The 229498-nt window shown below is 41.7% G+C and overlaps 2 protein-coding genes across 3 annotated transcripts; both read left to right on the top strand.

Annotated features, from left to right (window-relative positions):
- Positions 1-15741: 15741 nt before the first annotated feature.
- Positions 15742-129069, top strand: LOC311131280 (spectrin beta chain, non-erythrocytic 1). 2 transcript variants are annotated; one of them, XM_084164168.1, is made up of 36 exons: positions 15742-15807; positions 44874-45089; positions 70930-71081; positions 80680-80853; positions 83049-83143; positions 83798-83878; positions 84332-84447; positions 84876-84988; positions 85331-85518; positions 86122-86239; positions 86795-86953; positions 87872-88174; positions 89079-89232; positions 89537-90407; positions 94596-94733; positions 97392-98148; positions 98653-98855; positions 99592-99682; positions 99977-100123; positions 104573-104836; positions 105116-105340; positions 105840-105929; positions 106493-106771; positions 106872-107002; positions 107363-107567; positions 107953-108327; positions 108894-109138; positions 109312-109450; positions 110832-110916; positions 118395-118591; positions 119130-119230; positions 119745-119799; positions 126279-126493; positions 126668-126841; positions 127131-127173; positions 127574-129069. In XM_084164168.1, the coding sequence occupies exons 2-36, from the start codon at positions 44939-44941 to the stop codon at positions 127790-127792; spliced, it is 7053 nt and encodes a 2350-aa protein (XP_084020294.1). In that variant the 5' UTR covers positions 15742-15807; positions 44874-44938; the 3' UTR covers positions 127793-129069. The 2 variants fall into 2 exon arrangements, with proteins under 2 accessions (XP_084020294.1, XP_084020295.1); XM_084164169.1 differs by lacking the exons at positions 15742-15807; positions 44874-45089 and adding an exon at positions 53374-53798.
- Positions 129070-139363: 10294 nt separating this feature from the next.
- On the top strand, positions 139364-221109 carry LOC311130366 (echinoderm microtubule-associated protein-like 6; the record flags this gene model as incomplete). Its single annotated transcript, XM_084163090.1, has 42 exons — positions 139364-139560; positions 142691-142850; positions 143443-143541; positions 143760-143828; positions 144216-144401; positions 147020-147155; positions 149729-149930; positions 150472-150609; positions 151948-152204; positions 152532-152741; positions 154746-154913; positions 155195-155301; positions 156672-156772; positions 157062-157248; positions 157604-157709; positions 161798-161891; positions 162071-162171; positions 164213-164415; positions 164910-165021; positions 165367-165494; positions 165618-165756; positions 166615-166767; positions 175157-175288; positions 177216-177304; positions 179134-179301; positions 179514-179715; positions 185554-185680; positions 186329-186407; positions 186636-186765; positions 190433-190531; positions 191168-191188; positions 191979-192152; positions 192260-192468; positions 201680-201837; positions 202704-202818; positions 204178-204366; positions 209899-210071; positions 212950-213112; positions 213878-213981; positions 220276-220429; positions 220596-220696; positions 221085-221109. The coding sequence occupies 42 exons, from the start codon at positions 139364-139366 to the stop codon at positions 221107-221109; spliced, it is 5865 nt and encodes a 1954-aa protein (XP_084019216.1).
- Positions 221110-229498: the final 8389 nt, after the last annotated feature.

The following is a 229498-nucleotide window of genomic DNA, read 5'->3' as shown; positions in this document are numbered from 1 at the left end:
GGCCCGTTTCTATCAGCGAGATGCAGAAACGCTCGTATTTAAGTGTAGTAAGGAAATTCTAAATTTTTGCGACACATATGATATGTTAATAACATATTAATGGACATATATAGTGAAATAGAGCAGTGGGGAAATTTGCCTTTAAAGGGTGACTGCACTTCCTGATTTGGCATTGTTTTTCATCAATGCTCATTAAGAAATGCTAGGGGCCATGACTGAAAGCAAACAAGAGTTGTCTTGGGGGTGTGGTTTGATCTAGGTGTTTCTTGGGTGTATCTTTGCCATTCAATCACAACAAAGGGCAGTAGTGAGTACAGCGAGGTAAGCTAAGCTTGCTTTGCTATGGAGAGAATGAAGTTTTGAAGTTGAGGACTTCTCCCCTCCTAACTGACTCGCCATATCAAAATGGTCAGCTAATTCAGTTCTGTGTAGGCAAAAGCCTGCCCTGACCTTATGTTTAGCCAAGCTGACAGCAGCTAGCTAGCATAGATTGCTGATAGCTGCAGCTGGCTAGCCTATCTAGCTGATATTTCTCTGTCAAATCAGTTATGGCTAGATATCAAGTGCCAGTGTCTGGAATGTGTTTCATGAGACACTCGTTCTACAACACCTTGCTACATCATGTAAATACATGTTACCATGGAAACTATCAACTGCGAGTTGAATGCCCGGTCTTGAATCAGCTCAGCTGTCCTAGAACACAATATTCTATAACTGGCTAGTTTTGTCTCATCTCGTCTCTCCTTATGTCCGCCGTTAGATCTTTCCCTGGGGACAAATCCCAGACCCACTGGACACAGACGTCAATTCAACGTCTATTCCACATTGGTTCAATTAAATTTAATTGAAATGACATAGAAACAACTAGGAATGGGCATTTGAAATTATGGGATTGTTCGAGTACTCATATGATTTTTTTGGCAGTGCTCGAATATTTTTAGAACACAAGGCCCGCACTGGAAACAAATATGTGTGCATTTATCTAATGCCAACAGTGTGCAACAATGCTTAATTTATCATAACCATTACAGATAACACAACCTAATTCAGAGGGTAAATGGGCAAGAGTGCCTTTGAACAGGGTATGGTAGTAGGGGCCAGGCGAACCGGTTTGAGTGTGTCAAGAACTGTAATGCTGCTGGGTTTTTCACGCTCAACAGTTTCCCGTGTGTATCAAGAATGGTCCACCAGCCTACTTGGCACAACTGTTGGAAGCATTGGAGTCAACATGGGCCAGCATCCCTGTGGAACGCTTTCGAAACCTTGTAGAGTCCATGCCTCAACGAATTTAGACTGTTCTGAGGGCAAAAGGGGATCCAACTCAATATTAGGAAGGTGTAAATTGCCATACTTGAGTAAAAGTAAATATACCTTAATAGAAAATGACTCCAGTAAACTCCACCCAGTAAAATACTGCTTGAGTAAAAGTCAAAGTATTTGGTTTTAAATATACTTATGTATCATTTAAAACTTAACATTGTTCCATTTAAATGATTATACAAAATTCTTCCAACCAATAGAATGTTATATACAGTATATGGGGAATACAACCATCCCAGCTCTGCATATTTTGCTGCCAAGAGACAGTATCATTATATCATTTGTTTTGGTACTGTCCATCTGTATCTTGTTTTTGGTCGCAGGTCCAGGAATGGCTGAAGAATTGCAACATTTACCTGGAGCTAACTCTGCAGATAACACTACTAGGTGATTTGAAAAGTCAGAGTCAATAGATCAATAATATAATAATACTTTAAGCAACATTTTTTATCTTTAATTTACAATCTGTGTAACATCACAGCAGAGTTGAGAAATATATGGCAAATAGAAATCCAATATGGATGGTGTTAAGAGATAGATGGGAGGGTTGAGTGGAGCTGAAGGGTGGTACTAAAAGCAACAAGATAACTAATGTAAAATATACTGTGTCCGTAAAATGTATATAGGTTCAGAACTTTTGTGAAACAGCACAGTTAAAAATATATGGCAAATAGAAATCAAACTGGATGGTCTTCAGAAACAGATGGTAGGGGTTGAGTGTAGCGGAAGGATAGGAGTAAAAACAAACAAAAGATAGCTATTGTAAAATAGATTGTGTCCATAGTATGTATAAGCTGGAATTAGAAGCCTAAGTGTTGTTGCCCCTCCTGGCCGCAATAGGAACAGAGCCCCAGCTGCTGCTTCCATAGAGAGAGAGTAATCAAGGTGATAATGAGATCAAGGTTTGCGTAACGATGGGGAGCAGGTGTGCATATTGATGATTGCCAGGGCCGGTGGTTAGTAGACTGGCGACGTTGAGCACCGGAGCAGGGGAGAGGGTGTAGGCGTGACAATTAGGCTATCCAACCACACACTGACATGCACAGCTCTCTGGGTGAGGTTCTGTCTTCAAGTCTCCAGTGGGTGAAGAAGTCCATTCCATCTATGTAATGTATTACAGGTTATGGACAGGTGTAGTCAGGTGGCAGGAGGGGTGGAGTGCGCTCGATCTGTAGAAGCAGTGTTCTGCTAATATAACAATGTGCAAATATTATACCTGTCTTATTAGTAATCACCTTTTGTCCCTTCTGAAATGCTATATCACATTACACGTTAGCTTGATGTATTTAGCTAGCTACAGTATCATTCCCCTTTCATCTGTGGTACCATAGCAAGCCTGGCTCGCTAGCATTATCAAATAATGTTGTATAACCAAAGTAGCTACTAGCTAACTAGTACCAGCTATCAACTTAACTAACGGACCCACCATCACCAATGGTGTGATGGTTGACAGGCAGCAGAAGTAACTGTGTTGAATGTAACGCAAGGGTGTGACGCAATTGCGGAGCCTCCGGAGGCTTGTGGAGGCCAAATCAAGCTCGGTACCGCATCGCCGTGCACCTCCAAATTGTTTTAACAATGTGAGGGCTCCGTATAGCTACGCATTGACATTGGTTGATGGTAGGTGGGGGTGATATGTCCTTTATAAACACAAACTCACTTCCTTGACAACTCACTTCACAACAGCTCTGCTCCGAGAAGCACAAGAAGTATGAATGCCTTGACTTCTGCAGAGTCCGCATCGCAGTAAATGCTTTACGTTCAATGCAGACACCAGAATCACCATAAATCAGCTTTAAGTAATCCATACCCAACCCTCCAGCAGTCGAGATGAACTCACTTACAAAACGCTGTTTTACACTTTGTAGTTAATTTTGACACTGGAATTAATGTTTCTGACTCATATCGATGCCACATAGGCCTTTTAAAAACCAGAGAAGTTGGTTCTAAGGGGCAGTTGACTGTCTAGGCAGGAGTTTGCTCTTGCTCCACAACAAAATATACACTGAAATCAGTCAGCTCTCCTTGACTCTCCAGGCTTTGATTTAGACAAAAAGACCAGGCAAAATGCATGGAAACAGATGTACCCGCGCAGGAATTGGAATACACATTTGCAGAATAAAAGATTGAAAGTATTTAAAAGGAAATTGCTTTCCCATCATAATAAATAAACTTCCCAGCATGGCCATCTGTAGTAAATCTGCATACACACTGGCAGCCAGGCCAGAATCCTCTTAACTGACAGTGACGAGGTTAGATCAGAGGCTTAAGGGTTTATATACAGGCCTACCACCCAGATGAAAAATATAAAAAACAATACAAGGTCAATATACGGGGTCTGTGTGTGTGTCACTAGAAAGCATTGTATCATGCAGTCCAAGCAGATAGATGCACTTTGCACTGGTTAAACTCTTACTACTCCAGATTTATTAGTGTAAAGCCATTTTACATTTGGATCACTAAGCTACCACATGGATGGAGCAAGGGTATCTAAATTACATGTTATCCTACGAATTTAGTCATTTAGAAGTGATTTTGAAATCAATTTCATTGTTTGCATTTTGCACTCTTATTTAACAACATATGTAAATGTGAGTAACTTGGAATGTAATATTCTCCGTTTAGAGCTACAGTCTGCGATTCGAAAAACAATAAATAGGCTGCTCTGCCACTTATTTTGGTATACAGCTGAGCTGAGGGATGGGGCTTGGGAAATGTAACCCCTCTCAAATTCATAGACAGCACTCTAGATGCAAGGACTGACAGTTCATGACATCCAGAGGATAGTTTCAACAATGTTTTCAATCTATACACTGTTTATTTACAATGGCATTGTTTACGAACAATGGAGTAAAACAAGCTTTTATTTGGGGTTCTGTTAGGGTAAGACAGTTCTGTTGTACTAACACCCATGAGCTATGCATAAGTTATATTCTTCAAGAACCAATAGCCAGGCTATATTATGTCATTAATTTAAAATCCAAAAATGGATGTATCAATTCCAGACTGTATCTTTAAGCCCAGTCCATACTAGTAGAACTTGCTATTGTTTGCAGACCAATAACACAATAATAATCATAATGTTATAGGGCTCCCGAATGCAATGTCATAGTAGAGGATTTGAAAGCCTAATTACCTGATTAAGGACCATTAATATATTCCAGCAAAGCCGCCATTTAGTGGTCCAAACACACACACACAAGAATACTGACTGCCTAGGCTTGTGTGCTGTGATTTGATTAGTTAGTTTAGTTTTATTTAAAGTAACTTTCCAGTGAAAATCTCACTTTTAAAAGTTAATATTCTGTTAACTCATACCCAAATAATGTTGTTGACTCATTCTATACTCGTATCTGCGGCCAAAGCATGAATTTAAGAAAAAAATATTCAAAAACCCCACCTCAAACTTGTATCTCAAACAGACTGTTTTGAAAATGCTTGCTATTTCCTCATAGAGTATGAGTCAACAAGTGGCCAATCAGTGGTCTTTTCACATGAATATTTTTAATGACCGGTATACGGCCACACCATTCTGTTGTTGGCCATGCCATTCCAACACCAGTACTGAGTGATTAACCAAGATTTTTATTTTAGTTTTTCATTAATTAAACAATCAATTGACCGACATCACTTCAATTACTTGAATTCCATGTTTCTCTAGAAAGAAATCAAATAATTCACAAGAAAAATCAATTCAAGAATTATGTGTGACGCTGGGCTAAAGGGAGTTGTAGATTTCATTAAGCAAATATTCAACCTAGTTCAGCGCAGAAACTTATCTAACTACAATGACCATCATCCATTGCTCCGGTTCTTTCCGTCTCAGACAGAGACAGATACACTTTTACGCCTGCTTTGCTAGGTTAGATACAAACAGACTGCATGAGAGAAGAATGTACACAATGACGAGAGGGGTAGAGACAGTTTGTGAAAGTATGCTTTATCTACTTTGAAGAACTAGTCCAATGATTTCATCAGACAGCTCTGGTGCATACAGATGTCGGATCTTAACTTGACCACTCTTTTGTCATGGCGATTTTTCCTGATTCAATCTGGATATTCAAATGAGCCTTGTGAGTGGCTGAAAATGAGCAGTTCTCTTTCTCCCCGTGCGGTCATTGGGATCAGTGCTATCAAAATAATGTTCTCTCTCGCTCACGCGAACACTAGGCATATTGCAACATTCAAATCTATAAAAATGTAATAAATGTATCTGAAATGCAGCCATACACATCAACAACCGTTGTTTTATATAGCTTAATAACACAAGATAGATATTGGTCTCCACTAGGCTACGACATACAAGTGTCTAGTGTATCCTAAGGTCTAGCGGTTAGGGCCACTGCCCTCAGCACGCAGATATAGGCCTACTTTGTCTGCGTGGGTTCGATTCCAGCCCACAAATAAAGCAGACAGATAATTTGTTCGTTCGACATGGTGGGATCTTTTTGTGTCTGTAAAATTGATTTGAAACCAGATAATGGGACAGTTGGAAAATACATCAGGACAGTTGGAAAATATATCGGGACACCTTGCAATCATGACACAAAATGCACCTACACACACAGACCGTATTTGCTACAAAGTTACAGAAAGCTAAACCAACAACCACACAGACCGAAATTGGATACATTGTAAACGCAGGTCCAACCAGGAAAAACGTAGCTAGCTAGTTAGCTATCATTTATTTGTTTTTGCAGAAGACATATTTTTTTGGAGCATTTGATGACCTACGTGGTGAGGGATGAACATGAATTTCACTGGTCTCTAACGTTACTGTTACAGTCATGACATGCTGTCAAATCCTCCCACGTTTCTAGTTTGACCAGCTGTTTTCAGCAACTGGTATTTTTGAATTTGGTTGTCATATTGGCAGGTTTGCTTGCAAAAAACTATTTAGCTAGCTTCGAGCCTGGTGTTTGATATGCAATGTAATGAACAGAGTCGAGTGTCCTGACGAGAAGGCAAACTTTTCTAGCTGTGCCAGGCAAAGTCGGGCATCATCAGCCCATTGTTATGGATGTATCCAAATGAATTTCAATAGAAAACATCTTAAACAAATGCAAATGCAGCAACTTTGCTGTTATTCTGGCTGCAGAGGTCATGACTGTTTTATCTTTAACTAGTTGGCTAGCTAGCAAGCAAGGGATAAGAACGTTGCCAGCGAGCATGGCAACGGAACATATAGAACGAACGACTGGGTCGCGTCTCTTGCAACCAAAAGATGAGAAAGTATGAATTATTTTATAAAAATTAAAATATGAAAGTTATTTTTATTTCTACCAATGAATGTGTGCTTAAGTATTGTTTTCATTACCTTGGAGAAATGAACTATGCAAAGGGACTCGGCTCCACCTTGTCCTGCTGCGTCGTCCATTATTTCCAAGGTAATGTACAGAACGTCTGCGTTTATCCCTCACATATTCTCACTCTATAGATAATAATAATAATAATAATAATAATAATAATAATAATCTCATCATGTAGACTAGCCTACCCGCACTGTATCTGCAAGCTGTTGGCTAGAGCACAAGTGCCAAGAGCAGAGTAGGCACATTTGCTATTTAACGCAACAGTTTTTGTGAAAAAACTATTGGTAGAGTTGAAAATACTATGGAAAAATATTGAACTTTAGATGTTTATTTGGTACATAAAAACGTAAGTGAAAAAAGTATGCACTACATCATCACGCACTGATTTTTATCCACAACAGTCAGTTTGTGGGAAAATACACATACAGTGGGGAAAAAAAGTATTTAGTCAGCCACCAATTGTGCAAGTTCTCCCACTTAAAAAGATGAGAGAGGCCTGTAATTTTCATCATAGGTACACGTCAACTATGACAGACAAAATGAGGAAAAAAAATCCAGAAAATCACATTGTAGGATTTTTAATGAATTTATTTGCAAATTATGGTGGAAAATAAGTATTTGGTCAATAACAAAAGTTTCTCAATACTTTGTTATATACCCTTTGTTGGCAATGACACAGGTCAAACGTTTTCTGTAAGTCTTCACAAGGTTTTCACACACTGTTGCTGGTATTTTGGCCCATTCCTCCATGCAGATCTCCTCTAGAGCAGTGATGTTTTGGGGCTGTCGCTGGGCAACACGGACTTTCAACTCCCTCCAAAGATTTTCTATGGGGTTGAGATCTGGAGACTGGCTAGGCCACTCCAGGACCTTGAAATGCTTCTTACGAAGCCACTCCTTCGTTGCCCGGGCGGTGTGTTTGGGATCATTGTCATGCTGAAAGACCCAGCCACATTTCATCTTCAATGCCCTTGCTGATGGAAGGAGGTTTTCACTCAAAATCTCACGATACATGGCCCCATTCATTCTTTCCTTTACACGGATCAGTCGTCCTGGTCCCTTTGCAGAAAAACAGCCCCAAAGCATGATGTTTCCACCCCCATGCTTCACAGTAGGTATGGTGTTCTTTGGATGCAACTCAGCATTCTTTGTCCTCCAAACACGACGAGTTGAGTTTTGACCAAAAAGTTCTATTTTGGTTTCATCTGACCATATGACATTCTCCCAATCCTCTTCTGGATCATCCAAATGCACTCTAGCAAACTTCAGACGGGCCTGGACATGTACTGGCTTAAGCAGGGGGACACGTCTGGCACTGCAGGATTTGAGTCCCTGGCGGCGTAGTGTGTTACTGATGGTAGGATTTGTTACTTTGGTCCCAGCTCTCTGCAGGTCATTCACTAGGTCCCCCCGTGTGGTTCTGGGATTTTTGCTCACCGTTCTTGTGATCATTTTGACCCCACGGGGTGAGATCTTGCATGAAGCCCCAGATCGAGGGAGATTTTCAGTGGTCTTGTATGTCTTCCAAATATTGATTCAATAAACTTTCTTCATAATCATTGTGTGCACACTTGCAAGTATTCCACGAGGTATTTTAATGAATATTTTGTATTATTTTAAAATAATGTTTTCGTTTATAAACATTTCTATGGCAGGCAATTATTTACAACCCAATGCTATACTGTTGCATGTGAATTGTTTCTATTTGTTAGGCTATGTCCTATTGCAATAACAGCATTGGTAATGCTGTATGTGATTTGGAGGTAGGCCTATTTCCTGCTGTTTTTTTTGGTGTTGCAAACTTTAAGTAAGATTGACTCTTTCCCTCTGTTTTAGCTCAAATACATACAGGATATTTGATGGGAAGATACCTGACAGATTGGACCCTGATAAAGTCTATAAATTCCATTCATATCCTAAGAGAGATCCCAAGGAATATGATCAGCTTAAAATACACAATACCCCACAAATGTACAATGCCAAGTTCATAAGAACCAATGTCAGGTTCATGAATGCACCCATTTCTCACATGGAGACAGAGAGTACAATGGCTGAGCAGGTATGTTCCATGAAATGTTATTCATAATTGTAACAATTCTGCTATGACCAGTTTAGTTCAGTTAAATGCTGGAAAAATAAAATATCTTCCAGTTGAGTTACATTTCATTCCATGATAATTCATTTTCTCTCCATGAGACTTATAACAGTGTCACTGGTGGCCCAATACATCGTATCACGATGTGAGCACCCAGGCACCTTACAGAAAGGACAGCACTCAGAGAAAAGATTACCAGGCCATTCAGCAAACACACGCCCTGGTCAGACATGGGAGGAACAACAACAGAGTGCCTGCTTCAGGAATCAGTGAGCTGTGTGTGTGTGTGTGTGTGTGTGTGTGTGTGCATGTGCGTGTCTGTGTCTGTGTTTGCGCAAGCACATTCATGATTGTGTGTGTTTGTTATCCAACTAAGCCTATATCTTTTACATTCACTTGCATTAGACTAAAATAAAGGCATTGATATTATGTCAGGTCAGCACTTGGGGTTGAAGGAGTGTATAGATTTGTATTGCTTAGTTGCATTTAAAAGGTGATCAGTGCAACAATATTGAACTATTTAATTGCAGTGAGTGACATTTTACTTCATGGCTTATGGTTCACAGTTCCCATACTGAGCCCTATTGGTAGCCCAAAAGTGTTGCTGGAGCACATGTCCTTCATTCACCAATATGATTCAAGGAAATTACAGCACCAACCATACCAAGGAAGGGTAAGATTTATACCAGTTCCTGGAAACTCATAGGGCAGGTTTCCCAGACACAGATTAAGCCTAGTCCTGGACATTCTCTATGGAGAATCTCCATTGAAAGCATTTTAATCTGTGTCTAGGAGACCAGCCCATGGGTTCAGTGTTAAATCATGTGTATTAGTAATGGCCTGGAATGTATAGTATTTTTCCAAAATCAAATGTAATATTGCAATGTTACAAATGTTATACCATAAAGGTATTTTAATGAATTGAGAATGCTCTTAATTACATTCTCAGAATGTTTTGTGAATGTTCCAAGAAATGCAATTAAATGGGATTCAAAGCAAATTAATATTAGCCTTCAAACACTCTCAAAACGTTCCTTTGCTCCTTCAGGGAGTTAACTTTGGACAGCGTTTGAACCATGCGATGAACTCAACTACCAGCCACAGCTGCATTCCCCCATCTCTTCCTCCCTCCCTTCCCCCTCTCCACCCTCTGCTTCCCCCCAGTTATATTCATGTCTGTTTCCCGTTTCTCCAGCGACACGGAGCTTTAGTGTGGAGCGAGGCTGGGCCGCGGTCTCCCGGCGTGGAGAGCACATACCTCAACGCTGAGGGGTCATGTTCGGCAGCGGTGCGGGGAGGAAGCGGGGGGAAAGAGGTAACCTCTCCCCAGCAGCAGGTTTTCAACGATAGCAGGATCCACTCCGGAGAGGCGGGCCCCAGAGCTAAAGGCCCCAAGGCCATCGCCCGCCACTCGCCTACCCATCCCTCCAGCCAGCTGTTTCACAGCTTCTACACTCCCGTGACACGTAGTGAGCAGTTTATACCCCAGGGAGGGGTTGAGGGGATCTCCTCAGTCTCCGACAGGGCTGCGGAGGGTCGGAGACCTATGCATGCGGACGGCGAGGCGACTGCCTTACAAAGGCAGGGATCCAACAGTCAACAGGTGGAGGTTCAAGCCCCAGGCCAAATAGGGAGCTCAGAGCCTAACAACTGATGGCACTGATGGCATTTTAACCCCTTAGGGGCTGCCTTTTGTAAAGATCTGAGTAGAAATTGGTTGCAATTGTGTTACATTTTTGGTCAGAAGTCATTTTAAGATTAAAATAATAAAAGGTTCAACCTGCAAAAGTAACTGCTGTTAAATGGTATTTTCTATTTTAAAAAATACAGTGTAAGGTACAGTGGGGAAAAAAAGTATTTAGTCAGCCACCAATTGTGCAAGTTCTCCCACTTAAAAAGATGAGAGAGGCCTGTAATTTTCATCATAGGTACACGTCAACTATGACAGACAAAATGAGGGAAAAAAAATCCAGAAAATCACATTGTAGGATTTTTAATGAATTTATTTGCAAATTATGGTGGAAAATAAGTATTTGGTCAATAACAAAAGTTTCTCAATACTTTGTTATATACCCTTTGTTGGCAATGACACAGGTCAAACGTTTTCTGTAAGTCTTCACACACTGTTGCTGGTATTTTGGCCCATTCCTCCAGAGCAGTGATGTTTTGGGGCTGTCGCTGGGCAACACAGACTTTCAACTCCCTCCAAAGATTTTCTATGGGGTTGAGATCTGGAGACTGGCTAGGCCACTCCAGGACCTTGAAATGCTTCTTACGAAGCCACTCCTTCGTTGCCCGGGCGGTGTGTTTGGGATCATTGTCATGCTGAAAGACCCAGCCACGTTTCATCTTCAATGCCCTTGCTGATGGAAGGAGGTTTTCACTCAAAATCTCACGATACATGGCCCCATTCATTCTTTCCTTTACACGGATCAGTCGTCCTGGTCCCTTTGCAGAAAAACAGCCCCAAAGCATGATGTTTCCACCCCCATGCTTCACAGTAGGTATGGTGTTCTTTGGATGCAACTCAGCATTCTTTGGCCTGGTGTGTTACTGATGGTAGGCTTTGTTACTTTGGACCCAGCTCTCTGCAGGTCATTCACTATGTCCCCCCGTGTGGTTCTGGGATTTTTGCTCACCGTTCTTGTGATCATTTTGACCCCACGGGGTGAGATCTTGCGTGGAGCCCCAGATCGAGGGAGATTATCAGTGGTCTTGTATGTCTTCCATTTCCTAATAATTACTCCCACAGTTGATTTCTTCAAACCAAGCTGCTTACCTATTGCAGATTCAGTCTTCCCAGCCTGGTGCAGGTCTATAATTTTGTTTCTGGTGTCCTTTGACAGCTCTTTGGTCTTGGCCATAGTGGAGTTTGGAGTGTGACTGTTTGAGGTTGTGGACAGGTGTCTTTTATACTGATAACAAGTTCAAACAGGTGCCATTAATACAGGTAACGAGTGGAGGACAGAGGAGCCTCTTAAAGAAGAAGTTACAGGTCTGTGAGAGCCAGAAATCTTGCTTGTTTGTAGGTGACCAAATACTTATTTTCCACCATAATTTGCAAATAAATTCATTAAAAATCCTACAATGTGATTTTCTGGAGAAAACAAATCTCATTTTGTCTGTCATAGTTGACGTGTACCTATGATGAAAATTACAGGCCTCTCTCATCTTTTTAAGTGGGAGAACTTGCACAATTGGTGGCTGACCAAATACTTTTTCCCCCCACTGTATGTACAACTGTCATACCCAATTCTGGTAGAGCACGGCGCTTGCAACGCCAGGGTTGTGGGTTCGTTTCCCACGGGGGGCCAGTATGAAAATGTATGCACTCACCAACTGTAAGTCGCTCTGGAAAAGAGCGTCTGCTAAATGACTTAAATGTAAATGTACCTCAAATCAGGGCCGGCACTAGCCTTTTGGGGGCCCTAAGCTAGATTTGGTTGGGCCCCCCCTCCCCACCTTGCAGCAAAACATTTTAGTGGCTCCCCTCTTGACGGCGGAGAGAAACATTTTTTTAAAGCAAATTTCCTGCAATTTTGCCATGGGGTGTAGAGAAAATGTTGCAGTTTTAAAGCAAGTTTTCTGCATTTCTACACATTTTGCCATGGGGTGGAGAGACATTCTTGCCGTTTTAAAGCTAATTTCCTGCAATTCTACACATTTTGCCATGACTTATACCATATTAATATGATATTTGAGTGAGAATGACTAACAAAATCAGTGGGGCCCCACTGGAGATCAGGGCCCTGGGCACGTGCCCTGCGTGCCTGGTCAGTATTCAGCCATGATTACTACAAGTTTAGATAGCTGGCTAGACTAACTACCAATCTCAAAATGGTTAGCTGATATGGCAAATTGAGTGATTGTCAGTGACTGACATAACAAGAGAAAAGCTTCCAAATCATGCACAACCAAATTTCAAAATTGCACCTGGTGTATTCAACTATTATTACGCTCAATAGTAAATTGAGACACCGACTGAGTTCCTAAAAAAATAGGAACTCAAAAATGTTGGGTTGACTGCTGATGTCGCTTATGCCTGGCACCAGCACTGCCCAAAATATAAGGTTGTTTTACTTTAAAATGTTTGGCTGAAAAACAAATTACAATTGTGACTACTGTGGCTATTGTGACTGTAGATTGTGACTGGTGTACTGGAGTGTTAACATGAACAGACTATATTTACAGTGTTTAGCAAATTGAATATGCTTTGCCAGCACATAATTAATGAAAAAAAAGAGCATGTTGAAACCAGAGAATACGGCTTTTGTGAGTTATCTAATCGCTTTTCATAGTCCTCATGATGAAGCCCACACCAGTTTTCTGCAGAATGATGGATAGAATGATGGATCTGCATCAGGTGATGGATCTATATCAGGTTTCAGTACAACTGTGTAGAAGAACAGGATAGAGGAATAAGTATTTTATTTTATATTTGGTTAGAAGGGTAATGAATGCCTTTTTCCCAATACCCCCAGACACACACATGTTGAGAGGCCCAGGGTCAGCTGCATTGAATTTTGGGGTGAAATGCCTTGCTCAAGGGCACAACGTTAGTGGTTTGTACCTGGGATTAGAGATCAGCAGCCCTCCAGCTGCCAGCTCAGTTCCCAGTTCCCATTTTCTATTGATGCCCATCTTCACTTTAAAGTACAGTGCCTTCAGAAAGTATTCACACCTCTTTACCTTTTCCACATTTTGTTGTGTTACAGCCTGAATTTAAAATGTATTAAATTAAGATTTTGTGTCACTGATCTACACACAATAGATCCATCACCTGATGCAGATCCATCATTCTATCCATCATTCTGCAGAAAACTGGTGTGGGCTTCATCATGAGGACTATGAAAAGCGATTAGATAGCTCACAAAAGCCGTATTCTCTGGTTTCAACATGCTCTTGAAAAAAAAATGTCAAAGTGGAATTTTTATTGTCGAATATTTTAGATATTTTTTTATTTTTATGTATAGCTTAAATATTTTGAGTCAATAAGTATTCAACCCCTTTGTTATGGCAAGCCTAAATAAGTTCAGGAGTAAAAATGTGCTTAACAAATTGCATAATAAGTTGCATGGACTCATTCCGTGTTCAATGACTACCTCATCTCTGTACCCCACAAATACATTTATCTGTAAGGTCCCTCAATCGAGTAGTGAATTTCAAGCACAGATTCAACCACAAAGACCAGGGAGGTTTTTCATTGCCTCACAAAGAAAGACACCGATTAGTAGATGTGTAAAAATAGAAAAAGCAGATGCTGAATATCCCTTTGAGCATGGTGAAGTTATGATTTACACTTTGGATGGTGTACAGGCGTCCATCCTAACTCAGTTGCCGGAGAGGAAAGAAACTGCTCAGGGATTTCACCATAAGGCCAATGGTGATTTTAAAACAGTTAGAGTTTAACGGTTGTGATATGAGAAAACTGAGGATGGATCAACAAAATTGAAGTTACTCCACAATACTAATCTAAATGACAGAGTGGAAAGAAGGAAGCCTGTAAAGAATAAAAATATTAAAAAAAACATGCATCTTGTTTGCAACAAGGCACTTAAGTAATACTGCAAAATATATGTGGCAAAATAAAACACCTTTTGTCCTGAATACAAAGCGTTATATTTGGGGCAAATCCAACACAACACATCACTGAGTACCATTCTTGATATTTTCAAGCATGGTGGTGGCTGCTTCATGTTACGGGTATGCTTGTCATTGGCAAGGACTAGGGAGTTTTTTAGGATAAAAAGAAACGGAATACAGCCATAAGCACAGGCAAAATACTAGAGGAAAACCAGGTTGTCTGCTTTCCAACAGACACTGTGAGATGAAATCACCTTTCAGCAGGACAATAACCTAAAACACAGGGCCAAATCTACACTGGAGTTGCTTACCAAGGTGACATTGAATGTTACTGTGTGACCTAGTTACAGTTTTGACTTAAATCGACTTGAAAATCTATGGCAAGACTTGAAAATGGCTGTCTAGCAATGATCAACAATAAACTTGACAGAGCTTGAAGAATTTTAAATAGAATAATGGGCAAATATTGTACAATCCAGGTGTTCAAAGCTCAGCTGTAATCGACACCAAAGGTGCTTCTAGAAGGTATTGACTCAGGGGTGTGAAAACCTACTGTATGTATATGAGATATTTCTGCCTTTCATTTTCAATAAATGTGCAAACATTTCTAAAAAAAAAAACTTTGTGATTATGGGATATTGTGTTTAGATGGGTGAGAAAAAAATATTATTGAATCCATTTTGAATTCAGGCTGTAACACAACAACATGTGGAATGAGTCAAGGGGGATGAATACTATCTGAAGGCACTGTAGATCAGAGGTCCCTCTGAAGATCCTGTATATGACTGCAATGCATTATTGATAAGCATGCACAATGGATGAACAAGATGAGGGCCAGTCAGAATCATGACATACCCTGTCCATCAACAAGCAATGACTGAAATGAGAATATTACAGGTAAACTTTTCACATGTACAATTGTAGTGTAGAAAATTATTTATACTGTCTTCGATAGTTTAATTATCTTCGATAGCCTCAGTGTCTTTAGGGCCTGCAGTCTTACATTAAAACTATAAATTACACATCTTTTGTTAGTTTTTTTCACCATTATTTAACCAGGTGAGCCAGTTGAGAACAAGTTCTCATTTACAACTGCGACCTGGCCAAGATAAAGCAAAGCAGTGCGATAAAAACAACAACACAGAGTTACATATGGGATAAAACAAAACATACATATATTTAGTGAACAGAAGGAACATTTTCTAATTGAAGGACAGATATGTTGATGTAGGCTAGATATTTAATTTATGTTTTTAATATAATCCATACCAAATCTACCTTTTTAAAATTGTATTGTAGCCTAGTCCTCAGCGATAGGTTTACTTCACTCTCTATAATCCCCGCCCCTTCGAAATTCAGTGCAGCATTACAATTTTTCGTGGATTGGGGGGCGGCAGTGCGGATTCTCCCAGTCACTCCCAGCTCTTGTTGCCCAGCCTGTCGTTTGCCCGTTGCGGACTCTCAAGGCGGTGAAGTTCGTTCCTTATTATTTGATTGGTAAGTCAAATAAATGTGTTATTTCAAACAGACGAGTTTATCTCATCACATTGCCAGTTGTATTGTAATTAGGCCCGTGGTTAGACAATCTCTGTTCCACCGATTGGCTACAAAGCAAATAGGTTACCTAAATTTACTGTGAGATGATGGAAACATTTGAAATTAAGCAAATATGAAATCGTGAATCACGTATATAGGCATACGATTGAAACTATGTTTTGTCGGTCTTTTTTTTTATTTTTTATATAGGCCTATGCTATTAATATCATTAGACATGTTGATGTTGTAGGCCTACTGCTCATATCAGAAATACCTTTATTTAAAGGCCTATCTTATACATTATGCGCAATTTGGATTATATTTCATTTGTATAGTGTCTGATATCGATTTCCATGGTGTTCTGTGACTTCAATTATGGGTGGAATAACGGTACAGTAGAATGGACGCAAACAGGCGTGGTCGTGCGGATCTGTGGCGCTGAACGGAATGTAGCCCATGGTGATGCTGCAATGATTTTGCATGTTTGTTTATTCTGTACAGTTCGAAAGACAGGCTAACTGTGGCATTAACAGGATGTGTGAGTTAGGTTGTGCACAATAACAAAACAAAAAACAATTTTATGGTCCTTGGTTTACGTGGTGCGTAGTTGTTGATGATTGATGATTTTGGGTGATTGATATAGACAACATTACTCATTTTAGGTGAAGTGTATCGGTTGTTGAAATGGCCGCTGTAGGCTAATGTTACATTGGTAGCTACAATCTTTCATTGCATGATGCGATGATGATACAGTAACTAGCAATACGCAAGTGGTCGGCTCCTCCTCAAAACATAACTTCAAAGACATGAAGCATCACCTACATGGTTTTCTTTAGTATGTGCCAATGACCAAATACTTAACATGCATCTCATCAACATGTCGTTTGTGTCTCCAAGAGTCTTTATTTAGTGGACTACATGCGGCCTTCTTGTCGTGATGCAGAGGACTCTTCAGCATAAAAACAGTACAGCGTTGCAGCGCTATTGCGACCTGGTCGAGTCGAGTCCTCAATGTCCCAGTCACAGAAGGACTCAAACAACATTTAAAATGCGAGCAATGAGGAAATGAGTAGGTTATTCAAAGTGATTCTGCTGAGCAAAATATTCGGTTCTATAGTAGTGAAGCTATAGGCCTAGGCTACTGCAAGCATCTCTTTTTCAAGCAACCAGTCCACTCCCTATAGCAATACATTTCAGCATGAGAGTGAAGACAATAACTTCCTAATTCCAGTGGTGGCATGTTAGCATGGCCACACTGTGCTTACCTGGTAGGCCTATCTATCCTACATAACAAAAGTTATGTCAGCCACAGTGGGAACTGAAGTTGTGAAATATCCATTACGAAAAAGAAAGGAAAACATGCACAGGATTTAAAGGATTTTTAATAACTGTAAGACCTGCAATTTAGTTACACAATGGGTATTCTATAGGACTTGATATTACTGAATCAATACTTTTTCTAAACAACAAGGCTTGAGTGATATGTTTGGTTCAAGTTATTTGGAGTTTTAATGGTTCTCTGGAAATGTGTTTGATCAGGCTTTCCATGGCATAGTGGTATTTAAGTTTAGCACTCTAGTGCATTTTCCTAATAGGTTTTGCTAGACGGATCAGGCTCTTTTCTTAGGACCATTTGCTGTATGCAGACCTAGTGTCTTCCTTCCCCACTCAGCCTTGTATGAAAGGGCGGGGTCCCTTTGCAATGGGAAAAACTTCACAGTGTGTGAATGCATAAAGACACAAGCATGCACGCAAGCACACACACACACACACACACAACCTATCCATCTGTCTAATATCACACACATGCACACGCACACACACACACACACACACACACACACACACACACACACACACACACACACAAACACATTAAAGCATCTTTAAAAACCTTAAAAGTTGTAGTTAGTTGGGGTTCCAACTTAGCCTTGTACACATACAGTATGCAGTCACATGTGGAATGTTTGTGCTTCACCGAACATATAATAGGGGTGAAGATAGTGTAAAGGCCTTTACTCACTCAGGTTCCTACCAGCAGACACAGAGAAAATATTACATCAAAATATTACATCATATTTGGTCCCCAAATTATGTGTGCAGACCTGCAAATTACAAGATGATGATATCATGACATATCCTAAACCAACATATTTTCCATTATCTTTAGTTTTTTTTTTTTGTCTTTGTATTTCTCAATTTGAGTCTCCGTGCAGCTACACCAACCATGTTGCATTAACAGCCTTTGAGAGCATGACCGCATTAGCCTCTCATTTCAATTTAGTTCACTGTGTAGCAAGTGCATGAAACCAAGGCAGCCCTTTCAATGAGTATCATCTGTTCAGGGAGCAGTGGAACAGTTATTTATATGTGCCCTGATGGTTTCACACAATAAAGAAATCAGTTGTGTTAAGGAGAGATTATTTTCAGAATTCTGCCTTGAATTGAATTTCTCTGACCTTCAGGCTCCATTTTCCCTAAACTCTCCTTACATTATCTGCTCATCCAGTCAAATGACTGATAAGCAGAAAACAGTCATGCTCAAACTGCACAGATACTGTATGTCCCCTCCACTGTAAGCAACCGGCCATTTTTCCCACTGGCCCTTTTAAATCCAAACTGCTTTTAAAATCTTCTATTTGTTTGAGATACCTCATATTTTAAAAGTCCTGTCTGAGAGGCATCTTAAGAATCAACTATTAAAAAGACAATGAATGTCATGACATAAACTAATACCTGGTGTGTTTGGGGCTGGTATTTGAAATGGACACAACAGCATGTGTTATAGAGAAACAGGTGGTGGAGAGGGTGGCATCCTGTTGTCTGTCAGGGCAGGCGATGGTCATTAGAAGAGGAGGGAAATGGGGAGAGGGGGGTGGAAGGCTGGGGGACAGCTGCCACCACAGGGGCCCCATGGCCTCCCTGTGCTCTGTGTGTGTGTGTGTGTGTGTGTGTGTGGGTGCGTGTGTGTGTGTGTGGGTGCGTGGGTGTGTGCGTGCGTGTAGCCCAGCGGTTAAGAGATTTGGGCCAGTAACCGAAAGGTCGTTGGTTTGAATCCCTGAGCCGACTAGGTGAAAAATCTGCAAGGCACTTAACCATAATTGCTCCTGTAAGTCGTTCTGGATAAGAGCGTTGACTCAAACTTGGACATGTTTGTGCCACCTCCCCAGTAGGACCGTCAACCATCTCAGCCATTGCAAGCATGTTTCCACAGCTGTCTTTTAGGCTAAAAGGAATTGACGCTCTTATTTTAGGGACCAAAGTCTGAGAATGCCTAGAGACTGAGCCATTTGTCTTGTAGCCTCCCCAGTGCCCTTTTTGTGTCTAAAATACCAGGACATTTAAACTGATTGAATTTCTTGAAAATGGAAGTAATAGTTTAGTCATTTTCATTGTGTTGTTCAGTTCCATCTTTTCATCTATTAAGTGATACTATGAGTATTTAGGAAACTACACTGAGTAGATCAAGGAAGAGAGAACATAACATACGCCAGTGTTTGGACTGGGGTATGTTTGGCATACCTGAAGCCAAATAGCTGATAGCATACTGTACTCTCTGTTATCTAAGCCCAAACAGAACTAGCGGAAATGACAAAGACCCCTTGGGAGTGGGCGAGGACCATGCGCAGCCGCAGCAACAGCAGCAGCCCATAATAGTTTTACTCTTTCCCAATTCTCCTCCCCTTGATACTTCATACACATTTGTTTCCAAGATTTCCCCCTAAGTGTCCTAACTCAATATCTGTACTGTGAGGTAAAAGCACAGCAGACTGTGTTGGGTTGATGTTTTGTCCTTCCTAACCTCAGTTGGGGCCTATAGCACCTTGAAAGCATTAGTACTACGGATTGTTTTTGGTGAGGATGAGTTACACAGCGACAAGCTTTTCTTGCATTGCTGATACGGGATCCCAGTTGTATTTTATTCAGATCACTTACTGTTTCGACACATTAGCCATTTACACAACTGGCTTAGAACCAAGAGAACCAAAGGAATTCAGATGGAGTATCCTGCCCAAGGGTGCACAGCTGGGCTGCACACCGGGATTTCATTCCTCTGACTGACTCTGCAGTAAGAAGTTGTCTTCAACATTCCCTGTATGATTCATATACATTATGATATAATATAATCAATCAATCTCGTTTGGTAGCAGTGCTCATCCAGAACCAAATAGTCAATGATGTGTCTAACTCTCGTTCAACTTTAGCTCATTTGCAATGGATTGTCATGTCATTCAAAATTTAGTTATGCAGCTGGGCTAGTCTCTTGGAAATGGAGAAGTGTCTTTTTGTGCTTTAATTTGTGCAACAGCTGTAATGACATTATACCATCCTTTGTTTGTTGTCCATGGTCTAGCTCTGGTCCAACGGCATTAGTGCACGTTCTAAGAGCACTAATGCCCGGGACCAGAGCTATCCATGGTTTATCATTCTTGCCTAGAGGGGAAAGTTGTTGAAGAGCTCTGGAAAAGATGAGGTAATTCTAAGATGATGCATTTCCCGGGTCATGAACCTCATATCACTTCTGTTCCCCCATTTCCCATGTCTCTTGGTGCCATGAAAGCAGGAAATCGTGACCTGGAGTTCCACTGGTGCAGTTTCCATGTCATGTGGCTTGTAGCTGCTACACAGCTGAATGACAGCATCCATCTTGGCTCCCTTTACTCTCTCAAACTATTTCAATACCAGCCACTGCAGATATTCATGTATCTACTTCTTGAAATAGTGTGCCCCATTTAGCATATGATTAATGTGCTGAATAGATAATCCCTGATTCCTTGAAGTGCCTCACACACACACACACACAATTGTACTCTGGCAAAAAAAAGGGATAGCAAGAGCAATGGGTAAGTAGTAGTCATAGGGGCCTCAAGATGGCAGAAATGGTGTATGAGGCTTAGATTTGTAAGTATCTGATGAGAGAGAGAGAGAGAGAGAGAGAGAGAGAGAGAGTATAAAGACAACCAGACCCTAAGAGCAGATTCCCGTGTTTTGAACATATGCTAGTGAAATTCAGAGGAGATATAGTGCATTCAGAAAGTATTCAGACCCCTTTACTTTTTCTACATTTTGTTAAGCTACAGCCTTATTCTAAAATTGATTAAATAAAAAAAAATCTCATCAATCTACAAACAATACCTCATAATGACAAAGCGAAAACAGGTTTTTAGAAATACCTTATTTACATAAGTATTCAGATCCTTGGCTATGATACTCGAAATTGAGCTCGGGTGCATCCTGTTTCCATTTATCATCCTTGAGATGTTTCTACAACTTGATTGGAGTCCACCCATGGTAAATTCAATTGATTGGACATGATTTGGAAAGGCACACACCTGTCTATATAAGGTCCCACAGTTCACAGTGCATGTCAGAGCAAAAACTAAGCCATGAGGTCGAAGGAATTGTCCGTAAAGCTCAGAAACAGGATTGTGTCGAGGCACAGATCTGGGGAAGGGTAGCAAAACATTTCTGCAGCACTGAAGGTCCCCAAGAACACAGTGGCCTCCATCATTCTTAAATGGAAGAAGTTTGAAACCACCAAGACTCTTCCTAGAACTGGCCGCCCGGCCAAACTGAGCAATCGGGGGAGAAGGGCCTTGGTCAGGGAGGTGACCAAGAACCCCGATGGTCACTCTGACAGAGCTCCAGAGTTCCTCTGTGGAGATGGGAGAACCTTCCAGAAGGACTACCATCTCTGCAGCACTCCACCAATCAGGCGTTTATGGTATAGTGGCCAGACAGAAGCCGAACTCCTCAGTAAAAGGCACATGACAGCCTGCTTGGATTTAGTCAAAAGGCATCTGTGAGGGAAACAGCACCTCTGTACCTTCAGGCTCTGATCAGTCCCTACACCCAAACGAGGGCATTGCGTTCATCCACCTCTGGCCTGCTGGCCCCCCTACCTCTGCGGAAGCACAGTTCCCGCTCAGCCCAGTCAAAACTGTTCGCTGCTCTGGCACCCCAATGGTGGAACAAGCTCCCTCACGACACCAGGACAGCGGAGTCACTCACCACCTTCCAGAGACACTTCAAACCCCACCTCTTTAAGGAATACCTGGGATAGGATAAAGTAATCCTTCTACCCCCCCCTTACCCCACCCCCCAAAAAAAATTTGTAAAGTGGTTGTCCCACTGGCTATCATAAGGTGAATGCACCAATTTGTAAGTCGCTCTGGATAAGAGCGTTTGCTAAATGACGAAAATGTAAATGTAAAATCTAAAGACACTCAGACCATGAGAAACAAGATTCTCTGGTCTGATGAAACCAAGATTGAACTCTTTGGCCTGAATGTCAAGCATCACGTCTGGAGGAAACCTGGCACCATCCCTACGGTGAAGCATGGTGGTGACAGTATCTTGCTGTGGGGATGTTTTTCAGCGGCAGGGACTGGGAGACTAGTCAGTATCGAGGGAAAGATGAACGGATCAAAGTACAGAGAGATCCTTGATGAACACCTGCTCCAGAGCGCTCACCTTCCAACAGGACAACGACCTTAAGCACACAGCCAAGACAACACAGGACAAGTCTCTGAATGTCCTTGACTGGCCCAGCCAGAGCCCGGACTTGAACCCGATCGAACATCTCTGCAGAGACCAGAAAATAGCTGTGCAGCGATGCTCCCCATCCAACCTGACAGAGCTTGAGAGGATCTGTAGAGAAGAATGGGAGAAACTCCCCAAATACAGGTGTGCCAAGCTTGTAGCGTCATACCCAAGAAGACTTGAGGCTGTTAATTGCTGCCAAAGGTGCTCCAACAAAGTGCTGAGTAAAGGGTCTGAATACTTATGTTAATGTGATATTTCAGTTAGTATTTTTGTATAAATGTGCCAAAAAAAATTGAAATCTGTTTTTGCTTTGTCATTATGGGGTATTGTGTGTAGATTGATGAGGGGGGGGGGGGGGAAACGATTCAATCAATTTTATCCACGGCCTTGTTAGCATAAATGTTTGGATCGCAAGTTATTCATCTGTTTTTCTTGGGAAGACGTCAGACAAACAGGCATGGTTGTGATGATCTGGGGCTGGTTGCATAAACATATATTGCCCTAACATTTTGACTAAGCCAAACAGGTAGTCACTTATAGAACTTAGATGCTTATTTCCACCTGTTGCATAAAGCTGTCATGGGCCGCGTTCAGGAAGAAATGTTCTACCCTTCAAATACATATTTAGCATATTGTTTTTCTATGGGGGTTGACGGACAACGGAAACGACAGCCGGCTAATTATATTTTTTTAAACGTAGGTCAGAACTTTAAATGAGGTTGAAGTTCTAACGGATAGATAACACAAGGCCACAGAGTTGTTCAAATCCAGTTTGGGACCACAATCCAGTTTGGGACCAGATTTGTGTGTAATTTGTGACAATGTATACTTATCGCCTAATCAAAGTATTGATAAGGCCCCAACCTTAGACCTCTCTCTGGAATGTGGCTATCACCTCCTCTGGCCAATAATACAACCCAGAGGAAGGAGGTGGTGTTGCTCTCTCCCTGGTCTCTTCCCACACCACTATCTGATCCCAGTGTTTCTCTACTCTTATAGGGATAAGTGGTAAATATTGTTTCATTCCAGTGGCTGATAAAGATATAATTGGTTACACCCAGGAGTGTTTTCTTTTTTAAGTACATCTTTGATCTTTGTTTTTCTTTTCATTTAAGGGGAAATTAACTTTTTGGGGTAATACTTTATTTGGCAGTTGTATTTCAGCTAGTATTTACATCACAGAAACCGAAAAGTAATAATTAGGCCATTATTAGATAATTACCCTTTTAGCAGTAAATGTATGTAAATATCAATAACAAGTCAACAGTAAAATTAAGCACAAACCATTATTCTTGTAAATGTTTTCGTCAGCGAGATACAGTGCATTCGGAAAGTATTCAGACACCTTCACTTAAAAAAAAAAAAAAATTACGTTGCAGCCTTATTCTAAAATAGATTAAATCGTTTTTTCCCTCATCAATCAACACAATACCACATGTAGTCCCGTGTAGCTCAGTTGGTAGAGCATGGCATTTGCAATGCCAGGGTTTTGGGTTCGATTCCCACGGGGGGGCCAGTATGAAAATGTATGCACTCACTAACTGGAAGTCGCTCTGGATAAGAGCGTCTGCTAAATGAGTAAAACCTAAATAATGACAAAGCGAAAACAGGTTTTAGACATTTTTGTAAATTTATTAAAAATACAAAACTGAAATATGACATTTACATAAGTATTCAGACCCTTTACTCAGTTCTTTGTTGAATCACCTTTGGCAGCGATTACAGCCTCGAGTCATCTTGGGTATGACGCTACAAGCTTGGCACACCTGTATTTGGGGAGTTTCTCCCATTCTTCTCTGCAGACCCTCTCAAGCTCTGTCAGGTTGGATGGGGAGCGTCGCTGCACAGCTATTTTCAGGTCTCTCCAGAGATGTTCGATCAGGTTCAAGTCCGGGCTCTGGCTGAGCCACTCAAGGACATTCAGAGACTTGTCCCGAAGCCACTCCTGCATTGTTTTGGCTGTGTGCTTAGGGTCGTTGTCCTGTTGAAAGGTGAACCTTCGCCCCAGTCTGAGGTCCTGAGCACTCTGGAGCAGGTTTTCATCAAGGATCTCTCTGTACTTTGATCCGTTCATCTTTCCCTCGATCCTGACTAGTCTCCCAGTCCCTGCCGCTGAAAAACATCCCCACAGCATGATGCTGCCACCACCATGCTTCACCGTAGGGATGGTATTGGCCAGGTGATGAGCGGTGTATGGTTTCCTCCAGACGTGACGCTTGGCATTCAGGCCAAAGAGTTAAATCTGGGTTTCATCAGACCAGATAATCTTGTTTCTCATGGTCTGAGAGTCCTTTAGGTGCCTTTTGGCAAACTCCAAGCAGGCTGTCATGTGACTTTTACTGAGGAGTGGCTTCCGTCTGGCCACTCTACCATAAAGGCCTGATTGGTGCAGTGCTGCACAGATGGTAGTCCTTCTGGAAGGTTCTCCCATCTCCACAGAGGAACTTTGGAGCTCTGTCAGAGTGACCATCAGGTTTTTGGTCACCTCCCTGACCAAGGCCCTTCTCCCCCGATTGCTCAGTTTGGCTGGGTGGCCAGCTCTATGAAGAGTCTTGGTGGTTCCAAACTTCTTCAATTTAAGAATGATGGAGGCCACTGTGTTCTTGGGGACCTTCAGTGCTGCAGACATTTTTTGGTACCCTAACCCAGCTCTGTGCCTCGACACAATCCTGTCTCTGAGCTTTACGGACAATTCCTTCGACCTCATGGCTTGGTTTTTGCTCTGACATGCACTGTCAACTGTGGGACCTTATATAGACAGGTCTGTGCCTTTCCAAATCATGTCCAATCAATTGAATTTATCACAGGTGGACTCCAATCAATTTGTAGAAACAGGAGGTAAGCAATGGAGTCTCATAGCAAAGGGTCTGAATACTTATGTAAATAAGGTATTTCTTTGTCATTATGGGGTATTGTGTGTAGATTAAATAGGAATTTATTTTTTATCCATTTTAGAATAAGGCTGTAACAAAATGTGGAAAAAGTCAAGGGGTCTGAATACTTTCAGAATGCACTGTAGATGGGCCAGAAGGACGGGTTCATTCACTTGATTGAAGACAGTTAGGTTGGGGACATATAAGTCAAATGCTTGCAACTTTAGGCAACAACTACATATGTATTCTCACTTTGGGGCTCAACTACATTTGCAGAAAGACACACCCTTATCATAGCGTCTAGGACCAATGGAGAAAACAGCTAACATTTTCCTGAGGTTTTGTCTTCAGGAAATTAAGTCATAATTGTCTGGCATGCGACATTTTAAGCACATGACATTGATGCATAACAAAAGATAGAGTACTCATTACTGGCTGTCAGATTAGATCACAGTAATGCTCATGTAAGATATTTGCATCTCAATAGTCTACAGTGGCCTCATTTTACATTTAAGTCATTTAGCAGACACTCTTATCCAGAGCGACTTACAGTTAGTTATTTTTTTTATATATTTTTTTCATACTGGCCCCCCGTGGGAAACGAACCCACAACCCTGGCGTTGCAAACGCCATGCTCTACCAACTGAGCTACATCCCTGCCGGCCATTCCCTCCACTACCCTGGATGACACTGGGCCAATTGTGCGCCGCCCCATGGGTCTCCCGGTCGCGGCCGGCTACGACAGAGCCTGGATTCAAACCAGGATCTCTAGTGGCACAGCTAGCACTGCGATGCAGTGCCTTAGACCACTGCGCCACTCGGGAGTCCTAGGCCTCCTCACCTCTTCTCCTCTACTTTATCTGTACCAATCCAAAAGAGGACAGATGAAGGCAATATGGCTCAGTTGTAGAAGATAATTTGCTTGCATCTTTCCAGTTCTTTCAGATCAGTGCTGGGAGGCAAGCAGCAGAGGATAGTTTTAGACTCTGGAGATGCGTATAGACCAGGGGTGGGCAAATACGTTGTAGAAACATCTCAAGGATGATCAATGTAAACAGGATGCACCTGAGCTCAATTTCGAGTCTCATAGCAATGAGTCTGAATACTTATGTAAATAAGGTATTTCTGTTTTTTATTTTAAATGAATGTGCAAACATTTCAACAAATCTGTTTTCACTTTGTCATTGTGGGGTATTGTGTGTAAATTGCTGAGAAAAAATAAATATTTAATCCATTTTAGAATAAGGCTGTAACGTAACACAATTTGGAAAAGTCAAGAGGTCTGAATACTTTCCGAAGGCACTGTATATGACTATCAATTGGTGAAATTACTAGATAGGACCTCACTTGTCAGAAGAGACTTAGCCTACGCCCGGTTGGGACACGTAATAATTTTTTTTACTCTAAAATGGTGATGCACAAAGGTATTTCTCCGTTTAAAAAATAGGTTTGGTTCTCAACCCTGCATAGCTGTTATCCATACTCTTTGTTATCCCACTAGCTTTGTCATTCATCTTGCAAATAGCTGAACAATACATAATAATAAGAGCTTTGGATGTGTGCCTTTACCAACAGTATACTGGCCATTAGCAAATTTGAAACTGAAAACTGAACAGCTTGCAGCTGTTGTAGCAAGACATTTATCAGATTACATGTTATCCCTCCTCAGCTGTTTTAACCAAAATTCATTTAATTTATTGGTGTAATATTTAGTGATGCATGTGTCAGTAGAAACTGTGCAGACGAGTACCATTTATAAAAAAAGATCACCCTTTTAAGAATGGATCGTACTTTATTAACATTCACGTAGCTCAAATGAAAAAAAATGAAAATCAGCAATTTGTAAAAAAAACTTGAATGTGTGTTTTCTGGACATGGTATGCATCAACAAACTCACTTGAGAAAGGGATTAGCATAGTATGCCATTAACTGTAAATATAATAATGTTGGAGGAGGTACAGTCAGCTAAGGGGGCTGAGGGAGGCAGTTGACAAAGATCTGATTGGAAGGCTTGGACCTCTTCCCTCATAATCCTAACTTGTGATGTACACGCTTTCATACATTGATGTCAATAGAATATTTGCACTCCAAAACTTGAGTTACACAGGCGGATGTCAAAGTAAATTAGGAGTCACTGTGTTATGGGGACTCCCAAAGCCTCCTGTCAATCAAAGCCCAATATCATCATCTGGAATTCACAAAATAGCAGTGTTTGTGTACAAACTAGAAAGGTACAGAAAGAGCATCATGGGACGTCTGCTGTGGGAATTCCCCGACCCTGCCATTGACAGGGCTTCCAAAAGTCCAGTGTCCGCCTTGATCTTTTAGAATATCACTTCAGCTACGCCCTCAAAGGTCCATAAAGCCTTCCTCTAGCATGCCCTCCAGTGGCAGAGAGACGTATGTCCCTCAGCGGGTGAGGAGGAGGGCGATGCAGACATTGCAGTTACTGTACGTCATCATTATGTCTCAGTCCCAGTTCTAATGTATATACTGTAGTCGCATATTGTCTTGGTGTTAGAGACTTTTAGCAGTATTCAGTCTTTCCATTAGTTAAGTGTTGTTGCCTTGGTCTAGGCCTACAATAGGATATATGGCTGTAATGATGGGCATAGGATGCACAAATAATGACAATAGTAATACTGTGACAACTAGTCTCACTCTGCACATAAATTGGTTAGTGTACTTATTAGACTTCACTCAATTTGACTGAAAATCTTTTCAATTGTGCCTTCTTTTGGCACAATTCTACACAATTTAGAAACTATGTAGTTTCAAATCCTACTCTGAGCAATTTGATCTCTTACAGCACATATGCAGTAGAATAGAAATGAGTGCCTTATGTTGGGCCTTGTTCTATGTATGTCATGCTTAAAAGCTGTAGCACAGCTGTAGCAAGCATTGGCGCTAACACACATTCCATGCATGTGTTTCCAGTTAGTAGCAGACCCTCCCAAAATATGATTGCCTGGTATGCTAGTGATGCGTTACAAAAAGCAAGTCATACAGCAATATGGTCAGCTGCAAACTACATGCCTTGCATAGCATACATGTATGAATGCACAAAGACTAAGTGGCATGATGTCTCTACTGTCGCTTTAAACAGAGGTAGTGAAGGGGGCTTAACAATAGACGCAATCCGTATCCATAGCACCAATATGCGATGTTAGGTGTAGAGCAGCATCTGTGTGGGTCTGTTGAGACACAACATCAGATTTGTTGTGTGTGTGTGTGTTTGGGAAGGGGATGTGTGATTTAACAAGGATTGTCTGGTGGCTCTAGTAGAATGTCCTGCTTGCAAAGTAAATCATGTATTGTGTGATTGCCATGTGGATTTTAAACATGCATACCCTTGGTTTAGCCCAAGTTCAGAAACACGCAGCACTGTCATGGTGAGCTGATGTAGAATGCATGAAAAAAACTGAAACAAATGATGCCAGACGGTTGCTATATCAGGAAAGTATGGCCATCATTCCCCTCTTGTCCAGACGGCTTTACATGACGGACATTGTGAAGAGTACATGTTAAACGATAGCTTCAGACTGAACGGGTCCACACAATGCAGCCAACTGTTAGATAGTACAAAGGTTGCTGGGTATATAGCGCTACATGGTGATTTGCCAAGCTAGTATCCAAGCTGTTACAATTTCTGCTATTGCTTAGAGTGAGGGGGTGGAAGCAGCCTGGTCTCATAGACTAGACGTAACATAGTAAATGTAAATCCAGGACACTCAAATTAGTTTGGTATGGTTACATAAGACAGAAGGTTACTTAAGGCAAAACCAAAAGTAGGGTGGTTGGTCTTGGATGGATGAGTGGGCTTATATAACACGAACGTATAGCAACCCAAAGGACAACTTTAGCTAATTTGCAACTACTTACTACTTTTTAGCTACTTTGCAACTACTTAGCATGTTAGCTTACCCTTCCCCTAACCCTAACCTTAAAACCCTTTAACCCCCTAAAGTCGATGTCTGTGTCCCCGCGGAAATCTAATAAGCATAATTCAAAAAATCCCCATCAAAACCCTTCTGTTTAAGGTAGGGATATCATTTTTTTTTTAATGGGCTGCGTCTCAATCCAATGGCGGCCTTCTGCATCTGCGGTGGAAGGTGATCGAGCTACAGTGGTGTTTGTCAGACCATGAGGCATCCAGAAAATCGGTATGTAGCGTCCGAACAGTTTGGGCTACACACTAATATAAACATCGCCAGATTCAAAACGTATAATTTTTCAATTTAAATTATTATACAAAATTATTGCAACCAATTGAATGTTATTTATATGGGGGATACAATCTTCCCAGCTCTGCAGATTTTGCTGCGAAGAGACAGAATCATTAGATAATTTGTTTTGGTACTGTACATTTGTAGCTTGTTTTTGGTCACAGGTCCAGGAATGGCTGAAGGATTGCAATATTTACCTGGAGCTAACCTTGCAGATAGCACTACTGGGTGATCTGAAAAGTCATAGTCAATCGATCAATAATATAATAATACTTTTAGCAAAAATGTTTATTTTCAATTTACAATCTGTAGAAACAATGAGAATAGAAGGGTTCAGAACTTTTGTGAAACATCACAGTACAGTTGAGAAGAATATGGCAAATAGAAATCCAATATGGATGGTGTTAAGAGATAGATGGGAGGGGTTGAATGGAACTGAAAGTTGGGACTAATAACAACTAATAACAACAAAATAACTAATGTAAAACATACTGTGTCCATAATAAGTATATAGGTTGAGAGCTTTTGTGAAAAAATAGCACAGTTTGGGGGATATGGCATGTAGAAGCAAACCGGATGGACATCATGAAAATGATCGGAGAGGTTGAAGGTAGAGGAAGTTCCGGAGTAAAAACAAACAAAATAAAATTATTGTAAAATTGACTGTGTCCATAAAATGTATATAGTATGTATAAGCTGGAAGTAGAGGCCTAAGCGTTGTTGGTCACTAGTTTACTCCAATTAGGAGAGGGGTGGTGGGGTTGGAAAGTAATAAAGGAAAATACATTTTAAAAAAGGATATGTGTATATATATGTATTTATATGTATGTGTATATGTATGTATGTGTATGTATGTATATACACTACCGTTCAAAAGTTTGGGGTCACTTAGAAATGTCCTTTTTGTCAATTAAAATAACATAAAATTGATCAGAAATAAAGTGTAGACGTTGTTAATGTTGCAAATGGCTATTGTAGCTGGAAACGGCTGATCTTTAATGGAATATCTACGTAGGCGTACAGAGGCCCATTATCAGCAACCATCAGTCCTGTGTTCCAATGGCACGTTGTGTTTGCTAATCCAAGTGTATCATTTTAAAAGGCTAATTGATCATTAGAAAACCCTTTTGCAATTATATTAGCACAGCTGAAAACTGTTGTGCTGATTAAAGAAGCAATAAAACTGGCCTTCTTGAGACTAGTTGAGTATCTGGAGCATCAGCAATTGTGGGTTTGATTACAGGCTCAAAATGGCCAGAAACAAATAACTTTCTTCTGAAACTCGTCAGTCTATTCTTGTTCTGAGAAATGAAGGCTTTTCCATGCGAGAAATTGCCAAGAAACTGAAGATCTCGTACAACGCTGTGTACTACTCCCTTCATAGAACAGCGCAAACTGGCTCTAACCAGAATAGAAAGAGGAGTGGGAGGCCCCGGTGCACAGCTGAGCAAGAGGACAAATACATTAGAGTGTCTAGTTTGAGAAACAGATGCCTCACAGGTCCTCAACTGGCAGCTTCATTAAATAGTACCCGCAAAACACCAGTCTCAACGTCAACAGTGAAGAGGAGACTCCAGGATGCTGACCTTCTAGGCAGAGTTTCAAAGAAAAAGCCATATCTCAGACTGGCCAATAAAAAGAAAAGATTAAGATGGACAAAAGAACACAGACACTGGACAGAGGAAGATTGGAAAAAAGTGTTATGGACAGACGAATCGAAGTTTGAGGTGTTCGGATCACAAAGAGGAACATTTGTGAGACGCAGACCAAATGAAAAGATGCTGGAGGAGTGCTTGATGCCATCTGTCAAGCATGGTGGAGGCAATGTGATGGTCTGGGGGTGCTTTGGTAGTGGTAAAGTGGGAGATTGGTACAGGGTAAAAGGGATCTTGAAGAAGGAAGGCTATCACTCCATTTTGCAACGCCATGCCATACCCTGTGGACGGCGCTTGATTGGAGCCAATTTCCTCCTACAACAGGACAATGTATGTATCTGTTTTTCCATGTATGAATCTGCTAACCCCTAACCCCTAGCTAACGTTAGCCACCTAGCTAACATTAGCGTTAGCCACTTAGCTAACGTTAGCCACAACCAATTGGAATTTGTAACATATCATAACTTTTGCAAACGTAACATATTGTACAAATTGCAATTCGTAACAACATATTGTACGCATTGTTATTCATAACATATCATACGAAATAGATGATGGACATCCACAAATTAATACATACCATATTAATTTTTTTATTTTTTTAAATTTAACCTTTATTTAACCAGGTAAGCCAGTTGAGAACAAGTTCTCATTTACAACTGCGACCTGGCCAAGATAAAGCAAAGCAGTGCGATAAAAACAACACAGAGTTACATATGGGGTAAAAAACATAAAGTCAAAAATACAACAGAAACTATATATACAGTGTGTGCAAATGTAGCAAGTTATGGAGGTAAGGCAATAAATAGGCTATAGTGCAAAATAATTACAATAGTATTAACACTGGAATGCTAAATGTGCAAGAGATTATGTGCAAATAGAGATACTGGGGTGCAAAAGAGCAAAATAAATAACAATATAGGGATGAGGTAGTTGGGTGGGCTAATTTCAGATGGGCTGTGTACAGGTGCAGTGATCGGTAAGGTGCTCTGACAACTGATGCTTAAAGTTAGTGAGGGAGATAAGAGTCTGAAACGTAACATATCATTGGAGAGTCCCGGATTTACATTTACTATGTCTACCCCTGAGTCTAGGTTGGTGGAAGACACAGATAATGATAGATGACCTCTTACAAAAGATGGCTAGCTAAACTGTACTAAGATCCATTTGGATCTGAATAGAGTGTGAATATCATGATGCTTTTTCTTAGGGGAGGAGGCAGGTGGGACATTCAGATTCTGAATATACCCCATATCCGCAGTATTCATCAATATAGGTGCCATGTAACTGGCATGTATCTCTTGTAGCCTGCTCTCACTCTGTGAAGTAAACATTATGAAAATGAACGAACGTAAGCATCACTATTTGTAAAAAATAAATCGTTAAAATGTTGCCTTTGAAGAGGAAAAATGCTGGTTGATATTCTATGATTGCACCACCGCAGATCGATGTGGATCTCAGGTCCCTAGTGGGTGAAATTGTGGCTGCGAGTGAAATATCATTACATTTATAGTTTAGTCATTTAGCAGATGCTCTTATCCAGAGCGACTTACAGGAGCAATTAGGGTTTAGTTCCTTACTAAATGGCACATAGACAGATTTTCCACTTAGTCAGCTTGGGGATTCAAACCAGCGACCTTTCAGTTATTAGACCAACGTTCTTAACCGCTGAACTGGACTGCTTTGCCATAATTCTTAACCTGGGGTGTATTTAATGAGGTGAAATGTTCACACTGTTGCTCATAGGAATGTGATATGTAGAGATGACATGACTCACCTATCCTGAACAAACCCTAGATTTAGTGGGATGAAAGGGCTGTGGGGTGAAGTTTCCCCTAGGTACAGACTAGGATAAATGTCCTTTACCCAATCCTTATCCGCCTGATAAATGATCAGCGTCTAGGGACAACTTCACCCTACTCCGGATGAAAGGGCTGTGGGGTGAAAAATGATAATATATCGAACAGAAATGCCAGCCGATAGAGATGAGTCTAAAGGCCTGCTTTAAATATCCCATAGGATTGAGCAGCCCTGAGATTGTCGGGAAGGGAGTTCCAAAGGCGTGGTTTTGTAGTGGGAGAGTAGGTCTGACAGGTAGGCGGGTCCAATGCCATTCAGGGATTTTGTAGGCGGTAAAGGGATTCTGTTAAAATGGACCATAGCAGAAATGAAAGGACCCAACAGCTGCATAAAAGCAATGTGTCATAGGGGAGGGGAGAGAAGCGGAGGGGAGAGAAGGAGAGGGAAGGGGGTACTGAGTAGGACTTGATAACTCTAGCAGTTGTGAGAGCCATTGGAAGAAGAGGACACCTAGTGGTGGTATGGTAGTGCTTTGTAGTGTTTCTTAGAGAGAAAGGATGCCTACCCACTGGGCACAGAGGTCAGTTCAATGTCTCTTTTTGATTTACATTTGGTTGAGTTGTCAACCAATGTGAATTCAACGTGAAATCAACAAAACATGTCACCATGTCATTGGATTTAGGTTAAAATTTGGGTGAAAAAATGACAAATTCCCTTATGTTGATGAACGTTGATGAACGTTGATGAGTTTTTGCAAATCCAATCACTTTTCCAACGTTGATTTAACGTCATCACATAGATTATTTTTTGTAATGACGTGGAAACAATGTTGGTTCAAGCAGTTTTTGCAGAGTGGGTAATTTTCATGTTATTCTTCTAGCAGATGGAAAGGTTTATAGTGAATTTGACACTATATAGCGGGCAGGGAGTACATATCGACTTGCAAGAAACATCAGTACACACACCAAGGAATTTGAGAAACCCAGTCAGTATTTGGCATAAGAACACAGTACAAATAACAACATTTTAACCACATAATTGGAATTCTTGTTTGGAGGGCTCATGTTACCTGTTCCATTAGAGTTGTTCTAGGCCCAGAGGAATCTTATTAGCCCTTCTTTCCTTGCAGGACAACAACACAAAGGCCATTTGTAGAGGTCCATAACAACCCATATCTCCTCCTCCATTTCCTCGAGGGCTGATATCTCCTCTTACATCCAGTAAATGTTAAGACCACTAATGCATAATTGCTAATTAACCTTTTGCTGAATCCTAGGACTTCTTTTGATGAACAAAATGTATCTCCCCTTGAATCATTCCATCAAAACAGAACATTTATTTTGTATTTAGAATATGGATAGAATATATATATTTTTTTTGGGGGGGGTAGATCAGCTTAATATTGCAGATAGATTGTATCTTCTATCAATGTAATTGTCTGCATCACTTCCAATCCCCCATGTTTTTTATATATATACTCCCCTTTATTACTTTTCAACCCCGCCATCCTTTCCCTACTTGGAGTTAATTAGTGAACAACAATGCCCAGGCCTCTACTTCCGGTCTATACTTACTATCTACACCTTATGGACACAGTTAATTTTACAATAATTCTATTATATATTTTTTATTTTTTTTTGCTCCTGAACTTCTTCTACTCTCAACCTCTCCGATCATTTTCATGATGTCCATCCGGTTTGCTTCTATATGCCATATCTTTCTAACTGTGCTCTTTCCCAAAAGCTCCCAACATACAACCTATATACTTATTATGGACACAGTATGCTTACATTATTAGCTATCTTTGTTATTATGTGTTGTTATTTGTTATGGATGGAATATCTTTATTAAAGAAGACATAAGAAATCTATACAGTGCAGTTGAGCAGAAATATGATCAATTATTGCCTTAAAGTGATGCTTTCGCATCATTTCAGCCAGTAGTTTTGAATGTAGTGATCATGTGCCAAAACGGGTCCCTGAAGATTGTGCACAATTGTGTTCTACCTCATCTATGTCGTATGATATGTTACGTCCTGCATTTTCAATTTTTTATGTTTATGATATGTTAAGAATTCAAATTCGTACAATATGCTACGAATTTGTAAGTGCTTACGATCCCGGACTACATCTTTAAAATGATTGAATAATTTTTTACAAAACAAAGACTGAGAACTTGAGAATTTTAATGTTCAGATATCTGGTCAAATATAGACATGAGCTGTGTTGTTAACTAGCTAATGAAATTGGCTGAGTTGAATACTCTTTGGCAGTAATGGCTTGGCAGTCCTAGGCGCAGGTTATCATTTTTCGTCATGGATCTTGTTCTGGAGGCAGCTCTGCAGAGTCATCACTAGCTGGTACATCCACAAAGTCATAAAATCTGATTTTAAACCTAACCCTAACCTTAACCCTAACCTTAACCACACTGCTAACACCTAACCCTAACCTTAAAAGAAGACCAAAAAGCTCATTTTAGTTTTCATGAATATTTTCAGGATAGACAATTTTGACTTTGCTGCTGGCCTATGTAGCGGAAATAGCTCAGTTCTGCCTCCAGGACAAGACTCATAACAATAAACATCAACCTGCGTCCTAGGCTGCGTCACAAATGGCACTCTATTCCCTTTATAGTGCACTACTTTTGAACAGGGCCCATAGGGAATTAAATAGGGAAAAGGCACAAGGGTGCCGTATGGGACGCATCCCTAGACAGGGGAGGGTTAGAGGGGGATGGATACACAACATATCAGACGAGGAGGAAATGGCTGAGGCAATCTATAGACAACTACTAATGTTTACAGGAAGAGGAGAGCCCTTTGGTTGCAGGTTCTGCTGATGATCATAAGCACTTAGCCCTGTCTGCTAAGTGGCGAAGTGGGTAAAAGACAGCCGTAGTCACTGTGGAGGCCTCTGGTTAGGGAAATAAAGTACATACTATAGTACCAGTCAAAAATATGGACACACATTTTACATTTTAGTCATTTAGCAGACACTCTTATCCAGAGCGATTTACAGTTAGTGAGTGCATACATTTTCATACTGGCCCCCCGTGGCACACCTACTCATTCATGGGTTTTTATTTATTTGTACTATTTTCTACATTGTAGAACAATAGTGAAGACATCAAAACTATGAAATAACACATATGGAATCATGTAGTAACCAAAAAAGTGTTAAACAAATCAAAATATATTTTATATTTCAGATTCTTCAAATAGCCACCCTTTGCCTTGATGACAGCTTTGCGCACTCTTGGCATTCTCTCAACCATCTTCACCTGGAATGCTTTTCCAACAGTGTTGCATGAGTTCCCACATATGCTTAGCACTTGTTGGCTGCTTTTCCTTCACTCTGCCATCCGACTCATCCCAAACCATCTCAGGTCAGGTGATTGTGGAGGCCAGGTCATCTGATGCAGCACTCCATCACTCTTCTTCTTGGTCAAATAGGCCTTACACAGCCTGGAGGTGTGTTGGGCCATTGTCCTGGTGAAAAACAAATGATAGTCCCACTAAGCCCAAACCAGATGGGATGGCATATCGCTGCAGAATGCTGTGGTAGCCATGCTGGTTAAGTGTGCCTTGAATTCTAAATAAATCACAGACACTGTCACCAGCAAAGCACCCACACACCATAACACCTCCTCCTCCATGCTTTACAGTGGGAACTACACATGCGGAGATCATCCGTTCACCCACACTGTGTCTCACAAAGACACAGCGGTTAGAACCAAAAATCTCAAATTTGGACTCCAGGCGAAAGGACACATTTCCACCGGTCCAATGTCCATTGCTCGTGTTTCTTGGCCCAAGCAGGTCTCTTCTTCTTATTGGTGTCCTTTAGTAGTGGTTTCTTTGCAGCAATTCCCCTCTGAACAGTTGATGTTGAGATGCGTCTGTGACTTGAACTCTGTGAAGCATTTAATTGGGCTGCAATTTCTGAGGCTGGTAACTCTAATGAACTTATCTTCTGCAGCAGAGGTAACTCTGGGTCTTCCATTCCTGTGGTGGTCCTCATGAGAGCCAGTTTCATCATAGCGGTTGATGGTTTTTGCGACTGCACTTGAAGAAACCTTCAAAGTTCTTGAAATGTTCCATATTGACTGACTTTCATGTCTTAAAGTAATGATGGACTGTCGTTTCTCTTTGCTTATTTGAGCTGTTCTTGCTATAATATGGACTTGGTCTTTTACCAAATAGGGCTATCTTCTGTATACCCCCCCTACCTTGTCACAACACAACTGATTGGCTCAAATGCATTAAGAAGGAAAGAAATTCCACAAATTAGCTTTTAAGAAGGCACACCTGGTAATTGAAATGCATTCCAGGTGACTACCTCATGAAGCTGGTTGAGAGATTGCCAAGAGTGTGCAAAGCTGTCATCAAGGCAAAGGGTGGCTATTTGAAGAATATAAAATATGAAATATATTTTGATTTAAAAAAAATAAAAATATATGTTACTACATGATTCCATTTGTGTTATTTCATAGCTTTGATGTCTTCACTATTATTCTACAATGTAAAAAAGTGTTTAAAAAAAAAAAAACACTTGAATGAGTAGGTGTGTCCAAACGTTTGACTGGTAGTGTAAATGTACACTGCTGCTTCCATCAACTGTGATGATGATGATGATAATAATGATGCCCTCTGTCTCTCTTTCTTTCTTTTTATTCTTTCTTATTCTTTATTCAAGGGTATGAGGCCTATTTTCGTAAGCATCGGATGGGAGTATTATTAGTTTATGTATGATATACAGTTGAAGTCGGAAGTTTACATACACCTTAGCCAAATACATTTAAACTCAGTTTTTCACAATTCCTGACATTTAATCCTAGTAAAATTGGATTACTGCAACTCACTGTTGGCTGGGCTCCCTGCCTGTGCCATTAAACCCCTACAACTCATCCAGAACGCTGCAGCCCGTCTGGTGTTCAACCTTCCCAAGTTCTCTCACGTCACCCCGCTCCTCCACACACTCCACTGGCTTCAAGTTGAAGCTCGCATCTGCTACAAGACCATGGTGCTTGCCTACGGCGCTGTGAGGGGAACGGCACCTCCTTACCTTCAGGCTCTGATCAGTCCCTACACCCAAACGAGGGCATTGCGTTCTTCCACTTCTGGCCTGCTAGTCCCCCTACCTCTGCGGAAGCACAGTTCCCGCTCCGCCCAGTCAAAACTGTTCGCTGCTCTGGCATCCCAATGGTGGAACAAGCTCCCTCACGACGCCAGGACAGCGGAGTCACTGACCACCTTCCGGAGACACTTGAAACCCCACCTCTTTAAGGAATACCTGGGATAGTATAAAAGTAATCATTCTACCCCCCCCCCCTACCCCACCCCCCCCCCAAAAAAATAATATTATATATATATATATATATATATATATATATATATATATATATATATATATATATATATATAAACGATAAAACATTTACAAAATTAAAAAACAATAAAAAAAACAATATATATATATATATATATCAAACAAATGAACATTAAAAATATACTCTACAAATAAAAACATTGAAAAATATAAAAAAATTAATTGTAAAGTGGTTGTCCCACTGGCTATCATAAGGTGAATGCACCAATTTGTAAGTCGCTCTGGATAAGAGCGTCTGCTAAATGACGTAAATGTAATGTAAAAATTCCCTGTCTTAGGTCAGTTAGGATCACCACTTTATTTTAAGAATGTGAAATGTCAGAATAATAGTAGAGAGAATGATTTATTTCAGCTTTTATTTCTTTCATCACATTCCCAGTGGGTCAGAAGTTTACATACACTCAATTAGTATTTGGTAGCATTGCCTTTAAATTGTTTAACTTGAGTCAAACATTTCTTGCCTTAAGGACTTTGTTGTCCTTAAGCCATTTTGCCACAACTTTGGAAGTATGCTTGGGGTCATTGTCCATTTGGAAGACCCATTTGCGACCAAGCTTTAACTTCCTGAGTGATGTCTTCAGATGTTGCTTCAATATACCCACATCATTTTCCTTCCTCATGATGCCAGCGATTTTGTGAAGTGCACCAGTCTCTCCTTCAGCAAAGCACCCCCACAGCATGATGCTGCCACCCCCGTGCTTCACGGTTGGGAAGGTGTTCTTCGGCTTGCAAGCAACCCACTTTTTCCTTCAAACATAACAATGGTCATTATGGCCAAACAGTTCTATTTTTGTTTCATCAGACCAGAGGACATTTCTCAAAAGTAAGATTTTTGTCCCCATGTGCAGTTGCAAACCGTAGTCTGGCTTTTTTATGGCGGTTTTGGAGCAGTGGCTTCTTCCTTGCTGAGCGGCCTTTCATGTTATGTCGATATAGGACTCATTTTACTGTGGATATAGATACTTTTGTACCTGCTTCCTCCAGCATCTTTAAAAGGTCCTTTGTTGCTGTTCTGGGATTGATTTACACTTTTCACACCAAAGTACGTTCATCTCTAGGAGACAGAACGCGTCTCCTTCCTGAGCTGTATGACGTCTGCGTGGTCTCATGGTGTTTATACTTGCGTACTATTGTTTGTACAGATGAACGTGGTACCTTCAGGCGTTTGGAAATTGCTCCCAAGGATGAACCAGACTTGTGGAGGTCAACATTTTTTTCCCGAGGCCTTGGCTGATTTCTTTTGATTTTCCCATGATGTCAAGCAAAGGGTTTGAAGGTAGGCCTTGAAATACATCCACAGGTACACCTCCAATTGACTCAAATGATGTCAATTAGCCTATCAGAAGCTTCTAAAGCCATGACATAATTTTCTGGAATTGTCAAAGCTGTTTAAAGGCACAGTCAATTTAGTGTATGTAAACTTCTGACCCACTGGAAATGTGATACAGTGAATTATAAGTGAAATAATCTGTCTGTAAACAATTGTTGGAAAAATTACATGTGTCATGCACAAAGTAGATATCCTAACTGATTTGCCAAAACTATATTTTGTTAACAAGAAATTTGTGGAGTGGTTGAAAACGAGTTTTAATGATCCCAACCTAAGTGTATGTAAACTTCCGACTTCAACTTGTTGGATGACATGAAAATAGAGCACTTTGGCCACGTACTGCAGTGGTGGGTTTGGCATCGAAAAGAGGAATCATATCCAGTAGATCAGCTTTAATATTACAGATTGTGGCTTCCATCAATGTAATTGTCTGTATCATTTCCCACATAAAAACAAATTAAATAAATCCCCTAACCCTACCACCCCTTCTCTAATTGGAAATAAACTAATGGACAACAACACTTAGGCTTCTACTTCCAGCTTCTACTATATACATTTTACAGACAGTATATTTTACAATAGTTATCTTTTGTTTGTTTTTTGTCCCATCCTTCAGCTACCCTCAACCCAACCTATTTATCTCTGAAGACCATCCCGTTTTGATTGCTATTTGCCATATATTTTTCAACTGTGCTGTGATGTTTCACAAAAGTTATGAACCTTTCTATTCTCATAGTTTCCATAGATTGTAAATTAAAGATTAACATTTCCACTAAGAGTATTATTATATTATTGATCGATTGACTATGACTTTTCAGATCACCCAGCAGTGCTATTTACATTGTTAACTCCAGGTAAATGTTGCAATTCTTCAGCCATTCCAGAACCTACGACCAAAGACAAGCCACATATGGACAGTACCAAAACAAATGAGCTAATGATTTTGTCTCTTCACAGCAAAATCTGCAAAGCTGGGATGGTTGTATCCCCCATATATATAATATTCTATTGGTTGCTAGAATATTGTATACATTTTTTTACTGAAAAACTCTTACGTTTTGAATCTGGCGTCGTTTTGTGTATCAGCTCATAAATCATGTGCCATGGAATCGGTACATCGAAAATCTGTTTCCAACTATTTTGCAATCATTTAAGGACCGAAAAATGTACAGGTGTGCCATATACAGTGCATTTGGAAAGTATTCAGACCCCTTCCCTTTTTCCACATTTTGTTACGTTACAGCCTTATTCTAAAATGGATTAAATTCTTATTTTTCCTCATCAATCTACACACAATACCCCATTTTTTGATTTTTTTGCAAATGTATATAAAAAAAGAAGGAAATATCACATGTACATAAGTATTCAGACCCTTTACTCAGTACTTTGTTGAAGCACCTTTTGGCAGTGATTACAGCCTTGAGTCTTCGTGGGTATGATGCTACAAGCTTGGCACACCTGTATTTGGGGAGTTTCTCCCATTCTTCTCTGCAGATCCTCTCAAGCTCTATCAGTTTGGATGGGGAGCGTCGCTGCACAGCTATTTTCTGGTCTCTCCAAAGATGTTACATCAGATTCAAGTCTGGGCTCTGACTGGGCCACTCAATGACATTCAGAGACTTGTCCCAAAGCCACAACTGCGTTGTCTTGGCTGTGTGCTTAGGGTCCTTATCCTGATGGAAGGTGAGCGCTCTGGAGAAGATTTTCATCAAGGGTCTTTCTGTACTTTGCTCCGTTCATCTTTTCCTCGATCCTGACTAGTCTCCCAGTCCCTGCCACTGAAAAACATCCCCACAGCATGATGCTGCCACCACCATGCTTCACCGTAGGGATGGTATTGGCCAGGTGATGAGCGGTGCCTGGTTTCATCCAGACGTGACGCTTGGCATTCAGGCCAAAGAGTTCAATCTTGGTTTCATCAGACCAGAGAATCTTGTTTCTCATGGTCTGAGAGTTCTTTAGGTGCCTTTTGGCAAACTCCAAGCGGGCTGTCATGTGCCTTTTACTGAGGAGTGGCTTCCGTCTGGCCACTCTACCATAAAGGCCTGATTGGTAGAGTGCTGCAGAGATGGTTGTCCTTCTGGAAGGAACTCTAGAGCTCTGTCAGAGTGACCATCAGGTTTTTGGTCACCTCCCTGACCGAGGCCTTTCTCCCCCGATTGCTCAGTTTGGCCAGGCGGCCAGCTCTAGGAAGAGTCTTGGTGGTTCCAAACTTCTTCCATTTAAGAATGATGGAGGCCACTGTGTTTTTGAGGACCTTCAACGCTGCAGAAATGTTTTGGTACCCTTTCCCCGATCTATGCCTCGATACAATCCTGTCTCGGAGCTCTACGGGCAATTCCTTTCGACCTCATGGCTTGGTTTTTGCACTGACATGCACAGTGTGAGCTTATATAGACAGGTGTGTGCCTTTCCAAATAATGTTCAATCAATTGAATCTACCACAGGTGGACCCCAATCAAGTTGTAGAAACATCTCAAGGATGATCAATGGAAACAGGATGCACCTGAGCTCAATTTCGAGTCTCATAGCAAAAGGTCTGAATACTTATGTAAATAAGGTATTTCTGTTTATTTGTAATACATTTGCTAATATTTCTAAAAACCTGTTTTCACTTTGTCATTATGGGGTATTGTGTGTAGATTGATGAGGAAATGTTTTTATTTAATCCATTTTAGAATAAGGCTGTAACGTAACAAAATGTGGAAAAAGGGAAGGGGTCTGAATACTCTCCGAATGCACTGTTCATACACCACAGTGTTAGTAAAACACATTTTGCACGTAAGACACAGTCTCAGGTTGTAGTTCAGTTGTTCGCTACATAAACGACTCTGTCTAGCCATAGTGCTGACTTACAGGCTTTGAGTGAACAGAACAAACACACACACACACCCATGCACAACGCACGACCACACATACACACACACACACACAAATGCTTTTGCTGAGCTCATCAAGCCTGGCTTCACTCATGCATTTAAGGGCATTGAGCTGATTTCAATCAAGGGAAGCACACTCTCAACAATCGAGGACTGCAAATCTAGGAGAGGTAAAATACCTGGGGAGGAGGAAGGTTTTTGGGGAGTCTGGTATACCAATAACCTGCTTTGTCAAACAGCAGTTCCTCTCCTTATCATCATTAATGATGACTAACATAATACCATCCGGTAGCAATACATTTATTTTCGATAAAGTGCTCAGGACTTTCAGATTAGCTATATTTAAAAATGGAAATATAATATTTTGAATCTAATGCTGCCATCAACTTTATATGCATCACAGAAGACTGAAATATAACAAATCTGTTTGACATAGAAACACTGAATTTTTGTCGTACATTTTAAACATCTTTATTAATTATGAAATTATGAAAAATATTAATAACATTTCACCCATGAGGGCAAAGAGGGTGCTTTTGGTCATTGACTGCAGGAAAGGGCTACCCTGAACGATTGTGGTATATTTGAAGAAAACAATCTGGTAGATGTGAGTCTCTGGTTTTACCAGAAGATGGCACTGTGTGTCTTAGTTTTGTCCTTAGGCAGCAGCAAAACATTGTTGGCTAATTCACTTTGAGTGGGGAAAGACAACTTTGTAACATTGTTGTCTCCATTTCGCTATAATGTAATTTCTATTATGAAAAAATGTGTCATTGTCATACAATTTCTCACTTTTCACAAATCTGTAATTGTGTTTAAATCCTTGACATATTTGGAAAATGTGATTAAACCAAGAGATAGACATTGTGTCCTATTGCTCTGTTTGTTTACCTATGAACCATGTTTAGGCAGCCAACCGAGAGTATGGCGTGATAAATCAGGCTGAAATCTTACTCAAAATATCCCCATAGTTCTGCCTTATGTAGTTTATAGATCGGCAGGTAAGGGTGCTTTCGAGCGGCTAGATGTTCTTTACCATTCGGCCATCAGATTTGCCACCAATGCTCCTTATAGGACACATCACTGCACTCTATACTTCTCTGTAAACTGGTCATCTCTGTATACCCATCGCAAGACTCACTACCTGGGGCGGCAGGTAGCTTAGTGGGTAAGAGCGTTGTGTCAGTAACCGGAAGGTCGCTGGTTCTAATCCCCGAGCGGACTAGGTGAAAAATCTGTTGATTTGCCCTTAAGCAAGGCACTTAACCCTAATTGCTCCTGTAAGTCGCTCTGGATAAGAGCGTCTGCTAAATGACTAAAATGTAATGTAATGCTTATTTATAAATCCCTCTTAGGCCTCACTCCCCCCTATCTGAGATACTTACTGCAGCCCTCATCCTCCACATACAACACCCGTTCTGCTAGTCACATTTGGTTAAAGGTCCCCCTGGATCGCTCCTCTTTTCAGTTTGCTGCAGCTAGCGACAGGAACGAGCTGCAAAAAACACTAAAACTGGACAGTTTTATCTCCTCTTATTTCAAAGACTCAATCATGGACACTCTTACTGACAGTTGTGGTTGCTTCACGTGATATATTGTTGTCTCTACCTTCTTTCCCTTTGTGCTGTTGTCTGTGCCCAATAATGTTTGTACCATGTTTTGTGCTACTACCATGTTGTGTTGCTACCATGTTGTTGTCATGTTGTGTTGCTACAATGCTGTGTTGTCATGTGTTGCTGTCATGCTATGTTGTTGTCTTAGGTCTCTCTTTATGTAGTGTTGTGGTGTCTCTCTTGTCGTGATGTGTGTTTGGTCCTATATATTTATTTGTTATTTTATTTTTAATCCCAGCCCCCGTCCCCGCAGGAGGCCTTTTGCCTTTTGGTAGGCAAATAAGAATTTCTTCTTAACTGACTTGCCTAGTTAAATAAAGATTAAATTACAAATATATATATATTTTTAAATAGATACAATGGTTGCGTTCCAGGTCATCCTTTCTGCAGTCGTGCTGCACAGATGATCAGATCTCACAATCACATTAATAGGATACAGCAATCTTCTGAAGTGCACAGCATGACTGCATAAAGACAACTTGGAACGCCATCTACAGTATGTAATTCCACTGCTGGGTGAAGTTTACCTCAGGTACAGAACTAGAATCAGCTTCCCCTGCCCCAACCCTAACCACAAACCATTATAGAGGAGAAAATGCTAAACTGACCCAAGATCAGCATCTAGGGGCAACTTCACCCTACACCTAATACAGCCCTGCTGTCCTAACTGAATGTGGCATGTATTTGAACATGTCTCTCTCTGTCTCTGTGATTGCAGGGCTTCATCAGAAGCCACTGATGAGGAAGTGTAATCAGTGAAAAGGTCAAAGGTGAAAGGTCAGGATGACGACAGTAGCCGCGGAGTATGACCACATAGAGATCACTCAACAGTACAGCAGCAGCGACACGGTCAACAACCGCTGGGATGACGAGTGGGACAACGAGAACAGCTCGGCCCGCCTGTTCGAGCGCTCGCGCATCAAGGCCCTGGCAGGTGAGTGAGGCGGAGAGGAGAGAGAGTGCCTAGAAGGATAACCCCTGTTGTTGGCATTGCATTCACTTTAACCTCATAGAATAGCAATGGTCATATGATGATGTACACATGGACTTCGGTTCAGATACTATTCAAAATACTGAAGCTGTGCCTGCCTAATGCAATGAAACCAATAAATAAAAATTTAACAAGTGCAAACCCCATCCACTTGGCACTCCAGGCAGGCAAAGCAAATGCTCAAAGTAGATGTTTGCAGACTGATACAGGAAGATATGGAAGGAACCTCTTTGAAACTGCCCAGCAACCACATCATTAATTTATATATAGATCAATTGAGAAATTCAACTGAGAAAATGTGAAATTATCATTTGGTGCACATTTTTAAGCCATTATTGTTGGCGGGTTGACATGACATTTGGTAATAGTAGAATGGTTGACTTTCTATCATTGAGTGGTTTTAAGTTAGAGATAATGTACAAAATCCCCATGGCAAAGTCACCTAGGCTTACTGGAATAGAGAGAGTTTCAATAGGTACAGTGGGGAGAACAAGTATTTGATACACTGCCGATTTTGCAGGTTTTCCTACTTACAAAGCATGTAGAGGTCTGTAATTTTTTATCATAGGTACACTTCAACTGTGAGAGACGGAATCTAAAACAAAAATCCAGAAAATCACATTGTATGATTTTTAAGTAATTAATTTGCATTTTATTGCATGACATAAGTATTTGATACATCAGAAAAGCAGAACTTAATATTTGGTACAGAAACCTTTGTTTGCAATTACAGAGGTCATACGTTTCCTGTAGGTCTTGACCAGGTTTGCACACACTGCAGCAGGGATTTTGGCCCACTCCTCCATACAGATCTTCTCCAGATCCTTCAGGTTTCGGGGCTGTCGCTGGGCAATATGGACTTTCAGCTCCCTCCAAAGATGTTCTATTGGGTTCAGGTCTGGAGACTGGCTAGGCCACTCCAGGACCTTGAGATGCTTCTTACGGAGCACTCCTTAGTTGCCCTGGCTGTGTGTTTCGGGTCGTTGTCATGCTGGATGACCCAGCCACGACCCATATTCAATGCTCTTACTGAGGGAAGGAGGTTGTTGGCCAAGATCTCGCGATACATGGCCCCATCCATCCTCCCCTCAATACGGTGCAGTCGTCCTGTCCCCTTTGCAGAAAAGCATCCCCAAAGAATGATGTTTCCACATCCATGCTTCACGGTTGGGATGGTGTTCTTGGGGTTGTACTCATCCTTCTTCTTCCTCCAAACACGGCGAGTGGAGTTTAGACCAAAAAGCTCTATTTTTGTCTCATCAGACCACATGACCTTCTCCCATTCCTCCTCTGGATCATCCAGATGGTCATTGGCAAACTTCAGACAGGCCTGGACATGCGCTGGCTTGAGCAGGGGGACCTTGCGTGCGGTGCAGGATTTTAATCCATGACGGCGTAGTGTGTTACTAATGGTTTTCTTTGAGACTGTGGTCCCAGCTCTCTTCAGGTCATTGACCAGGTCCTGCTGTGTAGTTCTGGGCTGATCCCTCACCTTCCTCATAATCATTGATCCCCCACGAGGTGAGATCTTGCATGGAGCCCCAGACCGAGGGTGATTGACCGTCATCTTGAACTTCTTCCATTTTCTAGTAATTGCGCCAACAGTTGTTGCCTTCTCACCAAGCTGCTTGCCTATTGTCCTGTAGCCCATCCCAGCCTTGTGCAGGTCTACATTTTTATCCCTGATGTCCTTACACAGCTCTCTGGTCTTGGCCATTGTGGAGAGGTTGGAGTCTGTTTGATTGAGTGTGTGGACAGGTGTCTTTTATACAGGTAACGAGTTCAAACAGGTGCAGTTAATACAGGTAATGAGTGGAGAACAGGAGGGCTTCTTAAAGAAAAACTAACAGGTCTATGAGAGCCGGAATTCTTACTGGTTGGTAGGTGATCAAATACTTATGTCATGCAATAAAATGCAAATTAATTACTTAAAAATCATACAATGTGATTTTCTGGATTTTTGTTTTAGATTCCGTCTCACAGTTGAAGTGTACCTATGATAAAAATTACAGACCTCTACATGCTTTGTAAGTAGGAAAACCTGCAAAATCGGCAGTGTATCAAATACTTGTTCTCCCCACTGTAAATGCCTGCACAGAACCAGCAGCCAACACTGCAATTGAGCAAAGTGTTTTGACAAGAGAAAAAAAAAAGGATCAAAAATAGAAATGAGAAAGTGTTCCATGGTTTCTGTTCTTTCTGGCTGGAGACCACAAGCTGTTTTGAAAACTCTAAAAAAAAGCCCACGGCATTCCGATGAGCATCCTGCTTCTCACATGACTGTGTTTTCTTGCATTCTTGCTCAGCGGAGCATACACCTCTCCCCCACCTCCACTTGCTGCAGTCAAGAGTGTCTTCAATGGCTACATGAACACCTACCTACTAAAGGCCCTTCAAATCCAACCTAGTAGGCTGCACATATAGTAAGGAATTAAATGTATAGAAGCCATGCAAGTAGCCTAAGGGATGTTTTCTATTGGGGACTTGAGTAGGCCTAAATATGGTAGGCTGCTAGCGTTGTGATGACTGGTCTAATGTATGAATGAAGACAGAGAGTTGATATGTCGCATGTGCACATTTTGTATTTTTGCATCTCGGCTAATTTACCATTCTCTTTCTCGGCATATCCTCTCTTCAGTTGTCATACGTTTGAGGGATTATTGGGGAGGGTAGACTATGGCCATCTTTTTTTAACGCTGATCGCGTCGGAGAACGCGTCGCACGCAGCGAATTTATGGCAACTTTGTGTAAGTAAATAGGCCTACGGTAGGCTACAACAGCACACACACACACACATACACACACACACACTGAGCGTTGATGATTGATCATCCAGATAGCAGAGCAGAGAAGGCCGCAGAGAAAACAGATTTAGACATTGCATATCGCTTAACAGTTCCATTTCACGTCATGCTGTTCATATAAATAATTTATTATAATTTAACGGTTCCTCAACATTATTTATCCCGGGAAACGGGAATGGGTTTGGGCGGGAAATCTCAGGAAATCTCGGTAGCCCGGTTCCCTGCTTTTAAACCCTAAGTAAGCCTTGGACAATTAAGCCTTGTCCGAGCCAGAAGAGTCCATAGGGCAGGATCCTATATCTCCTGTTTCTGTAGCATGAGGCAGCTTGATGTAAAAGTATACCCCCTGGACAGGATGCTAGTCTGTTGCAGGGCCTTACTCCTTAATGCTAAGTGCCAAGCAGAGAGGCATCAGGTCCCATTTTTAGAGTCTTTGGTATGGGGATCGAACTTCCTACGTTCCAATTTCAGGGCGGACAAGTTGGTAAGCTGGTAAGCTTCAAACTCACCTCTTATGGCCAATGTCCACTTAGCAAGCATGGCTTCGCCTAGCCACGCTAGCTTCTCTCAGGGTGGCTTACCATTTGGGTGCTAGCAAGCAGACAGCATACTAGGTAGTGTTAGGTATCAACAGCCAATCCAGTAGGGGCTAGAAGCTATAGTGAGCTTCGATTGATCAATCACGCCACCACATCGCCAGACATTTTCATAATATTGAGCTTTCCCCAACTTAAGTCCCACCCTTTTTACGCTCTGTTCAACGATCTTTTCTCGCCTTGCTAACTTCGGCGTGAGCGGCTTTTTTCAAAAAATGGATGGGCTCCATCATTTTGTCAGAGGCCATCGCCGTAGTGGACATTGCCGGTTATACTCGCTACTCGGGCACGTTTTCCATCCTGTTTGATTAGTGGAGCCAGTAACACTTTACATTGAGTTGCTCTTATATTTATACTGTGTAGTAACACTGTAATTACACCAATAACAACATTGGATTAACGTGTTGTTACAATATACTTCAATAATTGCATTTTAAATACATAGTAATGGAGTTAAGCAGGGTTTCTTTTTTTAATACCGCTCAACTTCATTGCTATGCAATTACAAAGGTATTACAATATTACACAATTATTTTGTAACAACAACGTTGTGACTGTAGTGATTGCAGGGTTACTGCACATGTATAAGATAAACTTAATATCAAGTATTACTGTGACGCCAGATTGGAATCTCCACATCTTAAGTGAGGGTCTTTATTTGAATTATTGATTAGACACGTAGAATAACTGTTGTGCACACATGGGGAAGTGTAAAGCAGTGGGTTGTGGGGCAATGGGCTAGTGGCTAAATTATTTGGTACTTGGTATTTTATTAAGATCCCCATTAGCTGTTGCGAAAGCAGCACACACACACACACACACACTACCTTAATTTGACCCTGCTTCTCTGCGACAACAGAGTGATCAAATTAAGATAGCAGATCTGTATGCAGGTCTTCCACATATACCATTTATATCGAAACTATTCATCTTTGGCTGTACTATTTCAAGGTAAGTCAGCAAAGTAAGGTTTATTTTGGTGCATACATTCTCCACTTACTGCAAATCTGTGGGCTTGGCCATTCTCCATGAATTGTTCTGACCTCATTCTTTGTAGCATCATGTGAAACTTTTGAGAAGAGGCTGCTTCATGAGCTCAGCAAAGGCCCTGTTGTTTCACATCCAACTAAAATAAAAGCATATCTACATGAACTTTGCCACAAGGAAAAGGAATGGAAGACTGTGTCATTTTTATGAACAACTCAATTCGACAGTTTAAAGAGATTTCACTCTCAATTGTATTGTATTTTCAATTTGTCTGATCAGCGTAGAGGTTGACCATCACACAAACCCACCCAGAAACCCACACCCCTATGTCACCTCCCTATTTCCTTTCTCTGTTTCAGAGAAATTCCTATGAGGTGAGTCATGTGGGAGGATGTGTGTATTTTTCTTGACCAAGAATCGGACCGAGCGTTACAAGTCTAGATGAAGAGGCTTGTATAAAGAGGTTATGGAAGAATAGGGAGGCTGTTGAAGAATAGCCCTTAGGCAGGCGATGGCCTTGTGGAGACCTTGTGACCAAACCAAAGTCGTGTGTTTGTGCCATGCCATTTACAGTTCAGAACTTTTGTTTGCTCTGTACAACTAGGAAAGCATATTCATATCATGTGTTTTTACCCAGTGTCTATTTTTGTATATGATTTTATACCACAATTTTATACCACTCCCTTATGCTTTATTGTGACACAACAAATATAACATTATTGAACACATAATAATATCGTTTATATTATGGGAATTCTAGTGTCATTATTAGCATGTGTTCCTCAATTAAACTGCCCAAGCACATGAAGTAAGACCCCCAAACGACTACATAGGGATCTACATCTAAGGTTGGACAGACAGACAGACAGACAGACAGGCAGGCAGGCAGGCTGGCAGGCAGGCAGGCAGGCAGGCAGGCAGGCTGGCAGGCAGGCAGGCAGGCAGACAGACGGCTTCACTTCTGGCCTTTTCTCATTCCCTGTGTCCATTGTCGAAATGATTCGATTTTTGTCTTTTCTCACAGTTGCTGGAAAACAAATGAGGACAAGACTCGTGGTACTGAGATGAGCATGAATTCATAGCATCATGAGGAGTAGTTATAAGGCAGCATATCTGTGGCCTCCTCCTTCGCCACAAGGCTTTCTCAAGAACAGGAGGAGGACAAATGGGATATTGTTGATGGTGCTGCTATGTAGCAAAAATACTCTGCGGCAGAGAACTCCTGAGACTGCCATGAATATAAGGCAACATGGAGGAGTGAGTGGCTAAATTCAACAGGGAATCATTGTGGAAAACATTTTGTCAGAGCCTAGTCTTGTATGGTATGGATTTAATTAGGTTGTATTGATTTACTAGGATTATCTGGACTTTACGATTGTACATTTTTTTGTGACCACATTTTATTTATTTTGTTATTTTTCCAAGGGGGGTGTACAGGTACAAATATAAGAATTCATATGAATTCATATTCAATTCATATCGTATTCACCTGTGGCCTGCCACTCAAAAAGAAAAAAGAAAACATTAAAAAAAGAAACATAAATACAAAGTATTGATCATTATGATCATATTAGAGAGTTAAAAGGTTATAACAAATTTAGTATGTAAAGGAAAATAAACAAAAAGAAGTGAGCCTCCACCCCCAACCTCCCATCCCATTCCCCCAACCCCACCCTTCCAACATGTCTCCATCCAACGTAAAACGTTTCCTTGGTGTTAAATACAGTCTGTGAACAAACTTAAATGTATACTATAAATTGATAGTTCGGATTACGGGATGCCAAGTTCCATATTCTGTTCCAGTTAAAGGGTTGTTCAGATTCACTTATATCTGTGGACCACACTTTTTTTATGACTAGCTCAGAATATGAGCTTTCCAAAAGTTGTTTATACACTGAGTATACCAAACATTAGGAACGCCTTCCTAATATTGAGTTGCACCCTCCCCCTCTTTTTTCCCTCAGAACAGCCTCAATTCGTCAGGGTATAGACTCTACAAGGTGTTGAAAGCATTCCACAGGGATGCTGGCCCATGTTGACTCCAATGCTTCCCACAGGAGTCAAGTTGGCTGGATGTCCTTTGGGTGGAGGTCCATTCTTGATATACACGGGCAACAGTTGAGCATGAAAAACCCAACAGCGTTGCAGTTCTTGACACAAACCGGTGTGCCTGGCATCTACTACCATACCCTGTTCAAAGGCACGTAAATCTTTTGTCTTGACCATTCACCCTCTGAATGGCACACGTGCACAATCCATGTCTCAATTGTCTCAAGGCTTAAAAATCCTTCTTTAACCTGTCTCCTCCCCTTCATCTACACTGATTGAAGTGGATTTAATAAGTGACATCAATAAAGGACCATAGCTTTAACCTGGATTCATCTGGTCAGTCTATGTCATGGAAAGAGCAGGTGTCCTTAATATTTTGTATACTCAGTGTATATTATAGAGATCAGTTGTTTTGGGAGCCCAGATAATTTCTTTATAAATCCCATCATTGGATGGCTCGGTAGTTGGGTTTCCCAAGGGACTCCATAGGACAGCATAGGTGACTTAAGTTGTAAATAGACCTATAGAAAAAAAGTAGTTGCCTGGTAATGTGTATGTGTCTTTCAAATCTTGGAATGTTCTCAAACCATTACTGTCCATGAAATCGGCTAGGGTATGGATTCCATATTTGGACCATTGTTGAGATGCAAAAGGTCCGCCCTCCAGATCGCAAGGCATCATTGTGAAATATTTTTAGTATGGGCATGCCATTTTGATTCCCAGTTACAATGTTTATCAATTGAAAAGCATAGTTTACATTGTTTAAGGGGTCTATCCGTGAAGACCACCTCGTCTGGACTTTACGATTTATTAGTCATTTTATTATTTGATTAATCTATTTGTCAATCTTCAAATGATACAGTACCATCTTTAGTCTTAACCCAACTCTTATCTGTTGCTATCCTGAGCTCCTACTTTGATAGCCTCAAAGAATCAAACACTAACTGTTATAGAAAGTGTCTCTGCTTTGAGAGAAATCTATGTCTGTCCTTGCCCTGGCAGTGTTCGCTGAGGTACCTTGGCCATTTATGTTTGATTTGTAATCAGAATCCTTTTCGCTTCATGATGTTCTGCATAGTGGAAACTGGTTGAGTGTGGTCCTCCTTTGTTTGGGAAGCAACCATTCACGGGCCAATATGCGGACTATTCATCCATTAGGAAGAAAGAGGGGGAGGCTTTCAGTTCACCTCTGAAACAGGATGTTTGTAGGGTCACTTTTTGACAGGATGTTGGTCGCTCACATTATTTCAAACCAGCATTTATAAATTTCTGGAATGGACAGATTTTTCCTCTGTCACTGACTGAACAACAATGCTGGGAAATGGGGGGGTTGTATCCTGGCTAGCTTCCCCCTACCCCCTCCTCTCTTCAGGCTTGGTACGGCCCAACCTCCTCCCTCTTTCTCCCCACTGCTGGGGCCATCATGGAAATGAGGCGGTGACATCATCACTGAGCTCCCAGGCAGTGGCTAGCCACTGATGAAATTACAAACTCCTGTTCCCCTTCCCTCTATAAACCCATCCCCTTCTCCTCTTTTCCCTCCAGACTTATGAAAGGTGTGCTGTGTGTGAGAAAAACCCTTTCATTCTCTTTTTTATTGGACACCTATTCCTTCTCCTTCCTTAACTGTCTGCCAGTTGAGGATGAGGTGCAGTGATTTTTTTGGGGGGCAATACCACTCATTAGAAAGTGTGCACTCCTGAGTGGGTGAGCAGCTCACAAGCAGAGGGAGGGGGGCGTGAGAGGGGGTGGGGTGGAGGCTGCTTTTGAATGGGTTGAGAGGGAAGACAGAACAATCAGGAGAGAAGAAGAAGCATGTTGTGCCCCTTATCCGACACAGATCCTGCTTCTCCACTCCTGTTCCTTCAGCGGCTGCTCTGGGAAGAGTAGCGTCCTTGAGAATATTCCCTCCTTTCGTTACTTTTACTGGATTCTTTTTTGGAGCTTGTGGTGTAGCAACGGGGGAGGTAGGAGGCTAAAAGAGCCCATTGGATCCCTTCTTAACTCCCCTCCGTTTTTCGCCTTGCTGTGTGTGCTTGTGGTTTTTTCTGAGGGGGAATTTTCTTTCAGCGGGTCCCAGTTTTAGTTTGTAACTATGGAAGTGGACTGGGAGCTGGGTGGGCAAGATGTACAATACACCGACCCGGACCCTGGTTACCCCGCTCAGGTGGCTTTCAACTACAATATGTTAGAAGGGCGCTTTAAACAGCTTCAAGGTAAGTGAATGCTGGAGACTGCAGGCGCCTTTTGTTTATAGGTGTTGCTATGCTATATGCTCTGTCAGCAGATAGACGGCAGGGTCTAGAGAGAGAATTCTGGATCCTCTGTGTTGAATTTGGCCATTTTTTTATCAGGGTAATGTTAGGTGGATGAAGAGCATTATATTTCATCGTTTTACTTCTTAGAAAATAAAATAAATTGGGTGTCTTTATCCTAAAAGAAAGGGTAACTGTTAGTGGTGGATATGACACGTTTAGTATGGCAGCACTATGATCTGGGTAAAGGATGACTTTCAGACTGGATTATAAGGCTGCGTCATTTTTGGGGGATAGGAATTTAGTGTTGACAATACAATACTAAATAGCTGTTTTCGAAGGAGGTCCTCTGTCTACAAACACACAATCCACAATGCTATCTAAACGGCATGCATGCTAGTTCCTAGTGGGTAGTCAGGACAACAATAGCATGAGAGGGGACAGGGAAGGTGGGAGTGGTTGTTTTGTCCAGCTATCCCATGCAAATACACTTTCAAGGTGTCAAATTCGAGGAAATGATAGCACTTAACAATATGTTTTTACACAGTTAATATAGAGGCCTTGCGTGTGTTTTTTAATTTTTAATTTTTAATGTATTTTTTACAAAACAGGGATATAGGCTTACTATATGTTATATAGCATCAGTATACTTGATACAGTATGTCATTGTGTTATATTGCGTGATATTGTTTACTATTTTTAGTACATTTACTATAAAATTACTTATTTTCTAAATATATTTTTTTACATTCATTTTCATATTTTCATTATGATGAACCCCAGGCTAGACTGCAATAGAAAAAAAATTAGAAATTAACATGATAATGTCACCATTATCCTAGTAACATTGTTTTATAGTCCTGCTGTCCTTGATGACATGTAGATGTCTTTTGTTGACATCCTTGTTGGGGTGTTTCTCTCATCGAAAAGACAATGTGGTCTTTGCCACATGATGATATCAGTAATTAACTCAGTCTCTCTATGAATAATTGTATATGAATGCACTATTGTGTTGTTGAATGTGTCTCTTCTATACATTTTATATTTAAGTTCCCTTTTCATTAATAGATCATTACATTTACAGCAATGGTCAGAATTTGTCCAGTTTTGCTCATTTGAATGGTATAAACTGGCCACAACAACTATGTGGATACGACTGGATGAATGTGTGCCATTTGTTAATATGTAGCTTTGTGTAGAGTTTACTACCTGCCGAAACCTTGTCCAATGTTGTAAAGCAGCCGGAATGAAAAGGAAGACAGAGAGATAGACTTGAACTTTCACACTCTGTTCTAATGGCTTTACTCAGTTATGGATGACTGAATTGACAAAACAACACAGAGTCAATGTTATTGATTACTATTCTTGTGTCATGTAGTGCCAGCTTGAAATAGTTATGCTTCATCATATTTTTTTTTCAATTGAGTGAAGATATGACAGAATTTATGGATTGACCTGGTGTGCTGATAATGGAAACTGTAGAGCAACACTACTACTGTAACACATGTTGATAGGGTCTCAAAGTGTAGTCTACAGGATCTAGGAACAGTAATGTTCAACTGAAGATTTCAAACTTACTGTAAGGGGAGTAGGATTACCATTGGTTGTATCCCCGTGACCCTTGATTTTAGCCAGAGTAAGTAGTAGCCTTGTTCGAGCCAGAACTGCTCATAGGACAGGAGCCTATCTCCTGTTTCTGTAGCGTGAGGCAGCTTGATGTACAAATACACCCCCTAGACAGGACACTAGTCTATTGCTGGAACTGATTTTAGGCATAGCTCTCTGGTTCATAGTTCATAAATTTGTCATATTTTCAGCATAACCACGTGGTGTCATTGTGCCAGTGACCTTTTACAAACAGACATGAACTGTGAAAAACATTTTGCAAATCATTTCGTACAGCTGTCCCGTGGCTGTATTAACCAAAAGGTAATTAAAAGTGCATTGTCAGGTCTCATGTATTTTTCTGTTTAATCTAATACATTTAAGGCCGGTTTCTCTCAGCCAGATGAAGCCTATTCCTGTACTTAAAAGCACGTTTAATGGAGATTTTCCATTGATCCTTTTCATCCAGGAGTAGGCTTAATCTGGGTCCAGGAAGTGGGGTTTTTAGTTCAATATTTTGCTTTGACAAGCTTGCGCGGGCTTGGTTACACATCCACCATAGTTGCTAAAGCCGTGCTGGAAAGGACATTGTGAAAAGACTATATATCCGATCTAACATTGTATCGTTTGGGTCAGCACGATAGTGTAAAAAAGTTATTAGATGCACTCCAGTCGCTTCTGGACCAGACTGTAGCTACTTGTCCACACCAATGAGCTGGACTACCACCACACAGACTTGAGTGCTGAAGTACTACTTTTGTCTGCAAACAGGCCCCTGCCAACCCGGCTTCCACCCCAGTCGGTCTCTAAATGGCCGTCTGTTCAGCTGCTGGCAAGAATATATTTTATGGAGAGACAAAAAAGAGGGCAACAGAAAGTCATGGAACTGAAGAAGTCTTTGAATGGGTTGGGGTGGGGAAGGGGGCAAACTTGAGAGAGAGTATTGAAAAAGAGTGTAGTTCTGGCTTTTACAAGTTTGATTTACTCGATTTAGCTACACTGACTGACTATTTGACCTTGCCACCCCATTTGCCGGATACCCCGAAATATAGCATTGAAGGTTAACTTCTTTTTTTTTTTTTTTTTTTTTTTTTATGCCCCCAGTTGTTGAATCATGTTAAGTAAGTACCAGAGAATACCATCTATTTACCTAAACTGGGATTAAATCCAATCGTGCTTGGTCAATAATGCAGTTTTTAAAGGCAATGTTCCCACCTTCGCGACCGCATTCATGGTAATTGCTGCATATGTTGGCTAAATCGGAAATTATCTTTTAAGGTGCATTGTCGACAAAGCGTGATCGGATTGAATTCCGGCCTTCGTCCTAGTTAATACCAGGTAAATACCAGTGGAAACTGTACTGTAAAATATATAGTGCTATTGTGACTTTTGAGAATAGTAAGAATGATCTTGAGGTTTTCAACCACGTCTTTACTGTAAAGTAAGTCCTGATAAAACATGTCAGAGAATTCAAAGACATAAACAAGAGTGAGTGATACCGAAATGTAGTGAATGTTTTTACTGGGTGTAAATGGACACAAAGCCATGTTCTGTTTAGTGCTTTGTTTTCCCTTTTGCCAAGCATTGACTGCCAGGTAAATGTTGATGTTGAGTCGTTGATTTGAAACAAATAGCTGTTGGTAGTTGCCTGTGTGATAATCTGAGGCCTTGTTAAAAAACAAACAGTCCATCTGCCATAACACCCTGACTTATCTGACTAGTGATCTGTTTTACTCTACTATGTTGAGTAAGTCAGGATGGACTTCCACTTTATGACATGGAGACATATTGTCAAGTAAGGTACCTGGTATTTATGTTTTCCCTGTGTTCCCATGTGTTTTGTCAGCATAATGTTATTACATCAACATTGCTGGTTGGTTGGCAAAACATAATTAACACACACAGTTCTTGTTTAATTTCGATCTAGTTTTCAAACAACAATCAACAATAGCATTTCAGGTTTTACAGTGGGGAAAAAAAGTATTTAGTCAGCCACCAATTGTGCAAGTTCTCCCACTTAAAAAGATGAGAGAGGCCTGTAATTTTCATCATAGGTACACGTCAACTATGACAGACAAAATGAGAAAAAAAATCCAGAAAATCACATTGTAGGATTTTTTATGATTTTATTTGCAAATTATGGTGGAAAATAAGTATTTGGTCAATAACAAAAGTTTCTCAATACTTTGTTATATACCCTTTGTTGGCAATGACACAGGTCAAACGTTTTCTGTAAGTCTTCACAAGATTTTCACACACTGTTGCTGGTATTTTGGCCCATTCCTCCATGCAGATCTCCTCTAGAGCAGTGATGTTTTGGGGCTGTCGCTGGGCAACACAGACTTTCAACTTCCTCCAAAGATTTTCTATGGGGTTGAGATCTGGAGACTGGCTAGGCCACTCCAGGACCTTGAAATGCTTCTTACGAAGCCACTCCTTCATTGCCCGGGCGGTGTGTTTGGGATCATTGTCATGCTGAAAGACCCAGCCACGTTTCATCTTCAATGCCCTTGCTGATGGAAGGAGGTTTTCACTCAAAATCTCACGATACATGGCCCCATTCATTCTTTCCTTTACACGGATCAGTCGTTCTGGTCCCTTTGCAGAATAACAGCCCCAAAGCATGATGTTTCCACCCCCATGCTTCACAGTAGGTATGGTGTTCTTTGGATGCAACTCAGCATTCTTTGTCCTCCAAACACGACGAGTTGAGTTTTTACCAAAAAGTTATATTTTGGTTTCATCTGACCATATGACATTCTCCCAATCCTCTTCTGGATCATCCAAATGCACTCTAGCAAACTTCAGACGGGCCTGGACATGTACTGGCTTAAGCAGGGGGACACGTCTGGCACTGCAGGATTTGAGTCCCTGGCGGCGTAGAGTGTTACTGATGGTAGGCTTTGTTACTTTGGTCCCAGCTCTCTGCAGGTCATTCACTAGGTCCCCCCGTGTGGTTCTGGGATTTTTGCTCACCGTTCTTGTGATCATTTTGACCCCACGGGGTGAGATCTTGCGTGGCGCCCCAGATCGAGGGAGATTATCAGTGGTCTTGAATGTCTTCCATTTCCTAATAATTGCTACCACAGTTGATTTCTTCAAACCAAGCTGCTTACCTATTGCAGATTCAGTCTTCCCAGCCTGGTGCAGGTCTACAATTTTGTTTCTGGTGTCCTTTGACAGCTCTTTGGTCTTGGCCATAGTGGAGTTTGGAGTGTGACTGTTTGAGGTTGTGGACAGGTGTCTTTTATACTGATAACAAGTTCAAACAGGTGCCATTAATACAGGTAACGAATGGAGGACAGAGGAGCCTCTTAAAGAAGAAGTTACAGGTCTGTGAGAGCCAGAAATCTTGCTTGTTAGTAGGTGACCAAATACTTATTTTCCACCATAATTTGCAAATAAATTCATTAAAAATCCTACAATGTGATTTTCTGGATTTTTTTTTCTCAATTTGTCTGTCATAGTTGACGTGTACCTATGCTGAAAATTACAGGCCTCTCTCATCTTTTTAAGTGGGAGAACTTGCACAATTGGTGGCTGACTAAATACTTTTTTCCCCCACTGTACATGAAGTTGACTTCATGTCTGACAACTCAATCAAATATCAACCAAAGTTGGATGTTGATCTGACAACGCCTTTGTCCAGTGGTTAGTCACCCCTAAACATGGCAGTGTGACCTCACCCACTAATCCAGTCCTTACACACAGGAAGTCAGAAGAATTTCGATCTTCTGACCTACCACACGCCAGAGGATGTTGATTCAACAGTGAGGGAAGAAGGAAGCAACCTTTGAACTGCTTCGCTAAGATGTCCAGTCTTCCACCTTCGTTTTTCGTCCTTTGATACTGATTTCTAGTCTGTTAATTTGTTAGTTTCCAATATATGAATGTTATATCATATAATATGTATATCTAGGACTAAACAAAATGGCTGTTGTTATTGTTGTCCCACTGAATGATTTGTTTTCGGTCTCTGCCAATCATTAGACTTCCCTCACAAGAGTGGTTGAAATACAGACTGCAGAATATGAGACAAGTAAATTTTGTCAATAGGTACAGTGCATTCGAAAGTATTCAGACATCTTGACTTTTTCCACATTTTGTTACATTACAGCCTTATTCTAAAATTGATTAAATTGTTTTTTTTCCCCCTCATCAATCTACACACAATATGCCATAATGACAAAGCAAAAACAGGTTTTTAGAGTTTTTTGCAAAACTGAAATATGACATTTACATAAGTATTCAGACCCTTTACTCAGCACTTTTTTGAAGCACCTTTGGCAGTGATTACAGCCTTGATTCTTCTTGGGTATGACGCTACAAGCTTGGCACACACGTGTTTGGGGAGTTTCTCCCATTCTTCTCTGCAGATCCTCTCAAGCTCTGTCAGGTTGCAGCGTTGCTGCACAGCTATTTTCAGGTGTCTCCAGAGATCTTAGATTGGGTTCAAGTCCGGGCTCTGGCTGGGCCACTCAAGGACATTTAGAGACTTGTAGATATCACTGACAAACTGAAATGGTCCACCCACACAGACAGTGTGGTGAAGAAGGCGCAACAGCATCTCTTCAACCTCAAGAGGCTGAAGAAATTTGGCCTGTCACCTAAAACCCTCACAAACTTTTACAGATGCACAATTGTGAGCATCCTGTCGGGCTGTATAACCGCCTGGTACGGCAACTGCACCGTCCACAACCGCAGGGCTCTCCAGAGGGTGGTGGTCTGCACAACGCATCACCGGGGGCAAACTACCTGCCCTCCAGGACACCTACAGCACCCGATGTCACAGGAAGGCCAATAAGATAATCAAGGACAACTACCACCCGAGCCACTGCATGTTCACCCCGCTATCATCCAGAAGGCGAGGTCAGTACAGGTGCATCAAAGCTGGGACAGAGAGACTGAAAAACAGCTTCTAAACAGCCATCACTAGCACAGAGAGGCTGCTGCCTACATACAGACTTGAAAATCACTGGCCACTATAATAAATGGAACACTAGTCACTTTAATAATGCCACTTTAATAATGTTTACATATCTTGCAGTACCCATCTCATATGTATATACTGTATTCTATACTATCTATTGCATCTTAGCCTATGCCACTCTGATAATGACATTGCTCATCCATATATTTACAGTATATATTGTTATTCCATTCCTTTACTTAGATTGTGTGTATTAGGTTTTTGTTGTGGAACTGTTAGATATTACTTGCTAGATATTGCTGCACTGTCGGGACTAGAAGCACAAACATTTCGCTACACTCACAATAACATCTGCTAAACATGTGTATGTGACCAATACATTAGATTAGATTTGTTTCTCATGGTCTGAGAGTCCTTTAGATGCGTTTTTGCAAACTCCAAGCGGGCTGTCATGTTAACCATGTGCATGTGTACTGAGGAGTGGCCACTCTACCATAAAGGCCTGATTGGTGGAGTGCTGCAGAGATGGTTGTCCACAGAGGAACTCTGGAGCTCTGTAAGAGTGACCATCGGGTTCTTGGTCACCTCCCTGACCAAGGCCCTTCTCCCCCGATTGCTCAGTTTGGCCAGGTGGCCAGCTCTATGAAGAGTCTTGGTGGTTCCAAACTTCTTCCATTTAAGAATGATGGAGACTACTGTGTTCTTGGGGACCTTCAATGCTGCAGACATTTTTTGGTACCCTTCCCCAGATCTGTGCCTCGACACAATCCTGTCTCGGAGCTCTACGGACAATTCCTTTGACCTAATGGCTTGGTTTTTGCTCTGACATGCACTGTCAACTGTGGGACCTTATATAGACAGGTGTGTGCCTTTCCAAATCATGTCCAATCAATTGAATTTACCATGAGTGGACTCCAATCAAGTTGTAGAAACATCTCAAGGATGATCAATGGAAACAGGATGCACCTGAGCTCAATTTCGAGTCTCATAGCAAAGGTTCTGAATACTTATGTAAATAAAGTATTTCTGTTTTTAATATTTAAAACATTTGCTAAAATTTAAAAACCTGTTTTCGCTTTGTCATTATGGGGTATTGTGTGTAGATTGATCAGGATTTTTAAATGTATTTAATCAATTTTATATTAAGGCTGAAAAAGTGAAGGGGTCTGAATACTTTCCGAATGCACTGTAACTAGCTCTGAACATGAACATTGCTTTAGAGGTGCAGTTACAAAATGGATTCTTTCACCACATTCAGTATTCCTGCCAGCTAAGGGTGGGGTAGTGATCCAAAGTGCCTTGAACTCTGCAATTCGTGAGTAGTGTCCTAATCAAGATCTCCCTTTCCTGCCAAAACCTGGAGAGAGGAAAAAAGAGAGGGAAAAGAAACCAAACTGGAATTTGAATGAATGTGCATCTCTGTTGAGATAAGATGAGAGATTTGCTTTTGGGAACCGGAGAGTTAGCCCCAAGGATAGAGATACAAGATGCATCAATAAATCAATAGTTTATATTCTGTGTTAGTCATGATGACCAGACTGCTCCTTTCCCAGCTGGTTAGATTTGCTTCTTTGTTCCTGAACTCCAAAGACAATAGAGCTGTGGGTCAAGGTCACAAAGCAATGCTACGGCTTGGGATGATTTTCTCTGGAAGAGAGTGATATCCAACACAATTAGGACTAAAAGACACTATTAGAATTAGAAATTCATGAATAGCCTCTGATTAATGAGTGGATATACACTGCTCAAAAAAATAAAGGGAACACTTAAACAACACATCCTAGATCTGAATGAATGAAATAATCTTATTAAATACTTTTTTCTTTACATAGTTGAATGTGCTGACAACAAAATCACACAAAAATTATCAATGGAAATCAAATTTATCAACCCATGGAGGTCTGGATTTGGAGTCACCCTCAAAATTAAAATGGAAAACCACACTACAGGCTGATCCAACTTTGATGTAATGTCCTTGAAACAAGTCAAAATGAGGCTCAGTAGTGTGTGTGGCCTCCACGTGCCTGTATGACCTCCCTACAACGCCTGGGCATGCTCCTGATGAGGTGGCGGATGGTCTCCTGAGGGATCTCCTCCCAGACCTGGACTAAAGCATCCGCCAACTCCTGGACAGTCTGTGGTGCAACGTGGCGTTGGTGGATGGAGCGAGACATGATGTCCCAGATGTGCTCAATTGGATTCAGGTCTGGGGAACGGGCGGGCCAGTCCATAGCATCAATGCCTTCCTCTTGCAGGAACTGCTGACACACTCCAGCCACATGAGGTCTAGCATTGTCTTGCATTAGGAGGAACCCAGGGCCAACCGCACAAGCATATGGTCTCACAAGGGGTCTGAGGATCTCATCTCGGTACCTAATGGCAGTCAGGCTACCTCTGGCGAGGACATGGAGGGCTGTGCGGCCCCCCAAAGAAATGCCACCCCACACCATGACTGACCCACCGCCAAACCGGTCATGCTGGAGGATGTTGCAGGCAGCAGAACGTTCTCCACGGCGTCTCCAGACTCTGTCACGTCTGTCACATGTGCTCAGTGTGAACCTGCTTTCATCTGTGAAGAGCACAGGGCGCCAGTGGCGAATTTGCCAATCTTCGTGTTCTCTGGCAAATGCCAAACGTCCTGCACGGTGTTGGGCTGTAAGCACAACCCCCACCTGTGGACGTCGGGCCCTCATACCACCCTCATGGAGTCTGTTTCTGACCGTTTGAGCAGACACATGCACATTTGTGGCCTGCTGGAGGTCATTTTGCAGGGCTCTGGCAGTGCTCCTCCTGCTCCTCCTTGCACAAAGGCGGAGGTAGCGGTCCTGCTGTTGGGTTGTTGCCCTCCTACGGCCTCCTCCACGTCTCCTGATGTACTGGCCTGTCTCCTGGTAGCGCCTCCATGCTCTGGACACTACGCTGACAGACACAGCAAACCTTCTTGCCACAGCTCGCATTGATGTGCCATCCTGGATGAGCTGCACTACCTGAGCCACTTGTGTGGGTTGTAGACTCCGTCTCATGCTACCACTAGAGTGAAAGCACCGGCAAGCATTAACAAGTGACCAAAACATCAGCCAGGAAGCATAGGAACTGAGAAGTGGTCTGTGGTCACCACCTGCAGAACCACTTCTTTATTGGGGGTGTCTTGCTAATTGCCTATAATTTCCACCTGTTGTTTATTCCATTTGCACAACAGCATGTGAAATGTATTGTCAATCAGTGTTGCTTCCTAAGTTGACAGTTTGATTTCAGAGAAGTGTGATTGACTTGGAGTTACATTGTGTTGTTTAAGTGTTCCCTTTATTTTTTTGAGCAGTGTACTTGAATACATGGGTTGTTCCACCAATTAGGTAACTTTTGCATAGCCACAGGAAGTAGGGGTGCTGAGGGTGCTGGCACCCCCTGATAAATCACCAAAAATATATATATTAATATAAAAATGTCTTCTTCTTTTTTTTATGAAGAAAAATTAATTCCCACCAAATTAGTGCACTAGGCCTTTATTAGTCCTGTATGAAATGAGAAACATTTCCCTCCGTTGACCTTAAAAAGAGGGACAGGTTTTTTTGTGTATAAAATGAATAATTAAGTCTTTATTCATATAAAGAAATCTGATTTATTGAATTTTCCATGTGGTCCATATTAAAGGGCACTTCAATTAATATAACAGACTTTTACAATTCAATATTTGTGCACAATTTCTACTTAAAATATCAAAGGGACGCAAAAGGCACTCATTTTGTGGAATGACCCATATAATATCCATACTTTAATAAAGGAGTGAATTAGCAGTCACAGAAAGACACAGAAACTAACGTAGGACCGATGCATTTTGAAACAAAGTGTATTCCATGTGCTTATACAGATGAAATTTAGGTTAGAACAGGGTCAAATAGTGGTAAGTACTATGTACAAAGTACAATGAATGTACCTTCCAATGAATGTACCTTCCAATGCAATTACCTTTTGCATGGTTTTTAGTTAGACACCAGTTTGCCATCCAACCATTCTATGCTAGTAAAGTACATGTTGGAAAACAAATGTCACGACAGGCCTGATGGAAATATCAAATTTGTCGCTAAACTTTCCAAATGTTGACTAAATACGCTAGACAGGGTGGGATCTTTTTGTGTCAGTAAAACGTATTTAAAAAAAAAACGTAACTAAATAAAACTACGACTCGAGAAACCATGCAGTTTATTAGGCCAAATATGAAATTATTTAGGAACTTCACAGGGTAAGCTTGATGCTCCTTTCCAAGAAATATCGAGGGTCTTATTCTGGTGACATAATGATCGATGCTTGACTGCCGTTTGACAAATAAAAATATTTTCACTCATCCATAATAATCTCATAATCTAGACTATTTTACCCACACTGTATCTGCGAGCTGTTGGCTAGAGCGCACGTGCCAAGACCGGATTAGTCACATCTGCTATTTTGTGACAAAACTATCGGTAAAGTTGAAAATACGATGGAATCACATTGAACTTTAGATCATTACGCACTGATTTTTATCCGAAAAAAATATGTTTTCCGTAAACACACACTGGTGGGAAATGTCGCATATTTTCTTTATGCAGATTTGAGAATATTCACATTCAAATCTGTCGGCAATTGGATGGAAACCTAGCTACTTACTATAAAGATTGATACTAAAACCTCTTTATACCAACAGAGCCATTTTATAGCACAAACTAAGAATCTCAGTTGGTGGTACTCAATCAGTGACCCACCCCCCCCCAAAAAAGATTAGTAGTATTGATTGAATTCTACTTCCTCTATTGCATAAAGGTCCTAAAGTGATCATCTGCTAAAAATGTCATTGAGATGGCATTTGAATCATAAAAAAAAATATGGGTGTTATTTCACATACAGTTGAAGTTGGAAGTTTACATACACCTTAGCCAAATACATTTAAATTCAATTTTTCACAATTCCTGACATTTAATCCTAGTAAAAATTCCCTGTCTTAGGTCAGTTAGGATCACCACTTTATTTTAAGAATGTAAAATGTCAGAATAATAGTAGAGAGAATGATTTACTTCAGCTTTTATTTCTTTCATCACATTCCCAGTGTGTCAGAAGTTTACATACACTCAATTAGTATTCGGTAACATTGCCTTTAAATTGTTTAACTTGGGTCTAACGTTTCGGGTAGCCTTCCACAAGTTTCCCACAATACGTTGGGTGAATTTTGGCCCATTCCTCCTTACAGAGCTGATGAAACTGAGTCAGGATGGTAGGCCTCCTTCCTCGCACAAGCTTTTTCAGTTCTGCCCACAAATTTCTATAGGATTAAGGTCAGGGCTTTGTGATGGCCACTCCAATACCTTGACTTTGTTGTCCTTAAACCATTTTGCCACAACTTTGGAAGTATGCTTGGGGTCATTGTCCATTTGGAAGACCCATTTGCGACCAAGCTTTAACTTCCTGACTGATGTCTTGAGATGTTGCTTCAATATATCCACATAATTTTCCTTCCTCATGATGCCATCTATTTTGTGAAGTGCACCAGTCCCTCCTGCAGCAAAGCACCCCCACAGCATGATGCTGCCACCCCTGTGCTTCAGGGTTGGGATGGTGTTCTTCGGCTTGCAAGCAACCCCCTTTTTCTTCCAAACATAACGACGGTCATTATGGCCAAACAGTTCTATTTTTGTTTCATCAGACCAGAGGACATTTCTCCAAAATGTACGATCTTTGTCCCCATGTGCAGTTGCAAACCGTAGTCTGGCTTTTTTATGGCTGTTTTGGAGCAGTGACTTCTTCCTTGCTGAGCGGCCTTTCATGTTATGTCGATATAGGACTCGTTTTACTGTGGATATACAGTGGGGAAAAAAAGTATTTAGTCAGCCACCAATTGTGCAAGTTCTACCACTTAAAAAGATGAGAGGCCTGTAATTTTCATCATAGGTACACGTCAACTATGACAGACAAATTGAGGAGAAAAAATCCAGAAAATCACATTGTAGGATTTTTTATGAATTTATTTGCAAATTATGGTGGAAAATAAGTATTTGGTCACCTACAAACAAGCAAGATTTCTGGCTCTCACAGACCTGTAACTTCTTCTTTAAGAGGCTCCTCTGTCCTCCACTCGTTACCTGTATTAATGGCACCTGTTTGAACTTGTTATCAGTATAAAAGACACCTGTCCACAGCCTCAAACAGTCACACTCCAAACTCCACTATGGCCAAGACCAAAGAGCTGTCAAAGGACACCAGAAACAAAATTGTAGACCTGCACCAGGCTGGGAAGACTGAATCTGCAATAGGTAAGCAGCTTGGTTTGAAGAAATCAACTGTGGGAGCAATTATTAGGAAATGGAAGACATACAAGACCACTGATAATCTCCCTCGATCTGGGGCTCCACGCAAGATCTCACCCCGTGGGGTCAAAATGATCACAAGAACGGTGAGCAAAAATCCCAGAACCACACGGGGGGACATAGTGAATGACCTGCAGAGAGCTGGGTCCAAAGTAACAAAGCCTACCATCAGTAACACACTACGCCAAAGAATGCTGAGTTGCATCCAAAGAACACCATACCTACTGTGAAGCATGGGGGTGGAAACATCATGCTTTGGGGCTGTTTTTCTGCAAAGGGACCAGGACGACTGATCCGTGTAAAGGAAATAATGAATGGGGCCATGTATCGTGAGATTTTGAGTGAAAACCTCCTTCCATCAGCAAGGGCATTGAAGATGAAACGTGGCTGGGTCTTTCAGCATGACAATGATCCCAAACACACCGCCCGGGCAACGAAGGAGTGGCTTCGTAAGAAGCATTTCAAGGTCCTGGAGTGGCCTAAACAGTCTCCAGATCTCAACCCCATCGAAAATCTTTGGAGGGAGTTGAAAGTCCGTGTTGCCCAGCGACAGCCCCAAAACATCACTGCTCTAGAGGAGATCTGCATGGAGGAATGGGCCAAAATACCAGCAACAGTGTGTGAAAACCTTGTGAAGACTTACAGAAAACGTTTGACCTGTGTCATTGCCAACAAAGGGTATATAACAAAGTATTGAGAAACTTTTGTTATTGACCAAATACTTATTTTCCACCATAATTTGCAAATAAATTCATAAAAAATCCTACAATGTGATTTTTCTGGATTTTTTTTTCTTATTTTGTCTGTCATATTTGACGTGTACATATCATGAAAATTACAGGCCTCTCTCATCTTTTTAAGTGGGAGAACTTGCACAATTGGTGGCTGACTAAATACTTTTTTCCCCCACTGTAGATACTTTAGTACCTGTTTCCTCCAGCATCTTCACAAGGTCCTTTGCTGATGTTCTGGGATTGATTTGCACTTTTTGCACCAAAGTACGTTCATCTGTAGGAGACAGAAAGCGTCTCCTTCCTGAGCGGAATGACGGCTGTGTGGTCCCATGGTGTTTATACTTGCATACTATTGTTTGGACAGATGAACGTGGTACCTTCAGGCGTTTGGAAATTGCTCCCAAGGATGAACCAGACTTGTGGAGGTCTACAATTGTTTTTCTGAGGTCTTGGCTGATTTCTTTTGATTTTCCCATGATGTCAAGCAAAGAGGCACTGAGTTTGAAGGTAGGCCTTGAAATACATCCACAGGTACACCTCCAATTGACTCAAATTATGTCAATTAGCCTATCAGAAGCTTCTAAAGCCATGACATCATTTTCTGGAATATTCCAAGCTGTTTAAAGGCACAGTCAACTTAGTGAATATGTAAACTTCTGACCCACTGGAATTGTGATACAGTGAATTTTAATTGAAATAATCTGTCTGTAAACAGTTGTTGGAAAAATTACTTGTGTCATGCAAAAAGTAGATGTCCTAACCGAGTTGCCAAAACTATAGTTTGTTACCAAGAAATTAGTGGAGTGGTTGAAAAACAAGTTTTAATGACTCCAACCTAAGTGTATGTAAACTTCCGACTTCAACTGTAATAGATTATGTATTTCTCTTAACCATTTCCCCCTACTTGGCCCTTCGAGATACTGTTATAATCTTCCCATCGACCCAAGGTCTTTGAAAAATGACAAACTGCCTGACGCAGCCTTGTTTAAATGAACAACCTAAAATTGTCTTTATTGCCGTCAGTTCTTTTGTTGTTAAACAGCTAAAACTCACTCTTCAAACTGTGTTAATAGTACGGGACCTATGTGTTTACCTAACGATAAGACCAGATGCTAGTGCAACATTCCTCTAGCTAGCCCTCCCCGGAGTTGAGCTAGGGCAGTGGTGGAGGAGAGGAACACTGCCTCTATTGTTCTGTCCAGCTCTGTCTTGTCCTCCGGTCTCACAGGAGACTCCTTTAAAAAATCCCCACTAGCATGTACCACTGTGACACTTGTGGTGATGTTACTATGTTGCAATAATGGCACAGAAATGGGTTTGGATGCTTAATTGAGGTTGGTGGCACCTTAATTGGGGAGGATGGGCTCGTGGTAATGGCTTGAGCGGAATAAGTGGAATGTTATGAAATACATCAAACACATGTTTCCATGCCGTTCCATTCGCTCCTTTCCAGCCATTATTATGAGCTGTCCTCTCCTCAGCAGCCTCGTGTGATGATAGCTGGTTCTACCCCCGAGGGGTAGGGCAGCAGGCAGGAAGTTGGCTCTGAGTCTAGTTAGTGAAGTCATACACAGTACAATTGTGGTCAGGGTTCATTATTAACTGAGCGGTCGATTCCAAATGAATAGTGTTTATAATCAAAGGATACCTTTTTATTTCATATGTTGATATATGTGATATGATATGTTTTGTGTGGCCGGGATGGGGGGATGTGAGGAATAGGTTCGACCTTCTCCAATTGTTATTCTTCGGCAAGATTGTCAAACATGTCAAATAAATCACTCATAACAAAAAAGTCAAGAGGGCCTTGGATTTGGAGAGTACATTGCAAGGTACAGCCAGCCCTGCGTGCGGCGAGGTCATCGCTCTCATTCCGCCTTGTGTCAAACCAACAATCAAATCAGATGCTTACGTCTTTGCAGGGATAAGGAATGCAATAACAGGAAAATTGGGGAGGATTATAAATAAACCCGCCTTGTGTTCATGGATATGAACTCCGAGCCAGAGGGTGGAGCATTGGTCCTGTCTATGGCCCCGAACATAAACAGGATAGCCCCAGCTCCCACTTCCACGTTTTTTTACATGTTGTAGCTATGCCTGTATCTCATTAGTCTGCAGTGGCTTTCTCCCTTTGTCTGCTCACTTTCATGTGCACTGTCCTGAGAACCCAGAACAGATGACAGCAATATGGTCGACCCCCCTATCAAGCATTTGCGTTCACCTGTCCATTTCCTTCATCTCAGAGGAGATGGAGAGACCAGGAGAGGAAGCCGTAAGAAATTCTGCAATAGGTCTGAAGAGGCAAGGCCACCAGTCCCAATCCACTCTAGTTGTTTTAATATCTGGATCATGAAAGGTTGATGAGTTGCATATGACAAAGCAGGCCAATCACCCACAGTGACAAAAACCTCTCCTATGACACAATTATACAATGAGTATCAGTACTGTTACTGTATACAACAACACATGGGTTCCATCATTTGCCACAATACTTGGCTACACAGTATTTATTTTGTTTAGGTAAAAAGTGTTACATCTGAATGGCAGTCTTACAAGCTTATTGATATTTTCAATCTATTCCTTGAGGACCCAGGGAGTACACATTTTAAATATGTTTTAGCCCAGCACTAAAAAAACTGATTCAGTTGATCATGGGATGATTACAATAGTTGATTAGGTAGATCACTGCTCTATAGTATTTCAGACTTGAAATGAAAAGACCAGGCTGTATAGGGACAGTGTGAGCTGTTATCTACTGTATACTTCAATGTCTTGTTCCAGCATTATTATCTTCCACAGCCTTACTTTACTTAACTAAAGCTACTTTGAAAAAGTAGTTCACTACATCGAAGCTACTTTGGGAAAAATATCATATCTAAATCTTAAATGTCATAGATTACAAATTGCAAGAACTGATCACTCTTTTAAACACAAAAACTATGTTTCAAGTGAGAATAAGGAATCTTGCCTATTTCACACATATTTTCTTCTCTTTTTGCCAAAAAAAGTGGTGTGTAGTTCCAGTAGTTAGCTACACGGTTACATGGCCAAAAAGTAATTAACTACTGCAAACACTACCAAGATTTTAACTTAGTTAATCTACCACCAAGCTACTGCAAAAAGTAGTTTAATTACTAGTTGAACTACCTGTAGTTCACTACTCCCCAACACTGCTAATTTGGCAGACATAAGGCAGCAGGTAGCCTAGCGGTTTAGAGTGTTGGGCCACTAACCAAAAGGTCACTGGTTCGAAACACTGAGCCGACTAGGTAAAAAATCTGTCTATGTGCACTTGAGCAAGACCCTTGTAAGCTCCTGTAAATCGCTCTGGATAAGCGCGTCTGCTAAAATGTATTTTTATTTTACCCCAACTCTGCTTATCCATCATCAGGAATTCACTTCAATTAATTGAATGACATATCACTTTGACATAGCTTCTCTTTATTACTTGTTTCTTAATTATATTCCCTCTCTTCTTTTCTTTCCAGATGAGCGCGAAGCGGTGCAGAAGAAGACCTTCACCAAATGGGTGAACTCTCACCTCTCCCGGGTGTCCTGCCGCATCACCGACCTGTACAGGGACCTGAGTGATGGACGCATGCTCATCAAACTGCTGGAGGTGCTGTCTGGGGAGAAACTGGTGAGTACCGTGCTACACGGGCCTGTATGGATCAGTTTAGCCTTTTAGATCACAATGAATAAGATTACATGAACAGGGAGGACCTGGTCCTAGATCAGCACTTCTACTCTGAGATGCTTGAGGGTTGTTGATATTTTAAGTAGCAGTTGTTCACTTATATTGCATTTTAAAAGCCTGTTATATTAAATGAAGTGCCCTTTAATATAGACCACATGCAGAATTCAATAAATCTGAATAATTTAATTAATATGAATAAAGACTTGCTAAAGTGCCAAAATTCAGCATTTTGACATGTCCCTCCGTCAACCTTGTCACTTCTAGGAAGATTTTAACCCACTTAACCCCAACATTTCTCCAAGTTTCACCATCATTGTAAAGCCTTAGTTATTTTGTTGTTTTGACAAAGTCATTTCTGAAGATTATTATTTATTTCTTGTGATTACTGATTCATTTACATATGTCCCTCATTTTAAGGTCAACCCTGTTACATGAACTGAACACTCGTTTTAATAAGGTTAAACTATTTATTTTCCCAATTTTTTTTCAAAAGAACATTGAACATCTAATTGTCAAATGATAGTGGAAAAGCTTTGAGCTGGTTGTACTCTTTTTGGCAATTTTCTGGGGTTTTGTGGTGGAAAACTGAGCGGGTCGAGCCCTGTTTCCCAACCCTGTTTCCCATAGATAGACAGGCTAGACAAGTTTTAACAATAACAATTTTTGGGTGAAGTTTGCTTTCAATTGCCACTCCCTGTTGCACACAACAAGCTTCCAGTCCCCCTGTCACAAGGAGATTTATGGCTGATTTAAGATGAAATAGCCAACCCTGTTACATTTCTGGCACTTAATAGGCATTGCTATATATATATATATATATATATATATATATATATATCTTCTTCTTTTTTTTACCTCTTGAGATGGGAAAACTTGTTTTTTATGAAGTTGAACATATGCTCTTTATGACAGAATGTAAACATTTTGTGAAATAAAACGTGTTTTGGGGCTAAGTTACACTTTTCAAAAGGCACCGAATTGGTGGAACGACCCTTGATACATACTAACGGTATATCCAAAATGTTTGACGCCAGGGATGCATTACACTGAAATTGTCCAAAAGAAAGGCCATCCCCTTCACCTAACACTTTTTTAAGACTGTCTTGAGAAAAGGTCATGCATGTGGAAAAAAAAAACTTGTATCCATGTGATACACCTTATATAACTGATGCAATTATTTCATGGAACGTTGCCTCTGGGGATGCTCTTGAGCTAAAGGGGGTCACTGGCCTAAATTGACAAAAATATTGTCCAGAAAATACCTAATTTGATGGAAAGGGGCACACTTCCCCACATGGATATATTTTTTGTGTGGTTTATGAATATTGGATCATACAGTATATGTACAGTATATGAACCATACAGCCAACATTCAAGACATATTTAACAATCAGTAACTAAACATCCACAGTGTACACTGAGTGTACAAAACATTAGTAACACCTTCCTAATATTGAGTTGCACCCGCATTTGCTCTCAGAACAGTCTCAATTCATCAGGGTGTCGAAAGCTGGCCCATGTTGACTCCAATGCTTCCCACAGTTGTGTCAAGTTGGCAGGATGTCCTATGGGTGGTGGACCATTCTTGATACACACGGGAAACTGTTGAGTGTGAAAAACCCAGCAGCGTTGCAGTTCTTGACACACTCAAACTGGTGCGCCTGGCACCTACTACCATGCCCCGTTCAAAGGCACTTAAATATTTTGTCTTTCCCCTTCTCCCTCTGAATGGCATACATACGCAATCCATGTCTCAATTGTCTCAAGGCTTAAAAATCATTCTTTAACCAGTCTCCTCCCCTTCATCTACACTGATTTAAGTGGATTTAACAAGTGACATCAATAAGGGATCATAGCTTTCACCTGAATATAGTATCTTACTAAAGAGTTGAAGCAGGTGGGCTGCCTGGGATTCATTTTTTGCTGATGTCAGGAAAAGATGTCCATATGGTCAGAGCCACGTATCATTAAAGGGTCCGTTGTCCAGGCTTGCTATCACATACAAGGCTCCCGATAAGATATCTAACTCTATTGGCAAATACCCAACAAGGCACATCCCATAATGAAATCTACCAAGGATACTCTATGGCAGGGGTCTTCAACTCTTACCCTATGAGGTCTGGAGCCTGCTGGTTTTCTGTTATACCCGATAATTAATTGCACACACCTGATGTCCCTGGTCTAAATCAGTACCTGATTACATTTACATTTACGTCATTTAGCAGACGCTCTTATCCAGAGCGACTTACAGTTAGTGAGTGCATACATTAATTAAAAAATAAATCGAACACACAACCCTGTCGTTGCAAACGCCATGCTCTACCAACTGAGCTACATCACTGATTAGAGGGGAACAATGAAAAAATGCAGTGGAACTGTCTTTGAGGTCCAGAGTTGAGTTTGAGGGCTTTATGGCATGTGGCTGTTGGGGTGATCCACATGTGTAATTATGAACAGCAGATGATGTTCAAAACTCAAAGGGCTTTCCCTTTTGTATTGTATTGTATTGTATTATGGTACTTGGCAGTTGTAATCCCCAACTCCTATTTTTGCATTTCCTCCTGAGAAAAAGGTCTCCTTGACATGAATGAGTTCCTCTGGGCACGTCTTGTGCCAGGTTTCATTTTTCACTTTCCTGGTCAATGTGTAACTCGATTTGAGTTTAGGCACTGCAGGTAACAGCTATTTGCCAGGTAGAGGCATGGGACCAAATAGTATTTGGAATTGTTCAAATACTTAAGCTGTGCTTGACTGAGCTTTCCTGGCGCAATGTAACCAATGGAATAGTCCCAAAGGTGCAAACCCCACCCATATGGCACTGCAGGCAGGCTCAAGCAAAAACTCCAGGTATTTGAAAAATTTTAAATACAATTTGAACCCAGGTCTGGTACCATATTAGGTTACAAGGATATTGTGCAACACATAGGAAGATGATCTGACTTGCATAGGTCACATGCCAGTGTTCTTCTGACCCTGTTATGTGTGTCTTCAGGTGTCATGATATGGGAACTAGTAAAAAGATCATACACATACTAATAAGCACTGAGAAGAATTGGTTTAGTGGAGGGTAAATACACCTAAATGTCATTTACACACCTTTTTTAATTTTTGTGCGAGCGTTTACCCACCTACTGTGGAAAAATGCATTGAAAATATAGGGAGTGCTACTTTATTTACAGCGATCAGAGTTTACCCACCTATGTTTTTACCAGTACATCACTGCTCATAAGCGCTGAATATCTTTTTGTCAATACCTAGCATTTTTTTGTTATGACATAATTCAAGATGCTATACATACAGAATGTGCCTAGCAGGGCGGCAGGTAGCCTAGTGATTAAGAGCGTTGGGCTAGCAATCGAAAGGTCACTGGTTCGAATCCCTGAGCTGACTTGGTGAAAAATATGTTGATGTCCCTTTGAGCACGGCACTTATCCCTAGTTGCTCTGGATAAGAACATCTGCTAAAAGGTAGAATACCCAGCTGTGTTTGTACGTACATAAATTGCATATAAAATGCAAGCCATGGTCTACCCACATTTTGTACGTCATCTTTCAGCAATGGTGAAGTGAACCTGTACAGACTGTAGGAATGAGGCTTCCTGTACATGATGTCATGGTCTGGTAGAAAAGTGCTTATGTCATTGCTACTTGGCTGGCGCTGCACTCCCGGCTCCGACAGAGTGTAAATCTGCATCTCAAAGAGCTGCACCACATGCCAGTGTGTCTGCAGGGGGCTCAGCAGGCAGACACACACACTCAGATGTACATGTACACACACAGAGATACAGACACACACACACACACATGCCTTAGAGGTCAGCAGTGTATTGTGTTGACTGACTCAGCAATAGGAGTTGAATAGGGATTTTGCTTTCATTCTCACTTGGGTGTCAATCAAATGGTGTTAAGATACAGTAAGTAAGTTTTTTCATTCTTCAATCCAAACCAGTCATCAGTTTTTGAGGATACATTTTCTTCTTTCAACACAGTGAAAAACTAGGCATGTACAGTACTGTATTTTAAATTAATTATGCAGTTATGTTTTTGTTTTACACTGTTGACTCAGTTTTGCTGAGTAGTTGAATCCAAACGTGCCTGCTTCCAGCAAATTATTTATTTACCCAGATAGCGGTTTTGATTGAATAGGGTTGACTTCCCCCTCGCTGCACAAAGGCCTAGTCCCCCCTCTTCTGCTCCTCCAAAACCACACCTCAGTGTAAAGTCTCCACACACATCAGAGGGCTGCTTTATTGCCGGGTTACTCATTCACTTTCAACAGACTGAAATAGTCAGCTACACCCTCTGTTTTTAAGAGAGTGAAGAAGTGGCATGTTGTGTATATAAAACCTTTCTAATCATAAGACCTTGGTCAAATACATATGTCATATACTTAAACTTGATTTAGATTTGAGTTTGCACTTTTAGGACTAGCGTTGGTTCCGTTGTACAGCTCAAAATAAATCAAACACAGCTTGAAAGTATTTTACATACAGTGGGGAGAACAAGTATTTGATACACTGCCGATTTTGCAGGTTTTCCTACTTACAAAGCATGTAGAGGTCTGTAATCTTTATCATAGGTACACTTCAACTGTGAGAGACGGAATCTAAAAAATCCAGATAATCACATTGTATGATTTTTAAGTAATTAATTTGCATTTTATTGCATGACATAAGTATTTGATCACCTACCAACCAGTAAGAATTCCGGCTCTCACTGACCTGTTAGTTTTTCTTTAAGAAGCCCTCCTGTTCTCCACTCATTACCTGTATTAACTGCACCTGTTTGAACTCGTTACCTGTATAAAAGACACCTGTCCACACACTCAATCAAACAGACTCCAACCTCTCCACAATGGCCAAGACCAGAGAGCTGTGTAAGGACATCAGGGATACAATTGTAGACCTGCACAAGGCTGGGAGGGCTACAGGACAATCAAATCAAATCAAATCAAATCAAATTTTATTGGTCACATGCGCCGAATACAACAGGTGCAGACATTACAGTGAAATGCTTACTTACAGCCCTTAACCAACAGTGCATTTATTTTAAACAAAAAAAGTAAGAATAAAACAACAACAAAAAAAGTGTTGAGAAAAAAAAGAGCAGAAGTAAAATAAAGTGACAGTAGGGAGGCTATATATACAGGGGGGTACCGTTGCAGAGTCAATGTGCGGGGGCACCGGCTAGTTGAGGTAGTTGAGGTAATATGTACATGTGGGTAGAGTTAAAGTGACTATGCATAAATACTTAGCAGAGTAGCAGCAGCGTAAAAAGGATGGGGTGGGGGGGCCGTGCAAATAGTCCGGGTAGCCATGATTAGCTGTTCAGGAGTCTTATGGCTTGGGGGTAGAAGCTGTTGAGAAGTCTTTTGGACCTAGACTTGGCACTCCGGTACCGCTTGCCGTGCGGTAGCAGAGAGAACAGTCTATGACTAGGGTGGCTGGAGTCTTTGACAATTTTGAGGGCCTTCCTCTGACACCGCCTGGTATAGAGGTCCTGGATGGCAGGAAGCTTTGCCCCAGTGATGTACTGGGCCGTACGCACTACCCTCTGTAGTGCCTTGCGGTCGGAGGCCAAGCAGTTGCCATACCAGGCGGTGATGCAACCAGTCAGGATGCTCTCGATGGTGCAGCTGTATAATTTTTTGAGGATCTGAGGACCCATGCCAAATCTTTTTAGTCTCCTGAGGGGGAATAGGCTTTGTCGTGCCCTCTTCACGACTGTCTTGGTGTGTTTGGACCATGATAGTTCGTTGGTGATGTGGACACCAAGGAACTTGAAGCTCTCAACCTGTTCCACTACAGCCCCGTCGATGAGAATGGGGGCGTGCTCAGTCCTCTTTTTTTTCCTGTAGTCCACAATCATCTCCTTTGTCTTGGTCACGTTGAGGGAGAGGTTGTTGTCCTGGCACCACACGGCCAGATCTCTGACCTCCTCCCTATAGGCTGTGTCATCATTGTCGGTGATCAGGCCTACCACTGTTGTGTCGTCGGCAAACTTAATGATGGTGTTGGAGTCGTGCATGGCCATGCAGTCATGGGTGAACAGAGAGTACAGGAGGGGACTGAGCACGCACCCCTGAGGGGCCCCCGTGTTGAGGATCAGTGTGGCAGATGTGTTGTTACCTACCCTTACCACCTGGGGGCGGCCCGTCAGGAAGTCCAGGATCCAGTTGCAGAGGGAGGTGTTTAGTCCCAGGATCCTTAGCTTAGTGATGAGCTTAGAGGGCACTATGGTGTTGAATGCTGAGCTGTAGTCAATTAATAGCATTCTCACGTAGGTGTTCCTCTTGTCCAGGTGGGAAAGGGCAGTGTGGAGTGCGATAGAGATTGCATCATCTGTGGATCTGTTGGCAATAGGCAAGCAGCTTGGTGAGAAGGCAACAACTGTTGGCGTAATTATTAGAAAATGGAAGAAGTTCAAGATGACGGTCAATCACCCACGGTCTGGGGCTCCATGCAAGATCTCACCTCGTGGGGCATCAATGATCATGAGGAAGGTGAGGGATCAGCCCAGAACTACATGGCAGGACCTGGTCAATGACCTGAAGAGAGCTGGGACCACAGTCTCAAAGAAAACCATTAGTAACACACTACGCCGTCATGGATTAAAATCCTGCAGCGCACGCAAGGTCCCCCTGCTCAAGCCAGCGCATGTCCAGGCCCGTCTGAAGTTTGCCAATGACCATCTGGATGATCCAGAGGAGGAATGGGAGAAGGTCATGTGGTCTGATGAGACAAAAATATAGCTTTTTGGTCTAAATTCCACTCGCCATGTTTGGAGGAAGAAGAAGGATGAGTACAACCCCAAGAACACCATCCCAACCGTGAAGCATGGAGGTGGAAACATCATTCTTTGGGGATGCTTTTCTGCAAAGGGGACAGGACGACTGCACCGTATTGAGGGGAGTATCGCGAGATCTTGTCCAACAACCTCCTTCCCTCAGTAAGAGCATTGAAGATGGGGTCGTGGCTGGGTCTTCCAGCATGACAACGACCCGAAACACACAGCCAGGGCAACTAAGGAGTGGCTCTGTAAGAAGGATCTCAAGGTCCTGGAGTGGCCTAGCCAGTCTCCAGACCTGAACCCAATAGAAAATCTTTGGAGGGAGCTGAAAGTCCATATTGCCCAGCGACAGCCCCGAAACCTAAAGGATCTGGAGAAGGTCTGTATGGAGGAGTGGGCCAAAATCCCTGCTGCAGTGTGTGCAAACCTGGTCAAGACCTACAGGAAACGTATGATCTCTGTAATTGCAAACAAAGGTTTCTGTACCAAATATTAAGTTCTGCTTTTCTGATGTATCAAATACTTATGTCATGCAATAAAATACAAATTAATTACTTAAAAATCATACAATGTGATTTTCTGGATTTTTGTTTTAGATTCCGTCTCTCACAGTTGAAGTGTACCTATGATAAAAATTACAGACCTCTACATGCTTTGTAAGTAGGAAAACCTGCAAAATCGGCAGTGTATCAAATACTTGTTCTCCCCACTGTATGTATTTGACCAGGTCTGCTAATCATTGACTGGGAGGGTTACATAATGTAGCTCAACATACATTGGCAAAAGCAAGGTGAAGTGAAATGCTAAATGGCATATTAAGGATCTGTTCCTTTTTTTATGTAATCTTATTTTTTTGTCCGGTTGAATTTGCAAACATGATTGCACTTTTGATTTCATGTAGACGACCAGGCAATTGTAAAAGTGTGATACACTATACAGTATATACAAAAGTTTTGTGGACACCCCTTCAAATTAGTGGATTCGGCTATTTCAGCCACACCCGTTGCTGACAGGTGTATAAAATCGAACACACAGCCATGCAATCTCCATAGACAAACATTGGCAGTAGAATGACCTTACTGAAGAGATCAGTGACTTTCAACGTGGCACCATCATAGGATGGCACCTTTCCAACAAGTCAGTTTGTCAAATTTCTGCCCTGCTAATGCTGCCCCGGTCAACTGTAAGTGCTGTTATTGTGAAGTGGAAATGTCTAGGAGCAACAACGGCTCAGCCGCGAAGTGGTAGGCCACACAAGCTCACAGAACGGGACTGCTGAATGCTGAAGCGCATAAAAATCGTCTGTCCTCGGTTGCAACACTGCCTCACAGTTCCAAACTGCTTCTGAAAGAAACGTCAGCACAAGAACTGTTCGTCGGAAGATTCATGAAATGGGTTTCCATGGCCGAGCAGCTGCACACAAGCCTAAGATCATCATGCGCAATGTCAAGCGTTGGCTGGAGTGGTGTAAAGCTCACCGACATTAGACTCTGGAGCAGTGGAAACGCTTTCTCTGGAGTGATGAATCACACTTCACCATCTGGCAGTCCGACGGACGAATCTGGGTTTGGCAGATGCCAGGAGAACGCTACCTGCCCCAATGCATAGTGCCAACTGTAAAGTTTTGTGGAGGAGTGGTCTGGGGCTGTTTTTCATGGTTCAGGCTAAGCCCCTTAGTTCGACTGAAGGGAAATCTTAACGCTACAGCATACAATGACATTCTAGACGATTCTGTGCTTCCAACTTTGTGGCAACAGTTTGGGGAAGGCCCTTTCCTGTTTCAGAATGACAATGCCCCCGTGCACAAAGCGAAATGGTTTGTCGAGATCGGTGTGGAAGAACTTGACTGACCTGCACAGAGCCCTGACGTCAACCCCATCGAACACCTTTGGGATTAATTGAATAGCCGACTGCGAGCCAGGCCTAATCGACCAACATCAGTGCCCGACCTCACTAATGCTCTTGTGGCTGAATGGAAGCAAGTCCCCGGAGCAATGTTCCAACATCTAGTGGAAAGCCTTCACAGAAGAGTGGAGGCTGTTATAGTAGCAAAGCGGGGACCAACTCCATATTAATGCCAATGAGTCGCTCTGGATAAGAGCGTCTGCTAAATCACTAAAATGTCAAATGTAAAAAAATGTATGACAGCAATCAATGCTTTGGTTTAGTTTCCCTGGCACTGTTTCCACATGCGTTTTAGCATTTGTGGCACAAATCCCATTCAAGTCATGGGACCGATATTATCCTCACAATCAATTTGAGATACTTTTGGATGATTTGGACTTGATGTGCGAAAAATGCTAATATCGGTATCATGACTTGAATGGGATTTCTGCCACAAATAGTAAAACATTAGCATGTGGAAACAGTGACAGGGAAACTTAACCAAAGCATGGATGGCTGTCATACCTTGTCCATAAACTGAAAACCAATGTGTAATTTTGTATATTTTTTTTATATGGGTGAACTATCCCTTTAACTTTAAGCCAACAGGTATAATGCATGATGATGGAGTCATGGGCATGTATGAACCTATCATTTTTTGGGGAAGCCTTATAATTAGGCTGTGTAAGGGCTCATACTGTGCATGCTTATAACAATAAATAAAGTGTCACCAACTTGTTTTTTTTTACCTACGGTGACTCTCAACCGATTGTAAGTTGCTCTGGATATGAGTGTCTGCTAAATGACTAAAATGTAAATAAAAACCTGTGTAAAACTCTTGTGTTCTATGTCCTGTCCTGTTTCCCCAGCCCAAGCCCACCAGGGGACGGATGCGTATCCACTGCCTGGAGAATGTGGACAAGGCCCTGCAGTTCCTCAAGGAGCAGAGGGTCCACCTGGAAAACATGGGCTCACATGACATCGTTGACGGCAATCACCGCCTCACCCTGGGCCTCATCTGGACCATCATTCTCAGGTTCCAGGTAAGGGAGTCTTCAAACCAAAACGCATGAAACGTACAGTGCATTCGGAAAGTATTCAGCCCCCTTGACTTTTTCCACATTTTGTTAAGTTACTGCCTTATTCTAAAATGGATTAAATAAATACAAATCCTTATCAATCTACACACAATACCCCATAATGACAAAGTGAGAACAGGTTTTTAGAAATGTTTGCTAATTTATTAAAAAATTAAAAACAGAAATACCTGATTTCCATAAGTATTCAGACCCTTTGCTATAAAGACTCGAAATTGAGCTCAGGTGCATCCTGTTTCCATTGATCATCCTTGTGATGTTTCTACAACTTGATTGGAGTCCACCTTTGCTAAATTCAATTGATTGGACATGATTTGGAAAGGCACACACCTGTCTATATAAGGTCCCACAGTTGACAGTGCATGTCAGAGCAAAGACCAAGCCATGAGGTCGAAGGAATTGTCTGTAGAGCTCCGAGACAGGATTGGGTCGAGGCACAGATCTGGGGAAGGGTACCAAAAAATGTCTGCAGCATGGAAGGTCCCCAAGAACACAGTGGCCTCCATCATTCTTAAATGGAAGAAGTTTGGAAACACCAAGACTCTTCCTAGAGCTGGCCGCCTGGCCAAACTGAGCAATCGGGAGAGAAGAGCCTTGGTCAGGGAGGTGACCAAGAACCTGATGGTCAATCTTACAAAGCTCCAGAGTTCCTCTGTGGAGATGGGATAACCTTCCAGAAGGACAACCATCTCTGCAGCACTCCACCAATCATGCCTTTATGGTAGAGTGGCCAGACGGAAGCCACTCCTCAGTAAAAGGCACATGAAATCCCGCTTGGAGTTTGCCAAAAGGCACCTAAAGACTCTCAGACCATGAGAAAAAAGATTCTCTGTTCTGATGAACCCAAGATAAAACTCTTTGGCCTGAATGCTAAGCGTTACATCTGGAAGAAACCTGCCACCATCCCTATGGTGAAGCATGGTGGTGGCAGCATCATGCTGTGGGGATGTTTTTCAGTGGCAGGGACTGGGAGACTAGTCAGGATCGAGGAAAAGATGAACGGAGCAAAGTACAGAGAGATCCTTGATGAAAACCTGCTCCAGAGCTTCAGGACCTCAGACTGGGGCGAAGGTTCACCTTCCAACCGGACAACAACCCTAAGCACACAGCCAAGACAACGCAGGAGTGTTCTCGGGACAAGTCTCTGAATGTCCTTGAGTGGCCCAGCCAGAGCCCAGACTTGAATCCGATCGAACATCTCTGGAGAGACCTGAAAATAGCTGTGCAGCAACGCTCCCCATCCAATCTGACAGAGCTTGAGAGGATCTGCAGAGAAGAATGGGAGAAACTCCCTAAATACAGGTGTGCAAAGCTTGTAGCGTCATACCCAAAAAGACTCAAGGCTGTAATCGCTGCCAAAAGTGCTTCGACAAGGTGCTGAGTAAAGGGTCTGAATACTTATGTAAATGTCATAGTTTTTTATTTTTAATAAATCTGCAAGAATTAAAAAAAAAAAAAAAAACTATTTTTGCTTTGTCATTTTGGGGTATAGTGTGTAGATTGATGAGGGGATAAACAAGTTAATCCATTTTAGAATAAGGCTGTAACGTAACAAAATGTGGAAAAAGGAACTGTATGTCTGATGCAGCGGTGTGGTGGGGAGAAATGATTTGCTAGAAATGCTATTCTAGGTTTTCAATTGGGTGATGGATAAGTCTTTGCAACATATATAACGGACAGCGCAACACAACCCGATGGCCTCCCCCATACTACACTGACACTCTCAACATACACATACACACACACACTACATATGCTCACACACATTCACATAGTTTCACACTCTTCCCACACGCTGCCGCTACTCTGTTTATTATCTATCCTGATCGCCTAGTTACTTTTAGCCCTACTTATATTTACATATTACCTCAATCTTCTCAACTACCTCGTACCCCCAGCACATTGACTCGGTACTAGTACTCCTTGTACATAGCCTTGTTATTGTTATTTTATTGTGTTACTATTTATTTTAAAAAATCACATTTTCTTACTTTTAACTCTGCATTGTTGGGAAAGGGCTCGTAAGTAAGCATTTTACGGTAAAGTCTACACCTGTTGTATTCGACGCATGTGACAAAATTAGATTTTTGATTTGATTTGACACTGTTCACGGTTCTGTTGTATCATTGTCTGTGTGACAGATCCAGGACATCAGTGTTGAGACTGATGGAGACAACAAGGAGAAGAGATCAGCAAAGGACGCCCTGCTCCTCTGGTGCCAGATGAAGACTGCTGGGTGAGTGATTGACTGTCACCATGCGTTCAGACACGTTTCTTCGAGATTTGAAATACTTAAACTTGGGTCATGTACATTACAGCTCTCAGTTCTCCCACTTGACTTAAACAATCCTCAAGATAATTATACATTTATTTAAACAGCAACACCATTGGGGCTTTTCATTTACAGAAAATATGGTGTAGATAGCTAATGACGTAACTGGACTTTTTACTTTCAGAACAAGTCAGTAAAGAAATGCCAGAAGCAGATCTACAGTGGGGAAAAAAAGTATTTAGTCAGTCACCAATTGTGCAAGTTCTCCCACTTAAAAAGATGAGAGAGGCCTGTAATTTTCATCATAGGTACACGTCAACTATGACAGACAAAATGAGGAAAAAAAATACAGAAAATCACATTGTAGGATTTTTAATGAATTTATTTGCAAATTATGGTGGAAAATAAGATTTTTTTTTCTCAATTTGTCTGTCATAGTTGACGTGTACCTATGATGAAAATGACAGGCCTCTCTCATCTTTTTAAGTGGGAGAACTTGCACAATTGGTGGCTGACTAAATACTTTTTTTCCCCACTGTACATCTTGAATTATATAGAAATTGCTTAGGGAATGAATTTGAACATTGAACAAATCGTCATATCTGTTGTTCTTTGTAGATATCCAAACGTGAACATTCACAACTTCAGCACCAGTTGGCGAGACGGCATGGCTTTCAACGCCCTCATCCATAAGCACAGGTAACAAATGATTCTGTTTGATCAACTATCCTTCATGCCCTTGTGGGTCACATTTTACAACATTCCTAACATAATTCAGATCATTTTTCTCATGTAACTCAGACCAATTATCCTTTGTGATTTATGTGACAGTCTGCTATTTACTTAATATGGTCACATGTAATGACCCAATATATACTTTTTTATCCCACCTCCAATCCCCCTCATTTATGACTATTTATTTTCTTATTTACAATAATGTCCAAATAATTACTTTTTGGTGTCTTTGGGATTTATTGATGCACTACTGTACATTATTTGGTATAATTGTGTTGAATCGTTGAGATATCTGATCATAACTATTTAATTATAACATTTCAACAGGTAAATTACATCTGTGTATTTACCTTGTGATTCTTTGGTTTCTATACTGTATAACTGGTGCTGTGGTATGATGCTTTTTCTTGTGTATAGGCCAGACCTGATTGACTTTGACAAGCTGAAAAAGTCCAATGCCCACCACAACCTGCAGAATGCCTTCAACCTGGCTGAGCAGCATCTGGGGCTTACCAAGCTCCTGGACCCAGAGGGTGAGTTCTGGACTATGCTCTTCAATGTAGTAGAGGAGTGCATATGGAAAATAGCTAAATCTGGTGTAACGCATCATTTCTCAGTGTACTGTGACTTATGTTTTTGTTGTCCAAATAAACGTAATAAAATTGTAATAATTCTTAACTGGAATGCATAAAGTACTGTAGGTGCCAGAGTCTGGTCTAGGGATAGTGCTGCAGACTCCAGACTACCTATACCCCCTGGCGATGGGGATTTGAGCCCTGTCTGCCACTTTCCACTTTCTATCAGCGTATCACCTGCTTAACCTTCCCACTGCCCTGTCATACAAAATAATGAAATACGAAAGGAGATCTCCTTTTAAGATTTTTTTTAAAAGTTCCAAATCATCGTCGCTGTGACTTACAAATTGTATTAACCAATCAGAAATGTAATTTTTGCTTCACAGATATCAGTGTTGACCATCCCGATGAGAAGTCCGTCATCACATACGTGGTGACATACTACCACTACTTCTCCAAAATGAAGGCGCTGAAAGTGGAGGGGAAACGCATTGGGAAGGTGACTCAGCGTTTATTCTCAATGTATTATCTCAAATTCAATGTTTGTTTGTGGGGCTGTTGTCAACAAGTTGCCTCAGTTGTTCGGGGCAGAGTAAGAGCTTTTCATATTTGGATTCAAATAGTATTAAAAACAACAACTTTCAAGCTGTACTAGATTGAGCTTTTCTGGCGTCATGAAACCAATGGAATAGTACCAAAAGTGCAAACTCAGTCAATCTGGCACTTCAGGAAGGCCCCACTAAACACTCTTAATTGTTTGAAAGAAAACAAATACTATATGAACCCAGGTCTGGACATTTCTGGCCAGAGCTTGACATGTGTGTCCTCTTTGTTCCGCAAGGTACTGGACAATGCCATTGAGACAGAGAAGATGATTGAGAAGTACGAGTCTCTGGCCTCAGACCTGCTGGAGTGGATCGAGCAGACCATCATCATCCTCAACAATCGCAAGTTTGCCAACTCTTTAAACGGGGTGCAGCAGCAACTTCAAGCCTTCAACACATACCGCACAGTCGAGAAACCCCCTAAGTGAGTGCCCCCCCGCCAGCACCCAATCCCAAATCAACCCCTATACCCCAATGCACCCCCTATGCATCTATGGAGATCTGACAAGATGGGCAATCTTCAGCTTTAAGACCATCTTAAGAATATTTGTAAATGTCTGTAATATTTACTCAAGGTATAACATTGTCCAGTTATCTTGCCATTCCCTGACCCCTTTTTTGGTTAATGTTCCTGTGACATTCCCTGAACATCACAAATTCTTTGTTCCAAACATCTAAACCAATATGTTAATGAAAAATTCATTTCACTACCTAAAACAAAAATTTAAAGTCCTTATGTTAAATGAATGGCACAATACCTAACATTCTGGGTGCACGCCTCTCTCCTGCTTGTAGTGGAATTTCCTTCAAAATGTTTCGTTCTGCTATGTCCATGAATTGAAGCGATAATGTATGCATGTTTAGTATGTAACGATGCAGAAATAAGACATGACTGTTGCATTCCAAAAATGCATTGAAATAAGTGCAACCCTGAGAACTTCAGGTGATGCGATGTGTTTAGACAATAGCTTTTTTTACACTGTCAAAATATCACTCCCCCAAAACCATTTATCTTTTTATCGATCAGGTTTACTGAGAAGGGCAACCTGGAGGTACTTCTGTTTACCATCCAGAGCAAGATGAGGGCCAACAATCAGAAAGTCTACATGCCCAGGGAGGGCAAACTCATCTCTGACATTAACAAGGTGATGCCTGTAGTCTCTGACGAACGCTTTAGGGTGAAGTTTCCCTAGGTACAGATGAAGGATCGGTTTCCCTTCCCTCAATCCTAATCTTTACCATTAGTGGCAAAAATGCTAAACTGACTCAAGATCAGGGTCTAGGGACAAAGTTACCCTACTCCTTGACCAATGTTTTGTCTTAATGGAACATCAGGTTGTTCACTATCTCTCTCTCCTGTTTGTCTGTGTCATGGTGTTTGGTAGTCTTTCTTTGGTGTGTGGTAGTATTATTAATAGTAAGTATGAGTTTTACTATGGTATAATTATTACAATAGGAGTAATTCAGCCAACTCATACATTTTGCATCCGGACATAAAACTGTGAGATTATGAAAGAGTTGAATCCACCATTGGCATATTGTGTATGTGTAAGGGACAAGACAGACTGGTGGCAAATGGTGGCAATTCAATATGTAGAATAGTCTAGAAATAGTCTAGAAATGAACAGAAAAATGACGTCCGACGTTCATGTTGGTCTGTCTTGTCCTTATGATATACCTGACTCAATAATGTGTGGTAGACCTGGGAGAGACTGGAGAAAGCGGAGCATGAGCGGGAGCTGGCTCTGAGGACGGAGCTGATTCGACAGGAGAAACTGGAGCAGCTGGCTCGCCGCTTTGACCGCAAGGCTGCCATGAGGGAGACCTGGCTGAGTGAGAACCAGCGCCTCGTCTCACAGGTAAAAACAAATGCTTGCGCACAAACACACATGCATATGTATGCACATACTCACACAAACACTCAAAGTAGCCATGAGGGACAACTGGCTAAGCGAAATCCAACGGCTTGTCGCACAGCCATTGACACACACGCGCACACACACACACATGCACACAAATAATAATTATAAAAAGCAATTGTGACATTTTACCTCCTATTTACACAAAATACAGTACTTTACCACATCGTTGTCAATACAAATGTCTCAGCCTTTGTTTTCTCACAGTTTTGCACCACTTTCAATGGAATGCAAGCTTCACATTCACTGGTATGGCAGCATCTCTGTAGCACATTAAGATGAAGTGCTGCAGATGTAAACGGTGCATTTCATTTGCTTTCCTACTTTTGTCAAACTGAATTCAGGGCCAATCTGCAGTTGAAACAATAACAAAGTGGACACCCCGCCTCTGTTTTGGTAATAACCTGAGGGATGGGCTATAGACAGAGCTATGGATGCAAGGCTTGACCATTCATGATATCACAAATTATCGTTTTAACCATGTTTTGAGGCTATACAGTGTTTGTTTACATTTACAATGTTTACAAACATTGGAGCAAAACAATCTTGTATTTTGGGTTCTGATGGGGTGTGACAGTTGAAATAATCTCATGAGGCATTGATAAATTATATTCTTTAAGAATCAATGGGTATATATCATTAATGTATAAATCCAAAAATGGATGTAGCAACAGCTGCTTGCCCCTTTAAAGGAAACATAGTATTTTATGTCATTTTCAAATTGTAAAGACGATAACATTACAGAAATAAAGAGTATGTCTTCCATGTATGCCTGTATGTTGCCAACCATACAGTATATCCTAACAGTATTGTATTGTATTGTATTTTAATCTATTCCTTTCCCATCACATCTCGCAGGACAACTTTGGCTTCGACCTCCCGGCGGTGGACGCGGCCACCAAGAAGCATGAGGCCATCGAGACGGATATTACAGCGTACGAGGAGCGTGTGCAGGCCGTGGTGTCCGTCGCCAAGGAGCTGGAGGCAGAGAAGTACCACGACATGAAACGCATCGCAGCGCGCAAGGACAACGTGATCCGGCTGTGGGAGTACCTGCTGGAGCTTCTGAAGGCGAGGCGCCAGCGCCTGGAGATGAACCTGGGTCTGCAGAGGGTCTTCCAGGAGATGCTTTACATCATGGACTGGATGGACGAAATGAAGGTAATATAGGGAGAGGGGACCCTTCTGAAAATGTACGTTTAAAACCGTGTTGGAAAGACAAAATGTACAATTCACATTTTATTTTGATTGTAACAGAAATGTAATTGTTCAAAATGCATTCTACCCCATCTACCCTGCTTTCACTAACACCTGAACACATTTAAAATGTATTGGAAACAAATCATTTCAAGTAATTTCACATGTTAGAATTGCAAACGGAATGTATTTATCTTGTGTGAAATTTCCGGTAGGGGGTGTCGTATCAGTCTGTTACCTTGTCAGATAATGTTACCCTAATGAACCGTCCCTCTTCTAAATTATAATTTTAAGCAGTATCAATGGTGAAACTAACTGGAATATGTCAGTCCAATGCAGAATAATTCCAAATCGGCACACCTGAACCTCGGCCCTAGTCACTCCTGTAGATACAAGAGGATTGGGTTGGCACTATGTCATCTTGCCTATCTGATTGGCTGGGTGGAATTATAATAATAATATAATATGCCACTTAGCAGACACTTTTATCCAAAGCGACTTACAGTCATGCGTGCATACATTTTTGTGTATGGGTGGTCCTGGGGATCGAACCCACTACCCTGGCGTTACAAGCGCCGTGCTCTACCAGCTGAGCTACAGAGGACATATTGCTTCCACCTATCGAATCCTCTTAGGTTTACAGGAGTCGCTAGGGAGTTGGTGGTAGAGGTTGATTTGGAATTGATTTAATCTAAATTACAAAAGTTTCCAAAAGTTTCCTCTCCTCACCTTGAAATAAATACTCATATTGCGTTTCAAAGTGCACGAAAGTAAACGATTCATATCGGCAACTGACACATTTAGGCCAGTGTAATTGAAGGTGCCTGTATGTTGCTCCCACACATGCCTCAATGTCTCTGCCACACAGATGATGCTGCTGTCCCAGGACTATGGGAAGCATCTGCTCGGAGTGGAGGATCTCCTGCAGAAACACGCCCTGGTGGAGGCCGACATCGGCATCCAGGCCGACCGAGTCAAAGTTGTCAACAACAATGCTCAGAAGTTCGCCATCGACGGCGACGGTGAGAATGTCCCAAACATTCTGGCTGCTATTATTCTAATTGTGAATCATATTGTTTTCACTTGTGTTTGTATTAATAACTAACGATGATAATACATGTCAACACACAATTTTACGGTTCAGTTGTATAGCATAGCGTTTTGCAAGATATTTCAAGATCTATACAAGCAAATGGAAAAATAAACATGAAAGGAATCGTAGTCAATGGAATTAAATCATCACATGTAAGTCAATCCAGTACAATGTAAATCTGTGGGTGCTGCTAGATGCTAACTGGGCCTCTGTTCTGTCTCTCTCCTCTACAGTTTACAAGCCCTGTGACCCTCAGGTAATACGCGACCGCGTGGCCCACATGGAGTTCTGCTACCAGGAGCTGACCCAGCTGGCTGCCGAGCGCCGCGCCCGCCTGGAGGAGTCTCGCCGCCTCTGGAAGTTCTTCTGGGAGATGGCCGAGGAGGAGGGCTGGATCCGTGAGAAGGAGCAGATCCTGTCGTCGGACGAGAGCGGCAAGGACCTGACGGCCGCTGTGCGCCTGCTGAGCCAGCACCGCGCCCTGGAGGACGAGATGAGCGGCCGTGCCGGTCACCTGCAGCACACCATCGCCGAGGGCCAGGCCATGACCGATGGCGGCCACTTCGGCGCCGCCAAGATCCGCGAACGCATCGCCGACCTGCGGGCGCAGTGGGCAGCGTTGGAGGAGCTGGCGGCCGTGCGGAAGGCCCATCTGGAGGAGGCGTGCGCCCTGCACCAGTTCCAGGCAGACGCAGATGACGCTGACGCCTGGACCCTGGACGCCCTGCGCATCGTTTCCAGCGGCGAGGTGGGCCATGACGAGTTCTCCACACAGGCCCTGGTGCGCAAGCACAAGGACGCCGCTGCCGAGGTGGCCAGCTATCGGCCGGTGATCGACGCGCTCCATGAGCAGGCGGCCGCCTTGCCTGAGGAGCAGGCCCAGTCGGAAGAGGTCAAGGGCCGCCTGGCAGGCATAGAGGAGCGCTACAAGGAGGTGGCCGAGCTGACCCGGTTGAGAAAGCAGGCGCTGCAGGACGCCCTGGCCCTCTACAAGATGTTCAGCGAGGCGGACGCCTGCGAGGTGTGGATCGATGAGAAGGAGCAGTGGCTCAACAGCATGGAGATCCCAGAGAAGCTAGAAGACCTAGAGGTCATTCAGCACAGGTGAGAGAAGCAATACATATATAAATGCATGCTGAAGCCATAGTCGACCCCTAGCCCCTACCCCTTCAGGCCTGATTTAGCTTAGTGTGCCACTCAAGTATTTTACATATGTATTTCACCATAGATTTGACCTAGGTTTTGTTTACAAACAATGGAGTAAAACAACTTTTAATAATAACCATACTTTTGGTTATTGTGACGAGTACTGAGGATACGAAGAGGCAGGACGCAGACGCAGGAATCAACAATGTAAAGGTTTACTTAACACTGAGCAAGTTAACAACAAAGAGCGAGTACACGACGAGACACTAACAATCACACACAACACAACACTGAACAGTCCAGGGCTATATAGGGGTGGTGATGAGATGATGAGGTGCAGGTGCGCTGGAGGTGATTAGGGTGCGTTGGGTTTCCATTCCGGTGTTGCCGAGGTGGTGCGCTTAGACCGGCGAATCCGAGCGTCGGAGGGGAGCAACGGGAGGAGACATGACAATTATGATGGGGTTAGGGTTAGATAGTTATACTATGCACATGAGGCATTTATAGGTTATATTATTCATAAATAAATAGGTATATAGTTTAAATGACAGAAAATATTGCAGATTGTTTCTTGGGTGATGAGTCTGATGTCATCAAGGAATGTCTAACTTCTTCTATGAGGTTATTACATGAAACTCCCGAGATACAGTTTTTCACAATCACGTGCAAGCAGTTGTGCAGAAGACACAGAACTCTGGCCATTTGCAAAACATAAGGGCCCGATTCCGACCCGAGTTAAGCGTGCGTAAATGGAATGCACTTTTCTCTCAATGCGTATTCTAACCTTGAACTTAAGCATGAGAATAGCGTGCTATTCACCTGCTATTTGTTTTGGCGAAAAAATGAAAGTGTGGCGGAGGTGTGTCTACAGATACGCTGTATTCTGACCTTGACTTAATTTCCTAATAATTCCACCACCTTTACGCGCGAGGAAACCATGAATAAGGTCTAGCAAACCTACCGGTTCCAAGTGGAAAAGGCATCTACTTGATTTGTTTCCTATAGAAATAATACCATTTTCCATGCACTGTAATTTACAACTTGATAAGCGCTATTAATAACAGCTAAGTAAATGAGTAATCCGTTTGGATAAGGTATTTGTAAATATAAATGACACTTGCTTTAGATATATTTTACCTTATAATCGCTGGAGACAAATGTGAAACCAGTCATATGGAAGCAAACTGAAGCATATCCACATATCAACTTTCCCACAGTAAAGTTTATGAAATGCTGTGCCATTACACAGTATTTAAATTATACAGCCTTTTAACTTGTACGGATGGGCACTTTCAAATGTCTTAATTATAGGCCACCCCGACTTTCTCTGTTTCAAATTTCTATCATGTTAAATATTAGCCACTATCAGTATCGAATGTCAGTAGGCCTAATAACAACACATATTCAACTGCCAATTTACTCTTAGTTCCCTTCAGTTGGTATAGCCTACATTATCAGCCGTAACAGTTTGAACTTGACGCATGGCACAATACTTGGCTGTGTCATCACACAGTTCCATGGTTAGTGCAGGCAATAGACGAGGGTATAGCCTACTATTGTACACTATTCTCCTTATGATAATTCTATGTAGACTAATCTTCCAACATTACCATGGTTAAAGAACTGAATGTGGCAATTTTCAGAATCAAACCACCGTTTTCTTTCTTTCGTGCGTAAAGGCTCTCCAAACTAGTTTTTTTTATTATTCATCAATACTTCCCTAACCCTAAATAATCTACAAGATCAGAGTAGTTTTTAATCTACCAATTGGTGCTGAAACGGCGACGAATATACATATATTTAGATGGCTTTCTTTCATTGATCCCTAATATTCTGAACCCGTTCTCGCAATTTACAAAACTCTTTCCATGACATAGACTGACCAGGTGAATCCAGGTGAACGCTTTGATACCTTATTGATGTCACTTGTTAAATCCACTTCAGTCAATGTAGATGAAGGGGAGGAGACAGGTTAAAGAAGGATTTGTAAGCCTTGAGACAATTGAGACATGGATTGTGTATGTGTGCCATTCAGAGGGTGAATGGGCAAGACAAAAGATTGAAGTGACTTTGAACAGTAGTGCCAGGTAGTAGGTGCCAGGTGCACTGGTTTGAGTGTGTCATGAACTTCAATGCTGCTAGGTTTTTCACGCTCAACAGTTTCCCATGTGTATCAAGAATGGTCCACCACCCAAAGGACATCCAGCCAACTTGACACAACTGTGGGAAGCATTGGAGTCAACATGGGCCAGCATCCCTGTGGAACGCTTTCAACACCTTGTAGAGTCCGTGCCCCGACGAATTGAGGCTGTTCTGAGGGCAAAAGAAGGTGCAACGCAATATTAGGAAGGTGTTCCTAATGTTTTGTAGATTCAATGTATTCTATTGAGTCTGTCGACAAAGGTGCACCGTATTTAAAGGGATGCTTAAGATAAATGTACTGAAAACCCTATTGAATTCAATTTATTAAGCGCATGCAAGGGAACCACGCCTGCGAAGCCCGTTACTCACCTTTGTAAGCTAAGTCTAAATACCAACTATTGAGAAGTTAGTAGGAAAGACGTGCACAAGAAAGGTGTAATTTCCTAAGTCGGAATCAGGCCCTAAATGCATTTAAAACTAAAATGTAGTTTACTTCTCATAACATCAAATGGATTCATCAAAACTATAAAATACCATCAAAACTGCAAATACAGTAATCGAAAGACTGCCTGCAAAAATATTTTCACAACCATACATGCCTCTTGAGTCAAGCTGACACAACAGGAAGTTAGTCTGTTTAAAAAAATGTGCAGTCACTAAATCATGACGATCAAAATTGGAAATACAATCTATCAAAAGGTGCAAAGTTATGGAAAATGACTCTCCTTTTATGCATATTTCACCAAACAATTTCATAAACATCAAATATTGTTCCTGATCAAAATAAAATATCCACCTTGTGTGCAGGATTCATTCATCTGTATCATCATGATCCAATTCCATGTATTTAATACGTAGGCTGGTCTGATTATAGGTTTGTAGCCTTTCCATCACCAAGCAGAAAAACAATCCCCAACAGAAAAAAGGAAAGGTGAATACAGTGGAGGAACTGCTGATATGAATGGATAGGCTTCAATTTACACCAAAGGATCACTCTGTAATGTAAGATTACAATCAGGGCCATATTACCGAATGAGCATGCAGGACACGTGCCCTGGGGCCCCCGACCTCTGCTATATTTCACGTGAATTTACACTGATAGAGCCATTTACAATTTTGTGCACTAGTATTTACTGATTGCTGGAAACAGTGAACACATTTGCACAATTTTGTCTTATGTGAGCAAAACACTTTACAGTGAATTTTGTATTCATTGATGACAATTGTATTTCAAGTTTAGGAAAAAGGGGGTCTAAATAATAATATGCCATTTAGCAGACGCTTTTATCCAAAGCGACTTACAGTCATGCGTGCATAATTTTTTTTGTGTATGGGTGGTCCCGGGGTTCGAACCCACTACCTTGGCGTTACAAGCGCCGTGCTCTACCAGCTGAGCTACAGAGGACCACTAAGATGTGCAATCCAAGTAGAAAGGAAATAAAATGATCAGAAGTTATGCAAATGTATTTGAGCATTTGATCACTGATGTTCTGCTATAGGTACGTTTGACCACAGTTCCAAAAAACTGTTTTACGCGATTGAGAAAAACTATAAATATACAAATGATAAACGAGTTATAATGCATCAGCTCCTCCCACTGGGCGTTAGGTGCCTTATTTGTTAGGTGCCTTTCTCGAAACTGAAGGTCACCTTACATAGAAAATTATGAAATAGATATTTTAAACAGACAGAACAAGACAGATAATAAAAAGATTACAGAGGTACAAGGAACAAAGCGCAGGAAGGACTTAGGAGGTTAAACAACAAACAGGGGAATACGTCTGAGGTGCATTCATCAGGGTACAACATTGTGGAACGTTCAGATAAAAATATGGTATGTAGAACAAACATGCCTCTCTGACATGTAGATTAAGGAATCATTTGCCTGAACGTGGCCCAGACATCAACGTGCGCATGCTATCTTAAAATGTGTGTTGAAGGGAAAATAGTTTGTTTGCAGTTTAACTTGATTGGTCATGACATGGCATGCTCTCTCTTTCCCAGGTTCGAGAGCCTGGAGCCTGAGATGAACAACCAGGCGTCACGCGTCGCTGTCGTGAACCAGATCGCCAGGCAGCTGATGCATAATGGACACCCCGGTGAGAAGGACATCAAAGCCCAGCAAGATAAGCTCAACAACAGGCAAGTTGAGCCATTCACAGCCAGACGTCACACTAAGTCCTATCATACAGATGCCGTAGCTTAATTTGATCATCCTGTTGTTGCAGGAAATGCAAACGTATAGTGTATTCAAGGTTTAACAAGGCTTCTACTGAGTGGCGCAGTGGTCTAAGGCACTGCATCGCAGTGCTAACTGTGCCACTAGAGATCCTGGTTCGAATCCAGGCTCTGTCGCAGCCGGCCGCGACCGGGAGACTCATGGGCGGCGCACAATTGGCCCAGCGTCGTCCAGGGTAGGGGAGGGAATGGCCGGCAGGGATGTAGCTCAGTTGATAGAGCATGGCGTTTGCAACGCCAGGGTTGTGGGTTCGATTCCCACGGGGGGGCAGTATAAAAAAATATGTATTCACTAACTGTAAGTCGCTCTGGATAAGAGCGTCTGCTAAATGACTAAAATGTAAAATGTTCTAGGGGGCCTCCCAAGTAGCACAGCGGTCTAAGGCACTGCATTGCAGTGCTGAGGCTCCACTACAGCCTCGGGTTCGATCCCAGGCTGTGTCACAGCTGGCCGTGACCGGGAGCCCCATGGAGCGGTGCACAATTGGCCCAGCGTTGTTAGGGGAGGGTTTGGCAGGTGGGATTTCCTTGGCTCATCGCGCTCTAGTGACTCCTTGTGGCGGGCTGGGCGTCTGCAAGCTAACTTCAGTCGTCAGTTGGACAGTGTTTCCTCCGACACATTAGCGGCTGGCTTCCAGGTTAAGCGAGCAGTGTGTCAAGAAGCAGGTCATGTTTCAGAGGATGCGTGGCTCTCGACCTTCACATCTCCCGAGTCTGTTGGGGAGTTGCAGTGATGAGATGATCGTAACTACCAATTGGATATCAAAGTGGTACAATTTTTTTTATAAATACAACAAGGCTTCTAAAGTTTGGAACTTCCACAAAAAAAAATCTGACTTAATTTGCCCTAATTAAAAATATATCAACCCCTTCTGCTGTTGCTGTAGGATAATTTTCCTGCTGTAGAAAACTGGCTCAAATTAAGATCCTACATCTGTAGCTGATATGTCCCTTAGTGGTGCGCGGGTCAGCTGTTTGTTCACTCTCACCCAGCCGCAATTGCTAATAACCCATCTGCAACCGACCGACTATATGTGATAAAGTGAAAATCTGAGTCCCGCACCCGACCCTAACCCACTAATATAGAAAATGTTGATATGTTTCTACTTATCATTTCCAACATTTTGGTAGGCTATTTGTTAGTCAACATGTCTAGAATTAGATACAGACAGCTTCTCTTTTGTCATTATATGTTGCCCTAGAAGGCTAAATAAACCCCTGCTCACCAGAATAATGTCATAAATTGATAGAATGAATGCTTCAATGTAGTTGACATCAGTGAAGTTTTCTCAGTGATCTCTGCTTCTTTCTCGGCGCAAAGACGTTTAGGGACCGGGGAGCAAATGCAATAACTATTTTTTTTAAACGGGAAAGATTTTCTGTGCAAAATGTTGAAATGATGTCAGTTTGACCGGTTGTAAAGAAATAAAAAGCTGTGAAAACGACCCAGCATGTTTCTGATAAGATTTCAATTTGGCTTGGATGCATATTTCATGTGGTTGAAATACTATCAGCTTTTATGATGCTGATAAAGATAGCACCTCTACAGACTGTATTTAACTGCGCATTCTCTCAAGATGCTAAAAGAAAGAAATCATATCACTCCACTATTGTTCTCGAGTAAACATTTTGCCTACATTTGGTGTATAATTTGACTGCAAGAAATGCTTAATTCTGCAGGAGGTATTAAGGCTATGTGAGAGGTTATAGACCTACAGTTTCCATTTAACCCATCTGAACAGTAGGCTACAGTTCCCTTGACATGCCATAGGCCTATTTGAGGTCTCTGTCTTGTGAATGTCGAATTTGTATAACGCCTCACAATCATCACACATAACACTGCTATCATCCTCTTTTGCCAGAAAATTAATGTTTGGAAAGATCAGGTGAAGTGGTAAAAGAGGATGATAGCATTGTTATGTGTGATGATTGTGAGGCGTTCTACAAATTTGACAGCATATTTTCTCTTATTGAATTAAACTCTGACATTGGCCTTTTTGAGTCCGTGGATCAACGTTAACTTTTTCTGCCCGTTCCCAAAAGCATTTGGCGATTGCCGTGTAGGCTATTTGGCGCGCGTAGAGTTAGACCCTAAGCTTAGGCTTACACTCTAATGCCAAATAGCCTAAAATAATGAAAGAATAACCTCAATGTAGCCTATAGATATAAATTGCACAAGAATTATAAATGTATGAATTTTCTTTTAAATCTCTATTCGCCACCCACCTGCCTGATGACAAATGAAGAAACCAAAAGATGATTAGGTCATTACAATGTAGTTACTTTGCTCATGGTGAGTTTCTAATACCTATTGACTGAAATGGTGCTATTGTGTGTTGGATATCACTGTATCCTTTGAATTGGGAATTGAGCTGAATTGGTTATCATCAAATTAATTTGCCAATGGTTCAGTCAATTTGAGCCTTGGTCTGGCAACAACAGGGTTATGGTGGGTTTGATTCCCGCATGGGCCACATATATTGAAATATGTGTGACTGTCTGTCAACTGGATAAAAGTGTCTGCTAAATGACCATATTTGTATTTATTAATTTGTTCCCCAGATGGAGCCAGTTCCGGGATCTGGCGGACCAGAAGAAAGAGTCTCTAATCTCGGCACTGGGCGTGCAGAACTACCACCTGGACTGCAACGAGACCAAGTCGTGGATCCGCGAGAAGACGAAGGTCATCGAGTCCACCCAGGAGCTAGGCAACGACCTGACGGGTGTCATGGCACTGCAGCGTAAACTCACTGGCATGGAGCGTGACCTGGCTGCCATCGAGGACAAGCTGGGCGACCTGCGCAGCGAGGCCGAGCGGCTGGCCGGCGAGCACCCGGACCAGGCCAAGGCCATCACGGGCCGCCTGGCTGAGATCACCGCCGTGTGGGAGGAGATGAAGGCCACGCTGCGTAACCGCGAGGAGTCCCTTGGCGAGGCCAGCAAGCTGCAGCAGTTCCTGCGCGAGCTGGATGACTTCCAGTCGTGGCTGTCGCGCACACAGACAGCCATTGCCTCGGAGGAGACGCCCAACACGCTGGCCGAGGCCGAGAAGCTGCTAGCGCAGCACGAGGGCATCAAGAACGAGATCCGCAACTACGAGGAAGACTACCAGAAGATGCGCGACATGGGCGAGATGGTGACCCAGGGCCAGACGGATGCCCAGTACATGTTCCTGAGGCAGCGGCTACAGGCCCTGGACACGGGCTGGAACGAGCTGCACAAGATGTGGGAGAACCGGCAGAACCTGCTATCACAGTCCCACGCCTACCAGCTGTTCCTCAGGGACACCAAGCAGGCCGAGGCCTTCCTCAACAACCAGGTACGTTGATTGGTCGATATACCCTTAAACCAGGGTACTGGATTGGTCGTTTCAATTTCCAAAGATCTTAGCCTAGGAATCCAAAGTGAATGGTTCCGTTTCACTATTATTTCATTTCACTGATTCAGTCTCATTAAAAAATATTTAACAGTTTATTTTAAAGACCTCTTTTAGCTGGTATTACCTAATTTTACTAGGCAGGGATGTGGTAACAATGTGTTGTTTTCCATGCCCACCTAGAATCAACTCCCTCTACCCAGGACATGCTGCTGTGCAAATCAAATGCACATATTAAAGTACATTTCAGAAAGTGTCCAATGTGCTTTAGATTGAAATCCAGCAGGGTTGGGTTCTAAATTCTGTTTCAATTCAGTCAATTCAAGATTTTCAGTTTACTCCCTGACTGATTTGAAATTGAATTGACCCCAACCTGGATATCCAGTCTCAGTCACAGGATTTTCTAATAATCCCACTGACTCTCTCTTTCTATAACCCTACTCTTAGGAGTACATGCTGGCCCATACAGAGATGCCCACTACGCTTGAGGGGGCTGAAGGAGCCATCAAGAAGCAGGAGGACTTCATGACCACCATGGACGCCAACGAAGATAAGATAAACGGCGTGGTGGAGGCTGGTAGGCGGCTGGCGAGCGACGGCAACATCAACGCTGACCGCATACAGGAGAGAGCGACGTCTATTGATGACAGGTTAGAAGCCTCTTCTACTATATAGTAACAAATGACACTGGTGGATAGGTCGTCATTTTCGCAGTTACTCTGCTGCGCAGATTAGATCTCACAACACCTGTTGGAGTATTTAATGCCCCAGGAAGCACATTAATATGATAAAGCAATCTCCTGGAAATACCTAGTCAGTTGCACAACTGAATGCATTCAACCAAAATTTATTTTTTATTTTACCCAACCACTCTGAATCAGAGAGGTGCGGGGGGCTGCCTTAATCGTCGTCATCGGCGCCCAGGCAGCAGTTGTTGTTGGGGGTTAACTGCCTTGATCAAGGGCAAAGCAGCAGATTTTTCCACCTTGGGGATTCAAACCAGCAACCTTTCGGTTACTGGCCCAACGCACTTAACCACTAGGCTACCTGCATAGCTTGACTGTGAAAAAAGACTACCCGGAATACCACCAATGGTTAGATATGTGACCACCCACTTATTAGGTTTACAACTACCACAAATGCCAGTACAACACTTGATATTGATCTTTGCATTTACTTGGTAATACATATTGTGATATAAAAAAGTCTGTAGGAAAATCTCCAGAAATGGCACAGACCCAGTTGCAACACTTTGCCACAACCAGCAAGTGGCTTTTATTACTATTTACTGTATGGTACACACAACTGGTAGCTTGTTTGTGGTAGTCACAATTAACAAGGGATCTATTATCCATTATCAAATCTGTTTACCCAACATTTGCACAGGCATAAGAAGAACCGTGAGGCTGCTGTGGAGCTACTGATGAGGCTGAAGGATAACCGGGACCTTCAGAAGTTCCTACAGGATTGCCAAGAGGTCTGCTGCCCAACATGTCTTTCTTGGACCCAGATTAAGCCTACTCCTGGACTAAAAAGCACTTTCAATAGAGATTCTCTTTTTTTTGTCCAGGAATATGCTTAATCTGGATGTGGGAAACCGTCCCTAAGAGTCTAACATTGGTATCAGTCCTGATACTATGAAAATAGGAATACTTACTCTTACTGTTTTACATTTAATACATTTTGTGGCAATGTATGCATAGTGACAGACTGCTTTCAAAGTCTAAGGCAGTCAAATCCAATGACCTACCTACCTTGTGTGTGTGTGCAGCTGTCCCTGTGGATCAACGAGAAGATGCTCACGGCCCAGGACATGTCGTACGACGAGGCCAGGAACCTCCACAGCAAATGGCTCAAGCATCAGGCCTTCATGGCCGAGCTGCAGTCCAACAAGGAGTGGCTGGACAAGATTGAGAAGGTTAGCAAACCAAAATAAGATTCACACTGTCTTGATGATTTTGCATTGTGTACTAAATGAATGAAGTTAATAAGCGCTTCCGATAAAATGAAATGAACATGCTCAGTTATCTACACTTTTAAGTATTCCTAAGTGTATGTTGTCATAAAAATTACATTATTTTAAGACCATAAAATACATATTTCATAAGGCCTTCTTTTGAGGGCCTAGTTCTACACTAATACAGTGTCCTGAAACTCATAGTTTACAGGCCACATCAGGCCTGCAAGCCACATTATGCTGGCTTGCAAAGTGATGTGTAATTCCTATTGGAATCCAGCCAGAGTGGGGATATCCAACATTTAGAATTTGTATTCACCCGCAACCTGCATTCAGAATCACTTCCAGGGTTGGGAAGACTAAGGTATGGGACTACCTTAAACACCTAAACTGGAACAACAATTTCAGTAACGGTTACAATAAGTCCAAGTAACAGATTTGAATAGTTTAGAAAAATGTATGTTATTTATATTTGAGTAGCATACGATTAATTAATCAATCAATGTACATGCAAAAACATAGATATTGAAACAAACAATTTAAAAAATCTACCTGCAATAGTGCATGCTGGGAAATATGATAATGATGAGCGTGTTTTTTTCCCAACTCTGGTTATTAACACCAACTGTGGGGTTATTTTACACCACTGAATGTTAATTTAACTCTTTAAAGTGTCAACACTATAAATGTTACACTATAAAATAACACTAGTTAACACTAGCCAATTTGCTGTGTGCTATGAAAGGGACACATCTGCAGGCTTTCATACATTTCAAGAACCTTTTAGAATTCTGAAGAACCGTAGGTTTTTTATCGGGCAAGAATTCTCCAAGGAACCTTAAGATCTGAGGACAATCAGAGAGGGGGCTTATTATTGTGGCCCAGGTTTGTTGTCAATTTTTGCTCGATCTTGCATGCTTTCTCAAACAGCTGTAACTGTATATGCATTCGTAATTCTTGAGTTGGGCTCTGGGATGTAACAACCGTTGAGCATCTGATCTTATGGTTGATTCTGGAGGAAAGGGGTTGAGTGTGTTAGAGTATGTGCGTGTGTGTTTAACCCACATCTGTTGCAAGGGGGTAAGGATGTTAGGGAGAATATAGGATGAACCACAATAATTGTTTGCTAAAATAATAATTGCTTGTCAAAAATGTAATGTAATACAATGGCAATCCGGGTTATAGGTTAAAATCCTACGCATGAACTGCCGACATTATTATGCATATTAATTGATAATGATGGAAAAGAAGATATGCAAGATATTTGAATAGATACAGTGAGGGAAAAAAGTATTTGATACCCTGCTGATTTTGTACGTTTGCCCACTGACAAAGAAATGATCAGTCTATAATTTTAATGGTAGGTTTATTTGAACAGTGAGAGACAGAATAACAACAAAAAAATCCAGAAAAACACATGTCAAAAATGTTATAAATGTATTTGCATTTTAATGAGGGAAATAAGTATTTGACCCCTCTGCAAAACATGACAGTACTTGGTGGAAAAACCCTTGTTGGCAATCACAGAGGTCAGACGTTTCTTGTAGTTGGCCACCAGGTTTGCACAAATCTCAGGAGGGATTTTGTCCCACTCCTCTTTGCAGATCTTCTCCAAGTAATTAAGGTTTCGAGCCTGACGTTTGGCAACTTGAACCTTCAGCTCCCTCCACAGATTTTATATGGGATTAAGGTCTGGAGACTGTCTAGGCCACTCCAGGACCTTAATGTGCTTCTTCTTGAGCCACTCCTTTGTTGCCTTGGCCGTGTGCTTTGGGTCATTGTCATGCTGGAATACCCATCCACGACCCATTTTCCCTGGCTGAGGGAAGGAGGTTCTCACTCAATATTTGACGGTACATGGCCCCGTCCCCATCGTCCCTTTGATGCAGTGAAGTTGTCCTGTCCCCCCCAGAAAAACACCCCCAAAGCATAATGTTTCCACCTCCATGTTTGACGGTGAGGATGGTGTTCTTGGGGTCATAGGCAGCATTCCTCCTCCTCCAAACACGGCGAGTTGAGTTGATGCCAAAGAGCTCCATTTTGGTCTCATCTGACCACAACACTTTCACCCAGTTCTCCTCTGAATCATTCAGATGTTCATTGGCAAACTTCAGACGGGCATGTATATGTGCTTTCTTGAGCAGGGGGACCTTGCGGGCGCTGCAGGATTTCAGTCCTTCACGGCGTAGTGTGTTACCAATTGTTTTCTTGGTGACTATGGTCCCAGCTGCCTTGAGATCATTGACAAGATCCTCCCATGTAGTTCTGGGCTGATTCCTCACCGTTCTCATGATCATTGCAACTCCACGAGGTGAGATCTTGCATGGAGCCCCAGGCCGAGGGAGATTGACAGTTATTTTGTGTTTCTTCCATTTGCGAATAATCGCACCAACTGTTGTCACCTTCTCACCAAGCTGCTTGGCGATGGTCTTGTAGCCCATTCCAGCCTTGTGTAGGTCTACAATCTTGTCCCTGACATCCTTGGAGAGCTCTTTGGTCTTGGCCATGGTGGAGAGTTTGGAATCTGATTGATTTATTGCTTCTGTGGACGTCTTTTATACAGGTAACAAGCTGAGATTAGGAGCACTCCCTTTAAGAGTGTGCTCCTAATCTCAGCTCGTTACCTGTATAAAAGACACCTGGGAGCCAGCAATCTTTCTGATTGAGAGGGGGTCAAATACTTATTTCCCTCATTAAAATACAAAACAATTTTTTACATTTTTGACATGCGTTTTTCTGGATTTTTGTATTGTTATTCTGTCTCTCACTGTTCAAATAAACCTACCATTAAAATTATAGACTGATAATTTCTTTGTCAGTGGGCAAACGTACAAAATCAGCAGGGGGTCAAATACTTTCTTCCCTCACTGTATATATTTTTAAATAGCTATATATATTGAGGTGAGAGCATTGGAAATGCTCAGGAGTAAAAACAAACAAAATAGAATTATTGTAAAATTGACTGTGTCCATAAAATGTATATAGTATGTATAAGCTGGAAGTAGAGGCCTAAGCATTGTTGTTCACTAGTTTACTCCAATTAGGGGGGGAAAAGATCAGAGGAAGAACCATTTAAGAACTTTTATTTTTTTCAGTGTAGGCAGAGAACATAATAATAAACGGTCTCAATTTCCTTTAGCTTTTCCTTTTAGCATTACTTTATGTAAAATATTCAACTCACTTTTAGCTATAATCAGTACTGTACACTCACCGGCCAGTTTATTAGGTACACCACCCCGTTCAGTGAGTCATGTGGCCGTGGATTGCTATATAAAGCAGGCAGACATGCATCAAGGCATTCAGTTACTGTTCGATTGAATGTTAGAATGGGGGAAAAAAAGTGACCTAAGCGACTTTGAACGTGGTATGATTGTCGGTGCCAGTCGCGCCAAATCCAGTATCTCAGAAACGGCCGCCCTCCTGGGCTTTTCACGCACGACAGTGTCTAGGGTTTACCAAGAGTGGTGCGACAAACAAAAAACATCCAGTCAGCGGCAGTCCTGTGGGCGAAAATAGCTTGTTGATGAGAGAGGTCGAAGGAGAATGGCAAGAATCGTGCAAGCTAACAGGCAGGGCACAAACAGACAACAGCGGTGAGCAGAACGGCATTTCGGAATGCACAACTCGTCTATCCTTGTCACGGATGGGCTATTTCAGCAGACGACCACACCGGGTTCCACTCCTATCAGCTAAAAACAAGAAGAAGTCGAAGGAGAATGGCAAGAATCGTGCAAGCTAACAGGCAGGGCACAAACAGACAACAGCGGTGAGCAGAACGTCATTTCGGAATGCACAACTCGTCTATCCTTGTCACCGATGGGCTATTGCAGCAGACGACCACACCGGGTTCCACTCCTATCAGCTAAAAACAAGAAGAAGTGGGCACACGATGACAAACACTGGACAAATGAGGAGTGGAAAAACATTGCCTGGGTCTTGACAGCGAGTTCAGTTTACTTGAAAGGCATGCACGGTCCCCAGACCTCAACCCAATAGAGCATATTTGGGATGAGACGGAGCGGGCTGTTCGCAGCATGAATGTACCGCCATCCAATCTGCCGCAACTGCGTGATGCCATCGCGCCAGCATGGACCAACTTCCCTGTGGAACGTTTCTGACACCTTGTAGAATTCCCTGAAGAATTCAGGCTGTTCTGGAGGCAAAGGGTCCGACCCGGTACTAGATGAGTGTACCTAATAAACTTCCTGTTGAGTGTTTGTACCCACTTTAATTACCCAACTGATTATAACTATCCTATACTCACTAACTGCCCTATGATACCCTCTTCAAAGCACATGGGGTGACCCCACCATAACTAACCGACTGTACTGTATTTTCTCTCTGTATATTTTGTTATTGTAGCCAAGTGAAATTCCTGGTACATTCTGATTCTGATTCTTTCCTCGCCAGGATGGGATGCAGCTGGTGTCGGAGAAGCCTGAGACAGAGTCGGTGGTTAAGGAGAAGCTCTCAGCCCTCCAGAAGATGTGGGAAGAGTTGGAGTCTACCACCCAGGCCAAGGCCCAGGGCCTGTTTGACGCCAACAAGGCCGAGCTGTTCACACAAAGCTGTGCCGACCTGGACAAGTGGCTGGGTGGCCTGGAGGGCCAGATTCAATCGGACGACTACGGCAAAGACCTGACCAGCGTCAACATCCTGCTCAAGAAGCAGCAGGTATTGTACATGGTGGAGCATGCGTCGTTGTAACTGAATTTATAAATAATGTTGGCATTAATAAAATAATAATGCAAAATTATAATAATAATGATTTAAATAAATTGGCTTCAATTGGTTTTAAACAACAAAAAAATGATGGCATCAATTGGTCTCATCTGAAAATCTTGGTTAAGAAGCCATGGATGTTGACTTAGTGGCCTGGGCCCTGCCTGGAACATCATCTAGGGGAAACACTGTGTTAAAAATGTTCTCCTCCCTCTCCCCGGTGGCCCCTAGATATTGGAGAACCAGGTGGAGGTCCGTCAGAGGGAGGTGGTGGAGCTGCAGAGCCAGGCACTGGTCCTCAGCCAGGAAGGGAAGGACACGGAGGAGGTGGACGGCCAGAGACAGATGGTGGAGCACAAGTTCAAAGAGCTACTGGACCCACTGAGGAAGAGAAAGAACTTCCTGGTGGCCTCCCGCGAGATCCACCAGTTCAACCGGGACGTGGAGGACGAGATTGTGAGTTGATAGTTGATTGAGCTGCCTCCTGGGGGCGTACTGTGTGTTTGTGTGTGTGTTTGTGTGTGTGTGTGTTTTTGGTTTTCTGATAGTAAAACAAGGAAAATTCGAACAAGTGGGGACATTTCAGTTTTCAGGGGAAATGGAAAGAGAGCCTGTGACGCGACTTCCGGTTTGGGACGTTAACAAGGCGACACTCCGTCTTAACTCCTCCTCCAAATGTACTGGATTGGTTGAACAGTGCAGAAGAGAACCTCCCCAGACAGTTTGTTTCCTTCTCGTCAAGATCAGTATGTAGGGGATCTAGTTTCAGGCGTTTCTTTTACGCCTGCTACGTTAGGGTTAGGGTTAGGTTAGGGGTTAGGGAAAATACGATTTTGAATGGGAATCAATTGTTTAGTCCCCACAAGAATAGTAAAACAAACCTGTGTGTGTGCTTTATTTGTTCTGGTACTTTCATTCAATGCACTTAATAATCTATTTGGCTTGTCCATTTTAGCTTTGGGTCGAAGAGAGGATGCCAATTGCAACCTCCACAGATCATGGTCACAACCTGCAGACCGTTCAACTGCTTATCAAGAAAAACCAGGTATGTGTATTTTTGTCATCGGTTGAACATGTCACTTTACAAGGAAGTCACACTTAGGCCCAAATTAAGCACCATTCTATTTTTGTGAATACGTTTATGCACCTATTTATAAGCAAAATTAGCGTTGTTAGTGTCAGTGTTAAAGTCACATCTCGATTGGTGTTCAGCATTTACCCACTTTTTTATCACTACATCACTGATAAGGTGTCCGTATAGTGCCTGCATAGGTCTGTTATCCTATTGCTACCAAGTCATTTAAACAAATATATTGAATGGTATCATACCTAGCAAAGAGTTTCACTCTCTTATTGAGTTTTAATTGAGATATGGGAAACGACAGATTGGTGTCCTCTCCAGCGGGTGTACACTACAGAAATAGGGCTCCTGCCCTTTGAGCCGTTCAGGCAAGGCTTACTTACTTACTAATTACAGTACTTACTTGAAGTGCATCTACTGTATTGTACTCTATTGGTATTGTGTATCTAGTATTTTAATGTATTGCTGACATTACAAAATGAATTTCCATGGAAATGGGCAATAAAAGTATTGTATGCCCTTCTCAGACCTTGCAGAAGGAGATCCAGGGACACCAGCCCCGGTTTGACGACATTTTCGAGCGGAGCGAGAGCCTGCTGATGGAGGACAGCCTTGCCGTGGAGGCCATCCGCCAGCGCCTGGCCGACCTGCAACAGCTGTGGGGCCTGATGATTGAGGAGACAGAGAAGCGTCACGCCCGACTGGAGGAGGCCCACAATGCCCAGAAGTACTACTTTGATGCCGCCGAGGCTGAGGCCTGGATGAGCGAGCAGGAGTTGTACATGATGTCTGAGGAGAAGGCCAAGGTACTAGGGTGTTGTTATTGCGTGCGTGCGCTGTACTGATAATATTGCTTCTAACATGGAATTCCCAAAAGTGCTAAAAACAGGTGTCTTTCCCTCTTAGGATGAGCAGAGCTCCGTAGCCATGCTGAAGAAGCACCAGATTGTGGAGCAGTCGGTGGAGGACTACGCTGAGACAGTCCATCAGCTCTCCAAGACCAGCAGAGGCCTGACAGCTGCAGGACATCCAGAGAGGTCAGTGAGAGAGCCCAGAGTGAAGCCAGAGAAATAGAATGTCACTTAATATAGCCGCCCGTCAAGGAACGTTGACCTGAATAGGAATGTCCGATCTAGTAATAGTATTTCTATGAGTGAAGCATTCATTAGACCGGAGTGTGGTGTGTATGCATATTTTTGTTTCAGCTTAACCATAACAGACCTGATTTCACTAACGAAAGCCTTGATTGCAGACCATGACTAGTTTATTAGTTTGATCAGGGGTGTCAGTATTGGGCTGGAACAAGAACATGTTTTTTAGCAACAAAAAAAAAAAGATTACTCTTGTTAACCCCATCCACTGATCATTGAACTCTTGATTTCTGTTTGTGTGGGCAGTGAGAGGATTGGCATGCGTCAGTCTCAGGTGGACAAGCTCTATGCTGGCATGAAGGACCTGTCTGAGGAGAGGCGGGGCAAACTGGACGAGAGGTTCCGCCTGTTCCAGCTCAACCGCGAGGTTGACGACTTGGAGCAGTGGATTGCCGAGCGGGAGGTGGTGGCCGGATCTCATGAGCTGGGACAGGACTACGAGCATGTCACTGTAAGCTACGTCACCTGACAAACCCCACCCTCTCACTCCTGGTGCTGTCAGGTGGGAAAAACATAGGCCGCATTCCAGGCCATCTGCAAAGCAGCCACGTTGCACAAATTGACCAATAATTGAATGCCACATCATCTACATTGCAGTTGGGCATCATATCTCAATATCCTATTGATACGGTTGACATGTTTAACACTTATCCAGGTGTTGTGAGCTTTGGTGTGTGACTGCTTTGCAAATGGTCTGTAACGCGGCCATAGACTGATTTCAGTACTGTCCATTTGATACCACCATTACCTTTTAGTAGGCAAGACAGGGCAGTACAGTGTATAATTGTGTTAAAGGTCCTCATTCTCCTCCTCTCCATCCATCTATCCATCCACAGATGCTCCAGGAGCGCTTCCGGGAGTTTGCCCGCGACACAGGCAACATCGGCCAGGAGCGTGTGGATGCCGTCAACCGTCTGGCCGACGAGCTGATTAATGCGGGCCACGCAGATGCCGCCACGGTGGCCGAGTGGAAGGACGGCCTCAACGAGGCCTGGGCTGACCTGCTGGAGCTCATCGACACGCGTACGCAGATCCTGGCCGCCTCTTACGAGCTACACAAGTTCTACCACGATGCCAAGGAGATCCTGGGCCGCATCCTGGACAAACACAAGAAGCTTCCAGAGGAGGTGGGACGTGACCAGAACACGGTGGAGACACTGCAGCGGATGCACACCACCTTTGAGCATGACATCCAGGCCCTGGGAACACAGGTAGATACTGTACATAGCTAATATATCCCTGTAGCTCACTGCACCAGATCACTGCACTGCTGAATACTCCAAAAATGAAATCTCATGTTATTATTAGTAGTGGGCACCAATATTGATAATTCACTATGATATTGATATTGATAATCTACACTAATCTACACTATTATGTAAAAGAGGACACATGACTGCAGACACAAAACCCTCTCACAGGCTCTCAATTTAGCATACTTAACTGCCTGCTGATGGGTCACCAACTGGCTTCCCATTGTATTCAAACTGACCCCCAGATGGCAATCCTAATGGGCAATCAGCAAGCCGTTGTCTGAGCTTCACAGAGCCATGGAAATGAACAGAAAATGAAACAATCACACAGTTCAAATGTTATTCATTAAACCGATATGATTTAAACCAATATCAATATAGATTTTCAATATCGGTGCACATCACTAGTAATTATTAACCTGTTAATTACACATAGCCTGTAATTTAATGTAAATACCAGGCAGCGGAAGGTAGCGTAATTGTAGAATAAAACGCATTAAAGCGACTTGTGCTCGGACCTTCAGGTGAGGCAGCTGCAGGAGGATGCCGTCCGCCTCCAGTCGGCCTACGCCGGCGACAAGGCAGACGACATCCAGCGGAGGGAGAGCGAGGTGCTGGAGGCCTGGAATACCCTGCTGGAGGCCTGCAATGGCCGTAGGGTCCACCTCCTGGACACGGGCGACAAATTCCGCTTCTTCAGCATGGTGCGCGACCTCATGCTGTGGATGGAGGACGTCATCCGTCTCATCGAAGCCCAGGAGAATCCAAGGTAAATTAGTCTTGTACTTTGCTAGGTTGGGTTCAATTCCATTTCAATTCAGTCAATTCAGGAGGTAAACTGAAATTCCTATTCCAATCGGAGGTTTGTATACTGATATCCTGATCTGTGTGTGTGTGTGTGTGTGTGTGTACGTGCGTGTGTGTTCTCCTTTCTCTGCACAGGGATGTGTCCTCGGTGGAGTTGTTGATGAACAACCACCAGGGCATCAAGGCTGAGATCGACGCCCGCAACGACAGCTTCACCGCCTGCATCGAGTTGGGCAAGTCTCTGCTAGCCAGAAAGCACTATGCATCAGAGGAGGTAAGTTCCATAGCCAAACCAATGCTATGCTACTGCAGGGCAGCCCATGAGCCATTTGCGGACCACTGCTCTTTCTCAATTGAAATATGTCCTCGTCTCCTTTCTTTCTTTGCACTGGTCTGAATGAACTGACCAGGTGAAAGCCAGCCTAATGATGAGGTTCCACCATATTGTTTTGCCAGTACTTAAATGGTCCCTTTGGGGAAATTAATTTGACAGCCCTATGTTACTGGGTCGTTCTACCAATTTGGTGCCTTTTGAGATGTGTAACTTGGTGAAAATAAACTTTGGATTTCACGTAATTTTAACATTCTGTCATAAAGAGCACATGTTCCACTTAATAAAAAACATGTTTTTGCATCTCAAGAGGTTTAATGAAAAAACTACTATAGTAAGTGCCTATTAAGTGCCAAATAAAGTAATAATAATAATAATAATATGCCATTTAGCAGACGCTTTTATCCAAAGCGACTTACAGTCATGCGTGCATACATTTTTGTGTATGGGTGGTCCCGGGGATCGAACCCACTACCTTGGCGTTACAAGCGCCGTGCTCTACCAGCTGAGCTACAGAGGACCACAAAGTAACAGTGTTGACCAGAACAGAGTTGACTATTTCATCTTAAATTAGCCATAAATCCCCTTGTGACAGGGGAAATGGAAGCTTGTTATATGCAACAGGGAGGTGCAATTGAATGCAGGTTTCACAAAAAAATATTTAACAAAAAATATTTAACAGGATTGACGTGTTATGCTCGACCCACTCAGTTTTCCACCACAAAACACCAGAAAATGGCCAAAAAGAGTAGAACCATCTCACCTGCTTTTACACTATGATTTGAGTATTAGATGTTCAAGGTTTCTTTTGATTTTGATATTTTTTAAGGAATAGTTTCACCATATTAATACAAGAGTTCAGTTCACATAACACGGTTGACATTCAAATGAGGGACAGGTTTTTTTTAAAGCTTAAAATGAATCACTAATCATATGAAATCAATAATAATCTTCAGAAATAACTTTGTCAAAGAAATAAATAACTAGGGCTTTACAATGATGGTGAAAACCTGGAGAAATGTTGGGGTGAAGTGGGTTAAAATCTTCCTGGAAGTCACAGAGGGTGCACAGAGGGATGTCAAAATGCTGAATCTTCGCACTTTAACAAGTCTTTATTCATATTCAAATCTTTATTAAAGGGCACTTCAGGCTTTTAAAATTAAATATTGGTGCATCATTTCTACTTAAAATAAAAAAAGGCACTCATTTCGTGGAATGACCCTACCGCATTGTAGCCTCTTCAAGTTTTAATGTATTGCATTGTTTGTATCTGATGATACCCAATGTTAAAAGATAATAATGTGTTGCTCTGTCCTCTGTTTAGATCAAAGATAAGTTACTACAGTTGATGGACAAGAGGAAAGACATGATTGACAAGTGGGAGGACCGACGGGAGTGGTTAAGACTGAGTAAGGATTTTCATTCATACTTTCCCATATGCTATTGGATGGAATCTTGTCACTAGTTGGGCATATCCAGTCCCACTGGACAAATGTAATTTGTCATTGTATTGTGACATGCAATTATTTATACAGTGGGGAAAAAAAGTATTTAGTCAGCCACCAATTGTGCAAGTTCTCCCACTTAAAAAGATGAGAGAGGCCTGTAATTATCATCATAGGTACACGTCAACTATGACAGACAAAATGAGAAAAAAAAATCCAGAAAATCACATTGCAGGATTTATAATGAATTTATTTGCAAATTATGGTGGAAAATAAGTATTTGGTCAATAACAAAAGTTTCTCAATACTTTGTTATATACCCTTTGTTGGCAATGACACAGGTCAAACGTTTTCTGTAAGTCTTCACAAGGTTTTCACACACTGTTGCTGGTATTTTGGCCCATTCCTCCATGCAGATCTCCTCTAGAGCAGTGATGTTTTGGGGCTGTCGCTGGGCAACACGGACTTTCAACTCCCTCCAAAGATTTTCTATGGGGTTGAGATCTGGAGACTGGCTAGGCCACTCCAGGACCTTGAAATGCTTCTTACGAAGCCACTCCTTCGTTGCTCGGGCGGTGTGTTTGGGATCATTGTCATGCTGAAAGACCCAGCCACATTTCATCTTCAATGCCCTTGCTGATGGAAGGAGGTTTTCACTCAAAATCTCACGATACATGGCCCCATTCATTCTTTCCTTTACACGGATCAGTCGTCCTGGTCCCTTTGCAGAAAAACAGCCTCAAAGCATGATGTTTCCACCCCCATGCTTCACAGTAGGTATGGTGTTCTTTGGATGCAACTCAGCATTCTTTGTCCTCCAAACACGACGAGTTGAGTTTTTACCAAAAAGTTCTATTTTGGTTTCATCTGACCATATGACATTCTCCCAATCCTCTTCTGGATCATCCAAATGCACTCTAGCAAACTTCAGATGGGCCTGGACATGTACTGGCTTAAGCAGGGGGACACGTCTGGCACTTCAGGATTTGAGTCCCTGGCGGCGTAGTGTGTTACTGATGGTAGGCTTTGTTACTTTGGTCCCAGCTCTCTGCAGGTCATTCACTAGGTCCCCCCTGTGTGGTTCTGGGATTTTTGCTCACCGTTCTTGTGATCATTTTGACCCCACGGGGTGAGATCTTGCGTGGAGCCCCAGATCGAGGGAGATTATCAGTGGTCTTGTATGTCTTCCATTTCCTAATAATTGCTCCCACAGTTGATTTCTTCAAACCAAGCTGCTTACCTATTGCAGATTCAGTCTTCCCAGCCTGGTGCAGGTCTACAATTTTGTTTCTGGTGTCCTTTGACAGCTCTTTGGTCTTGGCCATAGTGGAGTTTGGAGTGTGACTGTTTGAGGTTGTGGACAGGTGTCTTTTATACTGATAACAAGTTCAAACAGGTGCCATTAATACAGGTAACGAGTGGAGGACAGAGGAGCCTCTTAAAGAAGAAGTTACAGGTCTGTGAGAGCCAGAAACCTTGCTTGTTTGTAGGTGACCAAATACTTATTTTCCACCATAATTTGCAAATAAATTCATTAAAAATCCTACAATTTGATTTTCTGGAGAAAAAAATTCTCAATATGTCTGTCATAGTTGACGTGTACCTATGATGAAAATTACAGGCCTCTCTCATCTTTTTAAGTGGGAGAACTTGCACAATTGGTGGCTGACTAAATACTTTTTTTCCCCACTTTATGTATTAACCCTAGATGACTAACAGGGCACTGTTATGAAGCCACTGAGCAGCCATTTTGGTACTCCTCCTCCCTCCATTTAAAAAAAGATTTTGGAAGCTATAGAAATCAATTTTAGTATGTCTACATTCATTTTTGACAAGTATGTTCTATTACAGACACCTTAATGCATTCATAAAAATTATGTTTAGTAAACTGAACATGAAAATAAAAAATATAATAAAAAATATAAACATATTCCCTAAAAATATTTTTTTGGGAGAGTACTAATGTTACTGTCCCCACAACAAAGAAGTACTTAAATACATGTAATTTTGTCCTTGAAACATTTTATTGAAATACTGTATACTTCCATTCATTCCTATGGAGGCCGATGGCTTCAAAGCCTCACGTTGGCCATTACATAGCATTAGCAATCCGGGGTTTATACACATCATTGCATGTAAAATGTAAAATATGTGTAAAATACATTGGATTTGCAAAATGTCTTCAACGTAAACTGTTGTTTTGAGGGGGAAATCTAGCGTTAATGTGTCTGAATGAAACTTTATGTGCTGGTTTTTTGGCCAGGTCTCAATTGAAAATTTGATTTAAAAATAAAAATAAAAAGGGAACTATCCAATCTGTAGATACTAGCCAAGTAGATCTTCAAATGTTGATACAGTCTATTTGATTACATTGACAACCAAACACAATTCAATATACAATTTGTAATATAGTAATTAGCCTAAAGTGAAGGCTATCTTACAAACTAATTTAACAGTATTTATTCATTCAACCATAATGAGTAAAACATCCATGGCTGTGTTTTGGGGTTACTGTAACTATAAATGTCTTCTTATGTAATCATAGAAAGCGTGCCTTTTTCAAGATAGCATGCAAAGGTCACAGGTTTGTGGAGGTCTTCGCAATGGCTATAATAATCTGATCACTTGCACCATGTACTTTTAATGCAATCTCAACTGCAATTCAGGTCATTTTGTTGTACTATTAGGTGAAGCACTGTGATCACACGTTCAGTCGTATATAAACTAAATATTAAAAAAAATTCTCACATTGGAACTTTGTTGCGCTTTTAAATGGTTGAAAGCGCAGTGATAACCCATTTACAGTGGGGGGAAAAAGTATTTAGTCAGCCACCAATTGTGCAAGTTCTCCCACTTAAAAAGATGAGAGAGGCCTGTAATTTTCATCATAGGTACACGTCAACTATGACGGACAAAATGAGAAGAAAAAAGTCCAGAAAATCACATTGTAGGATTTTTAATGAATTTATTTGCAAATTATGGTGGAAAATAAGTATTTGGTCACCTACAAACAAGCAAGATTTCTGGCTCTCACAGACCTGTAACTTCTTCTTTAAGAGGCTCCTCTGTCCTCCACTCGTTACCTGTATTAATGGCACCTGTTTGAACTTGTTATCAGTATAAAAGACACCTGTCCACAACCTCAAACAGTCACACTCCAAACTCCACTATGGCCAAGACCAAAGAGCTGTCAAAGGACACCAGAAACAAAATTGTAGACCTGCACCAGGCTGGGAAGACTGAATCTGCAATAGGTAAGCAGCTTGGTTTGAAGAAATCAACTGTGGGAGCAATTATTAGGAAATGGAAGTCATACAAGACCACTGATAATCTCCCTCGATCTGGGGCTCCACGCAAGATCTCACCCCGTGGGGTCAAAATGATCACAAGAACGGTGAGCAAAAATCCCAGAACCACACAGGGGGACCTAGTGAATAACCTGCAGAGAGCTGGGACCAAAGTAACAAAGCCTACCATCAGTAACACACTACGCCGCCAGGGACTCAAATCCTGCAGTGCCAGACGTGTCCCCCTGCTTAAGCCAGTACATGTCCAGGCCCGTCTGAAGTTTGCTAGAGTGCATTTGGATGATCCAGAAGAGGATTGGGAGAATGTCATATGGTCAGATGAAACCAAAATAGAACTTTTTGGTAAAAACTCAACTCGTCGTGTTTGGAGGACAAAGAATGCTGAGTTGCATCCAAAGAACACCATACCTACTGTGAAGCATGGGGGTGGAAACATCATGCTTTGGGGCTGTTTTTCTGCAAAGGGACCAGGACGACTGATCCGTGTAAAGGAAAGAATGAATGGGGCCATGTATCGTGAGATTTTGAGTGAAAACCTCCTTCCATCAGCAAGGGCATTGAAGATGAAACGTGGCTGGGTCTTTCAGCATGACAATGATCTCAAACACACCGCCCGGGCAATGAAGGAGTGGCTTCGTAAAAAGCATTTCAAGGTCCTGGAGTGGCCTAGCCAGTCTCCAGATCTCAACCCCATAGAAAATCTTTGGAGGGAGTTGAAAGTCTGTGTTGCCCAGCGACAGCCCCAAAACATCACTGCTCTAGAGGAGATCTGCATGGAGGAATGGGCCAAAATACCAGCAACAGTGTGTGAAAACCTTGTGAAGACTTACAGAAAACGTTTGACCTGTGTCATTGCCAACAAAGGGTATATAACAAAGTATTGAGAAACTTTTGTTATTGACCAAATACTTATTTTCCACCATAATTTGCAAATAAATTCATAAAAAATCCTACAATGTGATTTTCTGGATTTTTTTCTCATTTTGTCTGTCATTGTTGACGTGTACCTATGATGAAAATTACAGGCCTCTCTCATCTTTTTAAGTGGGAGAACTTGCACAATTGGTGGCTGACTAAATACTTTTTTCCCCACTGTAGGTGACAATGAAACCAAAAATCAGACATTGTTTTTCCATTGGAATGTGGTTGTGCTTTTAAATGGTTGAAAGCATAGTGATAAGATAACTTTTGGCTGTCTTTCTGAGTGTGTGAATGTAGGTTGTCCTCTGATTGATCAACGTCTCAACCAAATATTACCCAATTGTCCACGTTGAAATCACTTGGTGTGCCCAGTGCAGTACTGTCTGGGAGCTCTTCTCTGATTCATAGTATTTAGTATATGATTTTTAGACAGATCCATTGCACTAACATTATGAACAATCCTTCATTGTCCCTCTGGAAGACTGTTTCATTATGTTCCTATGCATACCTTGGAATGTGATGATGACACATCATAAGCCTTTGTAATTTTGCTGGAGGATGAGGAACTGTCCCTGAAGTGTTGGCCTTGTGTAGAGCTGGGTTGTGTTCATTAGGCATCAAACAGAAGAAAACAGACCTAAACTAATCAGAAAAGCTCATTTTTATTTTCCGTTGCAAAACATTTTAAAAAGTTGACCGTTACGTGCCCTAATGAATACAACCCTGGTGCACTTCTGTGTACTTTCATCAATCTGGCCCCTCTCTATTCACCACATGTCCTCTGCCAGACTGGTCTTATAGACTAGACATAACATGGTAAATGTAAATCCGGGACACTTAAATTAATATGATATGTTACGCTTGGTATGGTTACATAAGATAGAAGGTTACGTAAGGCAAAAATGAAAGGAGTGTGGTTGGTCGTGGTGGATGGGTAGGCATATAACGCGTACGTCTAGCTACGGTTGTGTGTTCGAATTTCATCACAAACAACTTTAGCATTTTTGCCAATTAGCAACTTTGCAACTACTTAATACTTTTGACCTAACCCTTCCCCTAACCTTAACCCCTTAACCCCTAACCCCAACCCCTAGTGCTAGCTAAAGTTAGTGTTAGCCACCTAGCTAACGTTAGCCACAACAAATTGGAATTCTTAACATATATATGTTTAGAAAATTCGTAACATATTCTATGTTTTTGAAATTCGTAACATATTGTACGAATTGCAATTCATAACATATTGTACGAATTGCAATTCATAACATATCATACACATTTTAATTTGTAACATATCATACAAAATGGATGATGGACATCGACAAATTAATACATACCATATGAAACGTAACATACAGTGAGGGAAAAAAGTATTTGATCCCCTGCTGATTTTGTACGTTTGCCCACTGACAAAGAAATGATCAGTCTATAATTTTAATGGTATGTTTATTTGAACAGTGAGAGACAGAATAACAACAACAAAATCCAGGAAAACGCATGTCAAAAATGTTATAAATTGATTTGCAATTTAATGAGGGAAATAAGCATTTGGCCCCCTCTCAATCAGAAAGATTGCTGGCTCCCAGGTGTCTTTTATACAGGTAATGAGCTGAGATTAGGAGCACACTCTTAAAGGGAGTGCTCCTAATCTCAGTTTGTTACCTGTATAAAAGACACCTGTCCACAGAAGCAATCAATCAATCAGATTCCAAACTCTCCACCATGGCCAAGACCAAAGAGCTCTCCAAGGATGTCAGGGACAAGATTGTAGACCTACACAAGGCTGGAATGGGCTACAAGACCATCACCAAGCAGCTTGGTGAGAAGGTGAAAACAGTTGGTGCGATTATTCGCAAATGGAAGAAACACAAAATAACTGTCAATCTCCCTCGGCCTGGGGCTCCATGCAAGTTCTCACCTCGTGGAGTTGCAATGATCATGAGAACGGTGAGGAATCAGCCCAGAACTACACGGGAGGATCTTGTCAATGATCTCAAGGCAGCTGAGACCATAGTCACCAAGAAAACAATTGGTAACACACTATGCCGTGAAGGACTGAAATCCTGCAGCGCCCGCAATGTCCCCCTGCTCAAGAAAGCACATATACAGGCCCGTCTGAAGTTTGCCAATGAACATCTGAATGATTCAGAGGAGAACTGGGTGAAAGTGTTGTGGTCAGATGAGACCAAAATGGAGCTCTTTGGCATCAACTCAACTCGCCGTGTTTGGAGGAGGAGGAATGCTGCCTATGACCCCAAGAACACCATCCCCACCGTCAAACATGGAGGTGGAAACATTATGCTTTGGGGGTGTTTTTCTGCTAAGGGGACAGGACAACTTCACCGCATCAAATGGACGATGGACGGGGCCATGTACCGTCAAATCTTGGGTGAGAACCTCCTTCCCCTCAGCCAGGGCATTGAAAATTGGTCGTGGATGGGTATTCCAGCATGACAATGACCCAAAACACACGGCTAAGGCAACAAAGGAGTGGCTCAAGAAGAAGCACATTAAGGTCCTGGAGTGGCCTAGCCAGTCACCAGACCTTAATCCCATAGAAAATCTGTGGAGGGAGCTGAAGGTTCGAGTTGCCAAACGTCAGGCTCGAAACCTTAATGACTTGGAGAAGATCTGCAAAGAGGAGTGGGACAAAATCCCTCCTGAGATGTGTGCAAACCTGGTGGCCAACTACAAGAAACGTCTGACCTCTGTGATTGCCAACAAGGGTTTTGCCACCAAGTACTAAGTCATGTTTTGCAGAGGGGTCAAATACTTATTTCCCTCATTAAAATGCAAATCAATTTATAACATTTTTGACATGCGTTTTTCTGGATTTTTTTGTTGTTATTCTGTCTCTCACTGTTCAAATAAACCTACCATTAAAATTATAGACTGATCATGTCTTTGTCAGTGGGCAAACATACAAAATCAGCAGAGGGATCAAATACTTTTTTCCCTCACTGTATCATACTAAATGGAGTGTCTCAGATTTACGTACAGAATGATATGAAATGCTCTGAGACCACGTTGGCTCTGTTGATAACTAATGCTTGTGGGCTAAAGTGGACAGTGAGTGTTTCTGTTTGGCAGTTCCCCCATGCCAGAGGCCATAAGTTAGCTACAACATTGAAAGGAATCAATTTAAATTGGGCCTTCTCTCTTCCAATTTTCCCTGCTGACTTTCCCCTGTGTCTCTCTTTGCTCTGCATGGTCTAGTTTTGGAAGTTCACCAGTTTGGGAGGGATGCAGGGGTGGCAGAGGCGTGGCTGCTGGGACAGGAACCATACCTGTTCGGCCGTGAGTTGGGGCAGAGCGTGGACGAGGTGGAGAAACTGATCAAGAGGCACGAGGCGTTCGAGAAGTCGGCCGCCACTTGGGAGGAGCGCTTCTCAGCGCTGGAGAGGTTGACTACGGTGAGTGTTTTGGCGGGTTGCAATTTTTCTGTCACATGTGTCATGAATGTTTATGGTAAAACGATTCTTAAATTTTCAGTCCTATTCCAGTGGGTATTTGTAATGTTCATAAGGTTTCAATAAGAAAATATTGTTTAGTGAACAGCTATCTTGTGCTAGTCAATTATTCAAGTTCACGTACTAACATTGACACCTAGTGTTAACTGCATGTTGACTGCATGTCATTACAGTATTTACCCAGTATTTCATGAAAAATTATGTGGTAATAATATAATCTGGTGCGTTCAAATTATTCAACATAATTGGTAATAATTGGTACAAAGTTTTGCATGTTCCAATGAATTCCAAAGAAACTACAATGTAATCATTAGGTAATTAAATTAGCTACCATTTTTCACATCTTTAAGTCCCAGGTAAATAGCCAACGTTAAAATTGAAGTGTGACCCATCACTCTTTGAAGGTGGTATTGCCAGATTAATTTACTCAGACAAAGGTGGTAAAATGAGACTGAGGTTCCGTTGTGTCTTGTTCTTCCAGTTGGAGTTATTGGAAGTGAGAAGACAGCAAGAGGAAGAAGAGAGAATGCGGAAACCCCCTTCGCCGGAGCCTTTACCGGCGCAGGACTCACCACTGCAGAGGTAAGTGTAGTGGTGTTGGTAAAGAAACAGACCAGGGTGTGTTTCCCAAAGCCATCGTAGCTAATGGTAGCATGTTACTTATCTCAAAGACCCAGACTCATTCCACTCCCAGACTCATTCCACTCATAGAATAACAAAGTGCTTCCTTTTACGTATTTCAGTGTTTCCCAAACTCTGTCCTGGGGACCCCAAGGGGTGCATGTTTTGGTTTTTGCCCTAGTACTACACAGTTGATTTTAAATAATCAACTCATCATTAAGCTTAGATTATTTGAATCAACTGTGTAGTGCTAGGGCAAAAAACCAACATGTGCACCCCTTTGGGTCCCCGGGACCGAGCTTGGGAAACACTGACATATTTTGTTTAGAAGATTGACTTTCAAACAATTGTGACACTTTCAAGTAAATCAAGTTACTATGAAAATCACCACAGGCAAGTTGTTAGGTAGCTCATACTTACTCATCTTCGCTGATTCGCTTCCTGATGATCCCTTTCTACTGTATATTCTCCACAGTGGAGTAGAGAACGGACTGCAGAACGGACTGCCCTCAGACCAGGATTCCCTACAGGTAAGTTACTGCTCCAAAGCTTACCACCAAAAATATGCCAGCTTTTAGGACCAATAGACTGACTAGGGCCTTACTTCTCAGAGCTTTACATTCTTACATCTCACCTAAGGTGCATCGTTTGCATCTGAGCCATTTCCCAGAAAACATAATTGCATTAAAGCTGAAGAATGAAATATTAATATTTTGAAAAATGGTATATATGAAATATGAATTACGTTATTTTGGTGCCATCCATGTCCCTTCAAATTATAATAATCATTAATGTTGGTGCATGACGCCACTGCTGTCATGGCCACCTCTTGTGTAGGTTCATTTTTACCAGCCCACAATCTGCATTTTGTCCTGCGCTACCCTGTCATCCCAGTAATTCCTGAATCACTACTAACTACAAACTAAGACCCAAGTATATGTAGATCAGTGAAGCAGCAATGCCTGCTTGTGCATGCCTGTCACATGTTTGTTTATGTCTGTTAATACTCATTATTTGATTTATTTAAATGCAATATATTTGATCTGTAAGGCGTTATTAGTGAGAAGTGTAAAGATGCCCCTAAGAGAAAAATGTGTTTGTCTATCAAAATAATTGTTCTTGATTGATATCAAACCTAGTGCATTGGAATGGTATTACAGTGCAGACCTGGGTTCAAATACTATTTAGGGTATTTCAATTACTTTCAAAGACATTTCAAAGTAAATATTTATATATTTTTTTATTTGAAAAGACAAGTAGTTGATTATTGGAATGTATTTGGAAGTACACTTGGAAAGTATTTGAAACTCAAATACACTTCCATGCATGTAACCCAGGCATTTGAAAATAGTATTTGAAATAAGTATTTGAAAATACTTTCAAATAGTAGGCTATTTATTGGAAATTATTTTAAAATACTTTAAAATACTTCCAATAGCAGTAGTTGATTCGGGCCACATTATTTTAAAGTACTCAAATAAACAGAAAATAAGTATTTACATAACAAATAATCAAATACATATGTATTTGAACCCAGGTCTGCTACAGTGTAGGTATAAGAATAGAACAGGATCTCTACCCCCATGTCTCACAGTTACTGTGCTTTGATAATTATGCAGAACTTTAAGCTTTAGGTCATTTTTGTCCTTAAAAACACCGACAAAATGCTTGTTGGCCTCAGGTTGACATTATCAACAGGTCCGGCTCCAGGCATAAGCAACATAAGTGGTCGCTCCTGACCCAAAAAAATAATATATATATATTTACAGTATTTAATTTTTTTTAGGAACTCAGACAGGGTCTCAACTTACTGTTGAGAGTTAGTATAGTAGAATACACAAGGTGCAATTTCAAAATTTGGTTGTGCATCAGTAGTTTTTCTCTTGTTATGGCAGTTGCTAGCTAGGTTTCCATCCAATTGGCTACAGATTTTCATGTGAATATTCTAAAATCCGCATAAAGAAAACATGCGCATTTTCCTACCAGTGGTGTGTTTCCACCATATTGACTTGTTGTGGATAAAAATCAGTGTGTGATGACATTGTGCACACCCAACATTTTTTGCTTAAGTTTTAATGTACCGAATAAAAAAAGTTAAATGTGTTTCCATCGCCTTATCAACTCTACCTATAGTTTTGTCACAAAAACTGTTGCTTTAAATAGCAAATATGCCTACTCTGCTTTTGGCACGTGCGCTCTAGCCAACAGATTCAGTGCAGGTAGGCTGTGCGGGTAGGCTAGTCTACATGATGAGATTATTATGGATAAGAGCGAGAGTATTTTTACTGGTCAAACGGCAGTCAAGCATCGATCATCATGTCACCAGAATCAGACCCTCAATATTTATTGGAAAAGGAGCATCAAGATCACCGGGCACTTCACCACCCTGTGAAGTCCATCATAAATTATTTCATCTGTAGCCTAGTAAATTGCATGGTTTCCCGAGTCGTAGTGGGAGGACCACACACAATATCATCACAGATAGAACAATGAGACAGATATTTCACCAGATGTATAAATGTGAAGCATCCACTTGGCGTTTCCACTCATGGTAGGGAGAGGAAGCCAAGTGTCTGGCAGTGGGAGATGCTGGAACGAGATACATTTTGGCCGACATTCTGCACATTTTCTCATCGATGAAACATTTGATCTAAATACAGTTTTCTGTTCCCAAAACTAGAATATGTTACAAACAGAGTGGACTAAGTTTTGTAGACCTTAGCCTTTGCTAATGTTTTAAAAATGTGCATTGTTTAGAAGGAGTGCAAAGTCGAATTGAGTTATTGCACACGCGCACTTCAAAGTGTAGGCGTTCCCTAACGGAAATATGCAAACGTATGCTACAATGCGCCAATAGGATCTCGTTAGCTCGTGCTTGGCTCTGCTCACCTCCTTGCTTGTTCTGCCCACTATGACTAATTTGTTCCCATTTGAAATGACGGGCTGTGGTCTATCTTGGTTTAGTTATAAAAATCTAAAAAGCTATCTAAACGTGTAGTAATCATGGTCAAATACTGACCTCCAGGGGGCCCCCATAGATTTTTTTTTTGTCACTCTCTCTCAGATATCATTAACATGGCATAAGTCTTGGCAAAATATCTAAGATTGCAGGAAATTGCTATTAAACTACAAAGATTTCTCTCCACTCCATGGCAAAATGGGTAGAATTGCAGAAAGCTTGCTTTAAAACTGAAACATTTTCTTTACTCCCCATGGCAAAATGTGTAGAATTGCAGGAAATTAATTTAAAACTTAAATATTTATCTCCGCCGTCAAGAGGGGGGGGGGGGGGGGGGGGGCACAAAAATGTTTTGCTCACAACCAAATCTCGCTTAGGGCCCCCCAAAAGGCTAGGGCCGGCACTAATGACCAACAATGATGACAACTCAAAACGACCTATTGCGTAATAACACCTGTCGATTGGTTTAGCAGTACAACAGCAAAGTAGTGCAAAGGATTTTTTGTTGTTGTTGAGACTAGAAGGACCCTTGGTCAAAGATAATGTGTTTTGACAAGAGTGAAGTGGTTATGGAGTGGCAGAATGGAGTTTGCTCATGCCTCTTTAACAGACACATTCTCTACATACAGTGGGGAAAAAAAGTATTTAGTCAGGCACCAATTGTGCATGTTCTCCCACTTAAAAAGATGAGAGAGGCCTGTCATTTTCATCATAGGTACACGTCAACTATGACAGACAAATTGAGAAAAGAAAATTCCAGAAAATCACATTGTAGGATTTTTAATGAATTTATTTGCAAATTATGGTGGAAAATAAGTATTTGGTCACCTACAAACAAGCAAGATTTCTGGCTCTCACAGACCTGTAACTTCTTCTTTAAGAGGCTCCTCTGTCCTCCACTCGTTACCTGTATTAATGGCACCTGTTTGAACTTGTTATCAGTATAAAAGACACCTGTCCACAACCTCAAACAGTCACACTCCAAACTCCACTATGGCCAAGACCAAAGAGCTGTCAAAGGACACCAGAAACAAAATTGTAGACCTGCACCAGGCTGGGAAGACTGAATCTGCAATAGGTAAGCAGCTTGGTTTGAAGAAATCAACTGTGGGAGCAATTATTAGGAAATGGAAGACATACAAGACCACTGATAATCTCCCTCGATCTGGGGCTCCACGCAAGATCTCACCCTGTGGGGTCAAACTGATCACAAGAACGGTGAGCAAAAATCCCAGAACCACACGGGGGGACCTAGTGAATGACCTGCAGAGAGCTGGGACCAAAGTAACAAAGCCTACCATCAGTAACACACTATGCCGCCAGGGACTCAAATCCTGCAGTGCCAGACGTGTCCCCCTACTTAAGCCAGTACATGTCCAGGCCCGTCTGAAGTTTGCTAGAGTGCATTTGGATGATCCAGAAGAGGATTGGGAGAATGTCATATGGTCAGATGAAACCAAAATATAACTTTTTGGTAAAAACTCAACTTGTCGTGTTTGGAGGACAAAGAATGCTGAGTTGCATCCAAAGAACACCATACCTACTGTGAAGCATGGGGGTGGAAACATCATGCTTTGGGGCTGTTTTTCTGCAAAGGGACCAGGACGACTGATCCGTGTAAAGGAAAGAATGAATGGGGCCATGTATCGTGAGATTTTGAGTGAAAACCTCCTTCCATCAGCAAGGGCATTGCAGATGAAACGTGTCTGGGTCTTTCAGCATGACAATGATCCCAAACACACCGCCCGGGCAACGAAGGAGTGGCTTCGTAAGAAGCATTTCAAGGTCCTGGAGTGGCCTAGCCAGTCTCCAGATCTCAACCCCATAGAAAATCTTTGGAGGGAGTTGAAAGTCCGTGTTGCCCAGCGACAGCCCCAAAACATCACTGCTCTAGAGGAGATCTGCATGGAGGAATGGGCCAAAAATACCAGCAACAGTGAGTGAAAACCTTGTGAAGACTTAGAGAAAACGTTTGACCTGTGTCATTGCCAACAAAGGGTATATATCAAAGTATTGAGAAACTTTTGTTATTGACCAAATACTTATTTTCCACCATAATTTGCAAATAAATTCATTAAAAATCCTACAATGTGATTTTCTGGAATTTTTTTCTCTCATTTTGTCTGTCATAGTTGACGTGTACCTATGATGAAAATTACAGGCCTCTCTCATCTTTTTAAGTGGGAGAACTTGCACAATTGGTGGCTGACTAAATACTTTTTTTCCCCACTGTATATCCTTCTCTATCATTCTCCACCAATGCATCATTATGTGGTGTGTTCTGACAAGCAGTACATAAATTGGCAGCTTTTTAAAGTTTCCCATCCATTCCTTTAGCTTCTCTCTAAGGTTATATTGAGCTCTCCAAACAACACCTTTCAGTGGTTGTACATGATCTCACATCTGATTCATAATCTTCTGTCACGAAGCTTAGTCAATGACAATGCTTTGCTCTCTATAGAAGTTTCTTTTTTACCATTGCAAAGACCTGACAGAAATACTGAATTAACCCAATTGTATTTGTATAACTGTCTTACAAATAAGTTTGTCACAAAGTGCATAATAGAATGAAAAATACATGTTTAATCTACTCATGGATCAGTACTGTTTCATTTTACATAGTCATCCATTTAAACATATGTGGACATTCATTTTAGCCTTTTAGTGGTGTTATAGGTCCGAGACCCAGCACCTATGATCCAAATGAGAGCTAGGCAGAGCTGAGACACAGTACCTTTCGTTATTTGAATGATCTAATGGAAAATGTGTTGTCCACATTTAATTTTCCACAGCCAACAACACGAGTAAGCAGCAGCAAAATCAGACAACCCCATAGTAGAATAGTTGACCTACTCAATTGTTCTGCCTGTCGGTCGCATTTTATGCGAGAAAATTATATTCCTCTCGAGGTGCATTGAAATTGCGAGTGCCGCACAGGGAGAGAAATATGCATGCCCAGTCATTGTAGCCTACAACATTCTAAATGCAGTCGCGGGAAAACACCTTTGAAAGCAGTTTTGATGGCCACTGTTTAAAGAGGAGGATCACTGAGCTTTCTAATGTTACTAGGCTACACTTATTTCTCAAATCCAAGAAATTAGTAAAATGCACCATTTTAGAACGGGAGTTTTTAGCACCGGCATGGTTTATGACCATTAGCAGGCGCCAATTGCCATGAATGCAAAGGGAAGACCGGGGCTAAATGTAACACAGGTCAGGTGTAACTGGTAGGCAAACATTATATTCACTGTAGGCTACATGAGCCTTGGTTGGCTGAGTGCCAGTGGAACGTTTTTTTTGGGACATTCAAGTCATGAATATGTTGCTGTAACTAGCATCAAGATAGCCAAATGTTTAGACTTTATATTTTTTTATCTAGCTAATGATTAGCCCATTGGGGTAAATGCAGATGGGCCTCAGCTTATTTATTTATAGCCACTATGTTGCATCAGGTGGGCTACATCAGGTGATAATGCTTATTGCTAAATAGCACACCTGCCTGATAATATGGACCAATATGTTATATTGGGCTCATTTCTGGAGGGGGAAATGATAGTTTAGATGTCAGCATCATTCGAGGCTGCTGTAATGACTTATGACTTATTACGCTTCTCCGTTCACAGCCGACGAGTAGTCCATGCGCACAGGCTCTCATGCAGTCCATGGATGTAGACAGAATCTTCTGGCTCAGTGTGTTCCAACACTCCAACAGGTCTAGGACTCAATCACAGCCCGAGGCAACAAGAGGCCTACTCAGTCAGGATTCTTTATCCAAAAACCAAAATGAGCTATTAGCGTTTTAAGCATATTATCTCTAGTTTTAAGGCATGATTGGGGAAAATAATGGGGGCTTCACACTCTCTCTCTCTCTCTCTCTCTCTCTCTCTCTCTCTCTCTCTCTCTCTCTCTCTCTCTCTCTCTCTCTCTCTCTCTCTCTCTCTCTCTCTCTCTCTCTCTCTCTCTCTCTCTCTCTCTCTCTCTCTCTCTCTCTCTCTCTCTCTCTCTCTCTCTCTCACTCTCTCTCACTCTCACTCTCACTCTCACTCTCAGAATGGCGTGGACGGAGTTGAGATCATGAATGGAGTGGCAGAGCAGAACTCAAAGGATCCGAGCCCCATTCCCTCGCCCACAGCCAGCCGGCGGGGAAAGGGCAGCCTGTCCTCCATGTTGCCGACCCAGAACCAGGATTTGCCTGCAGCTCAGCTGGAGGGCTTCCTGCACCGCAAGCATGAGTGGGAGGGACACAACAAGAAGGCCTCAAGCAGGTATGGTGAACAAGGGGAACTGGATCAAAAGAGAGAATCAAAATAGCATTGTTTGGAAGAAGTAATTTAATTATACAGTTTATTTTTATATAAAATATATTATTTTAAGGAAGTTAACTTGTGTTATACAGTACATCCCAGGCTTACGATGACTCATTGGGCTCTCTTTTTCAGATCCTGGCATAACGTGTACTGCGTTATCAACAATCAGGAAATGGGCTTCTACAAAGACAACAAGGCTGCTGGTCAAGGCATCCCCTACCACAACGCGATTCCGATCAGTCTAATGGGGGCTGTGTGTGATGTGGCCATGGATTACAAAAAAAAGAAGCATGTCTTCAAACTCAGGTTAAGATAGCGCATGTAAAATAATATATAAAATGAGAGTTGTGTAAGAGTTCCCTCTTCCAGAATCACCCCAGAAGTGGATCCTGTCAGTTGCACTTCATTACGCTATCTGCTTCAGTCTAAATCTGATTTCTTAATGCTCTAGTTAATTTTGTTAGAACCAGTTCAGCTTAATGACTGCCATTTCATAATGAAACATTGTTTAGCAAATGTTGCTATTCTAATCGCTTTTCAAACTCAAATATATATGTTTATAAAGTTACCAACATTTCTTTCCTTTTTTTTTCAGAGTTACGGATGGAAATGAGTATCTCTTCCAAGCCAAAGATGAAGTACGTCTGTTTCCTTTGTCTAACATTCAGTGTAATCGTGTTAAAGATTGTTTTAGTAGGCCAAAACAAAACAGTGGGTATACTGTGAAACAAATGAACAACAACTTTTGAATAGAGGCCCTGGTCTTGACTACCAAACCTAATTCTTGGGCTAGTTGTTCTAGAGTGAGTTTCCCAAAAATTCCCAAGCTAATGTGGCATTTTATATCTCATGACGACCCAGACTCAGTCCACTCGTAGAAAAGAAAAGTACTTATTTGGCTAATTTCATTCACTTCTAAACATAGATCTTTTCAATTGCCATTCTCTCGCTGCTGTTGAGCTGGGTTTTTGAGACAGAGAAAGCGCCACATTAGCTAGAAAGTGTTTAGGAAACTGACCTTTCAATGATTCCTTACAGGAGGAGATGAGCACATGGATCCAGGCCATTCTGAATGCGGGGACACCTGACAAGGTATCGATTACGCCCAGCAACCAGAGCACTCCGGCGTCGAACCGAGCCCAGACCCTGCCCGCCACCGTCACCCTCACCACCGAATCCAGCCCGGTCAAGCGGGAGAAAGACAAGGAGAAGGACAAGGAGAAGCGATTCAGCCTCTTCAGCAAGAAAAAACTATAAAGTTTCTCAGCAATGAAGATATTCAGTTTTTTATTAGTGCAGTATTGTTTTTTTTCTTTCCTTCTGTTTAATTTTTGTCTGCCCAGCCACAATGATATTCCAGCTCAACTACCCCACATGCTGTGCCTAATGTTCCTTGAATTGGGTAAAAGGATTGATGAGACTTGAAATACAAATGTAAAAGAAACATTTGTACTTTGTTAAGAGTGTCAAGGTGTATGGGGCAGGTTCCATCATGAAATTGATTTGGTAATATCATGAGGACCATTTTTATTTTTTTTAGTTTATTTTTTACTTGTAAAAATTGTTTTATGTGTTTTTGTGCTTTTCCCTTGTCATTATGTTTTGTTCAGATGGGTCTGAGTATTTAAACATTTCCTCAATTTTGTGAGGGTGTCTTCAAGAGGCAGGCCTGCATTCTCTTTTTGCTGTTAGAAAGGGAGACAACAGTGCTTCAAAATAATTAATTTTTTGTGACTGCACATACACATATTGAATAAAAGATGTAATGAAACTTTCCAACATTATTTACTATGATTCCTACTTGAGTTTAAATTTGAAACAAACAACCTCAAGAAAATATCAGGCTCCAAAAGGGCATAGTTAGCCAGTATTATCAATAAGCGCATGTCTTTTTAGGTCAAGATAAGCCTAATAATACACCTGTAATTGAAACAAGATGAATGTCTTGAAATTATTTCCTCATGGAATAATGTTTTATATGATGGACCAGTATTATTTTTTTTGTACATGTTTTTCCTTTGTTTGTTTACTTTTGTCCCTCTTGAGTTGCATCATAATATATGTTTCCAAATAATTATAGTTGGCTACAGATTATAAAATCAGTATGTATAATAAACACTTTAAAGCATTGATGTTAAATGGAAACGTGGAAATTCAGCATTTACTGCAAAAAAAGGTAATCCTCAAAAAAAGGTTGCTTGCTTGTTGGCTCTAGCACTGCACATTATAATTTTTGCTAGGTTATCCTGCTATTTGATACATAGTGTGCATTTCTTTGTCACTGTATCTATTGTATTGAAAAAACAACAACATCTTACTGCACAATCAGAAATGATGTAATAGGAATGAAATTCTTTGCAATGCCTGGGTCTTTGGGCATATATAGAACATTGACCCGGCTTTCTGATATATGAAACTGCACCTGTAGACTTTTTTTCTCTCTCTCTCTCTCTCTCTCTCTCTCTCTCTCTCTCTCTCTCTCTCTCTCTCTCTCTCAAATATGTGCGATGTCATTAAAATGCTTTTAAACATTATAGTCTGTGTGTTATCAATGATTTTGGAAAAGTGGAGCTCGTCTACTTGAAAATGTTGAATTTGATGCCATAATGTCTTGCTGTAATCTAATTAGTACTTTAAGTCTACTCTGTCTGCTCTGTGCGGTCAATGCAGCCACTGGTCTTGTAACTAAATACACATTCGAAGTTTAAAAGCCCTAGTCTATAACGTCAGCACAGAGCACCTTATACACTTGTGATGTGCGGGTCATATTTTTGTTAACCTGCACCAGCCCGCAATTGCTAATAACCCATCCGCAACCGCCCTACTATATGTGATAAAGTGAAAATCTGAGGCCCACACCGCACCCTAACCTGCAAATACAGAAAATGCCGGAACAATTTTTTGACAGGGTGTGCTCAATCATTTTTTTAATGCCTAATTTACATAGGCCTATGTTCCTTCTTAGAATTTCCGACATTTTGGTAGGCTATTTGTTCGTCAACTACATGCAGCTTATCTTCTGTCATTCTTGTTGTCTTAGAAGACAAGGGCTTCAGTGCCTTCAGAAAGTGTTTGCAACCTTTGACTTTTTTTGTTGTGTTACAAAGTGGGATTCAAATGGATTTAATTGTCATTTTTTTGTCAACGTCTACACAAAATACTCTAATGTTTATTTTTATTTTTTAAAAACTCCATAGTCCTGGCTGATGACAAGCATACCCATAACATGATACAGCCACCACCATGCTTGAACATATGAAGAGTGGTACTCAGTGAGGTGTTGTGTTGGATTTGCCCCAAACATACACTTTGCATTCAGGACAAAAAGTTCATTTCTTTGCCACTTTTTTGCAGTATTACTTTAGTGCCTTATCGCAAACAGGATGCATGTTTTGGAATAGTTTTATTCTGTACAGGCTTCCTTCGTTTCACTCTGTAATTTATGTTAGTATTGTGGAGTAACTACAATGTTGTCAATCCATCCTCAGTTATCTTCTATCACAGCCATTAAACTCTGTAACTGTTTTAAAATCACAATTGGCCGGGCCTCCCGAGTAGTGCAGCGGTCTAAGGCACTACATCGCAGTGCTTGAGGCGTCACTGCAGACCCGGGTTCGATCCCAGGTTACACAACCGGCCGTGACCGGCAGTCCCATAGGGTGGCGCACAATTGGCCCAGCATCATCCGGGTTAGGGGAGGGTTTGGCCAGGGGGGGCTTTCCTTGGCTCATCGCGCTCTAGCGACTCCTTGTGGTGGGCCAGGCGCCTGCAGGCTGACCTTGGTCGTCAGTTGAGTGGTGTTTCCTCCGATACATTGGTGCGGCTGGCTTCCAGGTTAAGCGGGCGGGTGTTAAGAAGTGCAGTTTGGCGGGTCATGTTTCGGAGGAACCAGCCGCACCAATGTGTTGGAGGAAACACCACTCAACTGACGACCAAGGTCAGCCTGCAGGCGCCCGGCCCGCAAACAAGGAGTCGCTAGAGTGCGATGAGCCAAGTAAAGCCCCCCCCCGGGGGCTCGACTGAGGGACCTTACACATCATTGTATGTGTGGGGTACAGAGATGGGGTAGTCATTTACAAATCATATTAAATACAATTATTGCACACAGAGTGAGTCCATGCAACTCCTATTAACTTCCAGTGTAGCGAGAGCAACTTTATCACAGTGCTACGTCATACCGGACGGATTTGAACGCCAATAACTCAGATACACATGAAAACATGAAATGACCCAGGGAGTCGATAGAACATCACTCAGAGATGCACAAAAACAACATAACATTCTAAATGGGTGAACCTTTCCTTTAAGTGTGTGAATTTGACCATTTTCCTGTCCTGCTAAGCATTCAAAATGTTACGAGTACTTTTGGGTGTCAGGGAAAATGTATAGAGTAAAAAGTACCCCCAAAAACTACATTAGTAGTTATTTCAAGTATTTTTTACTTAGGTAGTTTACACCACTGCTGCTAACCTTAGGCCTAACCGTAACCTTAAATTAAGACCAAAAAGCAATTTTTTCTTTTCATGAATTTTTATGATAGCCTAGCCAATTCTGACTTTGTGGCTGTGCTATCTAGTGGAACCCGTGTCTACTAGGCTAGCTAGATGTAAGAAAAACAATATAACATTGTTATATCATTACAATGGTGGTTGCCTCTGTGTGGACCTCACTTTGTGCACGGGGACATTGTCATGCTGAAACAGGAAAGGGCCTTCCCCAAACTGTTGCCACAAAGTTGGAAGCACAGAATCGTCTAAAATGTCATTGTATGCTATAGAGTTAAGATTTCCCTTCACTGGAACTAAGGGGCCTAGCCCAACCCATGAAAAACAGCCCCAGAACATTATTCCTCCTCCACCAAACTTTACAGTTGGCACTATGCATTGGGGAAGGTAGCGTTCTCCTGGCATCTGCCAAACCCAGATTTGTCCGACTGCCAGATGGTGAAGCGTGCTTCATCACTCCAGAGAAAGCATTTCCACTGCTCCAGAGTCCAATGGAGGCGAGCTTTACACCACTCCAGCCGACACTTGGCATTGCGCATGATGATCTTAGGCTTGTGTGCGGCTGCTCGGCCACGGAAACCCATTTCATGAAGCTCCCAACGAACAGTTATTGTGCTGACGTTGCTTACAGAGGCAGTTTGGAACTTGGTAGTGAGTGTTGCAACCGAGGACAGACAATTTTATATCAATTTCAATCAATTTTATTTTATATAGCCCTTCTTACATCAGCTAATATCTCGAAGTGCTGTACAGAAACCCAGCCTAAAACCCCAAACAGCTAGTAATGCAGGTGTAGAAGCACGGTGGCTAGGAAAAACTCCCTAGAAAGGCGAAAACCTAGGAAGAAACCTAGAGAGGAACCAGGCTATGAGGGGTGGCCAGTCCTCTTCTGGCTGTGCCGGGTGAAGATTATAACAGAACCATGCCAAGATGTTCAAAAATGTTCATAAGTGACAAGCATGGTCAAATAATAATCAGGAATAAATCTCAGTTGGCTTTTCATAGCCGATCATTAAGAGTTGAAAACAGCAGGTCTGGGACAGGTAGGGGTTCCATAACCGCAGGCAGAACAGTTGAAACTGGAATAGCAGCAAGGCCAGGCGGACTGGGGACAGCAAGGAGTCACCACGGCCGGTAGACCCGACGTATGGTCCTAGGGCTCAGGTCTCTCAGTTGGCTTTTCATAGCCGATCATTAAGAGTTGAAAACAGCAGGTCTGGGACAGGTAGGGGTTTCGTAACCGCAGGCAGAACAGTTGAAACTGGAATAGCAGCAAGGCCAGGCGGACTGGGGACAGCAAGGTGTCATCATGCCCGGTAGTCCTGACGTATGGTCCTAGGGCTCAGGTTCTCAGAGAGAAAGAGAGAACGAGAGAATTAGAGAGAGCATACTTAAATTCACACAGGACACTGGATAAGACAGGAGAAGTACTCCAGGTATAACCAACTAACCCCAGCCCCCCGACACATAAACTACTGCAGCATAAATACTGGAGGCTGAGACAGGAGCGGTCCGGAGACACTGTGGCCCCATCCGAAGAAACCCCCGGACAGGGCCAAACAGGAAGGATATAACCCCACCCACTCTGCCAAAGCACAGCCCCCGCACCACTAGAGGGATATCCTCAACCACCAACTTACAATCCTGAGACAAGGCCGAGTATAGCCCACAGAGGTCTCCACCACAGCACAAACCAAGGGGGGGCGCCAACCCAGACAGGAAGATCACGTCAGTAACTCAACCCACTCAAGTGACGCACCCCTCCCAGGGACGGCATGAAAGAGCACCAGCAAGCCAGTGACTCAGCCCCTGCAACAGGGTTAGAGGCAGAGAACCCCAGTGGAGAGGGGAACCGGCCTGGCAGAGACAGCAAGGGCTGTTCGTTGCTCCAGAGCCTTTCCGTTCACCTTCACACTCCTGGGCCAGACTACACTCAATCATATGACCTACTGAAGAGATAAGTCTTCAGTAAAGACTTAAAGGTTGAGACCGAGTCTGCGTCTCTCACATGGGTAGGCAGACTGTTCCATAAAAATGGAGATCTATAGGAGAAAGCCCTGCCTCCCGCTGTTTGCTTAGAAATTCTAGGGACAATTAGGAGGCCTGCGTCTTGTGACCGTAGCGTACGTATTGGTATGTACGGCAGGACCAACTCGGAAAGATAGGTAGGAGCAAGCCCATGTAACGCTTTATAGGTTAACAGTAAAACCTTGAAATCAGCCCTTGCCTTAACAGGAAGCCAGTGTAGGGAAGCTAGCACTGGAGTAATATGATAAAATTTCTTGGTTCTAGTCAGGATTCTAGCAGCCGTATTTAGCACTAACTGAAGTCTATTTAGTGCTTTATCCGGGTAGCCGGAAAATAGAGCATTGCAGTAGTCTAACCTAGAAGTAACAAATGCATGGATTAATTTTTCTGCATCATTTTTGGACAGAAAATTTCTGATTTTTGCAATGTTACGTAGATGGAAAAAAGCTGTCCTTGAAACAGTCTTGATATGTTCGTCAAAAGAGAGATCAGGGTCAAGAGTAACGCCGAGGTCCTTCACAGTTTTATTTGAGACGACTTTACAACCATCAAGATGAATTGTCAGATTTAACAGAAGATCTCTTTGTTTCTTGGGACCTAGAACAAGCATCTCTGTTTTGTCCGAGTTTAAAAGTAAAAAGTTTTCAGCCATCCACTTCCTTATGTCTGAAACACAGGCTTCTAGCGAGGGCAATTTTGGGGCTTCACCATGTTTCATTGAAATGTACAGCTGTGTGTCATCCGCATAGCAGTGAAAGTTAACATTATGTTTTCGAATAACATCCCCAAGAGGTAAAATATATAGTGAAAACAATAGTGGTCCTAAAACGGAACCTTGAGGAACACCGAAATGTACAGTTGATTTGTCGGAGGACAGACCATTCACAGAGACAAACTGATATCTTTCCGACAGGTAAGATCTAAACCAGGCCAGAACTTGTCCGTGTAGACCAATTTGGGTTTCCAGTCTCTCCAAAAGAATGTGGTGATCGATGGTGTCAAAGGCGGCACTAAGGTCTAGTAGCACGAGGACAGATGCAGAGCCTCGGTCTGACGCCATTAAAAGGTCATTTACCACCTTCACAAGTGCAGTCTCAGTGCTATGATGGGGTCTAAAACCAGACTGAAGCATTTCGTATACATTGTTTGTCTTCAGAAAGGCAGTGAGTTGCTGCGCAACAGCTTTTTCTAAAATTTTTGAGAGGAATGGAAGATTCGATATAGGCCGATAGTTTTTTATATTTTCCGGGTCAAGGTTTGGCTTTTTCAAGAGAGGCTTTATCACTGCCACTTTTAGTGAGTTTGGTACACATCCGGTGGATAGAGAGCTGTTTATTATGTTCAACATAGGAGGGCCAAGCACAGGAAGCAGCTCCTTCAGCAGTTTAGTAGGAATAGGATCCAGTATGCAGCTTGAAGGTTTAGAGGCCATGATTATTTTCATCATTGTGTCAAGAGATATAGTACTAAAACACTTAAGTGTCTCTCCCGATCCCAGGCCCTCGCAGAGCTGTGCAGATCCAGGACAGCTAAGCCCTGGAGGAATACGCAGATTCAAAGAGGAGTCCGTAATTTGCTTTCTAATGGTCATGATCTTTTCCTCAAAGAAGTTCATGAATTTATTACTGCTGAAGTGAAAGCCATCCTCTCTTGGGGAATGCTGCTTTTTAGTTAGCTTTGCAACAGTATCAAAAAGAAATTTTGGATTATTCTTATTTTCCTCGAATAAGTTGGAAAAGTAGGATGATCGAGCAGCAGTGAGGGCTCTTCGGTACTGCACGGTACTGTCTTTCCAAGCTAGTCGGAAGACTTCCAGTTTGGTGTGGCGCCATTTCCGTTCCAATTTCCTGGAAGCTTGCTTCAAAGCTCGGGTATTTTCTGTATACCAGGGAGCTAGTTTCTTATGACAAATGTTTTTCGTTTTTAGGGGTGCAACTGCATCTAGGGTATTGCGCAAGGTTAAATTGAGTTCCTCAGTTAAGTGGTTAACTGATTTTTGTCCTCTGACGTCCTTGGGTAGGCAGAAGGAGTCTGGAAGGGCATCAAGGAATTTTTGTGTTGTCTGAGAATTTATAGCACGACTTTTGATGCTCCTTGGTTGGGGTCTGAGCAGATTATTTGTTGCGATTGCAAACGTAATAAAATGGTGGTCCGATAGTCCAGGATTTTGTGGAAAAACATTAAGATCTACAACATTTATTCCATGGGACAAAACTAGGTCCAGAGTATGACTGTGGCAGTGAGTAGGTCCAGAGACATGTTGGACAAAACCCACTGAGTCGATGATGGCTCCGAAAGACTTTTGGAGTGGGTCTGTGGACTTCTCCATGTGAATATTAAAATCACCAAAAATTAGAATATGATCTGCTATGACTACAAGGTCTGATAGGAATTCAGGAAACTCAGAGAGGAACGCTGTATATGGCCCAGGAGGCCTGTAAACAGTAGCTATAAAAAGTGATTGAGTAGGCTGCATAGATTTCATGACTAGAAGCTCAAAAGATGAAAACGCCATTTTTTTTTTTGTAAATTGAAATTTGCTATCGTAAATGTTAGCAACACCTCCGCCTTTGCGGGATGCACGGGGAATATGGTCACTAGTGTAACCAGGAGGTGAGGCCTCATTTAACACAGCAAATTCATCAGGCTTAAGCCATGTTTCAGTCAGGCCAATCACATCAAGATTATGATCAGTGATTAGTTCATTGACTATGACTGCCTTTGAAGTGAGGGATCTAACATTAAGTAACCCTATTTTGAGATGTGAGGTATCACGATCTCTTTCAATAATGGCAGGAATGGAGGAGGTCTTTATCCTAATAAGATTGCTAGGGTGAACACCGCCATGTTTAGTTTTGCCCAACCTAGGTCGAGGCACAGACACAGTCTCAATGGGTATGGCTGAGCTGACTACACTGACTATGCTATTGGCAGACTCCACTAAGCTGGCAGGTTGGCTAACAGCCTGCTGCCTGGCCTGCACCCTATTTGACTGTGGGGCTAGAGGAGTTAGAGCCCTATCTATGTTGGTAGATAAGAGGAGAGCACCCCTCCAGCTAGGATGGAGTCCGTCACTCCTCAGCAGGTCAGGCTTGGTCCTGTTTGTGGGTGAGTCCCAGAAAGAGGGCCAATTATCCACAAATGTTATCTTTTGGGAGGGGCAGAAAACAGTTTTCAACCAGCGATTGAGTGCTGAGACTCTGCTGTAGAGCTCGTCACTTCCCCTAACTGGGAGGGGGCCAGAGACAATTACTCGATGCCGACACATCTTTCTAGCTGATTTACACGCTGAAGCTATGTTGCACTTGGTGACCTCTGACTGTTTCATCCTAACATCGAGTGCTGAAGCTACGCGCTTCAGCACTCAGTGGTCTCCTTCTTGTTGCTCCTAGGCATTTCCACGTCACAATAACAGCACTTACAGTTGACTGAGGCAGTTGACCTGGGCAGAAATTTGACAAAACTGACTTGTTGGAAAGATGGCATCCTATGGCGGTGCCACGTTGAAAGTCACTGAGCTCTTCAGTAAGGCCATTCTACTACCAATGTTTGTCTATGGAGATTGTATGGCTGTGTGCTCGATTTTATACACCTGTCAGCAACGTTTGTGGCTGAAATAGCCAAATCCACTAATTTGAAGGGGTGTCCACATACTTTTGCATGGGATGCGTCTCAATCAACTACATCCGCCTTCAGCATCTGTGGTGGAAGGTGGCCGAGCTACAGTGATGTTTGTCAGACGATGAGACATCCCGAAAATCGATCTTCTCACAACAACTTCTGTAACGTCTGAACAGTTTGGCCTACAAAACTAATATGACCACTCTATGGAAAGATGAGATTCTCACGAACATGATGGTGTTCTCCGTTTGCTCTACGACCCCTACAAGTGTCACGGGACTCGTCTGAAGGTAACTGGTACGGAAAACAATGAATGGAAGTATGGCGGTAGTTTTGTGCCAACAAAATATATATATATATATATATATTTCCTTAGCTTTCTTATATCTCCTAGATATAAGAAAGACACTTATTCCTTATGATTTATTTTTTGACTGTCTGTCTTGCCATTTATGAATGTGTTATTCAATGCGTTTCTATGGGCTATAGTAGGAAAGGCCACATTTTTTTATATATCTAAAATTGAAAATCAAATAGTTAAATGATCCATTGTAGAAATAGGCGGGGTTAATGACTTTGTGGCAACCAGTGACAGGTGTAGCCTGATCACCCTATCAAAGACAGTACAGTATAGGCTAAAACTGCTTCTCCAATAGAAATCTCCAAACACACTTGTAGGCAATGTCATCAAAGATTTTTTGAAACTAAAACCTCATTAAGAGGTTTGTCATGGCTTTATGATTGAAACCCGAACGAATACCATTCTGTCAGATATTCATATTTTCGCCTGATATCGCACCCAACTGTTTAGGAGTCATCAAATACTTTTTTTTAACTAACACCCGCCCACTTAACCCGGAAGCCAGCCACACCAATGTGTCAGAGGAAACACCACTCAACTGACGACTGAGGTCAGCCTGCAGGCGCCCGGCCTGCCACAAGGAGTCGCTAGAGCGCGATGAGCCAAGTACAGCCCCCCCGGCCAAACCCTCCACTAACCCGGACGACGCTGGGCCAATTGTGCGCCGCCCTATGGGACTCCCTATCACGGCCAGTTGTGATACAGCCCGGGATCAAACCCGGGTCTGTAGTGGCACCTCTAGCACTGCAATCCAGTGCCTTAGACTCCTATACAGTTGTTTTTGACTAAAATTAAAACGTGTCAGTTTGTCACTTTCACGAGGTTGGAGTAATAACATGTTCAAGTACTTTTAATATTGTCTCGAATATAGGTTGTGCCTTTAGATTTCAAGAAAATTAACAACTAAGGGATAATTTTTCACTTCTCTCATTGACACATCAAACCCCAAACCCGGGTCTGGTCTGTTTGGCTAACGTTCCGGGAGGCCCGCGATATTGCGACTCTGCATTTAGAAACTCTGTGACACTACCATCTACCAAGGGCAGCGCTCGAGCACATCCGAAAGATTTCTCTATCAGGTTCCAAGGACAGAGCTCCAGCTTTGTTGGTGCTGGTCGTAGTAGTTGTTTGGAGAGGCCAGTTCCATAAGTGTAATGGTTTTGACGACTGTAGAGAACTTCAAGCTCCAGAATCCATTGCTAAAATGGGAGATTGCCTACGAAGCGTCGTGGTAACCAAGCACCACCGCAGGCGTAAAGGCAACGAGAGCCCCCATTCTCAAAAGAATTGCGTCGAGAACCCTCCTGAAGAGGATCCTGCATACGTCAGAGTCGTTTATTCCAAGGATATCAACCCCCCCCCCCCAAAAAAAAAAAAAACGATTCCGTGTGTTGTGCCCTTCCTCATCTTAATGTGTGCGTTTTTTCTATATGGTTTCTCATTCCCATCAATTCCTGCTCACCTAGTGTTGAGCATCATTTGGGATGCGAATAAATGACGGAAACGCGACGAAAGTATTGGAGCTAATACAATTATTCTGCATTGCATGGGAATCGACGGCGTGTAAATCGGCGTTGTAATCCGTTGATTTCAACTGGAATAAGCACAAGTCAAATGCTTCACGGTCGATGTCAATCGAAATCGTCAAGAGGTTTGTCATGGCTTTATGATTGAAACCCGAACGAATACCATTCTGTCAGATATTCATATTTTCGCCTGATATCGCACCCAACCGTTTAGGACAGTGTAACCCTTTGACATGCATTTCCACGCTTTCGTTTTGTGAGCCAAAATTGAGGACTATTGAGCTGTAATAGCTGAATGAGATGACATAGGATTAGAGTAGTCGGGTTATATTTTAAATGCCTTGAATTGGTAAAAAGGTATATAGTATAATGGCTATTTCGTATCAATGGATGTCATATAGTTCACCCGTTCAACAACGGTATTATGTAGAATATAAAATGCTAAATAGAATGCAATTTGAAGAGGCAACATAATTTCATTGGTCGTGTTGATTCATGAGGCCATCTGATTGTAACAAGTATAATTAATCCATGATACTGGAATGTAGAGCTACATGTTAATGCAAAACTCCACTGTATAGGCTGTATGTCAAAGGGGATTGGCAACAGACAAGGGAGAAGGGATAACTCATTATAGTGTGACACACTAGTGGCCATACTCTCTTGACCAGCCTCTATAGGATTTTACTCTGTGTTCATGTTGCTGCATTTTTGGAATAGAGTTGATCTGAGGTTGAGGTTGAATTGCAGTTTAGCCAAATACAATAGTCTAATAGTCTGACAAAGCATGGCTGACAAGACTGCTCCACGTTGCCAACTGAGGTTGGAATGGATTCATGGATACAGGGGGCATCAGTGCCGCAACAACTTGTATTACACTGCTGGGAAGGAGATTGTATATTTCGTCGCTGGAGTTGGCGTGGTTTACAACACCAGAGAACACACTCAGAAGTTCTTTTTGGGACACAATGATGACATTATCAGGTAAAATACCTCAAAGTTACTCTCCTTATACTGTAGTACTTCCCAACACTCTCCTCTGGGACCACCAGACGTTTCACATATTGGTATTTGTTGTAGCCCTAAACTGGCACACCTGATTCAACTTGTCAAGGCCTTGATGATTAGTTGACTAATTGAATCAGGTGTGCCAGTTCAGGGCTACAATAAATATGTGAAACGTCTGATAGTCCAGTCCCCAAGGTGAGCGTTGGGAAACCCTGCTATACTGAACCACTCACAGGGAATATTACTTCTCGGTGAAGTTATGCCGGGGTCATGACAGGGTCACACTGACTGCGGTTTGCATTCCTCCGGTCCACCAGAAGTCCAGGCATTTCAAAACAGCGTCCGGCAAGTAACTTTGCATTTGCATTGCTTTCTCCATGCTACATCACAAGCGTCTGATTCTTTTAACTTCTGCATTGCATTTGTCATGCATTGACCCTCCAGAAGTGAATGTTGAAGCTACTTTGTGTCATTTTAACACACCGCAACAACACTGGTAGTGTATCTGGTTGAACATATGAATGTACGAATATACCACGGTTGTCTCACTCGGTAAACCAACGTCTTTAGACAAACTGAAAATTCCCACTTGGACAAAGGGCGACACCGGTTTTAATTTGCAGACAGAGCTACCGTATCACGAAAGTGTGATTACTAAAATAGAAATCTCTGCATTTGTTTCATTTTCTCTTCGAGTTAATCAATTGACATCACTATGTGAGGTAAATTGAGCCTCATGATTGGGCCAGTGAGGTATCAGTCATCCAATCAGAAAACAACTTGTCCTGAGGATTGCCTGTTTTCGCTTCTTTAATTCATAGCTGTTGAATGGTTGCATTTCCAGACCTTGTGTCAGGTACACATTACTATTATACAGTGGCTTGTCTGTGAAGTATTTGCAGACTTCATAGTTTAATTTATTTCAGCATTCATCTATTCATGCTCAATGGAATGCATGATTAATTGTGGTACCACGGCCCATTGCTAGTTACTGCATGCAGTCATTTTTAAACTTTACAATTCATATTGATATAGCCTATACCTGTAGTATTATAATGAAGACCATTATAATACCTATTTGTTCTACAACACTTAACAAAAAGAGGTAGCCTTATATGCTTGCAAACGTTGGACAGCTGCCTCAAATTATGCTACATGTAGCCTACATTGAAATTGATAAGCATTTCAGTTGACGTGGATAAGCGTATGCCTTGACATATGCCCCAGAATTAGCACCCATTTCCCCATACCAATTGGAATATATGCTAATGTAGGGAGGGAATCACCAGAGGGGGAATCACCAACCATGAGCAAAAAGGGCTTATGCGATGAACTGCAAACCTATTATATTTATTAACATTTTTGTTTTTCAAGCCTGGGTTCAGTGTATGGTCACGCCAGTGCAGGATATGTTTCCTAGTAAAAATAACTATGAAATTAGGGAAACATACTGCATTCACTTTTCCCTGAGATGTGAGTTTTATTGGCTTGTGGAGTTAAAGCTACATTCTGGGATTCTTTCTTCAGCAAAATGCCACCAGTCTGCTGTCAGATGAAATAGTTTTTGCACTTTCATAATGATGCATTGTAAAGACCATCTAAACTGGATAACCCAGCTCCAGTAGTAGGCATGGAACAATACTGAAGTATGGTTGACTTGACCGCTTGACATGATTTTGAAGTGCAATGCAAGTTTTGACTGAGACAGCATCTAGGGATTAAGGATTCATGGAACATGTATGAGATGATGGGCAAAGCATTGACAATCATGTTTTATCTTCGTGTTGTCCTAAATAGGGAACACAGTCACTCATTGTCCGTGAGAATGACATGCAACCTCTGGACTTGCTTTGAGGAGAATAATTGGAGGAAGCATGTGCCAGTCCGCACAAGGGCTGATGCGTGTCAGTGCAAGCCGCTAGTTCAGCTCTATCTGTGCGTGACAATGCCCGATGCAAGCAGACAGAGGAGGAAAAACTGCTGACAATGGGGACGTGGAGATTGCTGATGATGCCAACATTGAGAATTAAAGCACTGATTTTCTGTTTGGTTTGCAGTCACTTACATCATTATCTGCGTTTCCAATTATGCCGGAGTAAATCCTAACAAATGGTTTGACTATTACGTGTGTGTCTGTCAGCCATCACGTGGCTAGTTTACTCATGCTCGCGGGCACGATGCTTGACCACTGAATCATCGATTGCTTCTGGCATCAACCCACCTTCTCCCTATTCTACAGCTGGACATCAGACTGTGGTTAAAAGGAGTTAGAAGGGCCAAACACTCTATGCACAACTGTAATTTTTAAATTTATTAACACCAGTGCAGATTTAGATGCAAACGTGTTTATTTTTATCCAAATCTAAACACTACTTATGTCAAAGCACGGTAAAGCTTCAAATGACGCTGACTTGCTATGCAGCATCTACAAACTAAAAGTAATACTGAATGAATGAGGCCTGCAAGTCCAAAATTGTACAAATACCTCAACATTATAAATTAGATCTCAATGATCCTTTTGGATACAATGCCAAATATAAATAATATCCTCCCCCAAAGGACCTTTCTATGGATTAAATTCTAAATATCTTGGTCATTGTTTTTACATTTTCCCACGGAATGAGACAGTAATCATATTGTCAAGGTATTATATGGATATTATCTGGATTACAATTGATGAAATAAAATGGTGGTACATTTTACGGGATGTTGACTGGGAAATTAAAACTGGAATCCTTAATGGTGAAACTGCCACGTCCGTTTGCAATATTACAACAACAAAGAAGTTACTGCAAACCACAAATACTTTTATTTTTTTCTCGGACATCATTGCACACGTGATAGAACAGCAGAATATGTACTGCATTTGTATTTATTTTTTTACCACACTCCTCACCTCCGCTTCGTCAACAAAATAAAAGCGAGAACAATGGCGGTGGGGTGAACAGTGGTGCTGTTTTCCTTACTGCCGATTCCATCTTTAAACGCGTAGTAAATACATGATAACCAATGTTTATGTATATCAGTATGTTTCATATAAGTTGTGTTTTTTGTAAAGGATCTATGCTGCTTATAATGGTTATTTGTCTCCGGTCAACCCACACAGTCTTGCTATGCATCCTGACAAAGTTCAAGTGGCCACAGGACAAGTTGGGAAGGATCCTTACATCTGTGTTTGGGACACGTACGCTTTGCAGACTGTGTCCATCCTGCGAGACGTGCACACACATGGGGTGGCGTGTCTGGCGTTTGATGTAGACGGACAGGTGAGGAACACCTTTGAGCTGGTCTCCTTTTGATTTGAGAAGGTTTAGCTTAGATTTAGTACTTTGAGCTGTTCTTCTTGGTGTAGGGTGAATATCCTAGATCTGTACCTAGAGGAAAATTCACCCTGGAGCATCCTTCATTGAGAGAGAGAAGGCCAAAAATCTTTTTAAAGGGTTTTGTCAACACTTAACATTACGTATTTATACAATGTACAGTAGTTACTTTATAACGGAAATGTGATTTACTTAGCATTACACAGTAACTGCTGATAAGTAAAATATTACACCACTATTTGTCACACCTGTAATACACCTGTAATCCCCATACCTATATGTAAATAAGCAATAAGAACTGTCTTTCTCACTCATGGGTGAAGGAACTATAATGACACTGGCAAAGTAGCTTGTACAAACCATTTTTAAGTTTTCCCATGTTTGAAGAATGTTTCAGAATGGTTTTACGGTGTTCTATAAAATGCCTCCTTAGGACTGCCATTTTTCAGAATGGGTGCTAACCCTAAACATAGAGAGTGGATAAACTTAAGCAGGTTTGATTTGCCACTAATTGGTTTTCTATTGTCCCCTTGTGTAGCGATTAGCCTCTGTTGGGCTGGATGGCAAAAACACAGTGTGTGTCTGGGACTGGAGAAAAGGCAGGGTCCTGGCTACAGCAACTGGACACTCAGACAGGGTATGGTATATTTTTTTTGTGAACAACTAACATTTCAAAGGGAAGGGTTAGCACGTATGGAATAGTGCTGCTTGTGATTGCAATGCATGGACCTAGTTATTTTTATTTTTTTTAAATATCTACGCTGTCGACACTAAGGAGTTAATGTAGCTCTTCAGTGTCGCTGGTGTGTTCCTTAATGTCACAGGTCATAATAACTGCTTTTGCTGCTGTTTCAGATCTTTGATATTGCCTGGGATCCGTTCCAACTTCACAGGCTAGTAAGCTGTGGGGTGAAGCATATCAAGGTGAGGCCTGAGCCCCATAATTGGAGCTACACATAGTGTAACTATGGTAGTGCTTTATTTAACAGCCCATTTTAAGTTTGTACTTACCTGGTGTTTACAATGTTTTAACTATGAAACTATGGGGTAACAATAGATACTTTCTGGTACTTACCTCAAAGAATTCAACACAATTGATAACTATCTGGTACCAAATGGAAGATGGTGACTTTTGTGTCAAGTGTAATTACAATGCAATTAAAGTAATTACATAATAATTAACGACCTGGTTAACAGCGGGCTAAAATAGCTTGTAAAATAAAGCATTACCAGTGCTGATGTTTAACTTAAAAATTGTCAGTTGACCAAAAAAACTAAGCCATCTAAAAAGTGAGCTTTCTCTTTACTTAGTTCTGGACCTTGTGTGGGAATGCCTTGACACCCAAGCGGGGGATCTTTGGGAAGACCGGGGACCTGCAGACCATTCTGTGCCTGGCTACGGCAAAGGAAGAAGTGACATACTCTGGAGCGCTGAATGGGGACATTTATGTCTGGAAGGGGCTGAACCTGGCTCACACAGTCCAAGCAGCCCATGGAGTGAGTGGAATGCAGCTTCACTAACACATGAAGATTTACGGTCAAATTAATTATCACACTGTATAGTATTGTTTTTCCACATGCCTTGCGACCTGTAAACTCGAGCGAATTATATTTTGTTTAGCTTTAATGCCAATGCATATACATTTGTGAGGCTCACAGACAACCCATGGTAGACACCCTGTTGGTCACATTGGTGCTGTGAGTAGGGGCCTATTCAAACAGAAGAGAGTTGAAGCAGAGGTATTGCAGCTCAAATTTACTGTAAATATTCCAATAGCCACTAGCCATTGAGCATGTGAAATTAAAATTGAAACCCTCCGTCCTTGAGTTTTGCTAAATATGTCTATTTAACAAACTGATGTTGCTAGAATTTCTTTATCACAAGAGTTTTTGTTATAAGCAGTTTTAGGAGGACATGTCATTTTTTTCCCCCTGCCCTTCCTTCACCCGACAGTTGGCTGCCCATCGGACAATGGTCCATCCAAACTACACCTAAACTATATCGAAATTATTTCACACATCTACTAGATGTAGCCTAAAGGCAAGATTAAATTGACAATAGTCTGATGGGTGACAATATTATCAATTGTCTTGTGAATGAAGAGACTGATGAACAGCGCAGAATGTGTAATTGACGAAGAAGGGAACGGAGCTTACCAAAAAAGCGACTTTTTCAAATCATCCTACAGACGTTCATGCAGGTCAGACGTTTTGATTCGGAAAAAGCAGATTCTAAGGTTTCTGAAACACCTCCATCTGCCAAAATTGAGCAGATGGGCTCTATTTCAAAATATCACTTTTTTTTGTAGAAGAACCGCAATTCCATGCATTCCACACATGAGCACTCGCGACAACCTAGTTGTGAACATAGTGTGTTAACCAGGTTTTTTCATAACTCATTTAAGGAGGCTACTTGCAAATGTATTTTCTGTATTTTGAAAATACAAATTACATGAATTGTAATGAAATAAATGTTTTGACACTAGTATTTAGTAGTTTAATTTTATACATGGGTCTTTAGGGTATTTTGTACACTGAACAAAAATATAAACGTAACAAGTAAAGTGTTGGTCCCATGTTTCATGCGCTGAAATAAAATATTCCAGAAATCTGCACAAATCATATGCACAAAAAGCTTATTTCTTTCAAACTTTGTGCACAAATTTGTTTACATTTCTGTTAGTGAGCATTGCTCCTTTGCCAAAATAATTCCATCCACCTGACAGGTGTGGTATATTAAGAAGCTGATTAAACGGCATGATCATTACACAGGTTCACCTTGTACTGGGGACAATAAAAGGCCACTCTAAAATGTGCAGTTTTGTCACTCAACACAATGCCACAATTGGCATGCTGACTGCAGGAATGTCCACCAGAGCTGTTGCCAGATAATTGTATGTTCATTTCTCTACCATAAGCTGCTTCCAATGTCATTTTAGAGAATTTGGCAGTACGTCCAACCGGCCTCATAACCGCAGACCACATGTAACCACGCCAGCCCAGGACCTCCACATCCGGCTTCTTCACCTGCAGGATTGTCTGAGACCAACCACCCGGACTGCTGATGAAACTGTGGGTTTGCACAACCGAAGATTCTTCTGCACAAACTGTCAGAAACCATCTTAGGGAAGCTCATCTGCATGCTCGTCGTCCTCTCCTCACCAGGGTCTTGACCTGACTGCAGTTTGGCGTCATAACCGACTTCAGTGGGCAAATGCTCACCTTCAATGGCCACTGGCATGCTGGAGAAGTGTGCTCTTCACGGATGAATCCAGGTTTCAACTGTACTGGGCAGATGGCAGACGGCGTGTATGACGTCATGTGGACGAGCGGTTTGCTGATGTCAACGTTGTGAACAGAGTGCCCCATGGTGGGGTTATGGTATGGACAGGCATAAGCTACAGACAACGAACACAATTGCATTTTATTGATGGCAATTTGAATGCACAGAGATACTGTGACAAGATCCTGAGGCCCATTGTTGTGCCATTCATCCGCCGCCATCACCTCATGTTTCAGCGGCCCCGTGTCGCAAGGATCTGTACACAGTTCCTGGAAGCTGAAAATGTCCCAGTTCTTCCATGGCCTGCATACTCACCAGACATGTCACCCCATTGAGCATGTTTGGGATGCTCAGGATTGACGTGTACGACAGCGTGTTCTAGTTCCTGCCAATATCCAGTAACTTCGCACAGCCATTTGAAGAGGAGTGGGACAACATTCCACAGGCCACAATCAACAGCCTGATCAACTCTATGCGAAGGAGATGTGTCTCGCTGCGTGAGGCAAATGGTGGTCACACCAGAAACTGACTGGTTTAGCAGATCCACGCCCTTATCTTTTTTTAAGGTATCTGACCAACAGATGCATATCTGTATTCCCAGTCATGTGAAATCCATAGATTAGGGCCTAATTTATTTATTTCAATTGACTGATTTCCTTATATGAACTGTAACTTAGCAAAGTATTTTGCAATTATTGCATGTTGCATTTATATTTTTGTTGAGTGTATTTTGTAACAAGATACATTTTGATGTATCTTTGCCCATCAGTCTTTGTTAGATTTCTGACTTGGTGACATTTTAGATATGTTTTTTTCTGTAACTTCTCCACAGGCAGGGATTTTCAGCATGCATGCCTGTGAGGAAGGGTTTGCTACAGGCGGGCGGGACGGCTGCGTGAGACTGTGGGACGTGGACTTCAAACCCATCACTAAGATCGACCTCCGAGAGACTGAGCAAGGATACAAAAGTAGGTTGCAATTATGACATTAATTTGGTACTCGTTACATTTATTATGCTCAGGCAGAACAGAATTATGGTCCAATTTACGCACCTATCAATATAACGCCTTGTCATCCCTACTGCCTCTGATCTGGCGGACGAACTAAACACACATACTGCATTTGTAAATGATGTCTGAGCGTTGGAGTGTGCCTATCTGTCCATAAATAAGGCCGCTCTAAAATGCAGTTTTGTCACAACACAATGCCACAGATGTCTCAAGTTTGTGCAATTTGGCATGCTGACTGCATTTTGTTGTGTTACAAAGGGGGATTAAAATTGATTTAATTGTTTTTAAAAATGTCAATGATCTACAGAAAATATTTAAAATGTAAAAATTTGTAACAAAGATTAATTAAAAGTAAAACACTAATATATCTGGAGTCGATACATGTTTGAATCATCTTTGGCAGCGATTAAAGCTGTAAGTCTCTAAGCTTTTTACACCTGGATTGTGCAACATTTGCCCATTTTGATTCTTTTCAAAGTTGTTCAAGTACTGTCGAATTGGTTGTTGATCATTGCTAGACAACAATTTTCAGTTCTTGCCATAGATTCTCAAGCAGATTTAAGTCAAAACTGTAACTCGGCCACTCCGGAACATTCACTGTCTTCTTTTTAAGCAACTCCAGTGTAGATTTGGCCTTATATTTTAGGTTATTGTCCTGCTGAAAGGTGAATCTCCCAGTGTCTGGTGGAAAGCAGTAAACCAGTTTTCCTTTAGGATTTTGCCTGTGCTTAGCTCCATTCCGTTCCTTTTTTCTCCTGAAAAACATCCCTCCTTAACGATTACAAGCATACCTATAACATGATGTAGCCACCACTATGCTTGAAAATATGGAGAGTGTGGCACTCAGTAATATGTTGTATTGGATTTGCCCCAAACATAACACTTTGTATTCCCACGGGGGGCCAGCATAAAAAAAAATAAAAAAAATTACAGTGGGAAAAAAACAACAACATGTATGCAATCACTAACTGTAAGTCGCTCTGGATAAGAGCATCTGCTAAATGACTAAAATGTAATGTAAAACGTATTCAGGACATTTTTTGCAGTATTACTTTAGTGCCTTGTTGCAAGTAGGATATATGTTTTGGAATATTTTTGTTCTGTACAGGCTTCCTTCTGTTCACTCTGTCAATTAGGTTAGTATTGTCGAGTAACTTCAATGTTGTTTTCTCCTATCACAGCCATTAAACCCTGTAACTGTTTTAAAGTCACCATTGGCCTCATGCTGAAATCCCTGAGCGGTTTCCTTCCTCTTCGGTAACTGATTTAGGAAGGACGCCTGTATCTATTTTATTTTATTTTATTTATCTACCAATAGGTGCCCTTCTTTGCGAGGCATCGGAAAACCTCCCTTGTCTTTGTGCTTGAATCTGTGTTTGAAATTCACTGTTCGAATGAGGGACCTTACAATTATCTGTGTGTATGTGTGGGGTACGGAGATAAGGTAGTCATTCAAAAATCATGTTAAACACTGTTATTGCACACAGAGTGAGTCCATGAACTTGTTTAGGCTTGCCATAGCAAAGGGGTTGAATACTTGTTGACTCAAGACATTTCAGCTTTTAATTTTTTATTCATTAGTAAAAATGTGGAAAAACATAATTCCACTTTGACGATATGGGTTATTGTGTGTAAGCCAGTGACAAAACAAATCTCCATTTAATCCATTTTAAATTCAGGCTGTAACGCATTACTGTGCAGTGAAATGCTTATTAATGTGGACAACAGTTACAAAGTTCAGAAAGATAGGGATTTGTTATGGTGAGTTGCAGTGGTGGCTGGTGAAGGGAGGACAGCTCATAGTAATGGCTGGAATGGAATTAGAAACGTTTGATACCGTTCAATTAATTCCATGTTTTTGATGTCATTCCATTTATTCTGTTCCGGCCATTACTATAAGCCCGTCTTCAAATCAAAGGTTAGTTGGAACTAAAGGGGTAACACATGGGAGGTGTAGCCAATTGGTTTAGATCAAGGGAAGGATTTGGGTCTGAGCTTTATCTAAGGCATAGAGTAGGGTAGAGTTCCTATCTAGTCAGAAATGCCATCCTGCAACCCACTGCTGCCTTGCCTTAGAAGCTAAGCTCTGTTGAGCCTGGTCGGTCCCTGGATGCTGCTGGACGTGGTGTTGGTGGGCCAGTAATCTCTCGTGGACAGACGCACGTAACATAACTGGCATCGTAGCATCTGTTAACAGACTGTGGGATGTGAAAAATCACAAGGAACTTTGTTCAGTGCAGAGATTTTTCATCACTGATCATTTAGATAAATCACGATTGACCCGGTGTCCTGGCTTAAATGCCCAAGATGGCCACTTAATTATCCCCTTATCCCTAATTGGCATAAATAATTCCTAATTTCCACTGCAATAGCTGATGTGTGGTGAGCTTCCTAGCGCAAAAATAGTATTTATTTTTTATTTAACCTTTTCTTTATTTTATCCAGGAATTACCATTAAGGTCAGAAGGCCTCCTTTTAATAAGGGAGACCTGAGTGTATTTTTTCTGTCTCTTCCATTCCTATTTTCCTAGGCCTGTCAATCCGTAGTGTTTGCTGGAAGGCCGACCGGGTCCTGATGGGCACCCAGGACAGTGAAATCTTCGAGGTGATGGTGCGAGACCGGGACAAGCCGCTGCTCCTCATGCAGGGTCACAGTGAGGGCGAACTCTGGGCCCTCGACCTTCACCCCAAGCAGCCGGTGGCCGTAACCGGCAGTGACGACCGGTCAGTAAGGTAAGTGGTATTCCAAAACGCCTTTAATCTGTCCCCCCAAAAAACATATAATCCCAGGACACGGCATGAGGTGACTATCCTAGAAAAAGAAAAGCAGGGGTATTCAGATGTCTGCATAGATTTTGAAATGTATTTTAGGGACGTACAGGTGGCAGACATTTCAACGTGTCTTGACAGTTAACACCAGGCTGAAGCGTGTCCGGCTCCCCTCCCATATCATAACAGTATGCAATGCATTACCCATAATCTTTCCCTTGCCTCTTAAATCTTGTTAAAATGGACTAGTTCTCATCTACAGTGGGCCATCTCACGTATTCCACTGTTGTCCAGGTTATTCCACTGTTGTCTGTTAATTCCACTGTTGTCACCTTACTATTCCACTGTTGTCCATTAATTCCACTGTTGTCCCTTTACCCTTTACTAATTCCACTGTTGTCCCTTCCTCTCATTCCACTGCTGTATAATTTTCCACTGCTGTCCCCTTATTCCACTACTTTCCCTGTTTGACCCTTCACCTTGTTGCTCTGTATCTCTGTTACAGGCTCTGGAGTTTATCCGACCACACTCTTATTGCCCGCTGTAACATGGAGGAAGCAGTACGCAGCGTCTCCTTCATCAATGACGGCTCTCAGCTTGCCCTGGGCATGAAGGACGGCTCCTTCACTGTGCTCCGCGTCAGGTGAGTTACCAGAACAAATGCTCCGCACAATTATTTTCAGTTATGCTGGATTTTTTTTACTATGTTGTATTTTACAGTCTGCTATTTATCTAATTTGTTTTACATATTTACATTTACATCATTTAGCAGATGCTCTTATCCAGAGCGACTTACAAATTGCTGCATTCAACTTATGATAGCAAGTGGGACAACCACTTTGTTTCTTCTTTTCTTATGGGGGGGGTAGAAGGATTACTTTATACTATTCCAGATATTCCTTAAAGAGGTAGGGTTTCAAGTGTCTCCGGAAGGTGGTCAGTGACTCCGCTGTCCTGGCGTCGTGGGGGAGCTTGTTCCACCATTGGGGTGCCAGAGCAGCAAATAGCTTTGACTGGGCTGAGCGGGAACTGTGCTTCTGTAGAGGTAGGGGAGCTAGCAGGCCAGAGGTGGATGAACGTAGTTCCTTTGTTTGGGTGTAGGGTCTGATCAGAGCCTGAAGGTAAGGAGGTGCCGTTCCCCTCACAGCTCCGTAGGCAAGCACCATGGTCTTGTAGAAGATGCGAGCCTCAACTGGAAGCCAGTGGAGTGTGCGGAGGAGCGGGGTGACATGAGAGAACTTGGGAAGGTCGAACACCAGACGGGCTGTGGCGCTCTGGATAAGTTGTAGGGGTTTAATGGCACAGGCAGGGAGCCCAGCCAACAGCGAGTTGCAGTAATCCAGACGGGAGATGACAAGTGCCTGGATTAGGACCTGTGCTGCTTTCTGTGTAAGGTAGGGTCGTACTCTGCGAATGATGTAAAGCATGAACCTGCAGGATCGGGTCACCGCTTTGATGTTAGCGGAGAACGACAGGGTGTTGTCCAGGGTCACGCCAAGGTTCTTTGCACTCAAGGAGGAGGACACAATGGAGTTGTCAACCGTGATGGCGAGATCATGGAGCGGGCAGTCCTTCCCCGGGAGGAAGAGCAGCTCCGTCTTGCCGAGGTTCAGCTTGAGGTGGTGATCCGACATCCACACTGATATGTCTGCCAGACATGCAGAGATGCGATTCACCACCTGGTTATCAGAAGGGGGAAAGGAGAAAATTAATTGTGTGTCGTCTGCGTAGCAATGATAGGAGAGACCATGTGAGGATATGACAGAGCCAAGTGACTTGGTGTTTTGATAACGATAAAACTGTAATTACACAACTATGTAATACCATAAGAATATTTTAGTTTTTTTATGGAATGTATTGTAACAATGATAAACTGTTTTGGTACCTACTTTGAAATGTTTTGAGTTTGTAATGTTAAAAATATTAAAATAAACAGGACTGTAAAATAATGCATTTTCTTTTCTCTCCACCACGTCCCCAGGGACATGACGGAGGTGGTGCACATCAAAGACAGGAAGGAAGTCATCCATGAGCTGAAATTCTCGCCGGACGGCTCTTACCTGGCTGTTGGCTCCAACGACAGCCTGGTGGACATCTATGCTGTTGCGCAGCGCTACAAGAAGGTGGGTGAGTGCAACCACTCCACCTCTTTCATCACCCACCTGGACTGGTCGGTGGACAGCCGCTTCCTGCAGACCAACGACGGGGCAGGGGAGAGGCTCTTCTACAGAATGCCAGGTAAAACCACTCTTAAATATTATAATAGAATGGCATGACTGGTCTAATGTCTACCGTGTCGACATAGGTTCGATTCCGGCCTACTGCTCTTTGACATAACCTCTCACTATCTTTTCAATAAAATCAAAACAATCCATTAAAAAATCCATGAATACAATAAAAGGGTACAGTAACACTTCACCTTAAAGGTGCAATATTCAGTTCAATCAACAACAAAGAGGTCACCCCGCTACTGTTTTGGTAAACAGTTGATGGATTGGAGAAATGTAACCAGTTGATTTACAGTTGAGTGACATGTCTCTATGCTCTTCTCCCTCTTCTCTATAGTGGGGAAGCTCCTTACCAAAGAGGAGACTAAGGGAATCCATTGGATGACCTGGACAGGCATCATCGGGCCCGAGGTCAATGGGATCTGGCCCAAGTATGCCAACGTCACAGACATAAATTCCGTGGACGCCAACTACAGCAGTGCCGTGCTGGTGACTGGGGATGACTTTGGCCTCGTCAAGCTTTTCAGGTTCCCGTGTCTTAAGAAAGGTCAGGCCAAATGTGTTTTCTTACAAGCCTTTCTCACAGGCATGCAGAGTGCCTATAGCAAATATGTTCTTTGTTTTTCTGGTCACACTTTATTTGTGATAGATGGTGATACTATCTGTTGATAAGCAACTGCTTGTAAGGTTAGGGTTAGGTTTAGAATAAGGGTTAGGGATAGTAGATAGTTGGAATGTTACTGCTAGTCTGTAGAGAATCCACAGATGGACTATAGAAAATAAAGGGTTACAGTTTTTTTTCCACACACAGTACCAGTCAAAGGTTTGGACACACCTATTCATTCCAGGGTTTTTTCTGTATTTTAACTATTTTCTACATTGTAGAATAATAGTGAAGACATCAAAACTATGAAATAACACATATGGAATCATGTAGTAACCAAAAAAGTGTTAAACAAATCAAAATATATTTTATATTTGAGATTCTTCAAACAGCCACCCTTTGCCTTGATGACAGCTTTGCACACTCTTGGCATTCTCTCAACCAGCTTCATGAGGTAGTCACCTACAATGCATTTCAATTAACAGGTGTGCCTTGTTAAAATTGTGGAATTTCTTTCCTTCTTAATGCGTTTGAGCCAATCAGTTGTGTTGTGACAAGGTCGGAGTGGTATACAGAAGATAGACCTATTTGGTAAAAGACCAAGTCCATATTATGGCAAGAACAGCTCAAATAAGCAAAGAGAAACGACAGTCCATCATTACTTTAAGACATGAAGTTCAGTCAATACAGAACATTTCAAGAACTTTTAAAGTTTCTTCAAGTGCAATCGCAAAAACCATAAAGCGCTATGATGAAACTGGCTCTCATGAGGACCACCACAGGAAAGGAAGACCCAGAGTTACCTCTGCTGCAGAAGATAAGTTCATTAGAGTTACCAGCCTCAGAAATTGCAGCCCAATTAAATGCTTCACAGAGTTCAAGTCACGCATCTCAACATCAACTGTTCAGAGGGGAATTGCTGCAAAGAAACCACTACTAAAGGACACCAATAAGAAGAAGAGACCTGCTTGGGCCAAGAAACACGAGCAATGGACATTGGACCGGTGGAAATGTGTCCTGTCGCCTGGAGTCCAAATTTGAGATTTTTGGTTCTAACCGCTGTGTCTTTGTGAGACACAGTGTGGGTGAACGGATGATCTCCGCATGTGTAGTTCCCACTGTAAAGCATGGAGGAGGAGGTGTTATGGTGTGTGGGTGCTTTGCTGGTGACAGTGTCTGTGATTTATTTAGAATGCAAGGCACACTTAACCAGCATGGCTACCACAGCATTCTGCAGCGATACGCCATCCCATCTGGTTTGCGCTTAGTGGGACTATCATTTGTTTTTCAACAGGACAAATACCGAAAACACACCTCTAGGCTGTGTAAGGGCTATTTGACCTAGGAGAGTGATGGAGTGCTGCATCAGATGACCTGGCCTCCACAATCACCCGACCTGAAGATGGTTTGGGAAGAGTTGGACCGCAGAGTGAAGGAAAAGCAGCCAACAAGTGCTCAGCATATGTGGGAACTCCTTCAAGACTGTTGGAAAAGCTTTCCTCATGAAGCTTGTTGAGAGAGTGCCAAGAGTGTGCAAAGTTGTCATCAAGGCAAAGGGTGGCTACTTTGAAGAATCAAACACTTTTTTGGTTACTACATGATTCCATATGTGTTATTTCATAGTTGTGATGTCTTCACTATTATTCTACAATATAGAAAATAGTAAAAATAAAGAAAAACCTTTGAATGAGTAGGTGTCCAAACTTTTGACTGGTAATGTAGGTCACCATTATAATCTATAATGATGGAATTCAATCATCTGAAAAAATATACTTTATTGATAGCCATAACACTACCATTACCAAGCAATGTTATGGCCATCTTATCAAGACATATCTTATTTTAAAAAATGTCACAGTTCAGCTTCCTAATATACTGTATGTTTTATATATGTTATGTCCCACTTGGTTTCCTTAAATGCATTATTGTGTGGTCTTTGTGAAACAGCGGCTAAATTCAAGAAGTACATTGGCCATTCTGCCCATGTGACAAACGTGCGCTGGTCCCATGATCTCCAGTGGGTATTGAGCACTGGAGGGGCGGACCATGCCTTGTTCCAGTGGAAGTTTCTTCCAGAGGGGGTGATGAACGGCGTCCTGGAACCCCTCCTTCAAGGTGACAATTGCTGGATTACAAATTTACCCCAAGCCCCTACCCTTACATTTTTGTCAGGAATTTATCTCCAACCCTTACATTTATGTCACCTGGTTAATGTGCTGTCATAGCCTTTTGTCTGTTTATCTTCTGTCTGAATGGTATGAAAGAATGTAACTGTAAATGTCAAGTCTGGGTGATGAGTTGTTGGTTTGATCTACCTATTTATTTATCTATATCTATTGAATGGTCTCCATAAAGGTCAAAGGTCATCTATTCTGTGTTTGTGTTTGCATCTCCAGAGGGGTACGCGGATTCAAACAGTGGAGAATCTGACTCGGATGTGTCTGACGTTCCGGAGCTTGACTCTGACATTGAACAGGAGGCCCAGATCAGCTATGAACGACAGGTGGAGTAAAATATGTTGTGGAATAAGCCAATGCACAATTCCCCCCCACACCTATTGAAGCCCTAGTAAAGATATTAAAGTATTTTGGAAAGCATTTTTTCACAGAAGCAAAGCAGGCCTCGCTATTTTCTCTTTTCCCTAGTAAAAGTGCTACTGGGATTGGCCACTGTCTTGTAAAGTGTTATACACTACATGACCAAAAGTATGTGGACACCTGTTCGTCGAACATCTCATTCCAAACTCATGGGCATTCATATGGAGTTGGTCCCCCTTTGCTGCTATAACAGCCTCCACTCTTCTGGAAAGGCTTTCTACTAGATGTTGGAACATTGCTGCGGGGACTTGCTTCCATTCAGCCACAAGAGCATTAGTGAGGTCGGGCACTGATGTTGGGTGATTAGGCCTGGCTCGTGGTCGGCATTCCAATTCATTCCAAAGGCGATAGATGGGGTTGAGGTCAGGGTTTGTGCAGGCCAGTCAAGTTCTTCCACACCGATCTCGATTAACCATTTCTGTATGGACCTCGCTTTGTGCACGGGGGCATTGTCATGCTTAAACAGGAAAGGGCCTTCCCCAAACTGTTGCCATAAAGTTGGAAGCACAGAATCGTCTAGATTGTCATTGGATGCTGTAGCTTTAAGATTTCCCTTCACTGGAACTAAGGGGCCTAGCCCAAACCATGAAAAACAGCCCCAGAACATTATTCCTCCTCCACCAAACTTTACAGTTGGCACTATGCATTGGGGCAGGTAGTGTTCTCCTGGCATCCGTTAAACCCAGATTTGTCCGTCGGACTGCCAGATGGTGAAGCGTGATTCATCACTGCAGAGAACGCGTTTCCACTGCTCCAGAATCCAATGGCGGCGAGCTTTACACCACTCCAGCAGACGCTTGGCATTGCACATGGTGATCTTAGGCTTGTGTGCGACTGCTCAGCCATGGAAACCCATTTCATGAAGCTCCCAACAAACAGTTAGTGTGCTAACTTTGCTTCCAGAGGCAGTTTGGAATGCGGTAGTGAGTGTTGCAACCGAGGACAGACGATATTTCGCGCTACGCACTTTGTGGTCCCGTTTTTTGAGCTTGTGTGGCCTACCACTTCGCGGCTGAGTCGTTGTTGCTCATAGGCGTTTCCACTTCACAATAACAGCACTTACAGTTGACCAGGGCAGCACTAGCAGGGCATAAATTTGACGAACTGACTTGTTGGAAAGGTGGCATCCTATGATAGTCACTGAGCTCTTCAGTAAGGCCATTCTACTGCCAATGTTTGTCTATTTCATACACCTGTAAGCAACGAGTGTGGCAGAAATAGTCGAATCCACTAATTTGAAGGGGTAACATAATAACATTCTTAAACTGTCTCCTAGGTTTACAAAGAGGACCTCCCACAGCTGAGGAAGAAGCTAGTGGGCTCACTGAAACGACAGAAGGCACCAGACGAGGGGCTGCGTTTGCAGTTTGTTCACGGGTAAGGCACCTCAAGGGTGACTGTAAATGTATGTGCTGTCAGGCCACTTCAGATACTTGTGCAGTGTTTATTTAAAAAAATAATTTCCCCATGCAGCAGGTATCTATAAAATTCTACTCGTGCTTAAAGTATTTCTGCCAGAGTATGTTCTGCTGCGAAGTACCATAAAGTATCCAATAGCCTTGTTTCGACTATCAGGCCAGGTGAGGGCACGCTACTTTTAATCGACCAGTTAACATCAAATTATCCTGTAACTATAGATTTTTCCTGTAATTTCCTCATTGCACAGGTACAGAGGTTGTGACTGCAGGAACAACCTATTCTACACCCAGGCGGGGGAGGTGGTGTATCCCGTGGCAGCCGTGGCTGTGGTCTATAACCGTCAGCAGCACGCACAGCGTTTCTACCTGGGTCACGACGACGACATCCTCAGCCTCACCGTCCATCCGCTGAAGGACTATGTTGCGACCGGACAGGTAGACCCACAACGACATATTCATTTCTGTTTATTTACCCTACTTTTTCTGTCTCTCTCACGCTTGTGTAATAGCCTATACTGCTACAAACCACCACCATGTAATTGCATAGGAGTTCCTATGTAACTACTACACTTATACTGAAGTTAGTGTTACCATTATTTTTTAAATCCTGTTTTCTTAAATTGCCATGGCATATTTAAGAGTGAGTATTTCTATTCATGGTATATTTTAAGAGTGAGCATGTATAGTTAAATTGGAAGCTCTGTACCAACTCTGGTATTTTAGCAATGTACTGTATTTAGCATCCACTATGCATTTTGAATTTGAAAGTTGAATTTGTCCCCATGCTCAGGTTGGCAGGGACCCAGCCATCCATGTGTGGGACATCCAGACACTGAAGTGCTTGTCCTTGCTAAAGGGCCATCACCAAAGAGGGGTGTGTGCACTGGAGTTCACAGGTAGGCCTGTTCTTATGCTCAATGTTGGGGAGGGACTGTATTTTCCTTAGGTTTACTTTAGATGTGTTCGCTCCCAGGTTCTGGTAACAACACAGATGACAGACAGTAGATTCACAGTTGACTGATGTTTAATAAAGATTAAGTTTGGCACTTAAGTACAGGGCGCAGTAAATTATGTAACATGGGCTAGGCACTTGAGTGGCAATGGCTTTGATTGACAGCTTATTGTTAACCAAGAATCTAAATGCACACTTGTCTGCTCTACCTTTGGTAGACTGAAAGGTAGACTCAGCAATATGACAGGTCCTCTTTATATTGCTTTATTAGTGGCACTGTGCTTAGAACATAGCTGTATCATATTCATGTGGTTCCTGAGATGGTAGCCCTTTACACTCGTACCCATATACGGGTTGAAAATTGCAGATTTTGGCACTAATAAGCACCTAAATTGGAACGTAGTGGCTGTATAGTAACATGCTATACATGACGTCAGAGCTCTGGCTCTGCGCTTCACAGCGCTGTATGGGTTTTGACTGACAGCCGTTCTGAACTTGAGCACCGCACGCAACAAGAAGTTGCCCCCCCATCCCTCCTGGTAATTGGGCAACCTTTGCACATACAAATCATGCCCACCTGACCCAGATTAGGATTTATAATGGACTGTTTTTTCTAATTGCGAAAACAACAACAGTCATTTTGTGATTGCGGGGATGCAGGGTTGTGTTCCGAACGAAACCGCTACAAGTGTGCGTGCTCTAGTTCCTCAACGACACAGCTAGGAGAGCTAAAAAAGTACCTTATAGTTGAAGACTCTTCTTTGAGTCATAAAAGTGCATTGAAATTGCTTAGGAATTGTGAACACTTTGGAGTGGTGTGTGGCGACTTGGAGACACCATTAGTCCTCTCACTCAACCTAGTATTTGTTTGTCTAATGTTGCACCTACCCCACATTTTCCAGGAATCAAATTGTATTTGTCACGTGCTGAATACAACAGGTGTAGCTCTTAATGTGAAATGCTTACTTATCAACCCCTTAACCAAGAATGCAGAGTTTTATTTATAGTAAGAAAATATGTGAAAAAATACAAAACAAGGAACGCAATAAAATAGCAATAACATGGCTATATACAGGGGGGTACCGGTACCGAGTCAATGTGTGCAGGTACAGGTTAGTCGAGGTAATATGTAAATGTAGGTAGGGGTAAAGTGACTATGCATAGATGATAAACAGCTAGTAGCAGCAGCGTAAAAAAGGGGGTCAATGCAAATAGTCCGGGTAGCCATATGATTAACTCTTTAGCAGTCTTATGGCTTGGGGGTAGAAGCTGTTAAGGAGCCTTTTGGACCTAGACTTGGCACTCTGTTACCGCTTGCCATGCGGTAGCAGAGAGAACTGTCTATGACTTGGCTGGAGTCTTTGATACATTTTAGGGCCTTCCTCTTGGTATAGAGGTCCTGGATGGCTGGAAGCTTGGCCCCAGTGCTGTACTGGTCCGTACGCACTACCCTCTGTAGCGCCTTGCGGTCAGAGGCTGAGCAGTTGCCATACCAAGCGGTGATGCAACCAGTCAGGATGCTGTCGATGGTGCAGCTGTAGAATTTGAGGATCTGAGGACCCATGCCAAATCTTTTCAGTCTTCTGAGGGGGAATGGGCATTGTTGTGCCCTCTTCACGACTGTCTTGGTGTGTTTGGACCATGATAGTTTGTTAGTGATGTGGACACCAAGGAACATGAAGCTCTCGACCCGCTCCACTACAAGCCCGTCGATGTGAATGGGGCGTGCTCGGCCCTCCTTTTCCTGTAGTCTGCGATCAGCTCCTTTGTCTTGCTCATGTTGAGGGAGAGGTTGTTGTCCTCCTCCCTATAGGCTGTCTCATCATTGTCGGTGATTAGGCCTACCACCGTTGTGTCATCTGCAAACTTAATGATGGTGTTTTGAGTCGTGCGTGGCCACGCAGTCGTGGGTGAACAGGGAGGACAGGAGGGGAGTAAGCACGCACCCCTGAGGGGCCCCTGTGTTGAGGATCAGCGTGGCAGATGTGTTGTTGCCTACCCTTACCATCTGGAGGCGGCCCGTCAGGAAGTCCAGGATACATCATTACATTACATTTTAGTCATTTAGCAGACGCTCTTATCCAGAGCGACTTACAGGAGCAATTAGGGTTAAGTGCCTTGCTCAAGGGCACATTTACGTCATTTAGCAGACGCTCTTATCCAGAGCGACTCACCAATTGGTGCGTTCACCCTATAGCCAGTGGGATAACCACTTTACAATTTTTTGGGGGGGGGTAGGATTACTTTATCCTATCCCAGGTATTCCTTAAAGAGGTGGGGTTTCAAATGTCTCCGGAAGGTGGTGAGTGACTCCGCTGTCCTGGCGTCGTGAGGGAGCTTGTTCCACCATTGGGGTGCCAGAGCAGCGAACAGTTTTGACTGGGCTGAGCGGGAACTATGCTTCCGCAGAGGAAGGGGAGCCAGCAGGCCAGAGGTGGATGAACGCAATGCAGAGGGATACATTTGCAGAGGGAGGTGTTTAGTCCCAGGGTCCTTAGCTTAGTGATGAGCTTTGAGGGCACTATGGTGTTGAACGCTGAGTTGTAGTCAACGAACAGTATTCTCACGTAGGTGTTCCTATTGTCCAGGTGGGAAAGGGCAGTGTGGAGTGCAGTGTAGAGTGCATCATCTGTGGATCTGTTGGGGTGTTATGCGAATTGTAGTGGGTCTAGGGTTTCTGGGATGACTGTGTTGTGAGCCATGACCAGCCTTTGAAAGCACTTCATGGCTACAGATGTGAGTGCTACAGGGCGGTAGTCATTTAGGCAGGTTACCTTCGCTTTCTTGGGCACAGGGACTATGGTGGTCTGCTTGAAACATGTAGGCATTACGGACTCAGTCAGGGAGAGTTTGAAAATGTCAGTGCAGGCACTTGCCAGTTGGTCAGCGCATGCTCTGAGTACGCGTCCTGGTAATCCGTCTGGCCCTGCGGTCTTGTGAATGTTGACCTGTTTAAAGGTCTTACTCACATCGGCTATGGAGAGCGTTATCGCTCAGTCGTCCGGAACAGCTGGTGCTCTCATGCATGGTTCAGTGTTGGTTACCTCGAAGCGAGCATAGAAGGCAATTAGCTCCTCTGGTAGGCTCGTGTCACTGAGCAGCTCGCGGCTGGGTTTCCCTTTGTAATCCATGATAGTTTGCTAAATGTTACTGAATGTATCCAGAGTATTTTCAGATTTCGTTATCAACAAATGCAGCGAAAAGTACAGTAAATGTAAAATGCACATAAAATCAACAGTGAAGGAGGAGATCGCAGCAGCTGTGTTCTTTGTGGCTCGGCTGGCAAAGCGCCACAATTTGTTTTAATGACGTATAGAGCTGGTCTTCTTTATTAAACAATCTTTATTAAGAGCTGTCATTTTATTGTGAGGAACTGCAGTTTTATCAGATGTTTCTTCCCGTTATGTTAGTGATCTTTAATTCAATACAGCTCAAGTCTGTCAATTTCTGCTCAACCAAATTCAATACAGGATCACTCACATAACGGAGGACAAAACAAAAAAAATGTCTAAAACTGCAGCTCCTCACAATAAAATGACAGCTCTTAATAAAGATTGTTTAATAAAGAAGACCAGCTCTATACGACATTAAAACAAATCGTTTGGATTCAGGCTTGTCAGGTGAACTTGTGTACTCACCTTTTTGGTCTAATAATTTTCCCATTATTTCCAAACTGTTCCCTTTCAATCGCTACCATGGTTATGCATATGCTTTTCATATTTCTTCTGTAAGAAACATTTCAATTTAACCCTATCCATATAGGCCAATTCCCACAAGTGTAAAGGGTTAAACACTTCTGCAGGCATTGCGAGATCTGATAAGCTGTGCAGCTCAACTGTGATAGATGACCTGGAACAAAGGGATACCAGATTTCTTGATTGCTCCAATAGCTGACACAAATTAAATTGTGTCCATGTTTCTGGATGTCTAAAAGCTGCTGACTTTTACTGTATGCGGCTGTATGAACACATGAGAGGATGGGATAACAAAGAGGGCATAACAAAATGGCTGTCTCTTCCCTTTGGCCCGCAGTGGATGGGAAGAGTCTTGTTTCTGTGGGCATTGACGAAGGTCATTCCATCGTGTTGTGGGACTGGAAGAAAGGCGAGAAACTGGCAAAAGCAAGGTACAGTATGCATTCAATAAACCAGGACATTCCCATTCAAGGTTATTTACCTCCATCCACAACTGTTCAAGCATTCCTATGGAATAAACACATAAATCAAGATGTAAAGATTGACTAAAAAGGGTGATTGATTGTAAAAGATGGAGAACAAGTTCTGGGTTCTGCTTTTCATTCCCTAGGGGCCACAAAGATAAGCTTTTTGTGGTGAAATGCAACCCCTTCCGTATGGACAAGCTTGTCACCGTGGGAATTAAGCATATCAAATTCTGGCAACACACAGGTATTCCCCATGATTATTTCCATTCCCAATATCAAGTTAATTTAGCAACAGTTGTTTTTCCTGGGGTTCGCACAAAACATGGTGGCACTTTATTTTACCCAACAGAAATGTATTTACTAAGACATTTAAATTACACGATAAATGGTAATTATTCTGCAATGTCCATGTAAGAATTGTGATATTTAACAATGGTTTGACAATGCAACTGTTCAGTAAAGTATGAATTATTATGAATTACTTTGTTGCGCTCTAACATACAGTGGCTTGCGAAAGTATTCACCCCCCTTCGCATTTTTCCTATTTTGTTGCCTTACAACACGGAATTAAAATGGATTTTTTGGGGGTTTGTATCATTTGATTTACACAACATGCCTACCACTTTGAAGATGCAAAATAAAAAAATTGTTGAAACAAACAAGAAATAAGACAAAAAAAACAGAACTTGAGCGTGCATAACTATTCACCACCTTTTGCAGCAATTACAGCTGCAAGTCTCTTGGGGTATGTCTCTATAAGCTTGGCACATCTAGCCACTTGGATTTTTGCCCATTCTTCAAGGCAAAACTGCTCCAGCTCCTTCAAGTTGGATGGGTTCCGCCGGTGTACAGCAATCTTTATGTCATACCACAGATTCTCAATTGGATTGAGGTCTGGGCTTTGACTAGGCCATTCCAAGACATTTAAATGTTTCCCCTTAAACCACTTGAGTGTTGCTTTAGCAGTATGCTTAGGGTCATTGTCCTGCTGAAAGGTGAACCTCCGTCCCAGTCTCAAATCTCTGGAAGACTGAAACAGGTTTCCCTCAAGAATTTCCCTGTATTTAGCGCCATCCATCATTCCTTCAATTCTGACCAGTTTCCCAGTCCCTGCTGATGAAAAACATCCCCACAGCATGATGCTGCCACCACCATGCTTCACTGTGGGGATGGTGTTCTCGGGGTGATGAGAGGAGTTTTGTTTGCGCCAGACATAACGTTTTCCTTGATGGCCAAAAAGCTCAGTTTTAGTCTCATCTGACCAGAGTACCTTTTTCCATATGTTTGGGGAGTCTCCCACATGCCTTTTGGCGAACACCAAATGTGTTTGCTTATTTTTTTCTTTAAGCAATGGCTTTTTTCTGGCCACTCTTCCGTAAACCCCAGCTCTGTGGAGTGTACGGCTTAAAGTGGTCCTATGAACAGATACTCCAATCTCTGCTGTGGAGCTTTGCAGCTCCTTCCGGGTTCTCTTTGGTCTCTTTGTTGCCTCTCTGATTAATGCCCTCCTTGCCATGGTCTGTGAGTTTTGGTGGGCGGCCCTCTCTTGGCAGGTTTGTTGTGGTGCCATATTCTTAAAAAATTTTTTATAATGGATTTAATGGTGCTCCGTGGGATGTTCAAAGTTTCGGATATTTTTTTATAACCCAACCCTGATCTGTACTTCTCCACAACTTTGTCCCTGACCTGTTCATGGTGCCCCTTGCTTAGTGGTGGTGCCCCTTGCTTAGTGGTGTTGCAGACTCTGAGGCCTTTCAGAACAGGTGTGTATATATATATATATACTGAGATCATGTGACAGATCATGTGACACTTAGATTGCACACAGGTGGACATTATTTAACTAATTATGTGACTTCTGAAGGTAATTGGTTGCACCAGATCTTATTTAGGGGCTTCATAGCAAAGGGGGTGAATACATATGCATGCACCACTTTTCTATTATATATGTTTTAGAATTTTTTTAAACAAGTTATTTTTTTCATTTCACTTCACCAATTTGGACTATTTTGTGTATGTCCATTACATGAAATCCAAATAAAAATCCATTTAAATTACAGGTTGTAATGCAACAAAATAGGAAAAACAATGAATACTTTTGCAAGGCACTGTATTATCTAAATGAACACCATACAAACTATTAAAGTGTGGTTGTTCACTTTGGCAACAGTACTGTTTTGTTGTTGTGGCATTGTAAAAAAAAACGACAAAGTTTAAATCAACCTTTGACTCTGAACTCTTTAAGAAATAGTTTTGTATGAAAGACTGCATGTGTTGGACCCAAGGTGGAGGCCTCACATTCAAAAGGGGTATCTTTGGAAACCTCGGAAAGCTAGAGACCATGATGTCCGTCTGCTACGGGCGCTCGGAGGACCTGGTTTTCTCAGGTTCCACCACTGGGGATGTATACATCTGGAGAGAGACCACCCTCATGAAGGCCATCAAAGCCCACGACGGTCCAGTGTTCGCTATGTGCTCTCTTGACAAGGTACCCGGTCTCCCCAACCATCACGTAACAGTAAACTCTTTTGACTAGTACTTATTGCCTCACTTTATGAGCCGGTTTCCCGGACACAGATTATCCTTATCCTGGACTAAAAAGCATTTATAATGGAGATTCTCCATTGAAAAGTATTATTTTTTTGGGTCCAGGACTAGACTTCATCTGGGAAACCAGCCCCAAAACTGTCCTTCTCTGGATTAATTAACAGGATATCTTTACTTGGCAGCTCAGTACTCCATCAGCAGACATGGCACATGCCTACTCTTCTTTACTCATCTATGCATGATCTTGACCTGTCGTTTACTTGTAGACCTAGGTAGAATATAGAATACATATGTCACGTAATGGCTACCTTGGAAACTGCAGCAGAACACAGCTTGGATCTAAATGAGTGAAGGCAGTGATTGAACGAAACGAGAGAAAAAGGAATTGGGCGATTATTTCCCCCCCCTGGTGACAGTCCCCTCGTTCTCTCACAGGGGTTTGTGACTGGGGGCAAGGACGGCGTGGTGGAGCTATGGGACGACATGTTTGAGAGGTGCCTGAAGACCTACGCCATCAAAAGGTCTTCGCTGTCTGCTTCATCTAAAGGTATGCTGTCTTCACTTTGTTTCTCACTATCCACCATTTCTTCACATCCAAAAGCAGGCTATTATAGACTATTCTATAAAAAAAAATGTAAGCCATGTACAGTATCTCACCCCTAAAGCTATTCTCCAGGTAAACTTGTCAAAGAATTCAAGCAGTAATTTACCAATATTGATAAATACTATGATTATGAATGAATACATTATTAATTTATTGAAAAAAATGAATGAATGCCATAGGCAGCAACAACTTCCATCAGTACAAATAATGGTAATTGTTGCCGTTTGCTTGCTGCTATTTTGGAATTTATGTTTGCTCTTTGGCATCACCTCCTGCTTCTTTCCTTAGGATTGCTGCTGGAGGACAACCCATCTATCCGCGCCATCAACCTTGGACATGGACACATCCTTGTGGGGACCAAAAATGGAGAGATTTTGGAAATTGACAAGAGCGGCCCAATGACGTTGTTGGTTCAGGTGCGCGGAGGGGGAGGATGTAATAGTTAGACTTAAGATCAGAATTTATGCAGATTTTCACTCTGTGTATGTCTGTCTTAAAAATCCTAACAAATGGTTTGACAATTACGTGTGTGTGTTTAGGGTCACATGGAGGGTGAGGTGTGGGGTTTGGCTGCTCACCCTCTTCTTCCCATATGTGCCACTGTAAGTGACGACAAAACGCTCAGAATCTGGGAACTCTCCGCCAACCATCGCATGGTAGCTGTCCGCAAACTTAAAGGTACCTACTATTATTTTGTCTTGTTAAATATATATATATATATTTTTTTATAAAGGTTAAATTGATAAAAAATACTGGTACATCTGCAATGTGTATATATAGAAACGTTTGTGGTTGTACGCACATCCTTAAAAAACGTAGGTGCTGGGTTAATGAAGAACACTTGAAAAGAACAAAAAGGCCCGCACACTGAATATGCTCCCAATTACCACCTTTATTGAAAACGTTTCAATCAACAAGGATCTTTGTTAGGTCAAAATATCTGCAATGCATGACATTTAAAACGATAGGGCCTTACAATGATACATCTCAATATGCTCTATATGCTGTACTGAAAGACAACCACTGTCCCCCAAAATTAAATATAAAAAACCTTGCTATTCAGTAGCAAGTATCTTCAAAATTATCCTCTCAAAATACAGCCTTATGAGTGTCTGCAATTTTTCTTTCTACCTCCATGTACAGTACCAGTCAAAAGTGCTCAGTATATGTGGGAACTCCTTCAAGACTGTTGGAAAAGCATTCCAGCTGACTTCCTCATGAAGGTGGTTGAGAGAATGCCAAGAGTATGCAAAGCTGTCATCAAGGCAAAGGGGTGTCTACTTTGAAGAATCTCAAATATAAAATATATTTTGATTTGTTTAACACTTTATTGGTTACTACATGATTCCATATGTGTTATTTCATCGTTTTGTCTTCACTATTATTCTACAATGTAGAACATTTTAAAAATAAAGAAAAACCCCAGGAATGAGTAGGTGTGTCCAAACTATTGACTGGTACTGTATGTTTAAAATATTTGTTTGTGTGGCTGAAATCATGATCATGTATCATAGCTAAGATTTCTTTTTATTTGAGGCGGTAGATGCTGTGCCTTTTCTCCTGATGGGAAGGCCTTAGCCGTGGGCCTGAATGACGGCAGTTTCCTGGTGGTGAATGCCGACACCTTGGAGGACATGGTGACCTTCCATCACCGCAAAGAGATCATCTCAGATATCAGGTTCTGCCAAGGTATTTCCAGGATGTGGTCATGTGTTAAATATTCAAATATTTTTGCAGACTAGGGTTTCATCGCGGGAACGGGGTTTTCGAGATTTACAGAGTTTTCCCGCCCAAACCCACTCCTGACGACATGGATTGGCCTAGTTACAGTTTTTACTTAAATCGGCTAAAAAATCTATGGCAAGACTTGAAAATGGCTGTCTAGCAATGATCAGCAACCAACTTGACAGAGCTTGAAGAATTTAACAAAGAATAATGTGCAAATATTGTACAATACAAGTCTGCAAAGCTCTTAAAAACTTACCCAGAAAGCCTCACATCTGTAATCACTGCCAAAGGTGATTATAACATGTATTGACTGAAGGGGTTGAATATTTACAGTTGAAGTCGGAAGTTTACATACACTTAGGTTGGAGTTATTAAAACTCGTGTTTCAACCACTCCACAAATGTCTTGTTAACAAACTATAGTCTTGTGCATGACACAAGTAATTTTTCCAACAATTGTTCACAGACAGATTATTTCACTTAAAATTCACTGCACAATTCCAGTGGGTCAGAAGTTTACATACACTAAGTTGACTGTGCCTTTAAACAGCTTGGAAAATTCCAGAAAATGATTTAATGGCTTTAGAAGATTCCGATAGGCTAATTGACATCATTTGCGTCAATTGGAGGTGTACCTGTGGATGTATTTCAAGGCCTACCTTCAAACTCAGTGCCTCTTTGCTTGACATCATGGGAAAATCTAAAGAAATCAGCCAAGACCTCTGTTCCCAAGTCTGGTTCATCCTTGGGAGCAATTTCCAAACGCCTGAAGGTACCACGTGCATCTGTACAAACAACAGTACGCAAGTATAAACACCATGGGATGACGCAGCCGTCATACCGCTCAGGAAGGAGACACGTTCTGTCTCCTACAGATGAACGTACTTTGGTGTGAAAAGTGCAAATCAATCCCAGAACAACAGCAAAGGACCTTGTGAAGATGCTGGAGGAAACAGGTACAAAAGTATCTATATCCACAGTAAAACAAGTCTTATATAGACATAACCTGAAAGGCCACTCAGCAAGGAAGAAGCCACTGCTCCAAAACCGCCATAAAAAAGCCAGACTACGGTTTGCAACTGCACATGGGGACAAAGATTGTACTTTTTGGAGAAATGTCCTCTGGTCTGATGAAACAAAAATAGAACTGTTTGGCCATAATGACCATCGTTATATTTGGAGGAAAACGGGGGCAGCTTGCAAGCCGAAGCGTTTGACCCAAGTTAAACAATTTAAAGGCAATGCTACCAAATACTAATTGAGTGTATGTAAACTTCTGACCCACTGGGAATGTGATGAAAGAAATAAAAGCTGAAATAAATCATTCTCTCTACTATTATTCTGACATTTCACATTCTTAAAATAAAGTGGTGATCCTAACTGACCTAAGACAGGGAATTTCTACTAGGATTAAATGTCAGGAATTGTGAAACTGAGTTTAAATGTGTTTGGCTAAGGTGTATGTAAATTTCCGACTTCAACTGTATCTAATCAAGATATATTAGTGTTGTATTTTTCATGAATTTTTTCAAATGTTAGAATTTCTCTTCCACTTTGACATAGATCGTTGACAAAAATGACAAATCAATTTGAATCCCACTTTGTATCACAATAACATTTAGAAAAAGTCAAGGGGTGTGAATACTTTCTGAAGGCACTGTATATATACAGTACCAGTCAAAAGTTTGGACACACCTACTCATTCAAGGGCTTTTCTTTATTTGTACTATTTTCTACATTGTAGAATAATAGTGAAGACATCAAAACTATGAAATAACATGCATGCAATCATGTAGTAACCAAAAAAGTGTTAAACAAATGAAAATCTATTTTATATTTGAGATTCTTCAAACAACCACCCTTTGCCTTTATGACAGCTTTGCATTCTCTCAACCAGCTTCACCTGGAATGCTTTTCCAACCGTCTTGAAGGAGTTCCCACATATGCTGAGCACTTGTTGGCTGCTATTCCTTCACTGCCGTCTGACTCATCCCAAACCATCTCAATTTGTTTGAGGTCGGGGGATTGTGGAGGTCAGGTCATCTGATGCAGCACTCCATCACTCTCCTTCTTGGTAAAATAGCCCTTACACAGCCTGGAGGTGTGTTGGGTCATTGTCCTGTTGAAAAAGAAGGTATAGTCCCACTAATCCCAAATCAGATGGGATGGCGTATCGCTGCAGAATGCTGTGGTAGCCATGCTGGTTAAGTGTGCCTTGAATTCTAAATAAATCATAGACGGTGTCACCAGCAATGCACCCCCACACCATAAAACCTCCTCCTCCATGCTTTACGGTGGGAACTACACATGCGGAGATCATCCGTTCACCCACACTGCGTCTCACAAAGCCACAGCGGTTGGAACCAAAAATCTCCAATTTGGACTCCAGACCAAAGGACAAATTTCCACCGGTCTAATTTCCATTAGTAGTGGTTTCTTTGCAACATTTTGACCATGAAGGCCTGATTCACACAGTCTCATCTGAACAGTTGATGTTGAGCTGTGTCTGTGACTTGAACTCTGTGAAGCATTTATTTGGGCTGCAATTTCTGAGGCTGGTAACTCCAATGAACTTATCCTCTGCAGCAGAGGTAACTCTGGGTCTTCCTTTCCTGTGGCGGTCCTCATGAGAGCTAGTTTCATCATAGCGCTTGATGGTTTTTGTGACTGCACTTGAAGAAACTTTCAAAGTTCTTGTAATGATGGACTGTCGTTTCTCTTTGCTTATTTGAGCTGTTCTTGCCATAATAGGGACTTGGTCTTTTACCAAATAGCGCTATCTTCTGTATACCACCCCTACCTTGTCACAACAGAACTGATTGTCTCAAACGCAAATTAACTTTTAAGAAGGCACACCTGTTAATTGAAATGCATTCCAGGTGACTACCACATGAATCTGGTTGAGAGAATGCCAAGAGTGTGCAAAGCTGTCATCATGGCAAAGGGTGGCTATTTGAAGAATCTCAAAATGTCAAATATATTTTGATTTAACACTTTTTTGGTTACTACATGATTCCATGTGTGTTATTTCATGGTTTTGATATATTCACTATTATTCTACAATGTAAAAAATGAAAAAACCCTTGAATGAGTAGGTGTGTCCAAACTTTTGACTGGTAGTGTGTGTGTGTGTATGTATGTGTGTATATATATATACAGGTAAAAGTCAGTAAATTAGAATATTTTGAAAAACTTGATTTATTTCAGTAATTGCATTCAAAAGGTGTAACTTGTACATTATATTTATTCATTGCACACAGACTGATGCATTCAAATGTTTATTTCATTTAATTTTGATGATTTGAAGTGGCAACAAATGAAAATCCAAAATTCCGTGTGTCACAAAATTAGAATATTACTTAAGGCTAATACAAAAAAGGGATTTTTTAGAAATGTTGGCCAACTGAAAAGTATGAAAATGAAAAATATGAGCATGTACAATACTCAATACTTGGTTGGAGCTCCTTTTGCCTCAATTACTGCATTAATGCGGCGTGGCATGGAGTCGATGAGTTTCTGGCACTGCTCAGGTGTTATGAGAGCCCAGGTTGCTCTGATAGTGGCCTTCAACTCTTCTGCGTTGTTGGGTCTGGCATTCTGCATCTTCCTTTTCACAATACCCCACAGATTTTCTATGGGGCTAAGGTCAGGGGAGTTGGCTGGCCAATTTAGAACAGAAATACCATGGTCCGTAAACCAGGCACGGGTAGATTTTGCGCTGTGTGCAGGCGCCAAGTCCTGTTGGAACCTGAAATCTCCATCTCCATAGAGCAGGTCAGAAGCAGGAAGCATGAAGTGCTCTAAAACTTGCTGGTAGACGGCTGCGTTGACCCTTGATCTCAGGAAACAGAGTGGACCGACACCAGCAGATGACATGGCACCCCAAACCATCACTGATGGTGGAAACTTTACACTAGACTTCAGGCAACGTGGATCCTGTGCCTCTCCTGTCTTCCTCCAGACTCTGGGACCTCGATTTCCAAAGGAAATGCAAAATTTGCTTTCGTCAGAAAACATGACTTTAGACCACTCAGCAGCAGTCCAGCTCTTTTTTTCCTTAGCCCAGGTGAGACGCTTTTCGCGCTGTTTCTTGGTCAACAGTGGCTTGACACGAGGTATGCGGCAGTTGAAACCCATGTCTTTCAAGCGTCTCTTGGTGGTGGATCTTGAAGCCCTGACTCCAGCAGCTGTCCACTCCTTGTGAATCTCCCCCACATTTTTGAATGGTTTTTTTTTCACAATCTTGACTAGGGCGCGGTGATCCCTATCGCTTGTACACTTTTTCTGACCACAGTTTTTCCTTCCCTTTGCCTCTCTATTAATGTGTTTGGACACAGAGCTCTGAGAACAGCCAGCCTCTTCTGCAATAACCTTTTGTGTCTTTCCCTCCTTGTGCAATGTGTCGATGGTCGCCTTTTGGACAGCTGTCAAATCTGAAGTCTTCCCCATGTTTGTGTAGGCTTCAGAACTGGACTGAGAGACCATTTAAAGCCCTTTGCAGGTGTTTTGAGTTAATCAGCTGATTATTTTGTGGCACCAGGTGTCTTCAAAATGTAACCCTTACACAATATTCTAATTTTGTGACACACGGAATTTTGGATTTTCATTTGTTGCCACTTCAAATCATCAGAATTAAATGAAATAAACATTTGAATGCATCAGTCTGTGTGCAATGAATAAATATAATGTACAAGTTACACCTTTTGAATGCAATTACTGAAATAAATCAAGTTTTTCAAAATATTCTAATTTACTGACTTTTACCTGTATATACACTGAGTGTAGAACACCTGCTCTATCCATGACATAAACTGACTAGGTGAATCCAGGTGAAAGCTATGATCCCTTATTGATGTCACTTATTAAAGCCACTTCAATCAGTGTAGATGAAGGGTTGGAGACAGGTTAAAAATAATTTTGAAGCCTTGAGACAATTGAGACATGGATTATATATGTGTGCCATTCAGAGATTGAATGGGCAAGACAAACCATTTAAGTTTCTTTGAACAGGGTATGGCAGTAGGTGCCAGGCGCACTGGTTTGTGTCTAGAACTGCAACGCTGCTGGGTTTTTCACACTCAACATTTTCCCATGTATATCAAGAATGGTCCACCACTCAAAGGACATCCAGACAACTTGACACAACTGTGGGAAGCATTGGACTCAAAATGGGCCAGCATCCCTGTGGAACGCTTTTGACACCTTGTAGAGTCCATGCCCCAACGAATTGAGGCTGTTCTGAGGGCAAAAGGTGGAGGTGCAACTCAATATTAGGAAGGTGTTCTTAATGTTTGGTGTACTCAGTGTATATACAGTGCATTCGGAAAGTATTCATACCCCTTGACTTTTTCCACATTTTGTTATGTTACAGCCTTATTCTAAAATTGATTAAATAAAAAAATGTCCTCATCAATCTACAGACAATACCCCATAATGACAAAGCGAAAACAGTTTTTTGCAAATGTATTAAAAGTAAAAAACAGAAATACCGTATTTACATAAGTATTCAGACCCTTTGCAATGACACTCGAAATTGAGCTCAGGTGCATCCGGTTTCCATTGATAATCCTTGAGATGTTTCTACAACTTGATTGGAGTCCACCTGTGGTAAATTCAATTAATTGGACATGATTTGGAAAGGCACACACCTGTCTATATAAGGTCCCACAGTTGACAGTGCATATCAGAGCAAAAACCAAGCCATGAGGTGGAAACCTTTGGCCTGAATGCAAAGCGTCACGTCTGGAGGAATCCTGGCACCATCCCTACGGTGAAGCATGGTGGTTGCAGAATCATGCTGTGGGGATGTTTTTCAGCAGCAGGGACTGGGAGTCTAGTCAGGATTGATGCGAAGATGAACGGAGCAAAGGTAAGAGAGATCCTTGATGAAAACCTGCTCCAGAGCACTCAGGACCTCAGACTAGGGAAAAGGTTCACCTTCCAACAGGACAACGACCCTAAGCAATCAGCCAAGACAACGCAGGAGTGGCTTCGGGACATGTCTCTGAATGTCCTTGAGTGGCCCAACCGGAGCCCAGACTTGAACCCGATCGAACATCTTTGGAGAGACATGAAAATAGCTGTGCAGCAACGCTCCCCATCCAACCTGACAGAGCTTGAGAGGATCTGCAGAGAAGAATGTGAGAAACTCCCCAACAAATACAGGTGTTCCAAGCTTGTAGCGTCATACCCAAGAAGACTCAAGGCTGTAATCGCTGCCAAAGGTGCTTCAACAAAGTTCTGAGTAAAGGGTCTGAATACTTATGTATATGTGATATTTCAGTTTTTTATTTTAATAAATTTGCAAAAATGTGTGTGAACCTGTTTTTGCTTCATCATTATGGGTTATTTTGTGTAGATTGATGAGGGGGAAAAATACAATTTAATCAATTTTAGAATAAGGCTGTAACCTAGCAAAATGTGGAAAAGTTAAGGGGTCTGAATACTTTCCGAATGCACTGTAGATATAGATGTCCTTGCCTACCTCTTGTAGGTAATGAGTACAATGCAGTATTAGCCTTATATTTAGCTGATGAATGATGGGTTAATATGCATAAGCTTCTAACTTATAGCCTCTGTCTTCACTCTTGCGCAATACGCACATGCTCTCCGCTGGCCTCTCACCTTAACTATTGTGGGAGTCCCAGGAAAAGCTAGACTAGAATAACTTGTTGGACATTTTTTTGAGCATTTCTTATAGATTATTTAAAGAGGGATGTAAGCTTTCTCATGTTTGCTGAAGGTTAAATACAGCAGCCAAAAAATGTCTCAGGGAGTTTGAAAGGAGAGAACTCACAATTGTGATAGGCTACAGCAGTTATTTATTCAGACCAATGACTGTATATATGAATGGACAAAGAAATCGATCACGTGACTCCATTTATTCCTATGTGAAGTCTCAATAGCGCATTGAAGCCAACTTAAGTCGGTTAAGATGGCATCTCATGGAGACATAACGTGCAGTTTGAGCTACTCCAGGAAGTGATGTTTCAGGCTAGCTCAGTGCTGCCCCCCTTCTCATTGAGTAGCTCAAGTTGAAGGCCGACCGGGGTGCTGCAGGCTGCTATCAGCAACTAACTTATCATAATAACTTCTTCCGTGTGTCATTTTAAAATAATCCGTTCAAGGAGATACGTCTGGTGTATTAGAAGCAATTATTGGTACCATGATTGTCTTCAAAACATTGTTTTATTTACACAAAGATTGCAATTTTTCCATCCACTATAATGGGGGATCCTGTTTTCTGCAAACCATGCCTGCAGTACTGCGGTCAGCCTTGAACTTCCCGATTCAGACCCATAACCATTGAATCTTCGTGAAGAGAAGTGAAAGCCGTCTGCATCTTATTCTAGTCCCATATTATTCAAGCATGTCATTACAATAATGAAGATAAGGACAACAAAACATATTTAATTTAACAGTTGAGAGCGAGGAAGGAATGAAGCAACAATAGAGAGAAAGAGGAGAGAAGGTGGCACGTGGCACAACATTAGGGGAAATATTATGAAAGGTAGGCTAATGCGTCAGTCTACTAATTATACAAATGTAAAATAGGCCCTATTATATTTCAAGATGAAAATTCGCTAGCCTATAATTGTAACTTTGTAGGCAGCATGTCCTGCACCAGCATTGCGGGTTCTCTCCCAGATTCATCATTTGAACAAGGTGCATAATTTCAGTCCATATAAGACAGTATAATACAATATAGTACAGTAATACAGTCCACACTCAAAGATTACTGGAGCTTGTTTCATTTATTTACCCAAGAGAGCATATATCTATGGGCTTTTATGTTTTTCTGTCGTAATGTGCAGTAGCCTATATCATACTGTATGTAGCCTGTTGGATAACGTCACAATCATTTGGGATTTGTTAGGCTTGGCCTCATAAAATGTCTTTAATGTAGAGCTCATCTGGCTCGGATAGCATCAGGCTTGAATTTTCATGCCGATCAAAGCTCTAATCAAATCCAGACGTACTTACTGTATATGCTTTAGAATGACAGTTCCGGTTTTGGTGGGAAATACCGGATTAGCCAGGAGAAAAGTGATTTTATTCTCGGGATGGAACATTTATAAAATACCGGGGAAAATATTAAATCCTAGTGCAGAGGTTGGGTGGTAACAATACCAGACACGTCACATTTACCACTTCCCACTGGAGACTGGGATTCAGTCCCTGCATCCACCCTTCTCACAGTTTCTCCCACTTGCCTGTCTATCCCTCTGATTTTCTTACTGTGTGAATAAAGTGTAAAAAATATTTTTGGGCCTGTTGTTTTTGCAAACAAAGTTTTATGTTACCAAGGTCTGTTAACTCTACAGTTTTCACTCTGCCATATCCCCTTCCAGATGCTGGAAAATACCTCGCTGTGGCCTCTCATGACACTTTTGTGGATATTTACAATGTGCTGACCAGCAAGAGAGTGGGCATCTGTAAAGGAGCTTCCAGCTACATCACCCACATTGACTGGGATACCCGTGGTAAGTGAAAGGAAAAGAAATGCCTATACACTTGGCTTGGGAGGTCTAGTGGTTAGTGCCGCTGTCTCCAGTACACATGTATACATGTGTCGGTGTGGGTTTAAATTCGTCCCACTGCCCTTTTGACACGTTCTCCTCCTATCTTATTCTACTATCAATCGTTGTACAACTCAATGACTGTCTGTTTAATAAAAATCTGAGGGGGGGGATAAATCAATAAATGCCCATTCCGCACACTGTGCCTTCGGAAAGTATTTTTCTACAATTTGTTACATTGCAGCTTTATTCTAAAATTGATTAAATAAATAAAAATCCTTAGCAATCTACACACAATACCCCATAATGACAAAGCGAAAACAGGTTTTAAGAAATGTTAGCAAATGTATTAAAGATTTAAAAAAAAACTGAAATACCTTATTTACATAAGTATTCAGACCCTTTCCTATGAGATTCGAAATTGAGCTCAGGTGCATCCTGTTTCCACTGATCATCCTTGAGATGTTTCTACAACTTGATTGGAGTCCAACTGTGGTAAATTCAGTTGATTGGACATGATTTGGAAAGGCACACACCTGTCTATATAAGGTCCCACAGTTGACAGTGTATGTCAGAGCAAAAACCAAGCCATGAGGTCGAAGGAATTGTCCGTAGAGCTCAGAGACAGCATTGTGTCGAGGCACAGATCTGGGGAAGGGTGCCAAAAAATGTCTGCAGCATTGAAGGTCCCCAAGAACACAGTGACCTCCATCATTCTTAAATGGAAGAAGTTTGAACTACCAGGACTCTTCCTAGAGCTGGCCGCCTGGCCAAACTGAGCAATTGGGGGACAAGGGCCTTGGTCAGGGAGGTGACCAAGAACTTGATGGTCACTCTGACAGAGCTCTAGAGTTCTTCTGTGGAGATGGGAGAAACTTCCAGAAGGACAACCATCTCTGCAGCACTTCACCAATCAGACCTTTATGGTAGAGTGGCCAGACGGAAGGCACTCCTTGGTAAAAGGCACATGACAGCCTGCTTGGAGGTTGCCAAAAGGCACCTAAAGACTCAGACCATGAGAAACAAGATTCTCTGGTCTGATGAAACCAAGATTGAACTCTTTGGCCTGAATGCCAAGCGTCACGTCTGGAGGAAACCTGGCACCATCACTACAGTGAAGCATGGTGGTGGCAGCATCATGCCGTGAGGATGTTTTTCAGGGACTGGGAGACTAGTCGGGAACGAGGGAAAGATGAACTGAGCAAAGTACAGAGAGATCCTTGATGAAAACCTACTCCAGAGCGCTCAGGACCTCCAACTGGGGCGAAGGTTCACCTTCCAACAGGACAACGACCCTAAGCACACAACCAAGACAACGCAGGAGTGGCTTCTGGACAAGTCTTTGCATGTCCTTGAGTTGTCCAGCCAGAGCCCGGACTTGAACCCGATCGAACATCTCTGCATAGACCTGAAAATAGCAGTGCAGCGACGCTCCCCATCCAACCTGACAGAGCTTGAGAGGATCTGCAGAGAAGAATGTGAGAAACTCCCCAAATACAGGTGTGCCAAGCTTGTACTGAGTAAAGGGTCTGAATACTTATGCAAAAAGTAATTTTTCAGTTTTTTAAATGTATTTTATAAATGAGCAAATATGTATAAAAACCTGTTTTTGCTTTGTCATTATGGGCTATTGTGTTTAGATTGATGAGGGGGAAAGAACTATCAATTTTAGAATAATTTATTGCAGTGATTTTCTAGTTAAAGGTCTTTGTCTGGCAGCGAATTTAGACAAATTACACATTGGGCCTTTAGTAATTTAGTCATTGATTCTAGTTGCAGTCTACTTTGTTGTGATGTTGCTATCCACCCTTCTTTTCTCTCACGATTCAGCCCTAAGAGTAATATTTATACTTTTTTCAAGAGCTATTATTGTTTTTAATCCTGAATAAAGGGAAATTGCTACAAGTCAACACTGGTACCAAAGAACAACTATTCTTCGAGGCCCCAAGAGGAAGGAAACAAACTATCAATATTGCAGAGGTTTGAGCATAAAAAGTTAATTTATTTTGATATGTCCCTTGATTTTGTCATGTGCTCCTGCTATTTATGAAATCACAAATCAAAATGATATAGTGTCTGTCGCACATATGTCAGAGGTGAAAGATTATATGTACAAATCCCCCTTTGCATTTTTCCTATTTTGTTGCATTACAACCTGTAATTTAAATGGATTTTTATTTGGATTTCATGTAATGGACATACACAAAATAGTCCAAATTGGTGAAGTGAAATGAAAAAAAGAACTTGTTTCAAAAAATGCGAAAAAAATTAATAACGGAAAAGTGGTGTATGCATATGTATTCACCCCCTTTGCTATGAAGACCCTAAATAAGATCTGGTGCAACCAATTACCTTCAGAAGTCACATAATTAGTTAGATTGCACACAGGTGGACTTTATTTAAGTGTCACATGATCTCAGTATATATACACCTGTTCTGAAATGCCCCAGAGTCTGCAACACCACTAAGCAAGGGGCACCACCAAGCAAGCGGCACCATGAAGACCAAGGAGCTCTCCAAACAGGTCAGGGACAAAGTTGTGGAGAAGTACAGATCAGGGTTGGGTTATAAAAAAATATCAGAAACTTTGAACATCCCACGGAGCACCATTAAATTATTATTAAATAATGGAAAGAATATGGCACCACAACAAACCTGCCAAGAGAGGGCCGCCCACCAAAACTCACGGATCAGGCAAGGAGGGCATTAATCAGAGAGTCAACAAAGAGCCCAAAGATAACCCTGAAGGAGCTGCAAAGCTCCACATTGGAGATTGGGGTATCTGTCCAAAGGACCACTTTAAGCCATACACTCCACAGAGCTGGGCTTTACGGAAGAGTGGCCAGAAAAAAGACATTGCTTAAAGAAAAAAATAAGCAAACATGGTTGGTGTTTGCCAAAAGGCATGTGGGAGACTCCCCAAACATATGGAAGAAGGTACTCTGGTCAGATGAGACTAAAATTGAGCTTTTTGGCCATCAAGGAAAACGCTATGTCTGGCGCAAACCCAACACCTCATCACCCCGAGAACACCATCCTCACAGTGTAGCATGGTGGTGGCAGCATCATGCTGTGGGGATGTTTTTCATTGGCAGGGACTGAGGAACTGGTCAGAATTGAAGGAATGATGGATGGCACTAAATACAGGGAAATTCTTGAGGGAAACCTGTTTCAGTCTTCCAGAGAATTGAGACTGGGACGGAGGTTCACCTTCCAGCAGGACAATGACCCTAAGCATACTGCTAAAGCAACACTCGAGTGGTTTAAGGGGAAACATTTAAATGTCTTGGAATGGCCTAGTCAAAGCCCAGACCTCAATCCAATTGAGAATCTGTGGTATGACTTAAAGATTGCTGTACACCAGCGGAACCCATCCAACTTGAAGGAGCTGGAGCAGTTTTGCCTTGAAGAATGGGCAAAAATCCCAGTGGCTGGATGTGCCAAGCTTATAGAGACATACCCCAAGAGACTTGCAGCTGTAATTGCTGCAAAAGGTGGCTCTTCAAAGTATTGACTTTGGGGGGGTGAATAGTTATGCACGCTCAAATTTTCAGATTTTTTTTCTTATTTTTTGTTTGTTTCACGAAAGAAAATGTTTTGCAACTTCAAAGTGGTAGGCATGTTGTATAAATCAAATGATACAAACCCCAAAAAAATCAATTTTAAGGTTGTAAGGCAACAAAATAGGAAAAATGCCCAGGGTGGTGAATACTTTCGCAAGCCACTGTATACCGTTTTTCAGAAGTGTGTGTGTGTACACGTGCATGCATGCCTGTTTGTGTCTGTCTGTCTGTGTTGCATGTTTCCAGTTTGAAAAGGTGGAATGGGCCACCTGGACCTCAGTGTTGGGACCCACCTGCGAGGGGGTATGGCCCACACTCAGTTTTGTAAATGCTGCCTCTCTCACCAAAGACCGGAAATTGCTGGCCACTGGGGATGACTTTGGCTTCCTAAAGCTGTTTGGTTATCCTTCCAAGGTGAGTGAAAAGTCTGAAGTAGTAATACAAAGCTCCATTTTAGTGCACGCGTTCACAACAATCTCAATGCCATTACATTTAGCAGGGCTCTGTTCAAAATTCAACATAGTACCTCCCAGTTTCACTCTGTTTTTAAGTTTTCTTCCATTTCGTGTCTACTGAACACGACCCATGAGTTCACTGTACTGAAACGGACCACTCCTTTGTTTCAGGGCCAGTTTGCCAAGTTTAAGAAGTATGTGGGGCACAGTGCCAATGTGACAAACGTCCGATGGTCCAACGATGACACCATGCTGCTGTCGGTGGGGGGCGCTGACTCTGCGCTCATGATTTGGGCCCGCGAGGCGTCGGGACATAAGGAGAGCAAGGCGGTGGATAGCGAGGAGTCTGACGACGATGCGGAGGAGGATGGAGGTATAGGGTTTTTTCTGCATCAAAAAGGGGCTTAGGTGGTGGGCGTAGCAGGGGGTGCAGTCGGTGCAGATTAATTTTAGAGAAAATAATAATCTTGGCGGTGTAGAGAAACTTTTTAAAAAATGTAAGCCAATTTCCTGCAATTATACAAATGTCTTCATGGAACTGAGATTTTAAAAAATGCAGTTTTAAAGCAAATTTCCTGCAATTATACACATTTTGCCATGCAGCTGAGAGGAAAGGTTGCCGTTTTAAAGGACATTTCCTGCGATTCTACATATTCTTTGATATTTGACGCTTGGCCAATTGTGCAACGCAGTGCCTTAGACCGCTGCGCCACTCGGGAGGCCCGATTCTACATACTCTGCCATGGAGTTGAGAGAAAATGTTGCAGTTTTAAAGCTAATTCCCTGCAATTTTATGCATTTTGCTATGGCTAAGGCTGTGTTCTATTGCTCAAACGTAATAGCAAAATCTATACTGCCTAATTCATTGTTTTGGGATTCATCAATTCTCCCTGGCAGTCTATTTTTTATTTTGTTGATTGTTAGTTCTCAAAGATTATATTATTATTAAAAAAAAAATGATAGGTCCATTATCTTTTCTACGTACTTTATATCTGTCGTTTAAACTAAAAGCCTTTTTCCATTCCGAAAATGTGTGTATGTGTATATATATATATATATATATATATATATATATATATATATATATATATATATATATATATATATATATATATATATATATATATATATATATATATATATATATATAACATTTATTTCATTATTTATTTAGGCGACCCCCAAAAAAAACACTTTGCCGGCAGTAAAATCCCTGAGGTACAGATTATATTAGATCAGGGGACAACCTTTAACATGTCGCGAGCTACACATTTTTCTCTTCTCTCCTCCCCTGCAACTCTTCGCTACAACTCTTCCCCAGGTCCTTAGTGTACAAGAGAATGTAGTGCACTATGTTTTCTGCTTTTGCTCATTTCATGGCAAAGTTTGCAAATAACAAATAATAAATTAGATACAAATGATATACTTCCTGATTATATAATTATGCCAGGTATGCCTACTTTGCAGTTAACATTTAATTGAGAAGGTTCTTGGGAAAATATTTCTGTCAACCCACAAGACGGTTATCACAACTGGCTACACACAGAGTGATAGACAAACAGACACCACACAGACAGACAGGGGCAATATTGCTGGAAATGAATTGGCAGATTTTGTGTTAGGTTTGGCTTTTTAAGCCAATAATGGCTAACCTGGGGTGAGATAATCAAATCAAATTGTATCTGTCACTTGCGCCGAATACAACACGTGTAGACCTTACAGTGAAATGCTTATTTACAAGCCCTTAACCAACAATGCAGTTTTTAAGAAAGAATACCAAAAAAAATCACAAAAGAATACCATATAAAATAATACGAAATAAAAGTAACAAATAATTAAAGAGCAGCAGTAGAAATAACAATAGCAAGGCTATATACAGGGGGTACCGGTACCTAGTGTGTGGGGGCACCGGTTAGTCAAGGTAATTGGGGTATAGGTACATGTAGGTAGAGTTATTAAAGTGACTATGCATAGATAATAAACAGAGAGCAATGCAAATAGTCTGGGTAGCCATTTGATTAGATGTTCAGGAGTCTTATGGCTTGGGGTTAGAAGCTGTTTAGAAGCCTCTTGGACCTAGACTTGGTGCTCCGGTACCGCTTGCCGTGCGGTAGCAGAGAGAACAGTCTATGACTAGGGTGGCTGGAGTCTTTGACAATTTTTAGGACCTTCCTCTGACACCGCCTGGTATACATTTACATTTCAGTCATTTAGCAGACGTTCTTATCCAGAGCGACCCACAGTCGGTGAGTGCATACATTTTCCATACTATATATGTATAGAGGTCCTGGATGGCAGGAAGCTTGGCCCCAGTGATGTACTGGGCAGTACGCACTACCCTCTGTAGTGCCTTGCGGTCGGAGGCTGAGCAGCTGCCATACCAGGCAGTGATGCAACCAGTCAGGATGCTCTCGATGGTGCAGCTGTAGATCCTTTTGAGGATCTGAGGACCCATGCCAACTCTTTTCAGTCTCCTTAGGGGGAATAGGTTTTGTCGTGCCCTCTTCACGACTGTCTTAGTGTGCTTGGACTATGTTAGTTTGTTGGTGATGTGAACACCAAGGAACTTGAAGCTCTCAATAATGTCAGTGTTGCGTTGATTAGATGGGAGCTTCCTGTGTCTGATACTTGTGACATTTGTTAATGACAGTTTGCAGTAAAACCCTTGAAAATTGCATGTACTTTCAGAATTGTTTTGCGAGCTACTCGTAGGTTGGCTGCGAGCTACTCGTAGCTTGTGATCGACCTGTTGGAGACCCCTGGATTAGATCAATTTTTATTATCCCACCAGGGGGGAATTCATTTGGTCATATGCTTAAAAAGACAGGCGCGCGCACGTAGACAAGATGGCGTATTGAATAGAAAGCGGTACAAACCACCTCAAGATAAAAACATAATATTCGAAATCAGTAAGTTAGACTAAATATTAGCATTTCATATATTCACAGTAAATAAAATTCAATCTGGATAATAACACAAAACAAATCATAAGGCTAGAGAAATATATCGACAAATATTACAACACCCAAACATGGCGGAAGATAAACGAGGAGAACCAATCCCCAAGAGAAAGCGCGACTCGTCGACTGATACAGATGATATATGCTTTTCATCACTGGGTCTGGTAAGTGTGGAAAGCGACCTGTTGAAGTCGATAAATGACAAATGGGGCATACTAGAATTGGTCAGTAAGGACGTAAAAGAGTTGAAAGCATCGTTAATGGAAACAGACACCAAAAAATTAAAAGTGACAGTAACTAAGATGGAAACGGACGTTAGGGAACTTAAAAAGGAGAACAACCTTCTGAGAGAAGCCTTACTAGACATCCAAACTAGATCGATGAGAGAAATTCTAGTACTTACGAGTATTCAGGAAAAGGAGGGAGAAATAACCGAGAATATTATGAAGGATTTCCTGCATACAGCGCTTCAAATACCACTCGAGGCTGTCGATAAAATCCAACTCGAACGTGTACACCGTTTCGGACAAAGAGGACAGAAATATGATCGCCCAATCGTTGCCAAATTCTCATTTTTTAAGGATAAAGCTATGGTTAAAAGCCTAGGAAAAAGACTTGCTGGCACGAAAATAGGCATGAATGATCAGTTCCCGAGGGAGATTGCAGAAAGGCGCAAAGTTCTGTATCCAATCTTCAAGGAAAATAGATTAAAAGGGAAATGTGTGGCACTTGTGGTCGATAAACGATAGATTGACAACCAAATGTTCAGAGACACAAAGACTACTCCATGGCTATTCTAAAAGTTGTAATAGAGGAGTTGAATAATGGAACACCCAATACTAGCAATGATAGGGATTGGAATATGAAATAACATTTATAGTAAGTATAGTATTTAAAAAAGGATAAAACGATATAACATGAAAAGATAACAAGCAGAATAATACATCTTCAAATACAACTAATTAGAACATGGCTTTTTTGGCGGGCAATTGTTGTTTTGGCGGACGGTTGTTGGGGTTGGTCCTGTGTTCTCCCTGGTGTCCTTTCCCCCTTGTGGCAGGGTGGGAAGTGGGTGCGTTTGCACGCTCAGCCCATTTCCTCCGCAGTCAACCATGTGGTGTTTGTGTTTGGAAAGGTGCGGTGTTAATTGAGTGAGAGGGGAAATGGTTGCATATCCTAGAGCCGACGGGTGTCTATGAGCAGGGGTAGTGAGAGAGAGAGCTTTAAATTTTGTGTAGATGAGGGATATACATTTTTTAAATATAGTATACATCTAATTGAATTTTTTATTGTCCTATCATAATGGAAAGATCCCCAACCCTATATCCTGGACACCCACCTGAGTGACCCATACACCAAAGAGAAGTTCCCATCTCTTTTATGGACCTGATGTGAGTATGCAGCCTAAACATATAAATAAATGCGGTCAGAGACCTACTTGAGCAGCACCGCCCCCTCAAGATTCTGAGCCTGCCTGGCAGGGTTGGTCCTACAAAGCCAGAGCCTCTGATGGGAGAGCATTATATACAAGGAAATTCTCAAAGCTGCTAATGAGAACCTTGACGACCTTTTACCTAGCCGGTGGGGATTCCGGTGGGGTACCCCCACCCAGGTAGTGGCAGTGCTGGCAACACTGGCTGCAGTAACCCATGGGGAGGGGGGGTCACACTCGGACAATCAGAGAGGGGTTTTTATCATTGTGGCACAAAATAATCAAAGGTCTGACTGCACGGAGATGCTTGGGAAAAATGGTTACAACGGGGGACCAGAGTGTTTGTGTCTCAGGAGAAGAAGAGGGTGGATCTGATCTCCATCACCTAGGACTTAACGTAGATTAATCAAATCTGACATTGTCCATTTCTGCTCAATCTTGCATGCTTTCTCAATCAGCTGTAACTGTATGTGCACTCGTAAATCAGGTCCTTTCTTGAGTTGGGCTCTGGGATATAACAACCGTTGAGTATCTGATTTTATGGTGGATTGTGGAGGAGGGGGGATGAGTGTGTTGGAGTATGTGCGTGTGTGTTTGTCTGGCATCTGTTGTGGGGGGGGGGTGTGTGTATGGGATGGCCCTATTTGGTAAAAGACTGATATTATGGCAAGAACAGCTCAAATAAGCAAAGCGAAATGACAGTCCATCATTACTTTAAGACATGAAGGTCAATCAATCCGGAAAATGTCAAGAACTTTGAAAGTTTCTTCAAGTGCAGTCGCAAAAACCATCAAGCGCTATGATGAAACTGGCTCTCATGAGGACCGCCACAGGGAAGGAAGACCGAGAGTTACCTCTGCTGCAGAGGATAAGTTCATTCGAGTTACCAGCCTCAGAAATTTCAGCCCAAATAAATGCTTCACAGAGTTCAAGCAACAGACACATCTCAACATCAACTGTTCAGAGGAGACTGCATAAATCAGGCCTTCATGATCGAGTTGCTGCAAAGAAACCACTACTAAAGGACACCAATAAGAAGAAGAGACTTGCTTGGGCCAAGAAACACGAGCAATGGACATTAGACCGGTGGAAATCTGTGCTTTGGTCTGAATCCAAATTGGAGATTTTTGGTTCCAACCGCTGTGTCTTTGTGAGATGCAGTGTACGTGAACGGATGATCTCCGCATGTGTAGTTCCCACCGTGATTTGTTTAACCCTTTTTTGGTTACTACATGATTCCATAGTTTTGATGTCTTCACTATTATTCTACAATGTAGAAAATAGTTAAAATAAAGAAAAACCCTGGAATGAATAGGTGTGTCCAAAATGTTGACTGGTATTGTATATGAAAGTGCAATAGATATTGACTGTACACTTCTATCAACTAGTCAAGAGTCCAATTAGATTATCCATTGTACAGCCTAATGACTGTTGGAATGAAAGAGTCCCTATATCTGCTTCTTTTGAAGATGTCTCCTTCCCCTAGACAGGCTGAGACTGCTATGACTGCATTTTGGGTGAAAGGGATATGTACTGTCCTGTAAGATATTGTCTAGTTTTTGGAGGATGAGTTTTGTGTACAGGCTGTTAGCTGATTCTTGCTCTATACCAATGATCGTCTTGATTAATCGCTGTAGCTTGGCTTGGTCTTGCGCTCGCATGTCTTGCGCTCACATGTCTTGCGCTCACTTGGTCTTGCGCTCGCATGGTACGCTTGGAATGTAGCTGACTCTCCGGTTGTGGTTGTCTCTGGTTTATGCTTGTATGGTTGTATTGTTCAGGCACCAGGAATGTACAGGCTTTTTTTCTCTCTCTGTAGGGTATGACAGTGATGTTGCACGAGAGAAGGGTACTGATTACATCACCAAGATCTATGCCGTCAGCATCCGGGCCATGGTTGGCACAAAGCCTCACCAGCGAGAGAAAGAAGTGCCCGTGGAGGAAAGGTACCGTATGGCCAACAAAAATGAATTATGTATTTTATAATGACATGGTCAGTTTGTATACTGCTATTGTAAGGAAGTTTTGGTAACATCTTTTTAGCAACCAGAAAATAATCTGGTTATCTGACCAGATAACAACCAAAATATGACGTCTGTCCCATGAAGTCTTGTTCTAATCATGAAAAATGTATTTATCTGGTTGTAACAAAGACCGGTTGGTTTATTGTAATCTGGTTATCATTATGTTTGCAGAAAAGTTTGGTCGCACCGCAAAATTAGAAGAACATTTGTCGTATTTCCACCTATCGGGAGGCAAGGCAGAGCTACTACCATTCAAGTTACTTATACCGCTGCAAATCCTTTCAGATCTACATGAAGTGGCTAGTTGTTTCTGGATGTTGCATACTGCTCTGCTCTAATAATGATGATCATAATAATCACAATAATAATCATAATAATACCTTTTATTTGTAACACTTTTCAAAAACCCAAAGTGCTACAAACACAAAAAACAAACATAAAATCAGTAAAAACACAGTAGTCAGGTAAGACATGTACAGCAGAGTACTATGCAATTAGGCACTTTATAAGCCTCACTAATGGCTCATATCAATCATATCAATTCGCCATGTTATAATTTCTTCTGTGCAGGCCTCCCGTCAGTAGAGCTGCCCCCTTACCAGAGAAACTGCTGAAGAACAACTTAACCAAGAAGAAAAAACTTGTTGAGGTTTGTTAGTTGGATCTGTTTTTTCAAGGGGAGGTTGCATAGTTAAAAAGCTAGGCAGGGTCTGGTGGCCTGAGAGATGTTGCCAAAGGAATGGCGTGTTCAGGTCTATAATGTTTATACAAAACATTTGACGGGCAATATCCGCTTGTCCAGTATTTTGCATTTTAAATATTTATGTTCCTGAAAGAAATAACTTGTTGCTTTTTCTCATTTGGGCGTGCTTTTCAGGAGCTGGCCTTGGAACATGTGTTTGGATATCGGGGTTTTGATTGTCGAAACAACCTGCATTACCTCAACGATGGTGCCGACATAATCTTCCACACTGCTGCAGCAGTGGTCATCCAGAACCTCTCTGCTGGTGTGTATGAAGATATGGACTTGCCATAGGGCAGTTATAGCAAATGCCAGATGGGCTGGTCCATCTTTAGCCCAGTTTGGCCTGTTTCACACGGAATTATCAGCATTTGGCTAATAATGGGGCCCTCAAGGGAAAAATGGGTTGGTGTGGGGGCCGGTCTGTTAGAAATGCCAGGGCAAATTTCTGGTCCCAGTCCGTCCCTGCGTGTATGAGCACAGGAACACTAAACACATTACTAACCTGAGCCAACCCAAGCTATACTGCGCTGGCCTGGTTACACCTTCGCCATAGTTTACATTAACATTTTGGTCATTTAGCAGATGCTCTTATCCAGAGTCAGTGGTCCTGAAACTGTGCTGAAAAGGAAAATGTGCAGCACACTTTGGTTCGTGTCGGCACGATAGTGTGAAAAGGGTATTGGGATCTGCTGCTTCTTAAAGGCATCCTACCATCCTTTATGACTATATTTCTTAATGCTATTGTGCTATGCTATCGAGGCCTATCACACAAATTTACATTGACATTTTAGTCATTTAGCAGACGCTCTTATCCATAGCGACTTACAGTTAAGTGAGTGCATACATTTTTCATACTGGCCCCCCATGGGAATCGAACCCACAACCCTGGCGTTGCAAGCACCATGCTCTACCAACTGAGCTACACGGGACACTTATTGTGGGCGGCAGGTAGCTTAGTGGTTAAGAGCGTAGTGCCAGTAACCGAAAGGTCGCTGGTTCTAATCCCCGAGCCGACTAGGTGAAAAATCTGTCGATGTGCCCTTGAGCAAGGCACTTAACCCTAATTGCTCCTGTAAGTCGCTCTGGATAAGAGCGTCTGCTAAATGACTAAAATGTAAATGTAAATATATAAATATATCATGGGCTCTACAAACCCAGGACCCTCTAAAAACGAAAAGGTATAACACTTACAGTGGGGGAAAAAAGTATTTAGTCAGCCACCAATTGTGCAAATTTTCCCACTTAAAAAGATGAGAGAGGCCTGTAATTTTCATCATAGGTACACGTCAACTATGACAGACAAAATGAGAAAAAAAATTCCAGAAAATCACATTGTAGGATTTTTAATGAATTTATTTGCAAATTATGGTGGAAAATAAGTATTTGGTCAATAACAAAAGTTTCTCAATACTTTATTATATACCCTTTGTTGGCAATGACACAGGTCAAACGTTTTCTGTAAGTCTTCACAAGGTTTTCACACACTGTTGCTGGTATTTTGGCCCATTCCTCCATGCAGATCTCCTCTAGAGCAGTGATGTTTTGGGGCTGTCGCTGGGCAACACAGACTTTCAACTCCCTCCAAAGATTTTCTATGGGGTTGAGATCTGGAGACTGGCTAGGCCACTCCAGGACCTTAATGCTTCTTACGAAGCCACTCCTTCGTTGCCCGGGCGGTGTGTTTGGGATCATTGTCATGCTGAAAGACCCAGCCACGTTTCATCTTCAATGCCCTTGCTGATGGAAGGAGGTTTTCACTCAAAATCTCACGATACATGGCCCCATTCATTCTTTCCTTTACACGGATCAGTCGTCCTGGTCCCTTTGCAGAAAAACAGCCCCAAAGCATGATGTTTCCACCCCCATGCTTCACAGTAGGTATGGTGTTCTTTGGATGCAACTCAGCATTCTTTGTCCTCCAAACACGACGAGTTGAGTTTTTACCAAAAAGTTATATTTTGGTTTCATCTGACCATATGACATTCTCCCAATCCTCTTCTGGATCATCCAAATGCACTCTAGCAAACTTCAGATGGGCCTGGACATGTACTGGCTTAAGCAGGGGGACACGTCTGGCACTGCAGGATTTGAGTCCCTGGTGGCGTAGTGTGTTACTGATGGTAGGCTTTGTTACTTTGGTCCCAGCTCTCTGCAGGTCATTCACTAGGTCCCCCCTTGTGGTTCTGGGATTTTTGCTCACCGTTCTTGTGATCATTTTGACCCCACGGGGTGAGATCTTGCGTGGAGCCCCAGATCGAGGGAGATTATCAGTGGTCTTGTATGTCTTCCATTTCCTAATAATTGTTCCCACAGTTGATTTCTTCAAACCAAGCTGCTTACCTATTGCAGATTCAGTCTTCCCAGCCTGGTTCAGGTCTACAATTTTGTTTCTGGTGTCCTTTGACAGCTCTTTGGTCTTGGCCATAGTGGAGTTTGGAGTGTGACTGTTTGAGGTTGTGGACAGGTGTCTTTTATACTGATAACAAGTTCAAACAGGTGCCATTAATACAGGTAACGAGTGGAGGACAGAGGAGCCTCTTAAAGATGAAGTTACAGGTCTGTGAGAGCCAGAAATCTTGCTTGTTTGTAGGTGACCAAATACTTATTTTCCACCATAATTTGCAAATAAATTCATAAAAAATCCTACAATGTGATTTTCTGGAAAAAATTTGTTTTTCTCATTTTGTCTGTCATAGTTGACGTGTACCTATGATGAAAATTACAGGCCTCTCTCATCTTTTTAAATGGGAGAATTTGCACAATTGGTGGCTGACTAAATACTTTTTTCCCCCACTGTATATTCAGGGTGTGGGCACAACTAAATGTTGGCCGAACTATTGGGTATTGTCATGCAAATTCTAATCACCAATCAGGATATTACTTTACTCAAAACGTATTAATAAGGCAGCAGGTCACACATTTACATTTACATTTTAGTCATTTAGCAGACGCTCTTATTCAGAGCGACTTACAGTTAGTGAGTGCATACATTATTTTTTTATACCCCCCGTGGGAAACGAACCCACAACCCTGGCGTTGCAAACGCCATGCTCTACCAACTGAGCTACATCCCTGCCGGCCATTCCCTCCCCTACCCTGGACGACGCTGGGCCAATTGTGCAAAAGATACACCCTCTTAGTCTTACATGACAAACAGCAGATGTGTGGAATGGGTCAAAAGGTTAGGATTTGTATGAAATAAATTAATAATTCACAGCAGACAGTATCTGCTGTGAAGACTGTTCTTATTGTATGGAAACCAGGGTTTGGCCCCCAAGACGAGGTTCTTATCAACTATTCATAACAGATCTCGTCCCTGGTACCTCACACACAGACACAAATTCTGTCTATGAAAATGCAGGCTCAGTCAGACCGGAGACATATCCCTCTCACACACCACGAATCATAGAATGGAATGTGGCTGTTGGTTTGATCACCAAACCATCACTTAATCAGTTGTCAGCTCCAGATACCCCTATCTCGAGTAAAACCCATGTCCTTGACCACACTTTTAGACTAGCTGCAGGGAGCTTGAGTAGAAACCATCCCTTTTACACAAACACAGCATTAGTAGAACAGAAATGTCTTACTATTTGTTAAGTATATAATTGTTAACTATTAATATTAAACAAATCAGATAAACATGGTACATCTAAAATTTTCTCTCACAGTATGCTAGTGATTGTCACAAAAACCTGTAAGGCGCTATATATATATATATATATATATATATATATATATATATATATATATATATAGGGATGTAGCTCAGTTGGTAGAGCATGGCGTTTGCAACACCAGGGTTGTGGGTTCGATTCCCACGGGGGGCCAGTATGAAAGAAATAAAAAAAATTATGTATGCACTCACTAACTGTAAGTCGCTGTATAAAAAAAAATATATATATATATATGTCTTTTTCTCCTCACAGGGACTCAGAGCTTTTACCTCGAGCACACAGATGACATTCTATGTCTCACTGTCAATCAACACCCAAAGTATCTAAACGTCATTGCCACAGGACAGATTGGTAAGTGGGAACCCACTCTATTCTCATGACTTTCACGGAACCCATCCACATTTGTTTTCAACTACGGTTGGCTTTGTTTTATTGGCACTTGTGTTGTTTTGTAAGCACAGTTCTTCCTTTTTTTGCTACATTGTATCAGATTTATGTTGACGATACTTTGTGTCAAAAAGTGAATGCAAATTTTGCTCAACAGACTTTTCATTGGCATTAGTGTAAGTCCTCAATTGTGTTTTTATACCTAAATCAGAATTCCCCCACTGAAATTGGCTTAAAGCTGTTTGAATGAAAATAAGGAAATGTTTAGCAGAATTCTTGCTCTCCAGAGGACACACTAAGCACCCCATTTTGATATGAAAATAATTGGCACTAATGTCAAGCAGTTTTCAATACTTCTCAGTTTTCAATAAGTTAAAAACCTTTTAGCTGTGTCCTTGAGAGCACAGGATTGAATGTGTGTTTCAGGGCGATTCTTGATGCACAATGATGCAGTCACATTTTGTTTGAAATCTGTGCCATGCTGAGCATTTGAAGTGGTTTATTTTGACAACTGTCACTTTCATGCAAAATGTCATCCTTACCCATTGCACGTGTTACTTTTGACGCTTCCTCATTTCACCATTGTCCACTCCATAACAGGTGATGTCACCGACCTGCCAGGTAAGATGGTGGCATTTATTCTCCATGTCTTATTTACTTTGGTTTCAATTCACTGTCGTGTTCATTAGGCACCAAACGGAAGAAAACACACTGAAACAGGGAGGGTCTGAAATTGTCCAATAAGAAATGCTAATTTCCATTTCCATTTCCAAATGTTTTAAAACACTTTCTTTTGCTTGCCCTAATGAACATGATCCTGTTTATTTCAGTGTAACTAACACAAACGTGGCTTGTCCATTCAAAGCATAACCCATCCCAAAATGTTTTATTTATAGTTGATGTTTTTGACTTCCAGAAGTGAAATTCTAATCTTTTTTCAAAACTCTGTGGTATAATTTACTGCTTTTTGTTTAGAGTTGGAAATTGGTGGTGAGTATTGACTTGAGTATTGTAGCTTGTCAACCTGCCAGTGTCAGTGATTATTAATTGATGAATGAAGTCTTACTATGAATGAATCCTTGCTTAGCCCTTCTTGTGAGCATGCAAAAGTAGTTAAGCAAGCCTCTCATGGTTCTTGTACTGTTCTGTACTGTATATGGTAAGTCACTTACCAAAACTGCCCCTTGTACTAGTACCAGGTTATGCATGTAGATGCCAGACCGTGACCGACCCTTAGTGAATTAGACGTGACCCGTTATAAAGTGACCTTGTAGGACTGGTTTGTCCACCCTTCCCATCCTCCTCCTTGACCCTCAAACCCTGTGTTGTGAGTGAGATGTGACCTCTTGAGGCGTGGTGCTTTGAGTACTCAAGGTCATTTTAAAGCTGCGGGACTGCTTTTTGTCTGCAGGCCTCGCCCCCTCCATCCACGTGTGGGACGCAATGAGCAAACAGACGCTGTCTGTCTTACGGTGTTCGCACGCCAAGGGGGTGGGCTACGTCAACTTCAGCGCCACGGGCAAGCTGCTGCTGTCGGTAGGGGTGGAGCCTGAGCACACCATCACCGTCTGGCGCTGGCAGGAAGGTAACAAGGCAACTCTATTTTTTTTTTTTTTGAAGAAGAATAGATGGATGGGAAGAATTAAACTCTATTGAGTCTAACAACTGTGATCCTGATTTTCTATTCCATAGGCACCAAAGTGACCAGTAAGGGCAGCCATGCCGACAGGATCTTTGTGGTGGAGTTCAGGCCTGACTCGGACACCCAATTTGTGTCGGTGGGAATCAAGCATATCAAGTTCTGGACCCTAGTGGGAGGTTCCCTCATGTACAAGAAAGGAGTGATCGGCGCAGTGGAAGACGGCAGGATGCAGACCATGTTGTCTGTGGCTTTCGGTGCTGTGAGTACATGGCTAATATATTGATTATATTATTATGGTGAAGAAAATTAACTATTCATGCTGGGTTGCACGTTTCGTCACAATATTGTTTTGAACGTTCTCTTGAGGACTGATGCCCGACTGAAGGTTCTGCTCAATGCATTCTCAACGATGAAGATTTAGTCTAAAGTGCATTATAGTGGCTTGGAAACACGATGACATTTCAAAAAGAGGCAAATAATTAGTAGGAAAACCTTTTGTCATCATCGTGATGTCGCCAGATTGCTTTTAGATGCAGTATAACTTTAGCTAGCTAGCTAACATTGAGGGGACAGCACCAAATTTGTGTTAGCTAACGTTAGCGTTCCTAGCTATTTTTGGCTAACTTTGCTAGCTAATGGCATTGCCATCTCTCTACAGTGCATTCAGAAAGTATTCAGACCCTTTGACTTTTTCCACATTTTGTTATGTTACAGCCTTGTTCTAAAATTGATTAAATAAAATGTTTCCTCCTCAATCTACACACAATACCCCATAATGACAAAGCGAAAACAGGTTTTTTGAATTTTTAAATGTTTTATTAAAAATAAAAAACAAATCCCTTATTTACATAAAAAATGTATGCACACATGACTGTAAGTCGCTTTGGATAAAAGTGTCTGCTAAATGGCATATTATATTTATATTACATAAGTATTCAGACCCTTTTCTATGAGACTCGAAAATGAGCTCCAGTGCATCCTGTTTTCATTGATCATCCTTGAGATGTTTCTACAACTTGATTGGAGTCCACCTGTGATAAATTAAATTGATTGGACATTATTTGGAAAGGCACACACCTGTCTATATAAGGTCCCACAGTTGACAGTGCATGTCAGCCATGAGGTCGAAGGATTTGTCCGTAGTGCTCCGAGACAGGATTGTGTCAAGGCACAGATCTGAGGAAGGGTGCCAAAAAAGTTATGCAGCATTGAAGGTCCCCAAGAACACAGTGGCCTCCATCATCCTTAAATGGAAGAAGTTTGGAACCATCAAAATGCTGATCCAGAGGCAGCACTCCTAGTGTCCAGAGACTTTAATGCATGGAAACTTAAATCCGTTCTACCTCATTTCTACCAGCATGTTAAATGTGCAACCAGAGGAAATAAAACTCTAGACCACCTTACTCCACACAGAGACGCGTACAAAGCTCTCCCTACCCTCCATTTGGCAAATCTGACATAATTATATCCTCCTGATTCCTGCTTATAAGCAAAAACGAAAGCAGGAAGCACCAGTGACTCGGTTAATAAGGAAGTGGTCAGATGATGCAGATGCTTAGCTACAGGACTGTTTCGCTAGCACAGACTGGAATATGTTCCGGGATTCTTCCGATGGCATTGAGGAGTACACCACATCAGTCATTGGCTTCATAAATAAGTGCATCGATGACGTTGTCCCCACAGTGACCGTAAGTACCCCAACCAGAAGCCATGAATTACAGGCAACATCCACACTGAGCTAAAGGGTAGAGCTGCTGCTTTCAAGGAGCGGGACTCTAACCCGGACGCTTATAAGAAATCCCGCTATGCCCTCCGACGAACCATCAAACAGGCACAGAGTCAATACAGGACTAAGATTGAATTGTACTACACCGGCTCCGACGCTTGTAGGATGTGGCAGGGCTCGCAAACTATTACAGACTACAAAGGGGAGCACAGCCGTGAGCTGCCCAGTGACACGAGCCTACCAGATGAGCTAAATCACTTCTATGCTCGCTTCGAGGCAAGTAACACTGAAGCATGCATGAGAGCATCAGCTGTTCCAGATGACTGTGTGATCACGCTCTCCGTAGGCGATGTGAGTAAGACTTTTAAGCAGGTCAACATTCACAAGGCCGCAGGGCCAGACGGATTACCAGGACGCGTACTCCGAGCATGCGCTGACCAGTGGCGGCTCCTGAAAAAATTCTCAGGGGGGGCAATTTTTCTGATGATTTAGGTGACCTACACACATTTTAAAAAAGATATGTCCAGCAACAACATGAAGACAGGGGCAGCATATAAGTCAATACCAGAAGCATTTATTGACTGATCTCAAAAGTGTTGGCTTACCAGGGTTGGTGGAGCCCTCAGTTTCATCTTTGCCTCGCAAAGCTAACTCAAACACTCCGCAAAACTTCACACACTGGATTAGCCGGCTGAGGATGTGGCGGTTCTTGCTAATGTCGTAGTAAATATATTTGTTATAGTGAATATGGAATATGATATGTTGAGTAAAATGTTGTGCTAAGATCTATTTAGGTCAGGAGCTGGTTATAAGTTCTGTTCCTATCCAATAACAATGGACAAAAGGGTCCTATCTTGTCAGCCTTGTCAGCAGGTGGCCAAGGACAACACCCACGCCATAGGCCTCTCAGTTCTTCCAACTCACGAGTTCTTGCTCTGAGGACACAAACACACACACACACACATCATCACTGTTAAACACACACACACACACACACACACACACACACATCATCACTGTTAAACACACACACACACACACAAAAATCCCCTCTCTTAGGCTGAACATTTGAAGACAGAGAACCCGACTCAGAGCCAATGCAACAGTGACAGTAGCCTGGAGGGGACCTCGCCCAACTCATCAGGACCAATCAGAAGATCAGAACTACTAGATTCAACCTACTTCATTTATTGCATAAAATGTCTGCACACAATGTTTCGGGGCTCTCTTCAGATAATAATAATAATAATAATAATATGCCATTTAGCAGACGCTTTTATCCAAAGCGACTTACAGTCATGCGTGCATACATTTTTGTGTATGGGTGGTCCCGGGGATCGAACCCACTACCTTGGCGTTACAAGCGCCATGCTCTACCAGCTGAGCTACAGAAAGTGGATACTCATGGATGCGCATCGCAATTGTAAAATGTCAACACAATTGGAGACACCACGTCATTTTTGGAGACATGTTATTGACAGTAAACTATTGTAGATGCGACTGCTAACTAAATAAAACATTTTAGCTGGCTAGCTAATCATCTTAGCTAAATGTGGGGCAAACAATTCAGTTATTTACCGTTAATTTGAGGGATTGGGGTGAAAGAAATCGAGTTACATAGTGATACTTTACGATATACTGTATTGACAATATCGCAATATTTTAGCGCTAGTTGGCTGTACCTGCACCAAAACACCATTATTGTTCCTTCATAGCTTGTTCTCAATCTTTTCACATTGGGAGCCAATTTGTTTTCAGCACTTTTATTTCCATGACTGATCAAAACTCGTTCTCATGGCTTTCTGATCCCTCTGCAACAGACATATGGTGCGCAATAAAATCACAGTATCGAATCGCAATACGTATAGAATCATGAGACTCGCAATGCTGATGCATATATCTTATCGTGAGGTTCCTGGCAATTCCCAGCCCAAGTTCATTTGCCACAACAAATCTCTTCGCTAGCAAACGCGATGTCTTCTCCAAAACGGCAATGTGTCTCCAGCAATGTTTACTTTTTTGACGTTCTATGGCATCTCCACTTTCCAAGCATATATGACCACATGTAATATTTTGGTAAGTGATGCAAATAGTGAACTATGTAGGGCCAGGATGTAAAATATATGTAGCTGCAGCAATTTCTCTTATCTGATATGGTAAGTAATGGGGCTTAATGTATAGCTCCCTAAGAGTTTGACGAACGGGTCCGTGCACGCGATTCCAGATATCTTTACCTCTGAATAAACTGCCTTTATTATACCATATCCACCCTGTCCAAAGTCTCTACTTGGTCTCAGTTCTCCAGTAAACTTGTGATTATCAACACTAACCTCATCGTTGTGGCGGCGGACAGCTAGCCTGTATCCCTCATCAAGTTGAGTGGCAATGTTATTTTTCCGTTCGTACCAATTTTTGGAAAATCCTCGGGTGTAGGACTTTCCGCCTTTAGTAGAAACCTGTTGAATTATTAAATTTGGTCTGGGAGGTCCTAATTGTTTCGTTGCCAATTTATCTTCATTTGTTCGCCGACAAAAAGGAACTTCTTTCAAAGACACAATCCGCTCTTTTCTCAGTTACGTTCATGGTTACGTTACGTTACGTATGACGAAAGCGCGTAAGTGCAAGCCCTCAGACACCCATAGAGATTGTATTGAAGGCTCTGAAATTTGAAAAAAATAGATTTTACATGGGAGTCTATGACAGACTTCTGGGCGATTTTCAACCTGACTGAAATCGCCCCAAAAGGGGGGGGAGCCATTTGAAGCACGACTTTAGCCTGATTCGACATTTAGTGGCAGTGTGGCACTGTGGCAGATCAGACGTATAGATTACAACACTGATAACTACTGTTGCCGTGATTATAATTGATTAGAAAAAAAATCCCTTCCTTTTCCCGTTTGGCAGTGCGTCGCCCATATCGCCCTATTGAACAGGCCGCCCCTGGCGCTGACCAACTGGCAAGTGCCTTCACTGACATTTTCAACATATCCCTGACTGAGTCTGTAATACCAACATGTTTCAAGCAGACCACCATAGTCCCTGTGCCCAAGAATACTAAGAACCTGCCTAAATGACTACAGACCCGAAACACTCACGTCTGTAGCCATGAAGTGCTTTGAAAGCCTAGTCATAGCTCACATCAACACCATTATCCCAGAAAACCTAGACCCACTCCAATTTGCATACCGCTCCAACAGATCTATAAATTATGCAATCTCTATTGCACTCCACACTACCCTTTCCCACCTGGACAAGAGGAACACCTATGAGAGAATGCTATTCATTGACTACAGCTCAGCGTTCAACACCATAGTGCCCTCAAAGCTCATCACTAAGCTAAGGACCCTGGGACAAAACACCTTCCTCTGCAACTGGATCCTGGACTTCCTGACGGGCCGCTCCCAGGTGGTAAGTGTAGGTAACAGCACATCCGCCACGCTGATCCTCAACACGGGGGCCTCTCAGGGGTGCGTGCTCAGTTCCCTCCTGTACTCCCTGTTCACCCATGACTGCATGGCCAGGCACGACTCCGATGACACAACAGTGGTAGGCCTGATCACCGACAACGACGAGACAGCCTATACGGAGGAGGTCAGAGACCTGGCCGTGTGGTGCCAGGACAACAACCTCTCCCTCAACGTGATCAAGACAAAGGAGATGATTGTGGACTACAGGAAAAAGAAGAGGACCGAGCACGCCCCCATTCTTATCGACGGGGCTGTAGTGGAGCAGGTTGACAGCTTCAAGTTCCTTGGTGTCCACATCACCAACAAACTAACATGGTCCAAGCACACCAAGACAGTCGTGTAGAGGGCATGATAACCTATTCCCCCTAAGGAGACTGAAAAGATTTGGCATGGGTCCTCAGATCCTCAAAAAGTTATAAAGCTGCACCATCGAGAGCATCCTGACTGGTTGAATCACTGTCTGATATGGCAACTGCTGGGCGTCCGACCGCAAGGCACTACAGAGGGTAGTGCGTACGGCCCAGTACATCACTGGTGACAGAGAAAGGCCCTAATAATTGTCAAAGACTCCAGCCACCCTAGTCATGAACTGTTCTCTCTGCTACCGCACGGCAAGCGGTATCGGAGCACCAAGTCTAGGTCCAAGAGGCTTCTAAACAGCTTCTACCCCCAAGCCACAAGACTCCTGAACATCTAATCAAATGGCAACCCAGACTATTTGCATTGTGGGAATCGAACCCACAACCCTGGCGTTGCAAGCGCCATGCTCTACCAACTGAGCTACACAGGACTATTCTTAAAACTGCATTGTTGGTTAATTAAGGGCTTGTACAGTGCCTTGCAAAAGTATTCATCCCCCTTGGCGTTTTTCCTATTTTGTTGCATTACAACCTGTAATTTAAATTGAATTTTATTTTGATTTCATGTATTGGACATACACAAAATAGTCAAAATTGGTGAAGTGAAATGAAAAAAATAACTTGTTTTTCAAAAATTCTCAAAAATTAATAACGGAAAAGTGGTGTGTCCATATGTATTCACCCCCTTTGCTATGAAGCCCCTAAATAAGATCTGGTGCAACCAATTACCTTCAGAAGTCACATAATTAGTTAGATTGCACACAGGTGGACTTTATTTAAGTGTCACATGATCTGTCACATGATCTCAGTGTGTGTATATATACACCTGTTCTGAAAGGCTCCAGAGTCTGCATCACCACTAAGCAAGGGGCACCACCATGCAAGCGGCACCATGAAGACCAAGGAGCTCTCCAAACAGGTCAGGGACAAAGTTGTGGAGAAGTACAGATCAGGTTTGGGTTATAAAAAAATATCAGAAACTTTGAACATCCCACGGAGCACCATTAAATCCATTATAAAAAAATTGAAAGAATATGGCACCACAACAAACATGCCAAGAGAGGGCCACCCACCAAACTCACGGACCAGGCAAGGAGGGCATTAATCAGAGGCAACAAAGAGACCAAAGATGACCCTGAAGGAGCTGCAAAGCTCCACAGCGGAGATTGGAGTATCTGTCCATAGGACCACTTTAAGCCGTACACTCCACAGAGCTGGGCTTTAAGGAAAAAAGCCATTGCTTAAAGAAAAAAATAAGCAAACACGTTTGGTGATCGCCAAAAGGCATGTGGGAGACTCCCCAAACATATGGAAAAAGGTACTCTGGTCAGATGAGACTCAAATTGAGCTTTTTGGCCATCAAGGAAAACGCTATGTCTGGCGCAAACCCAACACCTCTCATCACCCCGAGAACACCATCCCCACAGTGAAGCATGGTAGTGGCAGCATCATGCTGTGGGGATGTTTTTCATCGGCAGGGACTGGGAAACTGGTCAGAATTGAAGGAATGATGGATGGCGCTAAATACAGGGAAATTCTTGAGGGAAACCTGTTTCAGTCTTCCAGAGATTTGAGACTGGGATGGAGGTTCACCTTCCAGCAGGACAATGACCCTAAGCATACTGCTAAAGCAACACTCAAGTGGTTTAAGGGGAAACATTTAAATGTATTGGAATGGCCTAGTCAAAGCCCAGACCTCAATCCAGTTGAGAATCTGTGGTATGACTTAAGATTGTTGTACACCAGCAGAACCCATCCAACTTGAAGGAGCTGGAGCAGTTTTGTCTTGAAGAATGGGCAAAAATCCCAGTGGCTGGATGTGCCAAGCTTATAGAGACATACCCCAAGAGACTTGCAGCTGTAATTGCTGCAAAAGGTGGCTCTACAAAGTATTGACTTTGGGGGGGTGAATAGTTATGCGCGCTCAAGTTTTCTGTTTTTTTTTCTTATTTCTTGTTTGTTTCACCCCAAAAATATTTTGCATCTTCAAAGTGGTAGGAATGTTGTGTAAATCAAATGATACAACTTGGAATTAAAAATGATTTTGGGGGGGTTTGTAAGGCAACAAAATAGGAAAAATGCGAAGGGGGATGAATACTTTCGCAAGCCACTGTAAGTAAGCATTTCACTGTAAGGTTGTATAAGGCGCATTTGACTAATAAAATTTGATTTGATTTGAATGCCAAGCGTCACGTCTGGAGGAAACCTTGGCACCATCCCTATGGTGAAGCATGGTTGGGGCAGCAGCATGCTGTGGGGATGTTTTTCAGCAGCAGGGACTGGGAGACTAGTCAGGATCGAGGGAAAGATGAACGTACAGATAGCAAAGTACAGATAGATCCTTGATGAAAACCTGCTCCAGAGCGCTCAGGACCTCAGACTGGGGCGAAGGTTCACCTTCAACAGGACAACGACCCTAAGCACACAACCACGACAACGCAGGAGTGGCTTCGCGACAAGTTTCTGAATGTCCTTGAGTGGCCCAGCCAGAGCCCGGATTTGAACCCGATCAAACATATCTGGAGAGACCTGAAAATAGCTGTGCATTGATGCTCCCCATCCATCCAACCTGACAGAGCTTGAGTGGATCTGCGGAGAAGAATGGGAGAAACTCCCCAAATACATGTGTGCCAAGCTTGTAGCGTCATACCCAAGAAGACTCGAGGCTGTAATCGCTGCCAAAGTTGCTTCAACAAAGTACTGAGTTAAAGGGTCTGAATACTTACGAAAATGTGCTATTTCAGATACAAATCAGTTTTTGCTTTGTCGTTATGGGGTAGTGTGTATGTGTGGATTGATGAGGGGAAAAAACTATTTAATAAATTGTAGAATAAGGCTGTGAAAATGTGGAAAAAGTCAAGGTGTTTGAGTTCTTTCCGAATGCATAAGGAGGGTGAATTAACGGCTGCTGCATAGTCACTATGGGAATTATTTCTAGTGCGCTCAGTTCAGTTGTGCATAAGATAATTTTTAAACTCTAAATGGTTAAAATAGTGAGACGTGAAAATCTGAGTTTGCTTCATGTACTATCATCCTAAATTTAAAATATGTAATTATTGTGCCATATTTATGTATGATGATGGTAATATTATTTTATATTACGCTACTAAATCAAATTAGCGTAATAAAACAATCCCCATAAAAATATGTCTGTTTAAGCTATCTGTTTTTTTGCATTGGATGCGTCTCAATCCTCCACATCCACTTATGTCGCACTTCCGCATCTGGTGACAGAGTTAGAGCAGTGTTTGTCAGACCATGAGACATCCCGAAAATCTGGTCTTCTTACAAAATTGTCTGTAGCATCCGAATCGTTTGGCATACATTATCTCTCAGATATAGGACAGACACTTCAGAACAAACTTCCTTTTTAGATTTTTTGGAGGGTACGATCTGTTGTTCCATGTAGTGAATCTGTTTTTCAATGTGTTTGTATCGGCTAATAGCAGTAAGGCCAAATAATATTTTTAATCAAATGTTTTTTTAAATGTATTTCTTTGATACTTCAAAATCAAATAGCTAAATTATCCTTGGTATGACCATCTTAAAACAATTCCATATAGCTTAGTAGACCCCCACTATAGTGTAATTTAGAAGAAGTGTCATTAGCCCACGTTCAGAATGACTGGGCATCAGTCAACTTTTGGGCACCACTATGGCGGGCGCCTTTTTAGAACGGTCATAACAATGGCATGACGCGACAGAGTGACGAAGGTGCAACACATTGATTATTATTTAAGGTCTGCCATGTCTTATGAATGTCATCAAAAGCGACGTTTATGTATTTTAGAGGAGTTACATCTCCTTAGCCCCATCCCTCAGCTGTATACCAAAATAAGTGGTGGGACAGCCTTTTTTTTGTTTTTCTGATCAAAGACTGTACCTTTTTTAATGAGAGTTTTGTCATTGTTCTGACAGAATAACCTCACATTTACTGGTGCCATAAATGGTGATGTGTATGTGTGGCGAGAGCACTTTCTGGTGCGGGTGGTGGCCAAAGCACACACAGGGCCCGTTTTCACGATGTACACCACACTCAGGGACGGCCTCATCGTGACTGGAGGGAAGGAGAGGCCGTGAGTACTCGGACTTTGACTTAAATTGATTCTTGCTCACAGTTTACAGAAAATGTGAGCAATACGTGTTACATGATACAGGATTTAAAATCAAACATTACGTTTTTTTTTTTTTTTTTACTGTATTGTTTAAAGTTACAAATGGATTGTTAAAAAGGACAGTGCAACGATTGATGCATACACAATTCTTCATTTGCTATTCTTCATCTAAAAACATACATAAAGCAAGAATTACTGTGATCATAGAAGTGTGATGCAATGTAAAAGGAATGGATGCACATATGTACATTAATTTAAAAAAAAGCTGTATGTGTGCGTGTTAATACCATTCAAATTAATTCATTGTTTTTGTAAGATTGTATTTCGTTTTCCCACAATTAAACATTTAGACATGCATAGATCCTCGACTCGACATGACTAGGGAAGGACTTATTGCACAACAGTCAAAACAGAAAAACAGAAAACTCGACAAACATTAATCACATCACACTTGCTCAGACCCACATGTCAATGTTTTATTTATTTCTGATATTGTTACTTATCTATTCTCACAATCAACAGCCATTGGTTTCAGACATCGGTTTTCCAATGCTTGCAAGACTCTGCCCCATATGGCTTCAAATTGTGCTATGTTGTTTCTGTCTGTAACTAGATTTTTTTCAATATTTAAATAATAAAGCATTTGATTCTTCCATTCAAATTAATTCAATTCAACAAACGTTACTCCACCCAAAGGAGCAATTATTCATTTTATTCATCCCAGAGTGACAAGTAAACAACAACATGACAACAGGAAGAACATAACACAACATATAGCATACTGTACATGACAAACTCACACACAGCAACTTATGTGTTCTTAACAGGACTAAGGAGGGCGGAGCAGTTAAGTTGTGGGACCAGGAGATGAAGCGCTGTAGGGCATTCCAACTGGAGACTGGGCAGGCAGTGGAGAATGTTCGGTCTGTGTGCCGGGGGAAGGTAGAGTTCTGTGTTCTTCCCACTTATACATGAACTATCAATGTCTGCTTTGTGATACTTGAATTCTGAACTGGACCCATATAAGCTTACCCTAGACACTCAATAGGGGTGAATCCTAACTTCCACTAATTTTCACTTAGTCTCCCGTTGACATTGCATGACTAAGTGAAAATTCAATTTAATTAAGATTTGCCCCGTAGAGAGGATTAGATAGAGAGATATTATATGGTAATAGCTTAATCTTGCCTTCTAATTGGCTGGGTGGAATTGTCGCAATCTACAGGAGTGGGAAGGAAGTAGGGGGGTAGGGATCAATTACCAATTTAGAAGAAGAGTTGCTTTTGTTTCCCTAATGTGCTTTGGGAAGGCTTTTTACGAAAATATTGTGCACAAAAAAATGTAAACTTTATTTTATCCTGGAACATGCTAACATAAACCTATTATATGTACTTTAACATGAATATTCTCTTTTAATATAGTCAGTTTATACTGAGTATCTGTAGGTATTATCATGATTGATTGTGAGGGAGATTTTTTAGTGGACTATGAGATAAAACTGAGTTAATCACGAACATATAGTTAGAATTCTCTTATTGCTAGGCAATAACTTAAGTGGGTCATTTCACTGTGTGTATGTGTGTGAAGTGGGAATCTGACCTAGGGTCGAATTGCTCGCTCTTACTTAAATCCATGGCTGTCCTACTTTATCAGAGACTGAAACCAGACTGTGGCCTTTGCCTCTCTCCTCAAACAAAGTGGAAAGAGCGGCACCAGGGTTGAACAGAGTTCAGCCTAAACCTTTGTCTCTCCTTGGCTATCTTCTTGATTGATTACAGCATGATTGGGTGGGGTTTGTGTATGTTTGAAAGATTAAGTATGGACCTGTCATGTCCAACAATCAGTCTTCAGGTCAAGCCCGGGAGTGCCGGGGTTGAACAGAGTTTAAACTAAACATGAGTGTTTTTGCAAGATAAGGGATTGATTGATTTTATTACTATTGATTCTGAACTGAATTAAAGTCCAATTTAGCCGCCATCATAGACAAAGGAAGTGGGCGGAGCGATAGAGAGCGGGAAAGTGAAGAGGGAGGGATTTGAGTTAGAAGGGATGCGAATGGGACTATATAGATGGGGAGCAGAGGGAGAGAAGGGGGGCTACTCTGCAGACCAGCACGCCTTTGTTGAATTGAAATAGTCAAATCTTGATTCTACAAAAACTCTTCAAGAACTTTGATTTTTAATAAAGTATAGGGATTATTTTCCACAACAATTGTACTGTAAATTGAGAAATACAGTATTCCACGTTCATTCAAGGAATAACCCCACGTTATTTATTTTTTATTTCACCTTTTTAATACAGGGTAAAATCCTTGTTGGAACTAAAGATGGTGAGATCATTGAGGTGGGTGAAAAGAATGCTGCCTCCAACACCATGATCAACGGACACACTCAGGGGAGAATCTGGGGACTAGCTACTCACCCCTCAAAAGACATGTTCATTTCTGCCAGCGATGACGGCACCATCCGCATATGGGACCTGGCAGATAAGGTGAGTGATAAGGATGGAGAACAGTCTGTCTTTTAGGGTGCGTTCAAACCCCAAAATATTAAATGCATGTCAGACGCAGCGGTGTGTTGGGTTGGGGAGATTGTCATTGTTGTTCTGAATCCACTGCCCCTCGTCAAGTTCGCCACCCCACACCCCTACCCCGTCCGTTGGTCTACCCTGTACAGAGCTCACGTGCGCCCAGTTATGCCTTTTTCCCAGTCTGCCCTGTACTGAGATTGCGCGGGCCCGGTATCCGAACATGCATGGCTTGAAATGCGGTCACCGGTCTTGTGTGTGTGTGGCAAGATTTACCGAGTTTAAATATCAACAGTACTACCACAGCAGCATAACATTTGATTAACACTTGATTTCCATCATCATCAATATTCGGTCTGGTTGGCTGATAGCCTACACGCAGCAGCACTTCATAATGTATTTCCTTATAGAGTCTGAGGAGCTATATGGCCTAGCTGCTAGCTAGCTGCCTATCAAGCTAGCGGGGCTTTTGAGTTCTTGAACGCAGCCCGCGACACTGTTAGCCAAAAAGTATGTGACTAGACTCAACAAAAAGAAGAAGAAACTGTATTATGAAGCCAAGATCAATGATATAAAGAATGATGAAGAAAAAAAAACTTTGGAGTAATTTAAATGAAAATATGGCAGAAAGACAAATTCAACTCCATCTTTCATCAAGTCAGATGGCTTATTCATCACAAAACCATTTGAGGTTGCCTATTATTTTAATGATTACTTCATTGGCAAAGTGGGCAAACGTAGTCAGGAAATGCCAACAATGAACAGTGAGTGAGCCATCGTATTCATGCGAAATAAATAAATAAAATAATGAAAGAAAAGCATTGCAAGTTTGGATTTTGTAAAGTTAGTGTCGGAGAGGTGGAAAAAGTATTGTTTTCGATCAATAATGACAAACCTGGCATTGACAACTTAGATGAAAAGCTACTGAGGATGGTAGCTGACTCTATAGCCACTCCTATCTGTCATATCTTTAATCTGAGCCTATAGGAAAGTCTTTGTCCTCAGGCCTGGAGGTAAGCCAAAGTCATTCCGCTACCCAAGAGTGGTAAAGCAGCCTTAACTGGTTCTAACAGCAGACCTATCAGTTTGCTGCCAGCTCTTAGCAAACTGTTGGAAAAAATGGTGTTTGACCAAATACAATGCTATTTCTCTCTATACAAATTAACAACAGATTTTCAGCATGCTTATAGAGAAGGGCACTCAACATGTACTGCACTGACACAAATGACTGATGATTGGTTGAAAGAAATTGATAATAAGAAGATTGTGGAAGCTGTACTGTTAGCTTTCAGTGCAGCCTTTGATATTATTGACCATAACCTGTTGTTGAGAAAGCTTATGTGGTATGGCATTTAGTGGATTCAGAGCTATCTATCTAATAGAACTCAAAGGGTTTTCTTTAATGGAAGCTTCTCTAATGTCAAACATGTAAAGTGTGGTGTACCGCAGGGCAGCTCTCTAAGCCCTCTACTCTTTTCTCTTTTTACCAATGACCTGCCACTGGCATTAAACAAAGCATGTTTTCAGAAAATAAAGTTAAGAAAATATTTACTAAATAAACTAAAGTAAAAAATTTAAACAAAAGTAACAATAAAATAACAATAACGAGGCTATATACAGGGGGTACCGGTAATGAGTCAATGTGCGGGGGTACAGGTTAGTTGAGGTAATTTGTACATGTAGGAAGGGGTAAAGTGACTGCATAGATAATAAACAGTGAGTAGCAGCAGTGTAAAAACAAAGGGGTGTCAATGCAAATAGTCCGGGTGGCCATTTGATTAATTGTTCAGCATTCTTATGGCTTGGGGGTAGAAGCTGTTAAGGAGTCTTTTGGACCTAGACTTGGCGCTCCGGTACAACTTGCTGTGTGGTAGCAGAGAGAACAGTCTATGACTTGGGTGACTGGAATCTTTGAACATTTTATATAGGTTCTGGATGTCAGGAAGCTTGGCCCCAATGATGTACTGGGCCATACGCACTACCCTCTGTAGCGCCTTACGGTCGGATGCCAAATCTTTTTAGTCTCCTGAGGGGGAAAAGGGGTTGTCGTGCCCTCTTCACGACTGTCTTGGTGTGTTTGGACCATGATAGTTTGTTGGTGATGTGGACACCAAGGAACTTGAAACTCTTGACCCGCTCCACTACAGCCCCATCGATGTGAATGGGGGTATGTTCGGCCCTCGTTTTCCTGTAGTCCACGATCAGCTCCTTTTGTCTTGCTCACGTTGAGGGAGAGGTTGTTGTCCTGGCACCACACTGCCAGGTCTCTGACCTCCTCCCTATAGGCTGTCTCATCGTTGTCGGTGATCAGGCCTACCACTGTTGTGTCATCAGCAAACTTAATGATGGTGTTGGCCACGTAGTTGTGGGTGAACAGGAGTACAGGAAGGGACTAAGCATGCACCCGTGACGGGCCCCCGTGTTGAGGATAAGCTGGCAGATGTGTTGTTGCCTACCTTTACCACTTGGGGGCGGCCCATCAGGAAGTCCAGGATCCAGTTGCAGAGGGAGGTGTTTAGTCCCAGGGTCCTTAGATTAGTGATGAGCTTTGTGGGCACTATGGTGTTGAACGCTGAGCTGTAGTCAATGAACAGCATTCTCACATAGGTGTTCCTTTTGTCCAGGTGGTAAAGGGCAGTGTGGAGTGTGATTGAGATTGTGTCATCTGTGGATCTGTTGGGCGGATTGCGAATTAGCGGGTTTAGGGTTTCCAGGATGATGGTGTTGATGTGATCAATGACCAGCCTTTCAAAGCACTTCATGGCTACCAACGTGAGTGCTACAGGGTGGTAGTAATTTAGGCAGGTTACCTTCGCTTTCTTGGGCACAGGGACTATGTTGGTCTGCTTGAAACATGTTGGTATTACAGAATCGGTCAGGGAGAGGTTGACAATGTCAGTGAAGACACTTGCCAGTTGGTCCGCGCATGCTCTAAGTACACGTCCTGGTAATTTGTCTGGCCCTGCGGCCTTGTGAATGTTGACCTGTTTAAAGGTCTTGCTCACATCGGCTAAGGAGCGCGTGATCACACAGTCGTCCGGAACAGCTGGTGCTCTCATGCATGCTTCAGTATCGCTTGTCCCGAAGAGAGCATAAAAGGCATTTAGCCCGTCTGGTAGGCTCGTGTCACTGGGCAGCTCGCGGCTGGGTTTCCGTAATAGTTTGCAAGCCCTGCCACATCTGACGAGCGTCAGAGCCGGTGTAGTAGGATTCAATCTTAGTCCTGTATTGACGCTTTGCCTGTTTGATGGCTTGTCTGAGGTCAAAGCGGATTAGTGTCCCGCTCCTTGAAAGCGTCAGCTCTAGCCTTTAGCTCGGTGCGGATGTTGCCTGTAATCCATGGCTTCTGGTTGGGATATGTACGTACGGTCACTGTGGGGACAACGTCGTCGATGCACTTATTGATGAAGCCGGTGACTGAGGTGGTATACTTCTCAATGCCATTGGATGAATCCCGGAACATATTCCAGTGTGCTAGCAAAACAGTCCTGTAGCTTAGCATCCGCGTCATCTGACCACTTCCGTATTGAGCAGTGGTGGTAAAAGTACCCAATTGTCATACTTGAGTAAAAGTAAAGATACCTTAATAATGACTCAAGTAAAAGTGAAAGTCACCCAGTAAAATACTACTTGAGTAAAAGTCTAAAGGTATTTGGTTTTAAATATACTTAAGTATCAAAAGTAAATGTAATTGTAGAAATATACACTACCAGTCAAAAGTTTGGACACACCTACTAATTCAAGGGTTTTTCTTTATTTTTAATTTTTTTTACATTGTAGAATAATAGAGGAGACATCAAAACTATTAAATAACACATATGGAATCATGTAGTAACCAAAAAAGTGTTGAACAAATCAAAATATATTTGACATTCTTCAATAATAAACTGGTCCTGAACATCTCTTTAAACTAAGAGCATTGTATTTGGTACAAATCATTCCCTAAGTTCTAGACCTCAGCTGAATCTGGTAATGAATGGTGTGGCTGTTGAACAAGTTGAGGAGACTAAATTACTTCTGTTACCTTAGATTGTAAACTGTCATGGTCAAAACATATAGATTCAATGGTTGTAAAGATGGGGAGAGGTCTGTCCATAATAAAGAGAAGCTCTGCTTTTTTGACACCACACTCCAAAAAGCAAGTCTTGCAGGCTCTAGTTTTGTCTTATCTTGATTATTGTCCAGTCGTGTGGTCGAGTGCTGCAAGGAAAGACCTAGTTAAGCTGCAGCTGGCCCAGAACAGAGCGGCACGTCTTGCTCTTCATTGTAATCAGAGGGCTGATATAAATACTGTGCATGCCAGTCTCTCTTGGCTAAGAGTTGAAGAGAGACTGACTGCATCACTTCTTCTTTTTATAAGAAATATGAATGTGGTGAAAATCCCAAATTGTTTGCATAGTCAACTTACACAGAGCTCTGACACACACACTTTCCCCACCAGATATGCCACCAGGGGTCTTTTCACAGTCCCCAAATCCAGAACAAATTCAAGAAAGTGTACAGTATTATATAGAGCCATTAGTGCATGGAACTCCATTCCATCTCATATTGCTCAAATGAACAGCAAACCTGGTTTAAAAAAACAGATAAAGCAACACCTCACGGCACAGCGCCTCTCCCTTATTTGACCTAGATCGTTTGTGTGTATGTATTGATATGTAGGCTACGTGTGCCTTTTTAATTTTAATTCATGTAATTCTGTCCTTGAGCTGTTCTTGTTTATTAATGTTCTGTATTATGTCATGTTTTGTGTGGACCCCAGGAAGAGTAGCTGCTGCTTTTGCAACAGCTAATAGGGATCCTAATAAAATACCAAAAACCAAAGGCAAACATTTTCTGGACCCTAGGCTACTAATAATGGTCCCCATTTGTACAACTTCTTTAAGCGCCTCTACTTTACTGCTCTATGCCACTACGCAAATGTGATCATATGCATGCAATACTTTATTATTTTTAATTCTGGTACCTCAGAGCTCCCCAGGTCTCCCACCTCCCGATTTACAAATTAAGCACTGAACACAGGTAGTTTAGACTCTAGCTAACCACCATATACTACAATATCCACACAAGCCACTAGCCAGCCAGCCATATATCATGAGTTAGAAGATTATTAATATTAGGCTATATTATAAAGTTATTATTTAAGAGCATTGAAGATAAATCACAATCAGTCAAAAAAATATTGAACTAGCTAACTAGCCGATTTACATCAATCATCAACATCAATTATGTCAATCATGTCTTTAAGGAGGCACTGTAACTTGTTTGCTTACAATTTGTGATGAGTTAGTGTGTTGCACAAATAAATATGCCTGTGCAAAAAGAAAAAATTATAATCGCTACAGAGGCAGTTAGTATGTTATGAATTTTGAGATTTGAATGATAAAAGTGTGTGGGGGGGGGGCTTTTTTCATTTTTAGCACGTGCCCCCTGAAAGGACTATGCATGGCCCTGCGCCTCGGTACTGTTACTGTCTACCTGTTCTTTCACTCCTAGAAACTTCTAAACAAAGTCAGCTTAGGCCACCCAGCCAAATGCACAGCCTACAGCCCCAATGGAGAGATGGTGTCCATAGGCATGGAGAACGGAGAGTTTATCGTCCTCCTGGTCAACTCCTTAACAGTGTGGGGCAAGAAGAGAGATCGGAGTGTAGCCATCCAAGACATTCGGTGAGCCCACCCTAGGACCCTTATTTTTCAAGGTGGTTGTGGGGATGGGTTGTATTTGAGTTATTTTTTTCTTCTTAAAAATAAAAACAGGACAGAAACAAGAAGAAACTATGACAAGACAGGACAAATACACTGAGTGTACAAAACATTAGGAACACCTTCCTAATATTGAGTTGCTCCCCATTTTGCCCTCAGAACAGCCTCAATTTGTCGGGGCAAGGTTTCGAAAGCGTTCCACAGGGATGCTGGCCCATGTTAACTCCAATGCTTCCCACAGTTGTGTCAAGTTGGCTGGATGTCCTTTGGGTAGTGGACCATTCTTGATACATACGGGACACTGTTGAGCGTGAAACCCAGCAATGTTGCAGTTCTTGATACACTCAAACCAGTGCGCTTGGCACCTACTACCATCCCCCGTTCAAAGGCACTTCAATCTTTTGTCTTGCCCATTCACCCTCTGAATGGCACACATACACAATCCATGTCTCAATTGTCTCGAGGCTTAAAAATCAGACTTTAACCTGTCTCCTCCCCATCCTTCATCTACACTGATTGAAGTGACTTTAACAAGTGACATCAATAAGGGATCGTAGCGTTCACCTGGATTCACCTGTTCAGTCTGTCATAGAAAGAGTAGGTGTTCCTAATGTTTTGTGCACTCAGTGTATTTAAATAAAATAAAACCATAATAATATTGATACATTTGTCCAAATATTGTGGGGATGGGGTTTGGAAGGTTGCAGGTTAAGGTTATGCTGAAGCCATAGTTTGGTTCTCTATTCACTCTGCTGTTGGTAATTGTCATGTTACCAGTTCAGTTCCATTTATATGAGGCAAATTGTAAACAAATGATGTTTAGCGTCACAATCATGTTAAGAATGTCATTCATTGAGTACTACAGATATTCACGGGTTGCATGTTTCGTCACAATATTGTTTTGAACGTTTGTGTTGTACTGATGCCCGACTGAGCATTCTACTCAATGCATTGTCAATGAGCACTGATGAAGATTTCATCAAAAGTTCATTACAGTGGCTTGGAAATACAATGGCATTCAAAAGGAGGCAAATAATTAGTAGGAAAACCTTTTGTCATCATTTTGATGTCGCCAGAATAGACTTCTGAGATTGATGGGAGGCCACCGGATTTTAGCTAGCTAACATTAGCATTGCTAGCTATTTTTTACGTACTTTGCTAGCTAATGACAACATTGCCATCTGTCTAAAGTAAATTTGACCACATGATGATGCTGGCAAAATAATTTCCTACTAAATATTTGACTACTTTAGCAATGCATTGTATTTCCAGGCACTATACTGTAATTTAGACAAAACAGTAGTTAGCCTCCCTCCAGAATGACTGGTCTTATCACCACTTTAGGGTACCCCTATGGCGCCACCGGTAGAGGGCGGCTTGAGAACGTTCATAACAATGGCATGATGTGACGGAGGTGTAAATGAATGAATACAGTGTCTTCAGAAAGTATTCACACCCCATGACTTTTTCCACATTTTCTTACAAAGTGGGATTAAAATGTATTTAATTGTAATTTTGTCAACGATCTACACAAAATACTCTAAAGTCAACGTGGAAGAAAAATTATATTCTTTTTTTATTTATTAATGGAAAATAAAACACTAATATATTTTGATTAGATAAGTATTCACCCCCCTGACATGTAAGATCACATTTGGCAGTGATTACAGCTGTGAGTCTTTCTGGGTAAGTCTCTAAGAGCTTTGCAAACCTGGATTGTACAATATTTGCCCATTTTATTATTTTAAAAGTTCTTCAAGCTCTGTTGTTGATCATTGATAGACAGCCATTTTAAAGTCTTGCCATAGATTTTAGGTTATTGTCCTGCTGAAAGGTAGATTTGTCTCTGTCTGTTGGAAATCAGACTGAACCAGGTTTTCCTCTAGGACTTTGCCTGTGCTTAGCTCTTATTCCTTTTCTTTTTATCCTAAAAAGCTCCCTTGCTGATGACAAGCATACCCATAAAATGATGCAGCCACCACCATGCTTGAAAATATTAAGTGGTACTCAGAGATGTGTTGTGCTGGATTTGCCCCAAACATAATGCTTTGTATTCAGGACAAAAATGTTACTACTTTGCTACATTTGTTGCAGTATTACTTTAGTGCCTTACTGCAAACAGGATGCGTGTTTTGGAATATTTTTTTTCTGTACAGGCTTCCTTCTTTTCACTCTGTCATTTATTGTGAAGTAACTACAATGTTGTTGATCCATCCTTAGTATTCTCCTATCACAGCCATTTTAACTCTGTAACTGGTTTAAATTAACATTTGGCCTCATGGTGAAATCCCAGAGTGGTTTCCTTCCTCTCCGTCAACTGATTTAGGAAGGACGCCTGTATCTTTGTAGTGACTAGTTGTATTGATACACCATCCAAAGTGTAATTAATAACTTCACGATGCTCTAAGGGATATTCAATGTCTGCTTCCCTGGTCTTTGTCATTTCAGCTTTACATTTTTTATTAATTTGTACATATTTCTAAAAACAGAATTCCACTTTGACATTATGGGGTATTGTGTGTAGACAAAAAAAACACAATTTTATCAATTTTAAATTCGGGATGTAACACAACAAAATTTGGAAAAGGTCAAAGGGTGTGAATACTTTCTGAAGGCACTGTATCAAAGAAAGCAAGTACTTTTTGCATTTGAAAATGTCGATGGATGCATTTGCTCTATTGTTTGCCTTTTTATTTGGTGTCCCACTCTTTAATCTCCCACTCTTGTCCCACTCTTTTGGTGATTTTCCATTGAGCGTTTTGTCCAGGACTAGGCTTAATCTGTGTCCGGGAAACCAGCCCATACATTATGGCATTAAACAGGGCCATTCTTTTTTATAAAGATTCAGCCCGGACAACCGTCTGCTAGCGGTGGGCTCTGTGGACAACGCGGTGGACTTCTACGACCTAACTCTGGGTCCTTCACTCAACCGTATTGGCTACTGCAAGGACATTGCTGGCTTTGTCATCCAGATGGACTTTTCCGCTGACAGCAAGTACATCGAGGTAAGACAGGAGAATATTTTCATGCCTATATTGTTCTCTTTGCAGACAAAAAAAAGAGCGACTTAATTGATCAAATGAAAAGAGCCCTCCTCAATCTATGTTTCTGTGCACTGGGACCCCTCACATTAGTTTTTGTAAACTGAGAGGTGGCTCTTGGCAAATGTAACTAGCACGGAGATCATCAAATTAAGTGGTAATGAATGTTTTACTCACCTGAAAAGTTATTACGTTATCCGTTCAACAGTCTTATTATGTTATCTGGCAAGTAATTATTAAAGAGGCAATCTGCGTTTCAAACAACAATAAAGCAGTAACCTGCCACTTTCTTAGTAAACAGCTGAAGAATGGGGCTGGAGAAATGTAACCACTCTCAAATTCATAGACGGAGCAATGGATGCAAGGATGGACCATCCATGAGATCAAAACGATAGCTATAGCCTTTACTGTGTTTCTTTACAATGACATTGTTTATAGACAGTAGAATGAAACGAGCTTATATTTTGGGTTGTGATGGAGTACGACTGTTGAACTAAGCTCATGAGACATTTCTATTCTTCAAGAATTAATGGCTAGACGTCATTCATTTTAAAGTCCAAAAATGAGGTGTCAATCCCAGATTGCCCCTTTAACCGGTTTAATTTCATTATTAATGAAAAAGTTATGATATTATTGAAAGTTATTACGTTAACCAGTGTTATTATGTTATCCATTGTTACAAACTCTCTTTACCTCACAGTAGCTGAATTGCGTGGGATGTCATTACAGGTATCCACAGGTACGTACAGTCGGCAGGTCCATGAGGTTCCATCAGGAAAGATGGTAGCCGAGCAATCTGTCATTGAAAGGATCACTTGGGCCACCTGGACAAGGTAAGATGCTTCAAGAACTAAAATATTTAAATGACAGTTGTAATGTGTTCATATTTATGTTCTAAAACAGCTTGCACAGAACGTTCCCGTAACATTCCCTAAGGGTTCTCATTTGGTGATTTGAAAAATAACTTTCCCACAATGTTCAGGGAACTAAAAATGTGTTTACTGAGTGTCTTCAGACCCGGCGCCAGGATAAAGTGACTAAGGGGGCAGTTGAAATCGGCGTGGGGGCACAGTTTTTGGAGGTTCTTGCATTGGAATTATATAGAATTCTGCTTATATCACGCTATACAACAATAAACAAAGTTCAAATGCTTTTGACCGAGAAGTGACAGGTTGGTGCGAAATCTCTGCTTCGCTTTATCAGCACCATGGACAGCCCCCTACAAACTAAAGCAAGATTTTGATAATAACCAACCAGCTCCATTGTTTCTTACCTCTTCAAAAGAGTCACATTTGTGTCCTTAAAAAACAGCCTATAACTAATTACAAAAACACTATTCCTTGTGTTTCGTTATGTAGCATATGAAAAACTTTATTGCCTATTGTTTTAGTGGTTTTTACATTCCTAAAACAATAATTGTCCACCTCACGGTTCAGCTGTCAGAGATTTGAGCACTAAATGCATTGGCCTATTGGCTTAGTATTAATATTAAAAAAGCGAATGAAAGGGAGGGAGGTGGCATGCTACGACACCGACATGAATTTCTTTATTCTTGTCGGATAGGCTACTGCGTCTGCTATACAGATATAGGCGTACAGAAGGAGGTTAATTTGTACATTTTCTTAGAATATTTTTTATAAAGATAAGCATTATATTGTTTGATTATAGCAGCAACTCTGGTAGGCCTAAAACATTCTTCCACACCTCAGTTCAACTGTCAGTCATTTAGAGCACCTGTGCCCACTGCCTTCATACCATAGGCCTGCAGTATAATAGGCTAATAGCCACACCAACCCTTCGCAAAAGTTTCTAGGGAATATTATATTGCGGCAAACACAACATTACAGTTGGAACTTAATTTGGCCAAAGAAAAGGGCTCAACAGAATGAAACAAAACACTTGCGAACTGGTTTAAACCTTAACAAAAGTTTTGAAGGGGCTATATTGCAGCAATTACCAAGAAAGGCTAGTGCCTTACTGTACCCAACAAATGACAGCAATAGGCTACTTACAGTGGCTTGCGAAAGTATTCACCCCCCTTGGCATTTTTCCTATTTTGTTGCCTTACAACCTGGAATTAAAATAGATTTTTGGGGGGTTTGTATCATTTGATTTACACAACATGCCTACAACTTTGAAGATGCAAAATATTTTTTCTTGTGAAACAAACAAGAAATAAGACAACAACAAAAAAAACTAGAGCGTGCATAACTATTCACAAGTCTCTTGGGCTATGTCTCTATAAGCTTGGCACATCTAGCCACTGGGATTTTTGCCCATTCTTCAAGGCAAAACTGTTCCAGCTCCTTCAAGTTGGATGGGTTCCACTGGTGTACAGCAATCTTTAAGTCATACCCACAGATTCTCAATTGGATTGAGGTCTGGGCTTTGACTAGGCCATTCCAAGACATTTAAATGTTCGCCTTAAACCACTCGAGTGTTGCTTTAGCAGTATGCTTAGGGTCATTGTCCTGCTGGAAGGTGAACCTCTGTCCCAGTCTCAAATCTCTGGAAGACTAAAACAGTTTCCCTCAAGAATGTCCCTGTATTTAGCGCCATCCATCATTCCTTCAATTCTGACCAGTTTTCCAGTCCCTGTCGATGAAAAACATCCCCACAGCATGATGCTACCACCACCATGCATCACTTTGGGGATGGTGTTCTCGGGGTGATGAGAAGTGTTGGGTTTGCGCCAGACATAGCGTTTTCCTTGATGGTCAAAAAGCTAAATTTTAGTCTCATCTGACCAGAGTACCTTCTTCCATATGTTTGGGGAGTCTCCCAAATGCCTTTTGGCGAACACCAAACGTGTTTGCTTATTTCTTTCTTTAAGCAATGGCTTTTTTCTGGCCACTCTTCCGTAAAGTCCAGCTCTGTGGAGTGTACGGCTTAAAGTGGTCCTATGGACAGATACTCCAATCTCCGCTGTGGAGCTTTGCAGCTCCTTCAGGGTTATCTTTGGTCTCTGTTCCCCCTCTGATTAATGCCCTCCATGCATGGTCTGTGAGTTTTGGTGGGCGGCCCTCTCTTGGCAGGTTTGTTGTGGTGCCATATTCTTTCCATTTTTTTTATAATGGATTTAATGGTGCTCCGTGGGATGTTCAAAGTTTCTGATATTTTTTTATAACCCAACCCTGATCTGTACTTCTCCACAACTTTGACCCTGACCTGTTTGAAGAGCTCCTTGGTCTTCATGGTGCCGCTTGCTTGTTTGTGTTGCAGACTCTGGGGCCTTTCAGAACAGGTGTGTATATATACTGAGATCATGTGACACTTAGATTGCACACAGGTGGACTTTATTTAACTAATTATGTGACTTCTGAAGGTAATTGGTTGCACCAGAAAGATCTTATTTAGGGACTTCATAGCAAAGGGGGTGAATACATATCCACGCACCACTTTTACGTTGTTTCTTTTTTAGAATGTTTTGAAACAAGTTATATTTTTCATTTCACTTCACCAATTTGGACTATTTTGTGTATGTCCATTAGATGAAATCCAAATAAAAATCCATTTAAATTACAGGTTGTAATGCAAAAAAATAGGAAAAAGGCCAAGGGGGATGAATACTTTTGCAAGGCACTGTATCTTAAACTAAATACATAGCACACAATTTAAAAGACAGATCAAATGTCTTAACAGAATGAAACAACACGTTTTGCATAAAACAAAAAAATGGTGGTTAGATTATTAAATAGGCCTTTCAATAATATCAATGATATACAATAATGATAAAATGATAATAAATACAAAAACATTTATAAATTAAGTTTTTCAGTTGGTGGTACCAGCTGATGATTTGGTCGCACCAATTTTTTTTCTGGCATCACGCAATAGAAAAACTTAGTAGGCCTATCATCTTATAAAGTAATTCACAGTGCTTTATAAAACAAAATGTAATAGACTGCTGAGATGGTATTGAAAAAATAAGTTATTTCATAATTTTGTGATGTTTTGATTCAAAATATTTGAATGTGCAACCTAATCCAGTGATTGTCATGCATTTTTGGTAGACAATTATGCTATTGTTATACAGTGGGGAGAACAAGTATTTGATACACTGCCGATTTTGCAGGTTTTGCTACTTACAAAGCATGTAGAGGTCTGTAATTTTTATCATCGGCACACTTCAACTGTGAGAGACGGAATCTAAAATCCAGAAAATCACATTGTATGGTTTTTAAGTAATTCATTTGCATTTTATTGCATGACATAAGTATTTGATCACCTACCAACCAGTAAGAATTCCGGCTCTCACAGACCTAGACCTGTTAGTTTTTCTTTAAGAAGCCCTCCTGTTCTCCACTCATTACCTGTATTAACTGCACCTGTTTGAACTCGTTACCTGTATAAAAGACACCTGTCCACACACTCAATCAAACAGACTCCAACCTCTCCACAATGGCCAAGACCAGAGAGCTGTGTAAGGACATCAGGGATAAAATTGTAGACCTGCACAAGGCTGGGATGGGCTACAGGACAATAGGCAAGCAGCTTGGTGAGAAGGCAACAACTGTTGGCGCAATTATTAGAAAATGGAAGAAGTTCAAGATGACGGTCAATCACCCTCGGTCTGGGGCTCCATGCAAGATCTCACCTCGTGGGGCATCAATGATCATGAGGAAGGTGAGGGATCAGCCCAGAACTACATGGCAGGACCTGGTCAATGACCTGAAGAGAGCTGGGACCACAGTCTCAAAGAAAACCATTAGTAACACACTACGCCGTCATGGATTAAAATCCTGCAGCGCACGCAAGGTCCCCCTGCTCAAGCCAGCGCATGTCCAGGCCCGTCTGAAGTTTGCCAATGACCATCTGGATGATCCAGAGGAGGAATGGGAGAAGGTCATGTGGTCTGATGAGACAAAAATAGAGCTTTTTGGTCTAAAATCCACTCGCCGTGTTTGGAGGAAGAAGAAGGATGAGTACAACCCCAAGAACACCATCCCAACCGTGAAGCATGGAGGTGGAAACATCATTCTTTGGGGATGCATTTCTGCAAAGGGGACAGGACGACTGCACCGTATTGAGGGGAAGATGGATGGGGCCATGTATCGCGAGATCTTGGCCAACAACCTCCTTCCCTCAGTAAGAGCATTGAAGATGGGTCGTGGCTGGGTCTTCCAGCATGACAACGACCCGAAACACACAGCCAGGGCAACTAAGGAGTGGCTCCGTAAGAAGCATCTCAAGGTCCTGGAGTGGCCTAGCCAGTCTCCAGACCTGAACCCAATAGAAAATCTTTGGAGGGAGCTGAAAGTCCATATTGCCCAGCGACAGCCCCGAAACCTGAAGGATCTGGAGAAGGTCTGTATGGAGGAGTGGGCCAAAATCCCTGCTGCAGTGTGTGCAAACCTGGTCAAGACCTACAGGAAACGTAAGATCTCTGTAATTGCAAACAAAGGTTTCTGTACCAAATATTAAGTTCTGCTTTTCTGATGTATCAAATACTTATGTCATGCAATAAAATGCAAATTAATTACTTAAAAATCATACAATGTGATTTTCTGGATTTTTGTTTTAGATTCCGTCTCTCACAGTTGAAGTGTACCTATGATAAAAAATTACAGACCTCTACATGCTTTGTAAGTAGGAAAACCTGCAAAATCGGCAGTGTATCAAATACTTGTTCTCCCCACTGTATATTACTGTTAAAATAGAGCTCCTGAATTGTCTTTTTTTTCGGGGGGGGGGGGGGGGTTCAATATCATTGGCAAATTTATTTGGGGCTAATTCACCACCGGAAACTCAAAACAAATTAGCTAGATCACTAACTCTAAAGATAATACCACTCATAGTAGCCATGTATTAATCTAACAGTACATTTAATGTCCCAAAAAACTTTTCACTATAGGCATACTTTTCACTATAGGCATACTCTCTAAATGTTGTTTTATTTAAATGAAAAAGGCCTCCTTTCTCTCTCCTCAGCAGCAGGGCAGACCCGGACAATTTGGCTGGCTACAATTTTATTTATCGGCTTTTCATTTATTTTATCGGCCAAAAAGCCAGCAATTACCTGCTAACGGAAACCCAGCGCCAGGGGTGAAAAAAGTACTCAATTGTCATACTTGAGTAAAAGTAAAGATGCCTTAATAGAAAATGACTCAAGTAAAAGTTGAAAGTCACCCAGTAAAATACTACTTGAGTAAAAGTCTTAAAGTATTTGTTTTTAAATATACTTAAGTATCAAAAGTAAATGGAATTGCTAAAATTTACTTAAGTATCAAAAGTAAAAGTATGAACCATTTCAAATTCCATATATTAAGCAAACCAGACGGCACATTTTAAAATGTATTTTTATTGAGGGATAGCCAGGGGCACACTTCAACACTCAGACATAATTTACAAACGAAGCAGTGGGGATGCAGTGAGTCCGCCAGATCAGAGGCAGTAGGGATGACCAGGATGTTCTCTTGATAAGTGTGTGAATTGGACCATTTTCCTGTCAAAATGTAACGAGTACTTTTGGGTGTCAGGGAAATGTATAGAGTAAAAAGTACGTTATTTTCTTTAGGAATGTAGTCAAGTAAAAGTTGACAAAAATTGGAATAGTAAAACTACTTAAGTAGTACTTTACACCACTGCACAGCGCCCCAGTGGCTTTCCATAGCCCCCCTACACACACCGTGGCATGCTCTGTTCATTGTGCTGACACAATACAGCGGAAATACAGATTTTGCGCCAACCTGTCACTCAATCATTTGAACTGTTTTGCTATTTTTACTGAGGGGGGCACAAATTTCAACTGAGGGGGCTAAACTTTCTTTTGCCCCCTTTTGGAGCCGTGTACGAGTTTCTTGCTAGCTGCTTGACACTCTAAAACTGAAACTTTTCTACTGCTGTATTTTATAAGTCTCTCATGACGATTAACATTTAGCTGACCAGCGCACATGAGATTTGGTTCTGGGTCTGATATGTATTATATTGATTTGGGCCCAAAGTCATTAACAGTTAAGTACACTGATGATTTACATGATTCCATTTGATGACTCAACTTCGATCATAATAATAAATGTATAATATGACAGTATTCAACATGTACATACCACCCCCAATTTAATGGCATTTATTTTTTTCAATTCAAACTTTACGTTTTTTAACAGTAAACTTGCTTGCTTTCACAGTGTACTAGGAGATGAGGTGCTGGGGGTGTGGCCGCGAAACGCTGAAAAGGCTGACGTCAATTGTGCTTGCGTCTCTCATGCCGGCCTCAATGTAGTCACTGGGGATGACTTTGGCCTTGTCAAGCTCTTTGACTTTCCATGCATTGAAAAATTTGTAAGCATTTTCCGCGTGACTACCAATTTACACCCATTTTTTTTATACCAACATTAGTGATTTTATTGATATTATAAAAATTTGTGAATTTCTATATTTTCTGCAGTTGAAATAATAATAATTTTACTTATAATAATATAACTATTATACATTTATCTTTTCATAGGCCAAACACAAGCGCTACTTTGGCCACTCGGCTCATGTGACAAATATACGTTTCTCCTACGATGACAAATATGTGATCAGTGCAGGTGGCAATGACTGCAGGTAAGTAAAAGGATATGTCTGTCACCCTGGTTTCCTGAGGGAGGGGAATGAGACACAAAACATTTAGTATGAGATATCCCACAGTCAGATGTAACAAAAAGTATGTTTCCCAAGGGAGATAAGGACATGGCACCTTAAGTTTTGACTCTCCATAACGAGCAATGAGGACAGAGCTATAATAGTGAAACTATCTGGGTCGTGTTCATTAGGCACCAATTTTCTGTTAAACTTCCCTAACGAACTCGACCCTGGTGTTATGTTCCATTCCCCTCCTTCAGGGAACCAATATTACACACTAAAATGGATGGCATAACTATTTACTCTGTTATGCCGATTGAACCGAATAAAAGGAATGTAATTATATATTACTTTTGTTTCTCGCACACAGTTTGCTTGTATGGAAATGCCTGTGATTAAGTGTCACCAATTGTCACTGGAGCTCTTCAGATGCGAAGAAAGGATCCGGATGCCTCAATCTGAACTGCTGCATGCCTGAAATGCTGCATTTACACATTTGTGGACTGATAATGACCTTGACCAATGCAAATTATAGGGTAGAACTAGAACAAAAACCTCTAACCTGGAATCAAGAAAATAACATTGCTATTGTGATAGAACATACAGTCCTCTAAAAGCTGACTGACTGATTGTCATCAGGCGGTACATGGCAATGTCTCAGGGGATACTTAATACGTTACGAATATAATTCAGTTTGTGAATTCCTGTGTTACACTTGAAGTTTTGGGATTAGTGAATTGTAATTGTGACAATTGATTTATTTGTTTGTGCAAATAAGTATAGGGTATTGATAATGATAATAATTAGTGTAAATGCTTTTTTTTACAGAGACAAATCTCAGTGATATTGAAGGGAGTGTCAGCTATAGAGCAAGTTTCAGAAATGTGATGAGAATCTATTTCATCGACAGTGTGATATTTTGGAAGTGGAAAATATAGGTTACAGTATACTGTAAAACATATTAGGCATATTCACTGAGAGTAATGTATGTTTCAGAGGGTCAAATGGTGTTGTACCACCCTAATCCTTGTTCAACTTTTTCTTCTCATGCTTAACACATGAAATGGCAAGAACCACGGTCAAGTCAATTTGTTATACAAACACGTTCTTCAGCCATTAATGCATGATGTTTAAGTGCCTTTAAGAAATTATTCACTTAACATTTTTTATACAGTTCTGGTGCTATAGAACATGTAGTCATAGGGCTTTTATAAAGTTAGTTGTATTGATATGTTATGTATGTTTTTTTTCTCTTATTATTCTTGTACATTGACCAAAACATATTATACTCTTACTTGCAGCTTTTCCTCTTAAAATATATCCAAATGCATGGAACTCAGGAGCCATACAAGGCATTAAAGGGGAACTTTAACTAAAAGTCATGACTTGACATTGTGCCCCCTAAAGATACCATTAAGTGGCCATTCCTGCCAATCAACGTGTTCCTATATCCATGGTGAATTGTCCAAAGTAACCATACCATTTTAAATAAACAGCATTTAATCCAAAACAAGTTAGTAATAGGTTATTGCAGTTCACATCTGCATTAATCATTCATGCAGATTCAAAAGGTAATCATGAGCTGTACCCCAAAACCGTAGTGGATTAAGTACCATCCTTACTTTTTAAAATGACTTCATCAAAGGATTTGTTACACAATTATCAAACTATAATTTTTAGTTGAAATACCCCTTTTAATACTGTGATAAAGTTTATTGTACAATTTTCAATGTGCACTTTTTTATTTTTTTATTGTCCGGGATTCAATTTAAGGTGTGTTATAGAGCAACACACTCTTTAGCCGACATCGGCAGTGTTTACCATGAATGCGCTCTCAGCAAAAGACTGGGACATTGCCTTTAAAAGGTGCGTTGTCGGCTGAACTGCTCTATAATGCGCATTGGATTGAATGCCATCCTTTATTTCCTAAGAATATGTTTAGTATGCAATATGCCGATCAGAAAAGCAGTCAGTGGGCCTCAATCATCACATGTGGGTAGAAATGTTGTGTATTTGTTGTTTAAAAAACTAATTTGTAAAACCCATGTTTATCAAACATGCATAAATACCTTGTAAAAAAGCTATTTTAAGGGAGAATGTGAGTCAAGAACAAGCATCATTGAAAAACAGCAAGTGAATAATTTGATTATGAGATGACGAGATTATTCAATTAAAGACATTTGAATGATTACTGTCCAAATGCATAAAGCATACTGTCAGTAAAATGTTGTAATTTATTCTGGTCTACTTAACAACTAGTTCTAGTTCTCTGAAAAGGCCATTGTGGAAAAAAACGTGAACACGTGAAGTGTTCCAAAAACACGTTTTCACGTGATCTTATGTGAAGTTAATGTGATAATATGTAAAGCAACATGTGGAAACGTGATCATGTGACGTGTTCCAAAAACATATGATTTCACATGAAATGTCACATATCTACATGTGAAATCGTGATCTCCACATGTGAAATCGTGTGATTTTTCTGTAAGGGGGGTATTTGTTTGCACCAAAAAACAAACTGAGCATAAAGAAAAATTCTGTAAATGGTGAAATGTTCGTGAAACAATATACAAGATTAGCCTACACACGTTTGTGCTGCACTCGATTGATAAATGAGGCCCACTGTGTGAAAATGAGTATGGGATCCTACCTCTTCTGCTTTTCTGTCTTCCTTCATTTTTATGTCCATGCCGTTCTTGCTGACATACACACTGGCCTGACACAACTTTGAGCTGAGTCGTGTTCATGAGGAAACACCGCTATGCAACGGAAAACAAAAAATACAATTTTTTATTGGACCAGTCCAGGTAGTCACTCCCAAGTTTCAGTTTGGTGCTGAAAGAACACAACCCTGATGTTCTTTACAAGTGTTGGCCATAGAATTGATTAGAAAATGATTTGGCTATCAATGTGAAATTGTCGTGTGTGTGTGTGAGATTAACTTTGGTACATTGGTCTGCATTGTAGAGCATCGTTTTTGTAATATGTCCAGGTTATTCAATATTTATATAGTAATGTAAAAAGCATGAATTTATTCAGACATTCCAAATCTATGTGGTGACAAGTAAAACATTTATGACAAAAGTGTGAAAGTATGTTTTTAAAATTAAATAGAACAAGTAAGTGATGGGGGGTGTAGTGTGCCAAGATGTCCCCACAAAGTGGTTTATTTTCATAGAACTGTGCAACCAAATAATCTGTTCTAATTATACCTGTACATCGTCTGAAGTTGCTACCCTCCAGGCAAAATGTGATTGAGTCAACACAGTTTTGTCATTACTCAACTTGTCTAGTTGGTTAAATTTGCTAATTCAAAAAACATCTATGAGTTTTTGTCTCATTGAAACACACATTTCTCTTGTACCAAAACCGTATGTTGAACAGACATTTTTGCCTGGCAGGTAGCTTTACTTGCCAACTGATTTAACAATCATTCATCCAGTTTTGTCTAAGGGCTGGATTCAATCCTGAAGTATCACGGAAGAGCTGCGTTAAAATGTAAAGGTAATTTCTGATTGAGCCGAAATATGCAACGCTTACTGTGAATGCAGCATCCACGAACACTGCAACATTGCCTTTAAATTTCAATCAAGCTATAACTCGGATCTTCTGTGATACTTAAGCGATACAGATTTAATCTAGCCCTAACTTGGTTTTGGAAACAGAAGGTCAATGAACATGGGGGAGTGTTTGACAGGTGTTGCCACTTGTTATTCCATCACTGTAACTAGAGGCGTCATGCAGGCACCCAAACATCTGAGGGGGTACAAAGTACGTGAGGATGGCTGGGGGGTGGAGAATTTGAGAAGTTGGAGAATGTTGTATTTTTCAAACACCTGAAACAGCTTTTTCCTGCAATCTAAAACCATAATCATTATGCTTAATTCTATATCAAAAATGTTTATTTTTCTGCATATCTAAGCATACCTCTTGAGCTGTCTGTATCCTCCTGACTGGTGTTTTTTTTTTTTTAAAGAAATGTAATATGCTTCTCTGCATAAATCTGGGTAAAAGATTGAAAGGAATGGGAGTCTTATTCAGTATATTTAGTAATTGCTTGCTTTTCTAATGTCTACCAACCTTGCCAGGAGGCATGCCAGCTAAGATAGTTAGACAAGCTAGCTACTCTAACTTGATTGATAGCCTGAAATGGTTAGGTTCCCAATCTCCCAACCTCATAACTAACTGGGCTAGCTAAAGCTTGGTGGCTGGTAGTATTACAGAGAAACAACAACAAAAAAAGTATTTTATATTTATATATATATATACACACACACTACCGTTCAAAAGTTTGGGGTCACTTAGAAATGTCCTTGTTTTCGAAAGAAAAGCAATTTTTTTTGTCCATTTAAAATAACATCAAATTGATCAGAAATACAGTGTAGACATTGTTAATGTTGTAAATGGCTATTGTAGTTGGAAACGGCTGATTTAAAAAAAAAATGGAATATCTACATAGGCTTCATTAAATAGTACCCGCAAAACACCAGTCTCAATGTCAACAGTGAAGAGGTGACTCCGGAATGCTGACCTTCTAGGCAGAGTCGCAAAGAAAAAGCCATATCTCAGACTGCCCATCTTTAATATTTTATTTTTATTGGCAAGTCTGAGATATGGCTTTTTCTTTGCAACTCTGCCTAGAAGGTCAGCATCCCAGAGTCGCCTGGTGTTTTGCGGGTACTATTTAAAGAAGCTGCCAGTTGAGGACCTGTGAGGCGTCTGTTTCTCAAACTAGACACTCTAATGTATTTGTCCTCTTGCTCAGTTGTGCACCAGGGCCTCCCACTCCTCTTTCTATTCTGGTTAGAGCCAGTTCGCGCTGTTCTGTGAAGGGAGTAGTACACAGCGTTGTACGATATCTTCAGTTTCTTGCCAATTTCTCACATGGAATAGCCTTCATTTCTCAGAACAAGAACCGACTGGCGAGTTTCAGAAGAAAGTTATTTGTTTCTGGCCATTTTGAGCCTGTAATCGAACCCACAATTGCTGATGCTCCAGATACTCAACTAGTCTCAAGAAGGCCAGTTTTATTGCTTCTTTAATCAGCACAACAGTTTTCAGCTGTGCTAACATAATTGCAAAAGGGTTTTCTAATGATCAATTACCCTTTTAAAATGATAAACATGGATTAGCAAACACAACGTGCCATTGCAACACAGGACTGATGGTTGCTGATAATGGGCCTCTGTACGCCTATGTAGATATTCCATTAAAAATCTGCCGTTTCCAGCTACAATAGCCATTTACAACATTAACAATGTCTACACTGTCTTCTGATCAATTTGATGTTAATTTAATGGACAAAAAAATTGCTTTTCTTTCGAAAACAAGGACATTTCTAAGTGACCCCAAACTTTTGAACGGTAGTGTGTGTGTATATCTATCTATCTATCTGAGGGCATGATGCCTCTGACTGTAACAAACTGTTCTTTTAAACACATCCACTCCCTATTGACTGATCAGAATCAAGTATTCAACAAAGCCATGGTGAATATGATATCATCAATGTATGTAAAAAAAAAAAAAAAAAAAAAAAACTAATGGTTTAAAAAAGTGAATTAAATGAGGTATTGAGTGATTATCTTTGTCTTTCTATTTGTCTTTGTCTACCAATATTATTTTTCAGACGGCTACATACAAAAGTTTTTCTAAGACTTCACCTTTTTTAGGCTGAATGAAAAAAGATACCACACAATCACTGTTTAGTGTTATTATAACAGTCCTATGCCATTCTTTGTGAGACTGCTTAAAGGTCCCGAAGTCATTCTGAGCAGTGTGGCAGTAAAATCATCTCAAGCAAATTTGGTGATACACAAAGCCAAACAAACAACATTAAAATTGCATCAATGATATATATATTATATATCTCCCATTTGGCATGCCTCTTGTGATGCGGTTCATATCAGCACTGACGGATGTGTTGACTTGACAACTGCATCTGTGTTTTGAATGACTCTTCCACCCCTTTTTTTCCAAGCTGGCTGAAGATCTAACTAGCCACTATCTAGCTAACACCAGACACATATGAAAGGGGAAATGTATAAGTATCTTTTAATTATATTTGCCGACACCCTACAGTCAAATTTGGGAACCAGTAGAGTTGATATCTAGCTATATAAACCATGCCCCTTTGCAAACACACCTTCTCTGATGTTGGTACTGATTTCAATTAGGTAAGACAATACCATGTTACCATTGATGTATTCAAATGAGCATTAAGGTGATGTCTCCTTAATAATGAATCCAAGTATTTGACATGGGGGAGGGGACCAGTAACTTTATGATCTAACTTTATCAATGTAGAAGCCAACATTCATTTTTCATACCTTGGTCATCATACTTTGATCTGGTTTCCTTCAAATATCATCACATTTCAAGAAAAACATGATTTTGACTGTTCATGACCTTTTAATGCTTGATATTGTATATCTGAAATCCCAGTAACTTCCATTTTGTATTTAAATTAATTGTGTAAAATAAAATAAACATTAAATATACAGTTGAAGTCGGAAGTTTACATACACCTTAGCCAAATACATTTAAACTCAGTTTTTCACCATTCCTGACATTTAATCCTAGTAAAAATTCCCTGTTTTAGGTCAGTTAGGATCACCACTTTATTTTTATAATGTGAAATGTCAGAATAATACAGTGGGGAAAAAAAGTATTTAGTCAGCCTCCAATTGTGCAAGTTCTCCCACTTAAAAAGATGAGAGAGGCCTGTAATTTTCATCATAGGTACACGTCAACTATGACAGACAAAATGAGGAAAAAAAATCCAGAAAATCACATTGTAGGATTTTTAATGAATTTATTTGCAAATTATGGTGAAAAATAAGTATTTGGTCAATAACAAAAGTTTCTCAATACTTTGTTATATACCCTTTGTTGGCAATGACACAGGTCAAACGTTTTCTGTAAGTCTTCACAAGGTTTTCACACGCTGTTGCTGTTATTTTGGCCCATTCCTCCATGCAGATCTTCTCTAGAGCAGTGATGTTTTGGGGCTGTCGCTGGGCAACACGGACTTTCAACTCCCTCCAAAGATTTTCTATGGGGTTGAGATCTGGAGACTGGCTAGACCACTCCAGGACCTTGAAATGCTTCTTACGAAGCCACTCCTTCGTTGCCCGGGCGGTGTGTTTGGGATCATTGTCATGCTGAAAGATCCAGCCACGTTTCCTCTTCAATGCCCTTGCTGATGGAAGGAGGTTTTCACTCAAAATCTCACGATACATGGCCCCATTCATTCTTTCCTTTACATGGATCAGTCGTCCTGGTCCCTTTGCAGAAAAACAGCCCCAAAGCATGATGTTTCCACCCCCATGCTTCACAGTAGGTATGGTGTTCTTTGGATGCAACTCAGCATTCTTTGTCCTCCAAACACGACGAGTTGAGTTTTTACCAAAAAGTTCTATTTTGGTTTCATCTGACCATATGACATTCTCCCAATCCTCTTCTTGATCATCCAAATGCACTCTAGCAAACTTCAGACGGGCCTGGACATGTACTGGCTTAAGCAGGGGGACACGTCTGGCACTGCAGGATTTGAGTCCCTGGCGGCGTAGTGTGTTACTGATGGTAGGCTTTGTTACTTTGGTCCCAGCTCTCTTCAGGTCATTCACTAGGTCCCCCTGTGTGGTCTGGGAGTTTTGCTCACCGTTCTTGTGATCATTTTGACCCCACGGGGTGTGATCTTGCGTGGAGCCCCAGATCGAGGGAGATTATCAGTGGTCTTGTGTGTCTTCCATTTCCTAATAATTGCTCCCACAGTTAATTTCTTCAAACCAAGCTGCTTACCTATTGCAGATTCAGTCTTCCCAGCCTGGTGCAGGTCTACAATTTTGTTTCTGGTGTCCTTTGACAGCTCTTTGGTCTTGGCCATAGTGGAGTTTGGAGTATGACTGTTTGAGGTTGTGGACAGGTGTCTTTTTATACTGATAACAAGTTCAAACAGGTGCCATTAATACAGGTAACGAGTGGAGGACAGAGGAGCCTCTTAAAGAAGAAGTTACAGGTCTGTGAGAGCCAGAAATCTTGCTTGTTTGTAGGTGACCAAATACTTATTTTCCACCATAATTTGCAAATAAATTCATTAAAAATCCTACAATGTGATTTTCTGGATTTTTTTTCCTCGATTTGTTTGTCATAGTTGACGTGTACCTATGATGAAAATTAAGTGGGAGAACTTGCACAATTGGTGGCTGACTAAATACATTTTTCCCCCACTGTAGTATAGAGAATGATTTATTTCAGGTTTTATTTCTTTCATCACATTCCCAGTGGGTCAGAGGTTTACATACACTCAATTAGTATTTGGTAGCATTGCCTTTAAATTGTTTAACTTGGGTCAAACGTTTCGGGTAGCCTTCCACAAGCTTCCCACAATAAGTTGGGTGAATGTTGGCCCATTCCTCCTGACAGAGCTGGTGTAACTGAGTCAGGTTTGTAGGCCTCCTTGCTCGCACACGCTTTTTCAGTTCTGCCCACACATTTTCTATAGGATTGAGGTTAGGGCTTTGTGATGGCCACTCCAATACCTTGTGTAACCCTCTCACCAGGCTCAAATTTGACTCTCACAATATTACCTTATTTAGAATATCTGAACATCATGGGATATTAGGTGAGAAGGACATCTCCAATAAGAATCCCTATTGTAAACTTGCTAGGGTGAATGACAAATAGGGTATTAACTTCAGATATAATTATTATAGACTTGGTTATTATTATAAGGATATGCTTTCCCATGCATTAAATGAAACTGAAACAGTAAATGACTCCACC

The sequence above is a fragment of the Coregonus lavaretus genome (assembly GCF_964263955.1).
Source record: "Coregonus lavaretus genome assembly, chromosome: 6".
Classification (NCBI taxonomy): Eukaryota; Metazoa; Chordata; class Actinopteri; order Salmoniformes; family Salmonidae; genus Coregonus; species Coregonus lavaretus.
Note: the sequence above shows the minus strand (reverse complement) of the source record. Positions and strands in the feature narration are given on the sequence as shown.

Excerpts from the sequence above, each read along its gene's own strand:
- LOC311131280 (XM_084164168.1), top strand. The coding sequence starts at position 44,939 with ATGACGACAGTAGCCGCGGAGTATGACCACATAGAGATCACTCAACAG. Across the intron at positions 45,090-70,929 it reads GCGCATCAAGGCCCTGGCAG|ATGAGCGCGAAGCGGTGCAG; the intron begins GTGAGTGAGGCG and ends TTTTCTTTCCAG. Across the intron at positions 98,856-99,591 it reads GCGACGTCTATTGATGACAG|GCATAAGAAGAACCGTGAGG; the intron begins GTTAGAAGCCTC and ends ACATTTGCACAG.